General features: G+C 42.2%; 1 protein-coding gene across 8 annotated transcripts; it reads right to left on the bottom strand.

The window, feature by feature from the left end:
- Positions 1 to 11,686: 11,686 nt before the first annotated feature.
- Positions 11,687 to 246,032, bottom strand: PDE8B (phosphodiesterase 8B). Of its 8 annotated transcripts, XR_004537931.1 has the most exons (23): positions 245,392 to 246,032; positions 169,004 to 169,063; positions 164,557 to 164,747; positions 149,192 to 149,251; positions 136,229 to 136,286; positions 130,819 to 130,907; positions 113,474 to 113,552; positions 111,770 to 111,910; positions 109,252 to 109,340; positions 106,071 to 106,131; positions 98,598 to 98,649; positions 94,075 to 94,152; positions 92,286 to 92,362; positions 87,377 to 87,541; positions 72,194 to 72,239; positions 67,472 to 67,607; positions 58,577 to 58,775; positions 50,864 to 51,081; positions 41,284 to 41,419; positions 30,800 to 30,967; positions 24,613 to 24,742; positions 13,793 to 13,964; positions 11,687 to 12,854 (listed from the first exon to the last, which is right to left on the bottom strand). XR_004537931.1 is itself a non-coding variant. In XM_033929322.1 (22 exons), exons 1-22 carry the CDS (start codon positions 245,410 to 245,412, stop codon positions 13,852 to 13,854), a joined length of 2,367 nt encoding a protein of 788 aa, XP_033785213.1. In that variant the 5' UTR covers positions 245,413 to 246,032; the 3' UTR covers positions 11,687 to 13,851. The 8 variants fall into 8 exon arrangements, 7 of the variants coding, with proteins under 7 accessions (XP_033785213.1, XP_033785222.1, XP_033785229.1 ...); XM_033929322.1 differs by having other exon boundaries at positions 11,687 to 13,964; XM_033929331.1 differs by having other exon boundaries at positions 11,687 to 13,964; positions 169,004 to 169,060.
- Positions 246,033 to 248,930: the final 2,898 nt, after the last annotated feature.

Genomic DNA, 248,930 nt, shown 5'->3' with positions numbered 1-248,930 from the left:
AGAATACAAAAATACTTTTCAGACAGTGGAATTATTTTGTTGAAAATTCTAGAAGAAATCTGTCATCAAAAGTTCAGTACAATTGCACTGTCAATCTGTTTTTGGCCTTAAAATTATAGAATATCAGTGAAAATATGCTTGGAGACGGAGGGGTCCTTTTACTAAGGCGCGCTAGCTGTTTTAGCATGTGTGAAATGCTAATGTGCGCGAATGCGCCCATTATATCCTATGGATGCCTTAGCGCACGTTAGTGTTTACTGCTCGCTAAAATGGCTAGCACGCCTTAGTAAAAGGATCCCTGAGTAATAGATACAAAAATTGTCCTAAGAGGCTTACATTAGATAGACTTGCCAGCCTTGAAAGGTGCAGAGAGGTTTCTGATACAGATAAAGGGATGGTGAGAGAACTGAGAAAGGCAGAAGGAGAGCAGCAGAAAATCACTACAGAAAATCTCTGCAGTGAGGGTAAATTTAGAATTTCCTGCATAGGTGAAAAGTATGTGCATGTTTTTCACTCCAGTGATTTTACATAATTTGTAAGGTAAAACAAGTGCATAACCAGACTTTTGGGGGCACAAAATTTTGCCCCATGCTCTCCACATCCCTCCCCCCATGATCACACATGCCTGAACTGGCAGGAGTCCCCATTCCCTGTCAATGAAAGCCCTGCTTTTCCCAAAGCTGGCAGATGGCGCTGCTTTTCCTTGGCTGCCAACATACAAGGCCCCCTTCCCTTCTCTCAAAACTGAGTATACACGGAAGAGATCTGCCCCCTGTACTTGTTTGTTCTTGCATATTCATGGGGGTTGGCTGGCGGGGGGGGGGGGCAGCATGATGGCGGCCAAAGACAAGTGCCACCAATTGTTAGGCCTCAAGTGGAGGAGGGCTTCTGCAGGTGGGACTTAGGGACCTTCACTAGCCAAAGATAGACAATGCCTCAATTTGGGGAGAGGAAGGGGGGGCCCAAACCCAACTCGACCGCAAGGCCTATCTGTGGCTGCATCACTGAGGTAAAAGTACACAGGTATTTTCACTTTAAAATTATCCTAGCAGAAGTGCCTAACACATTCATCTATTGCAGGGGTAGGGAACTCCGGTCCTCGAGAGCCGTATTCCAGTCAGGTTTTCAGGATTTCCCCAATGAATATGCATTGAAAGCAGTGCATGCAAATAGATTTCATGCATATTCATTGGGGAAATCCTGAAAACCCGACTGGAATACGGCTCTCGAGGACTGGAGTTCCCTACCCTGATCTATTGATTTGCCTTGGGCATTTAATACTGGTAGAGAGGAGAATGAACTTTCAGCTTAACCTCCCTTCTAAAGAGCTATCTCTGTGCTGGGAATGCTTCTTTAGTGGGGTGTGGGAGTAAGCTCCGCCCAGCTATGACATCAGACACCTTGGACATTTGAACGAAGTGCCTAACAGCATGCCGCTGTTCAGCATGTCAACTAAGGCGTGTGAGCCTTTGTGAAGCATCTTTGTGAAGTGATCTTATTTGTATGCAACTTTGGGTCATGAGTGAGTTTTGAATTTGTTCTGTTTGTTTTATTGCATTGTGTTTTATTTTTAACTTTTATTTATATTTTTAGTTATTATGGGGCATATACCAGTTGTATTGGGGAACGAGAGGTATGGGGAGTTAACTCATACCAGTTTGCAAATGTTTTTAACCCAGGAAGAATGGAAACTTTGAAGGAAATAGCACTGTGTAATGATATATTAGAAGATAAATCTGTACGGATTGGGCTAATTAACATGTGTTCCGTTCGAAATGAGGTTTTATGTATTCATCGCTTATTAGATGAACAGCAGTTTGACATGTGTGTAACAGAGAGTCCTGGTTACAGGAGTCTGATGTAGTACTTGTTCAACAATGTTGTCAATTGGGATATTCCTGGGAATGGATTTGTAGGAGAGGGGGAAGGGTAATTTTTTTAAAGTGTTGGATGTTAAATTGATTGCTGCTGATTCATCTACATTCCTGGAATATGTGGTGGTTGCTAATAAGATGCTCTTTATTTGTTTTGTTTATAGTTCACCTGGAAAGCTTCTTACAGATTGTTCAATTTTATTCGAGATGATTTTGAAACTTCTGACATGGAAAATTATGTATAGTGGGGGATTTTAATGTACCAATCAGGATGTCTTATGCCTGATAACGGTTGTAGAGAATAATCAGGAGTGTGACTTAATTCAAATGTTTGAGGCATGTTCTTTTACACAGATAGTTCATTCAATGACACACTGTGGTGGCCATATTGTAGATCTGGTGTTTATCTCTTCAGAAATGAATGGGAATTTAATTGATCTTTTGATAGTACAACCAGTGTTATAGACACTCCCTTGCAAACTTTACTTTGCGGTGCCTATTAATGTTAATAGGAGAAAAGCTGGAATATTAGTCTCCCCAAAATTTGATCAAGAGGTACTAAGAGACAGATTTATTTCTGCTTTAACACAATCAGATATGAATGCAGTTACTTCCACTTAGTCTCCAACGTATTATACCAACCAGTTGTCAATCTTAGAAGATGTTGCTCCACTGAGAATGATTAACTCTGCCCCAGCTACTATTCCGTGCCCATGGAGATCTGAGGCAATAAAGGAATTGAGATGAGAAGAAAATTTGAGCGAATATGGATGAAAACTAAAGATGTGGATAATTATCAATTTCACAAGTGTTTTGTGAATTGGAGAGGGACAAGTGTTAAAGATAAAGAAGGCGGATAATAGACCAAAATAATTATTTGACACAGTAAAGTATTTGATGGGCATAATTTATTTATTTTAAGAATTTCTATACCGAACAGATCGGAGAAGGTTATCATGCTGCTGTACCAGGCCATGGTGCGCCCTCACCTGGAGTACTGCATCTAGCACTGGTCACCATACTTGAAGAAAGACACGGTACTATTTGAAAGGGTCCAGAGAAGAGCAACTAAAATGGTTAAGGGGCTGGAGGAGTTGATGTACAGTGAGAGATTGAAGAAACTGGGCCTCTTCTCCCTTGAAAAGAGGAGACTGAGAGGGGACATGATTGAAACATTCAAAATACTGAAGGGGATAGATTCCATACAAATGTAAGGAAGTTCTTCTTCACCCAGAGAGTGGTAGAAAGCTGAAACGCTCTTCCAGAGGCTGTTATAGGGGAAAACACCCTCCAAGGATTCAAGACAAAGTTGGACAAGTTCCTGCTAAACTGAAACGTATGCAGGCGAGGCTGGATTCATTTAGAGCACTGGTCTTTGACCTGGGGGCCGCCACGTGAGCGGACTGCTGGGCACGATGGATCACTGGTCTGACCCAGCAGCGGCAATTCTTATGTTTAAGGCCTAATGTTAAGAAGGATGAAGTAGGGTCAAATGCTGATTAATTTTTAAACTTTCTTATGCAGAAAGTTGGAAAATTACAGGGAACGTTTTTAAACATCAAAGATGATAATGTAATAGATCAATGAAATGCCTGTTCGATGGGAGGAATTTGAGGAGGTATCTGACATTGAAGTTTCATCTGCGTTAGTCTTTGCGTCCAATGAGATCCATTGATGATCTGTGCTCCCTTTTGCTAGCACAGGAATTGGGGAATGGGATTGTGCCATCTTTGTCAATGATTGTAAATAAATCCTTATGAACGAGTATTATGCCAAAATGATTGAAAAACACTATGGTTAAACCTAAGTTAAAAAGACCCCCCATGTGGAAGAATCAGTTCTGCAGAACTCTAGGCCCATAGAGATCTTGCCTTTTCTGGGAAATATTCTATAAATGTTAGGTTTAGAGCAATTGAAGAACTTTGTAGATGAATTAAGGAAAGGTATGGATAAAAATGTTTCTCTGGGTGTATCACAAACAAGAGAAAAATCCATTGAGATTGCAATGCTTTTTACAATCCAGCACTACACTCGTTCGGGCACTTGTTTTTTCCTTTAATGCTGTTTGTTGCAAAACCTTATCTACCACAAACCCCTGAGGAAGGTTTGTTGTCCGAAACATGGACCGTGCCGGGTCCCTCGGTTGGTAATAAGGTTGTATATACCAGTGATTCCCAACCCTGTCCTGGAGGAACACCAGGCCAATCGGGTTTTCAGGCTAGCCCTAATGAATATGCATGAGAGAGATTTGCATATGATGGAAGTGATAGGCATGCAAATTTGCTTCATGCATATTCATTAGGGCTAGCCTGAAAACCCAATTGGCCTGGTATTCCTCCAGGACAGGGTTGGGAACCACTGGTATATACCATTAGAGTTTGAAATAAACAGTGCCTGCATCTTGTACATAGTCTGCAGTTGTTTTTGGTTTTTGCTTTTCTCTGGATGTATCATCATTTGATACTGTAGATATTGGCATTCTGCTACAAAACAAATTGATGAAGATGGGAGTAGGAGGTGCAGTATATGACTGTTTTGTCTCATATTCCCAGGATTGATTGATTTGAGTGCAGAGTAATGGAAATGTATCTAGTACGGTGTCCATACAAAAAGTAGTTCCACAAGGATCATCACTTTCTGCTTTACTTTTTAATCTTTATATAGCCTCTTTGTAAAATATATTTCATCGATTAAGTTATCGATTTTACGCTGATGATATTCAATTTTTCTTTCAAATGGATCAGTGTGCCTCAAACTTATGCCACAAGAGATTCTAGAATTTACTTTATTTTTTAAAATTCCCTTCATAAGTATACACTAGAATAGATGACATGTACGTTGCGTAACACTAAAATAGATGTCACGCACACAAGAGTCTGTCAACATTATGAGCCTCTACAACCGCCCAGACAAGCATCATTTTTTTATGTGATTGGTCCTTGAAAACTAACAGCAAGTAATTTTATTTTTTATGCAGTAATTATCCTAACTTGAGCAACAAAGCAATCAAGGCATTGTTACCATTTGGGTCTTCTTATTCTTTGCAAACTTGGCTTTTCAGCTCTGACAGAAATTAAATCGAAAAAAAAGAGAACGACTGCAGATAGCAAATGATAGCATGTTTGCTTGTCGACTATTGAGCCACCTTTTGAGTTAATTTGCACTCAAAAAATAGCATTACTCACACATAAAATATTTGAAACTCGCTCCCGATCAATATAAGAGAAGAAAAATTACTTAGTAAGTTTAAAAGTCTTCTAAAAAGCTGGCTTTTTAAGGATGCTTTTAACTGAATCATTTCAAAGGATACTTTACCGTGGACTAGTAGTGCTGGTAAGCAAAAATTAAGTGGGTAACCTCCCTCAACCTCTTGTTTCATTACCTAACCCTTTTTATTTGTTTACAAATTGTATTTAATCCTTTAATTTTTTTCCCTCCCTCTTTCACATGTATTGTTTTGTTAAAATAGTACTGTCTAGTTTAATTATGACTTTTTGTTTTTTTTAACCCAATTTTATAGCTAAGTGTAATTCGCATTGGATTTGGATTTTGCGATCAAATCAAATATTTTAAATAAACTTGAAACTTGAAAAACTTGATTAGCAATTCTATCCTATTTAGTTTCACTGTTGTTACAATTACCCTTACAGGGAACATCCAGAAGAACTTTAAATAAACTCTCAAATTTAATTTTTTTGTTCGTTTTGCCATTTTATAATTTCAATTATAATGTGCTGTGAAAAAAACATTTGCTCCGTAGAATAATAACTTTATTCTTTTATACCACCACAATCTTGCGACTTCTAGGTGGTTTACAATCAAGAGAGCTGGACATTCAGTGAGTTACAATGTGCAGATAGTCAGAGGAAATACAGAGTGCAGAAACTTTAAGGAAGCAAAATAATAGATATACAAATTGCTGAGCGAGATAAGGTATACAGATTGGAAGAAATTTCCAAGTGGGCCTGTTAGGAGAAGGCCGTGCAATTAAAAAAAAAAATACAGCAAAAATTACAATATGATAACAATAACAGTTTATATATATCACAGAGCCATGAAGTTGGTATGCGGACTTAACAGTTTATATATATCACAGAACCATGAAGTTCTATGCGGACTTAAGAGGGGAGAGGGGAAAAGGGTAAGAGATCAAGAGGACCGATGTTGAGGAGAGAGAGAAGAGCAGGTCAGTTGTTTAGGTATTTCAGGAACAGATGTTTTTTTAGGCACTTCCTAAATTCATGTTAGGTAGTGGGCGAAAGAAGTTAGAACATAAGAACATAAGAAGTTGCCTCCGCTGAGTCAGACCAGAGGTCCATCTTGCCCAGCGGTCCGCTCCTGCGGCGGCCCATCAGGCCTATTGCCTGAGCAGTGGTCCCTGACTATTTCTTTAACCTACTTCTACTCCTATCCCTATAACCTACCTCTACTTCTAGGTCTTTACCCCATAAGGCTGCTTGGTGTGAAAGAAGGTGATCATGGTGTTTTTTCAGTTTGCAACCTCTAATTGGAGGGGAAACGAAGTTTGAATGTGTGCTTCTCTTACGTTTGTTGGTGGAAAAGGAGAAAAGGTCCATTATATATTTGGGGGCTAGTCCATATAGTGGTATAGCAGGTTTTCAGGCAGGAGCGATCTTACCACGCTCCTGCCCGGTGCAGATCGCTCACAGGAAATGGCTGCCTTGAGCTCCCGTAGTCTCTCGAGCCATTTCCTGTGAGCGATCTGCACGGAACAGGAGTGTGGGAAGATCACTGCTGCCTGAAAACCTGCTAGACCACCAGGTAAGACTTAAGGGGGGTGGCTTACAGGGCTAAAAAAAGCCCAAAAAATTAAAATTTATTTTTGGGTCAAAAATCACAAATAACCAAATCCATAGATACGAAATTTGCGAATACGGAGTTAGGCTAGAGGGTGGATTGTGACAACCTACTAGCAACGCAAGCAGCTAAACTCGACCATCCTATATCCAACATGCTGACAGCAGCGATCGACTTCAAATCATTTCAAAAAGAAATCAAAACCCTGCTTTTCAAAAAATTTATCTAGATATCAAAACTCATCCCCATGTCTATCCCCTCTCTTTTAAACTTTCCCCTCTCTTGTAAACTTCCCTTCAAAGTCTCATCCACTCTTGTAATTTTCCCTTCAAAGTCTCAATCATGTAAACAGCACCCTAAATTGTAATTTTCCTGGAAATGTCCAGCTATCTTCTTTTGTAATCCGCCTAGAACTGCAAGGTACTGGCGGAATAGAAGTCACTAATGTAATGTAATTATGGGGTGAGGATTATGTCAGCCTCACTCGGTGCACTCTCCATTGGGTACTGATTCAAGTAGGATGTCAATTTTAAAGTACTATTTTGAGCTTTTAAGGTGGTGTTAAGAGAGAAAACCCCAGTATACTTGCAAAAACTGTTGCATGTACTTTTGTAGGCTCCATGCTCTTTAAGAGAGAAAACTAGGGATTCCAGGTGTGGGTATTTTCCACGTAGTTCTGCTTTTGTGGAACTTGACCACAGGAAATTAGACTATTGCCAGATATTTTAACCTTTATTATAAACATATGGTTTTTTAAAACAAGTTTTTGAAATCTCACAATGGGTGGGAAGAGAGTGTTTCTTGGGGTAGGTTAGGAATGCTGTAAGTAATATGGGAAGTGAATTTTATAATGTCTTTTGTTGTTAGTCTCTTCAAGCTTTATGGTATATATCAGTGTTTAACAAATTTCAGCAAATTCTTTCATCAAAAAATTGAACAACTTTGTCCTAGAGAACTCATGTTACTAGAAACAGCAGTTTGTTTATTTTTTAAAATTATATCTCTGAATATTGATGGTTTAAGCAATTCTTGTTAGGTGTGCGCACTCTTGAGTCATATAAACAACCACTGAGTCTCACATTTAGGGCTCCTTTTACTAAGGTGCACTAGTGTTTGTAGTGCATGCACAAAATTACCTACGCTTCTAGAATAACGTGCGTGCGGAAATTTAGCACACGCTATTCCACGCGTTAAGGCCCTAACGCACCTTAGTAAAAGGAGCCCTTAGTAATTTCAGACCTCAGACATGAAATCTGCACTATTTTATGAGAAAGGGCTCCAATGCTATCTGGCTTTTCAAAAATCTGGATGATCCCACACTTGTAATTCAGTCTGATGGAATACCAGCATTTGGGACAGCTTCAAATTCACATCCTCAAGGCCATATTTTATTTCAGTATACTCCTAATGAATATGTATGGGATAAATTTGCATGCCCATTGTATATTCATTAGGGATATCTTGAAAAACAGACAGCTTTATGACTCTCAAGGGCCAGAGTTTGGCACCTTTGATTTAGGAGAACATGGAGTTGATGGTCATGTACTTATCCTTTTATTCTCAAGTGGTCAAAAACAATGGCATTGCTCCTGGGCAGGTAGTGAATATTTTAAAATAAATAAATCTATTTCCTCAGAAACTCTTCTTCAGTAAATGCTTTCAAGTAGCACTTGGGACAAGTTTTAAAATGGTAAAACAAAATGCACAAAATAAAAGAGAGAGAGAGAGAGAAGAGCTGAAATCACATTACTTTTGAGTGTCTTGCACTTTTGAAACTACTAAATAGCAAGAAAGCTGTCTCTTAACTTTAGAGTTGACATTCCAGTATATATATATCAGTTTCTCCCTTGATTTAATGATCAACTGGAAGCATTATGTTATAAAAATACCTGTATAGAAGATTATAACAATTTGAATGGTTGGTGAATACTAATTTGTTTTAGACTTAACCTCAAAAGGTAGGACTATGATGTGACCGTATTCGCTGCATCTCAATAGATTTAATGATTCAGAAGGGACACAGATTTCCAGTCTTTAATACTTTAGTAAAAGGGCACCAAAGTAGCTTTAACACTTAAGGTGTGGTTAATGGGAAGAAGCCGGCTGCTCTGCAACAGCGTTAAGGAGTTTTGTGGTTAATTTTTTCTGCACGGTAAACCATGTGCTACTGAATTTTGCACTCAGGTGGTGTGACACAGGCAGAGAGTGGGCATGGAAGCAATAGCCAACCAGCATGTTACTCTTACCATGTGCTAACTGGCTAATGCACAATTAATGTAGGAAAACTTAGCACCTCCTATGTAGGAAGTGATAAGTGCTTCTGTGTTAACAGCACTAACACAAGGCCAAAATATGAAAACAACTCCCCTTCTTAATGCAGCACTAATTTTTTGTCTCATCATGCTAGAGTGCAGTGTTCAACTGCTGGTCCGTAGAAATTTCCTGCTGGTCCATAGGGCCGGCAGGTGCATTGGGCCCCAGACAGTGCTCTTCAGCCACCAGTCCATGGTGCGATCGATGCGGTGTTGTCTTTGGGCTGGCTCCCTCGCAGATCCTGCGCATGAACCGGAAGCCTTCTCTCCAACGTCGCAATATCAGAGGGAAGGCTTTCAGATGAGACGCAGGACGCGTGAGGAGCCACTGTCCACGGCTTTGTGCACTGCAGCACTGAGGAAGAGGGAGCCGGCCCGAAGGTAACACCGGGCGGTGGCATAAAACGGCCAGGCAGGAGCAGGCCAGAAGGCAAGGCACAGCATGGAGGGACGAGACAACAACAGTAGGGGGAATGATTTTATTTTTGAATTTTAGTGATTTACATCTGCTGTCTGTTCAGGAAGAAATGCATTTGTTTCTCTTCCTCTGGAGTTGTACTTCATGTAGAGTCTTGCATCTTAGGGTTTGTTTTTTATATATTAGTACTTTTAGTTTCTGGTCCCGTATTTGCATGGGGTTATCTGTGTTCTGGTAGGAATGAATATTGAGAAACATACAGTGTGCTTTGTGTAGTTTAAATTTGTGGTTAACAATTATGTGTTAATACGATTATTGTGTGTGTATATATATGAAAACTGAATGGAAAAAATGGTGTTATAATTAGTACAATTATGGGGTGATCTGGCCCACAACTTAGCTCAGTGTTCTTCAACTGCCGGGCCACAGGTGTCAAAAGGTTGAAGAACACTGCTATAGTGCATTAAGCCCAAAATGTAATGCACTTTAGTAAAAGGGCCCTTTGTGTTTTACTTGAGACAGGTTTGTTCTCTCAGTATGGAATTTTGGTCTTCTTCAAACAGGCTGTCAGTTCTTCTTTATTAGTTAAAGCATTTTTCTCCTGGCAGAAAATTTAATTGATGCTCTTCCATGTATGAAATAAACTACTGAGGCATGTTCATAACATAAAAGTTTAATAAATAAAGAACATAACTAACTGTAAGCCTTAATACAAAGATCCTAGTTTAAGAAGTAGTTCCATCAGTATTAAAATATATTGATTGAAAATAAACCATATATACATATAACATAGTTAAGTGAAATGCTGTATACATGAAAAGTTATACATAGCACTATAACAATTATTTCCTCTTTGGCAGATGGGCAAAATAGGAATTTTGTATCATGAAAGCATTAATTCTTCCAATGTCAGTTTACATGGCTGGGCACAGTCTTTAGTGCTAGATTCATCATCAACATTCAGGATGCAACTAGCCAAAACACATCAAATCTAATCCAATGAAATGTATTTAATGGAATTAAGAAAAAAAATTCAGATCAGTTAGAAAAAAGTTTTCTTTTTTTAATACATGTAATTTTGAAAGCCTATGCTTGGCGTGCAGCGATGGCTAAGAAAGCAAATAGAATGTTAGGAATTATCAGGAAATGAATGGAAAATAAAAATGAGAATGTTATAATCACTCCATAGTGCAGCCACACCTTGAATACTGTGTGCAATTCTGGTTACTGCATCTCAAAAAAGATAAAGTGGAATTAGAAAAGGTACAGAGAACAGTGACAAAAATGATAAAGGGGATAGGGTGACTTCCATTTGAGGAAAGTTTAAAGCGGCTAGGGCTCTTCAGCCTGGAGAAGAGACAACTCAAGGGAGATAATAAGAGGTCTATAAAATGCTGAGCATGGTGGAACGGATAGATGTGAATTGCTTGTTTACTCTTTCCAAAAATACCATGACTAAGGGGCATGCAATAAAGCTACTAAGTAATAGATTTAAAACAAACTGGAGAAAATATTTCTTCACTCAACATGTAATTAAACTTTGAATTCACTGCCAGAGAATGCAGTTAGCTTATCAGGGTATAAAAAAGGTTTGGATAATTTCCTAAAAGAAAAACCCACAAGCCTTTATTAAGATGGACTTGGGAAAATTCACTGCTTATTCTTAGGATAAGCAGTATAAAATCTATTTTACTCCTTGGGATCTTGCCCCAGGTACTTGTGATCTGGGCTGGCTACGGTTAGAAACAGGATATTGAACATAATGGACCTTTGGTCTATCCCAGGGGTGTCAAAGTCCCTCAAGAGCCGTGATCCAGTCGGGTTTTCAGGATTTCCCCAATGAATATGCATGAGATCTATTTGCATGCACTGCTTTCATTGCATGCAAATAGATTGTGGCCCTCGAGGAGGGACTTTGATACCCCTGGGCTATCCCAATATGGCAACTCTTATGATGTATAGACTCTGAAAATATCTGTTGTATATGCAATGCTGTATTACAACAAACAAAAATCTGCTTCACATTTGACATAAGATTCTATTACAAATCTAAAAAAAAAAAGACATATACTGTATAGATAGATAGAGAGAGCGCTTATATACATTTCTCTGCATGAAAATTTTTGAATGTTTTTATTTGTTACTTAACTTGGTACAAAACATAGAAAAAGGGTTGGCACATTATGTAGATATTTGCTATAAACTGACATTGTCAGTAAAGTCCTTTATTAACCTGGCTAATAAGCCAGCACAAGATTGAGTGGTAACTGTTCAAAGTCTTTATTTGTACCAAAGTACTATCTATTACTCTTGAAATACAGCCTGAAGTGCACAGTGTTGGGAAAACAAGCAAAAAAACAAGTTAACTGTTTGGTTCAAATGAACAGAGTAGTTGGATGGTCTTCACAATGAACAGAAACTTCTTACATTTCAAGTTTCATTTTTTATATACAAAGTTGTGGTAAAATGAGTTGTATAAAAATATGCATTTGTGCTTTGAAGGCTCATTAGCATACATATTATTTTAAAATTGTAATGAAAAAATTCCAACAGTAGTAACTTTCTAACATATTTACAAATTATGCAATAACTTTTTTTTTTTTTTTACATTATTTAATCAAAAGGAACTGGCACTATTTAATACACAGGAAATTAACTAAGATGGGTTAATACAGGGATCTCAAAGTCCCTCACTGAGGGCCGCAATACAGTCGGGTTTTCAGGATTTCCCCAATGAATATGCATGAGATCTATTAGCATACAATGAAAGCAGTGCATGCACATAGATCTCATGCATATTCATTGGGGAGATCCTGAAAACCCGACTGGATTGCGGCCCTCAAGGAGACCCCTGGTAATAGGCAAATGTTTAGATCATGTTCTTATAGAAAAATCAATTGGCTTCAATAAAATCTTATGCAGAATAAACATCCTGGTCCTGATAGCTTTATGTATTACTTGGGCAGTACTGCAAGTTCTGTTATTCCCTCTGTAACTAAAAGAAAGTTGAAACTAGTCTACAACACTTAACATTTTTTTCCCTACAGTCCACATCCTACATTTAGTAAGGTTCAGAACTGCATTATAGTTATTCCTCATAATACAGCAGCATTGATGGAGCTTGATCTAACATTTTACTTTAGGCTTTTTGGGTCCTCTTAATTAAAATTTAGGGCTCCTTTTATGAAGGCACGTTAGGGCCTTAACGCACAGAATAGCGCGCGCTAAAAACACTAGTGCACCTTCGTAAAAGGAGCCCTTAGTGTGGCTAATAGCATGTGCTAAGTGCTACATGGCCCCACAGGTATAAAATAGGATGTAGAGTGAGTAGCACACGCTAAGCTTTAGAAAAAGACCCCTTTCCGAGGAGGTGCTGAAAAGTTCTCAGCCCAGCCAAGAAGAGAATGACGTGGGTACGGTTCAGTCAATGATCTGAAACAAATGTCACAAAACAGAATTTAGTTTCTGCAAATTGGCACTTAACAAAATAAGATAACACTTTTCAGCTACAGAGGCAAAAATAACACTCAGAATTTAGGAAGTTGGTTGGTTGGGCTGAGAACTTTGCTGCACCCCCCCCTCGTAATTGTTGTAAAATGCTGCATGTTAAACTATTCAAGATTTTACATACAATGGACAGTAAGGGCTCCTTTTACAAAGCCACGTTAGCGGTTTAACGCGCATAATAGCACGCGATAAACTGCTGGCCGTGGTAGCCGCTACCGCCTCCTCTTGAGCAGGCGGTAGTTTTTCAGCTAGCGCAGGGGGTTAGCGCGTGATAAAAAGTTGCGTGCGATAAAGCCGCTAACGTGGCTTCGTAAAAGGAGCCCCAAGTTATTACTGAATTTGAGGCCTTCATCATCTTTTTTTTTTCCCATTTATAGATTTCCTATCATCTGTAGTTTCATCTTTTGTTTACAAAGGTTTTTAATGTAATGGAGACTTACATAGCTATAAGAGTGCAAGAAAGATCAAATTTAAAAGTAATGTTTAATATCCTTAGGGAAATAATTCTAATGTTAGGTAATTAACCCATTTGTTGTAGTGATAAACAAATTACACACATGTGTAATCTTTTCAGGGTGGATGCAATCAGTAACTAAAGCACATTGGTCATGAGGTCTGACAAGGGCAAATATTTTAAGTTACTTGTCTTAAAAGTACTTTCTCTGCTACAGAATAATTTGCTTTGAGAAGCACATATTCATCTTGATTATACACTGCAGTGAAAGAAAACCACAAACATTCTAAAGCATGGGCTACTGGAAGAGAGAAACTAGACATTTCCTTCCTGCCATATGGTTGGGTTTGATTTATTTTCTGGGGGGTGTGGGGGGGAAATTTTGCTGATCCCTTTATATAGTATCTACCTTGGTAAATCATTCACAGTGCGTTTGGTAAGTCAGGAGGTGAATTTTTTCTCTTCTTTTTAGGTAATCTTGGATGGGAGCCTGAGACTCTTGCACTTCATTTCGTCTAATGTTTTCCAGTACTTGTAGTTGTCTGCCAAATGTTGCATCAGATTAGGCAGATGTGCAAATGCTAAGAGACACAAGAAAACAATCTCCTAAAAATGTGACATAGACCAAAACAAAGTTTCTAAAATAAACCCCCTCTTTTACGAAATCGTGCTAGCAGTTTCTAGCGCGGGGAGCCGCGCTGAATGGCCCGCGCTGCTCCCAATGCTCATAGGAACTCAATGAGCACTGGGAGCAGCGTGGGCCATTCAGCACAGCTCTCTGCACTAAAAACCGCTAGCGACAAAGTATCAAAATAATAGAATATTTAAGGGTTCTTTTACTCAGCTGCAGCAAAAACCGGCCTTTGTGCACTCTTATGTAAGTCTTTTTTCCATGCACTAAAGCAGGGGTGCCCACAACTTTTGGGCTTGCAAGCTACTTTTAAAATGACCAAGTCAAACTGATCTACCAACAATAAAAAATTTTTAAAAACACAAAGCACACTGAAAGGCAGAAAAAAATGTTAATTATCATTCATATTCCGGGTTTTTTTTTCAAAGAGGTCAAGGCAGATGACTCTATGCAATGTCACCTCAGTAACAACCATACAAAAATAGACAAAATATACCCCCTCCATTTTTACTAAACAGCGATAACAGTTTTTACCGCTGGGAGTTGCGCTGAATGCCCCGCGCTGCTCTTAATGCTCATAGGCTCCCTGCGCTAAAAACCGCTATTACGGTTTAGTAAAAGAGAGCCATAGTGCAAAATATAGGCAGCAGATATAAATTCTCAAAATGGAAACATTTTGATCACTAAACTGAAAATAAAATCATTTTTCCTACCTTTGTCTGGTGATTTCATGAGTCTCTGGTTGCACTTCCTTCTTTTGACTGTGCATCCAATATTTCTTCCCTTCTTTCAGCCTCCTGTATGCTTCTTCTCCTCCAGACCTCATTCTTTCCCCCAACTTTTTCTTTCTTTCTCTCTCTCTCCATGTCCCCTTTCTTTCTGTCTCCCTGTTCCCCCTTCTTTGTCTCCCTGCCTGCCCCCTTTCTATTTTTCTTTCTTTCTCCTTGCTCTCCCTAAAGAAGAGTCGCGCTGACCAGTATTCCACTCCCTGATGTCAATTCTGATGTCGGGGAGAAGAAGGCTGATCGGCCCAGTAGATCGGGATGGCAACACAAGTCTATCATGGAGCCCAGGATGGGCTCTGCGATCGACTCGCGTTGCCTTCCCGATCTACCGGTCGATCACGATTGACGTATTGGGCACCCCCCCCTGCACTAAAGCCATTTTTATTTATTTATTGCAGTTTATATAATGCACTATCCTGAAATCTAGGTGGTTTACAAAGAAGCATTCATAATAAGTGCACATAATGAAATGCGATCAAAAAGTATAACAATAAAAACATTATTTTTGTATTAATGGCCATGTACTAATGTTAATCACAGAAAATTAGGGTCCCAACAGCTTAACAATATAACTTAATGAAATACTTTTGAAAATGGAGATCCTCAGAATGAGCATACAACAGCCAATGCTGCAACTACAACAGCGGGGAGGAAAAAGCGTCAGAGTAAAGTGGCAGTCATAATCAAAATAAATGCAGTCCTGCCATAAAGTCAGTCATAGGTATAAAAAAAACCTCCAACCTTTTCTTCATAAACTTTGCAGCATAGCACACACACTACCAGGTTAAGGATGCAAATGAGACTTATGGTATCTGATATGGTCCTGTAAATCCAGGCTCTTGCAATGATAAATCTGCTGCCTGTGGATCAATCACCCTTCAGATCCTACATGTACTAATGTTGCCATTAGCATGTGGCCATTAAAAAAAAAAAATTACTGCTTGAGAACTTATTGCCATCCATTTTGTAGGCAGTATAAGCTCATGCAGTGTGGACGCACTAACCGGTTAAGAACATAAAAACATAAGAATAGCCTTACTGGGTCAGACCAATGGTTCATCAAGCTGTTACTGAGGTGACATTCATTACAAATGATTAAAGCATCTTCAATCAATTCATTCTATACTTTTTCTTAAATAATCCCATCCTTTGTGTTCAAACCTTAAATGTTTCTTTTTTGTATAAATTGTAGTTCTTCCCATTACCCATTTGTACCAGTTTGTACTAATTTGTAATAGAGCAAATGATTTGTATGTCCACCCTGCTCTCTTTTTATGTATTGAAACATGTAATACGCATTGAAATATATGATATTGCGTAAAAAATCAAAATCTATTAAACTTGAAACTTGTTAGCACAGAACACCCACTCTCTACCCTCTGACACACACCCTGCCTCCCCCCAAAAAAATACTTTTTAGTGCCTGAATTAGCATATGCTAATTTGGCAGTAATCACAGGGCACCTGAGCGCATTTCATGGTACGCCATTTTTAAGCTACATTAGGTGCACATTAGTGTCTAATGCAGCTTAGTAAAAGGGCGTGTATAAAGGCATTTTTAAAAAGATTCAATTTATATTTTCATTTTGATTTTTCTATATATAAATCTAAGAATAAGAAGGAGGAGACAGTGATGGAACTAAAAGAACTCCTCATCTTTGAAAATAGAATCCGAGAACAGGAGAAGTTTCTAGTGGAGTTCAGTCCAAACGAGGAGGTCAAGGAACTAGAAAGATTCATTGAGGAAGCTCACCAGCAACACGTGGAGATCCCAGGGTTGGAAAGCTGTACCCGAGCAACCCAGGAAGTAGGCCTGGATGAGAGGAGAGAAGACACCCCTGCAAATTCAGAAAAAAATGAAGATGAGGTAGGAGACGACCACATACCAGAAGGAAGAGAGAGAATGCAGGAAGACGTCCCCCCACCCAAAGAGCCTAAAACAATTTTAAGTGTATCGCAGGAGGAAGAAGATTGGCCCTAAACCATGGACGTGGACTTACCAAGGAACCCCCAAATAAAGAAGATGGGGATCATTGTAGGTGACTCCATTATACGTCATGTGGACAGCCACACCGCAGGAGGAAGAGAGGACAGAATCGTCACCTGTCTGCCTGGAGCAAGAGTGAAGGATGTGACCAACAGGATCTCCAGGATCATAGACAGCGCAGGGGGAGAGGACACTTCTGTGCTTATCCACGTGGGAACCAACGATGTGAGCGGGCGGAAGTATGACAGGGAAGAGATGAAGGGCCAGCTCCGCTCACTAAGAAGTAAACTGAAGATCAGGGAGGTGAAGGTGGCTTTCTCCGAGATCCTCCCGATACCAAGAGCGGATGGAAAGAGACAAGGGAAATTGCAAGCGATCAACGCCTGGATGAGATGATGGTGCGAGGAGGAAGGCTTTGACTTCATGCGCAGCTGGACGGCGTTCTGGGGAAAAAGCAAGTCCTAGAGAAAGGACGGACTACACCTCAACAAGGAAGGAGCAAGAATATTGGCAGGCAACATGAAGAAGGCCATCGAGAAGGCTTTAAACTAAAAGACAGGGGACAGTCGACCACCAGTCGATGGCCCGGGTGACAGGATGCCCTGACAAAGGAACCATGGGCAACTACACATACACAGGAGGGGACGACCTCACAGCAAATAAGGGAGACAAGGCAGGAAGGGACAACTCAGACACAGGAAGGGATGACCACACAGCAAACAAGGGAGACAACGCCGAGCAGAAAAGGATACCGTGAAAGAAACAGTAGAGACAACCAAGAAAGCACATTACAGGGGTTCAAGGAAGGTTTAGATAGGTTCCTAAAGGATAAGGGGATTGAGGGGTACAGATAGAAGTAGAGGTAGGTTATAGAAATGGTCAGGAACCACTTCACAGGTCATAGACCTGATGGGCCGCCGCGGGAGCAGACCGCTGGGTGCGATGGACCTCTGGTCTGACCCAGTGGAGGCAACTTCTTATGTTCAAATGTATGTATACGAATGCTAGATATCTGGGAAACAAAATGGGGGAACTAGAGACAATAGCAAGACATGATGAACTGGAAATCATGGCATAACAGAAACATGGTGGAATGAAGAAAACAAATGGGACACAGTACTACAGGGATACAAACCATACACAAGAGATCGAGTAGGGCAGGAAGGTGAAGGTATTGCCCTATATGTCCAGGAAGGAGTAGAATCTGTTGGAGTGGCTACGACGGAAAGGAAAGAGAAGCTGGAATCCCTCTGGATCCCTAGTCATAATGGTGCAGACACAAAAATTGGCCTTTACTATTGACCCCCAGGACAGACGGAGGAAACTGGCTCAGAAATGATAGAGGAAATCAAACAAGAATGCAAGACAGGCAACATAATAATCTTGGGAGACTTCAATTTCCCGGGGATAGACTAGAACCTGGGAACCTCCAACTGCGGCAAAGAGGCCAAGTTCCTGGAGGCGCTAGGGGATTGCTTCCTGGAACAAATGGTAAAAGAGCCAACGCCACCTTGGACTTGGTCCTAAATGGCCTCTCGGGACCGACAAAAGAAGTAGAAGTCACGGTCCCACTGGGGACGAGCGATCATAACATGATCAACTTTAAACTTGACATCGGGAAAGGGAAACGTACTAAAACCTTAATCACGACCTTAAACTTTAAAAAGGGTAAATACAATCGCATGAGAGTCATGGTAGAACAACGGCTCAGGAAAAAGATGGACAAAACTTAAAACGGTAGATCAGGCATGGTCCCTACTGAAAAATACTATCACGGAAGCACAAAATCTTTACATTCTGTGGACTGCCAAAGAAAGGGGAACAAAAGGCAAAGGAGAACTGGCATGGCTTACCTGACAGGTGAAGGAAGCCATAAAAGAAAAGAAGGACTCTTTCAAAAAATGGAAACGCATGAAAACAACCGAAGCTTGGAACAAACATAAAGATGATCAGAAGAAACGTCAAAAGGCGGTGAGGGATGCCAAAAAGGTCTATGGAGGAGAAAATAGCGCAAGAGGCCAAAAACTTCAAGCCCTTCTTTAGATATGTAAAAGGGAAAAAAAACCTGCAAGAGGCGGTGGGACCCCTGGACGGCCAGGGAAGAAAAGGGTACATCAAGGAAGATAAACAAATTGCAGACAGACTAAATTCCTTCTTTGCGTCCGTCTTTACAAAGGATGACACCGCAACAATACCAGAAGCAGTGGAAGTGTTTAAAGGAGTAATAGAAGACAGCCTCACCACAGTAGAAGAGGACTTGGACCAGATATACTACCAGATCGACAAACTTAAAAGTGACAAATCCCCTGGATCGGATGGAATTCACCCGAGAGTCTTAAAAGAATTGAAGGTTGAAATCGGAAAGTTATTGCAAAAACTTGCCAACCTGACAATTAGAACTGGACAGATACCGGACGACTGGAAGATAGCAAATGTCACGCCAATTTTCAAAAAAGGATCGAGAGGAGAACTGGGCAACTACAGACCTGTAAACCTTACGTCTGTCCCTGGAAAAATGGTTGAACCACTGATTAAAGATAGCATAGTCCGGCACTTGGATACACACGACCTGATGAAAGCCAGTCAACATGGCTTCAGGAAAGGGAAATCATGTTTAATGAATTTACTTCAATTTTTTGAGACTGTGAATGAACAAATTGATAGTGGAGAACCAGTGGACATAATATACTTAGACTTTCAGAAAGCGTTCAACAAAGTTCCACACGAAAGACTTCTCAGGAAACTACAAAGCCATGGAATAGAGGGGGATATACAAAGATGGATAGGCAAATGACTGGAGAACAGAAAACAGAGAGTGAGCATAAATGGGAATTTCTCCGACTGGGAGAAAGTGACTAGTGGCTCGGTACTTGGGCCGATCTTATTTCATATTTATATCAATGACCTAGAAGAAGGAACATCCAGTGAGATCATCAAGTTTGCAGACGACACAAAGCTATGCCGGGCGATCAGATCGCAGAAGGACAGCGAGGAACTCCAGAGCGACCTGGTCAGTTAGAGAAATGGGCGGAGAAATGGCAGATGAAGTTTAATGTGGAGAAATGCAAAGTAATGCATTTAGGCAGTAAGATTAAGGAACACGAGTATAGAATGTTAGGTGCAACTCTGGGTAAGAACAAACAAGAAAAGGACCTGGGTGTACTGATAGATAGGACCCTGAAACAATCAGCACAATGTGCGGCGGCCGCAAAGAAAGCAAATAGAATGTTGGGCATGATAAAGAAGGGAATCATGAGTAGATCAGAGAGGGTCATAATGCTGCTTTATAGAGCAATGGTCAGACCCCACTTGGAATACTGCGTCTAACATTGGTCTCCCAACCTATAAAAGGATATAAAACTGCTGGAGAGGGTGCAGAGACGAGCAATGAAACTAGTAAAAGGGATGGAGAAACTGAAATACGAGGATCGACTTAAGAGACTGTGATTGTTCTCACTTGAGAAAAGGAGACTGTGAGGGGATATGATAGAGACCTTTAAAATACAGAAAGGAATCGACAAAATAGAGCAGAAAAAATTATTTACAAACCTAAGGATTAGATTAGATTAGATTTACATCGTCCAATTTGACACGGACAAGAGGACACAGAATGAAGCTAAGGGGTGACAAGTTCCGGACAAATATCAGGAAGTTCTGCTTCACGCAGAGTGGTTGACACCTGGAATGCTCTCCCAGAAGAGGTTATTGTGGAATCGACCGTCCTAAGATTCAAAAGCAAACTAGATGCACATCTCCTTACGAGAGGCATAGAAGGATATGGGTGACTAAAAGTTACGCCAGATGTACACCTGGCAGGGCCTCCGCATGTGCAGATCGCCGGACTTGGACTGAAGGTCTGATCCAGAGATGGCGCTTCTATAAAATTCTATAAAAAGCGCTACAAACTGCACATACAAATTTGGGTGTGCTCCCAATTTGTGTGCATAATTTAATTAACAAACCAATTAGCGCTAATAATTTAGATTTTAACAAGCAGTTAGTGTTAATTAGATATAATTAATATATATGCACATAAATTTAGGCACAGAATTCATATCTAAATATGCATGAGTCTAAAAAAGGGGAATGGAAGTGGGAGGGTCATGAATGGATTGGGGGACATTCTTCCAAGTTACTCAGAATAAGAGAGGATCTGCACTTCATTTAGGATTTGCACCATGCTTCCATTGGTGTAAATTGCCACACCTAAAATTACATTCACACACTTGTTTGCAATGCAGTTCATATATGTTAGGTATAGGGATCTTCAGATTACCACCCACATAGCATAACCCAGGCTGGTTGCAATCCTCATTGATCCCTATTAACAGCTTCTATGCTATTCTTTTACTTTGAATTCTAATTCTTATTATTCATAATTTTCTGCTACTCAACTGTTTTCAATTTTTAATATTTGGAGTGAGAAGCAATGAACTTACCTTGTCCTCCGATGTGAGCCCCGTTTCAATCATTACAGCAGGGAGTGAGGTTCTCGTATATCATTAGGCTAACATTTACCCTTCATACCTTCTAAATTTTAATTCACCGCACTGCTTAACACCTAAAATTAGGCACAGTTCCTGGCATTAAGTGCTATTCTATAAACAGCATGTAACAATGACCACCATTTACAGAATACCACTCAGGATATTTTTCAGCACAAATTTTTTTTTTTTAGGTGCCATACAGAAACTAGCCCTTTATGTGAATGAATGGCAAATAAGTTAAATATGTAAGGACTCAATATAGCCCAAATCTTTTTTGTTTAGATAGTGGGAAATACCAACTGCTCTAAAAGGGATATGCATAGGCTATTCAACATACGAGGGTCATTTCATAAATAATGCATACTATTTTTTTTTTTTAATTTACATGTTTTATTTTTTTCTCAAATATTTCTTTACAATCCTTCAATTTAGTCTCCCTGCTTTGCAATGACCACGTCCCAACGTCCAGGAAGCTTCATTATCTCCACCCAAGACACCGTTTTAGTTCAGTTTCCAAATGGCTCAGGTACCGGTGGAAGAAAGCTCTTCCAGAGATGCAAAACAATGACCACGCATAGGTTGTTTCAACTTTGGAAAAAGGTCAAAGTCTGGTGGTCTCATGTTTGGACTGTAGGGAGCATGAGGTAACTGTATTCGTTTTTCAATGGCATTCCCTATGTGCTGGCGAGCGTTGTGAAGAATGAGTGGCCCAGCTAAGAGCAACTGAGATCGGGTTTTGTGTATTTTTCTGCTCATTTTTTGCAAAACATCATGATAATATATTGCTGTGACACTTCTTCCACATGGAACTTTGTCTGTGATGATGATGCCTTCATGATCATAAGCAAAAATCATTATTTGTTTGACTTTCGATTCAGCTTGTCAAAATTTTTTTGGCTGTGGGGAAGATGGAGCTCTCCACTCGTCATTGAAAAACTACACGAATATGGCTGGGAGGTGTTATCTCATGCTCCCTACAGTCCAGACACGAGCCCACCAGACTTCGACCTTTTTCCAAAGTTGAAACAACTTATGCATGGACATCGTTTTGCATCTCTGGAAGAGCTTTTTTCCGCTGGTAAACAAGACATTCGGCAACTGAACAAAATGGTGTCTTGGATGCAATAATGAAGCTTCCCAGACGTTGGGACTCGGTCATTGCAAAGCAGGGAGAGTATATTGAAGGATTGTAAAGAAATACTTGAAAAAAAAAATAAAACATGTAAATTTAAAAAAATAGTGTGCATTATTTATGAAATGACCCTCGTAAAAGAAAACATATCCACTGTGGCTGCAAATAATCATATTTGGGACACAGGAATCAAAGCCACCATCAGTATCTTCCATGTCACTCATAGGCCTGTCCACAATGGACAAAGGGGGACCTTTTTACTCAATGCAATACTTAATTTGATGAAACTAAAGAAGGAATTGGTAACAATTAAGGAAGCATCCAGGACTACCCAATTCCCAGCCAATTTACCACCAGCACTGCCACAGAGAATAAAGCAACAGAGGAACAGATGGGTCACAGTAGGCTCAGGTAGATTATGACCTGTGTCACAGAGGCATTCATGCTCCCCCCCAGCCTCTACCCCTATATAATTCCTCTGTTTTACTGGAGCTTTATACTGATCAGAAAAGAAGTACAGAAGTGGACTCCTGCCCCTTCACCACAACCTCTACTTTGTGCAGTACTGTGAGCTATCAAGAGAAATTGCAGCAGCCATTTTGAAGGAACTGGCAAATAGGTATTTAGGTAAGCACGGGGGGGGGGGAGGAATTACCTAGGCATGGAAGTGGGGGCATCAGGTGGAGGGGGATTAGAGCAGGAATGGGACTCTATTTTTTAATTAAAAGAAAATAAACTTATGAAGGTGAATTTAGGACAGCTTTTGAGCTGTCATAAATTCACCCACTTATAACACCAGCGCCCACATAAGCCCCAACTCCTCCCTAGCACCACCTCTGGAGGCCTACATTTTTGGGGGTCAGTCAGAGCTGATATTTAGAGGCACTGCTTAGTGCCACTGAGTATCAGCAGTTGGCTGCTGATAGGCAATTTAAGCGGGCCAGAGTCTCTCTTAAATCTCTCAAGTCTCGCTTAAAACGCTCTGAATGTTGGCCTACTAGTGTGTATATATAATTCTTTATTGATAGCCTTCCGATGAACGTGATGGAGACAAAAACTAACTGAATATAAGAAAGCTCAGGACATACACATAGGATCTTTAAGGGAGTGAAAGAGAGATTAAATGGCATAGATGGGTAGATTGGATAGTCTTTAACTGCCTTCATTTTTCTATGTTTCTAATAAATCACTGCAAACAGATATAGAGCTGGAGGAGCTATTTGTATATTTTGAAATACAAATAAAAAATGGAGCCACTGATCTGGGAGAGATAGTGAATTTTTGGAAGCAGCAAAGAGCCTCCTACTTCTTCAGTTTAAAAAAAAAAGGATGAGAAAGGCAGATGAAAGAAGTGCTGGGAACAGAATTGGGCCGTGCAGATTAGTGTACAGGAGAAACAGTGGTAAAACAACAGGAAAGTGAGGAAAATTTACAGCAATTCATGTGTATATTAGGATGATCCCCCTACTGACAAGACATACGAGTTGTACAGTAAATCATATGCAAGTTAGAAATAATCATAAGACCACGAGATAGCGAGATTCATTTATAGACGAGTATATGCAGGGTAGACTTTGCCTTAAATTACATTTAATAAATAAGATTGTAGCCACCTAACATCAGGTGAAAACTCTGACACTTGCCAAATTTCCTTAAGGTGTAATATATGGAATTGTATTTATTGCTCATTCGAAGTCAATATTTTCTGCAAATATTTGGTAGAAAATGTTAACTTCATATTGAATGGACAGTGTATTATTTATATACATACAGATGTACATCTGGCAGCACTATAGAAATATCTGGAAAAATTAAGAGAGATTTCATAACATAACAGTAATCTTATATACCGCTACAACCTCACAGCTTAGTGCGGTTTACAAGAAAGAGAACTGCGCATACGCAGGGAAATGACAATTCTATATAAAGAATTCAAGGGGGAATAAATGGAAATATAACAGTTGAAATACTAAGAATTCTTTGTAAAGAGATGAGTTTTTAATAATTTCCTGTTTCAGTAGAAAGTAATTAGCTCCAGTCTGATAAGCATCAGAATGCACTACTCAGTCTCTGAAATTTGTATTTTATTTATTCTACCTCTATGTCACCAAAATCTATTTTGATAAATAAGTTATTCCCTGATAGTACATTTATCAAAGTTAAATAAATAGTGCTAGATCAAATTGAGTAAAGGTGCAAGTTCTTACCATCCCAGGCATCAAACATATCCGTTACAAAATAATCAATGAATGATATTTGAGACTTTGGGATGCTGCAGGTATTCCGGTCAAACACTGGCATTACTACTGGCAAACCCTGCCTTTTCTCTTCATCAGTCTAAAGGCAATGAGATTTGTACAGTTAGTCTTTTGGATCTAGAAATTATGGACTGTATTAAAAGAGAAGCAACAAGATTACAGCTATAATGGGCAGCTTAAATTCTGGTTGTCATAATGCAGGAATATGGTAAAGTTTCAGTACAAGGCTGTAACGCTACTAAAGATGGGGGCAATGTTATAATGTTTTATAAAATTGTGCGGCTGCATATGGACAGAAAAAGTACATGAACGGAAAGTGTGCATCTACTTTTACAAGCAGGAGCATAGTTTGGCCAGAACAGAGGCAGGATTGTGATATATGTGTACTCTATATGGGTAGAATGCACACATATATTTATATCTTCTAATGAGCAGGGGTATATTGTACATTGACATTTGTGTACTACTGGCACTGGATCGATCTGGAACCCTATTTTATAAAGGCAGACAGGCACCCATGTTACCTTTTAAAACATAACTCATAAAAACCCAATTCTAAGAAAGCAAAAACCTCCACAATCAATCCTGGTAGGAATGGGAAACATACAGAATATAGATAGCCAAACAAATATTGTGTGTATTTTAAAGGAGGTGAAGGACCCTCAGTGCATGTCCAAACAGCACCAACAGTTCCTAATCAGTGTTCAGATCTTTTTCACAATTTATGTGATCAGTTGAACACATCTGTTCATTCAAAATCATTACTGGTCACTTTACCTCCTATATATTAAAGTCCCAAATGTGACTAAACAAAATAGTAGAGAAATATTTATTTAAAAAAAAAAAAACCAAAAAAAACTTCCACAAATTTTCATATCTTAAACATTTATTTGTTCATAATACATACTTCTCATTTTCACTTCAAAGTGAACATAGCAATGTTGTTATTTAGACGTAATAAGAAGATGGAACCTTAGATCTATGTGCAGCAGGTTATACTTTCAAAAGTCTATTTGATGTACCTACTGCACTGTACTTATCTGAATACCGAAGAATGCTTTTTTCACAGTCCTATGTTGGGAATATGTAGGATTATATCTCAAAAAAAGGCAACAGCATTTTTTTTTTTTTTTAAGATTAGATTTAGTTCTTACTGGTACAAAAAGGTCTATTGTAAAGGGTAATGCTGGTGGGGTTTCTAAGCAACAGTGATCAGTGTGATATTTATCATCACCAAAACAAAAATGCAAACCCCCCCAAAAAAAACAACCAAACCTACTGCTATAGCACTTTATTTTAAAAAGGAAGACTGATAAAATGAAGAAATCAGAAAAAAATAAAAAGAATGAACAGCTGCCAGGGTCAAAAGTTTGCATGAGGAATTAAAAAAGGCCATTTTGGAAGGCCAGATAAAATGTATTCTATGCATCACAAAAGATTTTAAAAACGCCAAGAGACGACCAGAGTATTTTATGGTTTTATGATAAGCTAGAAGAAGCAGTGAAAGCCAACAAGATCTTTCAGAAAATAGAAAGCAGACTCTAATGAAGAAAACAAAGAAGAACTGGCAAGTTAGATGAAAAAAAGAAATAAGGCAGGCCAAAAGAGACTATATAAAGGAGCTTGCATTACAGGTAATCAATGCTAATAAAAATTTCAAGTACATCAAAAGCAAAAAAATCTATGAAATTTGGTCTGAGTACAGGAATACCATGGGATAAAAGAAGTGCTCAGGAAGGATAAGGTAATAGTAGAAAATCTAAATTTATTTGCTTTGGTCTTTACTTTAGAGGATGCTGGGGGCCTACACTGGAAGCCTTCTTTCATGGTGATGATTTCTAACAACTAAATCACATAAATTTGAAGTTCATTTTCAAAGCACATAGATGTCTCAAAATGGCAAAAAAGAATCCATCTATCTGCCAAAAAGATCCAAATTGCAATTTTGGAATGGCAGATGAGGGCCCAAAATTAGGATGTCTGACAGTGATAATCAAATGAGAAGAAATGTCCACATTTAAGAAGGATGTTTTTATTTACACCTGTTTCAAACACATCCAGAGTACAAAAAGGTGCTGATTGAGCAACTGACAACTGAAAAGATTAAGGCATAAATCCCACAGCAGATGCTGTCCCCTCCCCTCTACCATGAAAGTAAAACTGTAAAAGGATAATAGGCTTTATGACAGCTTCAGGCTTTATGGGCATTCTAAACAAAGTAAAAAGCAGGAAACCCAAGTTCAATTCCCAGTTTGGCTTTCTTTTTCTTTTAAATTGTGATACCTCCAGAAACAGATACAGTGGTACCTTGGTTTACGAGCATAATTCGTTACAGAAGCATGCTCGTAATCCAAAGTACTCGTACATCAAAGCAACTTTCCCCATAGGCCATAATGGCGTTTAGGTTAGAGGTTTGTCTTACAAACCCATTAAAATTGAGTTTCATTATTATTGAAACTGTTCCTTTCAATCTTTTTCTCTTGCGAAAATTTTGATTGTGGGCCAATTCCTCCCCTTTTTTTGACATATAAACACGCACATCGATGATTGATGTTGTGCGTGATAATATGCAACATGCAGGTGGGATGGCGCTCGGCTGCCTGGACTCGGAGGCTCTCCAACATTGTGCGGAAGGTACCCGGCATGGAAGGCTGGCCGGCCAACGGAAGAGGCATCCCCCTGAAGCGCCACTGCCTGCAGCTGTAAGTGCTCGTTTATTAGGGTGGTGCTCAGTTTGCGAGACAAAAGTCTGCTAAGTGTTTTGCTCGTCTTGCAAAACACTCGCAAACCGCGTTACTCGCAAACAGAGGTTTGACTGTATATACCTACTGTGCCTACATATTTGACACCTGCAAGCCTGAGGGCTATCGAGGAGGTGCACTTTCACGTATAGTAGGTATTTCTCTGTTCCTGGAGGGCTCAGAATTTAAAATAAGAGTTGTAGGAGGATATGAACCTGGGTGCCCTGGTTAACAGTCCACTGCATTGACCATTTAGTTGTCCCTCTGCTCTGCAAGCCTATGTGGCCATTTCTGTTAAAATACTACCAGACATCCTTGTCCCTGGTTTTTGGCATTCCTAATGTGCTTGCAGAATTCACAAGAATATGGGCAGTTTAAAAATAGTCTTGATAATACAGATGACAGCGTATATCAGCAGTGGCATGGGGTCTTTAAACACAGGTCTACAATTATGCATTGCCATAGTGTGCACCCTCTAATACAGGACTTCCTGTTGGAGGGAGGGTGTGACATGGAAGTGCTTCAGCATGGGCATGTGTTTAAAAGCCCTGCACTAGTGCTGAATCTGTTTTTAATTTTGGTCTGAGTCCAGGAAGAGGTAAGGCAGTGGCTACAGAGTGAGGAAAGAGGGTTGATGCTGGACATAGGACAGAGGGGTAAAGAAGAGGAGAGAAGATGCTGAGCAGGAGGATAGGGAGTGGAAACAGAAGGAGATATACTGGCCTACGGAGGATTAGGGAATGGAAGGGAAGAGGACATGTTGGTCTATGAAGAGATTAGGGAAGGGGACTAAAGAGGATTAGGGCCTTAAGCCACCCCAGAGGACAAGGGGTGCATAGCTGAGAGTTTACCTGGGGTGTGAGATTATGCCACTTTTGGTATAAAGTTTATATGAAAGTGACAGCTTCAATTTATGCTGTGCTTTTGACATATTTTTCTTTTTAGGTACTAGATTTGTTACTAAAAACAGGTCAGTTTGCAGTCACATGATAAGCAAGTCTGTCATTAATTCAAAAATATTGTAGAGAGTTGGCTACTTTCACTATAAGACAAAATTGGCATTTTTAACTACACTTAAAATTTAGATGGTCTTAAAGCAGAGTGAAGAGTAAACACTTTAATTTAAAACAACATTAATTTTCTCTATATATTACACATTGATTTACTCTAAATTGTCATTGCTCAAATCTGAGTTTTCTTTTTATATTTCTGCAGTAAGCTAAGCTTTCCAGTATATAAAAGTATACAAAGTAATCTATTCACACTTAAATCAGGGTGATTATGGACAAATACATTTCATTATTGTTCATACCGAAATCCTGAGGACTGGATCCTTTTGCTGCCTTTGTGTTAGCTATTCTTTCTCTCACAAATTTTACATCATTAGCTCCCCACCCCCTTTTATCAAGCTGCACTAGAGGCTTTCAGCGCGAGCCAGTGCGTAAATGTTCTGATGCTCTTAGAATTCCTATGAGCATTTGGAGCACTTACCTCTCCAGCCTGCGCTATAAACCTCTAGCGCAGCTTGATAAAAGGGGCCCTAGGTTAATATTAGGACACACATTTATTTAATTATTAGGATTTGTTTATCACCCTTTTGAAGGAATTTTTAATCACAATAAATGGCTGACCTTTGAAGATGTGTGCAATAATTATGGTCTACCTGCCAACCAATATTCTAGATGGCTTCAACTAAAACATTGTGTTTGTGAAAAATATACAGATCTTCAAAAACTAAAGTCCGCACCTGATCTTCTTTCACAAATTATTACTATCGCCCCTCTCAAGGGAGTTGCTTCTAAATGGTACGCAATATTGCGACAGACACCTCCAGTACATATATCACAACTGATGAATGCTTGGCATACAGATTTGGAAATATCTGCTGAGGATGAGTTAAAGCAGGAAGTGTGGGCTAGAGTATTTAAGTCTATTCGATTGGCTTCTGTACTTCAATCTATATACTTTCTGCTACATTGATCCCACTGGCCCCCGCAGAAAATTGCTAAATTCTCTCAAGTTGTCTCCAACCTATGCTGGTCCTGTAAGAAATCAGTAGGTACGCTGCCTCATATGATATTCCATTGTCCACACCTTAAATTGTATTGGGATTGAGTATGGAACACCATTTCTTCTATATTGAACATTCATGAACCCTTACATCTCAAAATTACCGTATTTTTTTGCTCCATAAGACACACTTTTTTCCCCAAAAAAGTGGGTGGAAATAAAGGTGCGTCTTATGGAGTGAATATACCCAGCTACAGAGAGAATGACACCCTCCCGGGTCCCTGGACACTGCTCTCATGCGCCGCGGCTCTGCTGGTGTCTGGGTGAATGAGTGAGGGCAGGGTGAGGAGGCCGGGATGGTGGTGCTGAGCCCTCAAAGCTGACCTCACCCTCCGTCCGCGATGTGCTTGGAGGAGAGCACAGGCACCGCCGCAGAAGCAACAGTCGGGGTGAGGAGGCCGGGATGATGATGCTGAGCCCTCGCTCAAAAGTGGAATATATGGTATGGTGGAACACAGTTTGCATAACCATCAAATTTGGAAGTGCCATTGCGGAAAAACATAATTCTACTAATTCATTTCTCAAAATATGGAGGCCTGTACAAACTTACTGTACTTTAGACCATTGACATATTATATATTAGATTGCTTAATCTATGCCATGCTGTGATGCTCGTTGAGAACTTATTCCATGCTTTGAATGTGCATCATCAAATAAAATGTGTACTGAACGGTTATATGAGGTACCTAGTTGTATTGTACTATCTTGTTCATGTTATTCTTATCATATATTATATTTGGCTTGTACAACTGGAATGTATCATGTCATAATTAATACTTATAAACTTGGATTTTTTTTCCTTCTTCATATGATATTATAAATCTTTATATGTTATTATTATAAATATAATTAAAAAAAGGTACAGCACCTTTAACTGCTGGTATCTCTTTACCTTTCAGTGTTCTATACTCATAGGAATTATTGGCATGAAATCAGTTGTTTTGCCTACTTTCTTTGTTTTCATGTTCAAAGCTAGTAAGTCAGGTCTGTTAAAGAACTCTTCCCAAAATAACTGTTTTTTAAATCATAAGATCAGATCCAAACCATCTTATAATAAATCAAAACTTCTAGCAGCTATATTGGTGCTAGATCAAAATAAATTATTTATAGAATGTTACCTAAAAGATTTTGTAGTACATGCGTCTTTATCACATCTGAAGAAGGGACCTATGAGTTATTCTCACAATGGTCTAATCAGAACTTATAATACATCCAATAGAATGGAAACCAGTCCAGCATTCTGAGGTCCTTCCAATACATCAGTTATCATAAAACATAACTTTCATCTCATTTACAAAATTATTGTCATAGAGGATATAAATCACCTGTGAAAAATATTCTTCCGATATCCTTCCAGCCCACTCAATACACAAGTCTAAAGGACGACAAGGATTTGCCACATCTGCACATTTAATCATCATGCGTTTGATGAGGATCCGGTTCTCTGGAGAGTTCTTAATGTTGGTTGTGCATTCACAGTCACTACCTTCGCTCTGAAACAGATGGAATCAGCAAAGTTTTGAAGAAGTAAATTGCTAGCAGAACAGCCATTCCACACTCTGGGTACAGATGGTTTAAGTACACACCTCTATCTGGGGCACTTTTGTTCCACATTCAGTATGTGCAGGGCTGGCTCAGTAGAGGAGACACTGAGGCACTGGCTCAAGGTGCCAAAGTAAGGGGATCAAAATACCTTATCTGGCTGCCTCTTACTTCACATCAACTTCAAGACTGGAACACAAATGCTATGTGTATCTGCTCCAGCAATGCACCTCACCTTGGCATGCTGTATGTGAATCTCAGCATACCTGATGTGGCATGGCCAACAGAGGTAGTCTTTTTGCAGTCAATATGTTCCTCTTGCTCCTCTTGAAGCTGCTTGCTGGCTTCCCTTATTATTTACCACCTCACTGACCTATCTGTAAGTATCATTTTTGGGGGAAAAAATGTTCTGGGGAAAACGTAGAAAAACAAGCATTCCTGGCAGCATTCCTAATAAACTAGTCACACAGACAACCCAGCGGTGCAGAGGGACAGTCTAGTGATCAACGAAGTAGACTTCATATAAAAGGACCCAGGTACAAATCCCTTCTAAACCCCTTCATATTATTTGGTGAGTCTTCCAGGAACAGAGAAAACTTACTGAACAGTTTCCCCCTCAATATTAGCAGGGGTTAGAGGCAAAGCCAGCTCACAAATAACTATAGGGCCAACTCTGACCCAACCCTGGCTCCCTCCCGCCTCTCAGACCCCTCCACATCCTATTTAGGGCCGACTGATCCAACCCCGACTCCCAGACCCCTCCACAACTTACTTTTAAAGCCTGGTGGTCTAGCGGTGAAGCAAGGCAGGAGCAATTTTTGTATGCTCCTGCCCTGTGCAGATCCACAAACAAAATGGTTGCCATGAGTTCCCACTGTAGTTTCACAACTATAAGTCACGTGACTACAGTTTTGCAGGTCACTTATATATTTAGGCACAGGAGGTATTTCTATGTTCCAGAAATGAGAGAGTTCCAAAAGAGTTATAGTGGGAATGTTCACTGTTCACTACACTAACCACTAGGCTACTCCATACATTTGCTTGCTGCTTTCTTAGGAATGGCCATGATATCAGGAACTGTCACGGAGCCTCGTATTTACTGTCACTGTCACATCTTTGAGAGGTGGAAGGGGATCTGTGACCACTGGAGGATTAACGGAAAAGGGGGGTCATGCCTTAATTTGTCTAATGGTTAGCTGGTTAGATAGGGGCATCTTTTTCTGGCTTTAGTCATGACTGAAGCAGGTCTACATTTCTGGCATCTACCATTGATGTGAACTGCACCTCCATATATGCTTTAGGCTACTTAACGCCACTTCTGGTGTTAGCCATGCCTATAGTGATTTTAGGCGGCCTAAAGCGCCTACGGAGGCGCAAGTCCAGTACTGATGTTTTAGGCACCTTGAAATTCAGTTAAAAACATTGTTTAAATGGTGTTTTTTACTGAGCTTGGGTGCCTAAGAAAATTGGTGCCAGTTAGAGAATATGGGCCTTAAGTTAATAGTGGCCAAAGATAGGCCTGTTATTTATGCGGCCTGAGTTTTGGCTGCAAGCGCTCAATATTGACAGTTATTGGGTCGTCAGTGCAGCCAGCACTTCTTCAACATCGGGACAGGCAGTCCCGCTGCTGTCCGCTCCAGCCAGCTGAGAGGGTCCTTCGGAGGAGCCTTAATTGCCGGTTCAGCCGGGAGGGAGCCTGTCGTCAGTGCAGCCAGCACTTCTTCAACATCGGGACAGGCAGTCCCGCTGCTGTCCGCTCCAGCCAGCTGAGAGGGTCCTTCGGAGGAGCCTTAATTGCCGGTTCAGCCGGGAGGGAGCCTGTCGTCAGTGCAGCCAGCACTTCTTCAACATCGGGACAGGCAGTCCCGCTGCTGTCCGCTCCAGCCAGCTGAGAGGGTCCTTCGGAGGAGCCTTAATTGCCGGTTCAGCCGGGAGGGAGCCTGTCGTCAGTGCAGCCAGCACTTCTTTAACATCGGGACAGGCAGTCCCGCTGCTGTCCGCTCCAGCCAGCTGAGAGGGTCCTTCGGAGGAGCCTTAATTGCCGGTTCAGCCGCGGTACGCGGCCCGCGGTCGCGAGCCTCGGGTCGCGAGCCGAAGGGGCGTGGCTAAAGGGGCTTGCCCCTTTTGAGCCCCTTCGGAGTCCAGAGGACCAGGGAGCAGAGGTATCTAATTCCTTAATATGGGCAAGAGGAAGGTTAAAGCAAATCAATCTGCTACAATGATGGGCCCGATGGATCGTCATCTTATGCTTCCTGGTTTGTCACATGTTGAAGAGCAGGTAACATTAGATACTCAAGCTGTCTCCCTATCCTCAGGGGAACCATCACCACCTCCTCAACCATCTTATTCATTAGGGTTAGAAGTATCTCCTCTCCCTTTTAAAGAGGGAGTAACTTCTTCCCCACAATTATCTTTATTATCTGAACTGGAGGTTTCAGGACAATCCTTGGGGCAAGCTAAAGAACTAATTCCAGTACAGATGAGTACTGGGCAAGGCTCAGTTGTTATCCCTAAGGATAAAGTGATCACTCTAAATGATATTTGGCTTAGCATTAATAGAATAGAGACATCATTGCAAAAAACTGTTTCGGATTTGTGTCAATTTTCATCTGATATAACAATGAAAATTAAAGAGCAAGAAGGTAAAATTGGTGAAACAGCTGTTAAGTTTGAAAAATTGGATCAAGTAGTAAGTACTTTACAAGCTAGTGCTGTTTCTAATATTAAGGATAGTATGGTGATGCATTCTAAATTAGAAAAAATGGAAAATTCTATCAAGGTTAAAAATCTTCGTATTTTAAATTTTCCAATCACACATTATCTGTCTCCGATGGAACTCTTGAGAATGTATTTGAAAGAGATACTACAATATAATAATGTGGAAGCTTTTGAAGTTGATAATTTGTACTACATCTCGAGAGATTCCAAGGTTATGGCAAATGAAGGTGAAATGGACAAAATGGTGTCACCTGATAGTTTGAATGTTTCGCAGTTTCTAGAATCATCTAAAGATACAATAGATAAACGTGCAACTCTTCTTGTGACTTTTAAGACAGAGTTGGAAAAACAAGCTATTTTAAAATTGTATTTTGCGAAAAAACAGGAAATGTTTTGTGGCCAACGGGTGATAATTTTTCCTGACGTCGCTAGACAAACTCAGTTTAAAAGGAAGCAGTTCCTTCAGCTAAAGCCTAAGGTTTTGGCAGTTGGAGCTACTTTCTTTTTGAAATTTCCATGCAAATGCCTTATATCGTATGGAAGTGATAAATATGTGTTTTATGATCCAGTCCAGTTAGAAGACTTTGTTAAACAGAAACCTTTGTTGAAAGTTTAGTTACTATTACTGATTTTATTTTTGGAGGACGATGTATATAAATATAAATGCCATTTTGCCTGTCTTTAGATGGTAGATTGATGGATTTGATTCTTTTTTCTTTCCTTTTTTTAAAAAAAGGTACTGGCGACCATGATAATGTGGACTAAGACACGGTTGATAATTGCCTAAGTTTTTATGTTCTCTATATTGAGTTTGTTGTGGTCATTCATGAATATTTGTTATTAATGTATTGTAACAAATAACCAAATAAAGAATTAAAAAAAAAAAAAATATTGACAGTTATTGCACGATATAGCTGGCTAGGTTTAGCTGTTAACAAAAGAAAAATCCAACACAATCTGCAGTGACGTAAAAGCAACACAAGGAAAAACAAAGAAGAACTGAAGACAAACGTACAAGATGCAGGTTATATTTATTATATCAGTTAATGATTACGGTTAATGTTACCACCTTTACACAAACCTAGGGACCCGACATGGTCCGTGTTTCGGTTAACACGCCTTCATCAAGGGCCCTAGGTTGGCATGGTATCAAATTAAACTGCAAACAGAAAAAGAACAATAGCCTGTATAGATTGAAGGTAAACGCTGATTCAAAATCTCTGTGTGAGCTTGCTACGAAGGTTTAGCATAAATATTCAGCAGAGATGACCAGCTCTCTTGCTGAATATTTGCAGTTAGCTCGTTAAATTATTTAACCGACCCATGGCCATTTCTGGCCAGTTAATTAACTTTGAATATTGGGGAGTTAATGCTTAAGGAAATGATGATGAAGTGTATCTTTACTGTTTTTATTCTTTTTATGTATCTGATTATGTATGTTTATTGTATGCTATATAGATATTTTGATGTTATAAATATTTTATTAATAATAAAAATGTTTTCACAAATGCTTTAAATGCGTTTAGATTATTGCTGCTTTCTCACAAATTATTACTGCCACTATACCCATAGCTATGCTCTACTGTATAATTAAATTTAATTATTTATGACTACCACCACCCCCTTCACAAAGTCGCGCTAGTGGCTGCTGCTGCAGTAATCACTCCAATGTTCATAAGGAATTACATTACATTACAGTTTTCTTTTCCGCCATTACCTTGCAGCTAAAGGCGGATTACAAAAGAGGTAGAGAAGTTAGGTTACAAAAGAAGATCGCTGGTCAATTCCAGAGCGAGTAAAGAATAGATCAGGTTGATTCGGGGGATCAGGAAGAAGATGGGAGGAAGGAAGGTTTTCGTAGTGTTAAGACTTTTTCAGGGATTTCTTGAAGAGTGGACATTGGAGTGTTTGCCATGCAGGTTTGTACAAGAAGCCCTAAGTTGAATATTGTACTTTTAATAGTGGAATATTAATAAATCACACTAAACTTCTAGAAAAGATGAGTAGTTAATTTTTTCAGAGAACACCCATTACAGTGGTGTGCAAAAATCTGGAACAGGTTATTTGCAATGTGGAATTTCAGTATCATTGCCATAAAAAAAATTTTTTTAATCGCGACATATGTTTGCAAGACATGGACCCTCAAGAAAGCTGATAGAAGAAAACTGAACGTCTTTGAGCTGTGGTGCAGGAGAAGACTTCTACGAATCCCATGGACAGCTAGGATCACAAACAAAGATGTTCTTAATCATATAAACCCAGAGATGTCCCTGGAAGACAAGATTACCAGACAGAGACTGACCTATTTTGGACATGTGATGACAGCGAATTCACTAGAAAAGGAGGTTACTCAGAATGGTCAGTGGTAAAAGGAAGCAGGGGAGACCAAAGGCCCGTTGGCTGGATACCATCAAGAATGACACATGAATGAACATCGAGCAATTAAAAGAAGCTGTGGAAAACAGGGAAGCATGGCAAAGACTGGCCTACAGAGTATCCAAGGGTTGGGCATGACTAAATGGATAGTAATAGTAGCTTATTTATTGTTATATTCTTTATAGCTTCCTGCACAATACTGTTTCAGGCATTAATGCATGTTATATATGTGAAACAAAATAAAACACAGGTATTGATCTATAAATTGTAATTTCAATGTGGCTATTTGGATGTCGTATGCATAAGATTATATGATTAGAATACAGGTATTTATAACTATTTTTTTTAATGTGATGTGTGTTAGTGATGGTTAGTATTTGGTAGGTCAGTCTCTACTCTTGTAGACAGTCTTGTGCCATTCTAGAATTGAATGGATCAACTTTAGAAGATGGTGGCTAGTGACTACTTGATTCCAGGCTGCAGCGATTGCCCCTGTCAGCTCTCTTTGATGAAGAATGCTGCTTGGATATTTCCAGTGCTATTTTATGCCAAATGTACTCCACTGGATTCAAGTCTAGTGACAGGGGTTGGTCAATTGAGGGTAGCGATTTCTTGTATTTCTTCTAGTTAACCACTGATTTTGCTTGATAGTATTGGGGGGGGGGGGCACTGTCATCCTGGAATATATGTAGTCACTTGGAAAAAGTTTCTCTGCTGATGTAATTATGTACCTTTGCAGTATCTTGATGTACTGCTTGGCATTTACCATACTGCTGATATGTAAACATCCCAACACCATTTGCTGGTCATGCAGCCCCAAGCCATGATCTTCAATGGATGTTTGACAGACATATTCAAATACTATGGCTTGCATTTTTCATTTGGAAATCACCTTACATATGTGCGAGCCTGGTCTCCAAAGAGGCAGAAAGTGTTTTAAGCACTGTAATGTACCTTTTCCCACATTGAGAGAAGGAGGGAAATGGCAAGAAGGTAAAGCATGGAAGCTCTGGAAGAATCCCTCTGGAAGAATCCCTGTAAGTCCTGACATTATTAAACCAGGTGAAGTGGGACAAGGAACAACCATAAGCTCACAGAAACTGTTCTCTCTACAAAAACCTTTCTCTCCCCCTGCAACTAGTATCTTATCTCTGCAGCTGATGGAAACAGTAAATTAGCTGTGAAAAGATATTTCACATCATTGACTAAAGAGCATGCAAAGATGGGGAAATGCGCTGTTTTTAAGCTCAATTAGCTACTATAGCAGCAAAACTAGAGAAAAAGCAACAGGTCCTGAGGCTGTGGGTTTGCTGTGGGTTTACACCAATGCCCGCCCAGCCAGATATCATGAAGAGATAAACAGACTATGGTCAGAAGGCAGAATTCTCAGAAGAGAGAATTCACAAGAAATATCATCTAATAGAAAGTATAAGAGATATTTACAGTTGGGAGGGGGGCTTGTGCTCGGAAATACTAATATGGTGGGGAAACAGGCATTCGGGGAAAAAGGTAGGTCTTACGGAAAACAGAGTGAACATATAACATGACGCAGGTCAACCAACCAATAAATGAATGTAGTTAGGCAGTAATGCATAAGTAAATAGCCAATAAGGATGTATCATGTGATTTAGGACAACGTGGTGTTGGCCACTAAGAAATGTATAAAAACCAGGCCTTTAGAAGGGAGAAGACAGAACAGACATCAGAGGATCTACAGGCCTGGAGATCACCTTCTGTTACGCTATATGCTAAATGATTTATTCCTGTAAGCTGCTATTGATTGGCTAAATAAATATATACTTATTGAAACCAGTATATAGCGTTCGAGGTCTCATTACCGAGGTAGGCCTGGACAGCGGCCTACATCAACATCTCACAAGTCAATTCTGAGTACTTCATTGCTCACCCAACTCAACTTTCTCTGTCAACACCTTTATCTTGCTTTATATTCCTTCAATCCACAATCCAGACATCTTTTACCCACTGCAAATGAAGAAACTGCTCTCTGCAATTGTCAAACCATTACCTGAGCAACTGAGATGAAGGAAATTTGTAGTCAGAATTATATAACTGTGATTGGCTGAAGCTGAATCTACTATTGCTACAGGATCCGATTCTGCTTATCTTTACTATTTGCTCAGTAGTAGACTATACGAATACATGAGTGAACATATAACATCTACAGCTATATGAAAAATTGTATACTGAAGCTTCAAAACAGTATTAAAAGCTGCTAGATCCAGAATTTTGCACAACACTGTATAATAATAATAATAATAACTTTATTTTTGTATACCGCCATACCCAGGGAGTTCTAGGCGGTTCACATTTGTTTATCAAAGTTACAAGCGGTTCATAACAATTGAACAAAGTTGCAAGCAACGAAGTAGTTGAAGTTAGAAAGAGAAGGAATGAGTAGGTCATGGGAGGAGAAGGTTGGGGTGAGTAGGTTGGGGTAGTACAGTAGAGGGGGATAGGGGAGTTTTTGGTTCATTGAGGAGGGGCATTAACGGTCTTGTCCATGGAATAGGTGAGTTTTGAGTAATTTTCTAAATCCGAGGTAGGTGGGGGCCTCGAGGACCATTTGGGCTAGCCATGGGTTCAGCTTGGCAGCCTGGAAGGCGAAGGTTTTGTCAAGGAATCTTTTGGATTGACATAGTTTTAGGGAGGGGAAGGCGAACAGATGAATTCTGCGGGAGTGCTTGTTGTTGCGATTCAGGTAGAAGTGAGGGTTGATGTAGTTTGGGGATAAACCAAATACTGTTTTATAGCAGAAGCAGGCGAATTTGAATAGGATTCTGGATTCTAATGGTAACCAATGAAGTTTGTGGTAAAAAGGGGGCGACGTGTTCCTATTTATTCAGGCCGAATATGAGGCGGACAGCGGTGTTCTGGATCATTTTAAGTCTCCTGATGGTTTTCTTCGTGACGTTCAAGTAAATGATATTGCAGTAGTCCAGTATGCTAAGGATGGAGGATTGTACTAGCAGGCAGAATGAGGTCTCGTCAAAGTATTTTTTAATGGTGCGGAGTTTCCAGAGCACTGAGATGCTTTTCCTGACTGTGATATCTGTGTGTTTCTCCAGGGATAGATGTTTGTCAAGTGTGACTCCCAGTATTTTTAAGGTTTGTTCGAGGGGGAAAGCTGATCCCTTCACTTGAATTGTGGTGTCTTTGATTTTGTCTTTGTGGGTAGCTAGAAAAAATTTTGTTTTGTCAGGGTTTAGTTTTAGTCTGTAGGATAACATCCAGCGTTCTATCTGATTAAGTATACTTGAAAGGGAGGTGAGGAACTCTAGTGTGAAACTGGTTAGTGGGATGACTATTGTAATGTCTTCCGCGTAGATGAAAAATTTGAGTTTGAGGCTTTGCAGAAGGTTTCCCAGGGAGGCAAGGTAGACATTAAACAGGGTGGGGGACAGGGGGGAGCCCTGTGGAACACCACAGGAGTTATCCCAGCTGTATGAGAAAGAGTCGTTCTTAAATACCCTGTATGCTTTCTCTGAGGAAACGCAGGATACGAAGGTCTTACAAAAGGAAATTCCTATCTTTCAGGTTGTCTTTAACAGAAACAGAAAAATAACCATTGCATAAGAACTTGTTTATGCAGATAAAAGGGGCCTTTTATTGTACATTGGACAGGTATATTCCACACTAGCCTCTAGCGTTCAGTGGAGTTATTTTTACAAAGTCAATATGGAAATAAGAGGTGAATGGAGTTGGATTTTAAACCTCAAAAAGATTCTTAAAGACACAGGGCTCCTTTTACTAAGGTGCGCTAGCGTTTTTAGCATGCGCTGCAGATTAGCGCGCGCTACACGTAAAAACTAAAGCCAGCTCAATGGTGGCGTTAGCTTCTAGCGCGCACGGCAATGCAGCGTGCACTAAAACCGCTAGCGCAGCTTAGTAAAAGGAGCCCACAGTCACCAAATCTACTTTTACATCAGGAATCTCTTTGTTGAATTGCAGTGCAGAATGCATAGTTTTGGTTTATTTATTAGGATTTATTTATCACCTTTTTAAGAAATTCACTCAGGGTGGTGTACAGAAAATATAACCTGGACATAGGCAATAAACACTTACTGCAGTAAAAATATTCATGTAATAATACACATTGAAAGTAGTATACTATGCCATAATGTCTGCATGATATACATTAAAACCTCTTAATACAGCATAGGAGATAAGCAGATGTGGAATATATAGACAGATAAAGATGGAACAACAAGACAGGGCTCCTTTTACGAAGGCGCGTTAGTGGTTTAATGTGCGTAATAGAATGCGCTAAACCACCGGCCGCACTAGCCGCTACCGCCTTCTTTTAAGTAGGTGGCAGTTTTTGGCCAGCACGGGGGTTAGCGTGTGATGAAGTCGCACACGTTAACCCCGCTAGTGCGCCTTTGTAAAAAGGAGCCCTTAGTTCCCGTGTTCTTCTAACTTAAGCAAAAATTGCACATAGAGTCAGAAAAGGTGCAGTAAGCGAGTACTTAGTTGTTTCTTCCATTAAAGCCTTGGGAGAACAACCAGGCTTTTACCTGCTTCCTGATGTAGAGGTCATCTGCATTAGATTTCTGGGCATAACACCAGCAGCAGCCAGCAAAATACCGAACACTGCTGGCTGAATACTGACTACATATAGTTTAGGAACATAATTGGGCCCTTTTGATAACACTTAGCACATACTAATAAACATTGTTATTGTTAGATGCTATCGACTCATGTTCGAGTCCTAGTGACTTGGTGATCATCATCAGATTTTCATGGCAGAATACAGAAGTAGATTGCCAGATCTTTCTTCTGCGCAGTATAAATTTGATGTTGTTGCCGTTGTCACATCAAATGCGATCCTTCGCCTCCAATACTGCCCATCTGCGACTGCCCAGAAGGGTGGTAGTTAAGTCTGACATGTCCGCTGACACCTGTCCACCTTGGGAGGCCCTGCTGGCAATGAAACTACCAAAGGCTTAGCTTTCAGCTTCTCAGATGCACGCAAGCCCCAGTGGCACAACAAGTCCATGTACCATGGCTGGAGAATAAACATTAGCATGTGCTAAATATGCATCCTATTTCCATACCTATGGGCCACGAGGCACTTAGCACATGCTACTGTCTACTAAGCTTTGGTAAAAGAGCCACAGTGTTTGCTAAAATTCATACAAGTCAACAATCTTACATTTGAGTTGCTCTCTTCAGCTGCTATAGGCTTGTTGATGCTATTCACAAACTTGTTCACATGCTCAAAGTGCTTGGTCATCTCTGTTGCCAAAACCATGTCAATTATAGCCTGGCGCAATGTTCGATACTGGGTTCTATAGAAGAGAAAATAGTCATTTGATTTGTGAAAGAAAAAACTAAGAAAGGATGCACAAGAAACAGGAAGGGCACAACTTTACACACAAAACTGATGTGCAGACTATGGGTCAGAGTGTTCCTATTGACAAGTTAGAAAGTGTAATAATATAGATAGCCTCAGTTCAAATCTCCTTTTACTTCTTAGGGGAAAGTGTCAACTTTTCCCCTCTCCACTTCTTTGAAAAATGGAAACATTATGGATTTCTTAAGGGAAAACTGCAGAATATCGCTCCCCTCTCCTTCTTATCCTTTACCCTCCAAAAAACCAATCACAAATTCTAAACAGGAAAAGTCTGATGTTCATCAATTCATCCCTCAAGGCCTTACCTTTACGCAAATTTTGGTGGAACTAGATCCAGCAATTACAGTTTTGTTTAGGGTTCCCTGGAGGGTTGGGGAAAAGGCTTGCGCAAGGAAATAAACTACAACACATGTAGACACTCATGCAGGAAAAAATGGTCAAACACAGGAGGCTGCATTGATGTGTGCTAAGCAAGCGGTATTAAAAAAAAATTATCTTTGGAGGGGACATGCCAGGGACAGAGAATAGATGAAGAAGTGCTATTCAGCTAGTGCGCTAATATCACTTGCATGCTAACTGATTAGTGTGTTCATAATGCGGAAGCCTAAATAAGAGGCGGTAAGTGCTCCCGCATTAATTTTTCTTAAATAGCCGTGTGCTAACACCAATATTATTACACGGCTAGATATTTAGCGCATAGAAAAATGCCTATTTTATGGCCACATAAAGAAATGGGCTTAGTGTGTGGAAAAGTCCTGTGTTAGGACATGCTAAGTCCATTTATTAGCACAATTTAGTAAAAGGGTCCCTTAGTTTTCAGTCATAATTCATGCTTCTTTCACATTTCCTCAGGGACCATATTTGGTTAGAGCAGAGGTCGGGAACTCTGGTCCTCGAGAGCCGTATTCCAGTCGGGTTTTCAGAATTTCCCCAATGAATGTGCATAAGATCTATTTGCATGCACTGCTTTCAATGCATATTCATTGGAGAAATCCTGAAAACCCGACTGGATTACGGCTCTCGAGGACCGGAGTTCCTTACCCCTGGGTTAGAGGATATAAAGTTAAAAGACATCATCACCATCTTTTCGCACATCAGGCAGCATTATGGGGTAAAGATCTGAAACAACCACTTATGCTTGTTAATAATACTTGTGGGGAATTTAGGAGACGCCTAAAAACATATCTGTTCCTGAAATACTTAGGTAGCTGATTTGTACAATCTTTCCTACAATAATTGATCTCAAGAGCTGTTAGTCACTAGTTTTTAAACTTTGTTAGTTCTACTCAATTTGTAGCATTTTTAATCATTGTAAACCGCATAGAACTTCACAGTCCTGGGGTATATAAACTGTTATTATTATTATTGGTTGCAGTTGTACATAGGAATCTTTCTTTAACTTTTACTTTTATCAAAAGGTTGGCTATAAAAGTCAGAATTAAAACAATGTGAGACTTTCTGAAATCTAAGTACAGACTACATTCTGAAATCCAGATTAAGGGGGAACAAAGATAAAAAAAGCAAAATTAAGGGAAAAAAAAACCCCATAAGGATACTTTAGAGCTTCCAACTCTTCTGTTTTTGACAGATGGAACCTGAGGACATTGTGAATCACTTCCTTACCTGGAAACAGGCCAATTTTAGGAAATCAGAGAATAGTAAAGAGAGCTAGGTAATTTTGCCCTGTTATCTTTAACAGAATTTTAAGTTGCACCTGATTGGCTAGATAAAGGCTTCTATTTGAAAGATTCTTATTCATTCAGAGCACAGGGAGCTAGAATAGTTAACAAAAATGTCCATGGCTGTTCACATCATAATAAACATTTCAAATCCTCTCCACACTCGTCAAGTTGCAACTGATGGAAAACAAAAATTTAGAAGAAGCGCAAATCTAGCGGGAGAATGCCACTTGTAAACTTCTCCTTAGCCTTGACCTGGTCTTTCCTCCTGGTGCTGGTACATAATATGCTTCTGGCCAAGATACAATGACCAATGGATCTAGAATCCTCTACAGCTCGATGGCATCAATGCTACGCCAACAAAAGGGGAATACCTAGAGAAACAGAGCTTGGCTGAGATGCAAGATTGACTCATGATACCCTCAAGGAGAGGCTAAGATTTAAAACGTTAAGCAGTGATTGCCACACTCCCTTTTGCCCCTTGCATGGGCAATCAGTGTTCTCGCCCTCCCATCTACATAATCCCCTTCAGATGAGCTTTGTTATGTTCAATAGTTAGAAAGAGTTATAGCCAAGTTGTTAGCACAAGTTTGGAATTGGAATTTGATGACTTAATAGGCAAAAAACCACTGGTAGAAATTTTCCTTAAAATTGTATAATGTCAGATGTAGTGAGCTGGCTGAGCTAGATGGATGGTTGGGTTGGTCAATGCAAGATATTGCCATTTGCTTTTGTACACTATAGCCTAGTGTCAAGAACATAGACTCTGGCTGGCAAGGTGCTAGACTGGAAACATCAATCACATCCAGAATCAAGAGGTTATGACATGGGCTTGCTTGCACAGGCAAGCACCCAAGAGTCCAGGACCTCACCTTTTTAGGGAAAGTAGCTCTGTTTGCTGGTAAAAGGTTAAGGACCAGAATCAGATTAGAAAGCATGGTTTGTGTACATACGATGAAGACATTATATTCTACTAGCATCTGTGGCTATGGGAGGCTGTTTGCGCTTTTTTGTTGGTTTGCACTGGTTTCTTTGCACTTTTTTGATCCCTTTCCTTGTTTGGTTGATAGATAATCACTACTCATTATTATGTGGGGTACAGGAATGGGGTCTAGTGGGTCAGATGTTGGATGATTACCAGCAATCTCCTGTCAAGTGGCCTCATTCTTTCCAGTATGATAATAACAGAACAGTCTCATGGGCTCTGCTAAGATCCCTCCTGTGGTGAATAATATAACTGACGTGAATATCTAGAATTCATAGACTCGTCTATTCAAAGTAGAATCATTTTGACAGGGTAGATTGGATGGGACAATTTGGTCTTCATCTTCCATCATTTTCCCTTTTAACTTTATTAAAATCTCAGGGCCTTTTAAATTTATTAAAATCTCAGGGTCATCAATTTCAACAGTATAGAAGCACAGCCTCAGATATATTATTTTGCAAGCATTTATACAAGGACATCCGAAGTAAGGAACTAATAATAACATCTAAAGAGAATTTTTTCTGTAGCATAAGATAAATGTAGTGGTGTGACTGGGTCTTGGTTCAAAAGAAATATTTCTCAAATCATCTGTTTTTAATAATTTCTCTCTAAGTTTGATATACTGCAAAACACAGAGTATCAATGTGACTTGCATACAATATAAAATGGTAGAAGAGGAAAGGGGAATGAAATGTAGAGAGCAGAGGAGCTACAATAATTGATAGGACAGAGATAAATAAAGGAGTAAAAATTTCTTCCATGACTTTTGTGTGAGGTGCTGTCCTACCCATCCCCTGGGTGAAAGAGGGGGAACTATCAATTTCTTTCACATGCTAAACTTTACTTGGAGGGTCATTTAGCATCAAGACTTGAGAAGAGTAAGGAGATCTACAGAGGTTCATTTCTGGGAAACCCTTAGGGGGATGTATGCCACAGAAGGTTATATAAGGAGGCGCCACTGAAAGCAAGGTATACGGTGTGCATGGGATGGTAACTAAGAGCTAAGCTATGTGGGTGTGCTGAGGCAGGAGGACTTGATAAAGAGTTATAGAGTATGTGTGGTGTGGTGTGGTATGATGTGTGAGATGGAGAGAGAAGTGGGTGGGAGGGGTTCTGCTGAGAGACAAGCAGAGAGAAAAAAAAGTGAGGTGCTGTCCACCCTGGAAATTGGAAGATTGGGTGTCCAAGTGGCAGATGAAATTTAGTGTGGACAAATTCAAAGTGATGCACTTTGGGAAAAATAACCCAAACCATAGTTACCAGATGCTAGGGGTTAGTGCACAAGAAAAAGATTTGGGTGTCATTGTAGACAATATGATGAAATCTTTTGCCTAATGTGCGGCGGCAATGGCTAAAAAAGCAAAAAAGATGCTAAGAATTATTAAAAAAAGATTGGTTGTGAAGACTAAGAATGTTATTATTCCATGGTGTGACCTCACCCAGAGTATTCAATTCTGGTTTCCTTATCTCAAGAAAGATATAGCCAAACTAGAAAAGAAGAGCGACCAAGATGATAAAGGTGATGGAACTCATCTCATATGTTGAAAGATTAAAAAGGTTAGGACTCTTCAGCTTGGAATAGAGACCTCTGAGAGGATATTATTTAAGTCTACAAAATCCTGTGTGGTGTAGAATGGGTACAAGAGGATCATTTTTTTTACTCTGTCAAAAATTACAGTTACAGGAAAATACTTTTAAAACCAATAGGAAGAAATTGTTTTTCACTCAGATAATAGCTATGCTCTGGAACACATTGCCAGAGGTTGCGTAGCTGGTTTTAAGAAAGGTTTGGACAATTTCCTGGAAGAAAGTTCATAGTCTGTTATTGAGACAGACATGGAGGCGGTCACTGCTTGCCCTGTACACTTAAATAGGATTGACACACCTGGGAGTACGGTAAATCAGTTCCTCACAAAATCAGAGGGGAGAGGCTGATGACGATAATAGCATTAAGCAGGATATAAGGCAGTGGTCTCAAACTCAAACCCTTTGCAGGCCATATTTTGGATTTGTAGGTACTTGAAGGGCCTCAGAAAAAAATAGTTAATGTCTTATTAAAGAAATGACTATTTTGCATGAGGTAAAACTCTTTATGGTTTATAAATCTTTCCTTTTAGCTATCTTAATAATAATATTGTAATTTATAGCTAAAGAGACATATGATCAAGAAACTGTTTTATTTTACTTTTGTGATTATGATAAACATACTGAGAGCCTCAAAATAGTACCTGGCGGTTGAGACCACCGATATAAGGGGATATGTGTGCAACACCCCTTGCCTGGGAAATCTGAAGAAAGATACCAGTATGTATATAAATAAAATATGAAGCTGAATGATATATTTTTGGTAAGGTGATTGCTTAAAGGGTTTGACTCAGTTGTATCCCATTCCAGTGACAGAATAGGAGAAATGCCTAAATCAGACAAGGGTAAACTATGTCCAGTGGGACATATCCGGCCCATTTAGCTTTTTAATCTGGCCCGCCAAATTTGTCTAAATTTTATTATTACCCCTCCCCCCCCAGTAACTTTAAATTGTGCTAGTCCAACAGCACACAAGGGAGGCGTGAGTTTTTAGCGCTCCAGCCTGGGCCCACGTCGCTCCCTGAATGGCTGCCATCAGTTCTCGTGGTGCACCTGATGTTGAGTGGAGGAGCTCCCTGGGGGTTCACCCTCAAGGGGGGCAGGGAGCATGGGGAGTCCCTCATTATCAGTATGGTAAGAGTACGTTGTATGCTAACTTTGGAAAGGTGTGTTGGGTGCTAGTTTGGGAAAAACTGTTAACTTTTCTTCTGTTGTTGCCATGTTAGTCGACTTGGGTATGTGGATTGCTTGACCCTTACTCACTGAACTATAGCCTACTTCCTCAGTTTTTTAAAGCATGACGTTGCTATAACTAAAGGTTTCAAATCTCCTGTTTATTTGGCTACGTTTTGGTGTGCAGACTGAAGGGATGTGCTCCTGTGTCCAGGTTGAAGAGCAGGTTATAAAAAGAGGATTATTCTAGAAATAGAGAAAATGAAGGCAGATAATGAAAGTGGTTCAGGGTGCGTCTTATGGAGCGAAAAATACGGAAACGCCATTCGTTTTGCATTTTCCTACAATGCCTGTGTTTTCCCAGTAATTCACACATACACTCCATCCATCTGCTCTTGGTCCGGCCCCTCTTATCAAATTTAAGAACCCATTGTGTCCGAGTCAAAAAGTTTGCCCACTCCTGGCCTAAGTCCTAGAACAGGGAACAAGTCACTGTACCCAAGTGAACATGTTATTATAAGATGTGCAATGCAATGAAATGGAACATTCCCCGTCATTCTGAGCACTCCCTCCTGCTGATTTGTCAGAAGATATGGGGGTGTCAGGGGGTCCGTAGATGTTGGGGTGATGTCAGAGGGGTGTAGGGGATCGGTGGGTGTGAGGGAGGGAAAGACATTTTTTTCTCCTTGCCAATTCAGCTGATCCAGGTGGGGGAATCCATGATCAGCTGAGACGACAGGACTGCACCAAAATCGGCTCAGCTGATGGGGGATTCCCCCTGCTGCGATCAGCTGGGAAGCCTACTCGGGTTTTTTTTCCCCCCCTCTTTGGGTGGTGGGAGGGGGCTGTGACTACTGGGGTAGTAAGGCCTTAAACCGTCCAGTGGTCTTCTTGTCAGTTTGGGCACCTTTGTGAACTTAGATGCACCTAAAAGAGGTCTAACTCCCTGTGTCTAAGTTCTGCCTAGGACAGTCCTGGGAAAGCTTTGATTATCCCTGCAGGACATCCAGGTTTAAGCCCTCCCGATGCCCACCCATAAACATACCTCCCAACATGCCTCTTTGAGCTCTGGATGTTCAGCAGCTGCAGAAGTGCTGCAGAAAGTTGGTTTTCATTATCGGCACTTGGACATCCTATTAGGACACCTTATAAAGGTTTGGGAGTAGGAGTCTCATTTAGTGATGATATTCAGTTGTCAGCATCAGCTGGTGGTTTGCTGAGGATGACTGATAGGTCTGTAAGTGTAATATGAGCTTAGGGATGGGTGGGAGGGCATAAGCAAGGACAACACAAAGGAATCCAACAAAAACAAAAAACAAACTGCAGACTCCTATGTACCAGATGCAGGCAATGTTTATTATACCAAATATTTTATGCAGTTGAAAATGCCACCTTATAACAAACCAAGGGATCTGACACGGTCTGTGTTTCAGAAAACACTCCTTCCTCAGAGGTCAATGGTTGCTAAGGTATAAAGTAAACCGCCATAAAAGGTATAAAACAGCCATCTGTATGGTATCCTTAGGAGTCTGCAGTTTGTTTTTTGTTTTTGCTTTGGGAGGGCATAAACAACATGGATGTGTGCACAGTGTTGCTATGAAAACTATCTGTAGTACTGTCAATCAAGCAGAACGGAAAGATTCTAATATTTTAGTGAAGGCAGAGGTGAAATCCACAGGCCTCTAAGAGTCAAGGGGACTGCAGACAGCACTCTGTAAGCAGCTGAAAGGTGAGATTAGGTGTGTGAGATCAGTAGAAAAATTGTGGATTTGTGCTGGGAAGTTAAGAATTCTTCCACAATCTGCATAGACAATTAACACAAAGAGCATGGTTGCATAAACAATTAGAAAATAAAAAAAGAGCATATACAATCAGTACAGTTTACAGCACTGTGTATGTCTAGCAGCATTATAGAAATGATAATTAACAGTAGTAGTCATTCCTGGAAAAGAATAACATGAAGCAAAGAAAAGTGGAAACAGCTGGGATGGAAGAAATAAGACAGAAGTCACACAAGGTTAAAAGGGATGATTTATTGAGGGGTTGACTTTACATGACTATGTTTTGGCATGTGCCTACATCAGGGGTTCTTAATATTACTGTCTCATCAAATGCTTAAAAGTAGTTGTGTAAATCAAAACTCACACAAAATTATCTGTTTCAATGAAAACTGCTCCAGCCTTTCCAAACATCAAAGCTCAGAAGGAATTGCTGAAGCGACAATATATATTCATAGTTATAAAACCGCATCCACTGAGAAAATGAAACTGGCAAAGAATGAAGTACAATATTGTTGTTAGTCAAGATATACGCAGCATCACAGCACAGAAGCCATATTGCTTGGCATTATAAATATCATGGTTAAAGCAGACCAGGGTTACAATGAATTATGGGTACAATTAGATCAAACTGCGGCTTTTGATAGAGTCTCATATATGGCTGCTGAGCCAGTTAAACAGCATTAAAATTGATTCCACTAAACTCAGATGTTTAAATCCTATCTTTATAACTGTACACAGAGGGACAGATTTGGTACAGGACACCCATCTCAGCAGCTGCCTAAGTGGGCTTTTGAGAATTGCACATGGGCAACCTATACAGAATCATGTCTATCCTAATGGACAGACGCATAACTCTGCCTAACCACTCCGATTCTCTAACAAGCGTCCATGTCACAGATGCCGTTGAGCTAATTGCAGCAAGGGAATCTCCCTTCCGCAATCAGCTGAACAGCAGCGGCAGGGAACCCCTGAACCCCATGACAAGTCAGCCAGCAGGAGGCTTGCCCATTCTCTCCTGCCATCACCTCCAAACACCCCTAAACTGTCTGCGGCAGATGGGATGCTCAATCCCTCCTGCTGCAAACCCTGAAACAATCACAAGCAGGAGGGATGCCCACTCCCTCCTGCCGGCATCCCCACCATATCATCCCTGGCAGGAGGGATGCCCACTCCCTCCTTATGGCACCCCATGAACCCCCCTCAGCCCACCTGGATCCCTCTCCCCCGGGTACCTTTATCAGCAAGGCCGGCCGGAGAGATGCCTACTCCCTTTGGCCAGCAGGCCCGCCTCTTCAGAATGGCGAGCCTTTCCCTTCCTGGTGCATTGAATAAATAAATGCAATACAAACAAGGTTCACCTTGTTAACATCCTTTTCTAATGAAAATGATAAACTTTGATAATGAAATTATATGTTAAAAAAACGGAAGTGCTATTTTGTGGTGCTAAGATAATGATTTTTCCAGATTTGGCAGAAGGTCTTTTTAAGCACTGAAACCTAGAGTGGCAGCCCTGGGTGCCACAATCTTTTTGAAGTTCCCATGCAAATGTCTTACTACTTACTTAAATAAGGATTATATTTTTGGGGACCCACTCCAGTTAGAACAGATTCTAAAAGGTAATGGGGAAATTATTACTCCATAACTAATGAAAAACAATTGAGTCCTTAATGCCTGGAGTGAATTTAGGATTATGTCCTAATAAGATTGCTTTACTATGGCTCCTTTTTACCAAGCTGCAAGAATGTGCTGCGTGGCAAATGCTCTGACACCCATTCAATTCCTATGGGCATCAAACCATTTACCATGCCAGCCTACACTGTTGGGCTTTGTAAAAGGGGGCCTGTCTCTTGTAATTGATAACACTATTCTCCACTGATGAGGGCTAGATGGATTTTCCTAGGAAATGCTTAATCCATGCTTAATGTAAGTTTTCTATTTGTATTTCCATGTTCTTCATTTTTCTTATATGGAAATATAATATATAATTATTCTTCATTCAGCCTGTCCACAAAGGAAAAATAGTGCTCAAGATGGCACATGCCACATAACTAGGCCTTTACATGGATTCTGTGTGCAATTGCATTCAGTTTTGTTTTATTTTCTTATGCTTACCTAATATCAAGAAGCACTCTTCTCATTTTCCAGGAAAAAGAAAAAAAAAACCAACAAACTCTCACCTTTCCATATTCTTGAAAATATTGCATTTATTGTCTCTTGCTGTGAGCTGGAATGCCAGTGCAGTGTGGTGGCTTTCCAATACAGCAGTATCATTATACAGCACAGCTAATTCACTTCCTGCATTGCAAAGGAAAGAATTGGTTCGTCCTGGGTGATCCACATCATGAACCGTGGCAGCTATTAATGCAGCAACTTCATCTAATTGGTCTAGGCTTCCCTATTAGAAGGAATAAAGATAATAAATTAGTGTCTGGGAGTCATATGCAGCTTCTGAACGTCCTCTGTTCAACTGCTTTGCAGAAAACAGATATTCACAAAAGCAGATACAAGAGGAGCTAGAATGTCTATTTTAAAATGAAGGGAGGCCACTATTTGAGTGAGGTCTTTGAAATTAAACTGCTTCAAGTTAAAAGAGAATATGAGGGTAATCTTATGATTGTCTGAATTGCTTATGGACTGCAAGTTACTTTGAAAATGCAGTTTGTAGCATGCACAACACAGACACTTCTGTGCAATGTTTGGAAAATACAAGCACTGTACATAGGCTTGATTCTGGAAACTGCGCCTACTGCGTGTCAATTACCGGTAGGCATCATGTCCAGAATTGTATCTATTTTTTGTACAAACTCCTTAAATGTAGGCCAGCATTTTATAGGCCTACATTTAAGGCATCTGACTGGTGCCTAGGCACGTCTAAGGATGCCTAAGGCCACTTCTGGCTAAGCCTATGCCGGCCTTAATTGTCTGTAGGTGTGCCTAGGTACTTCTGTAGGAGTGAGTCAAACGCCTACAATGTAGGCCTCATTCGCTGCATCGATTTAAAAAAACAAAACATGCATCTCGATTGGTCCATTAGACAACGGTAGGATGCCTACTGCCACCTACAGTCGGGAAGCCATTTTGAGAATCAGGCCCATACTGTCCACTAACCTAAATGCTCGTTGACCTATGTAAAAAATATTTTGAAATCTTGCCCCCATTATGAAGAACCTGGGTCGAGTACAAGTCTACAACATACAATGCTCTAAGCAGTAAATGATTGGAATAAAAGTGTAACTATCTTAAGAACTGAAAGTTATCTAGCATTTTGAACATCTAAGAAGGATCAAAATCATAAGTGTCAGTTACAGAAAATGCAACAATAAGATGCGCTTGTTACAATCAGAGTGGCATTTTTGAAAGGAAATCCAAGTCAGAACATCACAAATTGACATCCATCTTTCATGTGTTCTTGAACAGGACAGAGACTGTTCAAAAATATGTGAGATGGACATCCATGCACTAGAAACGTCCATCGTGAACATCCATTTTACAAACGGCAATGTCCAAATTTTGAATGGGCAAAAAACGAGACATGTATGTCTGTACAGCAGCATTTTTGTCACACAGATGTCCATGCAGAGCAGAGAGGCAGACTAGAAGTTAGTGTAGACTGTAAACCAAGGGACCCAGGTTAAAATCCCACTTTAACACTTTTTAAAATTAAACTGTGAGCCCTCCAGAACAGAAAAATACCTACAGTACCTGAATGTACAGTACCTGAATGAAGGCTTGCAAGTGTCTTCTATATTTAGGTACAGTAGGTAATGTTCTGTTGAGGAGGGATTTGAACCTGGGTCTCTCAGTTTACAGTCCACTGCACTAACCACTAGGCTATTCCTCAGAACTACCCCTTGCTTTGTTAAGGAACCCTATAATACCCAAAACTGTCATAAAGCCTGGTATCCCCTTCTGATTTCACCTTCAGGGGAAAGGGAGGGGGAGAGCAATCACTGGTAAATTTATGCTTCATAGCACTTTGGCTGGATGTAACAAAAGCAGTTTTTCCTCAGGCTTTTGCATGTACTCAAACAGCTGCTGTGATGAAAGCCTGGAAACCTTGGGAGTACGTGATCTACTGTATAATATAATAATAACTTTATTCTTCTATACCGCCACAATCTTGCGACTTCTAGGCGGTTTACAATCAAGATAGCTGGACATTCAGCGAAATACAATATGCAGATAAGGTGGTATAACAAATTTTTAATAAACTTGGAAACTTGTAAGATTTGGTTTTCTTCAATACTGCTCTACCAGGGGGGAAAAAAACAAGTTTGAAAAGATATGCACTTCATCAGGACAATTAGCCAGAACCAGATCTCTGATTTCTTCCCAATTTGAAAAATTTTATACTACCTTATATCAATCTGATTTTTCAGCCTCTGAAATGGATTTAGACTCATTTCTATCCTCACTAGCTCATCCAACTATATCGGAATCTATTAAAGCAAAACTGGATGCTCCTATAACTATATCTGAGATTGAAAATGCTATAACCTCTCTACCCACCGGGAAAGCTCCGGGCCCGGATGGCTTTACAAATGAGTTTTTCAAATGCTTTCGAACCCTATTGACTCCTCAACTCCTTGCATATTATGATTTCCTTCACTCCACTCCGGACAAACAATTTAATTTCGCTGAGGCCACGATTGTAGTTATTCCCAAGCCAGACAAAGATGCTACTCTGGTTAAAAATTTTCGTCCTATCTCTCTTCTTAATTTGGATTACAAAATTATGGCTAAATTACTTGCACTAAGACTCACCACAGTGATCCCATCTCTCGTACATGGAGATCAAACTGGATTCATCAAATATAGATACATTGGGGATAATCTTCGTTTATTTCATCATATCAATGCTCACGCCAAATCAATGTCGGATCCAGTGATTGGTCTAGCCATTGATGCCGAGAAGGCCTTTGACCGAGTGGAGTGGCCTTTCTTATTCCGAGTTCTGAAATGGTACAACTTTGGTTCTTTCTTTACAGACTGGATAGAAACATTATACAGACAACCCACGGCTCGTATCTTGATTAACAACTCTCTCTCTAATAGATTTTCCCTCCATAGAGGTACCCGTCAAGGCTGTCCTCTTTCACCATTATTATTTGATTTAGCATTGGAACCTCTATTGACAGCTATCAGACAATGTTCCTTAATTAAAGGTATTCCGTCGTCCAATCGAGAGATTAAACTAGCAGCTTACGCTGACGATATTCTTCTCTTTCTAAAAAATCCTCTTATCTCTTTACCTCATTTTATCCACATCGTATCTCAATACTCTCAAATATCTGGATATTCTGTTAATTGGGAGAAATCAGAGATTTTTCCGCTAAATGATCACATTTCCTCCTCAGATCTAGCTCATTTTCCTTTTCCATGGTCACAGGGAGCTGTAAAATATTTAGGGATTTTAATACATAAAGACCCATTACTTGCTCAGGATCTCAATATATCTAAAATCAAAAACTTAGTTTCAAGTACTACATCTCGTTGGTCCCCGCTTTATTTGTCCTGGTGGGGTAGAATAGCCTCTATTAAAATGACCTTAGCCCCACAAATTAATTATACTCTATCTATGCTTCCCCTTCTCTGCCATAAATCATTCTTTCATTGGCTTAATATGAAAATTACTGAATTTATTTGGAACAAGAAAAAACCTCGTATTGCTCTCGCCAAGCTGAAGGCCTCTAAGATTAATGGTGGCTTAAATTTACCTGATTTTTATTATTACTACATCGCCTCCTTAGCCAAATACGGAGCTCACTGGATTGTTGACTCATATCCACAGGATAAACCAGCATGGTTTGAAATGGAATGCTTTTTATGTGCACCACTACACATCTCTTGCTTCCTTACAGTGTCGATACCTAGACACTTGAGAAAATATTCTTTGTTGAGTGCAACGCAACATGCTTTTCAACTATTAGATGCAGCGGCTGAGATCTCTGTTGCTGAAGGCCCACTTATGTCCCTTTGGAATAATTCTAAAATTCAAAATAAGGGTAGATCCCTTTCATGGAAGAGGTGGCAACGGGCAGGGGTGTGGTTTGTTCATCAATTGATCTCCTCCACTTCATTTATCCCATTTGATACTTTTTGTTCTGTAAACTCACTCCCATCCTCTATATATCCCCAATGGCTTACGCTTACTGAAATACTAGCTAATGTACAAATGCGCCCTGACTTTATGACCTCTCAACAAACTATTCGTCACTGGTCTACTTTGGCTTTACTGAAAGGTAGGGCGATATCTCTTTTTTATAGCATCTTAAGAGATCACACCTTCACCTTTACACCTCAATCCATGAACCATTGGGGCTCTATCCTAAAGACCACGCTTTCTGAAATAGATTGGGAACTCTTCTGGTCATCTACAAATCGCCCTCTATTATCCTCAAGAGTTTCGCAATCAATGTTCTTTGTTATGTGGAATGCAGTATGGACTCCATTTCGAAGGTGGAAAGCGAAACTGAAACAAGACCCTACCTGTTGGAACTGTTTGAAAAAGCCTGGAACTCTTGATCACATGCTTCTTCACTGCACTATGGTTCATTCCTTTTGGACTCGTATCTGGGACACCATAAAATCTATTACCAAATGTTCAGAAGCTATTTCCATAGACATTATAATCCTTCGTTCTCAACACCCTTGTTTCGCACTATCAAACTGTCCTCCTAAACTTATTGACACCATGATTGTGACAGCTCTTATGCACATTTTGAAAAATTGGAAGTCACCCACACTACTAGACTACACCTTTTGGTGGAACTCCTTAAGCATGTACCACAAATTCGAATCATATGCATATGAAAAGAACACGATATCTCGTTTATCTACAAATTTGGTGCGAAATAAATCACCTTGGTCATTCTTAGATTCATATGTTCATTCTGCCTTGTAGACACTTCTGCCTCTCTCTCTTTCTCTCTCTCTTTCTTTATCTCTCTTTTTTCTTTTTTATTTCAATTCATCTTCTCTGCTTTTCTATCCTTTCTATTTCTTTTCTTAGCAGTTTCAAATACTCTGAATTCTTCTTACTAATCTACTATATGCAAATAACAGCAATTATGGTTTCTTTTGTTTCTAAATCACTATTTCTTATTCAATTTTTAAGTATTTGAACTGCTTTCTGTATATTACTTATAATATTCAATAAAATTAATGAACTAAAAAAAAAAAAAGAAAAGATATGCACACTTTGGAGTGGAGAACAGAGTTTCATATGTCTTGCTTGTGGGTGATATATTCTCCCACTGCAAAAAGGTTAGCATACTTGGTTGTGTTCAACTGTCAGCACCATCCTTCTACAGGTGAGCCAGCACAATAAAAGACTTACATTCAAACCCGTCAACACAGCCACAAACATCCAGAGTTTTGCCAAGAGTTTGGCGGCTTTCAGTCTGGTGTTAGGAGGATGCAGGCAGTATTTCCTCAGACCACACAGCCCGACAAAAAAATTGGTACCACAAAGGCAGGAAATGCTTCTAAAGTGCTGCTTTCCCCCTAAAGGGTCTGATGTAACATGCCCTCAATGTGTTTTTACCATCACAGACCATTAAGGTGACCTTTCCATGGAAGATTCTCAACTAGTATGCCCAAAAGTAGAAATCTTCTTTACAAAGGAATTCTTTGTGTATAATATTCCAAGGAATGGCTTTTTCTCAACTTTAAATGTTCTCTAAGGTGATTCAGACAATATCTCTATGCTCATGGTGATATTAGAGCACAATATTTATGCTTTGCCATACTCTGTCATACTGTCACCATTTCTGTGATATTATATTATACTATACATTGTATCTATCACACTATGTTTTCCATACTATGTCTACCATGCTAGGTTTCATCATGCTATGCTTGCCTTACTATTTTTGCCATGCATGTAATACTATGCTCACCATACCATGTTTTGTTATATTATGTTTTGCCATTTTTGCCATGCTATGTTTTGCCATCATTTTGTGTAAAAATGCTTTATCATATATGTAAACTGAGCTCTTCTGGGAGAGTGGGATATAAAACCAAATTAATAAATATTTACACTCTGTGATCATGTTCAGGACGCAAGCATAAAAGGCACTTGTGTATGTTGAAATTCTAGATCTTTCTATTGCATTTCAGACAAGGTCTAAAACCCAACATTGACATTACTACTGTTTTCATTTTTTTCCCCCTAGGAAAATAAAGAAGGGGAATCATGAAAACAACATTGAAGAATAGCAATTTAAAGGTTCTATGGGAGAGCTTTGTTTCATATCAGTTTCGTAAAGCAGAAAAAAACAAAACCAAAGAACTTGGGAGACTGCAGCTCATGGAAAAGGCTACATGTGCTCAGAACTTTACACTCAGATCTGAGCTCTGGGACAGCAGTTCTATTCTGGCACTGTCAAATGACATCACCCACTTGTGTGCCTGACTCATTCCTGCTTGCTCTGATTGTGGTGTTTCTATTGGTGGGTGTTCTTTGTTCCCTCCCTCTTTCTTTTTCTGTTCCTTTTTGTAGTTATGTTTGTGTTGAGTGCTGGCACAGCATGATTGGTTGGTTCGTGCATGATGTCACCTGTAGATCTGTTTTAGCTGGTGTGCTCTCCCTCCCGGGCACCCCGCCCTCTAGCCGTCCTCTCTGCTCGTGTTCTGTTGGAGGCCAGGTTCCTGAAGAAGGGCTCCTCCCAAAACCAGCACGGTTGAACCTTTCCTCCTGGCGCGGTTTTTCCGTCGGTGTGACAGTTTTGGATAAGTATTGTTTACTTTTGGATATGTTCTTCACTTTTTGGCATGGTTTTTGATTTCGTTGTGATTTTGTGCGTGCTTTTTGAGGGGGTTCGGCTGGCAGGGTTTGTGTGGGGGTCGCTCAGGTTGCTTGCTTGTGTTGTGTTGAGTTTTATTTACTCACCTTGATTGTTGATTGCTTTGATTCTTGCACACACAGGGCGCTCGATGATGGTGTGTGGGTAGAGGTTTATTGCCTTGACCCAGAAGTGAAGTGTCGGAGCTGTGCTCCTATCACTGAGGGTTCACACTGAGAGCGCCCTACAACATTATACAGTGTGTCATGCTCTTTTGACTTGTTACACTGTATTTGGCTTATAAGTTGTGAGACAAGTTTGGCACTGTGGGCTTCCCCCACGCAGACCTTGATGTGACTTGGTTGCCTTCTTTGTTTTTTCTCATTCCTGCTTGCGACAGGAATCATTTTTATGATTAGAGAGACACACACAAGGGCCCCTTTCACAAGGCTGTGGTAGTAATGCTGCCACAATAAATGCACCGAAGCCCATAGGAATTGAATGGGTTTTGGTGTATTTACCAAGGCAGTATTGCTACCACAGCTTTGTAAAAGAAGCCTCCAATGTAGCAGTGTTTACTGCCAAGCCATAAAGATTATTTATTAGCCTCTTTTTGGCTGCAGATTGAACAAAAGAATGAAAACCTGCATAACACCCTGTAGCCAGCCTCACTGAGGCCATGATGGTGGTGTGATCACTATAAAGAAAGAAGATTAAATCCCTTGCTACATCTATCTATCTATCTATCTATCTATATATATATATATATATATACACACACACATTAATACAAATTTTATTGTAAATCCCTTCACAGTAAAGAAATGATCAGTCATGGAGCATGTGACTTACAGATAGCAAATTTATAGTTAAAACCCCCAAATGGAAGTAATAATGAAATGAGAAACAGCTATATATAAATTTTTATTTTATCTCATAACTTATACTCCACAATTAGCTTTTAAATATTCTCAAATTAAACTTTTGTGGAATTGTCTGTAAACTGTCTTTAGCTGAAACTTGTAAATGGACAAATTGGTTTTCTTGTGGTTTTCTTATATTCAGTTGTTTTAACAAAAGAACTCAATATATGTACAGTACCTTAACTCTTTGCTGTCCAAGAAAAAATGCAGTAGCATGTAGGACATCAGCAGCATGGGTGGAATTGTGATAAGAGTTGGAAGCATGGTAATTAACTTCAACCACCTGAAGCCACGATCGAAGTGTAGCTTCTGAGCAGTTCAAAAATCCACACACATCAAATCGAGCAAAAATTTTTAAACCAAGATAAACCAGTGGCCTGCAAGAATTTAAAAACAGAAAAATGTAACACTCAGCTAAGAAGCATAAATCATTTTGAAACATTTTTATTCTTTCATTTCTCCTTAAATAAAAAAATATACTTTAAACTAGTGTTATAGCCCGTTACATTAATGGGTGCTAGAATATATGCGTGTGTGTCTGCCTTTATTTCTTTTTCTCTCTCTCTCCTTAGCCGCTTTCTGTATTTGTCTTTCTTTCTTTCTGTCTTTTTTTTTTTTCCACCACCACCCCTTCACTGCTCCCCTTATCCAGCAGCAGCTCTTCTCCTTTTGTTTTACCTCCCCCTGTCTATGATCACCTCTTTCCTGCTCCCCCTGTCCAGCAGTAGGCCTCCCTTCCTTTTTCTGCAGCCCCCTATTCATTAGCACCTCTTCCCATGTCCATCCCTGTTCCCCCTGTCCAGCAGTAGGCCTCCCTTCCTTTTTCTGCAGCCCCCTATTCATTAGCACCTCTTCCCATGTCCATCCCTGTTCCCCCTGTCCAGCAGTAGGCCTCCCTTCCTTTTTCTGCCTCCCCTGTCCATCAGTACCTCTTCCCCTGTCTCTCTATTATCAGGCCCGCCATTAATCTACAGGGTCTTGGCCAGGAGAGGGAAAAAAGGCATGCATGTGTACCTGTTGCCAGCTCTACAGCTTTACCATCCTGCAACCCAGACACAAACTTCCACCAAGCCCCACACTCCATTCTCTTCCGCAGCCATGAAGGATAGGGGCGGGGACAGGGGGAAGGAGCCACGGCTTGGAGGCCTACCGAAAAGCACAGCAGCAAAGGCACAGTCCACAGCCGGCGAGGTCGTATGTTGGGGTGAAGCGCGCTCTGCGCTTGCACCTCTCAACGGAAGTTTTTTGCTGAAGGACAAAGTTTATTTTTTAGTTCAAAGCTGCCAGTGCGGCTCCTCTCTCAAGCCGCACCTGCGTCAGAGAAGGCTTCCGATGCAGGCGGGGATAGAGAGAGGAGCCGCGGCGGCGGCTTTGAACCAAGAAATAAACTTTGTCCGTATCGAGGCTGAGGGAGAGAGGCGCGAGGTGGAGAGTAGGTGGGCCCGATGCCTTGCAGGCTTTCTGTGCTCCCACCAGCTTCTTAGCCCTTTTCGCCGGCGTCTGCTCTCTGCCGACAACCCTCCTCCGGGCAGCCGCCACTCCACGGGTCCTGGAGTCCTATGAACTCTCGCCGGCCACATTTCGACAGATCAGATCTCAGGGAACACGTGGTGCGAGTGGGCATGCGTGCTTTATGTTTTATTATTATAGATACATTAATGTCTATTCAGTTGTTATTGGTTCCTTTTTTAACTCCCTAGAGAAAGATGATTTTAATTTACATATTTTTTTATTAAACCCAAACCAGATAAGGAATAGTGCATATTACTTCTGTAGCATGTCCATCCCACCATCATTATCTGCAGGGATAACCTGGGGCTCTCTTGCAATAACTGATGCAAGAAAACCCCAGTCCACTTTTTCTCCCCTTCTCCATAGTAGAGATGAGCAGCCTATTCACAGTTATACTTCCATACAAACATTCAAGACAATATAACCTTAACTCCACCCCCACCTCATGCATTCAGGACCAAACTACATGCCCTCTGTTATATGGAGTCCAAGTATGGCCCCCCATACCTTCAGAAAGGGGGTCCCTAGCATCAATTATATAAAGCCAGTTTGCAGATGTTCTCTCCATTACCAAAAGATCATAGAAAGCAATTCACAGCTATGTAAAGGAAGAAGGTTATCCTTCCTTTGATGCAACAAAATACAATTTCCTGCCAACAATGAGTTTTCCTGCGTTTAACCATCAGTTTGAGTCTGGTCTAATATATCTTAAGCTGCTACCACAATAGTCCTCTAGCAGGACAATTTGTCCTGATCTGAGGAAGAGGTTTTAACTTTTGCATGCTCATTAAAAAATATATTATTTATTGTATTTATTGGGATTTATTAACTGCTTTTATGAAGATATTCACTCAAGGTGGCATACAACAGGTACAGTTTAATATAAAAACTTACAATTCTGTTAACAGTATAATAACAGCAAAATGACCAAACATAAGCATAAATAAGAATCAATGAGGAATACCGTATTTTCACGCATATAACGCGCGCGTTATACGCGTTTTTACCTACCGCGCATACCCCTCGCGCGGTATATGCGTGAGCGCGGTATACAAAAGTTTTAAAACATAGTTCCCACCCCGCCCGACGCCCGATTCACCCCCCCAGCAGGACCGCTCGCACCCCCACCCCGAACGACCGCTCGCACGCGCTCCCACCCGCACCCGCATCCACGATCGGAGCAAGAGGGAGCCCAAGCCCTCTTGCCCGGCCGACTCCCCGACGTCCGATACATCCCCCCCCCCGGCAGGACCACTCGCACCCCCACCCCGAAGGACCGCCGACTTCCCGACAATATCGGGCCAGAAGGGAGCCCAAACCCTCCTGGCCAGACCGCTCGCACCCTCACCCCCACCCCGAACGACCGCTCGCACGCGCTCCCACCCGCACCCACGATCGGAGCAAGAGGGAGCCCAAGCCCTCTTGCCCGGCCGCCTCCCCGACGTCCGATACATCCCCCCCCCCCCCGGCAGGACCACTCGCACCCCCACCCCGAAGGACCGCCGACTTCCCGACAATATCGGGCCAGAAGGGAGCCCAAACCCTCCTGGCCACGGCGACCCCCTAACCCCACCCCGCACTACATTACGGGCAGGAGGGATCCCAGGCCCTCCTGCCCTCGACGCAAACCCCCCTCCCCCCCAACGACCGCCCCCCCCAAGAACCTCTGACCGCCCCCCAGCCGACCCGCGATCCCCCTGGCGACCCCCACGACCCCCCCACCCCCCTTCCCCGTACCTTTGGTAGTTGGCCGGACAGACGGGAGCCAAACCCGCCTGTCCGGCAGGCAGCCAACGAAGGAATGAGACCGGATTGGCCCATCCATCCTAAAGCTCCGCCTACTGGTGGGGCCTAAGGCGCGTGGGCCAATCAGAATAGGCCCTGGAGCCTTAGGTCCCACCTGGGGGCGCGGCCTGAGGCACATGGGCCCAACCCGACCATGTGCCTCAGGCCGCGCCCCCAGGTGGGACCTAAGGCTCCAGGGCCTATTCTGATTGGCCCACGCGCCTTAGGCCCCACCAGTAGGCGGAGCTTTAGGATGGATGGGCCAATCCGGTCTCATTCCTTCGTTGGCTGCCTGCCGGACAGGCGGGTTTGGCTCCCGTCTGTCCGGCCAACTACCAAAGGTACGGGGAAGGGGGGGGGGGGGGTCGTGGGGGTCGCCAGGGGGGTCGCGGGTCGGCTGGGGGGGCGGTCGGAGGTTCTTGGGGGGGGCGGTCGTTGGGGGGGAGGGGGGTTTGCGTCGAGGGCAGGAGGGCCTGGGATCCCTCCTGCCCGTAATGTAGTGCGGGGTGGGGTTAGGGGATCGCCGTGGCCAGGAGGGTTTGGGCTCCCTTCTGGCCCAACTACCAAAGGTACGGGGAAGGGGGGTGGGGGGGTCGTGGGGGTCGCGGGTCGGCTGGGGGGCGGTCGGAGGTTCTTGGGGGGGGGGGGCGGTCGTTGGGGGGAGGGGGGTTTGCGTCGAGGGCAGGAGGGCCTGGGATCCCTCCTGCCCGTAATGTAGTGCGGGGTGGGGTTAGGGGGTCGCCGTGGCCAGGAGGATTTGGGCTCCCTCCTGGCCCGATATTGTTGGGGAGTCGGCGGTCCTTCGGGGGGGAGGGATGTATCGGACGTCGGGGGGGGGCATCAGGCTTTCAGGATGGGGACAGACCTTCAAGGGGGGACAGTGCACGGAAGTCAGGGGGGGTGAACGGAGAGTCGGGACAGCGCACGGAAAGTCAGGGCGGGCGAAAGGAGCGTCGGGCAGCATGCGCGGTATACCCGTGAGCGCGGTATACCAAAGTTTTTGTACATATCATCGTGATTTCTGCGCGCTATACCCGTGTGCGCGTTTTATACGGGTGCGCGTTATTTGCGTGAAAATACGGTACTGGAAACAGCAAACAAACCTAGGACTAATATGAAACACTATCAGAAATATATACATTTAACAGAACTGTAGAACAATCATAGAACAGAAATATGATAACTGCAACTACAATACAAAAGTTACTATAGCATGGAAAACAACATGATACGAAGTCAGTGTAACACCAATGAAACACCTAATAACTACACATTAGAACATTCAAAAACCAGATACAATACTAATGCTGTTTGTACAATACAATTAAACATAACAATCTAATAATAATAATATCAATCTAATAATAATAATAACAACAACTTTATTTTTGTATACCGCATTACCATGGAAGTTCTATGCGGTTAACAGATGAAGAGACTGTACATTTACAGTGAAGTTATAATTTTTTTTTTTTTTTAATGGTATAGCAAATTTACATTTTCAGCGACGCTACATTTACGGTGAAGTTATTTTTTCAGCTAGGTTACAAATTGCAGAGAAGTTACATTTGCTGTAATCTAGTCCAATATAGAAGTTAACACCTCATATCTTTTGGTATAAGCTTCTGATCACCTATTTCTCCCTATTTCCTCTCTTCTCCTTCCCACCTATTCCCCTTCAGACTATCATTGGAAGACTCTTGAACAAACTTGACGGGCTGAAGTTAGGACTCAAAAGTGATGAACTGGACTAGAATCTGGTTGACGGACAGACGCCAGAGGGTGGTGGTTAATGGTATTCACTCGGAGAAGGTAAAGGTGAGTAGTGGAGTCCCTCAGGGATCGGTGCTGGGGCCGATCCTGTTCAATATGTTTGCGAGTGACATTGCCGAAAAGTTAGAAGGAAAAGTTTGCCTTTTAGACACCAAGGAAGGAGTGGAAAACATGAAAAAGAATCTGCAAAAGCTAGAGGAATGGTCTAATATCTGGCAACCAAAATTCAATTTGAGCTTTTCACACACATATATTTAATATTTATGGATATTTATTAGTAAAAAATACAAGGTGATTTTGAATGTGTGAACTAAAATTCAGTGCAAAGAAGTGTAGAGTAATGCATTTGGGGATTACAAATCAGAAGGCGCCATATGTGCTGGGAGGTGAGAGGCTGATATGCAGGGATAGGGAGAGGGACCTTGGAGTGATAGTGTCCAAACAGCTAAAGGCAAAGAAACAGTGTAACACGACAGTGGCTGTTGCCAGAAGGATGCTAGGCTGTATAAAAAGAGGGTTACCTCCCTCTCTTCAGAGTTACATGCCTCTGAGCTAAGTTTGAGTACATACGAGTCCTTCTTTTTGGAGGTTTAATTGACTTGAGTCAGTCTCTTCAATTGCAGTCTAGCTATTTTTCTGACTCTCATTGTTACATTGTCCCTGGTTATTGGAAACATGTATAAAAAGAGGTGCAACCAGTAGAAGAAAGAAGGTGTTGATGCCCCTGTACAGGTAGATGGTGAGGCCCCACTTGGACTACTGTGTTCAATTTTGGAGACCATATCTGGCAAAGGACATAAGAAAACTTGAAGTGGTCCAGAGAAAGGCGACAAAAATGGTATAAGATTTGTGCCAGAAGACGTATGAGGAGAGACTGGAAGCCCTGAAACAGAATGTACGCAGGTAAGGCTAGACTCAAGGCACTGCTCTTTGACCTAAGGGCCACCGCTTGAGCGGACTGCTGGGCATGATGGACCACTGGTCTGACCCAACAGCGGCAATTATTATGTTCTTAATATCCTAGAGGAAAGGAGGGATAGGGGAGATATGATTCAAACGTTCAAATACTTGAAAGGTATTAACATAGAACAAAATCTTTCCCAGATAAAGGAAAATAGTAAAACCAGAGGGCATAGTTTGAGGTTGAGGGGTGGTAGACTCAAGAGTAATGTTAGGAAATTCTTCTTTACGAAGAGAGTAGTTGATGCATGGAATGCGCTCCCGAGGAAGGTGGTGGAGAGGAAAATGGTGACAGAGTTCAAACAAGCATGAGATGAACACAGAGATCTCTATTCAGAAAATAATGGGTATATATTGAAGGAACTAAGGCCTGTCTATGGACATTCAGTTGAGGATGGGATGGGAAGGGCTTTGATGGCTGAGATGGTTAAGGTGGGCTGGAGTGAGCTTTTGACGGAGACTCCAGAAAATAGAACCTAAGCACACTACTGGGCAAGGCTCTGGGTTTCTGGCCCAGAAATATCTAAGAAAAAAGACCATTTAAATTAAATGATTAATTTATGGAGCATGTATGGTTGGGCAGACTTGCTGGACCATTTGGGTCTTTATCTGCCATCATTTACTACGTTTCTTTTATGATTCACTTAAACAGTGGTGCAGACCATAAGGGGGTGCTCCGGAGGTCAGCGTCCGCATTGGCGTCATGTTCCGGGAACTGACATACCTCCGTACCTGCCTCTTGGTTCTGGCAATTAGTCAAAGATAGGATAAGTGGTTCAGGTGGGGGGAAGGGGTGGTGTGACATTTTTGGGGTTCATAAGAGTACAGGGCTTTGGAGTACCTTTCCACCCTCATTAATCTCACTTGCCCTATGTAGAGAAGTAAGGGGAGGGAGTTTAGTTGATGTTACTCTTTTATTGTATATGCTTGTTCTATTATTGTATATGATGCATTATTATTTGTACTGTGCACCTTTGCGGTGCGCTGGTGTTGTATTTGCTGTGTTTGCATCAATAAAAATTGTTTGAACCTAAAGCAGCAGCAGCTGTGGTTGTGGGCCATTAGAGGCAGTGCTCTGAACAGGCTGCTTGTGGCCTTCCCTCTTCTGCATCACTGATGATGTCACTGATGACACGGCAAATAGATACCCTAGTAGAGCAGGCTGCAAAAAGCCTGTTTGCAGCACTGCATCTAACAAATAGCTACCACCACCGCTGCTGCTATTGGAGGCCCAAAGGTATGTCAAATCTCATGGTGGTGGGGTCGGTTGGGAGGTGCTGCACAGGGGTATGAAAGGGAGTGATGGAAAATTGCTACACAGGGGGATGGGATTGAGGGAGGAATGGAAAGCTGCTACACAGGGGAATGAGACTGAGGAAGGGATGGAAAGTTGTTACACAGGGGGACAGGAGGGATGGAGAGGAGAGAGGAAAAATTGTTGGATATGGGGTGGAGGAGAGAAAGTGAAATAGGAGGCTAGGAAAGGAGTGAGATGGGAAATGGGAGAGCTAGGGACTGAGAGGAGAAGGAGAATTGAGAGGGAGATCAAAGGTTAAAAAGAAGATTTGAGTGAACAGAGGCAGAAAAGAAAAAGTCAGGAAAGCTGAGAAGGAAAAATCAATATGTTGGAGACAGGCATAAGGATGGAATGTAATGAGAGAGAAGAGGAGAAAAAAAATGAACAGCAGACATAGGAAAGAGAATTAGTAATAGATAGGGACCAAGATGATGGAAAACTAAAATGTCCAGACAAGGTAGAACAAATTGTTTATTCTGATTTTATTAACAGGAATATGTTAGCTTTGGGGTATGTGCACCACATTATTTTTATATTGTGTTCAGTGGCATATTCATACAGCTGATTTGGTAGAGGGACTGGAGTCCAAAATTAGTAGATGGGCACCAAAATTTCTCTTGGCCAAAGTGCAATATATAAATACTTGAGCTAGTGGAGATTCTCAAGCCCTACCAACTGAAGACATCTTCCTCCAGTCCGGCAACCAGAAATCTCCAAGATTTACAGCCAATGGCAATATCCTGAAGCTGCCACTGCTTTCATGCATGCATGAAAGCCAAGCGGGAGTGGGGAGGAGGAAAGGCAGCATCAACCGCTCTGCAATGTTGTTGCCAGCTACAGAACTTGGAAAGTTCTGGTCACTGGACCTGAGGTGACTGTCAGTTGGTGAGGCTTGGGGATCCCCACCAGCTACAGCAAGGGAGATCAGAGCCGGATTAAAGAATAGGTCCAGTAGGTACGTGCCTAGAGCCCAAAATTGTCAGGGGGGCCCGATGAAGGAGGGCATCAACGGAAATTTTTTTTTTTTTTTCAAACGGCGATGGCCTCCCCCCAGCATCGATCGGCAACGCGGCCACCCCCATCGACGCATCGATCGGCAACGGATCCCCCTCAATCCCACATCAATCATCTGCCCTACTCCCTTTTCTCTCCCTTCTCCTCACTTCCATCATTTGCCCTGCCCCTTTCTTCCCACATCAATCATCTGCCCTGCTCCCTTCTGTCTCCCTTCTCCCCACTTACATCATCTGCCCTTCCCTACCTCTTTCTTCCCACATCCATCATCTGTCCTTCTCTCTCTCCCTCCATCCTAGGCCCATCTCATTACTCACTTTTCACTCTGATTTTTTTCAAACGGCGATGCCCCCCCCAAAAATACATCGATCGGCAACGCACCCCCCCTTTTGACAGACTGATCGGCAATGGACCCCCTCCTCCATCGACGGAAAGTAAGATAAGCAAGGAACGCGGGTAAGATAGGCAACAGCAACTGTAATTTTCCAAGCAGTGCTGCTTGCCCAAAGCTTCTCCTCTGACGCAGCTTCCTGTTTCTGCCTGGGCGCATTAAATTAAATTAAAGGGTTACCACCTTATTTTGATTGTTTTATTTTTTAGTTATTAATCTTCATTTAGTTATTAATCTTCATTTCTACAAAGACCACACAGAAGAAACTGCTTTTTAAAAGAGGGATGCAGAGTTCTAGAGCAAAATTAACCAAGTATGACACAGAGAAAACAGACGCTTACCTTTTATGTGTAATAGCTTCCAATTCAAAAATATTAAAGTCCCAGCTTTCTTCATTATCAAGCAACTGTGCTATCCGAGGTGGAATGTCATTTATAGTTATTGGCACTGAAAGGTGACTATGGCTGTGGTGCATATCTGTCAAATGTAATTGGAGATCTTTTATTATAAAATATATTACAGTTTTATTCAACCCTTTTGAAGTATATATTATCCAAGGACAAGCAGGCAATATATTCTCACATGTGGGTGATGTCATCCACGGAGCCTGGCATGGACAGTCAACAAATGCATTTGTCACTTGAAAGTCTTGAAGACCACTCACACTGTGCATGCGCGAGTGCCTTTCCATCCAATGACCACCAGTTCTTAGTTTTCTGCAGAGCTGAGACAATCTCTTTTTCTTCCTCTGAGCAAGTCAAACTACATTTTAAAAAAGGTCTTTTTTAGATATCTATTTTATAGGTATATATTGTGCGTATATTTTAGACATCTTTTTGTGCCTTCCAGAAAAATATTTTTGTTACTTTTTACACGCTTCTTTGTTCAGGCCTCAACCTGTTTTCAGGCTGACAGCATTTACTTGTAACTTCAACATATTGCAGTCCTTTGATCTTGCATCTTAGCAAGTCAAAAGATGACTGGTGTCAAGAAAATATCTATTGAACTTACATTTGATATTGTGAGGGGAATATAAGAAATGGAGCTCTTCTAGTGAACAATGTGATGGGTATCTACATCATGCCATCATTCTGTTTATTTAGTTTTTCCTTCCTCTACGGCATGATGTAGATACCCATCACATTGTTCACTGGAAGGGCTTTCTCCACTTCTTATGTTCCCCTCACAACATCAAATGTAAGTTCACTAGATTACCATCAGGTTTGATTCCTATACACACTTTTTATTCAGTCACCTTCACATTTTTCAATAGATATTTTCTTGACACCAGTCATTTTTTGACTTGGTAAATTAATCACCACTCACTATACATTTTATTCACAAACAAACCACATTTATAACATTATCTCAAGCCATATTTTATTCAACTTTTATTCATAGGATCCCTGAGGAAGACAGGATAGTCGAAACACGGACCATGTTGGGTTCTTAGTTCCCATTCTTTGGGTCCTAGACATTTTATCAGGTGGATTAAAAGATTGTATCTTCAATAAAGCCTGCATCTTGGATATCTTCTCCACAGTTGTTTTTGTTTTCATCTGTTACTTGGATCTGTGGAGTACCCAGGGTCAATTTTTGGTTTGCTTGTTTTTAAATTCAGACACAGCCTTTGTCTCCACCACCTATTCTGGGAGACTGCTCCATGCATCTATCACCCTTTCTGTAAAGAAGCATTTCTGTAGATTACTCCTGAGCCTATCATCTCTTAACTTCCTCCTATGCACTCTCATTTCAGAGCTTCTGTTCAAATTAAAGAGACTCAACCTGTGCGCAGTTACGCCATGTAAGTATTTAAACGTCTCCCAGCGCTTTAGAACATAAATATTTGTTAAGCAATTCAGCCTTTTCTTTATCAGCTTCTACATATTTCTCCCCTTCACTTTTGAGTCTCACAATGCCACTTTTGCACTTCTTCTTATCACTAATATATCTAAAAAATGTCTTGTCTACTCGTTTTACCATGTCAGCTATTTTTTCTTCCATTTGCATCTTTGCTTTCCTGACTACTCAACCAGCCTTTAACTTTTCCTCATATTTTTGCCTGTCTTCCTTTTTCTGTGATCTTTTGTAGTTTATGAAAGCGAACCTTTTAATCCTTACATTGACAGCTACTACTTTTGAGCACCAAAGCAGTCTTTTCCTCTTACGTTTATTTACTTGCCTCACAAAAAGGTCTGTCACCTTACAATAACTTCTTTCAGTTTTGCCCACATGGTGCGTTCTACATTTGATGCATCTGACATCACCTCTAGTGCCTCTGCTCTCTCAATAGCGATGCACATACAGGCCTGGTTTTGACTCTGATCTAGATGCCAATCTCAGGACCATCTCTCTAACATTCCATATTTAGGGGATGATTTATTTGGAGATCGTATAAAGGAGGCCTCTCAAAAAAAATCAAGAAACATACAAACTGCATGACTTTGTCTTCTTCAAAGTCTCACCAGTCTCAATCACCAAGAAGATATTCTAGCTTCTCGAGGCACTCTACGTACTACTCAAAGCAGTAGTATTGCCAGCCTTCTGCGGTTACTCGCACAGTGACTCAAAGTTGCCCTAGGTAACAAAGGGAGCAGAAAACTTCTGCACCAAGTCAGTCTTAAAAGCAGCAGGTTTTCTTTACTTACTTCTAGAGAGTATAGCCAGTATATCTCATCTTCCACTTCAAACTTTGCCATCCTCCAAGAGAGTCTCTCCTCAAGATGCATCAGGACCAAGTCACCATGATTCTCATAGTACCTTGGTGGCAGTGTCAGCCTTGGGATCTCCTCTTGCAATTCAACAGCAGGGAACCCATCATGCTACCAATCTTTACAACCTTGCTAACCCAGAATGAGGGTTCTCTTCTCCATCACAATCTGTGTTTGTTAACACTCACAGTGTGGTATCTCTCTCCAAACCATTAGATGACTCTGCATTTTCAATACCAGTATTAACTATCATTGAAGCTTCCAGAAGACCTTCTTCAGTAAAGGACCATCTTCAGTAAAAGGTCACCTCAGCGTTATTAGTGCTTTCCATGCATCAACAGACAAAAATTAATTTTCTCTCCATCCTCTGGTATCTAAATTCATGAAAGGATTTAGCAATACCAAAACCACCCCTCAAGCCCCCACTGGTGCCGTGGCATCTTAATGGAGTACTTTCACATCTGATGAAGCATCCGTTTGAACCACTACCAACTTCACATCTTAAGTATCTCTCTTAGAAAGTGGTATTTCTCATAGCAATCACATTTGCATGTTGCATCAGTGAGCTACAAGCATGCTGATACAACTTTCTACCATGACAGAGTTGTTCTTTGCACTCATCCAAAAGTTCCTCCTGAAAATTGGCTTGGAATCCCATCTAAAGCAATCTTTCTAGAGCCTCATTCTCATCCTGGTGAAGCTACACTTCATATATTGGACTGTAAACATTCTCTGGCTCAGTACTTGGATCTTATCAAACCTTACAGAACTTCTACTCAAATGTTTCTGCCATTTGATCTGAACTGGGAACTCCAGTTACTACAAGAAACATCTCCACATGGCTCACAGTCTGTATCTCCTTTTGCTATGTTCGGGCTGGGCCGATGCTTCCAGGGGATGTCAATGCTCATAAAGTTCGAGCAATGGTCACTTCAGTAGCTTATCTACATTACATTCCTATTGAAGACATTTGTAAAGCAGCCACCTGGTCCTCTATCCATGTCTTTGCATCTCGCTACTGTTTGGAGAATCTTACATAATATAGTCAGTTGGTTTCAGTGAAACAGTTATCCAAAATTTATTCTCCATTTAAACACCAACTTCCCTCCAACCCTATTGGTTTTGCCAGGCTCATGAAAATTCCCAATAACCCTCTTTTCAAAGGCATGATCCTGGCAGCTAGGGAGTCCCACTTGTGAGAATATACTGCCTGCTTGTCCTTGGATAAAGCAGTTACTTACCTGTAGCAGGTGTTATCCGAGGACACCAGGCAGATATCCCCACCAGGCAGATATCCCCACCACTCTCCCACCTTCCCTAGCTGGCTTCTTAGCTTTTTTACTGAACTGGCAGTCTCACACGCCATTGGTGGGCAGTAAGGCACTCACACATACGCGATACGGGCGGTCTTCAAGACTTTGAAGAGACAGTGCACTTGTTAACCATCCATGCTGAACTTCATGGATGACTTTGCCCACGTGAGAATATCTGTCTGCTACCTTCAGATAACACCTGCTACAGGTAAGTAACTTCGCTTTTCTGTTTCTCCCATGTTTCTCCCATGTTGTAGTCATTAAAGGGATAATTTCTTAAAGCATTTTTAATATATAAAGCATGTTGTACATGCCTATCTAAAATTGAATGTGGGGGATAAGGGATAGGGACTTGTATACCGCCTTTTTGTAGTTACATAACCACATTCAAAGCGGTTTACATACAGGTATTCAAGCATTTTCCTTATCTGTCCTGGTGTGTTCACAATCTGTCTAATGTACCTGGGACAGTGAAGAATTCAGTGACTTGCTCAGGGTCATAAGGTATACGTATGCAGGCCAACAAGAAGCCTGGAAAGAGGTATGGAAAAAGCAAAGGGTGGAAATAAGAAACAGGACCTAGTGATACTGCAGGCCATAGGGTAGTTGAAGAAGTCTCCAGGAACCAACTGAATCAATACACTACAGGCACAATGGTAGTGACTGAGTACTCTTCATTAAAACCAAAAAGGCCAAAAAGGATAGATATTTGAGCATCAGCCACACTAAGAACCCTAGGTATTAATCATTTTTCTATCGCAGACATAACAAGGAGAAAATGTTTAGTACATAGCATTATGGATTTGAAAAGCTAGTTAGATTGTTACTAAATTTGATGTGAACATATGGGAGTGCAAAAGGGGAACTTTGTTCTTGATTAAGTAGGGTATATCCTACTGTCATCAAAATATCTAGAAGTCCTAACTAGATACAGGAATTCACATATCGAGACAGGAATAACTTAGAGACTGAATGGGACAACAGTTCTTTGTCTACAATAATCTACTATATTTCTCTGAAAACTAAATATACAACTTACTTTTAGAAAATACATATTCATTTCCTGAAAGTCTTCTCAAACCATCCTGAAAGAAAAAGATATAAGGTACTATGTAATGAGTAAAAATATATCAGGGATCAGTGTATAAAAAGTTACATTCAGCTTATGAAACTGTTTACCTAGTAAATATCGTGATCCCCACTGTATCACCATTTAAACCAGGGGTGTCCATCCTTTTGGCTTCCCTGGGCCACATTGGCCAAAAAAGTGTTTCTGGGGCTGCACAAATGTGCAAACGCTGCAGCAAGACAGAGGAGGGAGCCGGCAAGACGGTAAATACCCGGGGGCAGCAGAGGAAAACACTGCATCACCATCGATCGGGGCCACACAAAATACTTCACGGGGCCGCATGTGGCCCTTGGGCCGCAGGTTGCACACCCCTGATTTAAACTGTTTTTCTTAAATGCAATGATGATTGTAGAGTGGATAATGGAATTTAAACTAAAGCTCAACCCCGAGAAAACAAAATTATTTTTTGCTTCGCCACGACAAAACCATCTGCAGACTTCTTTGACTTTAAATGCTACCCAGTACTTGATTCATTCTTCCATCAAAAACCTACGTGTGACTCTCGATCAAAACTTAACCATGCGAACCCAAGTAGACTCTGTATATGGAAGGGTTTTCATATGCTATGGAAATTGCATACTCTCCGAGTTTATTTTTACATTTCAGCATTCAAATTATTGGTTCAATCTCTGGTGCTGAGTTATCTGGACTATTGCAACATTGTCTATTTAGAAGGCATAAAGAGAATTTTTTCTAGATTGCAGATTATTCAGAATGCTGCAGTTAGACTCATATTTGGCCAGAAAAAGTTTGATCACATCACTCCTTTTTATCAAGAATTGAACTGGTTGCCTATTGAGGCATGCATTATTTTTAAGTTGGGTTGTGTTTATTATAAAGTTTCTATAGGTCAAGCACCATCTTACTTAGCTGATTCCTTCCTTGTTTCAACTCAAAAGCATTCCAGGAGATCTCATGAACGTGCTCTTTCCTTTTAGGCAGCAACTTGGGACAAGGATTTTAAGCATTTACTATTGACTTTCATTTCTTATTTACATTTTAGAAGGCAATTGAAAACTTGGCTGTTCTATAGGTTCTTGGGTAATTAACATTCTATATTTTTTTGTTGCTCTTATTTCAATATTCAGTTGTAGTTTATTATTTAATTTTTTGTTAACCGCATAAAACTTTATGGTTATGTGGTCTAGAAACTGAGTTTTATGTTATGTTATGTTCAGCTTCCAATTCCCTAAAATGGAGGATGACTACCTTGTACCTGATTGTCACTAACTTTAGAACAGGTGAATAATTACAACCCTTCCCCCCAAAAAAAAACCAAAAAAGAATACCTTGTGAAATATAACCCCTATCTTAATTACTTTTGTACACTGATATTTTTTCTAGTCTTGGAAAACAAATGGGCAAGCGATACTCTAGTCCCAATAGGATTGATGACGAAGAAGCATACAGGGTAAAGAATTATTATGAGGCCTTTATTGTAGAATAATCAGATAAAAAGACACCCAGCACAGCTTTGTTTCACCCAGCAGGACTGCTTCAAGGGTCTTTGGTGAAATGACAGTTATGTTTATCATTGTCATTTCACCAAAGATAAAAATGGAACGATTTAAAAGGCGAAACAAAGCCTCCGGTCACATAAGTCTCCGCTCATACATGCATGTTGGGTGCCTTTTAATCTGATTATTCTTCAATAAACGCTTTACAATAACTCTTTACCGTGTCTGCTTTTGTCATTTTTCTAGTTTTGTAATTATACTTTAGTTAAGAATAGTTAAAGGAAGTAGACTAGGAGAAGTGAGGGTAAGATGAGGATGAGATTTAGGATGGGGTTATAAATGGAATGCAAGGAATGAGGGCTTTTGCTCTCTTTTCAATTGTGCTTCATCAGAGATGGACAAGCAATTCCTTAATAGAGATATCCAGGTGGGAGGAATTGAGGAAATAGTGGTAAATATATACCGGTATTATGTAAACACGTGGTTTCTGTTTTACTTGAAGATATGTAGATTGGTTTTGGTTTAATAAAAATAGTTTGCTTTTTTGTTATTATGTTAATTGAACAAGTCTGCCCTGTGAACTTCTAAAAGCTAAGTTACTCAGCATTTCATATTCTGCTATTTTCACTGTTTTTCAGCATTATATCTGCTTAATTTCTCTTCTCCTCCTCCCTGTTTCTTACTTTAAAAAAACACAAAAAATAAACCCTTCTCTTTCCTTTGTTAAATCTTATTTCCTCTTCCTTGAAATACGGGTAAGACTTACAGTCCCACCCACCCCAGGGACTACTGTTCATATCTAGAGACCCAAATAATCAGGACTACTCAAATCAAGTCACTTCACAACCAATCAAGATGACCTTTATTCTATGCAATCACTGTGGTGCTTTAATTCCAAGACACACTATTTGGAGACTTAAGGCTTGCCCCATCTGTCTTCAACTTGCTAGTATTAAGGAGGAGCTCTGCAAACTTAAACAGGAATTGAATACAATAAAATCAGCTTCCATCACTCCACAAAATCATACCAACTTACCACCTCTACCTCAAAGAATAAAACAGCCCAGGAACAAATGTGTTACAGTAGGCTCAGGAAGACTAAGACATGTAACACAGAAACATCCACCTTCACTAATATTACCTCTACAGAATTCCTTCGCTCCACTAGTGCAGTGCGATACTCAAGAAAGCAGAAGGGAGGTGGAACTGGAACCAATGAAGGTAACTCAAGAGAACAAGCGCACCCTAAGCACAAATAAAAAAGCCAAAAACAGAAAACTATTACTGTTGGGTGATTTCATCATCAAAGGCATTAACCTTGGAACACAAGGCGAGGAGACCAAAATAGTAAAATGTCTTCCAGGATCCTCAGCTACCAGGAGTTCCAGGCAAATACTGACTATAATTAAAGAAGAAACTAAGGATTTTAACATTGATGTTGTTATCCATCTGGAAACAAATGACCTGGCCAACAACTCTATACTTGCAGCGCAGAAAGCTTTTCGGGAGCTTGGTGAGGGCTTGAAACCTTTTGTAAAGACTTTAGCTTTTTCTGAAATACTGCCTGCATATGGAAAGGGAGAGCAAAGAGTGAAAAACACAGAGGACTTTAATAGATGGCTCAAAGCCTGGTGTCATCAAGAAGGCTTCAGGTACATAGGAGGATGGGGAAATACATGGAAGGACAAGAAGCTATATTGCACTGATGGGCTACATATTACTACAACAGGAAAAAGAAACCTTGCAGAGAAATTTAGACAATATGTTTCTAGGCATTTAAACTAGAAGGTGGGGGTGGTGTATGTATGAAGGACAATTATAGAGACCAACCCCGGCAAAAGAAAAGATGTGATGGTAGTACAGATTGCAACATAAACAATATCAGAAACTCACTTCCTAGCATTGCAACAGAAAGTGAAACGAAACAAAAATTTATACGAAAAAGGAGATTACCGCTGGAAAGTGATGACCACAAATGCTCGCAGTCTAAACAACAAAGTTCATGATCTGCAAGCCCTGATGTTAGAGGCAGATCAAGATATTGTCGCTATCACAGAGACATGGTTCAGTGAATCACATGGATGGGATGCAAACATATCGGCATATAATCTTTTTAGGAAGGACAGAGATGGTCAAAAAGGTGGAGGAGTAGCACTCTATGTAAAGATCAATATCCAAGCGACTGAAATGCAAGGGACCTGGGGAGAGGAAGAAGCGATATGGATCGCTCTGAAAAGAGAAGATGGAACTTCTATCCACATGGGTGTAGTCTACAGACCTCTGACTCAATCACAGCAAATTGATAAGGATCTGATTGTGGATATCCAAAAGTTTGGAAGGAAAGAGGAGGTGCTGCTGTTGGGAGATTTCAACCTGCCGGATGCGGACTGGAATGTTCCATCTGCAGAATCGGAAAGAAGTAGGGAGATTGTGGATGCCTTTCAAGAGGCTCTGCTCAGACAAGGGAAAAAGCGATATTGGATCTGGTCCTCACAAGTGGAGAGAGTATCTCTGTTTGAATGGGTGCTCACCTGGAAAGTAGCGATCATCAAACAGTTTGGTTTGATATGACGGCTAAAGTGGAGAGCAGCCGCACGATACTTAAAGTCCTAGATTTCAAACATACGAACTTTAATGCAATGGGAGAGTACCTGAAGAAAGAGCTGTTAGGATGGGAGGACATAAGAGAAGTGGAAAGACAGTGGTCTAAGCTGAAAGGAGCGATAAAAATGGCTATGGACCTTTATGTGAAAAAAATAAATAAAAACAAGAGATAAAAGGAAGCTGATATGGTTCTCCAAACTAGTGGCAGAGAAAATAAAGGCGAAAGAGTTGGCGTTCGTGAAATATAAAAAAAACCCAAGAAGAGGAGTGCAGAAAGGACTACAGGGTGAAACTAAAAGAAGCCAAGAGATACGTCTGGTGAAAGCACAGGTGGAAGAACAAATGGCTAAAAATGTAAAAAAGGGAGACAAAAATTTGATATAATCAGTGAAAGGAGGAAGATGAAAAATGGAATTGCTACACTAAAAGATGCTGGGAACCGATATGTGGAAAGTGATGAGGAAAAAGCAAATGTGCTAAATAAATACTTCTGTTCTGTGTTCACAGAAGAAAATCCTGGAGAAGGACCGAGATTGTCTGGCAAAGTTACACGAGAAAATGGAGTAGATTCTGCGCCGTTCATGGAGGAGAGTGTTTATGAGCAACTTGAAAAACTGAAGGTGGACAAAGCGATGGGACCGGACGGGATCCATCCCAGGATACTGAGGGAGCTCAGAGAGGTTCTGGCGGGTCCTATTAAAGACTTGTTCAACAAATCTCTGGAGATGGGAGTGGTTCCTGGAGATTGGAGGAGAGCGGATGTGGTCCCTATTCACAAAAGTGGTCACAGGGATGAAGCAGGAAATTACAGGCCGGTGAGCCTCACTTCGGTTGTTGGAAAAATAATGGAAGTGTTGCTGAAAGAAAGGATAGTGTACTTCCTTGAATCTAATGGGTTACAGGATCCGAGGCAACATGGCTTTACAAAAAGTAAATCGTGCCAAATGAACCTGATTGAATTTTTTGATTGGGTGACCAGAGAGCTGGATCGAGGACATATGCTAGATGTAATTTACTTAGATTTCAGCAAAGCATTTGATACGGTTCCTCATAGGAGGCTGTTGAACAAATTTGAAGAGCTGAAATTAGGACCCAAAGTGGTGAACTGGGTTAGAAACTGGCTGTCGGACAGACGCCAGAGGGTGGTGGTTAATGGAAATCGCTCGGAGGTAGGAAAGGTGAGTAGTGGAGTCCCTCAGGGTTCGGTGCTGGGGCCAATCCTGTTCAATATGTTTGTGAGTGACATTGCTGAAGGGTTAAAAGGAAAAGTGTGCCTTTTTGCAGATGATACCAAAATTTGTAACAGAATAAATTTAATTTAATTTAATTCTTATATACCGCTAATAACCGTGAGGTTTCTAAGCGGTTTACAAAAATGATGCATTAAAGATACAATAAATAAAAACTAAATAAATAAGATAGGTACTTGGAAATTCCCTAACTGTCCCAAAGGCTCACAATCTAACTAAAGTACCTGAAGAAACAGTATGAAAAATAAAATAAAAAGACAGAGGTAGAGATAGATAGAAATGAAATATTCCAACAAGTAATGAATGAATAATTTAAAGATAGAATTAAAATAATAATTAAAGTAAACAAAATAGAGATAAAAATAAGCATAGAGAGAAACAGAAACACACTCCAAAAAAGCATCAAGATCTTTGACTTGTAATTATTATGATCATTTAACACCAGATCTTAAATGCCTTTCCGGAATACATCATATCCCTATCCCTCTCCATACCCACCTCCATCTCCACCCCAATTCACTTCAACCACCATTCCCATTCTATTCTTTAACTGCAGTCAACCCCAGTTCCGATGGCTATCATCTGGGACCCGAGTTTTCTCCAAGAACAGGCGACATCTCTGGTAAGGTAATCTCCACCGCTGCCGCACATGATGCGAGATCCTCAGAGGTAGACCCTTCGGAATGGGGGAGGAGTGAAGACGGTGTCGGGTACCCTGCTGGAACAGGCTCCCAAACCGACCGTTGATCTGAGCGTCGGACTGCAGCTCTCCTCTGTCGGCTCTCCCCTGCTGGAATGGGGGAGGGGTGTAGATGATGCTAGGTGCCCTGCTGGAAAGGGCTCCCGATCTGGCCACTAGTGAAACTGGCAGTTGGTGCTGAGCACCGTCAGCGCTGCTCCTCCTGTAGTTCTCTCCCCTGCTGGAACGGGGGAGGGGTGTAGATGATGCTAGGTGCCCTGCTGGAAAGGGCTCCCGATCTGGCCACTAGTGAAACTGAAGAGGGAATGGAAAATGTGGAAAATATGAAAAAGGATCTGCAAAAGTTAGAGGAATGGTCTAATGCCTGGCAACTAAAATTCAATGCAAAGAAATGCAGAGTATTGCATTTGAGGATTAATAATCAGAAGGAACCGTAAATGCTGGGAGGTGAGAAGCTGATATGCACGGACAGGGAGAGGGACCTTTGGGTGATAGTGTCCGAAGATCTAAAGGTGAAAAAACAGTGTGACAAGGCAGTGGCTGCCGCCAGAAGGATGCTGGGCTGTATAAAGAGAGACGTAGGCAGTAGAAGGAAGAAGGTGTTGATGCCCCTGTACAGGTCATTGGTAAGGCCTCACTTGGAGTATTGTGTTCAGTTTTAAAGACCGTATCTGGCGAAGGACGTAAGAAGACTTGAAGCGGTCCAGAGGAGGGCGATGAAAATGATAGGAGGCTTTCGCCAGAAGACGTATGAGAAGAGACTGGAAGCCCTGAATATGTATACCCTAGAGGAAAGGAGGGACAGGGGAGATATGATTCAGACGTTCAAATACTTGAAGGGTATTAACGTAGAACAAAATCTTTTCCAGAGAAAGGAAAATGGTAAAACCAGAGGACATAATTTGAGGTTGAGGGGTGGTAGATTCAAAGGCAATGTTAGGAAATTCTACTTTACGGAGAGGGTGGTGGATGCTTGGAATGCACTCCCGAGAGAGGTGGTGGAGAGGAAAACGGTGACTGAGTTCAAAGAAGCATGGGATGAACACAGAGGATCTAGAATCAGAAAATAATATTAAATATTGAACTAAGGCCAGTAATGGGCAGACTTGCATGATCTGTGTCTGTATATGGCCGTTTGGGGGAGAATGGGCTGGAGAGGGCTTCAATGGCTGGGTGGGTTTAGATGGGCTGGAGTAGGTTTTAACGGAGATTTTGGCAGTTGGAACCCAAGCACAGTACCGGGTAGAGCTTTGGATTCTTGCCCAGAAATAGCTAAGAAGAAAAAATTTAAATTGAATCAGGTTGGGCAGACTGGATGGATCATTCGAGTCTTTATCTGCCGTCATCTACTATGTTACTATGTATTGTTTTGCTTTGCTTAGACTTTCTTTCTTCTATTACAAGTCCCTTAAACCAGATTGCACTTACCCTTAATTTCCTGCCTTCAACCTGCCGCCTCTGCAATGTGATGTCACATGCCACTGAGCACGTAAACATACGTACTACTAGGCGCCTGCATGCTTTTTTGTTGTTACTATGTTATGAAGGAGAAGCCTAGTGGTTAGAGCAGCAGCCTCAGCACTCTGAGGTTGTAAGTTCAAGTCCCACTGCAGCTCCTTTTGATTCTGGGCAAGTCACTTAACACTTCATTGCCCCGGGTACAAAATAAGTACCTGTCTAAAATATATAAACCATTTTGATTATAACCATGCTTAGTAAAAGCGGTATATCAGGTCCCATCCCCTTTTCTTGTTTTGCTTAGTCTTTCTTCTATTACTATGTTATTACCGTGCTGTACCATGTTTTGTCATATGTTTTACCATGCTTTGTTAACTATGTTTTGCCATCTCTGTTAGACAATGTTTGTCATGCTATCCTCTACCATGTCTGAGAGTGCGGCACAGAGTTCAGAGCTACAGCATCAGCACCCTGAGGTTGAGAGTTTAAGCCCACACTGCTCCATGTGACCCTGGGCAAGTCACTTGCTTCGCCATTGCCCCAGGTATATTAGATAGATTATGAGCCCGCTGGGACAGACAGGGAAAAATGTTTGACTACCTAAATAAATCATTCTGAGCTCGCCTGGGAGAATGGTATAGAAAAATCAAATGAATAAATAAATAATATTATAGCTTCCTTAAACTAGATTGTACCTACCCTGATTTTCCTGCCTTCAACCTGCCATCTCTGCATAGTAATGTCACAGGTCACTGATCACTTAAAGGTGATCATTATAAGGTGCTTGGATACCTCTGGGATGCTTATTCTTGCGCTTTTTACTTTCTTTCTGGTTTTCTCTCTGTTTGTCCTTCTATGACTTTTTCTACTGATCTTCTGCCAATGTTCTTTTCTCATGAAACATCGGTTTATATTCCTTCTCTTATCTGCCCCTGTTCTATCCCCCCCACTCACCACCACTACCTTGACTGCCCTTCCTTTCATTACCCAACTCCCCCCGTTAGATACTTTGACCTCCTCTCCTCCAAATCAAACTCGGCCTCATAAATGTCCACTCACTCCCTTATCGCAGATCTTGTCCAGCACCATCACTTACGACATTCTTTGTCTATGAAGACCTGGCTCCATCCAGGTGACACAGTCAGGCTTCTTGTTCCCTCTCCCTTCACTGTCCCCTGCCAATCTCACCACAGAGATGGCATGGCCTGCTTATTTTCCTCCATGTTGAAAGTCCCTTTAAATCTTATCTCTGAAGTTCTCATTTTATAATCAATTTTTCATCAGTGCATGTCTTCCTTGCCCTTATTTATCATCCTCCTTCTCATGCTTCAACCCCAGCCCCTATATAACTGATATGCTTTTCTATTAAAATATAAGTGTTCCTTTCCAGTTTTCCTTTAGTTTGAAAACCACTTAGGCCTGTTTACTACAGTTACAGCAGTATAGTATGCATGAAATAAATAAAAATCCTTCTTCCCTTTCCTTCGAAGAATTAGTAGCTTTCACCTCTGAGTGTGTTACTCTTTTTGATCCTCTTATTCTGTTAGTAGAATTCAACTTACCACCTTCTGACCTTGCTTGTTCATTTCACTCTTTCATGCTCAATGCCGGTCTCACACAGCATACACATTATCTAATTCACAACGCTGACAACACTCCGAACCTTGTCTTCACCTCTCTGAATTTCACGCTGACTCCCTCAGCTATCAAAACCTTTCCCTATCCCTAAATGAATCACCTTCTTGTCATTTTCACCCTTTCCCTTCCTTCACCATCTGCCCCACCCTCTCTTCCTCCTTTTTGTATTCTCAATTATTGCAATACTGCTCTCATTGCTGCGGCCTTTGCTAACTCATGTCCTTTTTCCTTTCCTTTTTTTTCTTAAGTTTTCAATTTTTTTCCAAGAAGAAATTAATACTATCAAAAGGTCAGGAAATCATTATATAAATCAATTATTAAGTATACATTTCTCAAGTTCACATAATAGATCCAAGACTTGAAAAAAGTGGAACTAAAATAAGAACTAAGTTTACAGGAAACAATATCTCCCTGCATCTATAAGGAACTGTGAATTAAATTATACAAGAGCAAAACATAGAAATCCTCTTATGCTTCTATACGCTTCATTGCCAGCAATGATGTATGGTGAGATGGTTTAAAGAAGATATATCTTGAGGATTGGTATCTCACTATACATTTACAAGGATATCTCAAGTATAAAGTTCCACCAATATGAGTAACTCCAGGTTTCAGAAGCAAAAACTGACTTCTTTGCCTCAGCATATCACAGGAAACATCTGGAAAATTTTGAATTTTATAACCCCAAAACAATGTATGTCTGTTTTTAAAAAAGCATCTTCAAAATCCACATCTTACCTGGTTTTAAAGCCACTGTAGCTATTGAAGTAGAGGGCTGAGCTGAATCTTTATCTGAATTCTCCAACACTGCTGAGATGTTTTGAGATACAATGTCCTGATCCACCTGTTGTTGATTCTGTACTTCTTTTATTGGCAAATAATACACTTCTGAAAAAGGGGGAACCGTTTCCTCAGGAACAGAAAGAAATTCCAAGAAATATCTTTTAAGCATTTCCCTAGGTGTTAAAGAGAACACGTGTGGAAAATTCAAGAAATGTAGATTATTATTGCGAACATTATTTTCCAAAAAGTCAACTTTCCTTCTCAGATTAGCAATATCTTTCACCACTACTTCTTGTACTGAACAAGTCTCAGTCAAATCTTTTTCCATCTTAATTATATGTGCATTCAAAGTTTCAGTATCAGCTTTCATAGTTCTTAAATTTTCCTCACAATCTTTAATTCTAAAATCCAACAACTGAATTTGTGGGCACAAAGTCTTTCCATGATTAGCTATTAACATCCATAAAGAGTTTAAAAGTTACCTCATTTGGTTTAGTCAGAAGAAAATCCAGTAAATATAAAGATCTCCTTTGTTTCAAGGAAGAATCTCACTCTACTTCACTCCTGGAAGCACCATTTCCCTCCCCCATAGTTGTAAATTCAGAAGTTGACCTGAACACTAAAGGAGTACCCTCCAAACAGGACTCCAGCTCAACCATTTGATTGAAGATGAGCCTCGGGTGAAGAAGCGCCTATAGAAAGCGACTCTGCTGACCCCAACAATGGAGTGCTGCTATTGCGTAGTTGCTCTATCACTGGAGCTTAAGGTTGTACCTGAATTACCACTCTTCTCCAGAGTCTCTCTCCGACAATCAGACAGTTCCTGCTCTCTTCATAAAAACATTAATTGGTCCCGCTGCTAGTGTTTCTAAAATCTCTGAGGCTCTAGCAGCAGTCTTCCAACACCACTTCGCATCGTTGAAAAATATCACCAAAGGAAAGAGGAGGCTCAACAGAGGTTAGGTGAGCGTGGCCATCTTGGATGAGACTCATGTCCTTTTTCTGACTTTTCTTCATTCTTCTGTCAGGTTGAAGACTTCCACTCTGCCCTCTCCACTATAATTGACCAACATGCCCCCTCAGACCTATTCCTAAGCGTCACTCTAAGGCTGCTCCATGGCTTTCTCCTGTCCATCAACTCAGGTCTTATGTTCAGAAGGCCAAGTGCCACTGGTGCATGGCATATTTTCCCTCTTTGCTCTAATTTTTCCACACTTGTTATAAAGAATATCGTGCTGCACTTTGCCACACCAAGAGAGATCATTTCACTGTCCATAGGCTCTTTTCCATCTCTTTTATACCATGTCACTTCAGTCTGCTATCTCTCCTATGACCCTCTACTTCTTCCCCTATTTTTTTCTTGCTCTTGCTTGGCAGCATAAAACTGACTATTTATGTCAATCTCTCCTACCACCTGATTCCCGTTCCTTGCTCCCTACTCCATCATCTTCTCCTCTTTCTGAACCTTGCTCTGCCTCACTTTACACCCTGTGGTCATCATTTTACTTACCCAGTGAACATTCTGTCTCCCGCATTATATCTTTTCTTAATCCTTTCTCCTCAGCAACTGACCCTTGGCCAGCCCATCTATTCAAGAAACTATTTGCTATTCTGATCCCTTCTCTTCTTTCTTTTCTTTATTGTAGCCTCTCTGAAGGAGTGGTCCCCTTCACATGGAAACATGCTCTAGTAAACCCCCTTCAAAAGAAATTGCACTTAGACCTCTGTCTCATCTAGTATTCAACCGATTTCCAACCTTCCGTTCTTTTCAAAAGTTCTGTAAAAGATTGTCCTCATGCAGTTTGACCAACATGTTGAACATTCCAATATTCAACATGTCGTTCTCAACATAGAACGGAGATTCTTCTTGTGGCCCTTAATGACTCAAATTGTTCTTCATTGGACTCTCATCATTCTATAGTTTTTGTATCTCTATATCTTTCTTCTGAATTGATCTTGTTGATCACACCTTGCTTCTTTAGTGGCTTATCTCAATTAGTATCATAGACCCTGTCCTATCCTGGTTCTCTTTCAGGTTGCACTTATCAACTCACCTTTAACCATTTGTCTACAGCTACCTTTATTCTCAAGTCAGGTGTTCCACAGGGTTCCGTTCTTGCTCCTGTTATTTAATATCTTTCTTTCTCTATTACTGACGATTATCTAGCACCCCTTACTACTATGGTGATGATATTCAGATTTTCTGTTGTATCATTGATCCAGTTTGGTCTATTATTTAAATACCTGTCTTTCTCAAGTTTCTGCAAGGCTCAAGGAGAGTCTTTTGTACCTTAACTCAGCTAAATGTGAATCTATTTGCTTTTCTGCCTGTTCTGATGTTGTCCTCGTGCCACCTTTTATTGGCAATCAACCCTTTCACTATAAGGAGTTGGTTAAAATTCTGGGTGTCATTTTTGATACTAAACTTACTTTCAAACAACAGCCCCCTCGCGAATACTATAAATTCGCGAACACAAATCTCACCTCCTCGTCACAGTACTTAAGATATTTTTGAAACAGCAAGTCATCAGCAAAGAAAGCCCAGCCCTACACCAGGAAAGGTCATGCATACCAGTGCATGCACTTGGATGTAAGAGCATGTCAACATGCAGTGCAGAACAGGAGACTCTTAGTACTGAAGCACTTCGCTTCTACCTCCTCTTTCTACCATCCAGGGTAAACAGCTGATGTTGTTGGGCTTGAAGGGGAATGTTGACAACTTGTGGGAGGAGATGCGAGTGACGCTCTCTACTCGCTTTCACAAAAAAAGTTAGATGCCATTATAGGTAATGGAGCGAGTATGGGAGTAGTTTTTAAGGAGGTTCAAATATAAAGGCCTTTTTAATTCTAACTGAAGGCAAATTCAATTCAGGTTCAGTGTAATTTTTTCCTGTCCCTCAAGAACTTACAATCTAAGGAGCTCTTTTACTAAGCTGCAGTAGGTGCTAGCACATGCTTACTGTGGTTTAAAATAGCTTACCATGAGACGTGCTCAGGTGTCCTGTCTTTTTTATGTTGGAAGTGAGCATTATCAGGGTGGAGAGTAGAAATTCCTGCGTTAACCAGTTAGCACTTCCACAATTACTACAAGTTAACTGATTAGTGCAGGATTATTTTGTGAGCTCTTATCGCCTAAAAATAGGTGGCTAAGTCATACAAGTGGCAATTCTTTTTAAATGGTCATACACTGACAACATTAACTCATTCTGAGCTTCGGGAGAATGGGATAGAAATCGAAATAAATAAATAAGCACATGGGCATTAATAGAAAAACTAGAAAATTGGCCATTTTCTGGCTATGGTAAAAAATGGCCTTAGCGCACAGGAAAATCCATGTAAGGGCTTCTTTTATCAAGCCCGATAGTGCGGACCGGTGAAATAAATGCACCAAAGCCCATAGGTATTTAAAGGACTTTGATGCATTTACCGCGTGGCACTCACTAGCATGGCTTCATAAAAAAGGCCCTAAGGCCTCTTTTTACCACGGCTTAGTAAAAGGACCCCTAAGTTTGCACCTTAGGCATTGGGAGGGTTAAGTGACTTGCCAAAGATCACAAAGAGTGTGATTGGAGTCTATGTGGTTCTAAGAAATCACCCCACAATAACTACAGCATTTTAGTGGTATATATCTCCTCATAAACTATTCCTCTTGACAATATAGGTCTTTATTCATAACATAATATTTTATTTATATTTTGCTATAACCTTTCAGTTCAATGTGGCTCACAGTACAACAGCTGGTTATAACCAAGAGCATACAGTGCTTAGGATACAATTGACCAACAGGCTCATATCCAATAACTAGACCTGATTTACTAAAAATTTACAAAATAAGTATGTTTTAATATGTCGCCTAAATTCCCTTTATACTTTTGAGTACAAAAGTATTGATGATACGTCATTTCCCAATTTTTGCTGCCTGAAAGGAAAACAGTTTCTCCACACAATGTAACTGCATTCTACATCTAATAAGGGGAAACGATACGATTAGTACTTTGGAATTTTTCCTGTTATTTTTGATGAAACGTACTTAGCACCTCTAAAAGCATTTCCCATTTATGTATTTGAATTATAAGGTGATTCTATAAGAACTCTAGAGTGCCATTTGCATGTGAAAACGCAGATTTCCATGTGTTACTGATATGCATGTGTTTTTTTTACTGATGTGCTGACAAGAAGAAGAAATTTCAAGGAAGCATGTTCTGGGTATAGTTTGGATGTCCCTTCAACTTATATGTGTATTATGTATCTTAAAATGGAAATACATGTATATCATGTATTACTATAAGCTAACTTCTTATCTGGGCAAGGGCTTGGGAGGAAAGCTTAGGAGAAAATCATGCTGATCCCTCAAGTGTTCAAATATATCTCAAAATGTCAAAAGTTTGAAACTCACAGCTCAGCTGCCTAATCAGTTCCACACAGACATACAGTTTTACAAAACTTGCCACTTCCACATACAGTATAGGGCCTGATTTTATAACAAGCTGACAAGTGATGTGTCTGAAAAGGTACCAATTTTAAGTTATTTTAAGGCAACATAGGCCCATATGGGCCTTTAAAAAAATAGGTTCTCAGATCCAACCCCAATAGTATGCCAACAGCACTGCAAATATTTGTGTGAAAATGTGTGTGATTCTATGTGTCTATTTGCATACTTTATAAAATACAAGTGCACATTGCAACTCTGCTCCTGCTCAGCCTAAATTATGCCCCTGGGAATTCCTACTCAGTGTATACATAAAAGCACGATATCTTGCCAATGTGTGTACTTACATGTGCATATAACACAATACAATTTTCTAAAAGGCCTTTTTGCTGCGTAGAAAAGCCTTTATATGCTGAAAAATCTTAATAAAATTAAGTCCACATAGAAAAATCACAGCTTATACATGTAAGCAGCACTGCTTAAATATGAAAAGTTATTTTTTTAACCTGATTTCTTCTGATGTGCATCATGCTAAAAGTATGTGTTTCTTTGGTGGTGCAAAATTTCGAGGCTCCATGTTCATACTGTTATGTTATCTGCGATCTTCAGGCCTTTTCCAAAAAAATTAGGATCATTTTAAATGCATGGACCTAGACATTCTATATAAATTTAGTTTAGAAATGCATAGATTTTTAAATTACAAAACAGAGTCTTTAATGAATGTCCCTTTGGAAATAGTTTATTTATTTATTTTATTTTTATTCTTTAACTCACAGTCATCAGACCTCCAACCAGATCACTAGTATGAGGATCTTCATCTTTGGTACCGAGCTGTGGGGAATAGAGCTCTGTCGTGCGCAAGATTTCCAGAACTCTATCCAAGGCCTCTGCTACTGTGACAGAGCTGTTCTCCTGTGCAGCATTTATTATGTTGATAACCTACAGTGAAAAACACAGAGAAAAACAGAACCCTATGGGCCCAAGACTCAAAAACATATGTACATTTGACACTGACACCGACACCCAGATTGTATATGGCAGTGTTTTTCAACCTTTTTTGGGCAAAGGCACACTTGTTTCATGAAAAAAAATCACGAGGCACACCACCATTAGAAAATGTTAAAAAATTTAACTCTCTGCCTATATTGACTATATATAAAGTAATTCTCTTGAATAGGAATCAAATAAACACAAAGAAAGTATTTTATAATTACTTTATTACGAAATAAAAATTATAAAAATTATAAAATACTTTATTCAGTGCGAAACCTGGGCCTGTTTGGCTGAACACAAAGCTGATATTCTGGCTGGAATCGAAGAAAGACACACACGTAGCTCTTCGTCAACAGCTCTCAGTCTCTCTCTGTACTTGGTTTTTATAGCATACAAAAATAGACAAATATACCCTCCATCCTTTTTATTAAACCACAATAGCAGTTTTTAGCGCAGGGAGCTGCGCTGAATGTCCAGCGCTGCTCTTGACGCTCATAGGCTCCCTGCGCTAAAAACCACTATTGCGGTTTAGTAAAAGGTGACCATATTGTAAAATATAGACAGCAGATATAAATTCAGAACTGTGCATAGTAAGTGAAGGGAAGTTTTCATCTCTGGGAATTTACCCAGTTAACTATTAAGTTATTTGGGCAAATTCCTTTGAAAACTGTGGTAATACTGCCTCCACTTTGCTAAATTTAAAATAAAATCATTTTTCCTACCTTGTCTGGTGATTTCTGGTTGCACTTTCTTCTTCTGACTGTGCATCCAATCTTTCTTCCCTTCTATCAGTCTGTATGCTTTCTCTCTTCCACACCTCATTCCCTCCCCCAACTTTTTCTTCCTCTCTCCCTGACCTTTCTTTCTTTTTTTCTGTTTCTCTTCTTTCCTTCTGTTTCCCTGCCTGCCCTCTTTCTTTCTTTCTCCCTGCCGTTCCCCAAGCCACTGCCACTGCCGCTGCCATCGGGGAACAGGACCCACCAATGGATAACAGGCCCCAAAGCCGACGCCGACGCATGCTCTCCCTGACGTCAATTCTGCAATCGGAGAGGAAGTTCCGCCCAGCCAGGCAGCGATTGGCTGGCCCGAACTTCCTCTCCGACTGCAGAATTGACGTCGGGGAGAAGAAGACTTATCGGCTCGATAGATTAGATCGCCAAGACAAAGTGAGTCCTGGGTGATCGACTCACTTTGCCTTGGCGAGCTACTGGCGCCCCTGCCTCGGGCCCCCTGTCAGCTCCGGGCCCGGCGGCCCTGCGGCACACCAGGCAACATCTCGCGGCACACTAGTGTGCCGCGGAACAGCGGTTGAAAAACACTGGTATATGGCACCCCTAAACTTGGCCACAATCCCAATATTCAAGTCCAACTTAATTGGCTAAAGAGCCATTAATGAGCAATAATTGGCTGTTAAAAAACAATTATTACAAGAACAGCTCAGGAGACAATGATATAAACCCCCGACAGCCTGGACTTAGACTGCTGGTGGAGCTATTGGATCAATCATCACTCCCCGCACCCTTCCTTGGTAACCTTAGCACTTAGCCAGATGTGCTCCAACAATTGCTCCAACAATTGCTTTGGTTCGAAAAATAAAAAATGTTTTCCTCGTAGTGAAACACAGTATTTTGCTGGAAATTTCATCATTGTCTCCTGAGCTGTTCTTGTAATTAATAAGTATATTTCCTTATTATTATACTAATACTTGGATCTATATATTTATTTATTTATTTTTAAGTTTGTGGACTAAATAATTTTCACTTTTTCTTATGTTAGGTGTATTAAGTTTCTTGATCAATGATGTAAATGAATAATTTGAAAAATTCAATAAATAAATAAATATTTAAAAAACAAACAATTATTGAGGTTAATTGGAACCAATTAGGATTTGTGTGAACATCTGGCTAAGTGCTATTCTATAACGATTATCATCCAAATCCCATAGCATTAAACTCAAACGAGGGTGTACCCATAGGAGGAGTATGGATGTGTAAAAGCAAAAAACAGAAGGGAGAGTAGGGGTGGACCAATGGGCTCCAAAAACAAGAAACAAATATAATGATGTATAAAAAAAGGTTTATTGCAACATGTTCCACCAGAAAATAAATAAAAGGTGTGCAAACGTAGCCAAACTCAATGCAGATCTGTGTTTTGGTGCGTAAACGCTTACCTCAGAAGTCACAAGATCTAAATGAGCTTATGCTTAGCTAACATTTGGCGAAACAGAACCCTGGATAATCTATGGATAAAAGATGACAAACTAGCAAATGCTCTCCTGCCCACTTACATCATTTTGAATATTGGGCAAATAGATGTCAAGACATATACAGATGGGAATACTATAACCGGTCAATATGGTAGCAAGCATTTTTAAAACACTGACTGGAGAATTTAAAAAGCACATAAATTCAATGCCACTCTCTAGATAGACATAACAACATAAGAATTGCCATACTGGGACAGACTGAAGGTCCATCAAGCCTAGTATCCTGTTTCCAACAGTGGCCAACCCAGGTCCCAAATACCTAGCTAGATCCCACATAGTAAAACAGATTTTATACTGCTTATCCTAGGAATAAGCAGTAGATTATCCCAAGCCATCTCAATAATTGCCTACGGACTTCTCTGTTAGGAAATTACCCAAACCTTTCTTAAACCCTGCTAAGCTATTTCACCACATTCTCTGGCAACAAATTCCAGAGTTGTATGGTTCTAAATTTACATAGAGGGCGCTTGCCACCAGCAGCTATGCAACTAAGCAGTTTAAGTAAGGTCAGCATTTTTCTGTCTTAACTTAAACCATTGGTATAGAACAGGGGAACCAAATCCACAAACTCAAAGACAAGGAATAAAGGATGGAATTGTCCCACGCATCTACCACCCTTTCTGTAAAAAAGTATTTTCTCAGATTACTCCTGAGCCTATCCTGAATGTTTGACATCACTCATGCTCACATAGCATCTTATGAAAGGAAAATAATTTAAGAAAACAGCCATTTTAAATTGTGAAAGTCTTCACCCCCTCATTCATTTGTGTAAAAAAACAAACAAAAAAAAAACTACAGCTCAAAAATACTTTAAACATGAAGTAACAAAGAAACCAAAACGTCTTACTTCTATAAGTCTTCATGTGGAAACTTCCTTTTGCATCAGTAACAGCTAAGCCACTTAGAAAAACTGTCTACCAACTTTGCACAGTGGAATGATGGAGTTCTGTCTCTTCTCTGCAGAATAGCTCATGGTCTTTTAAGTTGTTTGGGATTATCTGTCAACTGCAGTCTTCAAGTCTTGCCACAGATTTCCAATTGGATTAATTTCTGGGCTTTTACTGGGCTATTCAAGGATCTACATTTTCTCTTGCTATGCTACTCCACTGTTGCTTTTGCCTTGTGTTTAGGGTCAATGTCTTCCTGAAAAGTCACAGCTTTACGGTTGATCCAGAATCTGTCCACACTTTACATCGTCCACCTTACTCTCAATCTCCATAAGCTTTCTTGTCCCTGCTTCAACAAAGCATCCCCACAACATACAACATGGGCCTTTACTGCAGGGATGGTGCAGACAGAGTAATGTGTTGTGTTTGTTTTATACTACAGATATTACTTGGCATCAAGTTCCCTCATCTAATCAGACCATACACAATTTCTCTCACAAGCATGAGGGGGTGCTTAAAAATTTAAAGCCCAACCAACTTCCTAAATTCTGAGCATTATTTTGCCATTGTAGCTGAAAAGAGTGGTATCTTACCCCTCCCCCTCCTTTACAAAATCATAGCAAGGTTTTTGGCTCTGGCCGGTTTTGTAAAAGGGGGGTTATTTTGTTAAATGCCAATTTACAGAAACAAAACTTTATTTTTGACATTGTTTCAGATCATTGATTGAACCATATCCATGCTATTCTTTTCTTGGTTGGACTGAGAACTTTTCAGCACCCCCTCATATTCAGAAAATCATGTGGGGTTTTTTCACCAGTGACTTCTAGGAATTAAACAGTCAGTATTTTCCCACTCTGAGCCATAAACCTCTAAAGTTCTTTTAAAATAATTTTAGGTCTCACAGAGACATTCCTCAGCAGTCTTCTTAATCCATAGCTACAAATTTAGAAGGGGTGGCCTGATCAAAGAAATGTCTTGGGTGTTGCCAAACTGATTCCACTTCACAATAATGGATCTAACAGTTCCCCAAAATATGTTCAAACACACTAAAATTTTCTTATAGTCTTCTCCAATCTGAACCTTTGAATAACTTTTCCCCAAAGTTCTTTAAGCGGCTCAATATTTGACATGTTTAGACCTTTCCTTCACGTCATCCAACATAATTCAGATCAGGCCAACCACTTGTTACAGGACACAGGGGGCCCTATTTAACTTATTATGGGCCTTGTAGAGCTAATATGGGTTTGATACGACAAAGAGGTATGAAAACATATACAATCAATACTTTAGTTTATTAATTTTCATCATTTTTTAATATGTTGAAAATGTAGTGTGTGCACCTATTTTAATGAATTTTGAACTGTAATTTTTAGACACTAGAATGTGAAATATGTGGAAGGGTATGAAAACATTTGCAAGACCCCATCTATGTATATATAAAAATAAAACACATTTTCTCACTAACAACTGAATATATAATATAATTCTTTGGGGATTCTCAGGACTCATAGTTTTGCTTAGTCTACAGTTTTCTTACCTTTGTAATTGGAGCTTCAATTGTCATAGAATGGATTCGAGCCATTGAGGAATATCTACGATTCTGTAAACTAGGTGCTGCCATTGAGGAAAAACATATCGATTCATTGACATAAAAGAATCAACACATTGGAAGTTATTTCTGGTTCTATAGGGAAAAAAAGTAACATTATACTGCATCACATTATAACAAATTCAAAATAAAATCTAATAGGTGATAATTTCTTTATCAAATTTCTAGCTAGTATTATACAAAAAAAAAATCCAAGCAGTTATGACAATATGAGGCATATTATCGAAACGAAAATATGTCTAAAAACCCACCTAAATCGGCACTTGGGTGATCAAAAAGACAGGTCATACAAGTACTGATAATCGAACAGGGTTTCAGACGTATCTAAAACCAGCTTAGGCCTTTTGACTGCCTTTGTGTGCCAAGAGCAAAGAGGGGCGTTTTTGGAGGAGTGGGTAGGGCGAGAGGTGAGCCGACCTAAACTTAGTCGTCTGGCAGCCATAATCAAAAAGTTTAACAGGTTGCCTGGACGGAACTTATATGTTTTGACTTAGACCAAGTCAAAACAGGTATAAGTTCCAGATCGGGCCACTGCGCTGATCGCGGCTGCCGCAATCAGTTCAGCAGCCCAGGCAACCCATTCCCCCCCCCACAACAATCACCAGCAGAAGAGATGCCCATTCCCTCCTGCCCAAACCTGCCGCGATCCCCCACAACCTTCAACGGCAGAAGGGATGCCCAATTCCTCCTGCCGCAATACCCTGCAACCTTCCAAATCCATATAAGTCAGTCCATCAATTAAATTACTATTTATATATAATGGATCCTCAGATGGTTGCCCTGAGTAAAAAGATATTTGTATACTCAATCTTTCAGTCAAATTCTTCATAGGTCCAAATTTTTCATTATCTTTTACTTATATCTTCAGAAAATAATAGATGATTGAATGCTTATCTGTTTTTAAACTATTATAAGGACTACCTCTCCCGACATGACCATGTTTCAAAAGTTCAGACAATGTAAGTCGTGTCACAGGAGGTGACAGGTTAAGCTCGTTTGTTTTCGAATGACACCAAGTTTCTCCAGTCATGGAGAAAGAACACCATTGGCAATGCACACAAGTCCCATGATAACCTGTCCTGTTATCTTGCACTGATGGTTGAATCATAGAATTAACTATTTCCCCAATAATGAACTTTTGTTAGGCATCTGCTATTAGATTCTGAAATAGTATCTTCTTTTTTGTAGAATTAATTAACTCCCTCCTTTACAAAACTGCGCTAATGTTTTTAGCAGCAGCTGCCGCAGTAACAGCTCCAATGCTCAAAGAATTCCTATGGGCATCCGAGCTGTTACCGCCATGGCTGGCACTAAAAATGCTAGCACGGCTTTGTAATGGAGGGGGTAAGTAAGGTGCCTCGACTCTAAGGAAGAAACTTTTGAAACTCATGTTGGGAGAGGTAGTCCTTACAACGGTTTTTAAAAAAGCAGATAAGTGTTCAATCATCTATTATTTTTTGAAGAAATAAATAGAAGATGTAATATAATAATGAAAAATTTGGACCTATGAAGAATTTGGATGAAAGACTGAGTATACAAATATCTTTTTACTCATGGCAGCCATCTGAGGATCCATTATATGTACTGACTCATATGGATTTGGTAGATTGTAACTATGAAGCATATTGTTGGTTATGCATCTCAACAATTGTAAAAAATAAAATTAAGGGGATACTAGCAGACTCATATCAATAGGATCTTTCCAAAAATATCTTACCATCACTGCTGCGAGATGTGATCGATTTAACATCAATAGATTCCTTCCTTCTGTTCTTATGTCTGAATGAATGGGATTCTACAAGCAAAAGGTCATGCTTACTTATCCAGGTGATAACGAAAAGGCAAGTCTATAAAATGTTTCAATGTTTTGCACTTCTTCAGTGAGTAAATTATAATTAATGTATTGTAAATAGAGAACAACATAATATTAAATATAGATGGAAGGTCAGAGTTGATTGCATTATTTACCTCAGTGAATATATATAGTGTACTGAGAAAAGATTTGTGACCCCCTAGGATAGTCTATATTTTATCAGAATAGACTGATATTTAAAATATTACTAAATCCTAAACTAAATCTTAAAGAAGGTAAGCCTACTGAATAAATAACTCAGATTATAATTTGATTATTCCACAAAAAGATTAAAAAAATAAGTATCCTTGAGTGAAAAAGTATGTCATCCCTGAAGTCAGAAACTGGTAGCACCTCCTTGAGAAGCAATAACTTAAATATGTCCCTTGTTAGCCCCTCCCCCATCTAAACTACCAAAATTTTACTCCCCTCCCCCTTCCAGACCTTTCTCCCGTGGCTTACCCTCTTCTACCTTATTGACGACGTCTTTTCAATAGTGCCCACTAGAGAACTTTTTTTATTGCCCTTATCTTTTCTTTTGTAACTCCTATTGTGCCAACTAATTCATAGTCTCTTGCCACCATGCATGCTGAGGTAGAGATTCATCCATCCAGTATCTAAAAATTCTCTTCTTTGCAGTTACTAATTCCACTAATATGGACTGTTAACAAGCAACAGAAGCAGAGCCCGCACAGGATTCATGTTTGGTTGTTAATTTCTATGTCAAATCTCACTTTTTACTTTTGTTCAAGTTCATTGTTTATAAAGAGATTATTTTTCCTGTAAAACTCTAATCTCTTTGTATGCTGCACAGCTTAATCAATAAAAATATTTTTCAAAAATATAAAAATTACAAATTTCCTATAACTGTAGAGCAGTCTTTCACATTGCCCATGAAGAATTTTGACCCCTCATCCTTCATAACTGTTTCAGCTCTGTGACATTTAAGGTCTTCCTTGCATGAACAGCTCATTTTAGATATTTTCACATTTCAATAGGATTTAGGCTGGAATTTTGACTTGGTCAGTCCAGAATACAAAACCTCTTCTTCAGTCAATGTGTAGCAGATTTATTTGAATGTTTAGGGTTGCCATCTTGTTGCATGACATACTTTTGGCTGAGTCTTAACTCACAGATGACTGATCCAACATTCTTCTCTAGAATTTTCTGAGGTAAAGCAGAATTTATGATTCCAGCAATGATGACATGCCATCTAGATCCTAATGTAGCAAAGTAGTCCCATACCAATATACCTCCACTACCATGCTTGTCCGTTGCGATGAGACTCTTACTTCAGAAGGCAGTATTTGTTTGTTTGATTTTTTTTTCTCATTGTAAATTTAAATTTTTAACTTGTCTAGAGAACATCATAAAAGTCTTGCATGTCAAGCAGACACTCTCTGGTAAACAAACCTGGGACTGGCAGCAATGTTCTTTCCATACAGCACTGTTTTCTTCCCAGCTATAAGCCCATAATTCCCAGTGTTTTTCTAATGGTTGATACATGAACTAGGGAGATGCCTACAGATTTTCAAATGTTAATCTGGAGTTCTTTGTGACTTTGTGGATGTTTTTCTAGTTTGCTCTTAAGGTGCTTTTGGCAGGCCAGCCACTCCAAGGTACAGTCATTTAGTCTTCATCATTTGTATACTGCCTGACAGTAGATGAAAAAGGCTCAGATGATTAGAAATGATGTTGTAGCTCTGTCAAGATGGATGAGTATCAATAACTCTATTTCAAATTTCAGAAGCTTTATATTTTCATTGTGGTATGATGGGCTCCCATTGACTTAAAACATAGAAACATAGAAACATAGAAGATGACGGCAGATAAGGGCCATAGCCCATCAGGTCTGCCCACTCTACTGACACCCCCCCAAGTCTACTATCCTAGGGATCCTACTCCTGGTGACAGATTCCCTTGACTTAACCCTCTAAGGGATTCCCACATGGGCATCCCATTTGCTCTTAAATTCTTGCACGCTGTTTGCCTCGATCACCTGCACCAGGAGCTCATTCCAAGGATCAACCACTCTCTCGGTAGGCAATTCCGGTCCTCGAGAGCCAGAGACATATCAGGTTTTCAAGATATCCACAATGAATATGTATGAGATGGATTTGCATGCACTGCCTCCTTGAGATGCAAATCTATCTCATGCATATTTATTGTGGATATCCTGAAAACCTGATCTGGCTTCGGCTCTCGAGGACCAGAATTGCCTACCCCTGACTTAGACCAAAATCTTTTGGACCTATATACAGCACAAGATACCTAAACTAGGTCATGCAGATTTTCTCTACAGGATGGTTTACCTGTTGCCTAATTATTTAAGCGACTGATTCTAATTAGCATATTAATTATTCTAAAGAAGCTAGGGGTTTACTTACTATTTTCCACACAGTTTCTGACTCAGTCTATATTATAGTGCCTCAAGGAACACAAAATTTATTTATTTATTCTATTTTCTATACTGTTCTCCCAGGGGAGCTCAGAACGGTTTATATGATTTATTCAGGTACTCTTTGTCCCTGTCTATCCTTCCGGGCTTACAATCTATCTAATATATCTGGGGCAATGGGGGACCAAGTGACTTGCCCAGCGTCACAAGGAGCAGTGTGGGTTTGCACCCTCAACCTCAGCGTGCTGAAGCTGTAGCTCTAACCCCTGGGTCACATTCTCAGACATAGTATGGTAGAAAATAGTATGGCAAACATTATCTGACAGAAATGGCAAAGCACAGTTCACAAAGCATGGTAAAACATGACATGAAAAAACATGGTATGGTGAGACACAGTATGGCGTGCATAGTACAGCAAAACATAGCACAGCAACCACAGTATTACTAAGCATGGCTAACTTAGTATGACATAATTTGGCAAAAATGGTAAGGAAGGCGTGCATGGTAAAACATAGCATGGAAGACATGGAGTGGCAAATATGGCATGAGAGACATAGTATGACAAACATAGGCCCCCTTTTATGAAGCCGTGTTAGGTTTCTTATCACTGGCCATGGCAACATTAGCTCCAGTGCTCATAGGTATTCTATTGGTCCATCATTTGTCTCCTTCTCTCCTTTGGTCCAGTATCTATCTCTTCTCTCTGCTGCCCCCTCCCCAATCCAGAACCTGCCCTTTCCCTTTCTCTTGCTCCAGGTCTCTCTTCCTACTGCCCTCCTCAATTATAGCCCTCTCCTACTCTGCCTCCCTCCCAGACAGTTCAGCATCTTTCCACCTCCACCTCCCATCCCCTTCCAGGCCTCCACATACTACAGCAGGGATTGTGGCTGATACGGACAATGGGACTTTTTCTATGCCACATCCCACTCATGATGTAGCAAAGGACAGTCCCCGCCAGCTAGTGCATCACTTTCAGGCTATCTCTACAATGATCCCTGCTGCAGTGTGTGGAGGCCCCACAGAGGGGAGGGGTGTGATGCTGGATCTTGGCATGGGTAGGGGGGAATCAGAGGTGTGCAGCTTCAGGTGGCCTCTACCATTAGGCGGCCCTGGCCATTTTGCCAGGCTCATTCAATGGTGCGCTTGTCTCGCTCTAGGTGCATATTTCACCTGTTAGACTAGTATTTTGTAAAATAAATTAGGCACCTACATTCCTTTATACATATACAGTAAAAGGCTCCTGCAAGGTATCTTGATATAGAATTGCCTTGTATGCTCTTCACAGAATTTGTCCCCATCCCTGCGGGTAACCACAGGAAACCATCCCTGTGTCATTCTTTATGGAGAGAGGGAAGAATCAGAGCATGAATTGGGCACAGCCACTGACCCTCAAACCTTGCATTGAAGAATGCTGGTATAGAAGGACTGAGGCTGAGATAGACACTTAAGAATGACACAGGAAGGATTCGCATGGTTACCTGCAGGGGTGGGGACAAATTCTGTCCCTGTGTCATTCTCTAAACTCAAATTAACACATGCTAATAAATGAGGCCTTGGAGTTTAAAATTTCTGTATTTGTTGACCATGAATATTCTTTGTTTTGTGTACTGTTTAAGTTATTGAAAATGTTATCAATTTGCTAAACATAACTTTTTCTAGATATCACATCTCACAACTATAACAAAGTTGCATGACTTGGGGCAACATATTCTTGATATATTATTCCAGTCTGTAACTTTCACAGTTAGATTACTTGTGCTGGCTTTTACAAAGCTGCAATAGAGGTTTGTACCTTAGTCTAGTGAGGTAAATGCTCCAACGCTCATAGAATTCTTATGAGCTTCAGAGCATTTACCTCACCGGTCCGTGGTAGAAACCTCTACCACGGTTTTGTAAAAGGAACCCTTGATTTGCTCTTATAATTTCATGCATTTGTAGAAGTTGGCATCAATCAGTTTGTGTTTAAGTGGTGCAAGAATATCTCCCTCACCTGAGTGGAAATTTTCTCCTATGCATTTGTCATCACGATGAACCTTGCAGATCTAACAACAGAAAAAGGCAAAATCAGAAAGATGATGAAAAATGTTAAGCTACCATAGCTCCTCCTGTTTGAAGAGTATAGTCATCTGTAAAACCTTATTATTTGCATAAAATCTTACATAGGACTTTTATAAGAACAACAAAGCATTAGATAATGTGAGTCAATATAATAACAATACCATTATGTTTCCAGAAATGTTATTTCTGATCACTCTATGCGACCATAAAACTTTTGATTTTAGTTCATGGAATTCCCATATATAAGTTTCCACTATTAATCAGGACTGTAGAATCAAAGTCAGAGTCAGAAACAATTTTGGGTGGAGTTAGAGTTGGTAAAATGTAGTGTTTAAGCCCATTACATTAATGGGTGCTAGAATATATGTATAAACTTTTAGCACAACGGGGCACTGAGGCCTTTCTATCTTTCTTTCTTTGCTTCCTTCTCCCCCTGTCCAGCAGTAGCCCTTCACCCTTCCTTTTACCTCCCCCTGTCCAGCAGCACCCCTTCCCTGCTTCCCCTGTCCAGCAGTAGCCCTTCTCCCTTCCTTTTACCCCCCCCTGTCCAGTAGTACCCCTTCTCCCTTCCCTGCTCAGCATCCGCTAGGCCAGGCAGCCTCGGGGCTTTTGCTAGGCTGACCCGCCTTGCATTATCCAAGTGGGCCGGCCTAGCAAAGTGCAGAAACCTTTTGAAGAACCCTTGTAAGTAGCTGCATGTCATCTGCATAGATGTAGAACTGAGTGTCCATTGACCAAATCAGCTTGGCTAGTGGCTTGAGGTAGACACCAAACAGAATAGGTGACAGTATTAATCCTTGTAGTACCCATAGCAGCCAACTTTTCAAATTGAACCCAATGGACTTATCCCTACCTGGACAAAGTCAAAGAGTTTACTCAATACTTACGTACTAGTGGTATATCAAATGGAATAAATTCAATCCAATCCAATCTTGAGAGTGCTCAAGCACCCTCAGCACTCATTACCAGACAATGACTGCTGAAACAATGAGAATGGCCCGATTGTATGATAGTTTCAGTCTATCAACTGCAGCAGTTATTTCATTCCACTGAATTATTTTCCATGGAAGTTGAATTGTTAGGAAGTTGGCTGCCTTAGTCTTTTCACTAAGTATGTTGTCAACCTCCATGTTACCTTCTAAGTACTTCCTACTTCAATATCCATCTCATCACTGTCACATACTTTAACGTTAAGCAAACTTGTTTTTTCTTTTTCAGCCTTTCGCTTTTCATTTTCCTGTCTAAACTTTTACATCACTGCTTTTGTGGCAAATATCTTCTCATGTTCAGATATGGCTGCCTGTCTTTTTACCTCTCTAGTCAAGGTAGAAGTCCACATCAGATTTCTTGTCTTCACTTGACAGCAGTCAAGAACTCATTATAGTTTCCATGGCATCTGGAGCATTAATATCAAAAGTATGTCCAGCTTCATAATAAAGTTTCCTCTTTTTCCTCCTGGATCATTTTCAGATCCTTTATTTTTTGAAATAATACTGAACATAAGAACAGCCGCTGCTGGGTCAGACCAGTGGTCCATCATGCCCAGCAGTCTGCTCACAGGGCGGCCCTTAGGTCAAAGACCAATGCCCTATTTGAGTCTAGCCTTACCTGCTTATGTTCTGGTCTAGTAGGAACTTATCTAACCTTTTCTTGAATCCCTGAAGGGTGTTTTCCCCTATAACATCCTCTGGAAGAGCGTTCCAGATTTCTACCACTCTCTGGGTGAAGAAGAACTTCCTTACATTTGTACGGAATCTATCCCCTTTTAACTTTAGAGAGTGCCCTCTCGTTCTCTTCACCTAGGAGAGGATAAACCATCTCTCTTTCTCTACTAAGTAAATTCCCTTCAATATCTTAAATGTTTCCATCATGTCCCCTCTCAGTCTCCTCTTTTTAAGAGAGAAGAGGCCCAGTTTCTCTAGCCTCTCACTGTACGGCAACTCCTCTAGTCCCTTAATCAATTTAGTCACTCTTCTCTGGACTCTTTCGAGTAGTACTATGTCCTTTTTCATGTACGGTGACCAGTGTTGGACGCAGTATTGGCGTACCATGGCCCGGTACAGCGGCATGATAACCTTCTCAGATCTGTTTGTGATCCCATTCTTAATCATCCCTAGCATTCTGTTTGCCCTTTTCGCCACCACCGCACATTGCGCAGACAGTTTCATTGACTTGTCTACAAGTACTCCCAAGTCTCTTTCCCGGGGGCTCTCTCCCAGTAAAGCACCGGACATCCTGTATTCTTGCATATGATTTTTGTTACCGAATAAATGCATCACCTTGCATTTATCCACGTTAAACCTCATTTGCCATTTCGCGGCCCATTCCTCGAGTGTGTTTATGTCTCGTTGTAGATCTTTGCAATCCTTCTGTGTCCTCATCCCTCTGAATAACTTTGTATCGTCCGCAAATTTAATCACCTCACTTGTCATGCCAATTTCTAGATTGTTTATAAATATGTTGAAGAGCACAGGCCCAAGCACCGAACCCTGCAGTACTCCACTCGTGATACTTTTCCAGTCCGAGTAGTGTCCATTTACCCCCACTCTCTGTTTCCTATCCGCCAACTGCATTCAAACCAAAGAGCCACAACATCCAGTACATACTTCTACCTGGTCTTTATCCTGATGTGGGCCATTTGCCAAAGTACAGCAAGTGTCAGCAACACTGTATGCAATTTCTTCATTTGAAATGCTCTTTTTATATGTTCCTGATCATGGCAGAAATGCAAATAATACTTCATGACTTGTCTGCAGGTAGGCAACTTAGACCCTATAATCCAAGATGATGAGTGCCCAATGAGCCAAAATTCACTCACTGCTCTGGTAACTAACTGGCCTTGATGATTTCTCAGATGATGAAATTGGTAAACCAGGATCATCATCTTTTAAGTTCATAGGTTTTTCCACTTCTAGTTGACATGTTCAGTTACTAATGAAATGTGCTACTGTATTTAGAAATTAAAAAATATAACAAAGTACTACTGCAAAACTCAAAATGCTTCTTTGAATAAAAGTGAACTTACACTTATCTGATATTGGGTTTATATAGGTGCTGTAACAAGATGCAGCAAGTCATTCTTGCCCACGCAAGCTTAGAACATGCCTAGAACTATCTGATATCTCAGTAAAGGTGGGGTGCTCAAAAGCATTTCTCAGGCAGCAAATCAGCTGCTGATGTCATACTTGCTTGGACAAGCCCAATCAGCCATGTAACAGTTTAGTTGTTCTATGAATTTCTGTTTGATTTCTGTATGAGATTGTAATCCAGAAATTCTTTCAAGTTTCAAGTTTATTTAGGTCTTGATGTACCGCTTTTATGTGCCAAGCGGTTTATAATATTTATAATGTCAGATTTATTTATATTTACATATCTAATCTATGTCCATAGCATAATGATAACATTACACCTGTTTAGTGCAAAATTATCAGCCAATTTTAAGAGAAAACAGATTTTGGTGGTATTTATATTCATTGGCTTTGAGCGACCACAGCATGGGCCTAAAAAAATTGTAAAAAAATTTTTATCAAGTACATACAAATTCATGGGAAAAACTTCAAATAGTAAAGTTTCTTCAACTTTAGGTTTTTCTGGACAACATTAATGTATAGTCAGAGAATATATCCAAGGACAAAATGCCCACGTTTCTCATTTTCTGAAATTCTAAAAAGTATAAATAAAACATTATGGGGGTCTTTTACTAAAGATTTGCATTATCTGCAACAGGGCCTACAGGAATAAAATGGGTCCTATGGCAGGTAACATGTATTAATCTTTAGTAAAAGACCCCTAAATGAACACAAAATTTGCTTCTTTAAAATATAGGAAGAGAAGCAGTAGCATACCACAGGTGGTACTTGGCTCACTCAAAATTCAGATGCCTTTGAAATGGTTGGCAGGGATCCCTGAGCCCCACCTGCTGGAAGAGGTAATCCAGCAGCCAGAATAAGCCATTTTTTACTTCCTGTAGCTGACAGCACTGTCCACGCGTTGCTGCATCCCCTCCCTACTCCTGCATGCTAGGTTTTCATGCATGAGTGACATGGAAGGAAGGGAAGAGTGGGAGGGGGGAAAGAGAACAGTGCAGCAGCATGTGGACAGTGCTGCCAGCTGCAGTAAGTAGAAGAAAGACCTGTTCGTGCTGCCAAGGACCTCTTCTTGCTGCCAGAGGACCTCTTCCAATTGGCAGGACTTAAGGATCCCTGCCAATTCAGGCATTTATTTGTTGGGGTTCACAGAGGTGGGGCAGAAGCACATGGGGGAGAGATTTTGTGCTGACTCTCTTCAGGTTCAGGTCTACCCAAAGTATCATATTTGGCTATGCCTCTGGAGAGAAGGGCAAAACAGGAGAGCTAAGTTTAAAAAAAAACAACAACAAAAAAAAAAACCCTGTAAAAATCCCTGTATTTTCAAAGGGTTTTCAACCAATCTGTATAAATTCTATTACATGTTGAATGATTTTGCCTTATGCAAAAGTCATTTATAATACCTTAAAGCAGTGTTTCTCAAGTCGGTCCTGGAATACCCCCTTGTCAGTCAGGTTTTCAGGATATCCACAATAAATATGCATGAGATTGATTTGCATACATTGCCTCCGTTGTATGCGAATCTTTCCCATATTCATTGTGGATATCCTGAAAACCTGACTGGCAAGGGGGTACTCCAGGACCGACTTGAGAAACACTGCCTTAAAGAAAAAATTAAGAAATTTTCATAATCTTATTGCAAACACACTGGTCAAAAAGAATGACTGACTATCTCAATACACATCAAGTAGGAAGTGGACTTCATAGAGACTCTCTACTCTGTGGTCATGGAATATAAATTCAATGCATACTGTGTAAGCATGCATCCTTGACCAAGATTAAGCACATAAGGCAATCTTTGTAATGTGGGGACTATGAACATTTTCTTGTTGAAATGAAAGAAAATGTTATTCATTTTCAATGCATATAAGGGAATTAAAAATGGCACTAGTGACACTCTTGTATATTTTGCCATCCATTTATTAGTGTTAATCACCAGCTGTGACGGTGTTAAGTGCTCCAGTCTTCTACATCGATCATTAACTATTTAGTTCATCATTTAGTGATGGTAAGTGATTTCATGCATTAGAGCTTAAATGAGGTAGTTTATTGAAAATAACTTCTGTAATTAAGGTAAACACAGCTCTTTGGTACATGAGTTGACTGCCCAAATCAAAGGCAGCACATTTTGTTCCATTCATAAGTAGGCAATTTCAGAATATCCAAAGCCTATATAAATTCATTCCCTTCACAGGCAGTATGGAATGCTACCTTCCACACTCCATTAGTGGTGGCCAAGGGATCTGAGATATAGACATGGAAGTCTCTCTCTATTTCAGTTGATCACACTTGATGCTTTTATCTTGTTTAGGTTATTAAAATATTTAGGTCCTATAATCCATCCAGTAAAGTCTCTTGAAGATAAGAAGGAAAAGCAAGGGAACACAAAAAGACTAGTCAGTGAGCTAGCTAATTCTATACCCAACTACAGTTAAGTATAAATTAAACCTTAGAATCTTCAGCTGTGTTAACTCTCACAATTTATTTTATTTCTAGCTGGCAAGATATATATTCTAAGTATTAAACATCATATTAACATAGTAAATTACTGAAGATAAAAACATGCATAGCCCATCCAGGCTGCCCAACAAGATGGCCAGAGACACATCCATTACTCTGTACAGGTTACAATCTTTCATTATAGCTCTCTTTTGTAAGTAGTTTTCTTATATTTCTATTAATTTTGTATATAAGCTGCATTATTTTTCTCTTTTTACTTCAGGATTTTATTTTATAATGTGATTTACTTATGCTATCAGACAACTATTGTCATGTTTTCATTCAAAATTTACTTTTTCTGTAATTATTTTTGGTAAAGAATTAGGAATCTTTATCCCGATAACAAAAATGATTTAACTGGAAAGGAGAAGCTCCTGCTCAGTTAAATCACTTGTGCCCACCTGTGACAGGGTGGAGTACTTGTCACTGGCCAGTGGAGGGAGCCTGAGCAATGGAGCTCATTGAGACTGAGAGAAGAGCTAATCTGCATAGAGCTGCAAGTGCTGCTGGGAGCTGTCCACTCACCCTGAGTGGATTGTGGTGCTGAAGAAACAGCTCCCAGCACAGTGAGCTCTGAAAGCAAGGAGCTGGGCAACCCTTGGGAAGAGAAGGAATACTGGCCTCACTCCTGACTGATGAGGCAGCAGAGTAGAGTGGCCAGGCTGATCAACCCTGACAGGAGCTAGTGTAATGGAGAATGGAGGCCTGGTGGTGGGAGGGTATGTAGAGACCTATACACCAGTGAAGAGAGAGCTGAGAGATATCTGGCTTTGTATGTTATTTGATAACTATGTATGTATATTATGGAAACCACTTAGTTATAAGCAGGTTAGAAGTGTAAAAAATAAATAAATTGTGATCCACGCAGTCAAAAGCTTTGCTGTAGTCGATGAAGCAAAAGTATAGGGGCTTTGGTATTCTTTGTTCTTTTCCAATAACTATCTAACAATTGGCAATAATGTCTCTTATTCCTCAATTTTTTCTGAAACCAGCCATATGGTAGCTTTTGTTGGGAGAGTCTAGGTGGGCAATGTTTTGGGATGGGTGGTTCCAACAAGAAGGACTGGGCATTCCTCCTGCTGATAATCTTTGAGGGGGGGATTCCGTCAGGAGTGACTGGGCATCTCTCCTGCTGATGATCTTTGTTGGAGGGGGGGGGGGAGTTCCGGCAAAGAGATATCATGATTATGATAAAACTTCACTTTCAATATAATTGATTGTTTTAACTTTGTTGTAAACAATTTAGAATTCTTGATTACAATGGTATATAGAAAACTCTCCCTCTCGAGCCTGCATAGGAATTGAATGGATGTTGGAGCATTTGTCACACAGCACCTGGCTGTGCAGCTTTGTAAAAGGTGGTCCCTGTTAGTATTATTATTATACTTCTAAGGACCATGTATCCTGCTCATCTGTGGAGAAAGAAAAGTTGCTTACCTGTAATTAGTGCTCCGAGGACAGCAAGATGTTAGTCTAGTCTTCCCACAATCCATCCACCTATCCCAGGAATTGGGTTTTCCTAACTGAAAACTTTATATGGAATTGTGGGAACCCTGTGCAATAAGACAGACAAGGGAACTCTTGCAGATTAGAGAGCGTTAACTTTTTCTCTAAGACAATGTGAATGCAGTGCGTGAGTGCTGATATGCTGCTGTTCTTAAGAAAGCACCTGGTGCAAGTTTATTTTCACTACTCCAAATTCTTCCATCTGATCACACTCTTGCTAGCATACAGCTTAACATTTGCACAGAATCAAAGTGATGAGATCTTCATTTACATGGCTTATATATCTAAAAATGTAATTAAGTGCAGTACACTACCTGTTTGTTGTAGTCATTAGAACCACACAGCCTCTTGATGGACACAAACTGTCTAATTTTCCTGACAACATAAAAAAAAAGTTATCAAATTAGTCTACAATCATAGAAGAGACATGAACGATGGCATAATTCTATAAGGCAGCACTTCCCAACTTTTTTACCCTTATGGACCGGCAAATTGGCTGAGAAACCAGCAGATTTTGGATTCTCCCTCCCCCACTATCCATCCCCTCCTTACTCAACTTAGAAAAAATACCTGAGCTGGCAGGGATCTCAAGCCTCTCTAGCTGAAGATCCCCCCCAACCCTCCCAATGGCACCAAAAGCACTGCTCTCCGCCTCTCAGCAGCCTGTGGCAGCTCTTTAAGCCACCAACATGCCTCTGATATATACAATGGCATAGTAAAAGGGGGGGGGGGGCGGTCTGCCCCAGGTGCCATCTTTGTGAGGGCACATGTACCTGTCCTCCTCTTCACCTCCCTCGTCCTCCCCACTGCCATGTGTACACAACTACTTCCCTTCCCTCATAACTCTGTAATGTTCCTAATACGAGCAGCAACCCCCCACCTGCTGTCGCGCCAGCATCGGTGTCTCCTCTGATGTCACTTCCTGGACCCGCACCTAGGAAGTGATGTCAGAGGAAGAGCCAATGCTGGTACAACAACAGGTTGGGGGTTGCTGCTCACACCAGGAATGTTACAGAGGTACAGGGGAAGGGAAGTGGCATGTGCACGTGGAAGAAGGAAGCAGGAAAGGAGCATGGGGAGGTGTGGAGCAGAGAAGAGGAAGGGGGAGGGTCTTTGACCCTGTTGAAATCTGAAAACCATGGATAATGGGAAGGGAGGCTGAATTTGGGAAGGGAGGCTGAATTTGGGAAAGGTATGGGAAAAGATGGAGGGGAGAAGAACGAGAGAGAGAGGGAGCAATGTTGGATCCAGCCTCGACTAACACACAAGTCACAGCATTTTTGGCCATTTTTCATCCTAATACTACCCTCAACTTATAGACAAGTACCGTATTTTCTCGCATATAACGCGCGCGTTATACGTGGTTTTTACATACCGCACATACCCTTGCGCGTTATACGCATGAGCGCGTTGTACAAAATTTTTTTTACATAGTTTCCCCCCCCCGACGTCCGATTCACCCCCCCCGCAGGACCACTCGCACGCATTCCCACCCGCACCCGCACCCCCACCCTGAAGGACCACTCGCACCCCCACAGCCTCCCGACCCCCCCATCATGTAGAAGCTCCTACCGGTGTCCTGCTGCTTCCTCTTGGCGGTCCCGACTCCCCGACACGATCGGGGCAAGAGGGAGCTCAAGCCCTCTTGCCCCAGCCAACCGAGGCACCCCCGACACGATCGGGGCAAGAGGGAGCTCAAGCCCTCTTGCCCCCCCGACTCCCCGATACGATCGAGGCAAAAGGGAGCCCAAGCCCTCTTGCCCCACCGACTCCCCAACTCCCCGACAATATCGGGCCAGGAGGGAGCCCAAGTCCTCCTGGCCCTGGCGATCCCCCCCGCTAGTTGTTCGGGCCAGGAGGGAGCCCAAACCCTCCTGGCCACAGCGACCCCCTACCCCCACCCCGCACTACATTACGGGCAGGAGGGATCCCAGGCCCTCCTGCCCTCGACGCAAACCCCCCTCCCCCCAACGACCGCCCCCCCCAAGAACCTCCGACCGCCCCCCCAACCGACCCGCGACCCCCCTGGCCGACCCCCACGACACTCCCACCCCCTTCCCCGTACCTTTGTGTAGTTGGCCGGACAGACGGGATCCAAACTCGCCTGTCCGGCAGGCAGCCAACGACGGAATGAGGCTGGATTGGCCCATCCGTCCCAAAGCTCCGCCTACTGGTGGGGCCTAAGGCGCCTGGGCCAATCAGAATAGGCCCGGGAGCCTTAGGTCCCACCTGGGGGTGAGGCCTGAGGCACATGGGCCCAACCCGACCATGTGCCCAAGGCCCCACCCCCAGGAGGGACCTAAGGCTCCCGGGCCTATTCTGATTGGCCCAGGCGCCTTAGGCCCCACCAGTAGGCGGAACTTTGGGACGGATTGGCCAATCCGGCCTCATTCCATCGTTGGCTGCCTGCCGGACAGGCGGGTTTGGCTCCCGTCTGTCCGGCCAACTACACAAAGGTACGGGGAAGGGGGGTGGGGGTGTCGTGGAGGTCGGCCAGGGGGGTCGTGGGTCGGCTGGGAGGGCGGTCGTTGGGGGGAGGGGGGGTTTGCATCGAGGGCAGGAGGGCCTGGGATCCCTCCTGCCCGTAATGTAGTGCGGGGTGGGGGTAGGGGGTCGCTGTGGCCAGGAGAGTTTGGGCTCCCTCCTGGCCCGAACAACTAGCGGGGAGGGGGGTCGCCAGGGCCAGGAGGACTTGGGCTCCCTCCTGGCCCGAACAACTAGCGGGGGGGGGGGGGGTCGCCAGGGCCAGGAGGACTTGGGCTCCCTCCTGGCCCGATATTGTCGGGGAGTTGGGGAGTCGACGGGGCAAGAGGGCTTGGGCTCCCTTTTGCCCCGATCGTGTCGGGGAGTCGGGGGGGCAAGAGGGCTTGAGCTCCATCTTGCCCCGATCGTGTCGGGGGTGCCGCGGTTGGCTGGGGCAAGAGGGCTTGATCTCCCTCTTGCCCCGATCGTGTCGGGGAGTCGGGACCGCCAAGAGGAAGCAGCAGGACACCGGTAGGAGCTTCTACATGATGGGGGGGGGGGGGGTCAGGAGGCTGTGGGGGTGCGAGCGGTCCTTCGGGGTGGGGGTGCGGGTGGGAGTGCGTGCGAGCGGTCCTTTGGAGTGGGGGTGCGGGTGCGTGCGAGCGGTCCTCCGGAGTGGGGGTGCGGGTGCGTGCGAGCGGTCCTTTGGGGTGGGGGTGCGAGCGGTCCTGCGGGGGGATGAATTAGATGTCGGGGGGGGGGGCATCAGGCTTTCAGGGTGGGGACAGGACTTCCAGGGGGAAAGGAGAGTCGGGGCGGGCGAAAGGAGAGTCGGGCGGCGACGGGAGAGTCGGGCAGCATGCGCAGTATACGGGTGTGCGCGGTATATAAAAAATTCTGTACATAACTTTGTGTTTTTCGTGCGCTATACCCGTGTGCGCGTTTTATACGGGTGCGCGTTATCTATGTGAAAATACGGTATATATGGTTTATATTATACATCTCTGATGAATTTGGCTTTATCATACTTACCCTCCTTGACCAATCACAGGTATTATCTTTACATTTTGTTGTATACTGTCTCCTGATTTCCGTCTTGCATAGTAAATCCCTTGCCATTCCTTAATAAGTAAGAACAGAAAACACCATTCTAAGATACACTCTGCCATACATTATTTATAAACTTGTACATTAATATAATCTTTAAATCTGATATATAAAAGTAAATATTTCTTTATTATAGGGACAATGTTTACATTTCTCAACTAGGTGGGATGTCCACAGACATACCTGCACCTAATTTTCTAAAAGACAGTCCTGTGAATAAAGTAAGCATCTTTACCATTTTGTCTTGGCTAGTGGTGTACTGGGATCTTGAGGGAACTTCTAATTAAATTAGTTTATGATAAGAGAATGTTTCACTGAGTAGAGCAGAGCTGGTGAGCACTACTTGATAAGAAGTTATCAGTATATCTCTGGAAATAGCTTCTGATGAATGCAGTAGATTAAAGGACTCAAAAGTGGCTTAAAGGGACTGATGGACATTTTTCTCCCCAAACCCTGCCAATTTGCTATTTTCAAAACCCATTTTCTAGATGGATTTCTATGGTGGTTGTCTGCAGTTCATCTAAATCTGAAAGGGAGGATGTTGGAAGCAGTTTGGGCAGGACTAGAGCGGGCTTATCATTTAGATGTTTTTCTGCAATAATCGATCATTTTAGAAAATGTCTAGGGCACAGTTTGGATGCTTGGGGTAGACCTGTTTTTAACAACAAATAAGTGCCAAAAAGGTGCCTAAATTGACCAGTTGACCACTAGAAGGATGAAGGCATGACCCCTCATACTCCCTCAGTGGCCAATGACCACCTCCCACCCCCACCCATGGGAACAAAACAGTACATACCTGCTTGTATAATAGCTTCAGATGTTTTGCCCAGTCCCTAGTAGAGTAGCAAGGAGGTTCCTGAAGTAGCCTAGTGGATGGTGCATTGGACTATAGAGATGGGGGCCCAAGTCAATATCTCACTCTAACTACTACACTTACGCTAGATTATGTGAGTCTTCCAAAACCCACCCAAATCACAGAGTACCTACATATAATTGTTTTAATTTTGTATGTGATGAATTTTACCTGCTTATAACTGTTAGTGATAATGCCCGGTGGGTACAATTTGTATAATATGGATATCTGTGTTTTTTTAATGTGAATTTTCAGGATTTTTCAATGAGATTTCTTTGTCTTTGTGAGGGGGCAAGTGAAGATACCTTGTGATTTGGGTAACCGTTTTTCTATCAATCACAAAATACAGATATATATGTTCAATTTCAAACATTGCAATATATTTTTTCATATTTATTGTTTGTATATTTTGAATTATGATTTTTATTCATATTAGATATTTATGAATAACTTATTGTAGATTATTCAGATTATTTTACATCCTTGTGAACATGATGTTATTTTTTATATTTATGTGATATATTTTTTATATGATTTTTATTGTGGGATTTCTTTGTATTTTTAGACCCGACGCAGACATTTACTGTGTTTTCCCGAAAATAAGATCTACCCTGAAAATAAGCCCTAGCATGATTTTCGGGATAGGTCTTAATATAAGCCCTACCCCTGAAAATAAGCCCTAGTCGCCGGCAGCAGCCCTTCCCCATGCCCCCCCGGCCGACCCTTCCGTCTCTCCTGCCGACTGTGAGACCGAAATACTGTACCTTGTAACAAACAGCAGCGGTGCAGCAATGTATACAGGCTGCTTCACGGCCTTTTCCTGCCTAGGTGTTCCTCTGCCACATCACCGATGATGTCATTAGCAACGTGGCACATGCACCCGGGTAGGAGAAGGCCACGAAGCAGCCAGTCTACATTGCTGCGATGCTGCCTTTTGTTACAAGGTACAGTATTTCGGTCTCGCGGTCGGTGGGAAAGATAGAAGGGTCGGTGGGTGGGAACGCGGCAGCAGGCAGGAGGGATACAAGATGCAAGGGTTCTGCTGCACAGGGGGATGGGAGGGAGGGAGGGATAGAAAGATACTGAACAAGGGGATGGGTGAGAGGGGAGGAAAGATGCTGCACATTTGGGGGAGAGAAAGGAAATAGGATGAATTGGGGTAGAGGAGAGGAAGGGAGCCATGATCATTGTACAGTACATGGAAAAAAAAAAGAAGACCTACCCCGAAAATAAGACCTAGTGCCTTTTTTGGGCCCCAAATTAATATAAGACAGTGTCTTATTTTCAGGGAAACACAGACCATATTGGGTCAACTCTAATAAAACACCTCAATATTCTGGTTCTTAAGGTCAATTGTGTTGTTTTAGTTGTATGCCAAAATTCAAAAGAACACAAATAACTTAACCTATAAAAATAATGTGCATACACTTTTCCTTGGGTACTTTTCAAAGTAAAAGCGAGTATATACTTTGGTTTGGAAATTTATCTAAAACTGCATAGTGAAAAGTATAGTATTCAGTAATTGTCTCCAAAGTTGCTAAAGTGAAGCAGTTTAACAAAAGGTTAAAAATATATAACATTACTTCCTACCTTTCCTTTTTTGATGCACATATTGATTGTGTCCAGGAGGTCAACACGGTTTTTGTCACTTTTCGGTAATTCTGTAAGCTCTTTCCCAATAAGTTCTCCTTTGTGATACCCCATCATCCGTTCAAAGGCTGGGTTAACATACTATGAAAATACAATTAATGTTGATTATTACATTATCTTTTCATAAGATGTCTTCCACACATTCTTATTAGCAGGCATTCCAAGGTAATTATAAGAAGAAGTTATAATGTTATAATAACTTGTGCTAATTCCCCTTAACTGTATCCATGACATCCTGTTTGTCTGTCTTGCCTGTTTTCCTACTCTTTGTGACTCTGTGCAGAGCTGCGTGCATCTGGTAGCGCTATAGAAATAATTAATAGTAGTAATAGTAATTAATCCAGTATGTAAAGACTACCGGTAATTCTAATTTGGATTTTTCTTTTGTTCTTTTTTTGTTCTTGTTTTTTCTTTCTTTTTTTTTAGTATGTTCACCAATAGTACATGCTTGTTTTTGAAATGAAATAGGAAATTTAAATGAAAGAAAAACAAAAAAACAAAATTGCATTCATTTTCATTGACTTTGCTTTCAAATTTGCTCTAGTCAAAGAAGGAAAACCTTCGCTGGCCCTGTGGCCAGTCTACAAGATTTTTCTTGAGTCCCTCTCCTCTGCTCCCCACCACAAATTTCAAGGGGTAGCAATACCCCAAATTGTTTCTGCTTCTCTGATGCCAACACCATTATGAAATTTCACATAAAGCAAATCCTGCTCCTTGAGGACCTTCTCAAACGGGGAACTAACATCTATGAACTTGCCAAGTCCTCTTCCTGGCTCAACATATGCCCAGAGCACAGCCCTTTGCCATTTGATGTACTTGGATTTTATGTGTGTATATACTGGTTTTGTAAATAAATGTTGTATGTGCCTGCACATATCAAATACAAATAGGGCTTGCTTGTAAAATGAGGACCACAGTATATTATGTACAATTTTGTTTTACACTGCCCCTATTGAAACTGTTTGAATTATGGATCTCTGGAGCACAAATTTGTGATAGCATGTGTCTGTATGTAGTAAACTAACTCAATTAAAAAAACTTAAAAACAGTCATATGAGGACAGGGATTAAAGGGAGCCAATGCAGAAAACTATGTAGGGGGAAGGAGTTTGGATTGGGGGGTTCTTTCCTTACCCTTCTTCGCCACCTCAGACATGGTAGCAAATTCTTTGCATTGTGCTCACGTTGTGCTCCCTCAGAAATGTCTCTGCATTGCCATCACTTCACTAATAGCCTCCTTAGCTAGCATTTTAATTTGCGCTGTACTACTGTCTAATGTGCAAGTTAACTTTAACGTTGAACTTGCATAGATAAGCTCATTAACTATGCAGTCTTTTCTGTGGTACCATTCTGTTTAAACTCCTCAAAAAAAAAAAAAAAAAAAACAACCCCACATGAAGTTTTCCTCTAAAACCCACTTGCTGGAGAGCTGAAAATAGCCTTCTCCATATTTACAAGGTCATTCATGAAATAAATACAAGCTCACTTGATATCCTTGGGCATTCTTATATTATTTTCATGATTTATTTCACTAGGCAATAACATCCGATGAGAAGAAATGTGATAAAGTATAGATAGTCATTGACTCATTGTTTTCGTCAACTTTCTGTTTCATGATCAGCAAGAAACTGGACAATTTACACACCTGAATGACATGGTCCTCACTTGTAATTTCTATGGCTTCCTGGCAATGTTCTAATGCTGTAAATACTGAATTACAGGCACTGCAAAACAGCAAATGACAAATGTTTATTTTAAAAACACTACTTTTATTTTCAACTAATAAACATAACATGTAAATTCAAGTTTAAGATCCTCCATAAGGTTGGACTTGTTTTAACCAATTTAAAGTTAGAAACATTATTTAGGAGGATGGTGGATAAGAAAAAATGAAAAATGTAAATCTATATTCAAAGCTGGATAAGGCTGCAAAGGTGTAGAAGTCTGGCAATTTGGGCAATAATGACTATATAATGAAATATTTAGAGGCCATCTTACTCCAAGTTATGGAATACACGAGCAGCTTCACAACATTATGTATGGCCCTAATTATCCCTTTATGGATGTACAATCTTGTTCAATCTTTGGGAAGTTCTGGCAGCTCCACTGGCTGGCCTTTTCAATACTTCTCTAGCTTCGGGAGTGGTACCAAGGACTGGAGTTTGGTGGATTTGATCCCTTTCTACAAAAGTGGAGTAAGGAAGAAGGGAACTACAGACCAGTAAGTCTGACTTCTGTGTAAGTAAATTAATGCGATTCTTTTAAAAGAGAATAGTGACGTTTCTAGAATCCAGTAGATTACAGGACAGAGGCAACATGGATTCACTAGAAGCAGATCTCAAATCTGATCTATTTCTTTGACTAGATGATCAAAGAACTGAATAGGGAGAAAGTGGTAGATGTGGTATATTTAGATTTTATCAAAGCCTTTGACAATGTTTCACACAAGTGTCTAATAAATAAACTCAGTGCCCTCGGTATGGGCCCCAAAATGATAAGACTGGGTCAGGAACTTGTTGACTGGAAGACAACACAGGGTAGTGGTCAAAGGAGATCACTCTGAGGAAAGGGATGTTACCAGTGGTGTGCTTCAAGGTTTGGCTTCTGGGCCTGTACTTTTTAACATAGAAACATGATGGCAGATAAAGGCAATGGCCCATCTAGTCTTCCCATCTGCAGTAACCATTATTTCTTTCTCTCTTTGAAAGATCCTACGTGTCTATCCCAGGCCCTCTTGAATTCAGACACAGTCACTATCTCCACTACCTCTTCCAGGAGATTGTTCCACGCATCTACCACCCTTTCTGTAAAAAAGTATTTCCTTAGATTACTCTGGAGCCTTTCACCTCTTAACTTCATCCTATGCCCTCTTATTGCAGAGTTTCCTTTCAAATGAAAGAGACTCGACTCATGCACATTTACATTATGTAGGTATTTAAAGGTCTCTATCATATCTTCCCTCTTCCACCTTTCCTCCAAAGTGTACAGATTGAGATCTTTAAGTCTGTCCCAATATGCCTTATTATGAAGACCACGCACCATTTTAGTAGCCTTCCTCTTGACTGACTTCATCCTTTTTATATCTTTTTGAAGGTGTGGCCTCCAGAATTGTACAATATCTTACCCGACAACCCTCTAGCAATATCGTTTATAAAAATGTTAAAAAGAACAGGTCCAAGAAAGCAATGTTACTTACCGTAACAGTTGTTATCCAGGGACAGCAGGCAGCTATTCTCACTAGTGGGTGATGTCATCCGACAGAGCCCCGATACGGACGTCTCACAAGCATGTCGTTAATTGTACTGCATTGTTTTGATACTGTCCTGTATTGCACTGGATTATTTTGGTACGACACTACACTGCACTGTATGATACAACATGAGATTCTAATGTACTGTACTGTACACTGTTCCCACACTGTTCTCAACCTACGTAACCCACATCTCCGCCCCCCTCCCGAACCAGCAGGAGCCCGACTTCAAAACTAGCAGCACCACCGGAGCGCAGCCTTTTTTGCTTCAGGCATCGCTCGGTGGGCCGCAGAAAGCCAGCCTCGTGCCTGCAGAGACCGGAGAGGAGCGTGGGAGCACTGCTCCGCCCCCCCTCCCGAACCAGCAGGAGCCCGACTTCAAAACTAGCAGCACCACCGGAGCGCAGCCTTTTTTGCTTCAGGCATCGCTCGGTGGGCCGCAGAAAGCCAGCCTCGTGCCTGCAGAGACCGGAGAGGAGCGTGGGAGCACTGCTCCGCCCCCCTCCCGAACCAGCAGGAGCCCGACTTCAAAACTAGCAGCACCACCGGAGCGCAGCCTTTTTTGCTTCAGGCATCGCTCGGTGGGCCGCAGAAAGCCAGCCTCGTGCCTGCAGAGACCAGAGAGGAGCGTGGGAGCACTGCTCCGCCCCCCTCCCGAACCAGTAGGAGCCCGACTTCAAAACTAGCAGCACCACCGGAGCGCAGCCTTTTTTGCTTCAGGCATCGCTCGGTGGGCCGCAGAAAGCCAGCCTCGTGCCTGTGCCTGCAGAGACCAGAGAGGAGCGTGGGAGCACTGCTCCGCCCCCCTCCCGAACCAGCAGGAGCCCGACTTCAAAACTAGTAGCACCAACGGCGTGCATCCGTTCGGCGTGCCGTCGAAGGCGCACGTCAAAGGCACGTGCGCCTTAGCTCGCGCCTTTGCGAAGCACCTGCGCGAGGCAACTGCACAGGTGGCCTCGGAACCCCCATCATCCAGATCCATTCAACCCCAGCCCAAGACCTCTGAAAACACAGTCCAGACCGCGGAAAACTCAGTGCCAACCACAGATCCCTTCTACAGGCATAGGCACTGCAGCCGGACAGAGACACAGCAGGATCAACAAGAGACTTCCCTACCACGGGTCAACCCCAACAGGGCCGAACTCTCTAGTCGCCAAGCCCTCACGGAGCCAGACCTGATAGTCCAACCGGATAAGTATAACTGCTTCCTAATTACGTTGCTGCATTTCCTTGCTAGACCTTTGCATACAGTAATACCACACAGCACCCAGTACTCTAACACCACACACCACCTGCCAACATATCCTCAAAAACAGCAGCCAACATACCCTCATATTCAATATACGAAGGATAGGAATAATTTAACTCGTTTCCCCCCCTTACTGCCTAGATACTGTGTCAGTTTTTAACTCGTTAATTGTACTGCATTGTTTTGATACTGTCCTGTATTGCACTGGATTATTTTGGTACGACACTACACTGCACTGTATGATACAACATGAGATTCTAATGTACTGTACTGTACTGGTCTTCCCACACTGCTCTCGACCTACATAACCCACATCCCCCAACCTCTTCCCACCTCTTAGTATTACCCCTTACTAGCCAAGAGACAAGCCAAGAGAAATAACGCTCCAAACGCACACTGCGACACCCTCCACCCAACCATCGCCCCACAACACCCCCCCCCACAAGCGCCCAAATTCCATCCTTTGCGGCAGGAAGAGCCCTCTCATCGCCCCTCAACGCCTCACCGCAAACGCCCAAATTCCACCCACTCCGATAGGACGAGCCCTTCACAATGGCCTGGCCAAGCACGCACCAATGCGCTGCACTACTCCTACTCTACCTGTTCCTCACTAGGCTCTGCAACGCAGACAACTCTAACGCATCCCCCATCCCCATCCACTTCACAACACACCGACCAGCAAACCCCAAAACCCCTACTCACACCCTCCTCACCTCACAAGACCATCCACATACCAATCCTTCCACCATCCCCCCTCCCCCACACAAACAGACCAAGCCCCACTCAAAAAAAACCACAAACTCTAAAAAAAACTGACCCACTCCCACTACTCCCCATTCGATCACACCAACCACCAAATACTACTTGGATTTTACCTAAATATCTGATCAATGAGGAATAAAGCGACATTGATCAAAGATTGGCTGATTGAAACTAACCCCGACTTCGTCCTTCTTGTGGAAACCTGGTTGCTATCAGACAAAGACATCATCATTAAAGACTGCCTACCCCCAGGATACAAAATTCTCTCACTAGCCAGAACATGGGGAAGAGGAGGTGGTCTTGCAATAATCTTCCGAGACCAACTAAACTGTACCACTCTCAACACAACATCTTCGCCCAACTCAGAAATTCTAACCATCTCCCTAACATCAAAATCACTGCCCTCCTCACTAACCATCACTTTATTCTACATCCCTCCAAAATAATGGACCACATCCAAAGAGGACTTCGCAGAAACCCTACTAACCAATTCTCTAACAAGTCCCTACAACCTACTATGCGGGGACATTAACATCCACCTCGAGCAACCCGACCAACCAGAAATCTTAGATTTTTGGTCACTCCTCACCCAACTAGGCTATGACAAACACCCCCCCATCAAAACCCACCAAAGAGGTCATCAGTTAGACCTGGTGACTCTCTCATCTAAGGATCAGACCAACCCCACTTTCTACTGGAAACAAGGCAACTGGTCAGACTCGCTTTGGTCTGACCACCGTCTATGTACCTTCACCATTGGATGCCAACATAAACCCCCCCCAAAACAGCAAAACCAGAACTACCATATCCCACACTACCAGAGGAAAGATTGACCCAATTGAATTTTGGTCCCGTTTTGAAATCAATACCAACCCAACAGAAGAAACGGACCAGCTCATGAGCTCCTGGATCAAGGATAGTACCAACATATTAAATGAGATCGCCCCCATTAAAACACGCAGAATAAGAACCTCAAACAAAGAGGGCTGGTTCGACTCAGAACTGCTGCTATTAAAGAAGGACCTCAGAAAAGCAGAAAGAGTATGGCAAAAATCTGGTACCCTAGAACATAGACTGGCCTGGAGACTAAAACTAAAAATTTACAAAAACCTCACTAATGAAAAAAGAAAAAACTTCTACTCCCACAAAATTGGTAACATAAAAACCAACAGTAGTAACCTCTTCAAATTGATTAATGGCCTATACAACATCGAGACCTTCACAAACACACAAGAAGAACCCACTTTAACCGCCAACACCCTTGCAGACTTCTTCAACACCAAGATTCAAAAATTAAGATCAACACTACCTACCAGGCCCAACCCACTCGAGTTGTTCCCCATTCTCCTGGACCCGGACATATCGAACCCAGACACAGGAACTAGAACAGACCTAAGCTGGAAACAATTCGCAACAATCGACTGGCATACATTTAATACCTACTACAACAAATACACACACTCCTTCTGCAAACTGGACACATGCCCACCAAACATCATGAAAGCCGCCCCGCCCCACTTCAAAGCAAACATGATGATATGGGTCAATTCACTTTTATCCACAGGAAACTTCCTGTTAGAGCATGGTCATATTATGATCACCCCAATTATAAAAAACGCAAAAGAACCATCAAACTCCCCTGCTAATTATAGACCAATTGCTAGCATCCCCCTATTTACCAAAATAGCAGAAGGGATGGTAAAGGCGGAACTCGTTGCATATCTTGAAAAATTCAACATCCTAAGCGACAATCAATCAGGTTTCCGCGCAGATCACAGCACTGAAACCATCATAGCCTCCCTTCTCGACCACCTCCACACCCTCTTTAGCCAGGGCTCAAGCGCCCTGATTATACAACTTGATCTGAGCAGTGCCTTCGACCTGGTCGACCACTCCATTCTCCTTGAATGCCTGGCCCACATCGGCATCTCCGACCAGGTCCTCAACTGGTTCCAGGGGTTCCTAAGAAATAGATCCTACACGGTGCTCAAGAACAACTTGTTCTCATATAGTTGGGACAATACCTGCGGGGTCCCTCAGGGCTCCCCCCTGTCACCCACCCTGTTCAATATCTACCTGGCCTCCCTAGGGAACCTTCTACACAACCTCAAACTTAAATCTTTCATCTATGCAGACGACATCACAATAGCCATCCCACTAACCAAGAACGACTCAACTACATTACAAACATTCTCAACCAGATCGAACTCTGGATGTTATCTTTCAGACTGAAACTCAATCCCGACAAATCAAAATTCTTCCTAGCCACCCCCAAGGACAAAATCAAGGACACTTCAATTCAACTAAAAGGACAAACTTTCCCCCTCGAACCCACCCTAAAGATACTAAGAGTCACTCTGGACAAAAATCTATCCTTAGAAAACCACACCGATCTCATGGTCGGGAAAAGCTTCTCCGTACTGTGGAAACTCCGCACCATAAAAAAATACTTCGACGACACCTCTTTTCGCCTACTTGTACAATCCTCCATCCTCAGCATCCTTGACTACTGCAACATCATTTACCTCAACGCCACAAAGAAAACCACCATGAGACTAAAAATAATCCAAAATACCGCGGTGCGTCTCATCTTCGGCCTAAAGAAATGGGAACACGTCACCCCCTTCTACCACCAACTTCACTGGCTGCCATTTGAATCTAGAGTCCTCTTTAAATTCGCATGCTTCTGCTACAAATCGATAAATGGTTCAGCACCAAGTTACATCAATTCTCACTTTAGCCTCTACAACACAAACAAGAAATCCCGTAGAATTCAGTTGTTCGCCTTCCCGTCTCTAAAACTCTGCCATCTTAAAAGATTCCTAGACAAAACCTTCGCCTTCCAAGCAGCTAAGCTCAACCCATGGCTTGCACAAATGATACTCGAGGCCCCCACTTACCTCGGCTTCAGAAAATCACTCAAAACCTACCTATTCGGCAAACAAGACCCCTAACAACCCCCCCCCCCCCCCCCGCTTACATTACTACACGCCCCCCGCCCTCCCCCCCGCTCTTCTCCTCCCCTTAATTGCTCCCCTCTCCCCTATCTCCCCTCCGCCAGTCATCCTCTGTTAAGTTCGATTAACACTTGCTTATATCCGATAAACTACTTATATCGGATAAATTGTCTTTACATGATAAAATGCTGTAAACCTGCTTTAACATTTGTTTTTATCTGATAAATTGTGTATTGCAGATAAATTGTTTAAAATTGTTCAAACTGTTTGTAAATCTGCGTGTCAACGCAGATACTACTGTAACTGATGTAAACCGCCTAGAACTCTCCGGGTATGGCGGTATATAAGAATAAAATTATTATTATTATTATTATGAAGAAACTCAGAAGTTTCGAGATGCCCGCACCGCGCATGCGCCAGTGCCTTCCCGCCCGATGGTCCGGGCGTGTGTCTCCTCAGTTCAGGTAGCTAGCAGAGAAGCCAACCCAGGGGAGGTGGGTGGAATGTGAGAATAGCTGCCTGCTGTCCCTGGATAACAACTGTTACGGTAAGTAACATTGCTTTATCCCAGGACAAGCAGGCAGGTATTCTCACTAGTGGGTGACCTCCAAGCTAACCTCAATGGGATGGTGGGAGAGTTGGCAACTTAGGAGAATAAATTTTGTAACACGGTTTGGCCAAACTGTCCATCCCTTCTGGAGAAAGTATCCAGACAATAATGAGAGGTGAATGTATGAACCGAGGACCAAGTGGCAGCCTTACAAATCTCCTCAATCGGTGTCGACCTGAGGAAGGCTACAGAGGCTGCCATCGCTCTGACCTTACAGGGAAAGGGCAATCCAGCCTGGGCATAGCAGAAAGAGATACAAGCTGCCATCCAGTTGGAGATGGTGCGCTTCGATATAGGTCGTCCCAACTTGTTCGGATCAAAGGAGACGAATAGTTGAGGAGCAGTTCTGTGCGGTTTGGTACGATCCAAGTAGAAAGCCAAAGCACGTTTACAGTCCAGAGTGTGAAGAGCTGATTCTCCAGGATGAGAATGAGGCTTTGGAAAAAACACTGGAAGAACAATGGATTGGTTGAGATGAAATTCAGAGACCACTTTAGGTAGGAATTTTGGATGAGTGCGGAGGACCACCTTGTCATGATGGAATACTGTGAAAGGTGGGTCCGCCACCAAGGCCTGAAGCTCACTGACCCTGCGAGCAGATGTGAGGGCCACCAGAAAAACCACTTTCCAAGTGAGAAACTTTAGTGGAGCCTTTCTCAGAGGTTCAAAAGGAGGTTTCATAAGCTGAGAAAGAACAACATTGAGATCCCAAACCACAGGAGGCGGTTTGAGAGGAGGATTGACATGAAAAAGTCCCTTCATAAATCTGGAAACCACAGGATGAGCAGAGAGAGGTTTCCCTTGGAGAGGCTGATGGAAAGCCGCAATAGCACTCAGGTGGACTCGTATAGATGTCAACTTGAGACCAGACTGAGACAGGTGTAGAAGATAGTCCAACACAGACGAGAGGAAGGCTCGCTGAGGCTCCTTAGAATTTGAAATACACCATGAAGAAAATCTAGTCCATTTTTGGGAGTAGCATTGGCGAGTAGCAGGTTTCCTGGAAGCCTCTAAGACTTCCCTCACCGCCTGGGAAAACTGGTGAGGCGCTACGTTGAGAGGAACCAAGCTGTCAAGTGGAGAGACTGCAGGTTGGGATGAAGTAGAGACTCCTGATGCTGAGTAAGCAGTGAAGGAAATACTGGAAGAAGGAACGGCTCCCTGCTGCTGAGTTGAAGTAGAAGGGAGAACCAAGGCTGTCGGGGCCACCGAGGAGCTATCAGAATCATGGTGGCATGGTCGGACCTCAGCTTGACCAGAGTCTTTTGAATGAGAGGAAATGGAGGAAACGCATACAGAAAGCGATTCCCCCAATCCAGCAGAAAAGCATCCGCCTCGAGGCGATGAGGAGAGTAGATCCTGGAGCAAAATTGAGGCAGCTTGAAGTTGTGGGGAGCCGCAAAGAGGTCTATCTGAGGCGTTCCCCACTGAGCAAAGACCTGATGAAGGGGCGTGGAATGGAGCGTCCATTCGTGAGGCTGGAGTAGACGACTCAAGTTGTCCGCCAGGACATTGTCCTTCACCTGAATGTAGACAGCTTTGAGGAAGGCGTTGTGGCGAACCGCCCAATCCCAGACTCTGAGAGCTGCCTGGCAGAGGGACGCCGAGCCCGTGCCCCCCTGCTTGTTGACATAATACATGGCGACCTGATTGTCTGTGCGAATGAGGACCACCATGTCGTGAAGCAAATGTTGAAAAGCCTGAAGAGCATTGAAGATGGCTCTGAGCTCCAGAAGATTGATTTGATGAAGTCGGTCCGCACTGGTCCAGAATCCCTGAGTGCGAAGACCATCCAGATGAGCTCCCCAGGCATAGGTCGATGAATCGGTTGTGAGAACCTTCTGGTGGGGAGGAGTGTGAAACAGCAAACCTCTGGATAGATTCGAAGAGGTCATCACCAAAGTAGAGACTGCCGAAGAGCAGGAGTGACGATGATGTGTCAAGTCAACGGGTCTGACACCTGAGTCCATTGAGATGCCAGGGTCCACTGCGGAATTCTGAGATGGAGTCTGGCAAACGGCGTCACATGAACTGTAGAGGCCATGTGGCCCAGGAGGACCATCATGTGTCTCGCTGAGATGGACTGGCGAGAAAACACAGACTGGCAGAGATGAAGAAGAGCATCCATGCGCTGAGGTGGAAGGAATGCTCTGAGACGAATGGTATCCAGGACCGCCCCGATGAAGGGGAGAGACTGAGTAGGCTGTAGATGAGATTTGGGAAAGTTGATCTCGAATCACAAACTCTGCAGGAACAGAATCGTGGACAGGGTCGCCGAGATGACCCCTGAGGCTGAGGGAGCCTTGATCAGCCAATCGTCGAGGTAGGGAAATACCTGAAGACCTTGATTCCGGAGTGCAGCGGCCACTACTACCAGACACTTTGTGAAGACTATGGGGGACGAAGACAGGCCGAATGGAAGCACTCGATACTGCAGATGCAGACGTCCCATCCGAAATCTGAGGAATTTGCGAGAGGCCGGATGAATGGGAATGTGAGTGTAGGCCTCCTTGAGATCCAGAGAGCATAACCAGTCGTTCTGCTCGAGGAGGGGGTAGAGAGAAGCAAGGGTCAGCATGCGAAATCTCTCCTTGACCAGGAATTTGTTGAGGACCCTGAGGTCCAGAATGGGCCGGAGGTCGCCCGTCTTCTTCGGGACAAGGAAGTACCGGGAGTAAAACCCCCGATTGAGTTGGTCCACCGGGACTGGCTCGACGGCCCGAAGCCGGAGCAAAGCCTGAGCTTCCCGAAGAAGAAGGGCGGTCTGAGTCAAGTTGGAAGGATACTCTCTTGGAGGGTGGTCCGGAGGTACCCGATGGAATTGAAGAGAGTACCCCTCCCTGATGATAGTAAGGACCCAGAGGTCGGTGGTGATAGCCTCCCAGCGATGATAAAATTGATGGAGGCGCCCCCCGATGGGAAAAAGAGGGGGAGGCAGAACGAGGTTGGTTATGCTCTCCAATAGACAGTCAAAAAGGCTGAGGAGCCTTGGGGACAGTAGACAGCTGAGGCTTTTGCTGAGCCTTCGGAGGAGGTTGCCGCTTCGCTGGTTGCCTCGCAGGTGGAGCCTGCCTTGGCTGATAACGCCTTTGATAAATCAAGGGCGGTCGAGAGGGTCGAGACTGCTGAGGCTTAGGCTTCGGCTGAAGAATGGACTGAAAGGATTTTTCATGATCAGACAATTTCTTCGTGACTGTCTCGATGGATTCGTCAAAAAGATCCGCCCCAGCACACGGGACGTTCGCCAGGTGGTCCTGAAGATTCGGGTCCATGTCAATGGTCCGCAACCAGGCCGAACGGCGCATCGCCACAGAGCATGCCGCCGCCCGGGCCGAGAGCTCGAAGGCATCATAGGAAGATTGCATCAACTGAAGACGAAGCTAGGACAACGAAGCAACCACCTCCTCAAACTCAAAACGAGCCTGGGACTCGATGTAGGGCATGAACTTCCGAAGCACAGGAAGAAAAAATTCCAAATAGGTGTCAAAGTGGAAATTATAATTAAGAACGCGGGACGCCATCATAGAATTCTGATAGATGCGTCGTCCAAACTTATCCATGGTTCTGCCCTCGCGGCCCGGAGGCACCGAAACATACACCTGGGCCGGATGAGATCGCTTGAGCGAGGATTCGACCAGGAGGGACTGATGTGAAAGCTGAGGTCCCTCGAAGCCCTTATGATGCACCGTGCGGTACCGAGCATCCAATTTTCCAGGGACCGCAGGAATAGAGTAAGGAGACTCAAAACACCTCATGAAGGTCTGGTCGAGGAGCTTGTGCAGCAGCAGGCGTAAGGACTCAGCCGGGGGACGAGGCAAGTGCATGGTATCGAGGTACTTCTTGGAGTATCGAGAACCAGAATCAAGAGTAATGTCCAGGTCATCCGCCATCTGTCTTAGAAACGAGGAAAAAGACAGTTGGTCCGCCAGCACCGGTCTGCGAGAAGGACTAGAAGAAGACGAGGCCTCGGGCTCTACCGAGGCCTGCGAACAATAGGGCGAGTAAAAGACTTCGGGGTCCTCGAACTCCGGTCCCGGAGGAGGAGACCCAGCCGAAGCAGAGTACCCCATACGAGGCAATTTCTTCTGAGGAGAGACGGTCGAGTGCCGAGAGGAATGCCTCGAAGAGTGCCTGGATCGATGCCCCTCTCGATGTCTGGATGGGGATCGAGCCCGCCTGTGAGAATACTGATCCCCAGAAGCCTCCAAAGAGCAGATAGGACTCGAGGCCGTAGATCGGAGAGGCGGAAGATTCTGCGCCTCCCCAGACGCCGCCCAGGCTTGATAGGGGGTTCGGAAGAACTCGTCCTGTTTCCTGCTATGCCCAGGACTGGGAGGCCTCGAAGGTGGACGCCACACCGTGTCATGGGGAGGGGTAATAGGCTCCAAGGGAGGCAAGTCACTAAGGGAGGCTTTCCTCGAGGGAATAGGCTCCAAGGGAGGCATGTCACTAAGGGAGGCCTTCCTTGAGGAAATAGGCTCCAAGGGGGGCATGGCACTACAAGAGGCCTTCCTCGAGGAACCGGACGCCGACCGCTGCTCCTCCTCGCCGAGCAACGAGGTCGTGCGGCGCAGCGGAGGAGGAGGGGGCGGCCCGCCCCTAGGAATCGGAACTGGGAGGTCACCCTGGATCGAGGCAATCAGCCGGGGTCCCATGGTGTTCATGAGTTCCACAAACTGAGCCTCCAGAATGGACCGCAACGAAGCCGATATGGAGGGATCCGCACTAAAAGGGGGCCGTTCCGCACGGTCTCCGCGCTCCTTCGGTGCCGAGTGCTTTTGCTTGCCAGCCTTCGGCACTTTGAGCACCACCGGAGGAACTATAGGGGTCGGTACCTGTTCCGAGGACACTGAGGAAGGCACCGGCGCCAAGGTCGAGGCCGAAACCGGCGTGAACGATGCCGGTTTCAGAAGGCCCGAAGCAGCTGGAGAGGCAGAGGGCTTCGCAGAAGGAGTCGAAGTACCAGTCGACGTCGAAGCTGAAGGATCCAACGCAGCTTCCATCTTGAACATGGACTCCCAGAGAAGACAGCGGCGCTTAAACGCTCACGCTGTCAGAGTGGAGCAAGGCCGGCACGATTTCGGAAGGTGATCCGGACCCAGACACTGTAGGCAGCGTCGATGCGGGTCCGTGAGCGAAATCACGCGCTGGCACTTGCTGCACTTTTTAAAACCGGTGATCGGCCGGGACATAGGCCGGAAAAGCTCCGCCGCAAGGTCGAAGGTGCAGGGCCCAAGCCACGCGGCCGACCCAGTGTCGGAAGAAAATTTTTTTTTTTTTTAAAAGAAATCAAAGAAAAAAATAAACGCACGGAAAGAGTAAAAGGAACTCAACCCGCGGCGATGTAGAAGGCAAAAAAACAGATTCAATGGGCGCAGAATTGAAGTAAACTTCTCAGCTCCGTGGAAGAAAAAGAACTGAGGAGACACGCCCGGACCATCGGGCGGGAAGGCACTGGCGCATGCGCGGTGCGGGCATCTCGAAACTTCTGAGTTTCTTCAAGCAAGACATGCTTGTGAGACGTCCGTATCGGGGCTCTGTCGGATGACATCACCCACTAGTGAGAATACCTGCCTGCTTGTCCTGGGATAACAGAACCTTGGGGCACACCACTGGTAACATCTCTTCCCTCAGAGCGATCTTCATTGATCACTACCCTCTGTCGCCTTCCACTCAACCAATTCCTGACCAAGCCTATCACTTTGGGACCCATCCCAACGGCACTCAGTTTATTTATTAGACATCTGTGTGGAACACTATCAAAGGCTTTGCTAAAATCTAAATACACCACATCTAGCGCATATCCTCTATCCAATTCTCACCCAGTCAAAGAAATTGATCATCGACATTGCTGAAGGGCAGTCAAGTTTCAAGTTTCAAGTTTATTAAGTCTTGATGAATCGCCTATATAATTTGCTAGGCGATGTACAATAAAAATAACATGTATTAATAAATGAAACAAGTACAATGTTAAAAATGACATAAAAACAAATTTGTTGTGTAAACATATAACATACTTTACAAACTGATCAAAAACTTAATTTCACAGTAATGTGAGGGTAAAACATACAAGACATGTGAGGCTAAATGGGGAAATAGTTACAATTTTGATAGAAGAGAAGAAGAAACATAAAAGGGAAAAACAAAAGGTGGGTAAAAGATGGCTGTTTTAATAAAAAAAAAAAAAAAAAAAAGAAAAAACCGAAAATGTATATAAGATTACCAATTTTTACTACTCATAATAACCATACGCATCTTTAAAAAGAAAAGTTTTTAGCATTTTTTTAAACTGTGTTAGGTCTTTTAGTTCTCTGATGTGTTGGGGTAAAAGATTCCACGATTGAGGTGCATTAACTGAGAACATGTCCTGTCTTCTGGTTCCTATCATTTTAATAGATGGAACTGTAAGAAGATTAGTTGAGGATGAACGAAGTGAGCGTGTTGTACTATATGGGATAAGCCATCTGTTAATAAATTGGGGTTCATTGTAATTTAAAGCTTTGAACACCAAAAGCAACAATTTAAAGGTGAAGCGATGGCTTATAGGAAGCCAATGAGATTTAACCAACAGCGGAGTAACGTGGTCATATTTTTTAGCTTTGTAAATTAGTTTCACGGCGGTGTTTTGTATGAGTTGCAGCCTTCTTTTTTCTTTTTGAGTTATATTAATGAGAAGAGAATTGCAATAATCTAATTTAGTCATAATGAGGGAATGAATGAGAATGTTGATTGATTCTGGTTCTAAGAATTTTGTAAGTGAACGAATCAAACGAAGTTTGTAGAAACAAGATTTAACTATATTATTTATGTACTCATGATAAGAAAGCTTATCGTCGATCATAACTCCTAATATTTTTAAAGAAGTGACCTGTTCTAAAGTCAGAAAAGATTTGCCTCCTTGCAGATAATACTAAAATCTGTAAAAGAAAGTAGACATCCCTGATAAGGAAGGACCTAGTGAAGCTTGAGGAATGGTCCCAAATTTGGCAGTTAAGATTTAATGCTAAGAAATGCAAGGTCATGCATTTGGGCTGCAAAAACCTGAGGGAATGGTACAGTTTAGTGGGTGAAGAACTTTTGTGCTTGAAAGAGGAGCAGGACTTGGGTGTGATAGTAGCTGATTATCTTAAGGTGGCCAAACTGGTTTAAAAGGCAACGGCGAAAGCTAGAAGGATGTTTGGGTACATAGAGAGAGGAATAGCCATTAGGAAAAAGGAGGTATTGATGTCACTGTATAAGACTCTGGTGAGACCTCATTTAGAATATTGTGTACAATTCAGGAGACTGCACCTTCAAAAAGATATAAACAGGATGGAGACGGCCCAGAGGAATGCTACTAAAATGGTTGGTGGTCTTCATTAAAAGGAGTATGGGGACAGACTTAAAGATCTGAATATGTAAAATATACTTCAGAGGAAAATGGGAGATGGGAAAATATGATAGAGACGTTTAAATATCTACATGGCATAAATGTGTATGAGGCAAGTCTTTCATTTGAAAGGAAGCTCTGGAATGAGAGGGCATAGGATGAAGTTAAGAGGTGATAGGCTCAGGAGTAATCTAAGGAAATACTGTTTTACTGAAAGGGTAATAGATGCGTGGAATAGTCTCCTGGAAGAGGTGGTAGAGAGAAAGACTGTGTCTGAAGTCAAGAAAGCATGAGACAGGCACGAATGATCTCTTAGGGTGAGGAGAAAATAGTGGATATTGCGGATGGGGAGAGTAGATAAGCCATTTGGCCTTTATCCACCATTATGTTACTATGTTTGTTCCCCTATAGGATGAACTGCAAATGAGGATTCCCAGGTCTTAAAGTCAGCATGTACAAGGCCAACAAGGCAAAATTGTTAGTATTATATACTCCAAACACCTAACTTGCTTTCTATATAAAATAGGATTCACTAGTGAAAATCTAGCACTCACACACATTAAAGTAATGCTTATTACAATCAGTAAAAAAATAAAAATGTAGGAGAAGCTGTTAGAATATAAGACCCCCTATGTACCTAAATGTTGCTAAATGCTCTCCTAATTAACATCTATGTTCCCTAGCCTTTATTCACTTCTGTCCTGTCTATGAAGGCTCATCATTCACAGAACACTAGCAATATAACTGTTCCTTGCACACTCCATGGAGTGTTTAATTCCTGCCCTGTTGCCTTGGCTTCACAACTTTATGTCTTTATTTGCTCATTTACTTAGCCCGTTCTCCCAAAGGAGCCCAGAATGGGTTACAAGGCACATTCACAGTATGGTCAAGACAGGACAGAGATGCCATACATTTACAATGTAGACATGACAAAATAAAACATATTACTTTATGCAGCATCTGGGTGAGCATCATTAAGGCGCTGGATTTGTAAAGAGGAAGGTTTTTACGGCCTTCCTGAAGCTCCATAGTCCATCTAGAGTTCCAACAGATGGGGGGGATGATGTGCCACAGTCTAGGTATGAAATGCGAGTAGGAGCATTTGGTCTTGAAGGACCAACCTGGCAGAATGATCAGTCGTTTCTCTCCTTGGGATCTCGGTGGTCGCTGTGGGAAGTAGATTTGTAGTTTAGCTGTCATATAGTGCAGGATCATTTCATGGAAGGTTTTGAATGCAAGAACCAAGGCTTTGAAGGTGCAGTGTTTTTGAATGGGTAGCCAGTGCATTGATGCTAGTGAAGGGGTAATGTGGTCGCAAATGCCTAGGTTTTTCAGGAGGCGGATTGCAGCATTTTGCACAATTTGGAGGCGGGAGAGAGTTTTGGCAGGCAGGCCCACTAGTAGTGAGTTGCAATAATCTAAGCAGGATAGTACAAAAGCGTATAGTAGTTGGGCAAATTTGGATTCTGAGAGGTTTGCACGTATGCATTTTAGCTGGTGAAGGTAATAGAAGGAGGATGATACTAGTATGGATACATGATCCGTCAGTGATAAGTCTGAATCGAGAGTTACTCCTAGGCTGTAGATGTTATCCTTGGCAGTAAGGGAGTCTGGCACAGACACCTTTCATGTATTCCAAGCAATCCTGGGGCACCCAGGAAAAGGATGGACGGGGTATACACAAAGAACTTTGTGGATCCAGAGAAGTTCTGTCTTGGACTCATTTAACTATAACTTGTTCCCGGTCATCCAGGTCTTTATTTCAGTTAAGCATGACTGGAGATTCTTGATTTATGTGTTTTGGTGTCAGCCTAGGGGGAGGTAGTTGTAAGTCAACACATTCCAGCAAGAATAAGAACACTGATCACTTAAGAGTTATCAAACACAAAAAGGGCCCTATCCTTGCCTCACTTACCCAGTCATACCAAAATATAGGAATTTTTGTCTTCATGCATTCCACTCTTACTAATACTAAGATTTTCTACAGCACATCCATCAATATATTGGCATAGTGCCTTCTAGGTTGAGATGCCCTGAATCCCTTCTAGTCACTTATTATATCAAAACATATGAATGCGGTTAGTATTACCACCTTAAAACAAACCAAAGGACCCGACACGGTCCGTGTTTCGGTTAACACACCTTCTTCAGAGGTCCCAGGTTGATAAGGTATCAAATAAAACCGCAAACAAAAAAAAACTTAGCCTCTACTATTCCCCTTCCTGCCCCCCCCCCAAAAAAAAAAAAAGGGCAGGAGGTATGCCCATTCCTTCCTGCCACCAGATGCTCCCCAGAACTCCCCACTCCCACCCCATGTACCTTTGTCTATTGGAAGGAAGAGGAAATCACAGTCCCTCCTCATTCAAGGCCCGCCAATCCTAAATGGTGGGCCTTCCCTCCTCGGTGCATTATGTGATTCACAAGCTTTTAATTTATGTAAAAAGATTCTACTTTTTAAATTATTTCATATGAAGGAAGTCAATTGTTTATCAATCGAATGATAAAATGATTTTTTGAAAAAGTAAGGAAGCATTGATAAAATGTAATTAAGCTGTGAATCAAGTGTCATCTTAATAGAGGAAATTCTTCCCCACCATGATAGGTATAATGGGGACCATGTTGAAAATGAGTGTTTGATTAGATCTTTATCTTAGTAGTATTTATTTCTATAATCTGTGTAGGATCTTTATGTATGTATATGCCAAGGTATTTTATTGCTTTGGAGAATCATGTGAAATTTAAGTGACTAACTTTACCAAAAAATCATAAACTGTTGCTTGTGTAGCTACATACCGCAGTTTGAACAGAGAACGCACCTCCCCATGCTCTATTTGAATCAGTTCGTTGTAGCAAGCAATCATATTGCTATTCTCCACAAACCTCTGCAAAAGATCAAAAATATCATGTAAACTCTCAGTGCCCTGACAGCACTACTTGTACCTCTTCATCTGATGATGCTCGTGCAAGCCTTCTTTTATGGCAATTATTAGCAAGACAGTACAGCATGGGAAATTACTTGCACAACTAATAATAATAATAATAAAGTTCTACCTGGTGTGTGCAGTGAGGTACAAATCGGAGGCATAACCAGAATTTGATTTGGGGGAGGAGGGGGTAGCATTTTCTCTCAGTACTCCCTCCCTCTATTGTCGCCACCATCATCATACCTTTGCTGGTAGGGATGCTCAAGTCCTGCCACCCAAAGACGTTCTCAGCTAGATCCTGGGGCAATACTGCCTGAGGAGCAAGGACCAAGCAGGCCGCCCCAGCCTCCCATGTCAGTACTTCTGTGCATACTCAGTTCAATTGCATGAACTCAGCATGTGCAGAAGGGCCGGCATCAGCAGCTGGAGCACCCCGCTGACTTCCTGCTGTTCAGACAGTACAGGTGAGGGCTCTGGGGCAAATCTTTTTGATTGTCAGGGCTTGAGCATCCCTGCCAGCCATATATTTGGTGTTGCAATCTTGGAGGGGGCCTGAGCCCAAAGTGGGGATACGGGGGTGGCACCAAGCTGCCGAGGTCCCTATGCATATAGTCTAATCAAGACAAACATATACAAACACACACAGTCACATCTAGGATGGATGAACAACCAGTAGATTACTGTCAGTATTCCAATGTCCTTTTTCCATTTTCAATGTGGAAAAATGGCCATTAATGCTGGAAGCAGAGAAAGCACATACAGGGACCTGAATCTTTAAGCTATATTCCAATAGACCAAAAACTGGGGGGGAAAAAAAAAACTCTTAAAAAAAAAATCTGATTCATAATGTTTATAATATTCTTTTTGTAGTTAGTACATTTGGAAGATAGTTTATATGCACCAATATATTCCAATAGACCAAAAACTGGGGAAAAATCTCTTTAAAAAATCAGATCCATCCTATATAATAAAACTCTAAGCGCACCAGCCGCCGATCGCCTCCACGAGAGAAGTGAGGAGCTGGCCCGGGCGGCGCAAGATCCATGCCCGACCCCGGCTCTGCCTAGCGCTGGCTGCATGGCCGAGCTGCTGCCATTGCTGCTCCGCGCAACCCCGGTCTCCTCCTCCTCCCGCAGATGTGTACGAACGAAGCTTCCCCAGGGGGAAGGGGGGAAACCGCAAGCGACGGCGAGGAGGGAGTGGGAGCAGGCCGCAGAGGCTGTCGGTGCCTGCAGGCCGCGGCGGCTTCAGGCGGATGTCAGTGGAGAGCAGACAAAAAAGAACGGAGATAAGGGTTGCTGCTGGACATGGGAAGAGGTGTTGATTGCCGGGGGGGGGGGGCTAAAAAAGGAAGGGAGGCCTACTACTGGACAGGGGGAGTAGAAAAGAGATGCTGCTGGAGAGGGGGGCAGTAAAAGGAAGGGAGGCCTACTGCTGGACAGGGGGAACAGAAAAGAGGTACTGCTGGACAGGGGAAGAGGTGCTGATGGACCGGGGGGGGGGGGGGGGCATAAAAAGGAGAGGAGGCCTACTGCTCTACAGGGGGAGCAAAAAAGAGGTGCTGATGGACAGGGGGGCAGAAAAAGGAAGGGAGGCCTACTGCTGGACAAGGGAAGCAGGAAAGAGGTGCTGCTGGACAGGGGGGAGTTAAAACAAAGGGAGAAGGGCTGCTGCTGGATAAGGGGAGCAGTGAAGGGGTGGTGGTGGACACAGGGGAAGAAAAAGGAAGGGAGAATGGACAGGGGGAGCAGGCAAGGGGTGGTGGTGGACAGCCGAGGAAAAAGAAAGAAAGAAATACAGAAACAGGCTAAGGAGAGAGAGAAAGAAAGAAATACAGACACACACACACATATTCTAGCACCCGTTAATATAATGGGCTTAAAGACTAGTAATGTTTATAATATTCTTTTTGTAGTTAGTACATTTGGAAGACATATTTATATGCACAAAACAAAGGGTTATGTACAGAAATGTCTTGTTATAAAAATTTTTAATGCAATTGTCTCTCCTCTATCTATTCAACATCGCCCTCTCCCCTCTCCCCCACATTTTAAATTGTGCCATTTGTCTCCCTGGCATGATGTACAATGTTCCGACGCCATGGTGATAAATACCTTGGTGGGAGCGATTTTTGTTTTTCCAAGTGATGTTCTGCACAAATAGCATGCAAATTCTATGCACGTTATGGGGCTCATAATCGAAAGAAAAAAACATCCAAAAACCGGCCTAAGTCGGGACTTGGACGATCATCAGTCAAAAATGTCCAAGTGCCGATAATAAAACCAGGTTTTGGACGTATTTATAAATGATCTAGGCCTTCCTAGTGCTGCTGAATGACCATAGCCAAACAGGGCATGTCAGGAGGAGTGTCGAGGGCGGGATTTGGGCGGGACGTGGACAGGTTTAGACTTAGTCGTACTGCATGTATAACCGAAAGTTATACAGCACAGGATTGACGGTACTTGGACGTTGTGACTTAGACCATTTAAAACATGGTCTAAGTCACAAAAACCCACCTAAAGTGACCAGATAATCACTGCAAACATATAATACATACCCCCACACACTACCCCAGTGATCACCGACCCCCATCCCCATAAAAATATTAATCACAACTTGAAAATTGTGCCCCCAGAACATCACCACCTGGCAGCCTGGCATAGGAAAGCCTAGTCGTGCTGCACAGAGGCGTCTTAAGCCATCTTGGGGGTGGATTAGGGATCCATGGAGAGGAGGACCCATGCTCATAAGCCCCTGTAATCACTGCATTGATATTGAAGCATGTGCACATAAGAAATGCCGCTGCTGGGTCAGACCAGTGGTCCATCATGCCCAGCAGTCCGCTCAGGCGGCGGCCCTTTGGTCAAAGACCAGCACCCTAACTGAGACTAGCCCTACCAGCGCATATCCTTGTTCAGTAGGTACTTGTCTAACTTTGTCTTGAATCCCTGGAGAGTGTTTTCCCCTATGACAGACTCCGGGAGAGCGTTCCAGTTTTCCACCACTTTCTGGGTGAAGAAGAACTTCCTTATGTTTGTATGGAATCTATTCCCTTTCAACTTTAAAGAGTGCCCTCTAGTTCTCCCTACCTTGGAGAGGGTGAACAACCTGTCCTTATCTACTAAGTCTATCCCCTTCAGTACCTTGAATGTTTTGATCGTGTCCCCTCTCAGTCTCCTCTGTTCGAGGGAGAAGAGGCTCAGTTTCTCTAATCTTTCGCTGTATGGCAGCTCCTCCAACCCCTTAACCATCTTAGTCGCTCTTCTCTGGACCCTTTCGAGTAGTACCGTGTCCTTCTTCATGTATGGCGACCAGTGCTGTACGCAATACTCCAGGTGAGGGCGCACCATGGCCTGATACAGCGGCATGATAACCTTCTCCGATCTGTTCGTGAGCCCCTTCTTTATCATTCCTCGCATTCTGTTCGCCCTTTTCGCCGCAGCCGCACATTGCATAGACGACTTCATCAACTTGTCGATCAGAACTCCCAAGTCCCTTTCCTGGGAGGTCTCTCCATGTACCGCCCCGGACATCCTGTCTGACATGAATGTTCATATTCTGGCCATATATGTCACCATTTTAGTATTTAGTCACTTCTCTCTAAAACACTAACTATTCTCTGTACTCTTTTAAATCTCTAATCTTATAAAGCTATATGGTGCCTGTTTACATATTGCGGCTCCATATACACTGTAAAGAGATTATTGGTCTAATACTAATATACACTTCATTATATATGTTTATGTATATATATTAATTCTTTGTTTTTTCATTTGTATGGACCTTCGGATATCAACTGGACCATAAATAATGTCCAGCAATCTCTTGTCTTCATCAGTCCACTTTATTTTTTATTTACTCAAAACTCTAAAATTCATTTAATTTCATACTTATTCTTAATTTCATAACTCCATAACTATTTCTTCATTGTATTTCATTTTAGTTTACTTCATTTCCTTACTTAATGTCTTTTTCTTCTAATTTAATCTTATTAATTAGCTACTTAGCTTCGAGGTTAGCTCTCAAACGTTCATCAATGCCACCTCTCCTGACATTTATGTTTCAAACAACGTTTTTCTTCAGAGTCAAGGGGAACAATCGAGTATGTGCAGTGTTTGAAGAAAGACTGCACATACTTGATTGTTCCCCTCGACCCTGAAGAAAAACGTTGTTTGAAACATAAATGTCAGGAGAGGTGGCATTGATGAACGTTTGAGAGCTAACCTCAAAGCTAAGTAGCTAATTAATAAGATTAAATTAGAAGAAAAAGACATTAAGTAAGGAAATGATGTAAACTAAAATGAAATACAATGAAGAAATAGTTATGGAGTTATGAAATTAAGAATAAGTATGAAATTAAATGAATTTTAGAGTTTTGAGTAAATAAAAAATAAAGTGGACTGATGAAGACAAGAGATTGCTGGGCATTATTTATGGTCCAGTTGATATCCGAAGGTCCATACAAATGAAAAAATGAAAAAACAAAGAATTAATATATATACATAAACATATATAATGAAGTGTATATTAGTATTAGACCAATAATCTCTTTACAGTGTATTTGGAGCCGCAATATGTAAACAGGCACCATATAGCTTTATAAGATTAGAGATTTAAAAAAAAAAAGAGTACAGAGAATAGTGAGTGTTTTAGAGAGAAGTGACTAAGGACTACACTAACAATTGGTTAAGATTTATCAAACCATTTTAGTACTGACATCCATGTTTCAGTTTAGCTATGTCCATGTTTGGACATTCAAAGTTATATAATGGCTGCTCGTTCTGGATATATTCCAGTGTCACTGGAGATGTACCGAGTTTTCACACCTATAACTGCTGAAATAAGCATTTAGGCTGAATCAATGGTATAACCATGGGTAGGGAAGGGCCTATTCACCCAGAAACAATGCCAGGTTGTTGGAGGGAATGCTAAAGCTCCACCACCTGAAGATGTCCTCTGCCCAAACCCACTGTACTGTTTGAGCAGCAAGGACATTGGCAGCTGTCTTCCAGCTACCAACAATGGCATTCTCCACTCATGCTCAGTTCATGCACATAATTTGAGTATATATGGGGAGTGCTTGCGTCAGCAGCTGGAAGAATACCGACAGCTTCCCTGCTGCTCAGACAGCATGGAGGGCTTGGGCAGAGGACAAGCATCCCCACCAGTCAAGGTATTCATTTTATCAAGGCACAAGAGGTGGGGGGGGACAACCCAATCACCCTTGTGTCTATGCAGAAACTGGCTTTAATTCTGCTGCTGGGCTGAACAGTACTTACCCTATTAAAGCCTGCATGGAGAAGGGGAAGGACAGACATCTCTTCAGTGTCACCAGATCTATAGGAAGCAGAAGATGGTCACTTAGCTGCAATTGTAAATTTGACAACATACAGTTCCATGAATTAGCACAGTTATACAAACATGTCACAAGTAAATAACCTTGTTTGAAATACTCTGATAGGAAAAAATAACACATCCAAATATGGAAGGTAAAGAAATACTCAAATTTTAAAACCTGTTTTATTTCTAAATGGTATGTTAGATCGCTCTGAGGAAAGGGATGCCCCAAGGTTCGGTTCTTGGACCTGTTCTTTTTAACATTTTTGTAAGCGATATTGCTAAAGGGCTGTCAAGTAAGATTTGCCTCGGCAGATGATACCAAAATCTGCAATAGAGTAGACCTCCTTAATGGTGTGAACAACCTGAGGAAGGACCTAGCAAAGCTTGAAGAATGGTCTGAAATTTGGCAGCTTAGATTTAATGCTAAGAAATGCAAGGTCATGCATTTGGGCTACAAAAGGGATGAAGAACCTTTTGTGCATGAAAAGAGAACGGAACTTGGAAGTGATAGTATGTGATGATCTTAAGGTAGCCAAACAGCTAGAAAAGGCAACAGTGAAAACTAAAAGGATGTTTGGGTGCACAGGGAGAGGTGTGGCCAATAGGAAAAAGGAGGTATTGATGCCCCTGTATAAGACTCTGGTGAGACCTCATTTAGAATATTGTGTACAACTAGAGGGCATGAATTGAGGTTTCGGGGTGGCAGACTTAGAAATAATGTTAGGAAATTCTTTTTCACCATGAGGGTGTAGATGCCTGAAGTGCCCTCCTAAACTAAACTACACCTTAGGTTTGTATACCGCGCCATCTCCGCAAGCGCAGAGCTCGGCACGGTTTACAGAGTTAAGAGGGAAGGAACTACAATGAAAGGATATAGGAGAGGGACTAAGAAGATAGAGAGGGACAGGATACTAGAGAATGGGAGGTGATTAGAATTTTGAAAAGAGCCAAGTTTTCAAGTGTTTGCGGAAGGATTGGAAGGAGCTTGAATTTCTGAGCGGGGATGAGAGGTTGTTCCAGAGTTCTGTGGTTCTAAAGGGGAGGGATGTTCCAAGTTTTCCTGAGAGAGGTGGTGGAGATGAAAACGGTGACGGAATACAAAAAAAGTGTGGGATGAACACAGGGGATCTCTAATTGGAAAATGAATGGTATAAAACAAACTAGGGCCGGTACTGCTCAATCCTGCATGGTCTGTGTCCCATATATGGTGATTTGGTTTAGGATAAGCTCCAGTGTCTGGAGTGGGCTTCAATGGCAACTCCAATAGTGGGAACCTAAAGACAGTACTGGGCAGACTTCTAGCGTCTATTGCCCAGAAATATTACAGAAAAGACAATTTAACCATGAATATATGAGTGTGACTATTGGGCAGACTGGACCGTTCAGGTCTTTATTTGTTATTTATTATGTTACTATGTTAAGGGTACTACGGTAATCAGTTCGTACTCTGTTTTTCTTCAGTGAATAGTTTGAAGTCTACATCTTGTCATGAGAGTTCGTTTTTACATCAATCATAAAATGTTTGAATCCTTTGCCATAAGAAATTCAATCTACTCCTTCTCATCTTTGGTTTTGTAAAACATTAAAAACTTATTTATTTAGGAAATATCTTTTAGGGCTCTCCTTTTATTAAGCTGTGGTAAACATTAATGCGTGCTTACTACTGGTTAAAATGCACTACCACGGGGCATACTTAGGCTTTCTGCGATAGCTTTTGCCTGTGCACACACTACACACATGCTAAAAAAAGTTTTATTTTTTAGCACTGAGGGCAGGTCTGGGGTGGAGAGTAGGCATGTTCTGCGCAAATTGGTTTATGCAGTTATATTGCCATGCACAAACCACTTGGCAATGCACATGAGCCCATATCGCCCATGTGGCCATTTTTTTTGCTGAAATAGAAAAATCAACCATTTCCCTGAAGCTCTAAAGCACTTAGGTGCATGAAAGATTGGCATTGGGGATAGTGCAGGCCACGTTTTAGCACTGTTTAGTAAAAGGGACCCTTAGTGTGATTTATTTCCTTGCTTTTACTTCTGTTACAGTTGTAATCCTGACTTTTTGTTATTAGTCATCCTCTTGGTGATGTACTTCCGTGGGTTAAAATAAAAGCATAACATAGACATGTTTCATTTCATTTTCAAAATAAAATAAAAATGACTGATTTTTTTTTCTTTTGTGTCATTTAAAAATCCATTCTGCTGCAAAATCCTCTCCCAAACAAATTTTTTAAAAAGAAATGAAAAAAAGATGGCATTTTTAAAATGTCAGTTCTGAATCCAACATTTAAAAAAACAACAACAAAACAAGATTAATTCTGAAACCCTCTTCTGATGTTCTCTTCCTTCATCTTTCTCCCACATATGGTTTTGTGGTCAAGCGGTGCAGTAGTAGACAATAGTGTTATCGACCCCAGGCCAGCACCATTTTGTATTTCTACTGTACAACAAAATGGCATTACCTACCTGAGGTCAGTAACTATGGATCAGGCTTGTGCTGCGTGCCTCGTATTTTGCTAGGTATTCTTCAGGTCACTTTACTGGCTCCCTGTCCATCTCTGCATACAATTCAAACTCCTCTTACTGACATTCAAATGGACGCGCTCTGCAGCTCCTCAGTACCTTTATAAACATAAGAACATACTACTCCCTATACTCCCTCCCCCCTCCGCCCATGAAAACTCCATTCATCAGACAAGTCCTTCTGTCGGTACCCTTCTCCTCTACTGCCAGCTCCCATCTCTGTCCCTTCTACCTTGCTGCATCGCATGCCTGGAACAACCTGCCTGGCTCCTTAAATCAGGCTTAGTCTCTGGCGTATTCAAATCCAGACTGAAAGCCCACTTATTTGAAGCTACGTTTAAATCCTAACTCTATCATCCCCTCAATAGTCCCCTCCCACCTCTCCAACCTCTCTAATTCCCTTCACGAGCACTAAGCTCAAATTCTCCTTTGTCCTATGTGATTCTACCTCATCAGCCCCCCTACATTTTAATTTAATTTTAATTTTATTTTATTTCTTGTATACCGCTATACCGTGAGGTTCAAAGCGGTTTACAGTAAAGATGCATTAAAGATACAAATAAAATAAAAATAAATAAATATTTACATGAGCACTATATTCTGACTCCCCTTTTAACATAACATAAAATCACATTTGTATACCGCAAAACCTTGCGGTTCTATGCAGTTTAACAAACTAAGAAGACTGAACAGTCTCAGTGAATAACAAGTCAATTCTCCAGGAATTTTGCTAATAAACTAGATTTTAACAATTTTCTAAAATGCATATGAGATGAAAAAGGGGGGGGGGTCGAGAGGTGTCAGGGGGGATGTTGAGGTGTGAGGGAATGTCAGGTTAGTGTTGGGTGGGTGTTGGGAAATGTCAGAGGACATTGAGTGGGTGTTGGGGAGTGTTGGGGAATGTCGGGGAGTGTCAGGAGTTCAGGGATTGATGACAGACAGTGTCGGGTAGGGGTTTAGGGGTAGCGGTGGGAGGGAGTTGGCATCCCTTCTGCAGGCCAACTTCGGGGGGGAGGGGGGGCGCGAGTTCCCTGCTGTGGCTACTCAGCTGATCACACCACTGATAGCAGCAGAGGTAGGTTATAGAAGTAGAGGTAGATTATAAAGGTCAAGAATTCACTTCACAGGTCAAGGACCTGGTGGGCCGCCGCGGGAGTGGGCCGCTGGGCGAGATGGACCTCCAGTCTGACCCAATGGAGGCAACTTCTTATGTTCTTATTTCTTTGCCACGATCAGCATAGCGGCCATGTCTATTTAAAATGTAGACCAGCTTTTTGTTGGCCTACATTTCAGGTGCCTATCGTGTCCCTAGGGAGCTGCCTAGGGCCTCTTGAGCTCACCCAAGGCCAATTCCGAGCAAAACCATGCCCAGCCACAGGCAAGTGTAAGCATACCTTTTCATCTCCCTCAACTGCGAAAACGCCTACAGTGTAGGCAGCCTGCCTCAGAGTGTTGTTTTTTTTTTTTTAACATGCGTCTCGATTGACTAGTTAGACAGTGGTAGAATGCCTACCGCACTTACAATCGGGTGCCATTTATAAAATTTGGCCCAAATTGCATGCAAAGGGAAGATGAGTATGAATCTCATTGTTTTTGAACTTGTAGTGCAAAAAGAACAACATATGCACTAATGATTATGTTCTTTGAAGGGCTATTTGCCATAATTTTTCCATTTGGGGAACAGTGGGAAAATATGCAAAGTATTCTACAATTACCATGCCGATTTAAAACAACCCCAGTTACAGCAGACTCCTAGTGGCATCTAACATAGGCATCCTTTATAGCTGCTATCAGAACTATTTAGAGCTAGTTACTGCAGACTTAATGAAGGTTTGGAGGATTAGTAGAGAAAAAGAGATCATTTGAACTACATGCAAAAGAAAAAAAATTAGCCGCAGCTCTTCTCATCTGCCTGTATAACACTTTGAGACCTTTATTGTTCAGCATAAGGTGATCACATTAATGTATTTTATTATTTACACCGGAAGTGCCAAGCAAAATGCTTTCAATGTGAACAAAATATGGGATATGTGGGTGTTGTATGTCTGGGTAATTTTGCATTTTGTAAAAGTCTGTTTGGGTGGCTTTCCTTTCCATAGTCTCAGCTCCCTCACTAATACCTTTCTATTCTCTACTTATCTCTATATTTGACAGTTCCTTCCCAATGATATCATGCACACCTGGGAAAGAGATAAAGATTACTAAATACACACGCAGCTTAAACAAATGTTTTCCAGGGCTTTCAGGAGTTATTTTACTAATTACCCTCTTGCATGACACCCAAGAAAACAAATACATATACCGAGTTTAAGTCCATCAAAAACAGCAGTCACTCTGTCTTTTAATGCTCTATTCACAACAACAAAAAACCTGGATGGTTAAAAAAATTTAATATTATTTAATTTAAATCTATTTTTATATTGGTATTTGTCTTCTTTGTTTACGAAAAATACTCTGCAGAATAGCACTGGGTTACTCTTCAATGAAGATTCTTGACAAAATATTCAAAGGCAAGGAAATAACACTACAAATGAAGATCAGATTTGTCCACATACTCATTTTCTCATTGGCCAATTAAGGATGCAAAACCTGGACACTACGGAAACAAGACAGAAAGAAGATTGACTCATTTGATCTTTGGTCCTGGAGAAGAATTTTATGCATGCCGTGGACCGCCAAAAGAACTAACAAATCGATTCTGGAAGAGATCAAACTGGCTATGTCACTCGAAGCCCAAATAATGAAGTTACGACTGTCTTATTTTGGTCACACTGTCAGAAGAGAAAGATCATTGGATCATTGGATCGCTCTTTGAGATCATCCTCCCAAAATTTATTAGTCATACCCTCCTTGAAAACAATAGGAACAAGAAGAGCAGACATGTTCTCTGTCATGGGCCCACAATGGTGGAATTCTCTTCCCCAATATATTTCAATCGAAAGAGATTTACATTCTTTTAAAAAATCTTTGAAAACACACCTTTTTAAAGACGCTTTTAATTCTTAATATTTTTATTCTTTCTTAGCATTTTAACTTTTAATCTAACCCTTTCCCTTATGTTTTTTTCCCTATTTGTTTTTCTTACTAAGACAGATGTAATCTTTTCCCTTTCTTTCCCTCCTCCTCAAGTTTGTCCTGTCTTAATCTTATGTTATTGAGTTTTAATTTTGTATCCCTATATTTTATGTTTTATTCTGTACATCGCTTTGTAAACAGATTTAGCAATAAATCAAATGTTAATAAACCTTGAACCTTGACATTATGTTTGGGAAGATTGAAGGAGCCAGACAAAGAGGGTGACCTGCAATCAGATCGCTGGACGTGTTGAAAACAACCATGGGAATAGCCCTACCAGACTAGCACAAAACCGATCTCTTTTTAGATCTATAATTCATCAAGTCGCTAGGACTCGAACATGAGTTGTTGGAACCTGTCTGTCTTCTATGAGGTCCTAGCAGTGCCGTAGCAGGGGTAGGAGGTGCCCAGGGTGGTGGCGACCCCCATCCTCTAACCCTGCTTCTACTCTACTCCCCCTGCCGCATGTGTGCCTTCTCTTCCCCCGGTACCTCCAACTCTTCGCCAGCAGTAGCATCATCTCCAATCTGCTGCCTGCACCGGCCTCGCTCGCCCTCTGACATCACTTCCTGGTCACCACAACTTCAGAGGAGAATCAAGGCCAGCGCAAGCAGCAGGTTAAAGAAGTATGGGGGCATAGAGGAGGAGAGATGCCAGTGCCTGCACCCAAATGATGTCTGGGGCGGTCTGCCCCCGGTCCCCTTTACTATGCCACCGAGTCCTAGCATTTTTATATTGTGTGTTGGATTGTTGGAGGTTGTAATTTTGGTACAGTCAGAACTCAGGAACTGAGGTAGGGAGAAGATCAATGAGTTGGAGATGAAGGGGAGTGAAGGCAACTGTGTATGAGGAACAGTTGAATAAAATAAATAGCTATGGGGAAAGAATAGAACAAAGAGAGGGAAGAGCATAAAAAAGGCTAAGGCACAGATGCTCAAAAGTTTTCCATGCAAGTAAGACCAGGTTTATCCACTCTTACTTGCATGGAAAACTTTTGAGCATCTGTGCTCCACATCCTATGCTCAAAAGGGTTATCTGGGGCTTCAAACAATAATGGTAGCAGCCACTGAGAACCCTATGCAAATGCATTACAATGAGTTAATTAGTATGTAAGGTTAAATAATTTTTATTGATGACATTGCAGCAATATACAACATGCCACATTCTGATAAGAAATGGAAGAGATGTTATCCCCAAAGAATGCAATTTATCTATAAACATTACCATTGTGGAATGCTTGGGTGCAGGGGTAAGACTGACATCTACTAATTAGTATTTAAATGAGCGTTCCTTGTAATGCTCAAAAGGGAAGAGAAGGAAACGTCCACCTTTTACCAAGGAATTTTTTTGCTGCAGATCTGGAGCTGCCAATACCTATTGTATGTGTGTTGTATGAGTGTATGTTCTGCGCCCTACACAAGCACGGTACACACACACACACAATGCAAGCACAACAGCAGCTTTAAAAAAAACAAACAAAAAACCGTACAATGAAGCTGAGCCGGAAGCCCTGCTCACGCCCTGCCAGCTCATCTGATCGGGGCTCCAGAGCTGCAATCAGCTGATCCATCAGGGGAAGCTGTGAACATCAGAGTCAGTAGGACTCACTGGAGTTGCTGATAAGCTGAGTTGGCACGGGGAGAGCAGAGCTGCAATCAGCTGTCCTGGCGTTGCTGCCAGATCAACTGATCGCAGCTCCAGTGAATCCTGCCAGCTCAGCTGTTCACGGCTCCAGAGCCCCGATCAGATGAACCAGCAGGGGAGAGCAGCAGCTGTAGGAGAATGAGCCTATGACAGGAGGGAAGGGTGAGGAGGAGCTATGTCTACAGCTTTGCTCTTCTGGGCAGGCACCAGGTACAGTTCCTACCTGGGCTATTCTGCACAATTAGCATGCATATGATTTCCATGCTACTGTGCTGAGCTTGCCCTGCAAAAGAAAATCACTTCCAACCTGGCTTTCTTTGATGGGTTGCCCGGAGATTTTTGCATCCAAGTGACTGAAGAAATGTAAGGGAATAAGCAACAAGGAAGGAAGGAAAAAAAAAAAAAAAAGAGGTAAATTAGAGGAGTGCAGTGGCATAGCTAGATTGCCGAGGTATGGTGGACCTGCCTATAAAGGGTGGACTCGAAGATTCATCTCTTCCTCAGTTCCTCCACCCCCACCCCGGTACCACTTCCCCTCCCTCAAACCAAAAGAGATACCTGAGCTAGAGGGGATTCACAAAACTCATCAACTGAAGACCTCCTCCCTGCAAAAACATCATTGATTTTTGTGTGGCTACACCAATGGAGTGTGAGTGAAGGGCTTGGGCATCTTTAGGGGCCAGATTCAGTATCCTAATCTATCCTTGCTAGTTATGCATGAATTTCCTATGGCTAACAAATAATTTTATTGCTAACTATGACTTCCCTTGAGAAAAACAAGTGCCTAAGGGGATAACATACCAACAACATGATTTCTTATATACCGCAGCAACCTTGCGGTTCAGTGCGGTTCACAAATTAAGCGATACTAACATTATAGTACATTAAGCCAGATAATTCCAAAAAATATTGATATTATAACTTATTGTAAAATTTTAATTTAAGTGTTTCCTAAAAAGATGTTTTTAACTTTTTTCTAAAAGCCGAATAAGAAATAGAAAAAGAAATAAAGGTACTAACTTGTTTTTTCCCAAAGGGCTGCTTGATATGCTAGTGTTTTACAAAGAAAATTGGTTATAAATACTTCCCTTTACTAATGGAAAATCAAAGATTACTAATGCTGTTTGATTATGTTTCATTTCATATCAGAATTCAACATAAGTATATTTTTTTTTATTTTATATGCTCTAATTATATATTAGTAGAATATATAACTAGAGAACTTATTTTATTTGTATGTTTTTTATAAGTGTAGTCTTAGAGTGTAAAGTGTAGTCTTTTTTATAAGTAGTCTTAGAGAAAAAAAAAAATGTCAAGGCATTTTTTCCTACAGTTTCAAGAAAACACTGAAGCATTATTGAATTTTGGTTTCCTCCCCCTATGTGGCAGATCAAATCTATACATGTTAAAAGTGCATGGGCCACAAAACCAGATTACCTATATAAAAATGGTAAATTTGCTGATGTAGCAAATCTCTCTTAAGCCACCCATTTTCGATAAAATATATTTTTTCAGAGTAGAATCTAAAATAAAAGGGGCATGTTTTCCCAAGCTTAGTTGGGATCCATGCATGTAAAGTATGAATGGACTGAATATGCTTTTGGTGCTCTTTTTCAGAACAGATGGATGCCTCAAAATGCCTAAAATCAAATCCCTCTGTGAAAAACATCCAAATTCTGATTTTCAAAAAGACAGAATTTGGATGTTTCACACTGCAGTTCATCCAAATAACAAGGGGGCAAGTTGTTCTGTAGGGACTAGGGAGAACCCAAAAGTAGGACATTCAACAGCAATTTTTGAATAGGAAGACATGTCCATGAGGGCTCATTCGAAAGTAAAGGTCTTAGATTTTTAAAAATTTAACTTTGTTCAGATAGTGGATTACGTCAAGGACTGGTCTGGAAGGAGTAGAAATGCAGTGGACAAGACTGAAAGGAGATATTGTAAGGGCGACAAACGTTTTTGTGAGGCAACAAGTGAAAGTAAGAGGAAAAGAAGGCTGCTTTGGTTCTCAAAAGTAGTAACTGAGAAGGTAAGGAATAAGAGGTTAGCTTTCATAAACTACAAAAGATCGCAGAAAGAGGAAGACAGGCAAAAATATCTGGAAAAGTTAAGAGAGGATGGATGAGTAGTCAGGAAAGCAAAGATACAAATGGAAGAAAAAATTGCTGATATGGTAAAATGGGGAGACAAGTCATTTTTTAGATATATTACTGTAAAGGAGAGATATATATAGAAGCTAATAAAGATAAGGCTGAATTGCTTAACAAATATTTCTGTTCTGTGTTCACAGCTGAAGTGCCAGGAGCGGGACTGAAGAAGATGGAGGTATGGTAGACACTGATCAATTTTCAGAGAATTGTGTATGTGAAGAGCTAGTTAAACTAAAGGTGGAAAAAGCGCTGGGGCCAGATGGGATACATCCGAGAATTCTGCAGGAACCTGGGGAAATTCTGGCAGCTCCACTGGCTGACATTTTCAATGCTTCTCTAGAGACAAGAGTGGCACTGGAAGATTGGAGAAGGGTGGATATGGTCCCTCTCCACAAAAATGGAAGTAAGAAAGAAGTAGGGAACTACATGTCTGTAAGTCTGACTTCTGTAGAAAGTAAATTAAGGGAAACACTTTTAAAACAGAGAATAGTGAAACTTCTGGAATCCAGTGGGTTAAAGGACCTGAGGCAACATGGATTCACTACAGGCAGGTCTTGTCAAACAAGTCTGATCAATTTCTTTGACTGAGTGGCCAGATAATTGGATAGAGGGAGTGTGCTAGATGTGGTGTATTTAGATTTTAGCAAAGCCTTTGACAGTGTTCCATACAGGCATCTAATAAATAAACTGAGTGTCCTCAGTATGGGACCTAAAGTGATGGCTGGGTCAGGAACTGGTTGAGTGGAAGGCGACAGAGGTTAGTGGTTAATGGAGATCACTCTTAGGAAAGGGATGTTACCAGTGGTGTGCCTCAAGGTTCAATTCTTGAGCCTGTTCTTTTGAATATTTTTGTAAGCAATATTGCTGAAGGGCTGTAAAGTAAGATTTGCCTATTTGCGGATTATACCAAAATCTGCAATAGAGTAGGCACACCTGATAGCATGCCTGATAGCATGAATAACACGAGGAAGAACCAAGCGAAGCTTGAAGAATGGTCTGAAATTTGTCAACTGCAAAGCCCAAGAAAATGGTACAGTTTAGGAGGTGAAGAACTTTTGTGCACGAAAGAGGAGTAGGAAGTGATAGTATGTGATGATCTTAAGATGACCAAACAGGTTGAAAAGGTGACGGCGAAAGCTAGGAGGATGCTTGGGTGCATAGGGAGAGCTATGGTCAGTAGGAAAAAGAATGTATAAGACTCTGGCGAGACCTCATTTAGAATAATGTGTACAATTTTAGAGACTACACCTTCAAAAAAATGTAACAGGATGGAGTTGGTCCAGAGGAAGGCTACTAAAATAGTCAGTGGTCTATGTAATAAGGCATACAGAGACAGACTTAAAGATCTCAATATGTATACTTTGGAGGAGAGGTGGGAAAGGGGAGATATGATAGAGACGTTTAAATACTATGTGGCATATATGTACGAGGCAAGTCTCTTTCAATTGATAGGAAACTCCAGTGTGATGGCATAAATTAAGGTTAAGAGGTGATAGACTCGGGAATAATCTAAGGAAATACTCTTTTACCGAAAGGGTGTTAGAAGTGTGGAATAGTCTCCCAGTAGATGTGGAGGAGACAAAGACTGTGTTTGAATTCAAGAAATCCTGGTACAGGCACATGGGATCTCTTGGAAAGGAGGAGATAGTGGGATAGTACCCCTAGGTATTCTTATCACTCTCCCTATACTCCCTGCCAGTAGAACTTAATGCCTAGAACACAAGAAATCTTAGTTGTCATAGATCTATTTACTTTCAATTCCAAACTCTAACCCACCTGCTAAGCACCAATATGTCTTATCATTCCTTCTGTAATTTCCCCTCCTGAGCACTGTGTATAGATGCACCTTCTTGTCCAGTTTGTCTTGTCTTGACTAGATTGCAAGCAAGGACTGTTTCTTCTATGTTTTTATGTATAGTACTGTGTATGTCTAGCAGCGCTATAAAAATGATAAATAGTAGTAGCAGTATAGTGGATAGGCTGGATATGCCATTTGGTCTTTATCGGCCGTCATGTTTCTATGTTTCAAAAATTACTGTGAGACACAGTATGTTCCAATTCTGACTTGGAAATTCTTTTGAAAATTTCCCTCCATGTGTATTTACAACCACCTATGTTTATATACATATGATAACAGGCAAAAATTTGGTCTTCTATAAAGAGGTGATCTGCCATGGAGCAGAATGTATTTCAGGCATATATTGTGAATCTACATAATATTTATAATGCGCAAAAATTATATCACTATTTTGAAATAGATAAAGTTACACATCAAAGTAGTGCAAAAAAACTCCACTTAAAGATAGCTGAGAGTCTGCTCAAATGGAAGAAAAAGCCTCAGGTTTTATTGGCAGAGCTCAAGCTCAAACCATCACCTCCACACATCATTGGCTAAAAAACTTCCATAGAGTGACAACTCGCTGTTGAGGTTTAAAATAATTGAGGACTGAGATATTTTGCAACTGTAACCACTGTGCGTGTTTAAAGCAGTCTGTTAAAATGCCAACGTTTCACAGCACTAAGCCTATTCTTCAGGGTTAATATGACCTTGCTTGAATCTTCACAGGGTTGTCACTCTATGGAACTTTTTGAGCCATGATGGTGGTGGCTTGAGCTTGAGCTCTGCCAATAAAACCTGAGGCTTTTTCTTCCATTTGAGCAGACTCTCAGCTACCTTTTAGTGGAGGTTTTTTTGCACTACTTTATTTATATTTCCCCACTTCACCTTTTGCAATATTAAAGTTACACATCTACATTTTCCTGAAAAATACTCCCAATATTTATAACATAACTAAGGAAATTTTATATACTGTATAAGCTCAGATCAGTTTACAGAGTAGAGAAAAAGCAATTATTAAAAATTAATAATATTAATACATGAACTGTCATAAAAATACCTGCGAAAACAATGTGTATCAGGTGCATAAACCATGGGTGGGCCTGGGTCTCTCTTCTTTTGCCTCAAGCCCCCTTAGCAGCTAGGTACATGACTGCTACAGGTGGCAGGGATCCCCAAGCTCTAGCGGCTAAAGAAATTCAAAGCCTGAGTCATCTGAGAAGTAAAGCAGCAGTCAGAGGTAGCACTTTGAACTGCTGGTGCCAGCACTGCAAGCATGTTCAGTTCTCATGTGAGTACTTCCAGGTCCTGCTCTCACAAGACCAGCTAGCAGTGCTAGCATTCTTATACTCAATGGGCTAGCTGTTCCAAATGTTGCCACTTACTGTTGAACTTCTTTAGCTGGCTTGAGCTTCAGATTTATTCAGCTGGTGGGGCATGGGGATCCCTGTGAATTATTGGTAGTATCAGGGGAGGGGTGAGGAAAAGGAAAGCAAGTGACAGATGCTGGGGAAAGCAGAGGAAATGAGGATTTCACTATCAAGTGCCCATCCATGTTAACCATTGGCCCCTCTCCCCAAAAAATTCAGTTCTGGCTATGCCACTGATGTGTGTGCTCAACAACATGTATGCAAAAATTCACCCAAACATATATAACTGAAATAAACTTACCGATTTGAAACCACAGCCAGTATTACAGTGTGTTCTGATGGTTTTGTTGCACGAATTGATCTGTAAAGGAGAATATTTTCAAATCAAATGATGATATTATTTATTGATATAGCCTGTAAGTTTACCAGATGTGGAAAGGCATATGTACATTGGAGAAACAGATCTACTAAATCACGCTAGCGGTTTTAGTGCGGGGAGCCGCATTGAATAACCCGTGCTGCTCCCGACGCTCATAAGAACTTTATGAACGTCAGGAGCAGCGTGGGCCATTCAGTGTGGCTTCCCACGCTAAAACCGCTAGCACGGTTTAGGAGAAGAGGGGGTAAGAATTTTCATTATAATGCATGTTAGAAGTTACAGGAAAGCTTTTGATCGTGTTATTAGAAATGTGAATTCACTAAAGTAGAGGAAATATCAAAAGTGGAACTACACTGTTATAAAGATATGCTCAATATAGATCAGGTATTCAGTAAGGAATATATACATGCATGTTTGCAAAGAAAAGTATAAAATGATTTCAATCTGATGGGAAATATAGTGAATGTAACTTCATTTCTGACAGCTGGAATATCTTATAGTAATTGTTCTGCATTTATCTTATAGTAATTGTTCTGCATTTAGGTATGAGAAACTGAACAGCTAACTGGAGTTTCTCCATTTAAGCATACTATTTAATTCTTTCATCATTACATTAGTTGTCAGTATGCTAAAACTGGTCATGACTAAAAAATAACTTCTTCAGTTGTTTTCTAAAGGCACAGTCAAGCGTTTCACAACTGAGAGCTGTACTTCGACGAAGAGTAACTTGAATACTGCACTACTATGCATTATATGCTTTATGTAATATAGTATTTTAAAGTATCTTATTGTGTTTATTATATTTATTTTCATTGTACATTGCCTAGAACTGTGGATAGATGCAGTCTAGAAATATTTTAAATAAATAAAATTCATGTTTACTTTTATCCATTAGTAACAAAATTAATTTTGTAAAAGAGAACCATGCAAATACGTAGCTACCTTTGTATTACAAATGAATGTATAGTCTTCCAACCACATACTCCCTGAATATTCCAAATTAACAAGAAAGAAAAATAAAAACTTCCAGACCACTACATAGCAATATGATAGTAACATAGTAGATGACGACAGATAAAAACAGACCTGTATGGTCTATCCAGTCTGCCCTATAAAATAAACCGATATCATATGGTATGATATATTACATGTGCATACTTGATCTTGATTTTTTTCCTTGCCATTTTCAGGGCATAGAGCCCGGCACTGGCTTTGTTCTCCAATTACTGAAACTGAATCTGTCCAGCCATGATCAGGGCACAGCCCATAAAAGTCTATCTAGCACTGGCTTTGCTTCTCAATTACTGCTATTGCTATCTAATCACCGCTACACTGTTTGACCATACAGGACTCCTTTATGTTTATCCCACGCATTTTTTAAATTCTGTTACTGCTGTTTTCATCTTTACTACCTACCGGGGGAAGGCATTCCAAGCATCCATCACTCTTTCAATGAAAATGTACTTTCTGATATTATTCCTGAGTGCCCCCTCCCCCACCACCATCACCATCACTGCAATCTAAATTCATGTCCTCTAGTTTTACCGCCTTCTCTCCTCTGGAAAAGGTTTATTTGTATAGTAATACCTTTCAAATATTTGAAGGGCTTTATCAAATCACCCGTGTCTCCTTTCCTCCAGGGTGTAAATCTTCATGACATCAAGTCTCTTCTCATATTTCTTGTGGCATACCATTTTCGTTGTTTCTTTCTGAACCACTTCAAGTTTTCTTTACATCCTTAGCAAGATATACCCCCTCTTCTACGAAACCACGCTAGCGGTTTTTAGCGCAGAAAGCTGCGCTGAATGGCTCATGCGTGGGCCATTCAGTGCGGCTCCCCACACTAGAAACTGCTAGCGTGGTTTCATAGAAGAGGGTGATAGTTTTCAAAACTCAGTACAATACTCCAAGTGAAACCTCATCAATGACTGGTACAGGGGCATTAACTCCACCTTTGTTCTTCTGGTTATACCCCTCTCTATGCAGCCTAACATTCTTCTGGCTGTGGCCACTGTCTTCTCGCATTATTTCGTCACACTGAGATTCTCATACACCATCATTCCAAGGCCCCTCTACTATGCTATGCTTATCAAAATCTCTCCTCCTATCTTATGCATTTCTTTGGATTTCTGCACTTATTCCCATTAAATTTTAACTGCCAGATCTTTGACCATTCTTATAATTTTGGGAGATTTCCTTTTCATGATTTCTACTCCTTCTGGGGTATCCAGTCTATTGGCAATCTTCTTGTCATCTACAAAATGGCAATACTTTCCTTTTAACTCTTCAGCAATGTCTCTCACAAAAATATTGAATAGAGCCAATTCAAGTACTGACCCCCGAGGCACTCCACTACTTGTCTTTGGCCTTTAGTGATAGGTAGGTTGACATTATAAAAAAAAGGCATGGATTTGACTCAACCCCAGGTCCCCCTCAACCTTAAGGGAGAAGTTTGGGTGAATATCTTCGGATAGTCTTGTCTGGGAGGGCATCTGACAATTCCCTTCACAATCTAATGGCCTCCACCCTGACTCCAACATTAAAACAAAAGCATCCAGGGGGAGGTCTAATATATATTATCCCCTCCCCTCCCTGAATCCTCATTCCCCAGACTATCCCCTCTCACCTGCAATATGGTCAGGCAGGAGCAATGCCCACTTGCTCCTGTCTCTGGTGCCAACAAGATCCAAATGGTAGCACCCAACTCCTAGCTGTGCATTCTGAAAAATGTTTTTTTTAATAAAAAGTGTGTGGCTGAATAATCTAATAAAAGTATACAGGTTGAAAAGATCATGCACAATTGTGTGCAGTGGTGTAGCAAGGGGGCAGGCTGCACTTGGATGGCATCTTGGCAGAGGTGCCGGCACCTCTCCTCCTCTCTATCCACCCACCTCTTAGAGCTGTCTGATTCAGGGAAAAAAAATTTGGCAAAATTCAATTTGATTTTGCCAATTGAATTGATTTTTCAATTTTATTTGCTTTGATTTGCTTTCTATGACACAGCTTTATAATTAGGTCAAAATATTGATTACATGAATTACATCTACTAGTTCTTATTTACAAATATTAGTTTGTCAGCTTTGGCTGGCTTCAGACAACTCTGCCGAACAGCAATTATTTGACCTGCTGCAGAGAATATTCTTTCTCCACCCTACTTTGCCCTCTCCAACCCTGGTACTGTCAAGTGTAAACAAAGCAAACAAAAAAGAAAGAGAGGGAGATTTCCTCTCTCCACTACTACTACTATTAATTATTTCTATAGCGCTATCAGATGTATGCAGCGCTGTACAGAGCCACAAAGAAGATAGTCCCTGCTCGAAAGAACTTACAATCTAAACAGACAAGACCGACACACAGTGGCGTACCTAGCATGTGTGACACCTGGGTCCTGACTTCATGAAAACAGGAAATAGGCAGGACCCGGCAGAGAGCAAGGCCTGAAGCCGGCAACAGCAGCGAATTATAAATGCTGCTGTTGCCCGAAGAAGGCACCAGGCCTTGGAGCACCCGAGGCAGACCATTTCTCCCCTCCCAGCCGAACCCCCGCTGACCCTCCTATCTCTCCCCCCCCCAAGTAAACCCTTCCGACCCTCCCAACGAGATGACCGAGCAGCAAACCTCCCTGCAGTAGCGTCAGCAGCCGCAGCACACTAAACAGGCTGCGTCGTGGCTTTCTCCTGCTGGTGAAGCGTCACTGATGACGTCATCAGTGACGCGGCAGAGGGACTCACCGGCAGGAGAAAGCCGCAAAGCAACCTGTTTAGCGTGCTGCAGCTGCCGACGCTACTGGAGGGAGGTTTGCTGCTCGGTCATCTTGCTGGTCATCTTAAGTAAGGAGGGAGGGAGCACGATAGGGACTAGGCCGGCTGTGCACCCCCCCTAAGGCTGCACCCGGGGTGGACCGCCTCCCCCCCCTTGTTACACCACTGCCGACACACAGGATGTCATGGATACAGTTAAGGGGAACTGTTAATCTGCTGGCTCGGTTGGAGGGCAGTGGAGAGTAGGGTGATGGATTGAAGGCTTTATCAAAAAGGTGGGTTTTCAGTCTGCTTTTAAACAAGGTAAGGGAAAGGACTTGGCAGACAAACTCGGGTAATTTATTCCAGGCATAGGGGGCAGCTAGATGAAAGGAACAAAGTTTAGAATTGGCAGTGGAGGAAACGGGTACAGCTAAGAGCAGCTTATCTAAGAAACAAAGTTCTCTAGGAGGTGTATAAGGAGAGAGAGGACAGATATTGAAGGGCAGCAGAATGAACACATAGCTGTAACCACTAGGCCACTCTTTCCTTTCTTTTGCTTTGATTTACCTTTATTTAACTCAATTGCTATTCCATATATTCAACAACAAAATCCAAAATCTGTAATAAATGGTTTTGAAGTAATTGCCAGCTGCTTGAAAGCACTATGCTTCAGAATACATCTGCTGAAGTCCGTCTAATACTTGCCTAACCGCAACCTAATATTGAGTATCCCTGCCTAGCTTACTATTCACTCTAGCTTTTTAATAACAGGTTGCTTAAAGTTAAGCATCATTTGCAAGCTGAAATTTATAGAATAATACCATCAACATGCTTAAATGGCAACAGTGCACTTAGGGCTCCTTTTACGAAGGTGTGCTAGGGCCTTAACGCGTGGAACAGCGTGCGCTAAATTGCTGCGCGCGCTAGCCGCTACCGCCTCCTTTTGAGAAGGCAGTAGATTTTCGGCTAGCGCGCACTAATCCGGTGTGTGCGATAAAAACGCTAGTGCACCTTCGCAAAAGGAGCCCTTAGTGTTATTCTATCATCTTAGCAGACAAATGGCTTAGGGGCCCTATTACTAAACTGCATTTCCTAATTTGTTTTATCAAGCAATGACCCGTTTGGAACATGACTTAGGTATCAATTATTATAGTCTATAACGCTGTTTCCTCTAAACTGAGCGGGAGTCCTCTATCTACTCTCTTGTCAGTGGGGGATGCTGTTACACTAGCACATTTTCAATAGTGAGGGACAGGCAAGCTCTGCAGGATTCCAGGGAAGCTGCCTGTCCCTAGTGATTGAAAACACAATATTAAAGCACCTCCCACCCCACACTGGCAGCAATGCATTTGGAGGACTCTTGCTCAGCTTAGAGCAGCATCTCTCAAACTCTTCCAAGCCGCGGCACATTAAACTCGCGGCCGCGGCTGGAGGTTCCGTGTACATGCACAGATGTTGTTGTGATGACTTCACACACATGTGTGACATTATCATGTTGACGTCTGCGCATGCGCGGAGGCCCTCTAGACAGGGTGCTGAGCTTGTTAACCCTAAAATGACTACGCCGGTGGGGAGGTGCCTGTGAGGAGGAGAGGCACCGGCTGACTCACCTAGATGACGCGCCTCTCACAGCACACATTTTATATAGTGTATATAGCAGGGGCAGGGAACTCCGGTCCTTGAGAGCCGTATTCCAGTCAGGTTTTCAGGATTTCCCCAATGAATATGCATGAGATCTATTTGCATGCACTGCTTTCAATGCATATTCATTGGGGAAATCCTGAAAACCCGACTGAAATACAGCTCTCGAGGACCGGCGTTCCTCGAGTGGTCTATATACACTTTAACATCAAAAAATATATATATCTTGTGAAAGTGTGGCACATTATACTATTGATATTTCACATATCCGAGTTTCTTTTGCTATATACACTTTAAGCCATGCTGCTCTTTGAGGTTATTCATTTTTATATTAAAACAGATGTGATAAAACCGGGGGTGGCATAGCTAATCCTCAAAGGTAAAAGAATTAGTGAGTAATGTTATTTTTTTTTTCTATGTTGTAATTCGCTTACTAAAAATTAAATTAAGCGACTCATCAAATTAAAATAAAACTTGAAACTTGATTTGAATTAACACTTCCTCTCCCTGTCACTAACTTGTGTTATACTGTCCTTCTTCCATGACTTCATTCTACTGGGATAATGTAATCCTTTATTTATCCGAAGTGGCCACAAATTACAATAACTTTATTATATTAGAGGATTTTAATGTGAATGAAGCAATTCCAACTAAGTGCATGGATAAAATGTTCTTGATTATGTTGGCTGATCTATGATTTGTTCAAAAGGTAATTTCTCCTACGCATATAGCAGGCAATAATCTTGACTTAGTACTAAGGAAGAACAATGTTTTAATGAAAAATGGCAAATGCTGAGTGGAAAATAAAGTCTCTTGGACAGACCATTTATTGTTACCATTTGTAGCCCTCGGCGCTCTGGAAACTCCGCACCATAAAAAAATACTTTGATGACAACTCATTCCGACTGCTAGTACAATCCTCCATTCTCAGCATCCTCGATTATTGCAACTTCATTTACCTAGGCGCCATAAAGAAAACCACCAGGAAACTAAAACTGATTCAGAACACTGCCGTCCGCCTTATATTTGGCCTAAACAAATGGGAACATATCACCCCTTTCTACCATAAACTGCACTGGCTGCCATTTGAATCCAGAGTACTGTTCAAGTTCGCATGCCTCAGCTTCAAAACAGTGTTTGGTCTATCCCCAAGCTACCTCATCCCCCACTTTAAATTAAATCACAACAATAAGAACTCTCGCAGAATTCATCTGTTCGCCTTCCCCTCCCTAAAACTATGTCCTCTCAAACGATTCGTTGACAAAACCTTCTCCTTCCAGGCAGCCAAACTAAACTCATGGCTTGCCCAAATTATACTTGACACCCCCACTTACCTGGACTTCTGAAAAAAAACTCAAAACTCACTTATTCCACGGACAGAATCCCTAACACTACCACTCGCGGCTTCTACTCCCTTCAATACACTTGAACCTCCACCTTCCCCCCCCCAAGGTACCCTCCAAACCAATTAACTTCCCTGACCAGTATGTTTTTTCCCTATTAAAAAAAAAAAAAAAATATATACATATATACATATACATATACACATATACATATACACATATACACATATACACATATACATATACATATACACATATACATATACATATACACATATACATATACATATACATATACACATATACATATACACATATACACATATACACATATACACATATACACATACATACACATACATACACATACATACACATACACATACATATATACATACACATACATATATATATACATACATATACATATATATATACATACATATACACACATATACACATATATACACATATACATATACATATACATATACATATACATATACATATACATATACATATACATATACATATACATATACATATATATATATATATATATATATATATATATATATATATATATATATATATATATATATATTACACTCTTGTATATTCCATGTACTATATTCCTTGTATACTCCTTGTATACTCCTACTGATGGTATTTTATGTCGACTTCATTGACCTGAACTATCCAAAAAAATTGTTAAATTCCTGTGAACTTCAACGACATGTACATTCCAAAAAATTGTTAATTCCAATGTTATTTTCGTGTGTAATCTTATTAACTGCTGTGAACCGCCTAGAACTCTCTGGGTATGGCGGTATACAAAATAAAGTTATTATTATTAAAGTTATTATTAATATTATGGAGTAGTGTATATGTTCCCCCATGACAGAAAATAAATGGTTCAAAGGTTGCAGGTTAAAATTATCAGTTCTGTATTCTACTGCCTGGAAGGATGAGGGGGCAACCTTATCTCTGGGGCTGCACAGGTTTGGCAGTTGGTATAAGACAATAGGTCAATGGCCTTCAATGCAAGGCCAGCAAGCCAATGGCAGCCTATGGAAACCTTCTGGGTGGCCCATGCTGTAGTCTGGGGTTCCATTCCCCCACCCCCTCAAAGGATCCAACGCTTCTCCTTCCTAACAGCTGCTCTTTCACTCTTCAGGCCACTGGCAGCATGAGTGAGGTAAACATGCTGCCTTCTGTCCCCTCATTCACACTGCCGGTGGCCCAAAGAATGCAAGAGCAACTACTGTGAAGGAGAAGAATGAGGCCCTACTGGATCCCATGGAGAGGAGGAACGCGGGGGGGGGGGGGGAGGGAGTGTTACTAGAGAGATGCTGGACCACGGGGATGGGGAGGAAAAAAAAATGCCAGACCTCCGGGTGAGGGAAGGGGAGGACAGACATGCCAGATCATGGTAGGGAGGAAGTGAAAGAGAAGAGGAGATACCAGACCACAAGAAGGGAGAAAGGGAAGGAGAGAAATGTTAGCTGCTGGAGGGGGGAGGGAAGGAGAGAGAGAGAAAAGGGACTAAGATAGGGAGAAAGAAGGTAGGAACTAAGAAAGGGAGAAAGAAGGTAGGAAAGGAGAGAAGAGAGATACCAGTCCACAAGCAGAGGGAAAGGGAAGGAGAAAGATGCCGACTACTGGAGGGGAAGGGAAGGAGAGCGCAATGTAAAAACATAGAAGGAAAGAGAAGGGAAGGAGAGGAGAGGAAAGAGATACCAGACCACAGGAAGGGGAAAGGGAATGAGAGAGATGTCAGATTACTGGGGGGGGGAGAGAATGAGAGAGAGAAGCCACACCAGGGAAGGAGGAGCGAGAGAGATTCCAAACTAAGGTAGGGGAGAAGGGGAAGAGGACAGAGAGATGCCAGACCATAAAGGGGGAGGAGATAGTTATGGTAGTTCCGCTGGCTGACCTTTTCAATGCTTCTCTAGATTCAGGGTTGGTACTGGAGGACTGGAGAAGAGCAGATGTGGTCCCTCTCCACAAAAGTGGAAGTAAGGAAGAAGTATGGAACTACAGGCCGGCAAGTCTGACTTCTGAGGTAAGTAAATTAATGGAAAAACTTTTAAAACAGAAAATAGTGATGTTTCTGGAATCCAGTGATTACAGGACCGGAGGCAATATGGATTCACTAGAGGCAGGTCTCATACAAATCTGATCAATTTCTTTGACTGAGTGACCAGAGAATTGGATAGAGTGTGCTAGATGTGGTGTATTTAGATTTTAGCAAAGCCTTTGACAGTATTAACTGAGTGACCTCGGTATGGGCACCAAAATGATGGAGTGGGGCAGGAACTGGTTGACTGGAAGGTGACAGAGGGAAATGGTAAATGAAGATCGCTCTGAGGAAAATGATGTTGCCAGTGGTGTGCCTCAAGGTTCGGTTCTTGGGTCTGTTCTTTTAACATTTTTATAAGTGATATTGCTGAAGGGCTGTCAGATAAGATTTGCCTCTTTGCAAATGATACCAAAATCTTCAATACAGTGGACATCTCTAATAGTGTGAATAACATGAGGAAGGCACTAGTGAAGCTTGAAGAATGGTCTGAAATTTGGCAGCCAACATTTAATACTAAGTAATGCAAGGTCATGCATTTGGGCTGCAAAAACCTGAGGGAATGGTACAGTTTAGGAGGTGAAGAACATTTGTGCATGAAAGAGGAACAGGATTTGGGTGTGATAGTATTTGATGATCTTAAGGTGGCCAAACAGGTTGAAAAGGTGATGGCAAAAACTAGAAGGATGCTAGGGTGCATAAGAAGAGGTATGGACAGCAGGAAAAAGGAGGTATTGATGTTCCTGTATAAGACTCTCATGAGAACTCATTTAGAATATTGTATACAATTCTGGAGACTGCACCTTCAAAAAGATATAAACAGGATGAAGTTGGTCCAGAGCAGGGATCTCAAAGTCCCTCCTTGAGGGCCGCAATCCAGTCAGGTTTTCAGTATTTCCCCAATGAATATGCATTGAAAGCAGTGTATGCACATAGATCTCATGCATATTCATTGGGGAAATCCTGAAAACCTGACTGGATTGTGGCCCTCAAGGAGGGACTTTGAGAAGCCTGGTCCATAGGAAGGCTACTACTAAAATGGCTGGTGATCTTCAGACTTAAAGATCTCAATATGTATACGTTGGAGGAAAGGTGAAAGAGGGGAGATATGATAGAGACATTTAAATCAAGTTTTCTTTATTTTTGATATACCATTTATCATACAGGTATTTAAACGGTTATCAATAAAATAGAATATATAAAAATTTTAAAAACTTAAAATAAAAACATGGCTAATGTGCATGAGGCGAGTCTCTTTCATTTGAAAGGAAGCTCCAGAATGAGATGGTTTAAGATAAAGTTAAGAGGTGATGGGCTCAGGAGTAATCTAAGGAAATACTTTTTTTTACAGAAAGTGTGGTAGATGTGTGGAATAATTTCTCGGTGGAGACAAAGACTGTATCTGAATTCAAGAAAGTGTGGGACAGGCAGATGGGATCTCTTAGAGAGAGGAGATTGTGGATGGGAATACTGGATGGGCCATTTGGCCTTATCTGCCATCATGTTTTTATGTTTCTATATAACTGCTGGTCTCCACCATGCAATGTACCGCAAGGATCTCCTATCTCACCACAATAAATTTGATCATTCCCAGACCTGGGAAATGGCTCTTTTCATATGCAGATCATAGTTTTCTATTAATTCCTGTGGATCTGAACCAAGTAAACATGGCTACTATACTGTCCAGAGCGTTAACTAAAGTGCAAGAATGGACAGTAAGATACCATCTCAAACTAAACACAGAAAAAACCCAAACTCTTATGGTTTGGGCAACACACACACTTAATCCCATCTACCACTGATCTGATAAATGGCACTAGCTTCAACATTCAGAAATCCTCAAAAGTTCTAAGTCACTTTAGACATTTCACTGAATTTTGAAGACCATGTTAACAATTTAGTTCGGAAATCCTTCCTTACTCTGCAGAAGGTAAGGAGGGTCAGATCCTACTTCTTCCAACAACAGTATACTACAATTTCTTCCAACTACAGTATACTAGTACAGTCGACTATTGTGTCTATAGCATAATGGACTGCTGCAATGCACTACTTTCTCTGTGAAACAAACAAAAAATCTCTAGTTGATACAAAGCACAACAGCAAAACTAATATATTACAAATCAAGATTTAATCATGTTACATCGCTGCTTATACAGCTACACTGGCTACCGATAGAAAAGCGAATAGAATTCAAACTATGCTGCTTAGCATTCAAAACACTATATGGTGATGCCCCTAATAGCTTCCCCAGATTTACTTAACTATTAGGTAGATCTGCTAATCATCATAACTCTGACAGCTTGATCCTGTCATTCTCAACTCTGAAAGACATAAAATACAAGACGCCTCATAGCAAATCATTTAACTATCAAATTGCAAAAAGTATGGAACTCACTTCCCATCAAAATCTGTGCAACCACTGTATATGCACTATTCTTCAAAAGTCTGAAAACATGGCTTTCAAGAAGTCCCTGTTAGGGGCCTCAGGAGACTCAGGTCCCAATGCTTAAAAGCTTTCCATGCAAGTAAGTTCTCTTACTGACACAATCAATTTCTCTTAAATGTCCCATCCTTGATGACATCTATTTTATGATACCGCCCGGAAACAAATTTTTTCAGTTACCACCCCTACCCACTGGAATTCACTCCCACTTTACTTAAGAGAAGAGAAAAACCTAAATAAATTTAAAAAACAGTTTTATTTAGGGATGCATATGACCAATGACCTTCCCTCTCCCATAGGCCACCAATTCCACTGAAACTCTACTTATGGAAGAGCATAGCCTCCCCTTCCAACTATGTTACCCATCTTCGACTTTCTCTCCTATTACGATTGTAGTTCTACCCCCTTTCCATTTTTTCCAGTACGTCATGTTACGGTTTTCGTCTCAACTATATCCCCCCAAAGTTTTTATTATTTTATTTTCTGAGTATTGTACACTACTTAAGACAATTTTTTTAAATGGTATATCAAATTTTAATAAACTTGAAACTTAATTTTAACAATAAACTTGAAACTTGTTCTGTAACACGTATAATTATATAAAGCATTACGATTCATTTAATAATTCTATGTAGCCATATGCTGCTTGTATCTCGCCTAGAACTCTGCATCTGTGAGGATTTGGCAGGATATAAGACTGCATATAACATAACATTTTAAAAACCCATCCCCAGAATGATCCTCAATAGTGCACAGACAACACAGTTCTAGGCAGGTGTAACTCATATTTATATATGAGCAGGTATGCACATATTTTTAAAGCAGGTATGCACATATTTATTTTTATGTTTTGTATACTGCCCATCAACACAGCCATCTGAGCAGTTCACCATCTAATCAAATACTCTTAAATATTTTCTCTATCTATCCCAGAGGGCTCACAATCTAACTACGGTATTTGGAGCAATGGAAGGTTTTAAGGAGTGGTGCTCAGATTGAACCTGCAACATAAGGGTGCTGAAATAGCGGCTCTAACCACTATGCCACTCCTCCTCAAACCTCTACCACAGCTCTACCCAAATGCTGCTCCTGGAAATCATGAATGATCCACATAAAAGTACAGACCATGTTGTCAGCACATATACTTTCACGCACATATTCTCCTGTAAAATCTTATAAGAGCCATTTCCACATGCAAATCGTGTTTTTATGGGTTGGAAATGGATTATGAAATATTGTCTATGTAGTACCGTATTTTCACGCATATAACGCGCGCGTTATACGCGTTTTTACCTACCGCGCATACCCCTCGCGCGTTATATGCGTGAGCGCGGTATACAAAAGTTTTAAAACATAGTTCCCACCCCGCCCGACGCTCGATTCACCCCCCCAGCAGGACCGCTCGCACCCCCACCCCGAACGACCGCTCGCACGCGCTCCCACCCGCACCCGCATCCACGATCGGAGCAAGAGGGAGCCCAAGCCCTCTTGCCCGGCCGACTCCCCGACGTCCGATACATCCCCCCCCCCGGCAGGACCACTCGCACCCCCACCCCGAAGGACTGCCGACTTCCCGACAATATCGGGCCAGAAGGGAGCCCAAACCCTCCTGGCCAGACCGCTCGCACCCCCACCCCGAACGACCGCTCGCACGCGCTCCCACCCGCACCCGCATCCACGATCGGAGCAAGAGGGAGCCCAAGCCCTCTTGCCCGGCCGACTCCCCGACGTCCGATACATCCCCCCCCCCCCCGGCAGGACCACTCGCACCCCCACCCCGAAGGACCGCCGACTTCCCGACAATATCGGGCCAGAAGGGAGCCCAAACCCTCCTGGCCAGACCGCTCGCACCCCCACCCCGAACGACCGCTCGCACGCGCTCCCACCCGCACCCGCATCCACGATCGGAGCAAGAGGGAGCCCAAGCCCTCTTGCCCGGCCGACCCCCCGACGTCCGATACATCCCCCCCCCCCGGCAGGACCACTCGCACCCCCACCCCGAAGGACCGCCAACTTCCCGACAATATCGGGCCAGAAGGGAGCCCAAACCCTCCTGGCCACGGCGACCCCCTAACCCCACCCCGCACTACATTACGGGCAGGAGGGATCCCAGGCCCTCCTGCCCTCGACGCAAACCCCCCTCCCTCCAATGACCGCCCCCCCCAAGAACCTCCGACCGCCCCCCCAGCCGACCCGCGACCCCCCTACCCCCCTTCCCCGTACCTTTGGTAGTTGGGCCAGAAGGGAGCCCAAACCCTCCTGGCCACGGCGACCCCCTAACCCCACCCCGCACTACATTCCGGGCAGGAGGGATCCCAGGCCCTCCTGCCCTCGACGCAACCCCCCCCCCCCCCCAACGACCGCCCCCCCCCCAAGAACCTCCAACCGCCCCCCAGCCGACCCGCGATCCCCCTGGCGACCCCCACGACCCCCCCACCCCCCTTCCCCGTACCTTTGGTAGTTGGCCGGACAGACGGGAGCCAAACCCGCCTGTCCGGCAGGCAGCCAACGAAGGAATGAGGCCGGATTGGCCCATCCATCCTAAAGCTCCGCCTACTGGTGGGGCCTAAGGCGCGTGGGCCAATCAGAATAGGCCCTGGAGCCTTAGGTCCCACCTGGGGGCGCGGCCTGAGGCACATGGGCCCAACCCGACCATGTGCCTCAGGCCGCGCCCCCAGGTGGGACCTAAGGCTCCAGGGCCTATTCTGATTGGCCCACGCGCCTTAGGCCCCACCAGTAGGCGGAGCTTTAGGATGGATGGGCCAATCCGGCCTCATTCCTTCGTTGGCTGCCTGCCGGACAGGCGGGTTTGGCTCCCGTCTGTCCGGCCAACTACCAAAGGTACGGGGAAGAGGGGTGGGGGGGTCGTGGGGGTCGCCAGGGGGGTCGCGGGTCGGCTGGGGGGGCGGTCGGAGGTTCTTGGGGGGGGCGGTCGTTGGGGGGGAGGGGGGTTTGCGTCGAGGGCAGGAGGGCCTGGGATCCCTCCTGCCCGTAATGTAGTGCGGGGTGGGGTTAGGGGGTCGCCGTGGCCAGGAGGGTTTGGGCTCCCTTCTGGCCCAACTACCAAAGGTACGGGGAAGGGGGTGGGGGGGTCGTGGGGGTCGCCAGGGGGGTCGCGGGTCGGCTGGGGGCGGTCGGAGGTTCTTGGGGGGGGGCGGTCGTTGGGGGGAGGGGGGTTTGCGTCGAGGGCAGGAGGGCCTGGGATCCCTCCTGCCCATAATGTAGTGCGGGGTGGGGTTAGGGGGTCGCCGTGGCCAGGAGGATTTGGGCTCCCTCCTGGCCCGATATTGTTGGGGAGTCGGCGGTCCTTCGGGGGGGAGGGATGTATCGGACGTCGGGGGGGGGCATCAGGCTTTCAGGATGGGGACAGACCTTCAAGGGGGGACAGTGCACGGAAGTCAGGGGGGGTGAACGGAGAGTCGGGACAGCGCACGGAAAGTCAGGGCGGGCGAAAGGAGCGTCGGGCAGCATGCGCGGTATACCCGTGAGCGCGATATACCAAAGTTTTTGTACATATCATCGTGATTTCTGCGCGCTATACCCGTGTGCGCGTTTTATACGGGTGCGCGTTATTTGCGTGAAAATACGGTAATTCATCAAATAAGATCCTGGTAGTTAAATAAGCATTTTACGATATTAAACAACTTGTAGCATCTTTAGCTCATACACAGCACATTAATTCTTAATCAGAAATGTATTTTCTCACTATGATGAAAGAAAAGTAAAGAAAAGCAGCCCCTTCACTTCTGATATCACAATCCTTGAGTGTTTCTCTGAAAGCCTGATAACATGGAAATAGTATTTCACTGAATTTACTCAAGTTTTTTTTTCCTTAGTGTTTGATCAGTTCCATAAAGTCTATCATATTTTCTGTGATCCAAATCTTTAATACTACAAAATTTTGATTTAAACAGCAAACTACAGCGGAAGCCATGCTGTCTATTTCATCAAGGCTTTATTCAGTCAGCATTCAGAATAGTAATATAATATTCTTAAACTTTGTTTATCAAATTCCATAAGATCCCTCATAAATTTACCTGCAAATTGCTTCTGCATTAAAGTACCGGGATTGCCTGTGGTCTATGATAATAATTTCATGGTGCTTATCTAGAAAGCATTCGAGTGCCGACTCTGGTGTTCGAGCAATGTTACACCTATGTCCAGCTCTATCACAAGCCCACCAGAAACCATCACTTTGGCTGTCTTCTTTTGCAAAAACCAGCAAAACCTGATGAAAAATAAGGAAAACAAATCTATATTACATAGTATTATCTGAAATAGACTTCATGTTTCATTTATTAAATTAAGCATCTTGCTCCAAAGTCTTTCATACTACAGAAGTTGACTCATACTACGGAATTCTATAAATGGTGCTAAAAAAATGGTGCTAAAAAAACTGCACATGTAAATTTGGATACATACCCAATTTGCACATGTAATTTAATTAAATAACAAGCCAATCACTGCCAATAATTGGTCACTAACATTTAATTAATGCATTTGCATGCAAATCTTCCTAGTCCAGGGGTAGGCAATTCCGGTCCTCGAGAGCCAGAGCCAGGTCAGGTTTTCAGGATATCCACAATGAATATATACGAGATGGATTTGAATGCACTGCCTCCTTGAGATGCAAATGTATCTCATGCATATTTATTGTGGATAACCTGACTCCGGCTCTTGAGGACCGGAATTACCTATCCCTGTGACCTAGTCAGTATTCTAGAAAGATGCATCCGAAAAGAGATCAAGGTCATGGTAGGGATAAGGGCGGGTCAAGAGCATTCCAAGAATTTGTGTGCAGTATTACTGAATAAGGCAGATCTGTACCTAATTTAGGTGCAAGTATTTATACCAGGTTTCATTTCGTATAAATCCTTACACCAAGTGCTATTCTATAAATGCCATTCTAAAGATGATGTCATCCAGAGACAGGAGTGAATGGGCATCAAAGCTGGGGGGGGGGGAATTGAAAGGGGGCCTCCTCTAGACCACCAGGATATTTGTGAATGGGGGATGGGAGGGAGGGGGCCAGGGTGGGGCCATGACCACCAGGGCATTTTTTTTAAATGTTTGGGGATAATAGAGGTGGTTGAATATGGGGGGTCAGTATGGCTACCGTAAGACACTAAGGATATGTTTGGGGGGTAGGGGACTGATGCATACCGTGGCATGCTCTTGATTCTTTTTATGTCAATTGTGCTGTCAGTGCCTGAACTAATTACCAAGCTGGAAGGTTTTTAATGAGATTACATTACATTACATTACATTAGGGATTTCTATTCCGCCATTACCTTGCGGTTCAAGGCGGATTACAAAAGGTTAATTTAAAAAAACAGAGTTACAATGATTAGCTAGAGAGGTAAGTTGTAGATCTTATAAACATTTAACGGGTTGTTGAGAGTGAGGTGGTTTGTAAAAGAATTAATAGGTGGTCATAGTGGAGGTTCTTTTGTTATTATTAGTGCGGTAATGGGTAGATCAAATGTCAGATATATAATGGAGTGGATAGGACATTTTTGGAAGGCAGGTACTGGCTGAAAAATTAACACCAAGTTTATAACCAAGTGGCTCAGGTTCTATGGGGAAGATATTCAAACCGTGGAAGCCAGACCGGCTAAGCAGTTGGTGCTGACTGCAGATATTCAATGCCAGGCTGTTTCCGGTGACTAACACTGAATATCTGGTTTATTTTTGGCTTGCTCAGACTTAGCCGGTTAAGTCAATTTTAAATGCTGGCCGGATCATACATTGGCTTCCAATACCAGAAAGAATACAATTTAAATTCTACTGTCTACTATTTAAGATTTTATACGGAGACAGTCCAATCTACCTGAATAATCGCCTCATCCACAACACCTCAACCAGACATAGGAAAACTCACACCCCTTTCTAATACCCCCAATTAAGGAGGTCAAACATAAAAAACTATACGATGGCCTCCTGGCCACTCAAGCAGCCAAACTAGACAACCAAATCGCCAATCTACTGATGGCATCCCTCGACTACAAGACTTTTGGAAAAGAAATAGAGACCATACTCTTCAAGAAAGCCCTGAAAAAAGAAATAACACCGCAAGTTTCAATCACCACCTCTCACTAAAGCCAACTACCCAAACAAATAACCATACACAATTCTTACTCTCTTTGAAAATGTCCAAACTGTTGGGTTGTTTTTTGGGTTTTTTTCTTCTAGTAAGTTCTTGTTGTAATACATCCTTTATAATTATTTTGTGATCCGCCTTGAACTGCAAGGTAATGGCGGAATAGAAATCCCTAATGTAATGTAATGTAATATAATAAATTATAGCAGCTAAAGATAGATCTGCTTTTTATATGGCCTGATTTGGTCGCTAAACTTGGCCAGTCAGCACTTAAAATTGGCAGCTATCGTGTGATATAGCAAAGTTTTAGCCGCTAATCACTAATATTCAGCAAAGGTAGCCAGTTCTCTCCTGCTGAATATCAGCAGTTAGCCAGCTAAATGCTATTTCACCATCTAGGAGCCATTCCTGGCCAGTTAAATAGTGCTGAATATCATATGTTTTTCTATTTTTGCTTTCCATACGTGTGTGAATGCTCAAAAGATAAACTGAATTACATTTTTGAGCCACCCAATAAAGACTTTTTATTTACTAGACTTCTGGAGCAGACACAGTCTGTATTCAGCCTATGGCAGTCAATATTCGACGCTGGGCCATGTATGGGCATCGGCACTGAATACGATGCTAATTCCTAGTGAGCTGGCCACCAGGAGCTTATGTGGGTCACAGATGAATATCTGCTGGAAATAAAGATGCCCTCACTACTTCTGATTCCCCCTCTCTCCTATTTCTGATGTCAAGAAGCACCCCCCAATCTTTTTCAGCCCCATACGCCCTCCTGACATCATGAGGGAGGAGCGCACCAGGAAGGCAGTTGCTGCAACCCAAAAGTCAATCAGACATCAACCAATGTTCAGAGCAGTCCCAGTTAGCTTTGCAACTAAAGTTAGGATAGCCTTTTTTTGCAATCAGTTAAGACCCCGCTCCTCCCAAGGTCTGCTTATGGCCTGCCCTGGCACTAACCAGGCTGTGCACAGGTGGTCTGTGGTGATATTTGGCCATACTGTTTGATTAAGAGTCACTAAATATCAACACTTAGGCCAGTGTCCTGCATACCTTTCCGCACCAGGGCACACTAAACCCAGTGCTGTGGCCAGAAGGCACCTGGAAGTGTGCGGACGTTGGCACAATGACATCACACACATGCATGATGTCATCACATCGACATCTGCGCATGTGTGAAGGTCCTCTGGCCAGATCCTGAACCTGTCCCTTTGCCAGTGGGGGAGAGGAGGAGAGTCGTTGGCACCAGCTGACAACTCATAGGATGTGCTTCTTGCCACGAGAGGCACGTCCTGTAAGCAGTCAGCTGGCACCTCTCCTCCTTGCCATCGTCTCATGGCACACTTGGAATCTGCCGAGGCACACAGTTTGCGATACACTGACTTAGGCAGTCACAAACAATTTAACTGGTCAAGAACCTCTGCTGCCCAGTTAAATCGCTTTGAATATCAAGTGAGCTAAACTTAAGAGTAAGTGGCTGCTAGCCTGGATGAAATGAAGATCTGCAAGTGATTTGGTGAGTTACATCCATTAAACTAAGGTCTTAGAGAAGAATTCCTCAGGACCTGAAATCAGAGAGAAAAACATTCTCCCTTGACCTCTTTTCATATGATGCTGACAGGTCTAGGACGATACATCAGGGCTGTTTCAGCGTGGCCAGTTCAGCGCAGCCATTACATTGCTGAATCATCCACAATGAATTGTTGTAGAATCAGAGGGTGGGGTGCCAGGTAAGGAAAGCTGCAGGGCCTCAATCACCTTGTGTGCTGCAGGGTCTCAATCAGCCTTCTCCTGAGGCTTGGCATATTGCCAGCACAGGGAAGGGGAAGTCCCGCCATTCTGAAGAGGCAGGCCTGCCGGCTGGAGGGAGTGCCAGGGATATTTGGGGGGGGGGGGGTTGCCGGCAAGAGGGAGTAGGCATCCCTCCTGCCGCAGACAGTGTAGGGATGATGTTTGAGGGTTCCCTATCGCTGCCGCTCAGCTGATTGCAGCAGGGAGATTCCCTTGCCACAATCAGCTCAGCAGCAATGTGATTCTCTAATCAGCGTCTGTGACATGGTTAGAGAATCGGGGTGGTTAGGTGACTATATAGGACACCTGTGTACAATTCTCAAAAGCTGCTTAGGCAGCTGCTGAGACCGAGCATCTTATACAGAATCAGGCCCTATAAGTATAACAGAAAAAAAATCATACTTACACAACTCTGAGCCTAAGCTTTGGTGCTATAGCACAGTGCTTCTCAATCCACTCATGGTGGCAGACACTGGAACTTCAATAAATGCAAATTTATCTCATACATTCATTGTGGTGATCCTGAAAACCTCTAGGAGAGGTTTGAAAAGCACTGCTAGATAGCATATTAAAAGAAAACAATGTCCTACCTGAATTGGATCTTGAGTCAGTTTCATAGGTCCAACTCGTATCTCTGTATTTGAAACCTGCTGAATTAAAATAATAATTATTAGTTTGCACTTTAATTTTATTAAAAACAAAAGAATTTCCAGCATTTCATTTCCATATTCTGTGTTTAAAAACTAATTAAGTGGAAGTGTGTATGAGTTAAAGGTTGAGCTGCTACCTCTGCACTCAGAAGTTACGAGATCAAATCCTGGTGCTGAACCTTGTAACCCTGTGCAAGACACTTAAGGCCTAGATGCACAAAAAAGTCAGTCGGTATTACAGTGCAAATAATTTGCATGCAAACGCAACCGATTCAATCGCTCAGTGAGCAATTGACACATGCACAAAGCCCTAACAGCAGTGACAGGAAAGAAGCCTCCTGTCATTTGCTGTTAGGGCTTTTGGTTTTATTTTGTTCTTAATGGTACAAATGTTGTGCTGTGTTAAACACAACCTGTCCCATTTTATTAAAAAGGGCCCCCCGCCATGCCCTCCCACCCTGTGCCGGTGACACAGGGTGTCACAGGGTGACATCAGGGTGACACAGGGTGTTGTGACATCAGAGAGAAGGCTTCCGGTTCAGACGCACGAGAAGCTGCTGCACGTGGCTCCATGCACACTACGGCTATGAGGAGGGAGGAACTGGCCACAAGATGACACCGGGAGACATCAGATCATGGGCTGCATAAAACAGCCAGATTGGAGCCAGCCAGAAGGTTAGACACCTGTCGGAGGGAGGCACAGCATGGAGGTAGGGAGACAACAAAGGTAGGGGGAATGGTTTTATTTTCAAGTTTGAACTGTGTCAGTTTTGAGCATTTTAATCTCCTGTCTATCTTTTGAACTGCTCAGTAAGAAATACATTTGTTTCTTTGTCTCTGGGAGTTGTACTGCATGCAGAATCTTGAATCTTAGGGTGTTTTTTTTAAATATATTAGTACTTTTAGGTTTTGGTCCTGTATTTGCATAGGGGTTAGCTGTGTTCTGGTAGGAATGAATGTTGAGAAACATACAGTGTGTTTTATGTAGTTTATTTTTGTGGTTAAACCATTACCATTATGTGTTAATAAGATTATATTGTGTGTGTATATATATATATGAAAAATGAATGGAAAAAATGGCGTTATAATTATTATTATTATGGGGCGGGGTCTGAGGCGGAGATTGGGTGGGGTCTGCGGCAGAGATTGGGCGGGGTCTGGCCCACAACTTAGCCTGTGTTTTGGATTTCGGCCCCTTAATGCTGAAGAGGATACCTGATTTACTGAATCCATAGGGACTGACTGCCCTTTAAAGGAAAAAAGCCCGTTATTGACTTGGTGAGGAACCAGAACATCTAATGGAAGACTATATGTGGTATATTAGCACCTGTCGTTCCAGGCAATTGTTTTGTTTCAGGATCCAAAGGAACTGAAAGACCAGACTCTAGATAGAACACTACGAGGACCCAGCCTGACCTGCTGCAGCACATTCATCAGCTGCTAGCACTGAAAAAAAATAATGTAACAGCTGTAGCTGCATCAATACAACAATTTTATGGTTTGCATTTCTTGTTTTATATTATGGGAGTATGTACTGTTGATGGTGTATGTAATGTTATAGTTCTGTATGTAAGTTTGTAACCCACCCTGGGTAAGGGCAGGATATACATGAATAAACCAACACACCAACCCTGTGGAATCACAACCATCAGTTTTTGAAGGAGCAATGGAAGTACTTCTCGCATAATGATGACATCACCCAGAACTCCTAGAAAAGTCTTCTCTTGAGGCTCAGTGTATTGCCACTTAAAAGAACAAAATCCAAAGGGTTCCTATGAAGAAACAGGGAATCGTGGAAGGTATACAATATACCTTCTCCAGTTTTTCCCTTTGAACTGGAAGCATCAGGTTTAGTTCAATGGTGTTATAACTCTTTTTCGATTTGCTTGAAGCATTATATTATTATTTATAGTTTGACAGTAAGAAGAAGAAGGGGTTGCTCCCTGAAACTAGGCTTAGTTGAACCTTCTTCACAAGCACAAGAAACAGTTGCAGATGGAAACATTGAACACCGCTTTTTAATGATTTCTTGGTTGATTTCATATATGCAGTATCATTACAAGCTAAGTTGGCTTTCCATTGCATTCTGCTTCCACAAGGTTTAAGAGCCTCCTGTATCTTAAAATATATTTTGATTCAGGGATATGTGGAAGGTTAGAATAGAAAAAAAATGTTTAGATTAAGATTTGCTTTGAGTACACTAATTCACGAATAATCCAACCATTATGCACACTAGTGGTCTCCGATGATGGTGTGTGGCTAAGAGTTAGGGGTTATCCTCTTTCTCTGGTTTCACTGTAGCCATATTGAACGCAGGAGCTGCTTTGCCTCCTCAGAGGATTGTGCTCCTTAAAGCTCATAACCCCACACTGAGTCAATTATTATATATAAAAATTTATCATTTAAAATTTAAATTTGGTATATTGTATGCCTTCCATGTTTTTCCTGTTACTTCACAAGGACCCTTTGTATTATGTTCTTTTAAGTATCATAAGTCTGTCCGTTGGGTTTTCGTTGGGTTTTTGTCTTGATCAGCTTATTGCCAGCAATTATCCACAAACTGATTTACCATGCTGATGCCGTGCTTTTTCTTTTTTCCCCAACTAGCACTGTACTGTGGTTGAAATCTAGGAATCACAATGATTGGCTGTAGGAGGAGCAATCTTAGTGTTTCAGTCACACCTTGATGACATCACCCTTCTCCTAAAGACTTTCTCCAAAGGCAGCCAGAATTCCCCTTAACCAAGCTTGGCAGACAGCAGAAACATCCATGAGCCATCTACGCAAACACTCCACCCATGCTTAGTTGTTGGTGGTTCAAGGATGCTGCCACTGACTGCAGAGCTTGATAAAAGAGTTCTGACTGCCTTTAGAGGAAGTCCTTGGTTAGTGAAGCTTGGGGATCCTCACCAGTTACAGCAAAGGTCAGGTTCGATGGTAGACATTGTAGAGTCCAGGCTAGAAAATAAAGAAGGAAGCCCCCAAAATCCCATCTCTTCCCTGTCTCCCCTCTGATATTTCTACCTGCCATTACAATCACACCAACATACACCCACTCCAAATACAGAACAAAGGATCACAAATCAGAAATTAAAGTATGTAGACAAAAATTGAACTGGGAAGCCCAAGAAGTAAAACAACATGTACTGCATGGAGAAATAGGGAAATGCATTTCCTTTACTAGTAAACACAATACAAAGATATCTGCTATGTACATTTCCCAAAGTTAATATATTTCAGATAATAAATTACAAATAAAATGTTTTCTATCTTTGTTGTAACCCACTCACTTTATTTTTCCATCATGTTGGTTCCGATTTCCCTTTTCTGCTTTCGTTTCTTTCCTCTATTAATTCTATTTCAAATGGCTGCTGTCAATTTGTCTTTTCTCCTCTCTCCTTTCTTGTTTCATTCCCTCACTTTACCTGCTTCTAACATATTGATCTTTCCTCTCTCTATTCAGTCGAATTTTACCCTCTCACCCTTCTTTATACTTTTCAGCTACCCATCAAATTCTATTGCCTATTCTCACCTATTAGCTCTCCCATTTCCCATCTCACTCCTTCCACAGCCTTCCATTCCTTTTCATCTTTAGCCTATATCTACCCCATGTAAATCACCATCCTCCTCTCATTCCTTCCTCTCTAACCCCCACCCCCACCCCCCATCCCCAGCCTCTCTCCTACATTGTTCCACTATACCCAGCATCTCTATCTTTCTAGGTCAGCATCTACCGTACTTTCTATTTCTTCCCTCCCTGATAGTCTGATATCTCCCTGTTTCTGTCACTCCATCCTCCCAGAATCTTCCTGTCTTTCTTCTCTTCTGGCCCCCTTCCCTCATGGTCCAGCATTTTTCCCTTCCTCCCATTTTCCAGTATCTCTCCTTCAATATCATCTATCCCTGGATCCAACATTTCCATCTTTCTCTCCTCCCTCCCTTCTCCTATGCATCTTTCCCTCTGTCACCTCCACTGCCATATCCAATACCTCTCCCTCTCTTCCCTCCTCCCTCTATCCCATTGTCCACACTCTCTCTCACTCTTTTCCCCCTCTCCCTTATATCCTAGGTCCAACATCTTTCCTCCCTCCCTACAACATCTCTCCCATCTCTCTCCTCTCTTGCCCCATTCTCTCCCCTCCCCTCTCACCAGAAGCCTGTATTTTATTTGGGCTCTTGAAATGGTAGAGTTGTGGTGTGGTGGCAGAAGCAGCAGCGGTAGGGGGAAAGGAGAAAGGAGGAGACAATGGACACTTTGAAGGGAGAATAGGAGGGAAGGTGAAAGGTGCTGGACAGCTGGGAAGGGGGATAAGGAAGAGAAGATGCTGGAGAGAAGGAGATAGAAATGAGGATATGGTGGCCTTTGGGTGGTGTGGGGCAGAACTTGTTTGAGTTAAGTTTATTCAGGCAGAAAATATACAAATACTTGTTAGGTGCCTTATTGAAAAATTTACTCTTAAAAGCCAAGAGCTAGCATTACTTTACTTCTCTAACCAGTTCAAGCCCTCAAGCTTTAGGAATGGATTATGGTAACTTTTTTTAAAAAAAGAAAAAGTAACTGAATTATGAATAGTCATTAGCTTAGCTTGAAGCCTTGATGACTGGTGCAACTCATAAGTTTCAAACCTGTGCTAAGTTCAAGTTGTTTTTTTCTATATCTGATTGAACAGAAATGGTCTGTTGCACAACTGCATTCCAACTAAGAGCAATGTTTAAAGTTCTAAAAACAAACACGTATCTATATACTTCCTGGAGATTTTTTTTCATGGTTCCTAGAAGTTAGTTTGATGGTTGAACAGATAAAGGTTTGTAAAAGAAGGTTGATAACCTTATTACAGATAGAAGTAATCCACCCCAGGGTACTAAGAGAACTCAAACATGAAATTGCTGATCTACTATTAGTGATCTGTAACATGGTCATAGTCAATGGTATCTGAAGATTGGAGAGTGGCCAATGTAACGTCAGTTTTTTATAAAAGGTTCCAGGGTTAAGCCAGGAAATTACAGACTAGTAAACCCGACATCAGTGCCAGGTAAAATGACCGTTTCTATCATAAAGAATAAAATTAGCAAACATATAGACAAGCATGACCTAATGTGATAGAGTCAACATGGATTCAGCCAAGGGAAATCTTGCCTCACCAGTATGCTTTATTTTGTTTTTTATGGAGTGGATAAAGCTGAGGTAGCTTATGTAGTGCAGTGTTCCCCCATGAATTCGCGGTTCGCGGACTCAGTAATTCGCAGTATGCTCCGACCATCTCTTCCTGTACTAAAGTCAGGCTACACCAATCAGGAGCTGCGTGTCAAAGCAGCTCCTGATTGGTGTAGCCTGACTTTAGTAACAGAAAGAGGCGGTCGGAGCATACCGCGAATGATTTTCTGCACCTGCCGGCACTCCAGCTGCCCTCTCCTGCCTCTCCTGCATTCGCGGATTTTTTTTAATTTGTGGGTGTTCCTGGAACGGAACTTCAATGAATTTCAGGGGAGTACTGTATATCTAGATTTTCAGAAAGTTTTTAACTAGGGTTACCATATAGCTCCAGAAAAACCAGGATGGATTGAGACACCCAGATGTCCTCCTCACTTTCATTGCTTTCAATGGAAGTAAAATCCAGATGTCTCAATCCATCCTCCTTTTTCTGGAGCCATATGATAACCCTACTTTTAACAAGGTTCCTCATAAGAGACTCTTGAGAAAATTAAAAAGCCATGGAATAGGGAGCAATGTTCTGTTGGAAAAAGCAGTAAAGATTGTTTTTAGGCATTATGTATGTGGATAAACTGTAAACCGCCTAGGAACTAGACAGTACAGAAATTTTAAAAATAAATAAATGTTACAATGCCCTTTTATCAATCTATGATGTGGCCATATCTTTAGTATTATGTACAGTTTTGGTCTCTCTGTCTTTAAATAGACTGCTGAGGAGGATAAGAAGATTAGAGGAAGGGAAGGACTAGAAATGAGAGACTGAGAAGAGAAACTGGATGAGGAGATATGAGAAAGAGGAGACTGAGGGAAGACAAGGTGAAAGGAATATAAGAGAAAATAATCTGAGGAAAGCCGGGGATGAAAGTAGTAGCTGAGGAAGGACAGAGTAGTGGGGAGCTATGAGAGAGGTGACAGAGAAGGCAAGATAGTGAGGGTGCTAGGGGAAGACCTGTGTCATAGCTGATAAGTTTACCAAAAGAGGTAAACATGCTGCTGATAGCATGCTTGAGGAAAAAGGACTGTTAGCTTCTGCTAGTGCTATACAGGGGTACACTAGGAGCCTGATTTTTTAAGCTCTCCTTTTCCACTAGTAAATTATCCAATAGTCTCTTTCTTCAGCCAGCTGGACATCACAATCAGAGACAGACTCATCAGCCAAAGCAGAGCAACTGCTAGAGAGGGTGCAGAGACGAGCAACTAAGCTAGTGAAAGGTGTGGAGAACATGGACTACGAGGAACGACTTAGGAGACAGGGGTAGTTCTCCCTTGAGAAGAAGAGACTGCAAGGGGATCTGATCGAGACTTTCAAAATACTGAAAGGCTTTGACAAAATGGAGCAGGGAAAGCAGTTATTTACAATGTCCAATGTGACACGGACAAGAGGACATAGACTGAAGCTGAGGGGGGGACAGGTCCAGGATGAATATCAGGAACTTCTGTTTCACGCAGCGAGTGGTGGACACCTGGAATGCTCTCCCAGAAGAAGAAATTGCAGAATCCACCGTTCTAGGATTTAAGAGTAAACTAGATGCACATCTCCTTAAGAGTGGCATAGAGTGATACGGGTAAGCGTAAATTAGATGCACATCTCCCTTGAGAAGCATACAGTGATATGGGGACTAAAACTATGCCAGGGTACACCTGGCGGGGCCTCCGCGTGTGCGGATCACCGGACTTAATGGACCCAGGGTCTGATTCGGAGATGGCAATTCTTGTGTTCTTAATAATTACTATCTTTACAGAGTCCTCATAGAACTGTTTCTCAATTATGGCGAAGGACCCCTCAAAATGCAGTTTATGAGCAGACTGTTTTATAAAAACTCCAGAAGGAGTCATGAGGTGACAGAGCCTGGTGGTCACAACATCAGATTCAACAAAAAGGGCTAATTTTATAACCTCTAGCCATAAGGTAGAATTATTGGGTTATTTACACAGTTATTTAACAAGTGGGGATGCTAAGTGAATGATACAAAGTACAGATCCTTACGGTTCACTGATCTCTCCGCCTCACTGTTAATAAAGAAATCAAAGGTGTCACTGGGGGTAAGATTGGTAAAGCAAGCTCCAAAGTATATGCTAATCACATTCAGCCCCACAAACTCTATAATGTACTTAACACTGGCCTTCAGCAGCACTTCCAAATTACCCAAATTTACCCCCTGGTGAGACTTTTAGTCTGTTTACAAACAGTAAGGCCAACAGAATTCATCCACGGAATCTGGTACAGACACATATCAAATGCACTCTCACTTTAAATTTTTTTTAAGACAGTGCCCATACCATGCGTGTTGCTGGTGCCTTTCCACCCAATATCTGCTCATAGGGCCTGCAGTTCAGTAACAAAGCTAAGAAGCCAACTAAGGAAGGTAGGCAGATTGTCCTTGGAGAACACCTGCTACAGGTAAGTAACTTTGCTTTTTCCAAGAACACGCAGGCATAATTTTCTCACATGTGGGACTCTCAGGTTGCCAGGATCATGGCTCTGGACAAGGAGAATGTGTATATAAATATGATCTTGATGAAACCCAAGAGAGCAGCAGAGAGAGTTGATGTTCGGGAAGTAAACAAGTTTCTGGAGTTTTGCTCTAGTTGTGAGAAATGAAAGTATGGATTGAGAACCAGGTGGCCACCTTGCATATGGCCTCAAGGGATGTAGAGTGGAAATAAGCTACCGAGGCTGCCATAGCCCTGACATTATGTGCCATCATATGGAAACAGTGATCATAACGTGATCGAATTTGAGTTAATACCTGGAGTGATGCTGCAAAAGAAATCTATCTTTGAGGCATTTAATTTTCAAAAGAGGGACTATGATAAAATGAGGAAAATGGTTAAAAAGAAGCTAAAAGAATCAGTTGCAAAGGTTAGGACTATAAACCAGGTGTGGGTGTTATTTAAAAATACCATCATGGAAGCCCAGACCACATGTATTCCACATATTAACAAAAGCTGGAAAGAAGAGGAAATGAAAGCTGGCATGGTTAAAAGGTAAAGTGAAAGAGGCTATTACAGCAAAAACAAAAAAAAAAACCATCCTTTAAAGAATGGAAAAAGGACTTGAATGAAGAAAATAAGAAGAGACACAAGCACTGGCATGTTAGATGCAAAGCATTGATAAAGAAAGCTAAGAAAGAATATGAAGAGAAACTTGCAAAAGAGGCAAAAACTTGTAACAATTTTTTTTAGGTACATTAAAAGCAGAAAATCCGTGAGGGAATCCGTGGGACCGCTGGATGATAAAGAATCAAAAGGGGCACTCAGGGAGGATAAGGCCATAGCGGAGAGACTGAATGAATTCTTTGCTTTAGTCTTTACGGAAGAAGATATAAGAGATCTAGCTGAACCAGAAATGGTTTTCAAGGGTTATGATGTGGAGGAATTGAAAGAAATCTCAGTGAACCTGGAAGATGTACTAAGACAAATCAACAAGTTTAAAAGTGATAAATCACATGGACCGGATGATATACATCCCAGGGAACTAAAAGAGCTCAAACATGAAACTGCTGACCTGCTGTTAGTGATCTACAATTTGTCACTAAAATCATCTGTAGTACCTGAAGACTGGAGGATGGCCAATGTTACACTGATTTTTAAAAAGGGCTCCAGGGAAGATCCGGGAAATTACAAGCCTGACTTCAATGCTAGGCAAAATTGTGGAAACAATTATAAAAAATAAAATTGTGGAACACGTAGACAAACATGGTTTAATGGGACAGAGTCAGAATGGGTTCAGCCGAGGGAAATCTTGCCTCACCAATTTGCTTGGTTTCTTTGAAGGTGTGGATAAAGGAGAGCCGGTTGATGTAGTGTATCTAGATTTTCAGAAAGCTTTTAACAAAGTTCCTCATGAAAGGCTCTTGACAAAATTAAAGAGTCGTGGGATAGGTGATAAAGTTCAGTTGTGGATTAGGAATTGGGTAGGGTAGGGTTAAATAGTAATTTTTCTCAATGGAGGAGAGTAAACAGTGGAGTGCCACAGGGATCTGTACTGGGATCGGTCCTATTTAACTTATTTATAAATGATCTGGAAATTGGAGCTATGAGTGAGATGATTAAATTTGCAAATGACACTAAACTGTTCAAAGTTGTTAAAACGCATGCAGATTGTGAAAAATTGCAGGCAGACCTTAAGAAATTGGAAGATTGGGCGTCCAAGTGGCAGATGAAATTTAATATGGACAAATACAAAGTGATGCACATTGGGAAGAATAACCCAAATCACAGTTACCAGATGCTAGGGTCCACCTTGGGGGTTAGCCCCCAAGAAAAAGATCTGGGTGTCATCATAGACAATATGATGAAACCTTCTACCCAATGTGCGGCGATGAACACAAAAGCAAACAAGATACTAGGAATTATTAAAAAAGGGATGATTAACAAGACTAAGAATGTTATAATGCCCTTGTATCGCTCCATGGTGCAACCTCATGAGTATTGCATTCAATTCTGGTCTCCTTATCTCAAGAAAGAAATAGTGGTGCTAGAAAAGGTTCAAAGAAGAGCAACCAAGATGATAAAGGGGATGGAACTCCTCTCGTATGAGGAAAGACTAAAAAGGTTAGGGTTCTTCAGCTTGGAAAAGAGATGGCTGAGGGGAGATATGGCTGAAGTCTACAAAATCCTAAGTTGAGTAGAATGGGTACACATGGATCAATTTTCCACTCTGTCAAAAATTACAAAGACTAGGGGACTCTCAATGAAGTTACAGGGAAATTCTTTTAAAACCAATAGGAGGAAATATTTTTTCACTCAGAGCATTGCCAGAGGTTATGGTAAAAGAAGATAGTGTAGTTGGTTTTAAGAAAGGTTTGGAGAATTTCCTGGAGGAAGAGTCCATAGTCTGTTATTGAAACAGACATGGAGGAAGCCACTGCTTGCCCTAGATTGTTACCACGGAATGTTACTACTCTTTGGGTTTTCGCCAGGTACTAGTGACCTGGATTGGCAATTGTGAGGATGGGCTACATGGACCTTTGGTCTGACCCAGTAAGGCTATTCCTATGTTCTTATTGACATCTGGAAGACAAGGAGTTAATACAGAATTGTTTAAACACTTATGTAGAAGGAGTTATAGAAATGGTGAATCCTCCAAGAAAATATGCCATAAATTTACATTTGAAACATGCATGGATCCTAATTCCTACATTAGAGGCAACCATTGGTACTTCAAGCGTTTAGGATCATATGTGTTGTGAATCACATAAGAATTTGGAATAAGGTTGCAAACTTTGAAATTAATAGGAACAAGTAAATTAATTACATGATAGTTGGATCAAGCTCAGGAGCACTATTCTAAAACTTGAAGAACTTAAAATTTCATCTAAACACACCAAATATAAAATATCTGGAACTTTGTGTAATATCTTTTTATTATCATTTTATTTTAGAATTCAACATAATATTCAAGCATATACTTGAAAAAGAAATCAGAACAAGACATAAATATACAGGGAAACCCCTTAGTACATGAAATAAATATTCATTGGTCCACAATGTTTCATTACATTATTTCAATCTTGTGGTATTCAACATTAGGATCCCTAAAGAAGGCATTCAAAGCCGAAACACGGACCTTGTTGAGTCCACACCAATATTTGTTGATGTGTGTTGTTTGGATTATTACTGCCTTTGGAGTATTAATGTGGAAACATTACAATAAACCAGCAGTCTTTTCTTTACAATATTTTCCCCTTGGGCCTTGTCGGGAAATCTATGGATTAATATGAATCTGAACTTGGGAGTGTCTATTTTTCTAGCGTGACCGTTTTTGGCTGCAACCCCCAGAACATTGCTCTCTGCTTATGGACTTTTAGTGACTAGCAATGGGACATATTTGAGATAAATGCTTTTGATCTTTAAACAATTTTTGAAATGATATTTGAAAATTAGTAATGAACTGATTAAGTTAAACACTGTTAATAGAGGTTTTTTTGACCAGAGATGTATTTCCTATGTCAGCTTTGAAGCTGAATTAGTGATATCCAGATATATCCCTGGAAATACTGAGGTATTTTTCTCCATTTACTTAAAAGTATTTGAGTTTTTGTTCTTTTCTCTGGTATATATTGATTGGATGTTTTTTGGTGCACTGAGATTCTTCTTCTTAGGTGCCATCCATTCGTGCTCAAGTCTTAGCGGCTTGCTGTATTACAGATCTAAAAAGAAATCGATTTTGTGCTAGTCCAGTAAGGTCATCCAGCATCATTCCCATGGTTGTTTTCAACGTGTCCAGCCATCTGATTACAATCACCCTCTTTGCCTGGTTCCTTTGATCATTCCAAACATGATGTCCTTCTCCAATCTCATCTGACAGTATGCCCAAAAAAAGTTGTAACTTCATCAATTGAGCTTCTAGTGACATAGCCGGTTTGATCTCCTCCAGAATTGATTTGTTAGTTCTTCTGGTGGACCACAGTATGCAAAAAATCCTTCTCCAACACCAAAGCTCAAATGAGTCAGTCAATCTTATTCTGTCTTGTTTCCATAGTGTCCAGCTTTCACAACTATAATTAACCACTGAGAAAATGAGTGCATGGACAAGTCTGATCTTCATTTCCTTGCCTATGAATACTTTATCGAAAGTCTTCATTGAAAAGCAACCAAGTGTTATTCTATGGAGTATTTCTTTCTTGTATCTTTGTTTACAAAAGAGCCCAAGAAATTGAAATCCTTTGCAACTTCTATTCTTTCACCTTTAAGCTCAAAATCTTCATCATTTTCCATGTTCATGATCTTCATCTTATGTTCATTTATGACTTTCGGCTTTGACTTTTCTCAGTAGACACAGCATGTCTTCTTTGCTGCTAGTGATGAGTGTTTTATCATCTGCATAGTGTAGGTTGTTTATGTTTTGGCCACTAACTTTGAAACCAACGCTCTCTTCTTCCAAATTTGCTTTTCTGAAGATGGATTCACCATAAAAGGTTGAACAGGTAAGGTGACAAGATGCATCCTTGCCTGACGCCATGTTTTACTGGAAACCAATCAGTGTTGCCATATTCTGTTCTCATTGCAGCTTCTTGATTTTCATAGAGGCACTTTATCAGTTGAGTTATGAGTTTGGATATTCCCATTTGTGCTAGAGTTCTCCATAGTTTATTATGATCCGCACAGTCAAAAGCTTTGCTGTAGTCAATAAAGCAAAAGTATAGAGGCTTTTGGTATTCTTTGTTCTTCTCTAATATCCATCTAACATTGGTAGTAATGTCTCTTGTTCCTCAACCTTTTCTGAAGCCAGCCTGATCTTTGGGTAGTTCTTGTTCAACATATGATTGTAGTCTTTGTTGTATTATTTTAAGCAATATTGTGCTGGTGTGTGGAACTAATGCAATCATTTTGCAGTTGTTACAGTCCTTGATATCATCTTTCTTTGGTGTAGGTATGAACAGTGATCTTCTCCAATCGGTTGGCCATGTTTTCTCCTTCAAAATCTGTTGGCACAGTCAAGTAAGGGCCATGATAGCACCTTTTGAGCCTTGGTTTTGATGCCATTCCATAACTCTTTCGGCTCTCTCTCTCCTGTATCAAGACAGACAATCTGTTGTCTAGTTTTATCCAGTAGTCTGATGAATATTTTCAATATCATATTTTGGGAGGTCTCTAATGATCTTCGTCTTATGAAGCTTTACTTTGATTTTGCATGTCAAAAGTTCATGGTAATTTCCACAATCAGCTCCTGGTTTAGTCCTTGGACATAACATAACATCTTTATTTGTATATCGTAATGCCTTTCAGATCTCCGTGGTTTACAATTCTAAGAGGCTGAGACATACTCAGGAGATACAAGTTATAAAATTATCAAATGGTAGTACAGATCTTCTCCTATAGAAATTTATCAAATAGAGATGCTTTCAAAGTTTTTCTAAATTACTGATAGGAGGTAGCACTAACTATTAATTGGATAAGCTCTTTGTCCATAACTGCTGCTTGAAAGGAAAATAATCTGTGAAAATATCTTTTATATCGACAGTTCTTTACGGATGGAAAAATAAAAAATGTCAGAAATCATTGGGACGTTTTGGAATGGCAAATAAAAAATGATTAATCAAATAGTTTGCGATAAGTCCAAATAGTACCTTATAACATAATAGTCAAAATTTAAAGATGACCCTGGCTTCAACAGATAGCAAATGCAATCTGCAATAAAAAGGAGTGACATGATCTAACTTTTTTAGGTTAAAAATTAACCTTACAGCTGTATTTTGGATCAATTGCAAATCTATAAAGATTTTTTTTGGAGACCTGCATAATACATAATATTACACTAATCCAGGATACTAAGGATTAAGTACTGCACTAATAATCTAAAAGAGGAGGAATCGAGATAAGATCTGATGGTACGTAGCTTCTACATAGTATAGAAGCATTTTTGAACTAAGTAATTAGTGTGTTCCTTCATCAAAAGGTCTTGATCTAATATTATTCCTAGAATTGTGATCGTAGGACTTAGTAGAAAAGAAATTCCTCCTAATTCTAAACTTTTTCGGCTGCCTGTTTTCCAGGGGTAGCTAGAAAGAATTTAGTCTTATCTTTGTTGAATTTAAATTTAAATTCCTGCATCCAATGCTCTATAGTAGATAGTACTATTGATATTAATTGTGTCACATGTGATAAAGCAGATGGAACAGGGATCACTACTGTTAAATCATCAGTATAATTGTAGAACATGACATTCAAACAGACAGTCTGGCATCCAAAGAGCTCAAATTAATGTTAAAAAGTAATGGAGAAGGGGGAGGGAGCCCTGAGGGACACCATAAGAGGACTCCCCCTCCCCCTTTCTCCATTACTTCCATTCAGCAGAGAAGACATTATCAAAACATACTTGGTATGAGCGTGCAGAAAGGAAGCCCTTAAACCAGTTAAGAACCCTTTTTTTTATTTATATTCTGCATATAAACAAATTATTCAGGTACTCAAGCATTTTTTCCCCTAACTGTCCCATGGGCTCCCACTCTATCTAATGTACCTGGGTCAATGGGGAATAAGTGACTTGCCCAGGGTCACAAGGAGTAGTGCGGGATTTGAACCCACAACCTCAGTGTGCCAAGGCTGTAGCTCTAACCACTGCACCACACATTCCCAGTGATACCCATCTTATCCAAACAACTGATCAGTAAGTTGTGATCCACTAGATCAAAAGCAGAGTTTAGATCGAACTGCATACGGACATATAGATGTAAAAGGCTTTTTTGAATAAGTAGGTTTTAATGTCAGTCTTGATAATAGATTATAATTACCATTTTCCCATGCCACAGAAATCCTTCAAAACACATATCCCTCTCCAAATTCCTACTGCCCAATGAAAAAAAAACAAAAAAAAAAAAACAAGACGAAAAGCACACTTGCTTCTCATCTGATCCTTTCCTTCTTACTAACATTCCACATCACAATTCACCACCACCACCTATCTCCTTATTCACATTCAAATTACAGACTGCTACAGGATGTCCAGTGCAGTACTTGGAGAGACTCCCCAAGAAAGAGACTTGGGAGTACTGATTGACAAGTCAATGAAGCCATCTGCGCAATGCGCAGCGGCAGCAAAAAGGGCAAACAGAATGCTAGGAATGATTAAGAAGGGGATCATGAACAGATCAGAGAAGGTTATCATGCCGCTGTACCGGGCCATGGTACTCCCTCACCTGGAATACTGCATCCAGCACTGGTCACCATACATGAAGAAGGACACAGTACTACTCGAAAGGGTCCAGAGAAGAGCGACTAAAATGGTTAAGGGGCTGGAGGAGTTGCCATATAGTGAGAGATTAGAGAAACTGGGTCTCTTCTCCCTTGAAAAGAGGAGATTGAGGGGACATGATCAAAACATTCAAGATAATGAAGGGAATATAGACTTAGTAGATAAAGACAGGTTGAGAGAACGAGAGGGCACTCTCTAAAGTTAAAAGGGGATGGATTCCGTACAAAAGTAAGGAAGTTCTTCTTCACCTAGAGAGTGGTAGAAAACTGAAATGCTGTTATAGGGGTAAACACCCTCCAGGGATTCAAGACAAAGTTAGACAAGTTCCTGCTGAACCAGAATGTACGCAGGTACGGCTAGTCTCAGTTAGGGCACTGCCAGACCTACAGTATTCCATGGGTATTCCTTAGCACTTGCCTATATTATTAGAACATCCGAATTATACAGTAGGTAAGCTTCTTTTCCATTTACACCTTTTTTTTTTTTTTTTTTTTCCTAATTTAGGCAGTACAGTTAGGAATATGCTCTGAAGGATTTTGTTTGTAAGATAGCAAATGAAGGCATATAAAGGCCAAAATGGTTGTGCAGTGTGGCTAGCAAGTTGTTTAGGCCCCTAATTGGCACACCATATCCTCTTGGAAGCCTAGTGCAATTATTTCACTGTTTTAGGTTGAAACCACAACTGGCAGACTACCTTAGTGCCCTGCCCTCAGATCAGATCACCTGCTGGCAGCTGCTGACCTTAGCTCTAGTAGGGTTACGGCCAACCCTGCATGATTGTGTTAGACAGTCTAATATAAAAGGTACTATTTGTAATTTGTTTGCTGACATTTATTTTTAAGTCTTTGACTGTACACCACATGATGTTAGGGCAAGTGCATTCCTGGAAGATAACATCACACATTTATTCACGTTTCATTGATTAAAGGTATAGCTATAAAATTTATTTTATTGAATAGAATTCCATTCATGTTTGGCCTCTTTAATTTAACAAGTTTGCTATTTTCCAGTGCACCTTAGGCCTTTGTGAATCAGAGTTCTGAGTTTTTATAGCATGAAATTGTCAGATTATATTATGTAGATATTTACCTGAAAGATGAAAGGACTGTTTCATCAAGGGATTTTTCTATGTGTGTAACAGAAAATGTTTAGATAAATTAAGCACAAGGAGTCTTTTCTTGGGTAAAATTCACCTGTTCACCTTCCCCTCACTAAAATTATGTCATTTCAAAAGGTTCCTTGACAAAACCTTCTCCTTTCAGGCGGCTAAACTGAACCCATGGCTAGCCCAAATTGTGCTCGATGCCCCCACCTATCTGGACTTCAGAAAACAACTCAAAACACACTTATTCCACAGACTGAACTCTTAATACATTTTACTTCTACTATCTTTCTCCACCTTTCCATCCACTAATTGCCAGGAATCTCTTCCTGCTCCTTTTTTATTGTACGTTCTAACCTGCTAACTTCAACGACTTCATTGTTTGTACCTTTGATTAACTGATGTGAACCGCCTAGAACTCGCTGGGTATGGCGGTATACAAAATAAATTATTATTATTATTACTAAATATAAGAAAAACTACCAAATTAGGATCATCATTTCCAGTTTTTACTTTATTTTTTCCCAGCAATTTATCAGAGTTTATTACAAGAATAAAAATGGAGGGCAAGCCATGCAAAACATGGATCATAATTCTTTCCAACTCCTTCTGAGCATGTGCATCTGTGCTGCTTACATGTGTGTCTGACCCACAGGAGGTAGAGGTTAGGTGGTTTGAATGGAATGATATCCAAACATTCCTTTAGTTTGAAAGAAATAATATTTATTTATTTATTTATGATATTTCTAACCCGCTTAATCCTAAGCAGCTCACAAAAATACATACATAACAAACACATAGCATATACATAAAAAACAGTATTCTATAAATTTATTACACCATAGCTCCCTAATTAAAAGTGTCTATGAACAGAGTGGTTTTCAGTACCTTTTCAAATTTCAGAGTATCAGAAAGTGATCTCAATGGTCCTGACAATATATTCCTTAGAACAGGGGTGCCCACACTTTTTGGGCTTGCGAGCTACTTTTTAAATGACCAAGTCAAAATGATCTACCAACAATAAAATAAAAAAAACCCACAAAGCACACTGTATGCATAGAAAATGTTAATCATTCCAGGGTTTTTCAAAGAGGTCAAAGCAGATGACTCTAAGCACTATCACCTCAGTAACAACCATACAAAAATAGACAAATATACCCCCCTCCCTTTTTACTAAACCACGATAGCAGTTTTTAGCGCAGGGAGCTGCGCTGAATGCCCAGCGCTGCTCTCGACACTCATAGGCTCCCTGCGCTAAAAACCTCTATTGCGGTTTAGTAAAAAGGGACCTTAGTGTAAAATATAGACAGCAGATATAAATTCAGATACATTTTGATCACTAAATTTAAAATAAAATCATTTTCCCTACCTTGTCTGGTGATTTTATGAGTCTCTGGTTGCACTTTCTTCTTCTGACTGTGCATACAATCTTTCTTCCCTTCTTTTAGCCTGTATGCTTCTTCTCCTCCAGACCTCATTCCTTCCCCCCAACTTTTCCTTCCTCTTCCCTGCCCTTTCTTTCTCTCTGCCTCCCTTTCTTTTTTTTCTGTTTCTCTTCTTTCCTTCTTTCTCCCTGCCCTCCCCCAAGCCACTGCCACTACCATCGGGGACCAGGACCCAAACGCCACCAATAACAGGCCCCAAGCTCTCCCTGCTTTGGCCAACCAGCATTCCTCTCCCCGACGTCAATTCTGCCGTCGGGAAGAGGAAGGCTGATCAGCCCAAGATCGTGATCAACCTATTGGGGGAAATGCTGCCAGGTCCTGCCTTTGCGGAAACAGAAAGTAGGCAGGACCCGGCAGGAAGAAGAACAAATGCTTCACTAACCTATCTCCCGCATTAGCCCGTAGCGAACGCTTGCTTCAGGGCTCTCAACATGTGCGTGCAGGCTTCCCTTCTCCCCCCCCCCCTCCCCGGACATAACTTCCGGTTTTGGAGGGAAGAGAAGAGAAGCCTGCACGCACATGTTAGAGCCCGGAGCATAAGTTCGCTAGGGGCTGAAATCTCCAAGCCGGTTTTTTGGGGGGGGGGTTTAATGTTCAGCAGCGGCAGATGACAGCTGAGCGGACCGCCCAGCTAAAAGGCCCTAGGGAGAACACTGGAGAGGAAGGCTGATCGGCCCGTAGATCAGGACGGCAACACGAGTGCGATCGACTCGAGTTGCCTTCCTGAGCTACTGGTCGATCGCGATCGACGCGTTGGGCACCCCTGCCTTAGAACTACTCCCGCTACTGAAATCACAGCTGCTCTTATGTTTTTCATAGTGCATATGTACAAACCTATCCATTGACAGATGCATCATTCCCTCACACCTTAATGATCTGAGGGGCTGATAAAGGGCTCTAAAGTGCATAACTTTGAAAATCAACACAAGAACTTTGCCATCATTTACTATGTTACCTGTTAAATCCCGTATTATCTACAGATAAAGACCCAAATGGTCCATCCAGTCTGCCCAAATATACACTCTCTATAATTTAATGATTGAATTTAAATTGTTCTTTTGCTTAGATATTTCTGGGCCAGAAACCCAGAGCGCTGCCTGGTACTGTGTATCTACTGGAGTCTCCTTCAAAGCTCACTCCAGCTCATCTTTGTAAACTACTTAGGAATGTAAAGTGGTATATCAAGCACTAATAAACTTGAAACATGGATTCCAGAAACTTCACTATTCTCTGTTTTAAAAGTATTTCCATTAGTCAGACTTACTGGCCTGTAATTCCCAACTTCTTCCTTACTTCCACTTTTGTGTAGAGGGACCACATCCACCCTTCTCCAGTCCTCCGATACTACTCCCGACTCTAGAGAAGCATTGAAAAGGTCAGTCAGTCAGCAGAGCCACCAAAACTTCCTTAAGTTCCTTCTGCACTCTTGGATGTACACCATCCGGCCCCATCACTTTGTCTACCTTTAATTTTATTAGCTCATCATGAACACAACCCTCTAAAAATCAATCAGGGTTTACCACTCTTCCAGCCCTATTCACATTTATCTTCTGCGGTCCAGTTCCCGGTGCTTCAGCCATGAACACAGAACAGAAATATTTGTTAAGCAATCCAGCCTTTTCTTTATCAGCTTCTATATATTCCTCCCCTTCACTTTTGAATCCCACAATGCCACTTTTGCACTTCTTCCTATCATTGATATATCTAAAAAATGTCTTTATTTCCCCATTTTACCATGTCAGCTATTTTTTCTTCCATTTGTAGCTTTGCTTTCCTACTTGACCAGCCTCTCTTAACATTTACAGATACTTTTGCCTGTCTTCCCCCTACGGTCTTTTGTAATTTATGAAAGTTAACCTCTTATTCCTTACCTTCTTAGCTACTACTTTTGAGAACCAAAGTGACCTTCTTTTCCTCTTTCTTTGACTTACTTGCCTCACAAAAAGATTTGTCGCCCTTACAATGACTCCTTTCAGTTTTGCCCATTGCATTTCTACTCCTTCCAGACATTCCCATCCAGACAATTCCTTAACATAATCCCCCATCCAACAAAGTTAATTTTTTTTTAAGTCTAGAAACTACTTTTGAATGAGCCTTCTTTATACCCATCTTAATATTAAACTGTACCATGCAGTGATCACTGGATGCCAGATGATCCACCCACTGTAACATCAGAAACGCTTTCCCTGTTTGTAAGCACTAAGTCCAGTATGACCCCATCCTGAGTGGGTTCCATTACAAACTGCCTCGTAGAGAATCCAGGATCTCCCTACTTCTACAAGACCCTGAAATAGGGATACCCCAATCAACATTTGGTATGTTAAAATCACCTATTAGTGAAACTTCCCCTTTTTTAGATATATTCTGAATGTCTACTATAAAATCTCTGTCCACTTCCGTCTGTGAAGGAACATGAGGATGTTACTGGCCAGTCTTTACAATAGATATCCTGCAAACAACGGGATGGTTAGATAGGCTGGAGTGAGCTTGGATAGCAACTTCAGCATTTGGAACCTAGGACAATACCAGACTTTACAGTCTACGGCCCAGAAATATTAAAGAAGAGACAAGTTAATCTAATCATGTATTTTTAATGGGTATAATTTAAGGGCAGACTGGATGGACTGTTCAGTTCTTTATCTGCCATCATTTACTATGTTATATCAATGTAAATATATTTAAAATTCCCTCTTTCCAAATTGATACACAGTGCTTCCTCCTTGCCCTTCAGATCCTGCCACTGTGTGGCTTTAATATGATCTTTTTAACATATAACGCTATTACGCTTTGAATGTGTAACCACAAAAATGCGGTATACAAGTCCCATCCCTTTTCCCTTTAGTGGAGGAGTGGCCTAGTAGTTAAAGCAGCTTCTTCAGCACCCTGAGGTCGTGCATTCAATTCCCATTGCAGCTTCTTGTGATTCTGGAAAAGTCACTTAACCCTTCATTGCCCCAGATACAAAATAAGTACATGTTTAAAATATGTAAACCGCTTTGATTGTAACCACACAGAAAAAGCGGTATTTCAAGTCCCATCCCTGCAAATTCCAGGGGTGGAGAGAGATATTATATTGAAGGAATATTTATATGTAAAAAAGGACCTATGAAGAGCAAATACAGCAATGATTGATTGATTGATTGATTTTATTTCTTATATACCGCTATACCGTGAGGTTCAAAGCGGTTTACAATGAAGATAGATTAAAGATACATTAAAATAAAATAAATAAAAATGGTACTTTGGATTTCCCTAGCTGTCCCGAAGGCTCACAATCTAGCTAAAGTACCTGAGAAAAGAGCTATTATCAGTGTGTGTTGAGATAAACAAGATCATTTATATTTCTGAGTCCAATAGCATCTGTCATCTGTGTAGGACTTAAATCATTCAACATATGTTGGGATCACACAACGGGTCAATATTTCCACAAAACATGTATATAAGGTCTCATTCTGATGTTCTTTTTGAATCCCTTTATGTGTGGGGGGAGGGGCAGACTTTTTAGCATCTAATATAATAAAATGGTAGGACGCGCATGCGCACTAAAAAAATCGTGTTCCCTGATCCCGTCGCGGAAACACGAGTGCGCATGCGCGACTACTACGTCACCATAGCCTCCTCTCCACCTCGCGCCGCTACAGGCCCCACACTCGCAACTCACACATCCGCTGCAGCCTAGCAACTCCGACCACAACCTTCCCCCCCTCAACCGCCTAGGAGCTGCGGCGGGGGCTTTCAGAACAGAATATGATTACCATGTTTCTTTAGGCAGCCCCGGTTGTTTACTTGGATTCAATGTCAGCATTAGGGTTCGCCGGCCGCCAGCCGTGAGAGCCGGGTGAAGAAGGCCGCCGCAGCCTCGCCGCTAGGTAGGGGGACAACAATGGCGCTTATGCTCAAGCCGCCGCCACAACTCCTCTCTCGAACCGCACCAGGATCGAGAGAGGAGCTGCGGCGGGGGCTTGAGCATAAGCGCCATTGTTGGTGGCCTTCCTCACCCGGCTCACATTGAATCCAAGTAAACAACCGGGGCTGCCTAAAGAAACAAAGTTTCACGGTGCTTGGTCCGCCAAACAATTCCTGCCGTTGCCGAAATTTGCCCCACCGTTCCTTCCCTTCCTCCATCAGGTCAGTTCAGCTCCGTCTAAGTTAAAAGCAGCTGCTTTGAAATTGGAGCCCTGCCGCCACCATAACACGTTCCCTCTGCCGCGGTCCCATATGTCAGAGAAGGGGCGGGACCAAGGCAGAGGGGAACGTGCTACGGCACTGGCAGGCCTCCGATTTCGACACGGCTCCTTTTAACATTGGTGGATTCACTGCACCTGATGGAGGGAGGGAAGGAAAGGTGGTTGGGCGCTGTTGAGCCCCTCTTTGCCCTCAGACCCTCTCCTAACTGCTCCCTCCTGTCTCAGACCACTGGGGGGAGGTGCCTGTCTTCAGCTGCAGGGATGGAGGGAGGGAAGAAGAAAGAAGGGGCCCTGGCAAGCGAGTTATCAAAAGCCAACCATAGCCTGGGACCCCTACATGATATGAATAATGACCAGACAACAAAAGGTAAGAAAAATAATTTTATTTTCTGTTTTGTGATTACAATATGTCAGATTTGAAATGTGTTTTGAGGGAGGCTGCCGCCGCGGCTTTGGACAGAGGGGTACCATTTTCGTGGGAGCCGGCCTTCGGAGAGGCTTGGGACGCGGGGACGGATGCGGGAGGGGCTGCCACTGCGAAGGGCTTTGGTGGGGGAGCCAGCCAATCTGGATTGCGAGTGTGGGGACGTTGCAAGCACGGATTGGTCAAGGAGCCGCCGCTTCCGAGGCTTTGAAATTGCTCTCCCACCGTCACTCCCTCCCGCCCCAGCTCTGCCTCTGCCCCGGTTCAAAAGCAGGAGAGGCGGTCATCTAGCACCCGTTAATCTAACGGGCTTAAACACTAGTAATGCTATAAAGTCGGTTTGGTTCCAGCAGTGCTGTTTTTTGCGTTTCCTTTTTAATAAAAGCAGCCGGAAATGGCAAGGTGAATAATGAACATAAAATGTACTGGGATAAGTGTATTAGGTTTCATTTATGTTGATCCCTATCTGTGTATTAATGTTTCAGGAATGAAATATTATTGTACTTTTCTCTGGTTGAGGTTAATATTCCTTTGAAATGTGGGCTATTTTTTTGGTTTGTTTGTTTTAACTAAACTGCATCATCTACCAGAAGCTGAATTATTCTGCTTATTTTTATCATCTATAGTAGTGTATCGCAAACTGTGTGCCTCTTGAGATTTCAGGTGTGCTTCAGCACATTGGGGAGGAAAAGAGGTACCGGCACTGACTGACTGCCTACAGGACGTGCCTCTTGCGAAAAGAGGCACATCCTGTAGGCAACCAGCTGGTGCCAGTGCCTTTCCTTCTCTCCAGCCCTTTTCCTTGCAGGCATCCCCCACTGCCGGCGCAGTGCCCATTTGAAGGGCTTTTGCACATGCGCTGCCGTCGACATGATGAAATCATGCCTGTGCGTGATATCACGGCAACGTCGCGTACTTCCGGGTGTCTCAAGCAGCAGACACTAGATTGAGAAAGATTGCAAGACACTGTCTCTTCAGCTGACCCAGGCAGTGAAGCCCAGCAGTATCCCTGCCTCTACAGCAAAGTCATCCATAACTGCCACACGTCAGCTCTGAGGCACACCAACAAAGGGGCGTGTCTGTGTCTATGAGGAGAATTTAGGTATATGTTTGTAGGGATGTCTGTGGTATGATGTGTGAGTATCCAATCTATGTATATATGTCAGCCAGTGTTTGGGGGGAAGAGGGAGTGTATTTGGAGACCAGAAGTGTGTATTTGAGATGTTATGTATGTTTGTGTTAATGGGGAGAGTGTAGGTGTACATATGTGTGAGGGGAGGGGGAGCATGTATAGGAGACCACGGGAGCTCACGGCAGCCATATCCTATTGGCAATCTGCACAGGGCAGGAGCGTAGGAAGATCGCTCCTGCGCCGAAAGCCCGCTAGACCACCAGGTAAGGCCAGCACAGGCTGCCCAGCCCAGAGTGGAACGATCTTCACTCTGCCCGGCCCAACACCGAAGCGGGGAAAGAGGAGACCGAAGCACCCGCACTGGCCCCTGAAAACAAGCACAGAAGGAGGCGATTGAAGGCAGAGACCACCAGGTAAGGTCCGGGGGTGGGTCAGAGCCAGCACAAAGTTATTCGTGATTTTTCACACTTCGCGGTCCGGCTCTGCCCCTAACCCCCGCGAATACCGAGGGAGAAGTGTATATATGTTCAAACATGTGAAAACATACGTGTCTACACTGAGAATCAGATATGAGCACCAACTGTTGGCCAATCTTACTTTTTTGCAAAACATACCTAAAAAAAATCCTACAAAACAGCGCATCTGAAAATCTTGTTTTGTAATAAAAGCATCTGCATATTTAGTTTCCTAGATTTTTATAAAGATACAAGTAGTATTAGTCAGATCAGGAAATGATGCAGTTAGCATTCATGATAGCACTGGAAAAAAAAAAAGAGAGATCTTCCTTCTATATCAGAAACACTCATCATACCATTTCCTAGCAACCACACAGATGCAAATATACACAGACCTTTTATATGCTCTGTGCAGGAAAACCACAATACTATGAGTGACAAACCCTTAATCCTAATTTTTATTTGGATTCTAACAAAGTAAATGTATGAGCATAAAATTTACAGATTATACAACACAAACCTAATCCTAATTCAATCCAATGCTCTCATTAAGGAAAAGGGTAGTAAATACAAAACAATAAACACATATTTTAAATACAAATTTAAAAAATTCAAAACCACCCCGCTACTATATGCAAACCACTAACTAATTTTATAAGGCCAGAATATGGACACTAAAATTGCAGTACATCCTTATAGCATGGGGGTGTGGTTTGGGCATGTTTTGGGTGGGTAGAGGAGCCAAAATATGAACATCTAACATTGACTTAAGAAGAGAATCTAATCTAATCTTCTATTTCTGTGTCGCACATACCTAAGCAGGCTCAAGGCGACTTACAAAGAGAAGAGAGGGGAGTGAAGAAAGTAGGGAAGGAGAAAAGGAGAAACATGGGGCAAGGGAAGATCTGAGAAGTTTAAATATCAAAGAGGCTGGTTTTCAGTTTTTTCCGGAATGTGATGTAGTTGGGTTCTGTTTTGGTCGTTTCAGCGAGGTGAGCATGGAGTGAAAGATTCGCTTGTATTGGAGATTATTTGTTGAAGGGAGGTTCAGTAGTATCCTGTTAAGGGTTCTGTGGGAGTTGGATGAGTGGAGCTGCTGAGTTCCCGTGAATTATTTGGTGTATGATGCATGAAGTTTTAAATTTTATTCATGATGGGATGGGTAGCCAGTGTAGTTGCCTGATGAAGGCTGATATCGAGTCATATTTTTTCAGCTGTGTTTTGTATGAGTCCAAAAGGGTGCAGGATGTTATTTAGATCTGGTACTTAGAATGTCCAGGTTATAGAAAGGTGCTCTGAGGCATCGGTGCCAGCTCTGTAGGTTCCCAAGTACCCCCAATATAAGAACATAAGAATAGCCTTACTGGGTCAGACCAATGGTCCATCAAGCCCAGTAGCCCGTTCTCACGGTGGCCAAAACCCAAGGAGTAGCAATATTCCATGCTACCAATACAGGACAAGCAGTTTCTTTCTCAATAACAGACTAAGGACATTTCCTCCAGGAATTTCCCAAACCTTTCTTTTAAACCAGCTACGCTATCCACTTTTATCACAACTGCTGGCAATGCGTTTCTCTGAGTGAAAAAAAAATTTCCTCCTATTGGTTTTAAAAGTATTTCCCTGTAACTTCATTGAGAGTCCCCTAGTCGATCCACTTGTACCCGTTCTACTCCACTTAGGATTTTGTAGACTTCAATCATACCTCCCCTCAGCCATCTCTTTTCCAAGCTGAAAAGCCCAAACCGTTTTAGTCTTTCCTCATACGAGAGGAGTTCCATCCCCTTTATCATCTTGGTCGCTCTTCTTTGAACCTTTTCTAGTGCCACTATATCTTTCTGGAGATAAGCAGACCAGAATTGAATGCAATACTCCAGATGAGGTCACACTATAGAGCGATACAGGGGCATTATAACATTCTTAGTGTTGTTAACAATCCCTTTTTTTAAATAATTCCTAGCATCCTGTTTGCTATTTGACCACCGCCACACATTGGGTGGAAGGTTTCATCATATTGTCTACGATGATACCCAGATCCTTTTCTTGGGCACTAACACCCAAGAAAAGGTAACCCTAGCATCCAATACATCCAATAACTGTGATTCAGTTATTCTTCCCAATGTGCATCACTTTGCATTTGTCTACATTACATTTCATCTGCCACTTGGACGCCTAGTCTTCCAATTTCCTAAGGTCTGCCTGCAATTTTTCACAATCCACATGCGTTTTAACAACTTTGAACAGTTTATTGTCATCTGCAAATTTAATCACCTCACTCGTCATTCCAATTTCTAGATCATTTATAAATAAATTAAATAGCATTTGTTCTAGTGGCGGGAGGGGCCTTAGGTGCCTGGGCCAATCAGGCCCTAGGATCCTGTGGGTTGGGCAGGGGAGGGGCAGGCCAGCCTCATTTGGATGGAGGGGGGCCTGATGGCCAGCTGGTGCGATGACCCGTTCGGCCAACTTGCTGGTAAGCCCAGGAGGGGGGAATGGTTCTGGGGTGGGGGGTTTCATTGGGGGGGGGGGAGTCTGAGGGGAGGCAGTTGTGGGGTCCAGCAGAAGAAGTTGGGCACCCTCCTGCCATGATTGTCAGGGGTGAGGTGGGGGGGGTCTACCGGCAGGAAGGGTTGAGCACCTTCCTGCCGGCGATCGTGGGTCTTTTGGCAGGAAGGGTTGAGCAACTTCCTGCCGGCGATCGGGGGGGGGGGTCTTTCAGCAGGAGGGGTTGGGCACCCTCCTGTCTCGTTCATTTAGGGTGTGAATTAAGTGCTAAGTAGATCCATTTTAAGTAATTACAGGGGTCTTTTAATAAGGTGTGCTAGCCGATTTAGCACGTGCTAAATGCTAACGCGTCCATAGACAGTCTCTGAACATCCAGCTGAATTTTCATTAGGATATAAAACTAGTTTCCCAAATCTAATGAAAATCTGCATGGGTGGTATCGCATTCCAAAAATATGATAATCCCAATATAGTAACTAAAGCTAAATTTGAAGTAGTGAAAAGGTAAAAGCATAAATGTAAGGTTTCTTCCCCCCTTTCATTATATATATAGGAGCCTAATGATAAAATGTGCATCTTGACATTAATTTTATTATATTATATTCTTATTTATTTATATTCTGCTCTATTCTCACAATAGATTCTAGGCAGATAACAACAATTTTAAAAATATTGTGTCCATACAAAATTATTCATTTAACAATCATTAAAAAATAAAAAGTTTTTAACAATTTTCTAGTTCACCTCTGGAGGGAGCTTGAAACACTGTACTGGAGACCAGAAGACTGCTCATGATAATTCCAAGATACAGTCATTCACGCTTAAACACTGGTGTACTCTAAAGGTTCTGACTTGACAGCTGGAGAAATGCATTCTGAGAAGATTAATTTAGAAGCATTTAGGGGCAAATTCTGCTTTACTTTAAGCGTCCACAATGTGGACGTCCAGGAACTTAGGTGTCCAAATAAATTGAATAAATACAATTAACAACTTTAACAAGCAATAATTGAAGGTTAGATAGCCAAAGGCTGTGCGTGATTCACAAAATAGGCATCCAGAATTTCATAGACACCCATCGGAAAAAGCAGCACCTAATTGGATAGGTATGGGTGTGGTTTTAATATGATCAATAGATCACTCATTCACATGGACAGTGCAAGGAAGAAAATAATGCTTATGCACAGACTAGACCAGGGATCTCAAAGTCCCTCCTTGAGGGCTGCAATCCAGTCGGGATTTCAGGATTTCCCCACTGAATATGCATTGAAAGCAGTGCAAGCACATAGATCTCATGCATATTCATTGGGGAAATCCTGAAAACCCGACTGGATTGAGGCCCTCAGGGAGGGACTTTGAGACCCCTGGACTAGAACTAATATGTCAAGGGTGGAAAAAGCCTCAGACAATAAACCCTCCCACTATCCACAGATGGAATTTAAGGTGTTTAGGCTAAACCTCATAGGCTAAAAAACCACCCTCAACATTATGAAACTGGATCTGTGTTGTGCAAAACAAGAGTTGAACAAAATAGATGAAAACAATCAACTTATCTTGTGATGTGTACCGGTCTGTCTCACAACATATTTAAACGTCTGTATCATATCTCCCCTGTCCCTCCTCTCCTCCAGAGTATATATATTTAGCATTTAAATGTATATCTGGGTGAAGTGCCCCTGAGTTTGCCCCAGAGGAAGGACACGAAATGGGGCTCTGTAGGGCGATCAGCTGGGACACTCCCTTTAACGGACTTTCTAACCAGATGGACGTTTGCGGTCTTCACCAAGATAAGTTCGCTTTTTATGTGAACTATAGTCAAGAGATTGATTGAAGACTATTTTTCCTTTTATAATGAGAGATTTTTAAAGTGATTTGATATATTGTTCAACATTTTGAACTCTCATGTATTAAATCTGCACTCAGCACTTTGGGTAACTATTTAGCACGTTGATTTGAAAAAGATATAAGAATTGATTAAATTTAAATTATCTTCAGGGTTGGACAGCACGATATTTGTGGGCTATTCCTGCTATGCACGCTAGGGTGCAAAAATGCATGAATATATCCCGGTGAACTCCTTATTGACCTTTGAGAAGTTCCCATGAACTGATTGAACACCTTGAGTTCTAAATCTAAAACTTATAGTTAATAACAATGTGCTAAGTACCCTCAGTCCCAAGTACTCATTGAGAGTCGAGAGCAGGTCTTTTTCTACTAGCATATATCATTTTGACCCCTCTCTTTTGGAGTAGGCTATATCTTTTGGGTTAAATCTAGACTACCAGGGGATGAAACACAAGACTCTCCATCTGATCTTCCTTATCATCCTCCTATAGAGAAGATAGAATATTTTTCTAAAAATGGAACAATCCACACTGGTGTCCTCAAAGATTCATACATGAGTTTATTTAAGAATTACTTGAGGGAGAGAGATTTAGAGAAGTTCAATAGTCTTACATTTAAATTCCTGCATCTATTGTTCAATACGTCCATATAGAGTCTTAACACTAAGCTATAAATCCAATTCCCTGGTCTTCTCTTACTGTTCATTAACAATCCCTTCCATACCAGTACATAGATTTTCCAGTCAGTCCAAGCCTCCTTCTATTGTGGAAACTCTGATACTCACAGGCTTTTCCAACATAATCAAGGCAATCCAAATTGTATTTAGCTAAATAGTAGAAGGCTTGACCAAAACTTATATTTTTCGCTCCATAAGACGCACCTGACCATAAGACACACCCTAGAGTTAGAAGAGGAAAACAAGAAAAAAACATTCTGAACCAAATTTTCCCTGCCAGGCTCTGCACCTAACCCTACACTCCCTGCCAGGCTCTGCACCCTGTCCCCCCTCCCTGTCAGGCTCTTTACCCTGTCCTCCCTCTAGTGGTAGGCTGGGACAGGGCAGGCTGGGATGTCTTTGTGTTTTCTGCTCAGCTTTGGAAAATGCACATCTCTGATACCTTTACATTTTTATTTCCTCAAGCAATTCACATGTCCTGCACAAGGCCTCTTGCCTCAGCTCTACATTTGTTGTAAATTTAAACAAGTGATTAATTTACCGTAATTCTGGCAGGAGGGCCCCCTTCCCTGGTACCTTTCTGCAGGACCCCCTCCCTCCCTACCCAGTACCTTTCTGCAATCCCGGTGGTCCAGAGCTGCATCGTCAAGCTCTCCTGCTGGATGGCCGCCCGAATCTCCATCTGCCATGGCAGTGAGAGGCAGGCACGAGCCCCAAGCGTGCCTGCCTGGTCCCAAGCCACCACCCGAATGGTGCCATCAGCTTGGTCCAGCGCAGCATCAGCAGGTGCCCCCGCTGGATGGCCGCCCAAGTCCCCATCTGCCATAGAAGTGAAAGGCAGGCGCAAACCCCAAAAATGTACCCCTTAGCCGTATTCTGAATACCAACTAAGGTAAGTATTCTTTGTTTGAAATTCTAAAAACCTTAAAAATATTTTTTAAAGTATTTATTTATATAAAAATAGCACTTTTGAGCACTTTAAATTTGAAGATCGATGACTATTTGGGGTGTGTATAGTCTGTGTGTATTTGAACTATACCACACATAGCAACACTACTGAGGTCTCAAAAAAGATGGTTGAATTTGGAAATTAGCTAATGTCGTTCCTCTGCATAAAAAGGGTTGCAGGGCAGAGGCTGCAAATTATAGACTGGTGAGTCTCACATCAATAGTGTGCAAACTCATGGAAACACTAATTAAAAGCAAATTGGACACGATCTTGAATGAAGGGAATCTTTGGGATCCCAGTCAGAATGGATTCACCAAGGGTAGGTCCTGCCAATCCAATCTCATCAGCTTCTTTGACTGGGTAACAAGAAAGTTGGGCTTGGGAGTCTTTGGACGTCGTGTACCTGGACTTCAGTAAAGCTTTTGACAGTGTCCCACACCGCAGGTTGCTAAGCAAGATGGAATTGATGGGTTTAGGAGAGACACTAACTGCATGGGTCAGTGATTGGCTGCTAAGCAAGATGGAATCGATGGGGTTAGGAGAGACACTAACTGCATGGGTCAGTGATTGGCTGAGTGGCAGACTTCAGAGGGTGGTGGTTAATGGTACCCTCTCTAAAACATCGAAGGTGACCAGTGGAGTGCCACAGGGCTCGGTCCTGGGTCCACTCCTTTTCAACATATTCATAGGGGATCTGACTCAAGGGCTTCAAGGTAAAATAACACTATTCGCCGATGACGCCAAACTATGTAATATAGTAAGTGAATGCAGTTTACAGAATTATATGGCGCAGGACCTGCTTACATTGGAAAGTTGGTCCTCAACCTGGCAGCTAGGCTTCAATGCTAAGAAATGTAAGGTCATGCACCTCGGAAGCGGAAATCCATGCAGGATGTACTTCTTGAATGGAGAAACTTTAACTAGGACTTCAGCAGAACGAAATTTAGGAGTAACCATCAGTGCAGACATGAAAACTGCCAATCAAGTGGAGAAGGCTTCATCTAAGGCAAGGCAGATATTGGGTTGTATCAATAGAAGTTTCGTCAGCCGAAAGCCTGAAGTCATAATGCCGTTGTACAGGGCCATGGTGAGACCTCTTCTGGAGTACTGTGTGCAATTCTGGAGGCCACATTACAGTAAAGATGTGCGCAGAATTTAATCGGTTCAGCAGACGGCTACCAGGATGATCTTGGGGCTCAAGGGTCTCTCATACGAAGAGAGACTGAACAAATTGCAGCTCTACACTCTCGAGGAATGTAGGGAGAGGGGAGACATGATCGAAACATTTAAGTATCTCACGGGACGTGTCGAAGTGGAAGATGATATTTTCTTTCTCAAGGGATCCTCGGCCACAAGAGGGCACCCGCTCAAACTCAGGGGCGGAAAATTTCATGGCGACACCAGAAAGTATTTCTTCACAGAGAGAGTGGTTGATCATTGGAACAAGCTTCCAGTGCAGGTGATCGAGGCAGACAGCGTGCCAGACTTTAAGAATAAATGGGATACCCATGTGGGATCCATATGAGGGTCAAGATAAGGAAATTGGGTCATTAGGGCATAGACAGGGGGTAGGTAAGCAGAGTGGGCAGACTTGATGGGCTGTAGCCCTTTTCTGCCGTCATCTTCTATGTTTCTATGAACTTGTCTTTTGAGGTATTTATGTATGAATAAGTTGATATGTGGCTAACCTCAAAATAATCTGCTGAAAACTTCTATGCCTGTATATTGCTGTGTAAACCTAAATTAGTGTGCCATTTGTAGAATCTGGGCCTTAACCTGATAGCACTAAAAATGTTCTTATGGTCTTAAAAATGTATATACCATGTAAATCCTATACGGTTTACATAATAACAGCCATAAATAGTAGATAATACATACATGCTCAATACATTAAAAACTTTGCTATAAGATCCAGAATAGCTATCAAAAAGGCTTTTTCAGGTAATTACATTGCACAATATCTCATCGTAAGAAAGCATTTATAAATTGGATATTCAATGCTGGTCACTGGAAATGGCCCGGCATTGAATATCCAGGCTTAACACCAGCAGCAGACAACAAAAGTGCTGCCCACTGCTGGCTAAATATCGAGCTCTTTGTTTTTAGTTGCTTTTTTAAAAAAAAATTATATATATATATATATATATATATATATATATATATATATATATATATATCTTTATTAAGCAGACAAAATTAAAAAAAATAAATAAATAAATAAAACAAGTCACCAAAATGGAAAATATATCACAAAGAACTTTAGATCAGAAAGCGCTCAAAGCAGTTATCATTTTATTCCCTTCCCAAAGCACAAAAGATGACAAGCTGGCTATCAGGTATACAGCATCAAAACCAAATCACATTATAAATTCAGTAGATGGCTTTGAGCCGCAGTAGTCAACGAAGACTAAAATTTTCCCAATAAGTTGAAATAACTTGCCCTCCCGAGAATCCATATTAGAGACTTTTTAGATGCTTTACATTATGCTGACATACCAAGGGTTGTGCTATCTAGAAAAACATTTTCATTCTTATAGGTATGCTGTAAACAGCCCATTTCCTTCTGTCTATTGAAATTCTTGGCTTCATGACCTTACTCAGGAAGTAACCTATGAACCATTAGTCATCTTCAGAATCTCTACTCCTACATAATCTGCTGTACCCATCATCCTGAGACAGCGATCCACAAACAGCTTACTCCCCACTGCCTTTCTTCCCCATCTGCTCCTGTAAATGCTTCACCACTTATTCAATCATCCAATTATTGAATCATCTTATATTTAACTGCAGAAAGACTCATCACATCTGTACTGACTCAAACAGTGCAGTACTATTAATTTCAACTATCTATGCTAAACACTATTCCATATAATGCATGCACCCTTTATCGAATAATGCTTAGCACGGAATTTTTTGGGTGCCTAAGTTTTGGTACCATTTATTGAAGTCCCTCAATTACTTTTCTAATCATTTGGACACATATTCTTCAAAATAGTTAAGAAACACAAAACAACATGATTTGCAACAGTGGCATGTGATCAGGGACTTCAAAGGATTTGCCCCACTCTCTAAAGGCCCTGAGAGCACTTCTCTGAGTTTTATTAGTTGAGCAGGCAACAGACAGATGATGCTCAGCTAATCAAATTCAGATCAGGGCCTTCAGTTGAGTTCGGAGAATCCCCAGTCCAGGACTTCCTGCTTTTTTGTTTGATGCAGTTTGACTGGATGATCAGGATGCCTACTCAACAAATCAAACTGCATCAAACAAAAAGTAAATGGGGAAAAAAAGCAGGGCTGTAGAGCTGGGGACTCGATGAATCCCCTGAAAGACCTCAACACACACCACTGGCTGGCAAGATTAAAAGGTTAGCAGTACAATGGATCAATACAATAACAGCAGCTATAGATACCACCTTTCAGCGCTATAGCAGTGATAAATAGTAGTAGTACTATCCATGATTAGCCACCTGAATGACGACCGAACACAGTTCAGGGCAACTGAGTAGACACCAACTTGATAACATGTAACAGCATATACTGATGCTTATTCATCTTAATTATTGGTGTTGGTTTACTTTTTGGATGTGGGAAGTGGTTCTTTGTGTTTTTTAATACTTAGCCTCTTTGGATTCTTAAGGACTGAATCTTCTTTGGAATCTTGTCAAGTACTTGTGACTTAGACTTACACTGTCAGAGCCGCAATACTGGGCTTGGTAGATCTTTGGCCTGACACAGTATGCCAATTCCCATGTTCTGCTCCTATCCCCAAACTGATCCCATATTGCCAATTCACATTAACGTCTAAATTAGTGCACACTTTTACTGCAGGCATTGCTGGGGCTGCAACCTGGAAGGAGTGTGGGCAAAGTTTCAGACGTGTACATGTTGAATAGTACATCAATCAGCATGTGGGCATTTACATTCTTGAGCAGGCATGATCTCTGCAGAATTTACACTAGTATTTTATATAGACAAAATTGTTGCCAGCTCACTTAAACTTAGTGCCCTGCTATAAAATTACTCTTATTTTATCTCCACAGTTGAGAAGCATCTGTGGGTATTTGTACCAGAATTTGTCACCAGAAACAACATAACACTAACACTCCATTTGTACACTGCAAACACCTTGCAGTTCTGTTGGTTAACATAAAGAGAACTGTGCATTTACAGAGAATTACAAAACAATGGAATATATTACATCCACATTAATCCCTAAAAAGTTGCTTAAATAAATTAACATTTTTCTATAATGATCATAATCTACAGATGTGGAAAGCTGTGCTGGCATTAAAAATGTTGTAGTCCTATGCAGGAATGTAATATTACCTAAGCTGCTGAAAACAGGAATCTTAGGGCTCCTTTTACGAAGCCGCATTAGCGGTTTAAAGAGCGTAATAGCACGTGCTAATTTTCCGGCCACGCTAGCCGCCACCGTCTCCTCTTGAGCAGGCAGTAGTTTTTCAGCTAGCACGGGAGTTAGCGCATGCTAAAAAGGTGCTAACGTGGCTTCGTAAAAGGAGCCCCTTAAAGTCTGTCTGATAACTTTTTGCTAAAGGCTGCATAGGAAAGTGTTTAAGACTCAAGCTATTGTTTTGATAAAAGTACAAGAACTATTTGAAACCCTACAGCAGTTTAAGAGGGCAGTGCAAAGAAAGGTGGGTTGTTTTTTTTCAAAATTCTTTATTCATTTTTATAACTTACATCAAGTGTAACAAAAAGTAACATCATTTTAACTTAAATATATCACTTGAAATTCTATAATTAATCATGCTCAATATATTTTATCCCAATCCCTCCCAACTCTTCAATATATCATAACACATATCATATAATAAAGACTTTCCTTTCATTCAAAGCACCTACTGAAAATTCAAAATTAACTCACCCTCCCCATTATTTCATTTGTACTCACCAGGGAAATGATATTTATTCACTGTAATAATTTGTTAATGTCCCACACACATCTTAAAATTTATTAAAATTTCCTTTCTGAAGAGCTAATGTTCTTTCCATTTTATAAATATGACACACTGAATTCCACCAAAAATTATAGCTTAATCTACTCCAATTTTTCCAATTGCATGTTATTTGTTATATGGCGACTCCTTTTAAAATAAGTAAGATTTTATTATTTTTGGAAGATATTTGGCTCTTAGCCCTCATAGATATGCCAAATAATACTGTATCATACGATAATGCCACATAATTTTCTAACAAACTATTAATTTGGCCCCAAATTGATTTCCAGAAAGCCATAATAAATGGACAATAGAACAATAAATGATCTAAAGTCCCTGCTTCAAGATGACAATGCCAACATCTATCAGACTTAGAACAATCTAATTTTTTTAAACAAACAGGGGTCCAGACTGCTCTATGTAACAGGAAAAACCATGTTTGTCTCATAGATGTGTGTGCCAAGCCTGCTGGGGAGGGGGGGGACAATATTGCAGCTGACTTTAAATTGTTGAAGCCTGAAAGGGTCCTATTGGGGCGGGACCATTATAATCGGTCATTGTGGGAAGTTGGTCCTTATAGCCATTAAGTTTGGCCTTAATATAAAAATTCAATGTAGCAATTAAAAGGAAACATAAGAAAGGCAAAAGTTATAGGAATTGTTTGCCTGGTCTGGGAAATTTAAGTTTGGCCCAGCCAGAGGAAGCTGAGCTGAAGAGCTGCCTAAAGGTGGGCAAGGACTATAATTGCAAGAGCTAAAAGGGTTTGTTTGGGGGAGGGGGGGGTTGTACCTTTAGTGTTCTTTTGTAAGAGCTGGATTTAAAGCAGTTTGGTATTCTTAAAAGGATTTGGAGAGAAACCAGAGCCCAGTTGGGAGAAGAAAATTAATTGAGATGTTATGAAACTGTTTTGCTTTTTCCTTGAACTGTTTGGAAGTGACTGTCTTATGCAAATAAAATATATAAAGCAAGAAACTTTTGGTGACATGAGAATTTTATGATGAAAATTTTCACAGTGCCATAGTATCCACCAACTCCATGTGACTCCGCTTGGTCAGCATTGTGTGTGTGTATTGAGCAACTATTGGCCTGACTCTTCTATGCCTGGCCATGCCCGGTCACAGCATAAACATTTCACCTTGGAATGCCCCCAACATTTTAGGCACTCAAGATGATGGATATGGAAACTTGTGACCTATAAAAGAGTAAAGGGTCATGGATCTGATATACTGCCTTTCTGTGGGTACAATCAAAGCAGTTTACAAGTATTATAAGCAGGTCCTAATTTACTAAAATGTATTAATTAACGATATCTACACAACTCCACTTTCCATGCTGGTCAGAGTAAATCTACAAATCAGACCATCGGTGTCAGCACATCTGTTTAGAAAAAGAGACTAGAGACTGCTCCTCCACAACAAAAGCCGCTCAACCATACTGAAACAGAAAACCGGAACATTTCATAACATAAAAATACCCAAAGTAAAACTTGCTTCAAAATAAGGAGAAAAACCAGACTGAATTATACAGCACTGAAAGGTGCAATCCAGGTGAAAATTTGTGCAACTGTGTTATTTCAGAACATGGGCCTGGAGAATGACACGAGACAAATTTTTCCCTGTCCCCACAGGAACTCAATTTCTTGTCCCATCCAGTTCTTTTCCCATTCCTGCCCCTGCCCCATTCCTGGAAAAAAAAAAAAAAAAAAAGTCCTCATCTGCACAAACCTCAAATTTATACAATTTATACAATACCGACTAAAGGCAGTTATGCGCATAACTTCTAATCAGTGCCAATTAAGATCAATTACAGCCAATAACTGGTCATTAATGCCAATTAGCAGTTAATTAAGCTATTAAGGTACAAGGACAACTGCCACATGAATGCAACTTTGTGCGCTAAGCATAAAATTGGACACACAATTTTTCAGAATTAGGAGGATTGCGGGCAAGAAGTCTGTATCTTTATTCGTTCATGTAGTACTAGCTAACATTTATGCAATGTCACCAAAAAGATCTGTAGGCTCCTTCCATCCCTAAGCCTGGCCCCAGCATTCCTGCTTACTTCTCCAAGGTCCCATTTCATCTAGTATTCTCCATTCAGTCCAACTGAAGCAGCCTTCCCTTTTTCTTCTCCTACCCAGCTCTCTTCTTCCCACTAGCCCACTAGGGTGTCCTACCTTGTAACTCTCCCCCTCCCCCAGTCCATGGTCCACATAAACTCCTACACCACTCCACATCAGCCAAATGTTCACATAGGGTACACTCACCCTGATACCTCCATGCACACCCAATAGACACCGCTGTAGAGCCAAATAAAGGGGATATAAATAATAAATACATGTAGAGATTTACAGAAATTCCTATGAATAAACACCTACTGTACAGCATGAAGATATCAGCATTACAGTACATACAGTGTGCACAAATAAATGCAATGCTAGGCTCACATGGAAAGGATTCTACCAACACAAAACCCCAAAGTGGCCAGCAAGTTTGTTCATTTAGAAGCTATATCCCAGTCATTTAGCCCTTGGTGCTCACCTTGAGGCTGGTGTGGCTGGTTTGGGTCTCAGCCTCCATACAACAATGATGGCCACAGGAGCCTGTGTCCCTGCTGCGTTCCCAACGGGAGCTGGCCCTCCCGGCCACCCCGTGTCGGTTCTGGTAGGCAAGCACGGATGGGATGGCGTCAGCCGCATCAGTCTTGATGAAAAGGCCGTGCAGCGTGGTGGCGGTTCCCTGCGAAATAGTGGTCGTCTGATGCGGCGAGTTGGACTCGTCGGAATCGCGGCAGTAAATGACACCACTCTGGGAAACGTGAATGCTGGGAGCGCAACCCATACTGGTGGTGGTGGTGGTGGTGGTGGTGGCCCCCCCCCTCCACTGTGGCACAGAAGTTGACGTCCTCCACCACCACCACACTACAGCATTGCCAAGGCAACAAAGCCACACAATAAAGCAAAAGGAACAGCCAAACTGGATTTCTAAATCCCACCGCCCCGATGACAGCCTGTCAGAAGAATCAGCTCAGGGCCAGTAGAGAGGGAGCCGTGAAGTTGCCGTTTTTATGCACCATCTACATCACCTTCCCGCTTGCAGTCATCCCTGGCAAACTACAGGTCACCATCCTCTAATATCATGCACAGAATGCAGACCCCGACGGGCAGCCGAGACAGCAATCGGGAAACTCTGCTTCTCCCTGCGGCTGTCTGCAAAAGCTGCAGAGAGTCACCATCCCTCGTCTCCCCTTTCACCTTAACGGAAGACAAGTGGCTGCAATCCCCGCCACTTCATTCCAGCAGGCAGGTATCTGCGCTAGCAAAGTCTTCTTCGGCTGCCAAATATCTTCGCCTTGGTACCCCCCCCCCCTTCCCTTGGGCAATTTAATCGCTGCCGCTCCGTTTCATGCCGTTCTTTTAACCCCTTACTTTCACTCCCAGCCAATCTGCCTCACCTTGGCGGGGTGGGGGGGAGGGAGCGCGACACAGCTCCGCCCGTTCCACCTCCAGCCAGTCTGACTCAAGCGCGCCCAGCCTCCGGCCTCTCTCCCTGCCCGGGCTTCACTCCCTTAATCTGCCGCCTGCCCACGCGCGCCTCCGGAGAGCTCGAGCCCCGGAGCCGGCGGCCGGCTGCTGTCTGACGCCGCGGCGCAGCACAGCTGGCGCTAGTTAGTGCGCGCGCCTCTCCCGCGGCCCCTTCCTGAGCCAAGGCGGCAAGGCGTTGGCGCTTTGGCACATCTTCTCTCGCTGTCTCGCTCTCCCTGGCACTGGCTGCGTCCTTCGGTATCGCACCCGGCAGGTGGAAGGGAGAGGGGAGGGTGTGAGATGCGGCAAAGGTGCTGCTGGTCTAGCGTGCTGACTTCACTGCGGGGGGGGGGGGAACTTTCATGGGATTCTGAGAATCCCCAGTCCTACAGCTAAGCTTTTTGTTTGAGGTTTGTCTTTTTTAAACTTATTATTAGATGCAGTTTGAGTGTTCAACCACTCAAACTGCATCCAGCAAAAAGAAAACAACAACAAAAAAAAAACCGCATAGCTGCAGGGATGTGGATTCACCGAGTCCTGGTCCTGGACATTATGAATTTGACTGGTGGAGCAGGCAGGAGGCAGACGCTAAGTAGCTTCTGCCAGCTGCCTGCTCAGCCAATCAAATTGCATCAAGCAAAAGCACACCCTCAAGGCATTCAGGGGATTCTGAATCCCCTGAAGGCTTTGACAACACTGTTGGTGAGTGTGTGGTGTCTCTCCTCCCCAGAGCTATGGTGGATTGGGGGGGGACTTTTGCTTCCCTGCTCTTAGGGTTGCTTCTCCCCTCCCCAGAGCCCCACCATAGGTCTAGTGACAAGCCTGCTCAGGGGTCTTTCTTGTTTCAAGTTTTTTTCAAGTTTATTAGGTGACTTGATTAATCGCTTAATCAGGATTTCTAAGCAATGTACACTTTAAAATTCACATTTGTTTAGGGGACAATACAATACGTACAAATACTTAAATAGGGCTAATTTACATTAAATTAACATTACTAAACAATGGGTAAGGAGGGAAGAAATACAATTCTTAAAGTAAAGAGAAGACATTAAGGGAAAATACAAAGGGGTAATAATTAACAAAAGTATAGCAAAGTTAAATAAGACAATAAAGTAGTAAAATTAAGTTGCGAAGGCATCTTTGAAAAGGAAGGTTTTTAACTCATTTTTAAATTTCCCAAACTCCTTCTCCTCCCGTAAAAAAATAGGGAGGGCGTTCCAAGTCTGCGGTGCAGTACAAGAAAAGATAAATTGTCGTCTCATCCCAGTAGAGGAAAGTCCCCAGAGCAGGCCTGTCACTGTGTGAAGTGGCCAATACAAATTAAAATGCACCATGGCTGCAGAACTGCTGGGCCTGTCACTGCGTGAAGCCAGGACTAAAAGCTAAAGTCCAAGCACCACACCCAGGGAAAGGAAAGGAAGCCCTGGAGGTGCTGGACCTGGGGAGAGAAGAGAAAGATACTGAACCTGTGAGGGGGCTCAAGGGACAGAGGAGAGAGGTAATGAACCTGCAAAGGGGGCTGGACTGGAGAGAAGGGAGACCTTTGGTGGGGGAGCTGGAAGGAGGAGAGAAAGGTACTGGACTTGTAAAGAGGGGCTGGAAGTTAAGAGGGAAGGGGGAGGAGAAGTGTCAGATACACAGGAGACAGAGGAGTTAGAAGGAAGGGAGAGAGATGCTGGACCAAGGCCTTAAAGGAAAAGGAAAGTCAAATGCCGAACTCTGGAAGAAAGAGACAGATGTAGAAGGGTGGACAGAAGAGATAGAAAGAGAAGCTGAATGGGGTTGGGTTGGAGAGGACAGAAACACATTGGTGTGGTGAAGGAAGAAAGGAGACAAGGGATAGGGACAGGGTCACAGAGAAAAGATGCTAGACATGGAGAGAGCATAGGGAAAGGAATACAGAGGTTCAATGTTGGACACAGAGGGAAGATGTTGCATGGGATGGATAAGGAACACAGAAGGAAGATGGATGGTGGGCATGGAGAGAAATGAAATGTGAAATGGACAGGAGGTCTAGACAAGAGAAAACCAGAAGAGAGACTGTGGGTCCAAAGCAACTGGAAAAATTAAATAGACAACAAAGGTAGAAAATAATATGTATTCTGAATTTGCTCAGTGGAATATCTTCAATTTCTATTCCTCTAGTATTGCTACGCAAGTCTGACTTTTTGAGGGTTCCAGTTTAGTCTTTTGCCTATGTATCTCCTATTATTGATGTGTGGTCCCTTGTTTCATATTTGTTGAGGGTCTGTCTGGTTTTTGTACATGTGGCCAAAGTATGGTACAGTATACCCCTGCGAATTCGCGGCTCAGAATTCACAGACTCAGGCATTCACGGTTTTTCCCTAAGGAGCAGCCAATTGCTGGAAAGTTCACATCTCCCCAACCAATCCTGACAGAAGGAGAACTGCAAATGACAGCTGAGCCCCTTGCGAAGTGAGAGGGCAGGCCGGAGCCAGAAGAGGAGGGGGTGTGCCGAAAGCGCAAGGTTTAGTTCACTGGCCGCGACGAGGGGATGCGACTGCAAGCACTTCCATTGGGACAACTGCTGCTCATGCTTTAAACCGCGTCCGATATTCACAGTTTTTCCAAATTTGCGGTAATTTCAAGAACAGAACCCCTGTGAATTTCAGGGGAGTACTGTATTCTCCTAGCAGGTAGCTTCCATGAGGTATTCTGTTAGTGTTTACTTTCAGTGCAGGGATCTGTAGCAGTCTTGTTCTTTTCAGCAGGAAGTATACTGGTGTTCTAGGGTGCTGCTGCCTTTTTAAAGGTAGGGTTGTTACTATTTGACTCTCTCTATTCCCCTACTGCCCACAAACAGCAAGCTCTGAAAAACTCATGTGGCCACTATGGTGGTTTTGCTGGTAAATCCTAAATGAGGTGAGATTGTCAATGCCACCCCTGGCCATTTCAAGGCAATGGAGAGTTAAGTGGTTTGCCTAAGGTCACAAGGGGCTGCAGTGGGATTTGAACTTAGACCCTCCGATTTCTAGTCTGCTGCTCTAACCATTAGGCTCCTCCTCTGCCTTATACAGAACAGTGATGCTGTCTTAATATGACAGGTTTTAACAGTATGTAAATCTGGAATGTGCTTGTATTTTGCAGTTTGGCTACTGGAACTGTTTCTGGTTATGTAAAGTTTGTGACAATCATAGAATGTATGTACATGTGGTAGCTTTTATTTCTGAGATGGCAATCCTAGTGTTGACAGTTGGTTGTAGAGGGGCAGGAGAAGGATGCAACAGTAGGTATGGTAAGGATTTGGGGTGGGGCATGAGACCAGGATTATAGAAACATAGAAGATGACGGCAGAAAAGGGCTACAGCCCATCAAGTCTGCCCACTCTGCTTACCCACCCCCCTATCTTTGCCCTAATGACCCAATTTCCTTATCTTGACCCTCGTAGGGATCCCACATGGGTATCCCATTTATTCTTAAAGTCTGGCACGCTGTCTGCCTCGATCACCTGCACTGGAAGCTTGTTCCAATGATCAACCACTCTCTCTGTGAAGAAATACTTTCTGGTGTCGCCATGAAATTTTCCGCCCCTGAGTTTGAGCAGGTGCCCTCTTGTGGACGAGGGTCCCTTGAGAAAGAAAATATCATCTTCCACTTCGACACGTCCCGTGAGGTACTTAAATGTTTCGATCATGTCTCCCCTCTCCCTACGTTCCTCGAGAGTGTAGAGCTGCAATTTGTTCAGTCTCTCTTCGTACGAGAGACCCTTGAGCCCCGAGATCATCCTGGTGGCCGTCCGCTGAACCGATTCAATTCTGCGCACATCTTTACTGTAATGTGGCCTCCAGAATTGCACACAGTACTCCAGATGAGGTCTCATCATGGCCCTGTACAACGGCATTATAACTTCAGGCTGACGAAACTTCTATTGATACAACCCAAAATCTGCCTTGCCTTAGATGAAGCCTTCTCCATTTGATTGGCAGTTTTCATGTCTGCACTGATGATTACTCCTAAATCTCATTCTGCTGAAGTCCTAGTTAAAGTTTCTCCGTTCAAGAAGTACGTCTTGCATGGATTTCCGCTTCCGAGGTGCATGACCTTACATTTCTTAGCATTGAAGCCTAGCTGCCAGGTTGAGGACCAACTTTCCAATGTAAGCAGGTCCTGCGCCATATACCGTATTTTCGCGGATATAACGCGCACCTGTGTAAAACGCGCACAGGGGTATAGCGCGCAGAAATCACGATGATATGTACCAAAACTTTTCTATACCGCGCTCAGGCATATAACGCGCATGATGCCCGACGCTCCTTTCGCCCGCCCTGACTTTCCGTGCGCTGTCCCGACTCTCCGTTCACCCCCCCTGACTTCCGTGCACTGCCCCCCCTTGAAGTCCTGTCCCCCCTTGAAGGTCTGTCCCCATCCTGAAAGCCTGATGCCCCCCCCCGACGTCCGATACATCCCCCCCCCCCGGCAGGACCACTCGCACCCTCACCCCGAAGGACCGCCGACTCCCCAACAATATCGGGCCAGGAGGGAGCCCAAACCCTCCTGGCCACGGCGACCCCCTAACCCCACCCCGCACTACATTACGGGCAGGAGGGATCCCAGGCCCTCCTGCCCTCGACGCAAACCCCCCTCCCCCCCCAACGACCGCCCCCCCCAAGAACCTCCGCCCGTCCCCCAGCCGACCCGCGACCCCCCTGGCCGACCCCCACGACCCCCCCACCCCCCTTCCCCGTACCTTTGGAAGTTGGCCGGACAGACGGGAGCCAAACCCGCCTGTCCGGCAGGCAGCCAACGAAGGAATGAGGCCGGATTGGCCCATCCGTCCTAAAGCTCCGCCTACTGGTGGGGCCTAAGGCGCGTGGGCCAATCAGAATAGGCCCTGGAGCCTTAGGTCCCACCTGGGGGCGCGGCCTGAGGCACATGGGCCAAACCCGACCATGTGTCTCAGGCCGCGCCCCCAGGTGGGACCTAAGGCTCCAGGGCCTATTCTGATTGGCCCACGCGCCTTAGGCCCCACCAGTAGGCGGAGCTTTAGGACGGATGGGCCAATCCGGCCTCATTCCTTCGTTGGCTGCCTGCCGGACAGGCGGGTTTGGCTCCCGTCTGTCCGGCCAACTTCCAAAGGTACGGGGAAGGGGGGTGGGGGGGTCGTGGGGGTCGGCCAGGGGGGTCGCGGGTCGGCTGGGGGGGTGGTCGGAGGTTCTTGGGGGGGGGCGGTCGTTGGAGGGAGGGGGGTTTGCGTCGAGGGCAGGAGGGCCTGGGATCCCTCCTGCCCGTAATGTAGTGCGGGGTGGGGGTAGGGGGTCGCCGTGGCCAGGAGGGTTTGGGCTCCCTCCTGGCCCGATATTGTCGGGAAGTCGGCGGTCCTTCGGGGGGGGGGGGGATGTATCGGACGTCGGGGGGGCGGCCGGGCAAGAGGGCTTGGGCTCCCTCTTGCTCCGATCGTGGATGCGGGTGCGGGTGGGAGCGCGTGCGAGCGGTCGTTCGGGGTGGGGGTGCGAGCGGTCCTGCTGGGGGGGTGAATCGGGCGTCGGGCGGGGTGGGAACTATGTTTAAAAACTTTTCTATACCGCGCACAGGCATATAACGCGCGAGGGGTATGCGCGGTAGGTAAAATCGCGTATAACGCGCGCGTTATATCCGCGAAAATACGGTAATTCTGTAAACTGCATTCACTTACTATATTACATAGTTTGGCGTCATCGGCGAATAGTGTTATTTTACCTTGAAGCCCTTGAGTCAGATCCCCTATGAATTTGTTGAAAAGGAGTAGACCCAGGACCGAGCCCTGCGGCACTCCACTGGTCACCTCCGATGTTTTAGAGAGGGTACCATTAACCACCACCCTCTGAAGTCTGCCACTCAGTCAATCATGCAGTTAGTGTCTCTCCTAACCCCATCGATTCCATCTTGCTTAGCAGCCTGCGGTGTAGGACATTGTCAAAAGCTTTACTGAAGTCCAGGTACACGATGTCCAAAGACTCTCCCAAGTCCAACTTTCTTGTTACCCAGTCAAAGAAGCTGATGAGATTGGATTGGCAGGACCTACCCTTGGTGAATCCATGCTGACTGGGATCCCGAAGATTCCCTTCATTCAAGATTGTGTCCAATTTGCTTTTAATTAGTGTTTCCATGAGTTTGCACACTATTGATGTGAGACTCACCGGTCCATAATTCGCAGCCTCTGCCCTGCAGCCCTTTTTATGCAGAGGAACGACATTAGCTAATTTCCAGTCCAGGGGAACTTTCCCTTTACTTAGGGAGAGATTGAATAGCTCAGCCAACGGTTTCGCCAGGACATCGCTCAATTCTCTGAGCACTCTTGGGTGCAAATTGTCTGGTCCCATGGCTTTGTTCACCTTGAGGAGGGGCAAGGTCAGGGCATGTGAAGCAGGGCAGGTATCAGGTTTTTCTTTGTCAAAAAGTTGTTATCCCTACTCCTGGCCCTTCTGAGAGATGAATCGTGCAGAGCTGCAAAGTCATCCAGTTCCAGGCTGAAGTTGGCAGAAATCTAGGACTAACCTAATAATCTAGTCTAGTTACCATATTTGTGAAGACAAAAAAAAAAAAAAAGAAGAAGGTCACAGTCCTCCACTCTTCCCCGCCCCCCACACATACCAGTAGATTAGGTGACCGAATGGTGTACCTGGTATATCTGACACCCAGAGCCAATCATTTTATATATGAAAAATGTATTTTTAGTAATAATCCACAAGTCACACAACAAGGGTGTACCTAGGAAAAGGCAACATTTGTAAACACTGCAATGAGCACTAGAACATCAATACACCCATTGTATAACTAAACAAGCTAGATTAGTACAGATGGATTCTGCACAGTCAATACTAACAAAAGACCATGTCTTTTTCATACACATAGAACAGATACATCTCTACCCAGTATGGAATAAGTAATCACAAACTAAAATTAAGAAATATGTAGACAAAAGAAACAACTTCCAAGAAGCCAGACTCTGCATACAATGCCAAACCACAGAAGCAGTGATGCATATTCCCCTAATATTGTGAAAAATATAAAGATAGCAGATGTAAATTTGAAAGAAATTCAAATAATCACCACTTTACAAATGAACAAATAGAAATAAAACAAAAGATGGAAGATACGAGGTAATATAATTTTATTGGACTAATACATTTTTGAGTTAGCTTTCAGAGGCCAAGACCTCCTTCCTCAATACAGTATACTGGTGTGGAAGTTTCATCAGAGAGGGTGGATCATGGATGGCCCCAGAGCGGGCCTGTGTGAATCGCTGCCTGCAGGCCTGTCACCCTTAATTAGAAGTGCAAGTACTGCAGCAGGACTGATGGAGAGAAAAGGAAGAAGAGGTGCTGCATTTACCATGGCTGGTTGGAGGAATAGGAGAAATGGCTGGTACCTGAGAGGAGTTGAGGGGCTAGAGTGAAGGGGGAGAGAGATGCTGGTACCTAAAGGGGATTGGGGGCGGGACACAGAAATGACATCAGAGAGAAAGCCTACACCAACATGAGCAGCAAGTTTGTGATGCTACTTGCACCAGGAAATTAAAGAGGTATGGGGGAAAGGAAGAGAGGAGGATGGGTACTGGCACCCCCACCAAGATGGCGCCAGGAGCGAACCACCCCCTTACTATGCCACTGTTTTGCAGCTAGCAGCAGAGTCCCCAATTTGCTATCAGCTGCAGAGCTTGGAGAGTTCTGACTAATGGACTGGAAGAAGAGGTCTTCAGCTGTCAGGGCTTTGGGCAAGGGGCATGGGGGAGGGCAGGGAGAATATTTGTTACCCATTTTGAGTTCAGAGCCATTGCCCTCCCCCCTTTCCCCCCACAATCGGCAGTCTGATAAACCACTGAACACAATACAAAGATCTGTGATAAATAAATTCTGGTTAATAAATTTAAATAAAACGCTTTCTCTGCCTTTGTTGTCTGGACATTTTATTTTTCCATTATTTTGTTCCCATTTGTCACTTCTGCTTTCCTGCATCTTCTGCTAATTCTCTTTTCTAGTGGTTGCTGTCCATATGTATTTTCTCCTCTCTCCTGTTTTGTTTCATTCCATGACTACACCTGTGTTTGATATATTGATATTTTCTTTTTAGTTCTTCCCATCCTTTTTTTCTTTTCTGCCTCTCCATCACCCTTCTTTTTATTTTTCAGTTACCTACCAACTTTTCATCTCCCTTTCTCATGCTCTATTTTGCCCATTTCCCATCTCACTCCTTTCCCAGACTCCTGTTTCCTTCTATCTACTCCCCATTACCACATTTCTACCACTGTACTCACTTCTCTCTCACTTTTAAAAAAGGTACAGAGAAGGGCGACAAAAATTATAAAAGGGATGGAACTTCCCTATGAAGAAAGGCTAAAGAAGTTAGGACTCTTCAGCTTGTAACAGAGATGGCTCAGGGGTGATATGTTAGAGGTTTATAAAATAATGAGTGGAGTGGAAAGAGTAGATGTGAATCACTTGTTCACTCTTTCCAAAAATACTAGGACTAGGAGACATGCAATGAAGCTACTAAGTAGTAGATTTAAAACAAACCGGAGAACATATTTCTTCACACAAAGTGTAATTAAACTCTGGAATTCGTTGCCGGAGAATGTGGTGAATTCAGTTAGCTTAGCAGGGTTTAAAAAAGGTTTGGATAATTTCCTAAAAGAGAAGTCCATAAGCCATTATTAAGATGGTTTGAGGAAATTCACTGCTTATTCCTTATTGCAGCACAAAATCTGTTTTACTACTTGGGATCTAGTTAGGTACTTGGAATCTGGGTTGGCCACTGATGGAAACAGGATACAGGGCTTGATGGACCTTCGGTCTGTCCTAGTATGGCAATTCTTATGTTGCCTCATTCACCACCTTCTCATCCCCCTTTTGACCTCTTCCACATGGCTCCACCATTTCCATAATCCCCCTCCCTCTTTCCAATCTTATCAGGCTATATCTCCCTGTCCTTGTCTCTCTATCTAGCATCTTCTTATCCCACCTAGCTTCCCTCCTGCCCTTCCAATGGGTTTATCTCTCTTTCTCTCTCTCTTCCCCCATGGTCCAACATTTCTCCCACTCTTTTCTCTTGTTCTTTTTCCCTTCCCCCTTGATGCTGAATAGGATGGAGGGAATAAAGATGCTGCATCTCTCTCTCCCTTTCATCCCCAGACCAAACAATTCTCCCTTCCTCCCATCACCAGAACCAACTTCTCTCACTTTCTCTTCCCAACTGTCCTCCCTTCAAGTGTCTTTCTCCCTTTCTCCAGACCATTGCCCACCATCTCTCTAAATGTCTTCTGTTTCCAGGCTCCATAATAAGCCTTAGCTCCCAGGACCAGAATTCAAATGCCACAAAGAAGGGTGGGGAGGAAAGTGCAACCGACATCATGTGCACTCTGAAGAAATGCAATTGGTGCCCATACAGCCTGCACTAGTACTCCTGATCAAGCCAAGGGGTGAGAAAATAGCAGGGGAAACCCCCGAGCTCCACAGTTCAAGCAGGCTTGCTGAGCAGGTCCCTGCAGGATCCATCTGTCAGCTCCAGTCAAAGTCTGCTCCTTTCATGCAGGCAAGGCAGACACTGGAGCTGAACAGGAACTCAAAATCCTGCAAACAAATACATGAAAAACATAAGACTGAGCAGATCAAAGTTGTTCCTGCAGACTTGCTTGCAGAAGAAATAATTGACTGGAGGCAAAAGAGAGCAGGGAGAAGGAGGAGGTACTGAAAACAGTGATCAGTATCTCCTGCAACGGACTCGCAAGAGCAGATGCAAGACTCTTGGTTCAGCATACTATCCTTATTGTTCTGGAAGTTTTGTTGTCTTTAATGAAAGATTTTGCTGGGTCTGATGTATAATTTCAATCATTTACCCTGCAAGTAAATTTTTGATACCCAATTAATTAGCATATCATATTTATGTCATGCTGACATTACACATAAGCAACAGTAGTATGCTTCCTCAGCCCCACTCCAGATACGAGGGTAAAATAAAGTAAAGGCAAAATATATTTAATGGCTTTAACAAAAGTAACTATGAGCAATTGAATGTATCACTTTTCCATATAGTCCCCATGCAAGACAACAAATTTTGTTGGATCGTTTAACTAGCTTCTGCATTCTTGCAGAGCAGTATTTATGGCTGCTCCCAAAGCCAGGTGAGCACTGCTTCCTTTATATCATCATCAAAGGTGAATCTGTGGACTTCTGGTGGAAGTGCATGACGGATTAACATGTGAGCTATCCTGAGCTCCACACTACGTTAGGAGAAATTTGCGTTCTACCCCAAGGAAACGCGATTGGAATCCATCGACGGGTGATTGGAGAAAGAGAGGAGTACCTGGTTTTGGTCCTTTTTCACGAGTGGTGCGATGGAGCTGGAGCTGCTCCCCCCTCCCCCCCTCCGGAGCCTGGTTGGACTTCCCGATGGTGAGAGGGAGAGCTATAGCAGAGGTGCAGTTTGATACTTGGAGGCTTGGTCGGGAGAGATTTTGGCGCTGATCGTCAGCCCTCCGGGAATTACTGAGCGATCGTTCTGGCAGTGACTGGCTGAGACCTCCAGAGGAGGTGGTGAAAAGGAGGCATTTGATCCACACTGCTGGAAACTAGCTCCTTTAGGGCTCCCTGGTGACCTATATCCCTGCCTGTGCTGTATGTGTGGCGGCTTGGTGTGGAGGGTGATTCCTACCAGTGAATTTTGGCCCAGATCTCTGGCAGACTGTAGCCACAGATCTCTGACTGCATTCTGGAGGCTGAAGAGAAGGGTGCCCTACATTTGAAGGACCCTGGGGAGTCCTGGCAGGGGTGGAGAAGAGCAACAATCCCGTGGAGTTTGGCCATGAGGGAGAGCAGCATAGGAGGAAGTTCTTACCTCTACAGATCATAGCAGGCCCGGTTGGCTAATCACCTGTAGGAGAATAGCACTCTCCCTCAAATGGACTTAGCAGACCCTTGTTGGAAGCAGAGAACACTAGAGTGGAACGGAGGAGTGGAGAGAGCCTTGGAGACCTACTGCAGAGGAGGAGACCCTGACAGGTTTTAATAGTATAGAGAAATTTTTTGAGATAAAGGGGGCATTTGCTTTGCTGTGAAACGTGGATGTGGTTATAATAAAAAAAATTAATAGATTGATATTGGGTCAACTTAAATAGGTGGGGGAACTAATTGATTGAACTGGATTTAATCTGGAAAAAAAAAGTGGGGGGGGCTTCTAATTTAGCTATAATACACAATTCTAGCCTTTATAACTAACTAGAACTGAACTGAATTAACTTTGGGAATATGGCTAGCAAAAAAACAAGACCTGATCTTAAAATGTTTGCTTACTGGGCAGAAGATTTAGTGGAAGTACCAGTTCCCAAATAAAATGTAACACAAGAAGAAGCTGAGCCAATTGTACTTGGAAGAGAAACTTTAGAGTCATTAGACTCTCCTCCAGTTGACATAGTATTAGCTAGCAAAGGGGACTTACAACACTGGATGGCTGATATTAAACTTTCACTTGCAGTATTTACCTCAGATATTAAAGGTAATATTGATGAACAGGTTATAGTACATAAACAGGAAATAACTGAAATTCAAAACCATTGTAAACAAATTGATTTGTCAATAGAGGAACACTACTCCTTAAAGTTGAAGATGGAGAAAATAGAGAAAGACAAAACAACCTTAGATTTTGCAATATTTCTGAATCAGAAGAACTTAAAGACCTGTCGGTCTTTATACAGTCTTTACGCTATAAGTTTCTGCAAACAGAAAACCCAGAGGCTGAATTGCCAATCATAGATTTCGAAAGGATACATCAAGTCCTGGGACCACATAAATCAGAGAGACCAAGGGATATAATAGTGTACTTTCTAAGATATCCACAGAAAGAGAGAGTGCTACAAGCGGCACGAAAACTTGGTCACTTGATGTGGAATAATGCCAAAGTGGAACTCTATGCAGACATCTCTTCAGCAACTTTGAAACATCGACAAGACTGCCGGGAAGTAACTAGATGCCTACAACAAAACAACATGCGTTATAAATGGCATTATCCATTTGGGATTTCTTTTACGCTCGAAGGCAAACAGCATAAAGTTACATCAGCCCTGGAGGCCCAACAGCTACTTATACAGGCTAAATTGTGGCCAACGGAGGGTGAGAAGCAGCAAAAGGAGTCATTACCACTTATGTCTGCAGGAATGTCAAGCCAGAGATGGCATAGAGTGGATCAAAAGAAGAGACTACAAAGACAGCCAGAATAAAAGTGTTTAGCTCAATACTAAAAAGAATGGATATATACCGGTAATACAGATTAGAAGTCGAAGAAGAATAAACATTATAAAGGTCAATTGTATACTTTGTTAAATGTTTATGCCCCTAACACAACTCAAGGTGTCTTTTATAATAAAGTAAGAGATATACTGACACAATATGCAGAAGGTAAAATTAGGAGGCGATTTTAACCTTACCCTAAATGTGAAGCTGGATAACTCAAATATTGGAGTGAATTATGATAAACTTCAGCAACGTCAATTACTTCTATTTATGGAGTCATGGGATCTTATTGATCTATGGAGACATCAACACCTAACAGAGATAGATTTTACTTTTAATCTAATGTTCATTCCTCATATTCTAGAATCGATCTCTGGTTGGTGGGGAAAGATTTGATGGAGACTGTATATGGCCATTTGGCGGAGGATGGGCTGGGGAGGGCTTCAATGGCTGGGAGGGTGGAGTAGGTTTTAACGGAGATTTTGGCTGTTGGAACCCAAGCACAGTACCGGGTAAAGCTTTGGATTCTTGCCCAGAAATAGCTAAGAAGAAAAAATAAAAAAAATTTAAATTGAATCAGGTTGGGCAGACTGGATGGATCATTCGGGTCTTTATCTGCCTTCATCTACTATGTTACTATCTTTCTCACCCAAGCCCCCCAAACCAGCACCTCTCTTACCCCTATCCTCCCCAGCCAGCACTTCTGACTCTCTCCCCATTGTCCCCAAATCCAGAAATACCTTTGCAACACCAGAATATTATATAAACTAGAATATTAGTGACAGAATATTATGTAAACTTGTACTGGTTGAAGGTGAGGGATAGGATACGCTACAAGTTATTGTTAACTGTTTACAAGTGTCTGTACAATCTAGCTCCCAAATATCTTAGCCAGAGTATTCTGCCACAGGCCCTGTCTTGTTCACTTCGGTCTGCAGAACAATTGGATCTGCATATCCCATCTGTAAGAGAGCTGATGCTTACATCATCCATGGATAGTACTTTCCACTGTATTGGGCCCAGAGAATGGAATAACCTCCCTGGGTATATTCATCAACAACAAAATATACAAAATTTTAAGAGATTGCTTAAACGGCACCTATTTTGCCTGATGAAATACAGGGTATGAGATTCAGTGAATAAGGAAGAATAGAGATTGCTGATAGGAAGGTGCTGGTCATCAATGTTTTATTGTTTGGTATTTTGTCTGTTTTGTATTTTTAGATGTAATTTTGTATTTTTGTATGTAATTTGTAAGCCGCCCTGGATAAGGGCGGGATATAAATAAATAAACAAAACCAATTTGAGGCAACCTACTGCCTGCTCTACAGGCTTCTCTCTACTGCGATCCTGCCTGAAGAAAGAGGAAATGACATAATCAAGGATGTGAACACAGTAGAGGCAAGACTGCAGAGCCCATGCAGACTCCTGAAGATGTTGCCAGCAGCAATTCATGATTCTGGGTCAGAGAGGGAGTAATTCTACCCAGAACACAGGTATTTCTGCGTGCCTGGGGAATTGTGCACAAATTTCTGCATTTTTAAAAATTTTATTAAAAACTGAAATACTGAAATTTTTAAATTATCTATAATGTCTAATATTTCTCAATCCTCCAATCTTCCCCCCTCCCCCAACCCCTGTGGAAGGATGTGTGCAGGAGATGCATATAATGTGGGTACAGATTTATATATCAGAGATCATCAGTTAGGACTATCATTTTGGGAATTAATCCAGATTTCATATGTACTCCAAATGGTATTATAATTCTGTAACTGATTTCTCCGAAGAGCTGTTAATTTGGACATCTGCTGCATATATTGTACTTTAGCCAATAATAGTCGCAGCCCTAGCAGATCTGGTTGTTTCCAGGCAGATGCCAGGACAAGTCCCCCTGCTGTCATTATTAAATGTATCCATTTCTGATGTTTCAAAGGCAGGGCATCTGGTCCTTTGTTCATCAAATAGCACTCCATGGTCTTAGGGATCGAAATGCCTAGTACTTCCTCAATAAAGGAAATTACTTTATCCCAATAAATCCTGTGTTTTAGTACAATACCACCAAATATGTTCAAAAGTGCCTATTTCTATACATCTCTCCAATATTTATCCAATCCATTCCCATACATAGCTTGCAATCGTGCTGGTGTATAATATCAACAATAAAACTTCTTATATCCATTCTTTATCATATTGCTGGCTATAGTGCCATATAAGAGAGAATGCAATATTTTAAACTATTCCTTATGAGAGTAAATTTTGCCAGTGATCTTTTCCCAGCAACGTCTATATTTCAAGGGGGGGGGGGGTGAAGATGCTCCAATTGTGCATTATATAATGTAGTAATACTTCCTCTCCCACTCTCTCTTATCATTGCCTTCTCTAAATCTGACTGTTGGGCAGCAACTGATTCTTTTAGAACCACTTTTCTAATAAAACTTTCAATTTGTCTGTAATAAAATAAATCACTCGGTACAAGGCCATATTCTTCTCTCAGTAATTCAAAGGGGATAATTTTCCCATCTTCCAACAATTGGCCTAATATTTTTTAGACCTTTCTGTCCCCAGTGATGAAAGGCCACATCAACTTCTCCTGGAGTAAAATTAGGCATATATATAATAGCTACCCCCATAAAATAATTTTTATCCACGTTAACATCGCCTATATACCTGAATCCACAGGTCAAGAGTATGTCGCATTACAGGATTGGAGTTCTTAGCTATTATAGAGAGTTGTGAGAATTGAAGCCAAGGTATCGTCCACAATGGAAACCCTCCCATTAACTCCTGTTCCATACATACCCAAGATTTTCCACTATCCCTTTTCCAGTTTACTAAATATCGTAATTGGGCTGCTTGAATAATATTGAAATTGTGGTACTGCCATTCCTCCCAATTTTCTAGGTTGATACATCATTGCTCATGAAACTCTTGGAGTTTTATGGTGCCAGATAAAAGCGAATATCTTCCGCTCTAACTGTATGAAAAATTTTTTAGATAAAGGGATCGGTATGGCTGAGAAGAGATACAACAATCTCAGAAGCACCACCATCTTTATTGTTTGTACTCTACCCAGCCAGGAGATATTTAGATGTTTCCATCTTTCAATGTCCTGCCAAATCGCTTTCAGAAGATGAGGATAGTTGGCAGCATATAGCAGTTCTACATTTTTGTTAAATTAATCCCCAGATATTGTAGAGATTGTTGTGCCCATTTAAAAGAGTAGTTACTAGAGATCCATCCTCTATCTACATCAGACAAGGTTAGATACAAAATTTCTTACTTTGAAATCCTGACATCTGTCCAAAAGCTGTCAGAACTTCTACTACAGCTTTCAGCGAGGTGGAAGGGTCTCATATTGTGAAAAGAATGTCATCTGCAAATAATAATATTTTTGTTTCCAACCCACCACAGCTTATACCTAAGATAATTGAAGTTTGTCACACCAATTGTGCAAGAGGCTCCATAACTAAAGCAAAGAGAACGGGTGATAAAGTGCAACCTTGGCAAGTCCCTCTCCCCAAAATAAAGCATTCAGTATATCCACCATTGATATTAATTGAAGCCAAAGGGGCCTTATATAACAATCGAAGCCAGTGTAGGAAAGTTCCGGATATCCCCAACTTTTCTAGCACTTGAAACAGATAAGGCCAATAAACCTATCAATTGTCTTCTCGGCATCGATACCCAAAATAAGAGTCAAATCATTTCCACCACCAGCTTGACACAATATGTGACAGATTCGGCGAATATTATCGAAGGTCTGTCGACCTTGTACAAATCCCGATTAATCATCAACCACTAGTTGCAGCATATATATTTGTAGACGTTTAGCTAAAATTTTAGTAAATAATTTATAGTCCACAACTAGTAGTGAAATGGGTCTATAAGAGGAACAGGATATCGGATCTTTACTAGATTTTAATATCAAATTTATACCTGCTAGATGCCATGAATATGGCAGTTCCTGTCTGTCTACAAAGGTATTAAAAACTTGCAGCAATGGGGGGGATCAAAGTCATTCGAAACGTCTTATAAAATTTTGCAGTTAAATCATCTAATCCTGGCAATTTTCCCACCGGTGTATCATTAATAGCCCATGTTAATTCTTCCACTGTAATAGGGAGGGAAAGTTCCTGAGTTTCCCCAGGAGTAAGACTATCAAATCCAAATGAGCATGAATGCCAGCTTCTTCCACTATATGTTCAGGTTGATATAGTTGTTGATAAAAGTTAATAAAAGCATGCTGAATCTAGACTACGGTAGTACAGTCTCCAGTAGGGCCTTGTATATGAGTAATAGCATTACGAAGTTGTCTTTTTTTTCAGCTTATGGGCCAAGATTCTACCCACTCTATTATTTGTTTCAAAGTATTCCTGGCGTAGCCATTGAAATCTAACACTTATTATCTCCAAATCTAACACCCGAAGATCTAATTTAAGTTGTTGTAATTTTGCTTCTTTATCAGGAGGTAGAGTCCTACCCTTACGGTTCCATTCTAGTGTGTAAATCTGATCACACAACTCTCTAATCTTAAGCATATGTTCCCTCCAAACATGTGTCCCCAGGGCAATAATTTTACCCTGCATTACGGCTTTTAAGCATTCCCAAAGGGTCTCTGGAGAGGTGTCTCCTATATCATTAAGTTGTAAATATTCTCCAGTATTCTTACCCAATTGTTGCACATGAGCCGAGTCTAGCAGGAGAATATCATCTAATCGCCAATATTTTCTTCCAGATTGGGCAGATTGCATCACTAAATTAAACCAAATTGGAGCATGATCAGACCATATCCGAGTTTCTATGGAAGAGTACTGGCCTTAGTTCAATTTTTAATATTATTTTCTGATTCTAAATCCTCTGTGTTCATCCCACACTTCTTTGAACTCAGTCACAGTTCTACTCTCCACCACCTCTCTCGGGAGCACATTCCAGGCATCCACCACCCTCTCCGTAAAGTAGAACTTCCTAACATTGCCTCTGAATCTACCACCCCTCAACCTCAAATTATGTCCTCTGGTTTTACCATTTTCCTTTCTCTGGAAAAGATTTTGTTCTACGTTAATACCCTTCAAGTATTTGAACGTCTGAATCATATCTCCCCTGTCTCTCCTTTCCTCTAGGGTATACATATTCAGGGCTTCCAGTCTCTCTTCATACGTCTTCTGACGCAAGCCTCCTATCATTTTCGTCGCCCTCCTCTGGACCGCCTCAAGTCTTCTTACGTCCTTCACCAGATACGGTCTCCAAAACTGAACACAATACTCCAAGTGGGGCCTCACCAATGACCTGTACAGGGGCATCAACACCTTCTTCCTTCTACTGACTACGCCTCTCTTTATACAGCCCAGCATCCTTCTGACAACAGCCACTGCCTTGTCACAATGTTTTTTCGCCTTTAGATCTTCAGACACTATCACCGCATGGTCCCCCTCCCCGTCCGTGCATATCAGCTTCTCTCCTCCCAGCATATACGGTTCTTTCCGATTATTAATCCCCAAATGCATTACTCTGCATTTCTTTGCATTGAATTTTAGTTGCCAGGCATTAGATCATTCCTCTAACTTTTGAAGATCCTTTTTCATATTTTCCACTCCCTCTTCAGTGTCTATTACAAATCTTGGTATCATCTGCAAAAAGGCACACTTTTCCTTCTAACCCTTCAGCAATGTCACTCACAAATATATTGAACAGGATTGGCCCCAGCACCGAACCCTGAGGGACTCCACTACTCACCTTTCCTTCCTCTGAGTGACTTCCATTAACCACCACCCTCTGGCGTCTGTCTTAGAGAGTTGCGCGGGGACAGAAATCCCACCCGTCCCCGTCAAAGTCCCACCCGTACCCGTGAGGAATCCCACCCGTCCCCACCCGTCCCCGCGAGAAATCCCCTACATCCCCACCCGTCCCCGCGAGAAATCCCCTCCATCCCCACCCGTCCCTATAAACTACAGAAATAGTTATTTCATTTAATTATGCTACTGAATTAAAGGCTCTGGTAGAAACCCATTTACAAATAAGCAAAAAGACTTTATTAATTGGGAAATATTAATTGGGAAGAATACATACTTTTAAACGGGTTTCTACCAGAGCCTCTAATGTTTATAAATTTTTATCAACACAACTAATATATTACTTTATCCTAAAGCAAAAAAAAAAAAAAGAAATAGAATTTTTTTCCTACCTTTGTTGCCTGGTTTCTGCTTTCCTCTTGTTCTCATTCAATTCCTTCCATCCACTGTCTCTTTTCTCTCTACGTCTTCCATTTGCTCTGTTACTGTGTCTCCCTTTCTCCCCCCTTCCAAATTGGTCTGGCACCCATCTACTTCCCTTCGTTCCCCCATACTCTGGCATCTCTGTCTTCTTCCCTGCCAGCGTCTTCTCCCCACTCTCTCTTCCCCATTTCCTTTCAGCATCCTTCTACCCCCCCATATCCTGTCAGTGTCCTTTTCCCCCCCTCTGTCTTCCCCATATCCTTTCAGCGTCCTTCTCCCCCCACCGTCTTCCTCATGTCTTTTCAGCATCTTTCTCCACCCCTTTGTCTTCCCCATGTCCTTTCAGCGTCCTTCTCCCCCCATCTTCCCCATGTCCTTTCAGCGTTCTTCTCCACGCCTTTGTCTTCCCCATGTCCTTTCAGCATCTTTCTCCCCCCCCCCGTCTTCCTCATGTCCTTTCAGCATCTTTCTCCACCCCTTTGTCTTCCCCATGTCCTTTCAGCGTCCTTCTCCCCCCATCTTCCCCATGTCCTTTCAGCGTTCTTCTCCACGCCTTTGTCTTCCCCATGTCCTTTCAGCGTCCTTATCCCCCCCATCTTCCCCATGTCCTTTCAGTGTTCTTCTCCACCCCTTTGTCTTCCCCAGTGCTTTCAGGGTCCTTCTCCCCCCTCAGTTTTACCTTAAGCGGCTTTTCCTCTCCACTAAACCTTTCCTCCCTTTCTCCCTCCCTGCCCCTTACCTTTGTGGCGCTTACCCACCCGACAGACAACAGAACAGGCCCGGTCTGACAAACCTCCCTGCCCTGTAGCCGCAAATCTAAATTACCTTCTTACAGCAGCTGGAGTATTGAAGTTGCTGTAAGAAAGTAATTTAAATTCGCGGCTACAGGGCAGGGAGGTTTGACGGACCGGGCCTGTTGTCAGTCGGTCGGGGGACCTGGCTGGCTGTGTTGCACCCGGGGCGGACCACCCCCCGCCTTGTACCACTGCCTTTTCCCTGCCTGCCCTGCCGCATTACACAGCCGAACGGAAGTCTTCACGATGTCAGCGCTGACGTCCGAGGGAGGGAGGGCTTTGCTTAAACCCTCCCTCCGACGTCAGCGCTGACATCAGGAAGACTTTCGTTCGGTTGTGTGCGGCAGGGCAGGTAGGGAGACGAGCCTCGCGGCTGAATACATCCAGCCCCGCAGGAACCCCGCGACCCTCGGAGGCGTCCCCACGGGATCCCCGCGACCCTAGGGGGCACCCGCGGGATTCCCGCGGGTCCCACAGGATTCTCGTCGTCCCCGTTCAGCTCTCTAGTCTGTCTGACAGCCTGTTTCTAACCCAGTTCACCACTTTGGGTCCTAATTTCATCCCTTCAAGTTTGTTCAACAGCCTCCTATGAGGAACAGTATCAAAGGCTTTGCTGAAATCTAAGTAAATTACATCTAGCATATGTCCTCGATCCAGCTCTCTGGTCACCCAATCAAAAAATTCAATCAGGTTCGTTTGGCACGATTTATCTTTTGTAAAGCCATGTTGCCTCGGATCCTGTAACCCATTAGATTCAAAGAAGTACACTATCCTTTCTTTCAGCAACACTTCCATTATTTTTCCAACAACTGAAGTGAGGCTCGCCAGCCTGTAGTTTCCTGCTTCATCCCTGCGACCACTTTTATGAATAGGGACCACATCCGCTCTCCTCCAATCCCCAGGAATCACTCCCGTCTCCAGAGATTTGTTGAACAAGTCTTTAATAGGACTCGCCAGAACCTCTCTGAGCTCCCTTAGTATCCTGGGATGGATCCCGTCTGGTCCCATCGCTTTGTCCACCTTCAGTTTTTTAAGTTGCTTATAAAACACTCTCTTCCGTGAACGGCGCAGAATCTATTCCATTTTCTCGTGTAACTTTGCCAGACAATCTCGGTCCTTCTCCAGGATTTTCTTCTGTGAACACAGAACAGAAGTATTTGTTTAGCACATTTGCTTTTTCCTCACCACTCTCCACATATCGGTTCCCAGCATCTTTTAATTTAGCAATTCCATTTTTCATCTTTCTCCTTTCACTGATTATATCAGAAAAAATTTTTGTCTCCCTTTTTTACATTTTTAGCCATTTGTTCTTCCGTCTGTGCTTTCGCCAGACGTATCTCTCTCTTGGCTTCTTTCAGTTTCACCCTGTAGTCCTTTCTGCTCTCCTCATCTTGGATTTTTTTATATTTCACGAACACCAACTCTTTTACCTTTATTTTCTCCGCCACTAGTTTGGAGAACCATATTGGCTTCCTTTTTCTCTGTTTTTATTTATTTTCTTCACATAAAGGTCCGTAGCCATTTTTATTGCTCCTTTCAGCTTAGACCACTGTCTTTCCACTTCTCTTATGTCCTCCCATCCAAACAGCTCTTTCTTCAGGTACTCTCCCATTGCACTAAAGTCCATACATTTGAAATCTAGGACTATAAGTATCGTGCGGCCGCTCTCCACTTTAGCCATTATATCAAACCAAACCATTTGATGATCGCTACTTCCCAGGTGAGCACCCACTCAAACATTAGAGATACTCTCTCCATTTGCGAGGACCAGATCCAATATCGCTTTTTCCCTTGTGGGTTCCGTCACCATTTGTCTGAGCAGAGCCTCTTGAAAGGCATTCACAATCTCCCTACTTCTTTCCGATTCCGCAGACGGAACATTCCAGTCCGCATCCGGCAGGTTGAAATCTCTCAACAGCAGAACCTCCTCTTTCTTTCTAAACTTTTGGATATCCACAATCAGATCCTTATCAATTTGCTGTGATTGAGTCAAAGGTCTGTAGACTACACCCACGTAGATAGATGCTGATTGGGGGGCAGGGGTGGAGAGATGCTGACTGGGAAGAGAGATGCTGACTCAGGGAGATAGGAAGAGATAGCATGCGATGCTGGCTGGAGGTGTTGGGGGGAAGAGAGATTCTGGCTTGGGAGGGGAGAGAGTGTGAGCTTGAGATGGATGTTAGAGATGTAGACTTGAGAGGTTAGGGGAGAGAGGCTGGCTCAGAGGGGGAAGATCTTGCACACCGAGAGGCACAGAAACATAGAGAAGAGATCCTAAATGGGGACTGAATGTAGAGACAGAAATACTGGGCATGGAGACAGACAGACATGGAGAAGAATACTTGATGGGAAAAGAGCATTGAGCCAGGAGCATAGAAGGGCTGCTAGACACAGACATTGCTTGAAAAGGGGCGATTCTGACAGAGGGATGATGGATGCAGGGGCATGGAGAGGAGCACAGAGGAGAGAAGCTCAATATAGAGAGGGGGGGGGGCAGTTGCTGGACAGGACAGATAGGGACAAAATGTAAAATAGACAGATGATCTTCGCAGGCTGACAGTTATGAAAAAACAAAGAAAAGTACTCTAAGTGAATGGAAAAAAACTGCTCAGACAAAAGATAGAAAAAAGTTTTTTTATTCTGAATTTATTGAAATATGTCAGCTTTCAGAAAATGTTTTTCAACAACATAAAGGCAAAGTGACGTATTATGAAAATAAACCGACCAAGCTTCACTAAGGTGGGCTTTTACAAAGGTGTACTGCTAGAAGATAGTCACTAAGTGAGAAAAACTTGAAGGTTCTTTGTTTTCTCTAGTATAATTTAATTAAAATACTGAATTGCACTGAAATTCTGGATAATAATTAGCAAAAATATTGTTTAAAATGTCAAACTTGCAGAATTTGGATTTATTTTGCAGAGAATTCTGCCAGGAGCGACAGACAAAGAGGCCTGGGAAGAGGTGGGGGAAACGGAGATGCATATAGCACAAAAAGTGAGAAGGGTGAGGCTAAGAAAATCTTCAGTTCTGAATCTCGCAAGACAGAACAGTTTTCAAAGGGAGGGGGAATGTCTCCATATGGACTAGTTTTGTATATACTATGACAGTAATAAGGAACTTCGCTCCTGAGCTAAGATATGTGGAGTTTTCTACCTTGTGAGGTAATCTTTAAATAACCATTTCTCTCTTGCTAAGACTCTCTCTCTCTGTTTGTTCTATACCAGTGCTCTCTTTTTCTTCTGAACCCCATATAGTTCACTGCATCTTTTCCACAAATGAAAGTAAACGCCCCACTTAAAGCATTCTCATTTTCTGCCCCAATATATTGCCAGCTAAATGTTTTCCTCTTTATCACAAAAAGATCTTGAACATCGAGTCACTGCCTGCTACGTACCTTTAAAAATTCCACCCTGTGGATTCTGGGCAAGAAGGAAAGTGGGAAAGGATTACTTTCAGGAGATAACGCCAAGGATAAATGAAAAAAGAAACAGATTCTTGTTCTAATGACGTTTTTATTCTCTCTTTTCCTAACCTACCTGCAAAGAACCGATATAATATTGTATATATTGGTCAAATGGTAGTCCTGGTTGCAGACAAAAAGGGGATGCACGAACTCAACACGTGCAGGGAATACCAGCGTTGTGTCGCCAACTGGAAGCACGCTGCTGACTTCTCCACTGCTCGGGGAGGGGAGGAAGGGTTGGGGAGGATGGGGACTCAGGCATCCCACCAGTCAAGGTATTAATTTTGATGTTAAAAAATGATCTACATCAGGTGCCACTGTACATAAACTTCTATAATATTTTTGTATGCGTGTTCAAAACAACTGAACTGCAGGGAAGAGTTGACAAACATATTTGTACATGTTACATGTGTGTATTTTCATCCTCACTTCTTGTTTTCCAGGCTTGACAAGGCTTTAAAGATCTAAAGCCGAGATATCCAAAATGAAAATGTCAACCATCTTCCATCATTTCTACTTAAAATTGTTTCGTTTTAATTACTAACCTAATGTACTGCACTGTATAACATCATCTGGTTAGCCATTCAAACCCCTGGAACACATCCAGGTGTAATAAAACATCGAGATGTTGATGACAGCCATTGTTCCAAAGTAATGCACTCATGACCATCTGAACTGGCACTGTAGCCAATTAAAGGTCAGATCTGATGTAAAGTCAGGTGTTTAAAGAGACTCTGATAAGCTATATTAGCTCCATGCACTGAGGGTTTTCTTTAGGACACTGCTTTTAGTTTAGTTTACTTTATAGCTGATATATCGCCTTGCCTGCCACAAAGACTGAAGCAGTTTACAATAACAATAGAATGAAAGTTGGAAAAAAAAACTACAATATCAAACAAGAAAACAACACATTCTTACCATGAAATACTAGGTACAGGTAAAAGGACAAAGAGCTGCTTAACTCGCTCCCCTATCCCTGCAATTAAACCTTTAAAGGCTAGACTAAATGGTAACTAATCTAATCTAATGCTTAGTTTTGGATCTGTAGCAGCCTCACCAGTGCCCCATACACCCCATTCCCCCCTTACCTTTAAACAAGTGGGCCCCCAAGCAATGCAACAAACAACAACAACAATCTGACTGGAAGAAAATAGGCCACAGCTTTATTAATAACAGACACATCCTTGAAAATAATTCATAAACAAGTTCTTCACCCAAACTACCATAGTACATTATTTTTTTAATCTCTATACAAGTTTCCTTTTCCTCTCACTGCCCTGCTTTGGCAACTAGGACTTCAGGATAGTCTGTTATTGAGAGACATGGAGGAAGCACTGCTTGCCCTGGATCGGTAGCATGGAATGTTGCTACTCTTTGGGTTTTGGCCAAGTACTAGTGACCTGGATTGGCCACCGTGAGAATAGGCTACTGGGCTTGAAGGACCATTGGTCTGACCCAATAGGATATGGCACAGACTTCCATACCTCTCTTTGCTGGGTCACCTGACCCTCCTGACAACCTTAGATTCTTACTTAACTGCTCATGCCCCAATGAGCTAAAACCCTGTAACTTGGGAGTCTGCCTGCTGCGACACCGATCACATAAAACTGATTCCCAACTGTTAAATTCCCCCCCATCCCCTGTCAATAACCAGTGGAGAGGGAGGGTAGGTAGGCTGCCTCTGAGGAGCAGGACAAAAAAAGCCTTCTGACTTGGAGGTGGCCCCTTTAAATACTAGCCCTTGGGGTCCCCCCCTCGATGTTGCTTGCTTTGTCCCACCACTTCAGGCAGGAAATCTCTTTGAATAAGGCCAAGGGCCATTAACCCTCCCTCTAGCATCCTCACTTTGCTTTTGCCCCCCCACCCCGCCATCTCCCCACTGCTGCCCCTGTCTGCTTCCCAAAATTTCCTCATTCCACCCATTTCATTCAACTAACTCAAGTCACCAAAGTACCCTCCAGCCCAAGGTTAAACTCATTGATTAAGACAAGCTCTTAGACACAAACATGCATCTAAAGGGCTATTTTAAACATCTTTAAAGCCAATTCAACTTGTAATAATACATATCCATAGAGATAAAGCCAAAAAGAAAAAAAAGTATGGTACTGTGTCTGGTGGATCTAGGCAGGCCACAGAGGGAAGGGGAAGAACCAAGTGATGACCATTAAGTGATCATAGGAAACACAAAGGTACATAAGGAATAACTAATAAAGCTAGGCAAGAAGGGATGCTTTCATGGAGAGCCTTGAAAGCTAGCAAGATCATTTTTAAGTGAAGATGAAATGAAGCAGGAAACCAATGGAGACCAATTAGTAATAGGAGAACACAGTCAAAACAATTAACTTGGTACAAGAAACAGATGTCTGTAATTTGTAATATCTGAAGGTATTTGATTGTGAGGAGGACACTTCTAAGTAGGCTACATTGCAGTAGTCTAATTTTGCTATTAAAAATGTGTATGTGATATTGCTATCAAAACAATCACGAATAGCCCCAAGTTGATGAAGATCAAAATAGCATAACTCACAACAGTAGAAATTTGAACCTGAAAAGAAAGTTCAGAATCAATTACAATATACTACCGAGTATAATTGTGCAACGGCAGTCCCCGGATTACGATTGGGTTCTGTTTTTTTAAACGTTCTTAAATTGAATTTGTATGTAACTAGGAACCTATATAGTACAGAGTCTATAAAAACATTAAACATTAAAGAAACAGTCTTCAAAAATAAAGTACTATAGTTTACCGTATATACTCAAATATAAGTCAAGATTTGGGGGCCAAAAAATGGGGGTCTCAGCTTATATTCGGGTCAGGATCCACCTATTCCTCTGCCGGACCTGCCATAAGACCTGGTAGTTCTGCAGTGGGCCAGAACAGGAGTGAACCATTCCACCTCCTGTCCCCGTCCCAGGGCTTGTGCGAACTCATGGCAGTCATTCATCTAGCGGCTCTTTTACAAGCAGAAGCACAGGAAGGCTTCCAGGTCAGAAGGGCAGCGTGTAGGAGCCGCTGCTCATGGCTTTATGAAGACAAGTACAGCTGGGAGGAGGGAGGGAGGCATGAATTTGGGACACAGCACAGCAGAAGGGAAGGACGACGAGGGTCGCATTGGGACATGGAAGGGAGGAAGAGGGACACTTTGGGACAGGAAGGGAGAAGCAGACCCTGGTTCATAAGTACGAGTCTGATGTAAGTCAGACGCTCTTAACCCAGGGACTTCCTATATATGTTTAAAACAAGGAGCATATGTTCATGTTCTTGCACAGTCATCAATATTGTCACTTTGTTCCCTCCCCCCTCCAGTGTTTCACACTTTAGAATCCCTACATAAACACAACCAGGCTCCTTTCTTCTTAAAAGAAAAATGTCCTCGGGAGTGGTGGCTACTCACCCCCTTGTTTTTAAGTGGTTGTTTTTTCTTTTGGTCCCAGACCCACTTCTCAGAGGCAGTGGGATTGTAGCACAATAAGACAATAGGCAGGTGTAGTGCAGGAAAAGGTATTCTATACAGAAATAGGTTTATTAGTTGGCACCTAGAAAATCGGCACCAACTAGTGCAGCGCTAAACATGATTCTATAAAAGTTATGCGCAACACTGAGGTTCTGAGTTTGACTGCAACTATGGGCAAGTCACTTAACCCTCCTTTGCCCCAGGTACTACAGTTAAAGAGTATGAGCCTTTCAGGACAGATAGAGAAAATACTTAAGAGTACCTAATTACTATTCAATATATTGTTAACCGCTTTGGGTGAAATCTCTTCATAAAAAGGCAGTTAATAAATCTAAATTAATAATAATAATTACAAATGTACAGTACTTAAAACAGAAAGTTGTTACAAAGCTGTGCGTGTGTGCACATGTGCTTGTGTGAGAAAGAGAGACCGTCTATGTATGTGTGTCCAAAAGAGAGAAAAAAAAAGATCTGTCTTGTTTGTGTGTCTCTATATTTCATTTATCTTTTCCAGCACCTTCCTATATAATTTCGTTTGTTTGATCTGATGTCTATTGACTGACAAGAAGGTATATAGTCTTTGGAAGGCCCACTTCTCAGAGATAGTCTGTCTGGTTTCTAATCCCATCAAGCCAAGTAATCCTGTCTACCTACACTAACATCACCAGAAGTCAGAGCTGCTCTATGTATTTCCCAGAGGCCTTTGGCTAACTATCTGGTTAGGCCTGGATCCTCAATTAGGCTAACTTTCAGGTTAGACCCTGAACAGCACAATTTCATACTGATATCTCCCACACTTTTTTGTTTTAAGTGTGCATGGGAAAAGATGGAAGCAAACCTGTGGTACCTGTCAATACCGCATTCACAGTAGCCACTGCTATATATATATACTAGTCTTTAAGCCCGTTACATTAGCGGGTGCTAGAATACCATTCACTGCCCTCTCTTCTCTTTCCATCTCTCTCTCTCTCTCCCATATGGCCTCTCTCCATCTCCTCCTTCCTTTTGCCTTGGTCTGGCATACCTTCCTCCTTCCCTCCAAGCCATTCTCTCCCCCTCTGCTCCCTTTCCTCATTTAACTACTTCATTGGGCAGCAGCAGCATTCACAATTCATTGCTGTTGCTGGCTTCAGGTCTTTCTCTCTGGCCGGTCCTGTCTTCATGAAAACAGGAATTAGGCAGGACCGGCCAGAGAGGAAGGCCTGAAGCCAGCAACAGCAGCGAATTGTAAACGTTGCTGCTGCCTGAAGCACCCGAGGCAGACGCTTCTCTCCCCTCCCAGCCCAACCCCCGCTGACTCTGTGACCCTCCCAGCAAGATGACTAATATCAAACCTCCCTCCAGCGTTGGCAGCCGCAGCACGCTAAACAGGCTGCTTCTGCTTTCTTCTGCCGTTGAGTCTCTCTGTTGCGTCATTTATGACGTCATCAGTAACGCGGCAAAGGGACTCAACTGCAGGAGAAAGCCCAAAGCAGCCTGTTTAACGTGCAGCGACTGCCAACACTGGAGGGATGTTTGTACCGGTGCAGAAGCGATATGTCTCTCCCCCTCCAGTACCTGTGCAGCACTTTGCTGCGGCGCATCCTCCCATGGGGGGGGGGGGGGTTGCACAGTGGGAGCGGGTGAGAGCGCCGATCTCCAGTTGTTGTTTTTTTGTTTTGTTTTGTTTTAAGTTGAAAGCCGGCGCTGCAGCTCCTCTCTCGATCCTGGTGCAGTTCAAGAGAGGAGCTGGTACCATTCACGGTGAGGAAGGCCACCGTAGCTGTGTAATTTTTTTTTTATTATTTGAAAGCCGCCGCGAGCAAGTGGTGACGTAAAACCCGCGCATGCGCAATCGTGTTTTCGCGACGGATCAGGGAACACGATTTTTTTAGTGCGCATGCGCAGCCTAGCATTTTATTATATTAGATACAATAGTGGTCAGCTTGCCATTTTATACCTCTCAAACCTCCAAGAGTACATATCCTGCTAGTTCCAGCAGGTCCCCTGTTCTGCAAAGTACTGACTCCATAGCTGTGGAAAAGAGCAAGTCCCATTATAAGTCCAAACTTCATATCTTAGGTAAGGCAGCCAGTACTGGGTGGGGAAACCCCATATGCCATCTCAGTGCCCCTTATAGAAAGAATGAACAGTGCATAAGGGATGCAGGGTTTTCTGATGAGTTAAAGGCTTAAAAAGTACCAGGATGCCATGAATGGGGGTATGATGGTGTGGGAAAACACTAGCTGACCCTGGTAAGCAGTACAGTAGAAGATGCCAGATTAGCCAAATTAGTCTGGTTTCAGAAGTGGATGCTGGAAAAATCATGCGTACTATCTCAATATGTTGATGGTATTTTGTAGGACAAGTGTTGCAAGGAGATGTACATGTGTTATTTTACAGCACAGGAAAATCATTAAAATGCATAGCAATATTTGTACAACAATTAAAATAAACAATAGGGTGCATAAGAACATTGAAGACATGATCAGCAGTAGGTGAATACCCAAATAAATAAAAGTTCCCATACAGAGACATGAGCAACTTGTAGCAAATTTTCAACAGTTTGTTAAATCTGTCCATTCTCAAAAGTGATGATATGATTCACTTATTTGAAGGTCATCTTAAGGTGATCAATATAGACACAGAATCCTGCAAAGTTTAGCAATTGATGAAATGTCTTTTCTCCTGTGCCAAGGAGGAGTTGGATACACAGCATATGTGTGTGGTGCAGTGGTTAGAGCTAGAGCCTTGGCACCCTGAGGTTCTGGATTCAAATCCCACACTTCTCCTTGTGACCCTAGGCAAATCACTTAATCCCCATTGCCCCAGGTACATTAGATAGAGTGGGAGCTCGCTGGGACAGTTAGGGAAAAATGCTTGAGTACTTGAATAATTTGTAATCCGCATAGAATTGTAGGATGTGCGGAATATAAATTATTAAAATAAATAATAAATAATGTCAATAGAGTCATTAGTAACCAGAGGCATAGAATAGTTTCTCCCATTAATGATGACCGAGATCAGAGGGTGTATGGCTGCACCACGTATTATTCAGTAAATAGTTTGAACTCGACACTTGCACGTTTTTCTCTGCAACTCTGGGCAAGAATATAGGAGCTGGAAGAGGAGATAGAGAGAGAGAGAAAGAGATATGGGTTGATTACTCTGGACCCATGTATAAGTAATTTTTCTGGTACATTTATCCAAACAAGAAATATTACACAGAATCATGGCAGGAGGGCCTAGAAAGTAATGCTCTGGGGATGTTTTCAATTCTTGTGTTCTTTCTAGAGAACTGGAAATCAGTGGTGCCCACTCTACTTGAGTAATGTTTAATGAGTAGAGGCTTATCTGAAGGGGGACAGTGCATTCCCTAGAACTCTGATGCACACGAGTACACCCATGTACTGAGAGAAATTCATATTGCCAGGAGCTACTTTGGTTAAATAGGGCCACACCAATGCAAAGGCCTGGGATAAGTTTCCTTGGTTTTTCAATAAATTTGTAGGAAAAATTAAAAAAAAAGAATAATCAAAAAATAAAATGTAACAATTCCCACTACATGTCCGACAACAATATCATACCCTGAAATTATGTGTATCTTACTTAAATTTGCATTTATAATGATCAATATAATTATTATATAATTATATATATATTATACATATATAATATACAATACACTTTCACAAAAATGGAAAATCAAAAAAGGGTACTGTGTTAATATTGGAACATAAGCACATAGACCAGTCCTAATGGAGGAAAAAAAAAGCCTCAGACAGGGGCCCGCCCACCACGCCCACCTCCACAATGGTGGAATAATGGTGTTCGAGCGGTCACTTCACTGGCTAAAAACCTCCTAGTAAAAATGGTTCAAACAATGTGCTAGTCTCCAATTGCTTTGAAAATTATGTGCAAGATAGAAGAGAACAACTTATCTTTCTTTCTTCAAGATCGGTACACCAACGGTGGCCAGCGTTTCACTATAAAGCTGCCTCAGGGTGTAGCAAATCCGATCACACTTTAAATCGGACGCTGACAGCTTCCGACAAGAAGGTGCTGGTAGGTGTTCTACTGGCTCCTAAGTTAATTGTTTAAATTGGTTATTAAAGTGTGATCCACAGGTACGCAAACAGAAGGAAAAAAGTGGGGCGCCTAGAAACACAGGATTCTCACGTAATCTCTATTCTCAGTTCTCAAAATAAGATTCTCAACACAGCCATGTTTCGGCTGGTCAACCTTCATCAGAAGTGATATAAACTTTCTATTAAAACTTTCTATTAAAAATCAGATGATGATAACAAGCAGTGTTTATTGTGCATACATGAAGAGCATGTTGGATCTAAGAATCCTTGTTGTCATATTATACTTTTTATACTGCATTGAGAACCGAGAATAAAGATTGCGTGAGAATCCTGCATTTCTACGCACTCCACTGTTTTCCTTCTGTTGTTTGTGCACCTCCAGATCTATTTCATCTCTAGCTATCTCATTGCTCCATTGATCGTAAGCTGATATCACTTCAATGTTACTCTTCACTATTCCCCTTTCATCCAATTGTTTCAAACAGCTCCAGTACCCCTTAACATTTACACCATGGCCTGTACAGTAACAGATTTCATGAATGCTTCTGCTTAGGTACTTATATTTTATAAATAAATATATATGGTTATATGAAGGGTCCTAGATTTGACATATATATTTCTATGGTACAACCAAAGAAATATACATATACTTCTCCCTCCATATTCACTGTGATAGGGGATTAACAGAACCGCAAATACAGAAAAACCGCGAATAACTTTTTCATATGTTATTCTCTGTTTTCTATAAAAAAACAACCATCATAAATATAGTGAAACCGCGAACAACATGGTGGGAGACCTGGTCTATTCCTGAAGGAGAGGCAAAACATGGTGAAGAAAGTGCTGGGAATCAGCGATTTTCTCTGTCAACACTTGGAATCAGAAATTTCTCTATGCAAGCTGATGTAATTTGGGGGGAGGAGCCAGCAAGCTAAAAAAAAAAAGTGAATAATCGAAACTGTGAATGCTGAAACCGCAAATATGGAGGGATAAGTGTTTAGGTTAGGGCTGCGGCCTCAGCACCCTGAGGTTGCAGGTTCAAGCCCTGCATTGCTCTTTGTGACCCTGGGCAAGTCAATTAACACTCCTTTGCCCCAGGTATGCTAGGTTGTGAGCCCACTGAGATAGATAGGGAGAAACATGAGTCCTGAACGGAAACCATTTAAGCTATAAGTGGTCTATAAATACTATAAATAAACTGTGCCCCCCCCCCCAATATTTACAAAACCATGAAAGCAGTTTTTAGCACAGGCCGGCAAGCAGAATGCTCTGCTCCCGATGCTTATAGAGTTCTATGAGCATAGGGAGCAGCGCAGAGCATTCCGCGCGCTGGCCTGCACTAAAAACCATTATCATTACATTTGAGATTTCTATTCCGCCATTACCTTGCGGTTCAAGGCGGATTACAAAAGAGATTAAAAAACGGAGGGTTACAATGGAAGAACATTTGTCCTTTCTAGAGAGGTAAAGAGTAGGTTATGTAGTTTCAGTGTGGCGAGAAGAGGGAGGGGGGAAGGACGGTAAGTTTGAAGTTAGGGCTGTTTCAGGAATTTCTTGAAGAATGTAGTTTTTATTTCTTTTCTGAACGTCTTGAAATAAAAACTATAAAAAGGGGGGGGGGGGGGGGTTAGGCACTAATAAGCACAGCTTAAAATGGTGTACCACTGGACACGTTCAGGTATCCTGCAATACATGCCATTTTAGTGCATGCTAATCCATACTAGAAAAATTTTAATGATTTTTTCAGGGGGAGGGGACATGTCAGAGGGGGGCATTCTAACCTGTTAGCACATCTTCATTATCATGTACTAACTGGGTAAGAGATCACATGGTAATTTTTGTTTTTATTAATGGTCACACTCTAATAGCAACATACAAAAAAAATGGAAAAAAAAAAAAATCAGTCCTTAAATGGTTACAGCTACAGCCACTTTTTGCCACACCTTAGTAAAAGGGCCCCTAATTTTGATGTTATATTTCTTGTTTGCTTCTACTCTTATCTTGATTGGGTTCACAACATTTTTTTAAATAAAAAATTTTTACCAATAAACTTCAACATTTAGGGGTCCTTTCAGTAAGGAGCGCTAAAAGGTAGCCTACGCTAGCAACATGAAGGCAACGTTTAGCGTTGCTGGTATTAAGGCTGATTTTTATATTCCTGCAATAATGGTCACATGCTAATTCTCCCATTAGCATGTGGGCATTATCGTGTGAGCATTTACAGACACCTATTTTGTAGGCGGTAAGTACTTGCATGCTAATCTTGTGTGAATCAGTTAGCACGTAGCAGTGCAAGTCACTTACTCAACCGATTAGCATACCTGTGCCCACTCTTCACCCTTCCCCCCAAATGACAACATTCAGCTTTCATCCCCAATTTCCACTGAGGGCCATCCAATTGTCTCAGTCGATACAGTTAAAATTCTGGGAGTTATAACTGACAGTAAATTATCCTACCGATCTCAAATAAGTGCTGTAGTTAAAAATTGTTTCTTTAAGCTTAGAATAATTAGATCATTAGCCACAATTCTGGATCCCAATCCCTTAATATTCTGATCCATTCTCTTATTTCCAAATTAGATTACTGCAACTCATTATACAAAGGTACTTGCCAAAAAGATATCCGGTGTCTTCAACTTATTCAAAATACAGCCATAAAAATCATCACTAACATGAAGAAATTTGACCACGTTACCCCACTGTTAAAAAATGCTCATTGACTGCCCATTCTGCACAGAATTACTTACAAAATCACCATTCTCTCTTTCAATGCTCAAAAACCATAAGAACCTGCATTTATCCACAAGCATTTTATCCCACACGATCCGCTTAGAACACTAAGATCAACATTTTCTTCATGTTCCCTCTTTAAAAATCATCAGTAGCCATAAGGCTACCTCATTTGCTATTACTGCTCCTACAATCTGGAATTCCCTCCCAACCCACATAAGGGCAGAAAGTAATCTAGAAAAATTCAAAGGAAATTTAAAATGCTTTCTTTTTAAAGACGCTTATGAAATCTGATCTGGTCCACGTAGCATTCTGTTCTTTTAAACTCCGATCTCTTCCCATCCCCTCAGTTCTTACCTTTAATGTGTTCTTTTCTCTAAATATTGTAGTTCTCCCCTCTTTCCTTTTGTTTCATTTTACGTCATGTCTGTTTGATTTGTTATATAGTCTGTTTGATTTGCATTGTTTTAGATTTTCTCTTAATAAACTTGGAAATGTGCCCCCAGCACTAAAAATTATTTATTTATTTTTTTTTAAGCACGTGGACGGCGCACACACATGCAAAGCTTATTGTGGGCCACCTGAGTGCACCCCGTGGTAGGTCATTTTAAGGTGAAGTTAAGCATGTTAGTGATTATTGTAGCTTAGTAAAAGGGCGTCTTATTTATTTGTTAGGATTTATTTACCATCTAATTGAAGAAATTCATCCAAGGTGGTGTACAGCAAGACTAACCCCCTCCTTTACTGATGCGTAGAACGGGTTTTAGCGCCAGCAGCGGCAGTAACTTCTCCAACGCTCATAGAATTCCTATGAGCGTCAGAGCAGTTACCTCCGCTGCCGATGCTAAAACCCGCACTACATGGGACAGGTTCTTCAGACTGAAAGGGACGACAGGTACGAGAGGGCACTCAGAGAAATTGAAAGGGGATAGGTTCAAATCAAATGCAAGGAAGTTTTTCTTCACCCAAAGGGTCGTGGACACATGGAATGCGCTCCCGGAGGAGGTGATCCGGCAGAGTACAGTACAGGGATTCAAACAGGGATTGGACGGATTCCTGAGGGAAAAGGGGATCGTGGGGTACTGAGGGAGGTGCTGGGGTATTGCATAAGTATAAAAAGCTCACCAGGTCGTGCAGGTGCAAGGCCGGAGGGTTAGGACTTGATGGGAAGATAGGACTTCGATGAGAAACCTAGGGGGCAAGGGGGCCCCTTCTGGTGATTAAGGCAGGTCATGACCTGTTGGGCCACCATGGGGGCGGACTGCTGGGCGGGATGGTCCTGTGGTCTGACCCGGCAGAGGCACTGCTTATGTTCTTATGTTAGTAAAGGAGAGGGTAACTTGAACGTAGACAGTAGATAATTACAGCAGTAACAATATTAAAATAATAGTATATAGAATGGCATAGTAGGCTCTTTTATGAAACTGCAGCAAAATGTGGTCTTAGTGTGCCCTTACACGAGTCTTTCCTATGCACTAACGCAGGGGTGTCAAACTCAGTCACATTAAGGGGTCGAAATCCAAAACACAGGCTGTCACGGGCCAGACCCCGCCCCCATAATAGTACTAATTGTAGCACCATTCTTTCCATTCATTTTTCATATATACACACAATATAATCTTATTAACAACACATAATGGTTAACCGCAAAATTAAACTACACAAAGCACACTGTATGCTTCTCAACATTCATTCCTATCAGAACACAGATAACAAACTAAAAGTACTAATATATACAAACAAAATCCTAGGACTTAAGACAACCCCAGAGAAAAAGAAACAAATGCATTTCTTCCTGAACAGTGCAAAATATAGACAGCAGATGGAAATTCTCAAAATTGACTCAATTCAATCACTAAATTGAAAATAAAATCATTCCCCCTACCTTTGTTGTTTTCCTCCCTCCATGCTGTGCCTCACTAGGTACCTCCCTCCCTTATCTTCTGGTCGGCTCCTGCGTAGCCGTTTTATGCGGCCTGTGGTGCAATGCGGCATTTTCACTGCCGCCCCCGGTGTTATTTTCTAGCTGGCTCCCTCCTCCTCACTGCCGCAGTGTGCACAAAGCCGTGGGCTGCGGCTCCTCACGCGTCCCGCGCCTCATCCGGAACTTTCCCTCTGACTTTACGAGGTCAGAGAAGGCTTCCGGTTCAGGCACAGGAAGCGCATAGGAGCCGCCGCCTGCAGCTTTGTGCACACTGCGGCAGTGAGGAGGAGGGAGCCAGTCAGAAGATAACACCAGGGGCGGCAATAAAAACGCCTCATCACACCACGGGCCGTATAAAATGGCCAGGCGGGCTGGACTCAGCCCTCAGACCTTGAGTTGACACCTGTGTACTAAAGCCACTTTTTGCCATGGCCGGAAAATATTATCCGTTTTGGCCATGTGTGTGAACTAGAGAGTTGCGCGGGGGCAGAAATCCCACCTGTCCCCGCCAGGATCCTCTCCATCCCCACCCGTCCCCACCAGGATCCTCTCCGTCCCCACCTGTCCCCGCAAGGAATTACCTCCATCCCCACAAAAAGCAGCAATTACTTCTGACAGGATTATCAATTCCACAGTTTCTTTTGTGTTTGCGCTGCTGTTTTCCTTGTGGAATCTCTTTGGTGGAACCCTTTTTTTGTTTTCTGTTCAGGTAATTAACTTATAAACCCCCTCTTTTACTAAGGCTGACGTGTCCATTATATTAAATGGATGAACCCTGCTTCCAAAGCCTTCCATCCCCATGGGAGTCCCGTTGGCTAGAGGGGGGTCCCCGTGGAAGTCCCGTGAGCCTGAGGGTTTCCCCGTGGGAGTCCATTGGGTTAAGGGGGGATTCCCGCGATCTCCGTGCAGACCTCTAGTGTGAACCCTCATCCCCACAATTTTGTAGGCAGTAAGGGCTAATGCACTAATCCTGTACCAACTAATTAGCGCAGAAACACCCACTCTCTCTCTCCCTCGGCTAAAAAAATAAGATAATATTTAGCACATGAGCACTTACTGCAGCACACCTCAACAAGCCACACAATCCGCCATTTTAAGCTGCAGTAAACACTTTAATGTTTGGTAAAAGGGCTCCAGTATCAACAAAATATACAATAAAACATTTTAACAGACAGCATAGGGAGTAAACAAACATATATTGCCCTAATGAGCATATTCCTGGGGACAGAAATTGATGCACCTAACCAGAGATCTAAGCTCCCCACAGACAAAGTACAGAAACTCAAGGAAAACCTAGCACAATTCCTGTCTTTAAAAGAAATCACCCTCCAACAGGTAAGTCCCTACCGGGTCAACTGAACTTTGTATTTAGAGTCATTCCCATGGGAAGGGCCTATTAAGCTATCTGACAATGTGTGGTGCAGTGGTTACAACTACAGCCTCAGCACCCCGAGGTTGTGGGTTCAAACCCATCCCGCTCCTTGTGACCCTGGGTAAGTAACTTAATCCTATCAAAAAATATGCAAGAGAGATGGATAAGTAATTTAATCCCCCATTGCCCTGGGTACATTATTAGAAAGATTTGTGAGCCTGCCAGGACAGACAGGGAAAAATGCTTGAGTACCAGAATAAATTCATGTGAACTGTTCTGAGCTCCCTTGGGAGAATGGTATAGAAAACTGAATAGATAAGAGAGAATAACAGGAGTTTAAAAATTAGGGGAACAACAAAGAAAATTGCATGAGAAATCAGAAAGGTATACGAATATGATCTCAGCTAGGTTAGGAGTGGATAAGGAGTCGCACTACAGCAGTGGTCTCAAACTCAAACCCTTTGCAGGGCCACATTTTGGATTTGTAGATACTTGGAGGGCCTGAGAAAAAATAGTTAATGGCTTATTAAATAAATGACAATTTTGTATGAGGTAAAACACTTTATAGTTTATAAATCTTTCCTTTTGGCTACATCTTAATTGTAATTTATAGATAAAGAGACATATGATCAAGAAACTGTTTTATTTTACTTTTGTGATTATGATAAACATACTGAGGGCCTCAAAATAGTACCTGGCGGGCCGCATGTGACCCCCCCCAGGCCGCGCGTTTGAGACCACTGCGCTACAGTGTCTGCAGACTTGTGTTAATCCTTCTGTATGTGACTAACAAGTTAGTTGCTTCTTCCATTAAGGGCTTAGGAGAAGAGCTAAGCTGATTGAGGTGCCAAACATAATTCAAAATACCACTTCCTGGACACAGTGAAGGAGCTTGATTAATATTAAGGGTGCACAGCACCCAGTGGCACCCACAGAGCTGGCTCCTATGGCAACAAGGATGCTTAGATCAACATACTTTTCATGTTTGCACGGTAAACACTGCTCAGGCTTAGTTGCAGCATTTTGGAAAACTTTCCTTTTCTGTTGGCATTCTGGATCAGTCTTGGAGCCTGAGCCCATCCATGCCAACTACTAATCTCTACAATCAGTTCCTCTACCTGAGAGTTTGCAAGAACTTCTTGATGGAAACCGTTTTTGAACCTGGAGCGGGGAAGTTACAACCTGCAAAGAAGGCACACTACTGTATACACTTCAGCTACTGTCCTGCAGAAAATCAAATAAAGGAGAAAGCCAGAACAATCTTTTATCATGATACTCTATGTGCTGCTGGAATACAGTAAAGTTACAACAGCTTCTTTTTTTTTTTTTTTTACCTAATGGTTAGAACAGTCAGCAGAGATCCAGTGTCAAATCCCACTGCCAGTCCTTATACTCTCAGAGCAAGTAACTTACTTAACCCTCCACTGCCTCAGGTCGAAACTTGGGGCTCCTTTTACGAAGGTGTGCTAGGGCCTTAACACGCGCAATAGCGCTAAATTCCCAAGCGCGCTAGCCTACCGCCTCCTTTTCAGCAGGCGGTAGATTTTCGGCTACCGCACGCTATGCACGCAGCAATTTTGCGCGTGCGCTAAAAACCCTAGCGCACCTTCATAAAAGGAGCCCTAAGTTGTAAAGCCCTCTGAGAAAATCCCCACTGTACCCGAAGGTAACGCGCCTTAAAACTACTATTGAGAAAGGCCATCCTAATCCATGTGCACAAGCTAGTTGATAAAATATTTGTAAGAAAGATTCACAATCGGATACAGGATTCAAATTTTCGTTTGTCTTCTTTATAGTACGCAAAAGACTTTTTACCTACTAAGAAGTCTGGCTGTGCATATCCAGTTGAAAGTTCTTCAAACAGCAATTTCACAATCCTTTTGTATTAAAACTTATTCGATTAAACCCCAAAGCAGATCGGGACGATATGCCCTTCTCTCTCGCTCAAAAGTTTGCCTTTTAAAATGAAATGTTCGCCTCTCACCTCATCTGGTCCATTCATCATGATTCCCGTCGTGGGGCCGAATTGGAAACCTTGCTTTTGGTAGCGTGCACCCGCTGAAATCTAAAGGGAGCCGTTTTCTCCTCGGATCAAATCGCTCAGCTCTCCAGAGGCAGGATCTCCGCAGCCAGCCGTCTGCCGGGGCAGAGCTTCATCCTGCACAAGTTCGCCGCGCCGCTCGACTGCCTCACCTTGAGCTCGGGAGCGCGAAGTGCTGCGCCGGGACTGGCCAATCGCAGCGCACTGCCCCCCTGAGGAGCTTGATCACTTCCGCACTCTAGGTCCTAGCGCCCACCGTGTTTCCCAAACAGGCGGACGTGTCACTCCTGTACTCCTCAACCTGCCCTTTGCAAATCATAACCAATGTTCCCACAACTCCCAGTCCGTGTCCTAATTTCTTATGCTGAATAGCTGAAGTTTTTGGGTTTTCCATCCATTATGCCATGGAATTTATATTACCTTGGTTCTTGTTCTGTAGTGTTAAAATAAATTGACCCAAGTAATCAGGTTTCAAAGCTCATCAAGAAATAAGTAAGAAGGAATAGGATGATTGCCTACAGCAGTGGTTCCCAAACCCTGTCCTGGGGGACCCCCCAGCCAGTCGGGTTTCAAGATATCCCTAATGAATATGCATGAGAGAGATTTGCATACCTGTCGCTTCCATTATATGCAAATCTCTCTCATGCGTATTCATTAGAGATATCTTGAAAACCCGACTGGCTGGGGGTCCCCCAGGACAGGGTTTGGGAACCACTGACCTACAGGGATCTCCAAGTCCCTCTTTGAGAGCCACAATCCAGTCAGGTTTTCAGGATTTCCTCAATGAATATGCATTGAAAGCAGTGCATGCACATAGATCTCATGCATATTCATTGGGGAAATCCTGAAAACCCGACTGGATTGCGGCCCTCAAGGAGGGACTTTGAGACCCCTGATTGCGTATCTTCATATTGCCTGTGAGTGATTTTGGTGAGAATTCACAGACTTCCAGATATTAAACAAACAAACTGCAGTCTTCTTCTATGATATACCAACTTCCTAAATTCTGAGCGTTATTTTGCCAATGTAGCTGCCAAGAGTGTTATCTTATTTGTTAAGTGCCAATTTGAAATTCTACGTTGTTGGGTTTGTTTTGGGTTGTGTTGTTTTTTGTTTTTTTGGGGGGGGTTACATTGTTTTTATTGATTGAATCATATCCATATCATTCTCTTCTTAACTTTTCAGCACCGCTGTATGGATTAATAGAGTGAAACTTTCTTCTGCTAGTACATATGTTTTTTTAATTTAATTCTAGAACGTCCAACTCTTGTTTCATGGTTTTCAACAGCAAAAGAAGTGAGGCCATTCATGTTTCATTCCATGGGCCTTACATTGGAACCAGTTTTGCAGAGTAGCTTCTTACAGGGAATTACATTTTCATCCAAATGTAAACACATTGCATGTAAGCATGCAAACAAAAAAAAGGCCATTTGCTTTTCATCAAATAGTAATACTTTCAGAGACAGATATACTTTTGTTTAATGGGAGGTGTTTTCATTTTCTAGAAAACAAAGAATGCCTTATGGGCAGATATGTCATTCGTACTATATCTGTCCTTTCATTTTGATCTCTGTTACAAAATCTAAAGTTGGATCCTCACCTGAAAGACTAATTCAAAACATCTGACAGTTGTTTCTGGATTTCTGGCATGCCCTGATCCTTGTTCAGCATCACTTTGAATCTACCCCACAACTATGTTGATTACCTCCTGGATTTCTGCTGTTATTGGCTCGTATGGTAATGTGTCACAATGATTTTGAATTTGATGGATAACACAGCTAAAATACCTGCTGTTAAGAGGCTCATGTGCTCTTATGGTTCCTTAATTAACCTGTAACTTGGGGTTTGCATTGATTTGTTTTCAGTATCATTAATATTAATTAAACTGAAAGAAGCAAAAGATTCAAATCACATTAGCTGAAGGTCAATTCTGTAATCAAAGCATAGAAATATGCATTTTTCTGGAAGTTTGCAGAAAAAGAATATTTTAATTCTTGTGATTATATGAAAAGTGCCTAAATGAAGTGCATTTAGTATTACAATTGGGAAATAAAGTGAACACAAGTTTCCAAATTTATGTAAATATATAAACAGGGCACCTATTGGTATCAAATGTCAATAACCATATTATTAATCAAATATTACATTTATAGAGAGTTAAGTAGTGCCCTATACCAGAAAGATAGCAATAAAAATATGGAGAGCAGTTGGCTGGATTGTCCAGCCAGCTGAAATTAACATGGACTAAAGCGGCCCCTTCATCCCTGGTTCCCCCTCAAGACGGAAGGAAGAGAGGTGGATATGAGAAGGTTCCAAGTAGAGAATGGCACAGGGACAAATTTTTCCCTGTCCCCATGGGAACTCATTTTCCCGTCCCTGCCCCATTCCTGTAAGCTTTGTCTTCATCTGCACAAGCCTCAAATACTTTAAAATCATAAGTGTTCGAGATTTGTGCAGTTAAGGTTGAGTTTACAGGAATGGGGCAGGGACAGCGACAAAATCTAATCTAATCTTCTATTTCTGCGTTGCGCATACCTAGGCAGGGTCAAGGTGACTTACAGAGAGAAGAGAGGGAAGGGGAGAGAAAGGGGAGGAGAAAAAGGTGGAAAATTTTGGCAGGGGAAGATCTGAGAAGTTCAAGTGTCAAAGAGGTTGGTTTTCATTTTTTCCCGGAATGTGATGTAGTTGGGTTCTGTTCTGGTCGGTTCAGTGAGGTCATTCCAAGTTTTCACTTCTAGGAAGGTAAGCATGGAGTGAAAAATTTGCTTGTATTGGAGATTCTTTGTTGAGGGAAGGTTTAGTAGGATCCTGTTAAGGGTTCTGTGGGAGGTAGACCATGCCTTTGAGAAGAGTTGGATGAGTGGAGCTGCTGAGTTTCCATGAATTATTTGGTATAAGATGCATGAAGTTTTAAATTTTATTTGTGATGGGATGTGTAGCCAGTGTAGTTGCCTGATGAAGGCTGATATCGAGCCGTATTTTTTCAGGTTGAAAATTAGTCTTACAGCTTATGAGTTACATTTCAAAACTTGCAGGGACGGGGAAACATTTGTCCCTGTTTCATTATCTAGTTCCAAGCCACCATCTAGGACAGGGGTGTCAAAGTCCCTCCTCAAGGGCCGCAATCTAGTTGGGTTTTCAGGATTTCCCCAATGAATATGCATGAGATCTATTTACATGCACTGCTTTCTATGCTAATAGATCTATGCTAATAGATCCCATGCATATTTATTGGGGAAATCCTGAAAACCCGACAGGATTGCAGCCCTCGAGGAGGGACTTTGACACCCCTGATCTAGGAGCTTGGTAGGGAGAAGAGGGGAGAGGGTGGAGCCATTTTCAAAGCCTCAATTTAGTCAGCTCTGGATTGGAGAATGAAGAAGGAGCACATTGGACTCGGAGGTGCTGAGTTCTCAAGTTACATCTAGCACTGCTCAGTAAAGATTACTCATGTGTCCCTGAAGGTGTGTTGTTTCATCAAA

Source organism: Geotrypetes seraphini, chromosome 1 (genome assembly GCF_902459505.1).
Source record: "Geotrypetes seraphini chromosome 1, aGeoSer1.1, whole genome shotgun sequence".
In the NCBI taxonomy this organism is placed as follows: domain Eukaryota; kingdom Metazoa; phylum Chordata; class Amphibia; order Gymnophiona; family Dermophiidae; genus Geotrypetes; species Geotrypetes seraphini.
Note: the sequence above shows the minus strand (reverse complement) of the source record. Positions and strands in the feature narration are given on the sequence as shown.

Excerpts from the sequence above, each read along its gene's own strand:
- PDE8B (XM_033929322.1), bottom strand. The coding sequence starts at position 245,412 with ATGATGAATGGACCAGATGAG. Across the intron at positions 30,968-41,283 it reads CTGAAGAGAGCAACTCAAAT|AGCGAAGGTAGTGACTGTGA; the intron begins GTAAGATTGTTG and ends CATCTGTTTCAG. Across the intron at positions 13,965-24,612 it reads TATGTTTGATGCCTGGGATG|CATTTGCACATCTGCCTAAT; the intron begins GTAAGAACTTGC and ends TGTGTCTCTTAG.